The sequence below is a fragment of the Phyllopteryx taeniolatus genome, chromosome 9 (genome assembly GCF_024500385.1).
Source record: "Phyllopteryx taeniolatus isolate TA_2022b chromosome 9, UOR_Ptae_1.2, whole genome shotgun sequence".
Classification (NCBI taxonomy): domain Eukaryota; kingdom Metazoa; phylum Chordata; class Actinopteri; order Syngnathiformes; family Syngnathidae; genus Phyllopteryx; species Phyllopteryx taeniolatus.
The window spans coordinates 11,043,045-11,331,402 of NC_084510.1; the positions used below are offsets into that span (position 1 = coordinate 11,043,045).

The window sequence follows — 288,358 nt, forward strand, 5'->3', positions numbered from 1 at the left end:
GCAAAAGTATTGGAACAGAGATTATTAAATTAACTTAAAATGAATAATATTTAATATGTGGTGGCATAAACCTTAGTTGGAATAACTGCATCAAGCCTGCGACCCAACCACCAGACTGTTTGCATTCTTCATTTTGAAATGCTTTTAAAATGCCACGAAATAAAAGCTGGAATTCTGAACTTTTGTCTCATATTCATCTTTTGATCTGAAACCCAAATGTATTCACTATACAACAAAAACAAAGGAATTGACCTTGCTGTTACAATATTTTCGGAGGGGATTGTAGTACTGTGTTAATGATTTTAATAATGATAAACCATTTTTTACTCACACAATGTCTACTGAAATATTTTGTGAATAAAACCGCTTTAATATTTGCTGTAAACGGTGGTTAGCATCTGACAGACATTTTGGATCGTAAAAGCATCCATCTTCATCCCTTTTTTTACTCTTAATCAGAAATACTGCTGGCTTTTTATCTTCATTGCCTTGATTTTCCTCTTACAAACCACCACACTCGTCTTTTCTGTTGTTTAGTCAGCTGCTTCCATTTTTTATTCTTTCACCTCTCTATCTGTCCAGGGCATTGCTGCCATGCTCCTTTATGTTGTAAAATGTACTGTGAACATGTCTTCTAGTAGCCCAATTATATTGATCTGCTTATCCAACAGCAATTGTCAAGGAAGGACAGTCAGAACAGCTCACAGCACAGTGTTTCCAGTCATCGGAGTGCCCAGGCAGACTCGCCCTTGCACTCATCCTTGGCACCTCCGCTCAGCGAGAGCGCCGCTCCCCCAGTACCATCTCAGCCCCTACCGGGCCTTCCACCCCTGGACTCCACGACCGACGGGACTATCCAAAGAAAACCAGATCCCTTTAAGATTTGGGCCCAGTCCAGGAGCATGTATGAAAGTAGGCGTAAGTATAATATTTTTGGTGGCGGTTGGATGAGTGCTGCATGCAGGTCTGCGGGCTTGGTGGAGGCCTGCGGTGGGTTTGGAAAGAATTGGGATGAGGATTAATGCTTATGTATGTAAGTACCTTTCTCGTATTGGTATAGGGGACCTATTGTGATAATTCCCAGCTTCAGATCTTTACTATGACTTTCGGGACACTGTTAACTTTACACCCTTCAAAAAACTACATGATGTCCTTCATTATCTCCTACTGGCACCATATACATTAATCCTCGTGCTGGTAGATGCACATTTAGAGATGCGCATTCACATTCTCATTCTCTATTTTTTTTAAATGTTAGCACAAAACAAACAAATAAGCAAGAGAAAATGCCTAGCATGTGAAAACCTTCAAGGCAGGTATTCGGAGATGTAGTATGCAATTTTTTTTAAGTCAGTTCTCAGGTTTCTTAATAACATCATCCATGTCATGCTTTCGTCAAAATACCTCACGGATAAAAAATTTCGGAGCATTTTTCACCCCCTATTTTTGCTTCGCTTAAATTGGGTTGTTTAAGTGAGCAGTCCTGTCTCATGTAAATGAGCCACTGCTCACCTGGCCCCCACACACCTCAGCAGGCTACAGAATTACCACGACGACCAGGGGCAAAGCTAGGGCAATCCGACGAGGCAATCTGGTACTTGTTATCAAACAACCCAATGTCTGAAGAAAAAGGTGCGCCACCATGAAAATGAAGTAAAATCATCATTTTGTACACGATATTGCTACAAGTATTTGCTCACTGCTTTGACTCACATGAAGTTAAGTGGCATCCTATTCCATAGGTTTTATTTGGACATTGGTCCAACCCTTGCAGCTATAATAGTAGGAACATGACAAGTGGCCACCATCTTTATCAAATTTTCCCCAAAAAAAACTTGTAATGAGCACTTCAAGCTCCTCTAAAATCCTCCATAACAAATACATTCACCAAAAAAAATAAAAACGGTTGCTGACGTACATGACCTATTCTACTGCCCACACTGTTCTTCTAAACAATAATGTTCCGTTTGTGTTTGTTAAGTCCAGTTTTTAGGGCAAGTGATACCATTGGAAACGTCACGGTAATTTTAACGCGTTGACTTCTTGAAATTTCATGGTGTGTCACTTAAATTTGTATTCGAGTCAAGACAGGTGAGTGAATACTTTGGCAATAGAGTGTATTTTCACTCATGGAGACAGAACTTAACAAAGTCGCCGGATTTCACTTGTTAACTAGTGTGCAGATCCATGTGGTGCATATAGTGAACACATCACCAACCCAAATACCTGTACCGAGTGCTGGTTGTCAGAAGCTGATGTTGATAATTTTGTTAGCCAATGCAAAGCTCTGCTAACATTGAAGAAGAAGAATTACAGCTCTGCTTACCGTTTGACTCTGACAGGATTTTGTGGTTTTGTGGAGTCGGACAGATTTGGCAATCGCATGAAAACGGCAAATCTATGGAAATTATGTAAAACATAATGACAGACAGAAAAGCGCAGATATAAAAAATATTTACTTGGTTGTTTAATATCAACCTTGATAGGGGGGGCAGACCCAAATATTTTTATGCAAATAATTTTAAAAAACTATTTTGTGTATGTCCCATTTAAAATTATAAAATAATATTAAAAGAAAGTCTACCCTGTCTCCTTGGTGAATCTCCAGAACAATAAATGCTAATATTTAGCTTTTTTGTTAATTTCTTGATCATCAGAAAAGGCCAAAATCTCAAACGTTCTTGGTCCAGTTTGTTGAAACCTATGGTCTCACTGTGGTTGAATTTCCATTAGTGACCCTGATGCACCAGACATCTCTCTACAGATGTATAATGTAGATGTCAGCTGATTGCATGGCTCCCTCTCTCGTCTTACCAAAACATGGAGAAACTTCTAATTAAAAAGCTCTCAGATCTAGTGTCTCAAAAAATGGGGGAGGAGAAAAAGCAACATTCTTCAAGGGCTAAGAAATCTTAACATCTAATCAATTTGGAAGGCATCACTTCTCAAAGCCTTCTATTATTTGGATGAAGAAGAATATGAGAAGAGGGGCAGCGCATGGGTTGTGCAGATGCATGCCTGTTTGCAAGTCGCTCTGATATCTATATTGTATCATATTTGATTGTACAAAAGGTAACAAAAAACAAATGGGATGAAGGAATAAAAAACAAGGATATAGTTATTCATACAAACTAAAGGTGATAGCCATTTTCTCAGGGTATTTTCTTTATAAATGACCAGAATAGGAAAACCTGAACAGCAAAAAAACAAACAAAAACAAAAAAAACTAAACTGGGAAACCAGGAAGAAACTCTGGGACATAAAAATGATGGGGAACAGGAATGTGGTGATAGTAAAGATGCCAAAGAAAGACTGGGTGCGTATAGTAGTTGACCTGGCTGTAACAGCAGGCTTAAATCCACATGCTTTCAACATGCTGCATTGAGCATGTGTGCGTGAAAATCCTGCAATATGCACTCTGTCAGCGGTTCAGACATTTGCAGACAAAAATACATGTACGCCAAGTTCCTGGCAATGATTTGTTTTTTGGGTTTTTTTTTTTTCCCCAGAGATCAAGGTCTTTGTGAATGACCTGCTTTTATGGAAGAATCCTACACACACACAAAATCCATTTTTAAATAACAATAATAATAATAATAATAATCACCTTTATTATTGTCTGTTTTTAGGATATTTTCAACAAATGCTAGAATTTTGGAACAATAGCTTAACTTCCTCTTTCATAAATAAGAGAAATTAAATATACAGGACAGTACATACAGTGGGGCAGTAAAGTATTTAGTCAGCCACCAATTGTGCAAGTTCTCCCACTTAAAAATACGAGAGAGTCCTGTAATTTTTCGTCATAGGAAGACTGGGAAGACTGAATCTGCAATAGGTAAGCAGTTTGGTGTGAAGAAATCAACTGTGGGAGCAATTATTAGAAAATGGAAGACAAACAAGACCACTGATAATCTCCCTCGATCTGGGGCTCGACGCAAGATCTCACCCCGTGGGGTCAAAATGATCACAAGAACCGTGAGCAAAAATCCCACAACCATACGAGGGGACCTAGTGAATGAGTAACATCAGTAAGAGACTACGCCGCCAGGGACTCAAATCCTGCAGTGCCAGATGTGTCCCCCTGCTTAAGCCAGTACATGTCCAGCCCCGCCTGAAGTTCGCTAGATGTTTGTAGCATTTGAATGATCCAGAAGAGGATTGGGAGAATGTCATATGGTCAGATGAAACCAAAATAGAACTTTTTGGTAAAAACTCAACTTGTGTTTGGAGGAGAAAGAATGCTGAGTTGCATCCAAAGAACACCCATACCAACTGTGAAGCATGGGGGTGGAAACATGCTTTGTGGCTATTTTTCTGCAAAGGGACCAGGAAGGCTGATCCGTGTAAAGGAAAGAATTAATGGGGCCATGTATCGTGACATTTTGAGTGAAAACCTCCTTCCATCGGCAAGGGCATTGAAAATGAAACGTGGCTGGGTCTTTCAGCATGACAATGATCCCAAACACACCGCCCAGGCAACGAAGGAGTGGCTTCGTAAAAAGCATTTCAAGGTCCTGGATTGGCCTAGCCAGTCTCCAGATCTCAACCCCATAGAAAATCTTTGGAGGGAGTTGAAAATCTGTGTTGCCCAGCGACAGCCCCAAAACATCACTGCTCTAGAGATCTGCATGGGGGAATGGGCCAAAATACCAGCAACCGTGTGTGAAACCCTTGTGAAGACTCACAGAAAACGTTTGACCTCTGTCATTGCCAACAAAGGGTATATTACAAAGTATTGAGACGAACGTTTGTTATTGACCAGATACTTATTTTCCATCATAATTTGCTCAGAAATTCTTAAAAAAATCAGAAAATGTGACTTTCTGGATTTTTGTTTGTTTGTTTGTTTGTTTTCCCCCCTCTCTCTCTTATTATGTCTCTCATAGGTGAGGTATACCTATGATGAAAATTATTTTAAAGTGGGAGAACTTGCACAATTAGTGGCTGACAAAATACTTTTTTGCCCCACTGTACATCAACAGGTGCATACATCATTTGATTTGAAAAAGTGCAACTCCCCACCCCCAAAATGAGAGTAATTGTAAATAAGATAAATATACTTTATACTTTAATACATTTTAAAAAGCAATTATTGTACAGTATACAGTGGATACAAAAGGTTTACACATCCCTGTTCAAATGCCAGGTTTTTATGGTATGAAAAGATGAGACCAAGTTAAATTATTAATGTGGCCTGTAACCTCTACAACTGTTGAATTTAAAAAAAATATTTGAACAAATGTGCACACCCTCTTATAACTGGGGATGTGGCTATGTTTAGAATTGACCAACAACAGTTAAACTAATGTTATAAGGGACACAGCACACACCTACCACCATTAAAGTGCCTTTGATTTACCCCAAATAAAGTTCCGATGTTCTAGTACGCATTTCCTGATATGTTTTCCTTTCTAGCAGAAGCCTGAATGTTTGGTGTTAACACTGACTGTTATTTGGAAGTATTCATAATTCTCTCCACCTTGACTTAAGGTCTCAGTTCCAACTGAAGAAAAACAGCCCCGGAGCATGATGCTGCCACCACCTTTTGTCACTGTAGGCATGGTGTTCTTTTAGTGATGAGCGGTGTTGTGTTTGCACCTAACATAGTATTTGGAATCATGGCCAATAATGAAGCCTTAACAATGCGTTTGTCCCGTGGTAGCTGGCTGACCAGGTTGCGGGCACTGCTGCATATGGAGCACTTTTCATATGCAGCACTGCCCGCATTTTCACTGTAAAAAAATCGATGATGATCAGGCTCATTTAATCGTGGCCGCGAATATCCCCATCACTATTACAATTTGATTAATTGTACAGCCCAAGTAGCAAGTTTGTGCTGATTCCCATTGAAAGGGTTTTGAATCTGATTGGGTAATTCTAAACACAGCCACATCCCCATATATAAGAGGGTGTGCACACTTGTAGAACCACGTTACGTATTAAAGTATTGTATTACAAAAACCTCGCATTTGAACAGAGATGTGTATACTTTTATATACACTGTATATGTTTATATTCAAATTTTAATACACTTAAGTAAAACAATCATAACGATGTTGAGTTAACCTACATAACTTATTTAAAAAATATATATATATATTTTATTTAAGTGCTTGAAGTTGTTTTTTTAACATGCTCTGTATGTGAGCCACTAGCTATAAATAACTAAAAATGTACAAATATTGCTCAGTCACTGTAAAAGAAAATATGATCCAAGCTACCTGTGTTGTGGATAATTTATAGGTCTCCTAATGGACAAGAGCAGAGTATAACTGCAGAGTTGACCCTTACCAGTTACAGGTGCAGATTGTGACAGTTGGTCTTTGACTCTGCTTCTCCTCCCCTGTTACATTGTGATAGATTGAAAGAGATAGCTGCACTCCGCTGGGATTTTAGTTGTCGTCGAAAGGATTGTAAAGCAGACTGCTTTCGACTTCTGTCACCCAACTGTCTCTTAGTGTCTTTGGTGACCTTGGCAAGGAAATCTCCTTGCCTGTTTGCTCAGAGGTCTGCACAGCTGCAACCATACCTTCTTATGCGTAAATATATGTGTATGTGCATAATCTTGAACAACTTTAAATTTAATGAGCTTTTATGGAAAGAGGACACCCCACAAAGACATACACACCCTGAGGTTCCCACTTTTTTTTTCTCTAAATGAACAATGAGCTGTCAGTCGCATTGCAATTATTTCTGTTGTTGCACTGGTTCTTTGTAGTAGGCACACACATGCACAAAACACTCCAAGCTTCGTTTCTTATTGATGAGCGTGGACCATGACCCTTTCCAAACTGTGCTGAATAATATATAGTCCACTCCATTGCTGCATGTTTCAGTATTTTGCCCATTAGAAATGTTGGTATTGTGATATACTTTAAGAATAATGAAAATATCATAGTTGGTATTCTCCATGACCCAAAAAAATAAGGGTTGTGTGGTTTTTAGCCTAGCTTGCTTGATACCACTGCACTTAATCCAAAATAGGTCCCTCTGTTTTTGATGGACTATGTATTTGTTCTTTTGTCAAAGCATCCATACAGTTGGTTTGTTCTTTCTTTTTGACAAACCTTAGAGCTGCAACGGTGATTATTTGCATGTTTTTGTTTTTCTCACCATGAACACTGCTTACCTTATGGCCGTATCAATATTGGCATTCATTATTTTTATGAAAAACCCTTCTCTGCTAAGATTCATATTGAAGTTGGATTAAATGCTGTCAGCATGTGAGTCTTAAATCCATCTTTTGGCTGACTTTTAGTGTAATGTGTTGCTCTAGATTGTTGATGATGTGTTGATCCTTACAGTTCCAGACTTCCAGGAGCAGGATATTTTCCTCTGGAGGAAGGACACAGGGTTTGGGTTCAGAATTCTTGGAGGGAATGAGGAAGGAGAGCCAGTAAGTATCCCACGTTCTATAATAGTTCACTATTTTTTGTACTTTGCATTTTCTCAAGTATTTGTAATGAACAAATTAAAAGATGGTTTTGTTAATGATTTTGTTTTTACCTTGGCTCTGCAGCATATCTGTTAATCTTTGATTTTATGTATTCCTAACTATACATTTGTCTTTTAGATATACATTGGCCACATCGTGAAGTACGGTGCGGCAGACGAGGATGGACGTCTGAGGTCCGGCGATGAGCTCATATGTGTGGATGGCACAGCGGTGGTGGGCAAGTCGCACCAATTGGTGGTGCAACTGATGCAGCAGGCGGCCAAGCAGGGCCATGTCAACCTCACCGTTCGACGCAAAACCAGTTACGCCGGTACAAATCCAGAGCAAATCTGTAGGCATACTCTGTTAATATTTAGACCATCTTGAAAAGAATCTGGTAGGAAAATGTTAGCTTCTCTTCTCTGTCTCTTCTTTAACCAAGCATATTTGTGAGTTTTTACAGCTAAAATACCATAATGTCTGACAAGTCCAGTGTAAATGCTCTCATTTATTAAACAGCTGTATTCAGCTGGAAAAGCCTCTCTTAAACCCAGGGTTAACATTGCTGTTCCATCAACAACATTGGAACCAGCACACGTCTCTTATTTTGCTAGTGGCCAGATGTGTGTAAGGTTCTGCTCCTCAGCACATTGATAAAGCAAGGCCTATAACTATGATAGAGAGGCTGGTCAATCTTTGGCCTGATGACAGCGACTGCTGCTCACCATCTGCCTTTGAGCATCAATAATATGAAACACCATCCTTTCGTAGCTGTACAGGAAATGAAATGTCCAGTTACATCAGGCAGCGGATCTTCTTTTTCTGTTCAAAACAGATTAATTAAGAAATTGTTGGAGAAGCGGACTTTCAACTAAAATTAGTTGGGTTAAGACGGAAATGGGTCCGTGTTAAGTTTATCTTGAGGTTGTACTGATGGTGTTGTACTATGTGTTTTTGCAATACGGTAAATGTTATTTTAGCTTGTTGTACAGTGTTTCCTCGTTTATCGCAGGGGTTATTATTGTTGTTGTTGTTGTACGTATTATTATTATTGTTAATATTATTGTATAACCTGTTTTAAGGCCCAAACATTTTTTTAAGAAATAAAAATGTAAACATTTTCTGACAAATAATGATGATAATTTTTAGAAATAACTAATTTAATTTTAATGAACAACATATGAGGTTGGAAACATAATAAATTATTAATTGTAACTCGCGCGTATTTCACGCTTCATCTGACCGTCGCTCTTCGTCCTGACGCCGCGCCGCTGTAGCGTCCTTTTCCACTGTCTTTTTCAGAGAGAAGAACGTAGTTGTTGCTGCTCTTTTTTTCTTCTGGGTGAGAAGATTCTTATAAACAGACATGCTACCTTCGATAGTAGGTTTTACACGATCAGGATTTTTGGGGCCGATCAGCGAGTTTAAAAAAACGATAGCCTATCATCGATCCGGTCACAAGAGGGAGGAATGTGTCTATTTAAATGATCTGTTCATTTACTGTATATACAAAAAATTATATTTACAATAAATAATGTATCTTTGTTCCTCTATTTATGCCAGTGAGGCATAGTGACAGACAGAACAAATGAATGGTCTACTATTAGATGGCAGGAAGTAAATACAGTAATTAATGTATCCACTTTTTGTGACATTTTTGTTTGGTGGTGTGCTGTGAGATTTTTCAATTGTAAAATATGTTCCTTGCCTCCATAAAGGTTGGAAATCACTGCTCTAGTCAGATCGTGTATTCTAATCAGTCAGGTCGGACCAACATTACATGACAGAAATAATGGGTGCTAACTTACTGTAATTAAATTACTTTATTTTTAATTAAATTACTTCACCCACACCGAAACTTTAGAGCATGATTCGACAGAAAAACGGGATTTTATTGCAGTAGTCTGACAGTGCAATCATGAAAGAGCAAATTTGTCTTGTAGTCTGATCCGGCATTACGTGTTGCCTGTCCCACACCGGCGAGTTTTTTTAATTTTATTTTTATTTTTATTTTTTAAACTTCTTTGGCCGTCAGATATTTACAGTACTATGTCAAAAGACACGCGACAAGGCTAAAAAATAAACTAGCTTTTGGATTCAATTATACTGTGCACACGGCGACGCAGAGTCAATGTTTTTTGCGGAGCCGATCAATGACGTCATTGATCGGATCGGCGAATTATGACATTAAAGCTGATCAGCCGATCAGCATAAAACGCTAAATATCGGCCGATCAAATCAGTGTAGTCTATTCGATAGTTACCACCTTCCTTTGCCTTTTGGGTGCGACCGCAGGTGCCCTTGTCGGTACAGCACGTTTCGTTGACATTGTTGGTTATGTCTGGGAGAAAATTTGCAAACAGGAGGCACTTTAGAGTCACACTGCTAGCAATCGAACACTAATTTACATTTAGCAAGCCGAACACATTCTGTGCTATACAGGAGACATGGCACGGAGGAGATGGATTCAAATTGGTCTACAGTACCGTAGCCAACCAGGACGCAGAATACAATGCTGGTTCGTATGCTGTAAAAAACAGCATGCAAAATTGCACTGTGAAAAAAGTCGTGAATCCGTGATAGTCGAACCGCGAAGTAGCGAGGGTTCACTGTACTTAAGTTGTACTCTTCCAATCACTTGTACTGCTTGCATTAAGTAACTGTACTTGGCCTGATGCCCTTTGTTTGCTCTCATCCACCTCTTGATCTTGTCGTCAGACTCTCTTCTGTGTCCACAGTTTATCACTTCTTACTTAGAGGAAGTAATGTTTTATATCCACATCTTTCCTCTTCTACCATGTCTAGTTAAAGCTGAGGGAGACGTGCCTCCATCGCCTGCATCGTCGCACCACAGCAGCACCCAGGCACCCAGCCTGACGGAGGAGATAGGAAAGCGAACTCCGCAGGGCAGCCAGAACTCGCTCAACACCGTCAGTTCTGGCAGCGGCTCCACCTCTGGCATTGGCAGTGGGGGAGGGGGCGGAGGGGCTGGGGGTAGTGCTAATGCCGTGGTCGCCGCAGCAGCTGCCACCACCTCGTCACAGACTCCCAACATAACCTCCAGCGTCCCCGTCTCTGCCTTGCAGCCTTATGACGTAGAGATCCGCCGCGGCGAGAACGAGGGCTTTGGATTTGTCATTGTATCGTCTGTGTCTCGGCCTGAGGCTGGAACCACCTTTGGTAAGTGATGCCTCACCTTGCACTTTCTTTTTGTTTTTCCTACATGAAATATGAAACACATTTGTAACCTTTTCCTTATAACTGGGGTCGATTATCTGTCTATTATCTATTTCACTGTACAACAGTACAACAGTACAGTGAAATAGCAAGAGTAAAATAAACACAGCTCAAAGAAGTGGCTCATCTTTCTCGGTCTTGTATGAGTCAAACCCTTTCTTTGCTTGCAGCTGCTGCTTTATTCACACATGGCCTTCATAATTGATCACAAGTGAAGTGGGCCTTACATAAGACACTTGTATTATTCAGCCCAACTTAAATAACTCCTGCTAGCAGGTTTGCACTAAGTGACAATGACAAATTAATGACAAGTACTGTCTATCCATTCACATATCCATCCATTTTCTTCCACTTATCTGGGTCTGGGTTACTTTAAGCAAAATAAATTATTGGCGCTACAAGCAATTACTTGTTACTAGCGACAGTGCAGAATGCAGATAGATATCATTTCGGACCAGACTTCACTTTTTAGTAGGCTAATTGTCTTTTTCTATGCAATGCACTCTTTGCTCTATTTTATGATTTCCTGTCTACATCACACAGGTATTTCACTGCTCTCCATGCTTGCGTTCTCTCTGTGTGGGTGGACTGAAAATGCAGAGCTCTCCACATTAGGCTCACAAAGCAGCAAATCTCCCTTTCACTGGCCAGCAGAAAAGCTTTATCTCATTTCAAAAGACAAAATCTAATGGAAACCTGTGGGAACAAACTTTGCTGCTACGCTGTTGTCAGGGTCCACAGTTAATTGTTCCCACGGGGGATATAAAAAAAAAAAACAGGGTTGAATCTGAATTTACATACAGCTTCTTTCTGTTGAAGTAACTTGACATTTTGCAACCTAAATTTTATTTTTTTTTCCCCCTCTCCCAGAGTAAAGCAAGGTTGTGATAGAGTTGGTGCACTGTGCAGTGACAGTTGTCAGACCTCGGTGAGGAAAGAGATACAGGGAGCCCTTAAGGCAGCTGGAAAGATTTCAGCTCTGATGTATGTTTCTCATCTCTTGCGTTGTGCAGGTGTGAGTCTGTGATGCAGATGACACAGCAAATGTTTTTTTCATTTCAGATATTCACCGCAGAAAGACTCATGAAAATATTTCCGTTTTAGAATTTTGGTGCAAGAAAGTGTAAAAAGTGAATTTATTTTTTGTTTTTTTTTTAGTTTTTTTTGCGATTCATTTCAAAGAAGATGAAGGAAACGATAATATGACAGATGTATTTGCAGAGCACGTAAACATTTTCCTGTCTTTGCCAATTGCGTTCTGCTTTGCTAGTTTTCTGATCAGCTCCTCTTTGTCTTTAGCTTTACTCTTGGCTGCCGGTGAATTAACGCTTAACCTTCTGATTCTCTGTCTCTGCTCCCTTCCTTTCTTTTTCCCTCACCAAATTCCACCACAAAAATCAATACATTCACATTTCGGGGTGTGTGCATCACATCATGTCATTGGTGACCATAGCTGGCAATGCATGTGTGGCAATGCCTCACAAAATAGGGCGGATCATTGAGGGAAGCCCAGCAGACCGTTGTGGGAAGCTGAAGGTCGGAGATCGCATCCTGGCAGTGAACTCATGCTCCATCACTAACAAGTCCCACTCGGACATTGTCAACCTCATCAAGGAGGCCGGGAATACTGTGACACTACGCATCATTCCTGGAGACGGTGAGTAAAAACAGCTGTTCAGCATTTTCAGGAAGGCAAACTCTTCAAGGAGTCCATCTTAAATCAGTATTTAACCAGGGCTGTGTTCAGAATCACTCCCTAGCCACTGTATAGTAAGTTCACCATTTTCTATTGCTGTTTGAATGTGTAGCGAAGTGTGTATAGGTTATCCCATATAAAGTGCACTCAGTGTATTTTACAATGTGCCTTGAAAAGTAGTGACGAATCCATGGTCACTAGAAAAGTAATATATCCCATGATCCCTTGTGCCGATACAGGGGGGGGGGAAAAGAAAAAAATGGCTGACAGAGGCGGAGAAGGGAAGCAGCGGAAGCTATCATACTAATGTTCACAAAGTGCTTTGTATTGAATTTAATACACTTCACCTGACATTGATCAGGTACATTGTACTTGCGCACCAGCAATGACATAATTAACAGCACACCGCGTCGTGTTCCATAACTATTTTTTTTTGACTGATGCATGAACTATGTAGTCAATTATGTATAAAAAAAAAATCCCTCTATAGTGATGAGGGATTGGAGCTATTTGTCTACTCGTCACTTGCTTCAAAAGCAAAACAAAGCAAATTTATTTATATAGCGCATTTCATACACAAGGTAACTCAATGTGCTTTACATGATTAAAAGCATTTAAAAAACAAAGAAAACAACAGCTTATAAACATTTCAAACAAAGAGAAAAATAATAAAATAAAAGTACAATTAAAACAGCGTACAGTGCAAGAAATATCATTTAAAACTGGAAATACTATACTATAAAAAGCATGAGAAACAAACCTGGACTTCAAAACATTCACCCTGGGGGCTAATGTCACTTCAATTGGCAACTTATTCCATTTATGTTCAGCATAATAGCTAAATGCTGCTTCACCATGTTTGCTTTGGACTCTGTGCTCCACTGTTTGACCTGAGTCTGTCGATCTTAGAGCCCTATCCATCCATCCATCCATTCTCTACCGCTTATCCGGGTCGGGTCGCGGGGCCAGTAGCTTCAGCAGGGACGCCCAGACTACCCTCTCCCCAGCCACTTCATCCAGCTCTTCCGGGGGGATCCCGAGGCGTTCCCAGGCCAGCCGAAGGATGTAGTCTCTCCAGCGCGTCCTGGGTCGTCCCCGGGGTCTCCTCCCGGTGGGACATGCCCGGAACACCTCACCAGGGAGGCGTCCGGGAGGCATCCGAATCAGATGCCCCAGCCACCTCATCTGGCTCCTCTCAATGCGGAGAAGTAGCGGCTCTACTCTGAGATCCTCCCGGATGACCGAGCTTCTCACCCTATCTCTAAGGGAGAGCCCGGACACCCTGCGGAGGAAACTCATTTCGGCCGCTTGTATCCGGGATCTTGTTCTTTCGGTCACGACCCACAGCTCATGACCATAGGTGAGGGTAGGAACGAAGATCGACCGGTAAATTGAGAGCTTCGCCTTAGAGCCCTACTGGGTTTATATTCCATTAGCATTTCTTTCATGTATTCAGGACCTAAACCATTTAGTGATTTGTAGACCAATATCAGAACCCGAGCTGCAGCATTCTGAATGAGCTGCAGCTGTTTAATGCTCTTTTTGGGGACTCCCATCAGAAGACCATTACAATAGTTAAGTCTACGTGAGATAAAAGCATGGATGAGCTTCTCCATGCCTGCTTGGCACATTCAAGTCTTCACTCTGGATATGTTCTTCTGATGGTAGAAGGCAGTTTTAGTAATTGATTTGATATGACTGTTGAAAGTCAGGTTGGAATCTATCAGTACACCAAGGTTTCGGACTTGGTCTTTGGTTTTTAAAGCGAGTGACTCCAGGTATTTACTAACAGCAATTCTCTTTTCTTTATTGCCAAAAACAGTTATCTCAGTTCACTTGTGGTTTAATTGAAGAACATTTTGGCTCCTCCAGTTATCTGTTTTTGACAGTGACACAACAACCTCAATTGAACTGTAGTCATCTGGAGACACTGCTTTATATGTGTGCCATCTGCATAGCTATGATAGTCAAAATTAAAGTTCTGAAGAATTTGACGCAAGGGTAGCATATACAGGCTGAACAGTAGGGGTCCAAGAAATGACCCTTGAGGAGCCCCATAGGTTATTGCCATTCAATGAGATTGAACACTTCCATTGGTTACAAAATAACTCCTTTCCTCCAAGTAGGACCTGAACCATTTAAGGACTGTTCCATTTAGTCCTACCCACGTTTCCAACCTGTTCAGTTGTATATTATAATCTACCGTATCAAAAGTCGCACTGCGATCTAACAAGACCAGAATTAACACATTTCCTGAGTCAGTATTAAACCTTATATCATTTAGCACTTTGGTAAGAGCAGATTCTATACTGTGATGAGTTCGAAAACCTGATTGAAATTTGTCAAAAACTCCATTTAAGTTCAAGAATTTGCTGAATTGATTTAAAAATAACTTTCTCAACAATCTTGGCTACGAAAGGGTGATTTGAGATGGGCTATAGGCTGCTAACATGGAAGCGTCCAGCGTTCCATTTTTTTAGAAGAGGCTTCATGGGAGCTACTTTAAGAGCTTTAGGAAACTTGCCTGACTGAAGTGAGCAATTGATTATTTGCTGCAAAATCAGCTAGCACAGACTTCACAATAGCTTTGAAAAAGTCAGATGGGTCAGCTGAGTCAAGACAGCTCGTTGATGGTTTCAGCTGCTGAACCGTTTTTTTTTCCTCTAGTTTTTTGGTCAACTGTATCAAATTCTGACATGGTAATAGAGTTTTTCCTGGGTTGCTTCAGGTGTAGTATCATTTTATCATTTTACTTACTTGTGCTGATATTTAACCTCCATCCATCCATTATCTGAGCCGCTTCTCCTCACTAGGGTCGCGGGCGTGCTGTAGCCTATCCCAGCTGTCATCGGGCAGGAGGCGGGGTACAACCTGAACTGGTTGGATATTTAACCTGATGGATTGTATTTTTTTTACTAAAATAACAAGCAAATTCATTGCATTTATCTACTGTTAGGAGTTCTGGAGCTATCTGATCAGGGGGGTTTTGAGCTTGTCATCCACAGCAAACAGAGTGCGAGTATTGTTGAAATTCTTACTGATGATTTCAGAAAAGTGTTGCTTTCTAGCCCTGACTAACTCTTGGTTAAAATTACAAAGACTTTGTCTGTAGAGGTCATAGTCAATTTGGAGTTTAGTTTTTCTCCACTTTCGTTCTGCTTTCCTACAAATTGATTTAGAGGTCTTTACCATCATCATCATTGGATATTCAAAAGAGCTAAAATCACCCAGTATAATTTCTATACACTGAAATAATGACTTAAAAATAACAGCAATATCATCGCCTTTTTCCTTATTTGACATTTCATAAAATTAACATTTGCTGGTGTTGCGTGATTTAAAATGGTGTTACAGCTAGTTTCTGTTAACCATGTTTCATTTAGTAGCAAAAAGTCCAGAGGATAGGTTGTAAGGATGTTATTAATCAACATTGATTTATTACCCAGCAGTGATGCCGGTAACGCGTTACAAAGTAAAGTAGAGTTACAAAGTAATGCGTTACTCCAAAATGTCGCCATTTAGAGTCACAAGCAAAGTAACACGTTACTTTTCCCGGGTAAGTAGTCAGACTACAGTTACGTCTTCAAAACGACAATAGTTACTTTTGAGTCATTTATATTTCTCGCCAAGTACAAATTTCTGGCTGGTGACTCGTACAAAGAGCAGTACAGCTGTTCAAAAATATTATACCGATCACACAGACCGTTCATTATTCAATAAACACAACGAAGCGATCGGGAGGTGATTGTTTATTATATGATGCACAGTGATGGTACAATACCATAAAAGTGCAAAGAAATGCATGATTTCACTGTCGCCACACTTATTTTTATTTTCCTTAGTAAAAAATTTATTTGATTATTGTTACTTTTTTATTTACACATTAAGAATACAGTTTTACTATTGTGTTAAGCGCACAATGCATTGTGGGTTAATTATTCATACCAAAATGCGTGGTCATAGATCGTCATACAATAAGGACTGACAATACTTATCTTAAATAATATTTACAATAAAAAGTGAGAACTTTCAAGTTTGTCTGTAGTCCGGACTGTGAGCTGGTTTAACGCGCCACATGGCTGACGTCACGTATGTGCTTCTCCCCCCGCTCACCCACAGCTTTGCCAGTTAAACAGTTGCGTAATCTTGTCATCTTTTCTCGCTCTTCACATCAAAATTACGATGGTGGGAGCAATGGTATGTGTGTGTGTGTGTGTTTGTGTGTATGTGTACGCTCAATATACACCCGCACAGGGGTGTAGGAGATTCAAAGTGCTGGCTCATCTAATTTCTCATTTGTTCCTCCGATTGGTTGAGTGACGCTGATGAATCCATCTGCACAGCTGAACATGCCTTTTTTTGTGTTGTTCAGTTCTCTCAACTTTGTGACATGAATAAACAGCAGAGCAAAGAGATTCCACGGCGATAAGTGAGGTTGGGATAGTTTACACTGACTCATGGCTGACTGTCTTCTGGTGTACAGTGACCACTTACCTCCATTAAAGCCTCTGCAGCTAAGACTTACGATGCAGACTAATCACAGTTTTGCTTCCCAGCATGCATCTACTGATATAATCATGTTGTATCTTTCTGTAAACAAGATGCTTGTAAGAACAACAGGTTATATTGTCTCCTTCTCCATTCCCTGTCTCCCTGTTTGCTCTTGTTCCTCTTTTTCCTCTCCTATTTTGTTTTACTCAATCCACGCTTCCAAGGTAGAGGACATTTGAAAGAGGTAGCTTAAAGAATGTCCTTTGAAGTACCAAATGTACTCAGACAAGTGAAAAAAGATGGCAGAAGGAACGTATTGAATTCATTTCCGGACAGAAAGCAGCTGGGGGAGAGCTTAATGGAGAGAGGTAGCAGAACAGAAGGTGGGGTTGGGGGCAAATTGTTGCCACTGAAGAGACAGTATAGACTTTACATGGTCAAACAGCCATTTTATGAGTGTGGCCGATTTTTCTGATTAAGCCACAAAACAGTATTTTGGGCAGTTTCAACAAGAACTTCACGCTGAGGACGCTTCCTTTATACATTTTGGACGTGGGGCCAAGTTCAACCAACAGGTTGTGGAGTGGAGATGAATATTGAAGAGAAATAAAGAAATAAGAGGAAGAGGGAGGTGAGAAGAGAGGAGGCAAGAATTCCAATCACAGGTTACCTGTAGACATCTGATTAAGATTACATTGTTCGTGTCGCAAGAATGATATGGTGCCCCCCGTTGAAACTCATTCTACTTCACTGATAACATACTATGATTGAAGCCATGCAACGATAGATAGAATATGCAAGCGCTTCAATGTCTCCTGAGGCTGCAAGTGCATGTTTGTTATTTGATCAATCACAACCCGGCAGAAAGAATTTTCTTGCAGATAAAATGCTATTTGACAGACAGCTTGACAGAATAAATGAACATATGTTTTATTGCTCTGCTTACTAGAAACTAGCAATTTTCTGTTAGTTCTCAGTATACAGGTAGGGTTAAAATGCTATCCTATGCTATGTATGCTATAAAAACACATTCTCAACATATCGTAGCTTTCTGCTACAAATTGTTTTCTTCCATCACCTTCAGAGTCATCAAATGCATCTTTATTGACCAATGCGGAGAAGATCGCCACCATAACCACCACTCACACGGCCCAGCAACAGGCGGCGCCAGAGGCCAGGTAAATGTGGTTTGGTTCTCTAAATCAAGAATTTATTGTGAAAAATATATTATCATCCAGTCTTGTCAATGAAAACTCGTACACGTCTCGTCATGTTTTTGTCATCAAAGAGCCATGTTTAACTCGTCCGTCACGTTATTGTCATGAAGGGCGTCATTGACATCAGTCATTGACGAAAACAACACGTGTTCCTAATGAAGTGAATGGTTTGCATAAAGCCTTAAAACACACTTTGAACAGTTGAAATCATGGAAATGTTCTGTTTCAGAAACAATACCAAACCAAAACAGGAGTCATTCGACTTTAAAGCCCCTCAAGCGCCTCCCCCACAGCTTCCAACGCAAGTCTCAGCCCAGGTAAGGAACCAAACCACCTGACTAGCTGTCTGTCCCTCCGTCCATACGTCCATCCATCCATCAAACACCCCTGCAATGTAATGTCCACTCCATCACATTCCTGCCAACATCCCATGTGCATCTCTGTGCACGTCCATAGAGCTGTTACCAGCAGCCACACAACCCATTTGTCCTCTAATCCTCAGCGCATCGACTTCCCAACCCAAGGACATACTTATGTATTTCTTCTGCCGGCATTATCACTTTTTTATTTTTTTATTTTATTTTATTTTTTTTGGAAGCGGAACGGAAGATGAATGAATGCATTAAGAAAATCTTGCATGCTTTCAATGTAGCCCCTCAGTCCGCCATGTACCCTGCTGAATTAATGTGGAACTATGTGGCAATAGCTCCTCCAGATAGCATTGATCGCTCAGCAGAGATTAGGAGGGTATGAGGACCAGAGGAGCTGTCTGACTATCCTTGCAATGCACTGCGACACCACTCTCGTTCTTCGCTCTGAGCTCAGCGCATCAATTATTCAGATTTCTAAACCTGATGTATGCATTTACACTTACAGAGACACACATACTCCGTACATACAGGTGCGACTTGACTGAGGGTGGCCTTTGTTCCATACAGCTGAAATTGGAGCCCATCGCAAAGAAAAAGCATACCTTAATATCTGATTCATAAAAGTGACCTTGATGCAAGTGTCTTTTTTTCCCTTTTCTGTGTTTGTGTGTGTGTGTGTGTATGGTTGGTCTGCCTGCATTAGGATTCAGAGTTTTACTCAGCAGACCTGGAGAGAGATAGCAAAGGCTTCGGCTTCAGTCTGCGGGGAGGCAGAGAATACAACATGGACCTTTACGTACTGAGACTAGCTGAGGATGGAGCGGCCGTCCGCAACGGGAAAATGAGGGTATGGGCTTTGTACAAAGGACAAATAATCAAAACAATGTGTCCATCACAAAAATAATATATCACGCTACATTTATTTTTTAGCATTGTAAGAAGAAATCGTATAACAGGTTGAATATTGTGTTGGTATTATCGAAAGCATCTGAACGTCTCTCTTTTGGCAATGGAAAGTGAAATGACCTGGAGGCACCATTTTAACGTACTGAGTAGTATTTTTCCACGTGATTTACAATTGGCAATTCAGTACTTTAGGTCTATATGAATTTCATAGTGAGTATTATTACACTGCATCTTCTGAACAAGCTACGGGACCCCAAAGATAGGAAACGGGTGACAGTGACATTTTAGTTGTGATTGTATTATTTTATTTTATAATACATTTTGGTATTATTAGCCTCAACACAAAACCAGCCCCATGTCATAAGAACCAATTCTTACTGTCCAAGAGATATTAGTACAAAATTGTGTGTTACTGTGGTTGTTTTTTGCTGTGGTAGGGAGCTGCACTGCATCATACTGAGAGCTATTTGCTATATGTTGTCCCTCTCAATATCACTAGGTCTCATATATAAGGTAACCAAATGTTAGTGTTGGATATAATTGAAATGTGTTGGTGTACCTAATGAAGTGTCTGAGAGACTATTTCTATGCCAGTCTCAATTTATTTTTAAACTGTACTCCTAGTAGACACTGATTAATGAATTGGCGTTGGTCATCAAGAGGTTGCAGAGATTGCCTCATCAATTTTACAACCATGTGAATATAATTATTTGTAAATATAATTGCTTGTGCATGATGGTGCTGGCAATTACTGCAAACTATGCACCACTGAATGTGAACCCTGTTGGCCACAGTCCTGAGCAAGGTCCCGTGTGAGCGCAGCATCAAAGCTCAAGTCATGCTGCCAGTGAGTTTGAGCCATGACAGGCGGCCATGGCTCAACCTCACTGACAGAATGCATGCCTTTAATTAATTATCGGCCTTGATGAGCTCATACAATTTGTAGATGATTTCTTTAAAACATCATGTGCAACCTTTATTTGATTGATTGCAGTAGTTGCATTTCCCGACTTGATTGTTGGATTGTTGACATATGGTATGTTAATTTGCTGTAATGGTTTAACATTTTTTATTGAATGTAAGGTTCGTGCAACCTGTCAGTGTAAATATTAATGGCAAGCATGCTAGGTGCGGCATGGAAATATCAGCATGATCCATATTGTCCCTTAGAGGAATTCACTCGGTCCCTTTTAGCTTTCTCAGATAACGGCATGGGAAGGAAGTTGGCAGGAAGAAAGTGTTATCTTGTTTTTATTACCCTTGTTTTCTCATGCTGCTCTCTCTACATCACAGTTGCTACTTTTGTGACAAAATGTTGTTTCCGGTTTAGAGGACTGGATGTGTAATAACATTTTTCCTCCCTTCTCTCCTTCCCTCTCTTTTGAGTTTGGTATCTGTCGGCCTTATTCTTTTGCACTTTCTTCCCCCTTATGCTGCTCTCTGCGTTATTCTGTTGCTCCCTCCTCATCCTGATTCACACCTCGTCTGCTTGTCACACTACATCACCTATCCTCCCTGCCTCCCACTTACTCATTTTCTAATCTTATCCTCTTTCCGCTTCTCCAGGTTGGCGATGAAATCTTGGAGATCAACGGCGAGAGCACAAAGGGCATGAAGCACTCTCGAGCCATCGAGCTCATTAAGAGTGGAGGCCGACGCGTCCATCTGGTGCTCAAGAGGGGTGATGGGTCGGTGCCCGAATATGGTGGGTCAATCTACGAAAACATTCCATTTTCCCCCATCTTCACACCCTGAGCCGGGGGACGGCCGGTGGACGGTGGTGGGTTGAGGGGAAGAGAACAAAACCCACCTCCCTGGGAACCTTTGCCCACCCCTGGGACTAACCCCCCCAGGGAGGGAGAGGGTTGGGTGTTGTCTGGTGTCTTTCTGGTGGAGGTCACGCTTTGGGATTTTTGGGGTGCTGTCGCCCGTCCTGCTGTTACCTACTTTCCATGTCATCCCACTGTCACTTTTCACCTTCAAGCAGAAACTGTGTGCTGGGACTACACAGAATTGTGGTGCGGCTGTGACCAGGCAAACTGTTTACAAGGTTTGAATGACCATATAGTGAAAAATTCATGCTTCTTGTGATGGCTCCTCATTAAACCAATAATTGAGCTTCAAGAGGAAGAAAAAACTTGACCAATGCGTCCCATAATAAAATGGGAGTTACTGTTGAACACAGCTTTTGTCAGGACGTGTCACAAAATATTTATGATATTTATTGAAGGTGAATGTAAGCTACTGAATTAAGGAGTCGAAGCAAGTGGGAACCAAAATGCTAGGATCTAAAGAGAACCTCACATACATACTTCACATTACTCACTAATTCCATCTTTTTGCACCCACTGTTAATATCATTGAAAGCTGTGACAATAGGAACTCCACCCATCCACATAAAAAAAAAACAAGTTGCTCCCGCTATATAGAGTTTTGTACAGAGATGAACAAATAGAGGCATTTTTACAAGTATTTTTGTTTTTGTGTACAGAGCCATGAAGCAAAGCCACATATAAATGGATACAACTCTATTTCTGCATGAACTTGTCAACAGTGTAAATTGGGTCTTTTGTCTATTTTCCATAATATTTATGGAAGTTTTTTTAATTGTTTGAGGAGTCTTGATTGATAGTCATGTTCATTGTACGGTATTTTGTTTTTGTTTGCTTTCGCTACCTTTGCCTGTCTTGAAAAGTGATTTTGTTTGCGCTACAATGTGCTCGTCCTTCTGTGCACAACTATGGCGTCATGTGACCTTGTATTTCTTTTGTTTGTTTTTTATTTTGTATTTTTTCATTGGCACAATCTTTGACAGCCTTGCTTACATTTCTGTTAATTCTGTCAGTGATAAAACTGCTTCATATGCTGTTGTTGTGGGTGTGTGTGAGTGTCACTTTTTTTTGCAGAGTGGTGTCTTTGCTGCTTGTGTGTCCAAATGTTTGCTTGTGACTTTGTGTGGGGGTGTGGGCTAATGTGTGAACGTTTGCGGGTCGTTTCTATGTAAATGCTGGTTTCAATTGAAGGGTTTGGGCAACTTCCTGGACTGTCTCTTTACTCTGAATGACTCGGTGGTCAAATAAACAATTTTTTCCATTGAAAATCAATATAGACAGTAATCCTCCTTTCTTCAAGTTGCTTCCGAGTGATCTAAAACCACTTCTCTTTCTCTTTTATCTGTTTCTATACTCCTTGGTGTGGTATTGCGCTGGGCTGTTGTCTTCCTTCAGGGGTGGTGGCTCCCCATCTCACTGCATGTTTGAGAAATGACAAGATGGGGGAGGCCTCAGTCCTCCAAAATCAAACCACGGTTTGTAACTGTCCTCTGCTCCAGTGACCCCACCCCACCCCCCTCTTTCTATCCACCCCCATCCTGGTGTCTGTGTGCTGTGGCATTACCTGCCTGTGCTCTAGCCCCATCCTCCATCTGCCTACAATGTATTGCCAGCACTGCCGCCAGATTATTTGCTGTGGTCATTCTGCACTCCAAGTCGTTCGCGTCTGTGCAACAGTGCCAAATACAAGTGTTTTTTTTTCTCACTACTTTAGAACCATCCGTAATAGGTTTTGGACAAATGAAACCTGTTCTCACAAGAATTGTTTAGGATTTTGTGTGAAAACGAGAGAGCACTGCTATGACTAGAAACCTGGCATGTTTGGGTTGCTGAAAAAAACATCTAAGACTAATTCGACTTTGCCGACCTCTGTTTTTCTGTGCTATAATGCTACTTTTATATTGTTTTCACACTCCAGTTTCACTCGTCATATACAGTATTGTAAATTTTTATATCATTTTAGTCTCTATTGTTGAGTAAATATATTCCCCTAGCCAGAGCTGGGAATAACGCGCTACATATACTCCGTTACATTTATTCAAGTAGCATTTTTGGATAAATTGTACTTGTCACAGTAGTTTTAATGAAGCATACTTTTACTCAAGTATTTATGTTGAGATGAAACAGTACTTTTACTCCGTTACAATAATCTACATGCCACTCGCTACATTTTTTCATCAATAATTGTGTGAGCGATCTCTTTATAGACTTTTATTTTCGACTTCTGCATCGGGTGCCGTTGTTCCAATCCACCATGATTACCACAGTGATGTTTGACTCAAGTTCACCAATCAAATGACACAGTCACATGTCCGCACACAGTCTTCTTTTGGGCTTCGCAGGCCAATCAAAGTGAGTCGTGACAGCTGCGTGCGACTCGTTTATATTACAGATGACAAAAAAACAACAGCTTTAACTTGCAGCATAGTTTTGTCACTGCCCAAACTTGGAGATTTCAGCCCACTTCTAACTTGAGAAGACACCTTGCGGTAAGTTGCAGATGTTTTTGCTGTTGTTTTGGATGTGCATACGGCAACGTTAGCCCTATTTAATGGTCACTAGTAACTGTTAAACATGCATCTTCTGGGTTGTATTCTGTTCTGTTCTTTCTCTCGCTCCCTCTCACACACACACTATCAATAAGTCTGGTCACTAAACAGATTCTTTTCAGTCATTCTAGTGGATAAAGCAAATGTTTCTGCATGCACTTACAATTTTAAATGTTGGGAGGTGTGTGTGGACGTGAAAATGAGTGTGATCTGTTACTTCTGATCACAGCCACATGCCAGTGAAAAGAGGGAGTGAATCCTTGTGCAACCAGATTTATTTTTACTTATTTATTTAAACTTTATATAACCAGGTTGCAACCTGGCCAAGAAGCCAGCAAGTTCGACGTCAAGTCCAACTCAATCACATTCAAGTTTATTTCAGTTGTTTATTTTCACCTCCCCTCTCAAAAAGATACAAAAATAAGTCAGCTGAGTTGTACAAATCCTACATCACATTAATGGTGGAATTTTTTAAAAATGATTTATTTTGGTAAAAATTATTTTACAACACAAAAACGTGGCATTTGAACAATGTTATATTAATATTTGTATATCCACTGCTGAATTTGCCTTATTTTATTTTAAAGATTGTACTTTCTAAAGATTTTATTAATGTTTTAGATTGTGTTGTTCAGCAATATCTAAATTTGCACATTCATGTTTTACTTAGTTATTTTTATTTTATTTTACATTCATACTCTGATTTTAAAATTAAATCGCTAATAAATAAAAGTTACTCGCTAGTTACTTAGTACTTTTTTCACTGAGTACTTACTCTTCAAGTAATTATTTGGAGGACTACTTCTACTTGAGTCATATTATTCTAAAGTAACAGTACTCTTACTTGAGTACGATATTTGCCTACACTACCCACCTGTGCTCCTTGCCAATATATGAGGAAGTACTGCACTAAAAATTGATTACATTTTAAAGGACTTTCTACTTATTTTTGTGAGAACATGTTTTGGTAGCATAGACTGAGGTAACACGTTAACAGTCTATATTTATCTATATCTGGATCATTACGTCCCTTGCCTGTGTAAAATCATTGAGTTTTCGGATCCTAACTTGCTTTGAATAGCTTCTTCAGCATCATGATAGTGCATGACAAAGCATGGCTAATGGGCGTAGTCAAGCTGAGTCATCAACAAGCAACAAACTGGCACTGATGTCCACCAGTGAGTCGTGTGGTTCCAGAGGTGAACCCAAGTCGACCTGGGAGCAGGTTTGTTCTTGTCAATGGTTGGCTTCACAGATGTGCCACCGCCTTTTGTTTTTAACGTGTAAGCTCTTTTCTTTTTTTCTCAACATTCTGCTGTGCCATCTAACAAATAGCCATCCTTGCTGGTAACTACATCCGAATGGCTTTCATTCAGCATGGTCGTTGTTTAACAAGTCGTGAACTGTCGGTTTAAAGCATGTTTGACTATCCCGGCCACGTCTGAATGTCGCACTGTGTTGCAGACGGCACCCCTAACGACAGCAGCACAGCCTCAGGGTTACAAAACGCTGCGGAAGTGAGCTCTGTGCCCTTCAATGAGCCGTCGGAGCAAAGCTACAACCCAGAACCCCAAACCTCATCCCGGACCAGGAAGGAGACGACCCATCACTCTTCGGGCACTGGCAAGCACCACTCCCATCACCGCCACCGCTCTCCTCACAAGAAAACCAGCGCAGGAAAACACAAAAGGACAAAATCTCCCAGAAAGATCACTCTGTTCAAGAAGAAGGATGAAAAAGGAAAATACGGCCAGCACCACCATTCCAGTGGGCAACACCACGGCCGCCACGGCTCCCCTGACAAGGGGTACAAACGGTCACGCAGTGCAGAGAACGCCCTGGATGGCCGTCATGGGGGACACCGCCACGGTCGCTCCCCCGAAAGACACCATGGTCGCCATACTCGCCACCGCTCTCCTTACCGTTCTCATCGGCGCTCACCTCATCGCTCACCTCATCGCTCACCTCGTCGCTCCCCTTACCGCTCACCTCCCCGCTACAGGTCGCCCCATCGCTCTCGTCACCGTTCTCCAACCAGACGCCACGACCGCTCCCTCGATCCCTACCGCAGATATGTCTCCCCGCAGGGAGAGAGGCAGCGTGGCAACGAGAAGCCCGCCACGGTCGAGGCAGTATTGAAGGAGCCGTCGAGGTCTCCTGAACCGAGCTTCGCCTTTGAGGACACCGTCCTGCGTGAACCACCCGCCCTGGTCCGCCTCAACAGGGAGGCCGGGGAGGAGCGTCCTTTTTTGAACGGCAGCCTCCTGACGAGAGCTTCCACCATGGAGAGAGCCTTTGGCGGGGACAGCCTGCTGAGGGACATTTCCCGCAATCCTAGAGACACCTACAGGAACGCGTCTCTGCCCAGAGTGCGCACCCCCGACTCTGACTTGGCTTACCACAGGTACAGCTCGCTGCTGAGGGGGCGATCTCCCAAGAGGGCAGACAGCGACAGGAATTACCCCAGCAGAGGATCTACCCCAGAACCGTACAGAACACGCAGCCTCGGACGAGATATCTCCCCGATCGGAAGTCCCAGAAGGGAAGACTCAGAGGACGAAGAGGATGATGACAACTTTGTGGCGGCCAAGGTAAGAGAGTACTATAGTACACTCAAGAGTGATAACAGTCGCCCCACCAGGCCGGTGGTCCTGGAGCCCAAGAAGACCTACAAGGACAACCCCAGAGACCTGAGCATCTGATTTGGCAATCACAGCCGCTACCACACGTAATTCATCTGAAGTGTTCATGCCCATTAACCTGTTTTGAAGTATAACCCAGTTGTGTACACACAGCACACCACAACACTTGCACGCTGATTTCATAAATTGATGTAACAATGTTCGGTTACAACCAAGACAGTGTTTTTTTTGTTTTGTTTTTTTTTTTTGTTTTTTTTTTATTATTGGATTATTTTGCCCCTTTTCTCCTAGATTTGGATTGATATTCTCCATTTAGAATAATTCAGACTTTTCCATGAAATGTAAAACCATAAAAAAACAATGATGTGCCTAACAGTTCCATTAACAACCATTTGTTTGTTTTATTTGATACTTAGCAGGCCTTTTGTGCTGCACATGATGAAATTGGGGGGGATCTGTAGTTTTCCACAAGGATCCTATGGTGTGCATGTCTTTAATGGTCTCTCGCTCTCTCTTCCCCCAGTGCCACTGTTTTATAGACATTTGACCAAGACTATAGCACAAGCCTGCATTTGTTTGTATATTTTTTGACAGTTTGCAGTATGTGTACATTAAGAGCTGATCATTTTAACTGAATGAAGGGGAAATTAAAAGTTAAAACTATGATGGTGGTGATGTTAAAATAAAATCTATTCAATAAATGGTGAACATGTAGTTAATTGACTTGCGGCGGACAGAATTCATTGTTTTACCATTTTAAGTCACACGCATTATACAGATTAGGTACCAACCTTAAGTGACTTCACTCTTCAAAGGAAGCTAAAAAAAAAAAAAACGAACCGCGAATGACTTGGTGAAACAGTTCCTATTTTTACTTCATACGGAAACTATTTTTTGCTGTGTGCCTGTAAATGCAACCTAAAAAAACAAATATTGAATAGAAATAATGTGATGTGTGTGTATAGCTACTTTTCAGCCACACAAATGAGGAACAATACTTTGAGTTGAAATTACGTATCCGCTTGGTGGACTTTGAGGTCTAATATACTGTATATTTTAGCACACAAGACAAAGGAATGAGGATATTGTTAACATTGACATTGTTAACCCAATGTGTTTGTAGAGATAGTCTTTGGAGCAAAGTAAAAGCAAAGAGCTTCCATCTTTATCCAACATCAAAGCTTGCGTGTGTGCAATCGGGCTCACGTCCGCTCACTGCACACTGGCTTGGTCATCTAAGCCCCTTCACAGTCTTCCTCCTCCTCCATCACCAAAGCTTTGTTCAAATAATCAAGAGGAAGATGGCGGCACAGATCTCTGCAAAGGTTGACCTGTTCACAGAAGGGGGAAAAAAAAATGTTAAGCGTAGATTGCACAATTTGCTTGTGCTGGTTTCAGTTATTGCAATCCAAAAGCATGAGCTATCTCAAGAACGAGGCGGTAAATACCCTTTAATGGTAGACCGATTTGTCCTGCTAATAGCATGCTAATTGCTGGTGCGCCAACAAAATGTCATTATTAAACCACGACATACAGCTGAAATTAATCACATTTGCTAAACTTCAGGATGACATATGATGGGGCCATACCATTTAGTTTTTGGAACAGGGAGAATGCTTCCATCCTGACTCAAATGGCAAAGAGAGATACAATTCTCCCAATTGTCTGTATGTTTGTTAGCAGGCCTTAGAGAATGGTTGGAGAATATGCTATAAATAATTCAATGTTCAGTAAGCATCCATCCATCCATCCATTTTCTGAGCCGCTTCTCCTCACGAGGGTCGCGGGCGTGCTGGAGCCTATCCCACCTATCATCGGGCAGGAGGCGGGGTACTGAACTGGTTGCCAGCCAATCGCAGGGCAGGAACACTTCAGAAAACCAATGTCAGTAAATACAGTTTGGCGCTACAGCTCTAAGTGCAACTTGAAACTCTACTATGCAAAGCAAAAGCCATTCATCCAAAACACCAAGAAACTCATCTAAGATGGACTGATGCCAAGTGGAAAAGTGTTCTGTGGTCCGACGAGTCCACATTTCAGATTGTTTTTGGAAATTGTGCACTTATCTACTAATACGGTAGGTACACGCCACTAGATTGGCATTTATCTAATTAAATACATTTAAAATGCATTATTTGATCAAAATAATACTTCTCACCCTCGGACAAGGTATAAGTGCTAGTGGCAGTACAAAAGGTGTAGTGGGGGCACCAGAGGCCAGTATGGCTATAACACTTATATGACACCCCCATGGTGCAACATCTAGTCAGATTGTTGTAGTTCGTGTAAAGGGCTCAGTGGATGGCAAATTGTATTTTACGATGCAAGTTTTTATTCACGACTCAAAGCAAATTTATATAGCGTATTTCATACACAAGGTAACTAAATGTGCTTTACATGATTAAAAGCAACTGCAACCCTCGGCAACATCGGTGTAACACATCCTGTATGGCCAGTAAAATCTGGCCTCGAAATTAAAAACACGTCATTAAAATAACATGGTCACACCACAGGCTCGTTCAGTGGCTTGTACCACTTGAAACAGAACGAAAATAAGTTTTGTTGATACTGAACTCGAAATTACCAGCATCCACCCAAAGAGAGGCAGTCAGAACTAGCAAGAAACTAATATCACGACTAAAGCTGTATTGTTACACAGTAAGACTTCTGTTCAAGAAATGTTGGTTAACTTATAAAAATAAATTATAATAGCAGCCTGTCAGATGGGGAGTTAATGTCAGCTTGAGTTGATTGAATGCTTGTTACTAACATTAGTTAACCTCACCACAGCACAAAACCAAGCAAGCCTGGAACAGTGGCTTATTATAGGCCTACTGGGTGAATGACATGTCTTCTCTTCTCTATTGCTTTTTGGCTGGTATCCTAAATGAAGAAACACATACACTATTCAATTCAATTTCAAAAACCAACAAAAGAGAAAACGTTTGCCACAGTGTCATACAATTGTCTTCGTTCTAGGCTCAGAGAACACAATACATTAATAGCCTACTACAAACGCATAAAACCACAAAAGTCCAAATTGCTTTATTGTATTTTGTTCATGCGATTTATTAAATGTATTTTCATTGCATTCAGTACATTCATTTTATGTTCACATTCACATTTTCCATTATCTTTTTTTATCTCAAAGGCAACATTGTATGTATTGTCTTTTTAAATGAGCAATTTGTTACTTTTAATCTAATGCACATGTACAATAATAAGCAGGCAATGTTTTTTTCATCCCAAACCCGATGTTCCACTGCTTGTGGACGTTACTTGCATTCTCCTTGACTTTCTCTCCTGATCTTCATCTGCCTTTCTTTCCTGCTCTGTCCTCTGGCTCTCTGTAGCACTCTCAACTTGCTTCTTTTCAGCTTTCTCAACCCCACCATCTCGCTCTGTCTCATTATTCATCTTTATTGTGCAGAAATAGGGTGCAGTGTCCTTTTTTTCCCTCTTTAGTTTGAACTATAGACAACAACAAAAAACAATGGAGAGTAATACACGACATTTCAACAACTCAGTCTATAAATAACATTTAATAGGCTATATTTTTGCTGGCTTGCTTGTTTTATTGTGGCATGGATAGCTAACATTAGCTTCAAATGAGTTGAATATGCCCCTCTGACCAAACCTTAGCGATATTGGTTTAGAACTGCCACTGATTAGTAATGTATTTCATTACTGTACTGTGAGATGTACTTTGCTGTGGTACTTAGAGGTGTTTCTCGTCCTCATGTATACAGGTGTTATTATTATTATTATCTCTCTATATGCAGACATTTTGATACCTAATGTTGTTGCTGGTGAGTTGTGGGGAGGCGACATGAATGAAGTTTGAGGTTTTTTTTTACTGGTGTGCATTCACAAGCACGTATCATAAATTTCCCTGCGGGCACAATCTGTGCAGGTCTTATGAGAGGAAAGGTCAACCGAGATGAAAAGTCTTGTTCAAATGCAAACATTTCAGAGCGTCTTTCTGGTGTAGTTTGAATGTGCTCCTTTTGATGCTAATGTCACTTTTACACGATTGGATTATTATTTTCGTTTTGTCTTAGTTTTACTGTAATGAATTTAATATTTGTGTTGACAGAGTGATACGAATTGTGGTCCAAAATAAGAAATAGACACGTTGAATTGTGCAAACCATTTGCCTTTCTCTCGTTCTCACTCACACACAGAAGTGGAAGCTAGTCTTAAATAATGGATGTAATACACTCTCCAGCGCAGAAACACAGTCCTTCCCTTTCTTTAAATCTCGCCCCCTCCCTCTTTATCAGAACACACGGTGCTCCCCCACCTCATCAAATGCAGAGACCTATTTTTTATTGCTTGTTCGACCCCAGAGCTGCTTAACAACCAGAATATGGTGACAATTTATCACCTCGGCCTCTGGCAGGAGGCAGAGAATCTAATGAACGAAGAGGCGGAGCCCCGCCAGGTTAAGCTTCCGTTCTTCACTTGGTTCGGCACCGGATGCTCTCGAGCTGACCTTGGAGACCTTCTGCTCCTCTGTTGCCGTGGAAACGGCAATGTTACTGGTTCTTTCTTCAGACTGGAGTTTTAGACGGGAGAAAAGTAAAAGAAAGAAGTGCATGCTCGCGATGTTAATGTGTCTTTACATCGCTTCACATGAAAGGTTGTCTTGTTGTGGACCTCCATGATGCTGTCGTTTTCTTCATGCTGATGCTGCATTTGTCTCAGCCTGATTGCCAATGTCTTCTTTTTCCACTGACACCCTGAGAATGCAGTGTGGTTCAGTGCGCAAGTGTCTACAAAATTGATGCTCAAGGAAAGGTCCCGGTGCCTTAATTATGCTGTGTGCCCTCCTTGTGATCCATATCCTAAATGTTCTGTAGTGGTGGGAGGGGTGTTCCGCAGATGTATTGTCGGTTTCATAACATGTTCGTCATCCAGGAACCGCTAACACACGAGCCACATAAGACCGGCACTTGTCATGCACCAAGCCAGAATGTAGGGCCAATTGGTCTGCGGAACTCAGTCTTGGGTACCTCTGACGTCCTCTGATACCTCTGTAGGTCTGTATGGCCCGCGAAGGTCAACACTCCCCAGTTCACTTTGTCATCGTTTCAAGTCAGGTTAGCGGTAGTCGGTTACATTTCTACCACCTAAAGGTATCCTGGTGCCTGGTTAGTCTCTAGACATTAGTCTCTTCAAAATGGAGGAGAATATTAATGTAAGTGAGGCTAATCCAAATGAGGATTGCTCGGCCTTGGTGGCGGTATGTGTTCACACTGAAATGAAGGCAGACAGCTGACAAGCACAGAGGGGCGTTTAACAGATTGAAAGGAAATGCCCCCCGACGAGTTTCTTTGAACAAAAATTACATTGAGTTTGACAACCGGCGGGTGGCCGGAAACACAAGAGTAAATAAGCGTTAAGTTTAGTTAAGGGCTCGTTGAGTCGCTCCCACATGGCCAGGGGATCAATAGTAGTTTTCCTGGACAACTGCTTGACGTGCGGTAATTATTGGCAAGCCAGCACACAAGTGAAATAAGAAAGAGTGGCAATCCAGCTCAGTGGTAAAGCAAGCCTATTTTTTCTTGTATTCCACTTGTTTTGTTGTGACGGCCTATCAATGCAGATTGGTTCTGCCGTTATCCATACATTTTCTATACACCTTGTCATTAGTGTCGCAACTCGCAGAGGAGCTGGAAACTATCCCAGCTGACTTTGGGCAAGAGGCGGGGCACACCCTGGACTGGTCTCCTGACGATCGTAGGGCACATACATTGGGGCAAAAAAGTATCTCGTCAGCCACCAATTGTTCAGGTTCTCCCACTTAAAAATATGAGAGAGGGCTGATATTTTCATCATCGGTATACCTCACCTATGAGGGGGGAAAAAATCCAGAAAATCACATTGTCTGATTTTTAAAGAATTTATTAGCAAATTATGGTGGAAAATAAGTATTTGGTCACCTACAAACAAGCAAGATTTCTGACTGTAACAGACCTGTAACGTCTTTAAGGGCTCCTGTCCTCCACTTGTTACCTGTATTAATTGCACCTGTTTTAACTCATCAGTATAAAAGACACCAGTCCACAACCTCAAACAGTCACGCTCCAAACGCCACTATGGCCAAGACCAAAGAGCTGTCAAAAGACAGCAGAAACAAAATTGTAAACTTGCACCAGGCTGGAAGACTGAATCTGCAATAGGTAAGCAGCTTGGTGTGAAGAAATCAACTGTGGGAGCAATTATTAGAAAATAGAAGCCATACAAGACCACTGATAATCCCCCTCGATCTGGGGCACCACGCAAGATCTCACCCCGTGGGGTCAAAATGATCACAAGAACATTGAGCAGAAATCCCAGAACCACACGGGGGGACCTAGTGAATGACCTGCAGAGAGCTGGGACCAAAGTCACAAAGGCTACCATCAGTAACACACTACGCCACCAGGAACTCAAATCCTGCAGTTCCGGTCGTGTACCCCTGCTTAAGCCAGTACATATCCAGGCCTATCTGAAGTTTGCTAGAGAGCATTTGGATGATCCAGAAGAGGATTGGGAGAATGTCATTTGGTCAGATGAAACCAAAATAGAACTTTTTGGTAAAAACTCAACTTGTCATGTTTGGAGGAGAAAGAATGCATCCAAAGAACACCATACCAACTGTAAAGCATGGGGGTGGAAACATCATGCTTTGTGGCTGTTTTTCTGCAAAGGGACCAGGACGACTGATCCGTGTGAAGGAAAGAATGAAAGGGGCCATGTATCGTGAGATTTTGAGTGAAAACCTCCTTCTATCGGCAAGGGCATTGAAGATGAAACGTGGCTGGGACTTTCAGTATGACAATGATCCCAAACACACCACCCAGGCAATGAAGGAGTGGCTTCGTAAGAAGCATTTCAAGGTCCTGAAGTGGCCTAGCCAGTCTCCAGATCTCAACCCCATAGAAAATCTTTGGAGGGAGTTGAAAGTGTGTGTTGCCCAGCGACAGCCCCAAAACATCACTGCTCTAGAGGAGATCTGCATGGAGGAATGGGCCAAAATACCAGCACCAGCGTGTGAAAACCTTGTGAAGACCTCTGCCAACAAAGGGTTTATAACAAAGTATACAGATGAACTTTTGTTATTGACCAAATACTGATTTTCCACATATAATTTGCTAATACTTTAAAAATCAGACAATTTTCTGGATTTTTTTTTCTTCTCATTTTGTCTCTCATCGGTGTGGTATACCTATGATGAAGATTACAGGCCTTTCTCATCTTTTTAAGTGGGAGAACTTGCACAATTGGTGGCTTACTAAATACTTTTTGACCCACCATGTATTTCCGACTCCTTACTTTGTCATTAAAGGCTACTTACATTTTTCAACTTCCGCAGCTGATGACGCGTCGTAAAAAGACAAATAGAGGTTGTCAACTGCGGTTGAGATCTTGATTCATTGAGATCTTTGGGTCAAAAGATTCAGAGAAGCAAGATAGTCCCCATTGATGGCCTTATTTAAGAGAATTGTTTGATGTTTTGGGCTACAGTTGTCTTATTCCGGCTTCTGGCATTCAAAATTTCTCTCTCTAATCGGAAAAAAAAACATCCAGGTAAGCTCTTTTTTTTCCAGCTGATCATTAACTAATTCACCATTTTTTGTTACACAGTTTGCAATGTTAGCAAAGCTATCGGAACATGTTTTGATAGCACAAAGGTCTGGGCCAACACTCGCTAGCATTTGGTTTAAAAACAAAACAAAAATGTTTCTTTTCATTGCTGCCTTGTTAAATATATCCATCCATCCATTTTCTGAGCCGCTTTTCCTCACTAGGGTCGCGGGCGTGCTGGAGCCTATCCCAGCCATCATCGGGCAGGAGGCGGGGCTCTAACCAGTCGCTCACTGTGCCGCCTGTTAAATATATTTGAATTTGAAAATGTTGACAACTTACAAACAGCAGCAGTATGCTAACTACTGTCAGTGTATCAGCATTAACCCAGAAGCTCTTGAGAAGGCTCTTGTGAGGTGTTACTTCCTCCCACCTCGGCTGAAATATGCAAATACAACTCGTCCAATTGGTAAATAAGTCAATTCCCTGTTTTTACAGTGCTCATTTAAGCGAGGCCACCTCCTCAGCACTCTCTTTTCACAAAGCCTGTCATCTTGTTTCATGCTTAAACTACTCTTTGTAATATATAGAAGAAAATATGTTGTTTGAAAAGTGACTCATCCTCCCTGAGGAAGGAAATTGCAGTTTGAAAGCTCCCTCGGTGGAGTAGGCTAATGAAATATTTATTGCCGGCTGTCATAAGGAATGCAATGCAATATGCACTTTTTTTCTGTGGCAATGTTGAATGAGTCATTTTGAACTGGTCAGTCCTTTCGGTCATGGTGTGTCCTTTGAAGGACCTGCTGAATCAACTCTCTTCAGCCGTGTTTCCCCAGAATAAGCACTGTGAGGACACAAATATTGGGACATTTTCGGCATCCTCTCTTCTTGGAAAACTTTCTACAAGATGACCAAAATTGACCAAAAAGGCTGCTGGCTAACAATCCGAGCTGTAGTTCAGTGGTCTCTATAGTGGTATGATAGAGTGTGTGTGTGTATATATGTACATATATATATACACATATACAAAGTCAGAGCAGAGAACCATGTGGTAGAAGCTGAAAAAGGAAGAGTGTTGTGCGGCTTTTCGAGAAGAGGTGAGACAGGCTCTTGGCGGACAGGAGGAGCTTCCAGAAGACTGGACCACTACAGCCAAGGTGATCAGAGAGACAGGCAGGAGAGTTCTTGGTGTATCTTCTGGTCGGAAAGGGGCGAAGCAGACTTGGTGGTGGAACCTCAAAGTACAAGAAACCATACAAGGAAAGAGGTGAGCTAAGAAGAAATGGGACACTGAGAGGACTGAGGAGAGGAGAAAGGAATACATTGAGATGCGACGTAGGGTAAAGGTAGAAGTGGCAAAGACCAAACGGGGCATATGATGACGCGAATGCCAGGTTGGACACTAAAGAAGGAGAAAAAGATCTATACAGGTTGGCCAGACAGAGCGATAGAGATGAGAAGAATGTGCAGCAGGTTAGGGTGATTTCTTTCATCCATCCATCCATTTTCTGAGCCGCTTCTCCTCACTAGGGTCGCGGGCGTGTTGGAGCCTATCCCAGCTGTCATTGGGCAGGAGGCGGGGTACACCCTGAACTGGTTGCCAGCCAATCGCAGGGCACATACAAACAAACAACCATTCGCACGCACAGTCACACCTACGGGCAATTTTAGAGTCTCCAATTAATGCATGTTTTGGGGATGTGGGAGGAAACCGGAGTGCCCGGAGAAAACCCACGCAGGCCCGGGGAGAACATGCAAACTCCACACAGGATTGAACCCGGGTCCCCAGAACTGTGAGGCTGACGCTCTAACCAGTCGTCCATTGTGCCGCCGGTGATTTTTGTTTAATGAATTTATTTATTTTTGGAGGTTCTCTCTATGAGGGACCAGGTTGGATAGGATTAGAAATGATCTCATCAGAGGGACAGCCAAGGTTCGATGTTTTGTGGACAAAGTTAGTGAGGGCAAACTTCGATGGTTTGGACACGTCCAGAGGAGAGTGAGTGAGTGTATCGGTAGAAGAATGATGAGGATGGAGCTTCCAGGCAAGAGAGCTGCAGGAAGACCAAAGAGAAGTTTGAGAGATAAAGTGAGGGCAGTTGGTGTTATAGAGGAGGATGCAGGGGATAGGCTTAGATGGAAAAGTATGACGCGCTGTGGCGTCCTCACGCTGACGTCACCAGGCAACAGGATGAGTCAGCCCTCCCCCACTATATAACTAACAAGTATAACAAGTGACTAATATTTGTTTGGCCCATTTATCTTAGCACTGCATCTTACCTAAAACGTTGCGTGTTATTTGGGCTCGTGTCTGTTGTGGTGACCTTCACGCAGCGAGCCGACACCGAATTGGACGGCTCAACTGCGACGTGGCCTGTTACTAGCGGCTAGGCTAATACATATTAGCCACGAGTGGGTTCGTGAGCCAGCGGCGGACTGGTGAACCGCCCGTCCAATACCACACAGCCATGCGCCATGTGCCGCGCAAAGATCCACACGACAGACACTTAAGGTCCACCAACCTCTTATTAATTAGATGTACATTTTTGTCCATATAATATTTCACAAATGTTATCATAACAAAAAACCTCACGCATTAAGCGTGGGAGATCATGACTAAGCTTGTCTTATAAGTGCATTTAGTCACATTTCACTCACGACTGTAGGATCGATACTGTGACACATTGATTCTGAAGGTTCGCAAAGATGCTTCATCAAGGCTGCTGCTTTGTCACGTGACGAGGAAATAACACGAGCTGTCCGTTCTACTGGTCGTGATGTGTTTGTCACGTGTGGGAATGTGGAACATGCAGATGAAAGGCTACAGATAATTAATTTTGCTTGAAATGTTCTATCCACTTGGACCCTTTACAAAGCACCCACAGAAGCCCAGAAAATTACATGTGCTGTTCCTTAAGGGAAAAAAACATTCTCATTTTATTGAAAATAATGATTTTCTGGCATTGTATCATTTCCTTTCGTTATATTCTTTGTTGAGTAACTGGGTTATATCACATGGATCCTACTGCATTATGTGACTTCCATTTCAACATCAGTTCAATTTAATGAGATATTCAAACTTGAGCCTTAAACAGTAGAAGTACACAAATGAATGGGACTCATTCAGAGCCCCTGAATAGTCGTTCTGTGCAGCAGAATGGTGAGCATTTAGGCTTTGGTTGCGACATAGTAAGCAATGACAGCATTGGAAGTTAAAAAAAAACCATAGCGGTGTGTATGTGTGTTGAATTCTGGGAGGAAAATCAGTTAGATGTTCTGCTCAGGTTTCGAGGCAAATCAGCAGCATTCCTTTTTTTAGATGTGACAATGTCAGGTTAAATATTGATGCTCTGAAGTCGCTCAAAGGAGGCAAGGAAAACAGGCTTGTCTTATTTTGCCAACATGAACAGCACAAAAGAGGACTTTTAATCTCTCAAAGTATATTGTTTCCAAATGTATCAAAATATAGTTATCCTCACCATTATTTGCACCCATGAAGTTTAGTTTAAGGACTAAATATCTGTAAATATCTCCTGAAGAAAATGAATCTTGTGAAACAACATTTTTCGACAGAGAACTTGTTTGATTCAAAAGAGCAAATGATAATATTTTCTGGACATGACAAAAAATAGAGCTTTTTACGAATGCACAGTTGCAAACAAACAGTATGTTTAAGGAAAAGAACACCCTGCCAACAGTCAAACATGGTGGAGGATCCATAATACTGTGGGGCTGCCTTGCTTCATCAAAAAGTTTTTAGTTTCATAAGGTGGTGAGTGCTGACGGCACCTTGAATAACTGTGCCTGTAATCCTTATCAGTAGTAAACATGCACCTTTTAATGAATTTGGCAACCTTTAAAGGCTGCAAAATGCATTGATAAAGTCCGGCTGCATTCCATCATCCACCTGACAAGAAGATGACCAAAGTTAAAAAACGTATTGTAAAAAGCAATGTCACATTCACTTGAAGCCTTAAAGCATGAAGAAATAGTCCTCGAATCTTTTTGTATTCCCGAGCCTATTCATTTATATTTATGAATTCTTTACAAAGCAGAGAATATATTTGACGTTACCTGTGTCAATATTTCTGCTGCAGGAAATGGATGTTCAGCAAATAAGTCACCTGGGAGTTTGCACTCATTACTTGGTGCTGCATGAGTGACTGTATCAAAGCAGAAAAGCGAGTGTTGATTAAGAAGTCATTATATTACATTACATTGGATACATGGAAATTTTCCCTTTGTTATTTTATCTCATAGAGTATCCTGCAAAAACTGGGTTTGAAAAACAAGAAAAAAGTACTGAAATGAGGACTATATTACCGTGTTCACCCCTATCTGGTGGGAAGAGGGAAAATATGATTAGTTAACCCAACCCCGGACTGTTGAACAGCTGAAGCTGTACATCAAGCAAGGATGGGAAAGAATCCCACCTACAAAGCTTCAACAATGAGTGTCCTCAGTTCCCAAACGTTTATTGAATGTTGTTCAAAGAAAAGGTGATGGTAAAGATGACCCTGTCCCAGCTTTTTTGGAACGTGTTGCAGTCATAAGATTCTCAGTTAATGATTATTTGCTAAAAACAATCACGTTTATCAGTTTGAACATTAAATATCTTGTCTTTGTAGTCTATTCAATTAAATATAGCTTGAACATGTTTGCAAATCATTGTATTCTGTTTGTATTTATGTTTAACACAACTTCCCAACTTCATTGGAATTGGGGTTGTAACAAAAATTAACCGCGCCTTTCACTTTACTCAGGAGCAAAATGGAAAACAGTATGAAGACTTGATAAAGTGCTAATCTGTCTTGTCTTTTTGGCGTGAATAGAACTAGTGTCAGCATTCTGATTGCTCTACAGCCCTTCATGGGACATTTGGTTTGCTTAAACTGCTTTCGGCCTGTTAAATGAGATTTATGGGGAAGTCAGCCCTACCAGCAGCGGCATGTACCACAGCGCCGTCCAGTGGTGAGTAGTAGTTGTAGCCCTGTCCCTCCTAACCCTCATCAAGTCAGCTGCTGTGTGATAGTGTGCTTATCTTGAAGCTGTGAGTCAACTCACTATTTCCTGCGTCACATCCCAATGATGAATCGCAGGTACGAGAGTGAGTGATGCTGCAAAAGGAGAAGCCGAGTTGGCAAATAAGGCCAAGGACTCAGGATCAACATGTCACACTGTGGGAGTTTGTGTGTGTGTGTCAGGGTGAGGGTCAGTGTCACAGTGGAATGATAGCCGCTGTTCTCCTTGTTTAACATATTGATTGAGTCTCGCCGAGTTGGAGCTGACATCCCATTTTGGACAGCACAGGTCATTATGGGTGCATAAAGCACGGCCTGCCACCGGAGCTGCTGAGACAGTTCTACACAGCGGTCATCGAATCGGTCCTGTGTTCTTCCATCACAGTCTGGTTTGGTGCTGCTACAAAAAAGGACAAACTCCGACTTCAACGGACAATCAAAACTGCTGAAAGGATTGTCGGTACCCCCCTACCCACCATTGAGGACTTGCACGCTGCCAGAACTAAGACAAGGGTGTGCAAAATCCTCTCGGACCCTCCCCACCCCGGTCACCAGCTCTTCCAGCTCCTTCCCTCAGGTAGGCGCTACCGATCAATGCAAACTAGAACTAGTAGACATTCCAACAGCTTCTTCCCTCTTGCAATCAACTTCTTAAACAGCTAACTTATAATTCCATTACAACAAGCTGGCAATTTGTTGACTTGAGTTCGTTGTCACATTTCTGTGGGGCCAATTATGTATTACTCGTGCACTGTAGTTGTCTCGCCGTGCTGCACTATTTGCATATACTGGCCACTTATGCCAGAGTAGCATCTGCTCCATTTGCACACTGATTGAGGAGTATCTGTAACATTTGCACAACCATTGTCCCAGATTATCGCACTACTCGTCACTTTAAACCGCATACACTCCTTGAAGTCTCAGTGCCCTCTGCACAATGGTCATTGCACCGGAAAATAATGACGGTCTGCCAAAAAGAGACATATGGAATAATGTTTGTATGTTATTATTATTGTTATTATTATTACAATAAATTAACCAATTATTTCATGAATAAATTACTCCATTTCAGGAAAAAAAAAACTTCGTTAAATGCAACAAATACAGTGCATAAACACTTGGTTGGACGGATTAAGTTTACATGTGAATATAATGGTAAATGTTTTTCTTTCCATTGGCTGACGACCAGTCCACGATGTAGTTTACCTGCAAGGCTGCGACCCTCATGAAGATGAGCGCTTATGAAAAATGGATGAAGCGTTACATTGCAATGGCAGCATTTGTTATAATATGACCATTCTGTTGGTACAGAAGATGAAATAGGGTGTGGGTAAAGTAGATTTCCATGTGTTGAATTCTTTGTTTGTACTATTTGCAACAACACGAATGATGCAGAAAAAGACAGTCACTTGAATGTTTACTCAGTAAAAAAACTAATGACCCACATTCTTCCGTGCATGCAATATCGTATGTCTCCCCAGCGCACACAAACAACACATGGCTTTACTGCTTTCAAGTTGAATTACGGCCTGGCCACTGCATGGTGCACATTACCGAGGCCTTTGTGCATCACGACATCAAAGTGTTACTTTTTCATCTGCTGCACGGAGGCGGTCAAGAGCGGCTGAATTGGGCCGGACCCAGAGTCAGTCATCAGTACGCCTGCACAGAAATACGCTGAGCCAACACATGAATAGCAGCTCCTCAGCAATAATGTAATTATTTAACACGAGCTATAAGACGTAAGTTTGGCTCGAATTTAGAGTCACAACAGGGAGTAGTTGGCTTGATTCTACAGCAAAGTTGAGCCTTTGGCATATTCAACAGCACAGCACCTAATGTTTAAATATGGATCTGTTTATTGAGCACACGCACACACACACAGGCGGTCTGTCTATCTTCCACACAGCATGTAAACCGTCAGCATACCAATAAGGCTGTAGTCAGCTAAGGAAAACACAATTGAAATCTTTTTTTAACCTCGCCAATGTGGAGAAAAATCCATTTTACATCAGCATGGCAGCCTTATGGTGAGCACGTCTGCTTCACAGAAGGTTTGAATCTCGGCATCCTGCGTCTCCCTGTGCTTGCGTGGGTTTTCTCCGGGTGCCTAGTTCTCCCCCCCCGTTCTTAACGTTCTTAATGGTCATACACAAAACTGCTCCAGATGATGTATGTGTGTGGCACAGTTGTGTGCTGTTTCATTGTGTATTTGTATGGCACTGATTGATGCTTTCTATAATTGGGATGTGATAGTGGTGGTATTAAGAGGTAGATTAAATCGGGTTAATCCCCACTGAAGGCCCTGGTACCAAATACATTTCCATAAAAATTACTCTTCCTTCCTTTCACAGCTGAGAAATGTGTGCGTGCGTTAGACGGCATTTTCCACAGGCATCATCAAATGACTTAAATGCTGTTCATCCCTCCAGCTGACATCCCGAGAAGAATAAGGCCTCCAAATCATTTTTTTCTTTTAATCTGTTCCTCATTTTCATCTCTTTGTTTAGATTTATAACAGCCACTAAAACAGGTTGCTGTATGGAGATTTATTATTTATTTATTTAGCAACTTCAAGACCTTGTCATGTGAAATCATCGATTTGTTTCTAAATACATTATACATATTTGAATATAACATGAAAAGACTGTGTTTCTGTGTTCCTGATTTTTTTTGGGGCATGGCTAAAATGGCTCCAAGTGACAAAATATCTTTGAAATATTTATTGAGAGCCCCGCTTTAGGTGGCTAATGTTAGACTTATGATAGACTAATACATATTGCTCATTTAGAAAGGGGAGGAAAACAAATTCCATTCTGCTGACGACTGGAAGGAACAAGACTGATTACCAGCTAGCTCAGTGGCTTCTGGCTCAGAAATGGATTGTAGCTCTGGTGGCTCAAACATGTAGCAATATGTAGGCATAAGAACGCTGCTGTTCTTCGGCATTTTTCAGGTTGTAGTAGTGGTATTTGATTGGCAGTTCAGCAAGGCGTGGTTTTAGTGCATTAAGCAGACAAGCTCATAGCGTTTGAGAACGGAGATAAGGGCTTGAGTTTTCATGATATTAACTCCTTCAGTGCCGTTGACGAATTAACTCGTCAAGAAGAATCAATACATTCCCTACCATTGACGACTTTTCTCGTCAAACGTGTTTTTTCACGGGATTGGCCGGAGAAGAGTCTGGCGTAACAACACAAATTTTCAAGCAGGATTTCATTTGTTTTCTACTGAAAACCGCCAGAAGAGGACAGCGATGCAGCATTTTAGATTTGATTGTATGCACACAGCAGTGTTTGCGAGCCAAAAATGGCGGCATGTACAGGCTAGCATTTTTACACTTGAAGAGTTAAAGTACAGGTACAGTATTCGCTGAGTGTGTGTTGTAGTAGTTGGCACAATTGTGTGTTTATGTCAGAAATGTGGAAAACTGAGATCTTGTATGATGAGGAGCTTGTCAACAGCCAAGAAACAAAACGAAGGGTCACGACTGACGTGAATTCTGGTGAATTCACTCACAACGCATTATACAGCTAAATCATTTAATAATCTAAATAATCGATTTTTCCCTCGTGGAGGCATCAAGCCAGAAAATTATGTTTTTTTTCAATGACAGTACTGTTTGGATCTGTGTATGTTGCAGCGCCAAACACAAATACACCCCACCGTATCGGCAATTTCACTAAGCAATCAGAATAAAACAATCTGTGCCCAGACACCACTGGCTAATTTGCCCTGATGAACTTGTTTCGTTTCAGCAGTGTGATCATCATCTTGCTGCATGATGAGGGTCTCCCATCCAGTTTGCTTGCATCGGTCTCTTTGACAGACCAACATTTTTCTGTAGGTTCTTGAGTTTATTTTGCTGCTGCCATCATGTGTTAGATCACCAGTGAAGATAGGTGAGTCCCAATGAAAACCCCTGTCATGTCTTTGTCTGCCACTGTTTTATAGATGAGCTTGTATTTTGGGGATCATGAGCAAATCCTTCTTCCTTGAATTTTTCAGCCTTTTCTTCACTTTGGTAAAAGTCAATCTTTGTCTCATTCGTCCCGAAACAACTTTCTTCCAACAATTTTGATGCTTGTTTATGTATGTCTGCACTTTTGTTCATGAAGTCCTCTGTAGACACACTAGATTGTGACACAGTGACTGCTGAACAAAACTTGCTATCCTATTGTGACAAAATGTTGATCTCTGATGTTTGTCTTTTCATGTCAAATACAAATACTGTATGTTCAGTCTGTAGGAACCAAGGAACTGACTTCACTGTTGTAATACTGTTTAAGGGTAGTTGTGTCTGAATAATAAATATCAGAATGTTTCATTTCTCTTGAAAAAGTGCAAAAGGTGTGTTTAAATTCACCTTAACATTTAAGTCTCTCCATCAAAGCCATGTAGTCCGTTGTATGTTAGAATATTCTGTAGCTGCGTTCTATATTTATGGCAAAATGTCACCACATACTCCAGCGCAGGAAGAACTGCTTGTTTAAAAGGGCTGGAATATAACTGGAAGTAGGGAGACTTTGACCGTAAATTGTGACTGTGCTTAGTCAGTTGGGAACATTAGAAACTACGTGGACAATAACAGGAAGAACAAACAGTAGTGTTTCCTGCTTGAGTTTGCGCCAAAAGAGTTGATTCACAACTTTTCTTGAGCAATAAAGCCAACCGGGCGGTGACGTCCACCTGTAATGAGTACTGGGCGTGTGTGGGTTCCTTCCATGAATTCTTCACTGCATCCTCCGAGAGGCACAGTGAGTAAGCGTGTGTGTCCTTGATGGGACTTTTTACTAAATACTGAATGAAGGGTGTGTGGGCATGTGAGTGCGTGGGTGTGTAAGTTGCTTCAGAAGAGGAAAGGTGACCCCATCCTGTGGAGGACAATGCAGAGCTCATAGGTGGGTGAAGCTGGTGGGCTGGGCTCACATCTTACCTGGATGGGTTGAGTAAATGTCTCACATATTGGACTTCCTCGGGAAAAAAACATATCCCATATGTATTATTATGTTCAGCTGTACTTTTCAAAAGAACAGATACTTGATTGGGTTTGTTGAAAGGCGGGTTGTCAATTGCAATGTTTACTAACCTTTATTGAGCCAAAGCACATATTTTACATTAGGCAGTTCTCACGACATGCCACCAAATAAAAATCTCACAAAAAGAAAATACACAAAACTGAAATATTGCTCATCTTGTCTCAATTTACTCGCTCAGTGTGAAATCTGGGTCTGTTTAGCCAAACACAGTTATTTTTCAGTTTTATGAATGGCATCTGGTGGATAATTGTACCCTCTGCCATGTAGCATTTAGTTGTTCTGCATGATTGGCGAGCCACACACAGAACGACACAACTGAAAACCACAGAAAAATTCCGTTTTTTGCCCCAGTGTGTGGGGTTCTGACCACTTGCAAGTAGTTTCACTGCAATTTCAAATGTCGAATCAAAAGTGAATGGCGGTGTCACAGCAGCACATATAATTAATCTTTCTGTCGCCGGAATGGACGCCTGAAAGTCCATGTTCTGTGCTGTCAATGAATGATAGGGCTGTCATTTGTTGAAAATTAACAATTTTCTGACCAATTCTTTGATATTGGATGGTTTCCCAAGACACACCTGGTGATCTCTCTGGGAACATTAATGTCCAACAGCATAGTGGTTGGAAATCATTGGTCTAGGGCCTTAGGGATCTTTAAAAAAAGGGGCAGGCTGAACCAGTTTGCAGGTCATTGGGACAACAGTTTTGGTCGCACAGCACGAACATGAAGCTAACCACACCAGTTCTGTGGGAAAATGGCACTGAGCATGCTCTGTCACCCCTGTGGCCTGCTCGAGGGAGGGACCCCAGAGAATGCTTTGCAGAAAATAGTCCCTCTCATTTTGTCTGAATTTTGTACACACAATTCATGATTTAGAGTGGCTCACTGAGTGGAGTACGTTGGGTGCGGTTTTTCAGTCGCTTATGCAAGGAGGTCTTGTGTGAAAGCATTGTGTATTGTACTTGGAGGCATAAAGTTCCAGAGAAGATTCCCAGACTTGCAAGATTCCCAAAGTGAATCGTCTGTTGACAAAGAGCGCGCACGAGACTGCGTCTTTCCCGTTCAAGCTTCAGTCTGCTGACGTGACGCGTTGGAGTGCGGTGACGTCAGTAGAATTGCACACTGCTTAATGTTGCTGTTACGCTGTCTAAATGAGTCAAAACACGACCACAAAAAGCTGGGGGATGTTATCACTGCACCAGCTTTACATGCGGACCATTTTGAGCCATACAGTATACACTTTTTGGTAAACCAGCACACTGATGAGAGACAAAGAAATAGCTGGGTTAAAAAGACAAATTATTTGAAGATAATGTTACTGGGTAGGGCAGTTAGTGGGTCACAAGGTTACCTTCACAGTTCTGAAGTTCAGGTTTTGAATCTTGGCTCCGGCCTTCCTGTGTGGAGTTTGCATATTCTCCCCATGCTTTTTTTCTCTGGGTACACTACCTTCCTCCCACGTTCCAAAAACACGCATGTTAGGTTCATTAAAACCTCTAAATTATCCATACGTACGTGTGTGGTTGTTGTTTTGTTTCCATCGGCTGGCTACCAGTCCATTGAGTACTCTTGCCCAAAGTTAGCTGGGATAGGGTCCAGTTCACTCGCCGTAAACCTGAGGACAAGCAGCATACTGTAGAAAATGGATGGATGGATTTTTTTTTTGCTCCAGCTCTGTAGGTGGCGATAATGCTCGATACACGGAACTTTTCTCAGAAAAATAAAATGTGCATAAAAATGGCGGACCTGTTTCCTGCAAGTGAGCAACTGTTAACCCACAGGGTGAAAAAAGTAAGATTAAAAACCTTGTAGGAGCAGCACCACAATCTAACTCTGCTTACCTACTTGGTTATTTAATTTCACACTCGATGGGTGGTAAGGCACACATAACTCTTTGTATAGACTATTGCATGCACGCTTTCAACTTCACACCCTGGACCCGGCTTTCCCCTTTCACGTAACCGACGTCCTGCCGTTGTGCCTGTATGGCTACTTCGGAAGCCAGAAAATTAGCGGGTTGACTTCAACCCCTTGTTCTGTTTGGGTAACATACATAAATACAAACACATGCACCTCCTGCGTCCCCCTTTGTACTTGGTCCCATAACTTGCATTAACCATCATTCTTGTACACACAGTCGTCTCCCCAGGGCTGACCCTCTGTCTGACCCTTCTATAATGATGTTGGACAGAGGTACTCAGGGGTTATCACAACGTGCTATCAGAGCAGCTTAGGCCTTGACTAAATGGGCGCCCCCATCAGACGGAGAGTAGTCAAATAAGCTGTCCCACGCTGACTCAGCAGCAGCACCCCCCCGACATATGCGGCTCGGACGAAGTCCCACTTGAGCACGAACAGACCCCTACCTCCAAACTTAGCTGTCATGTGATGTGTGTGCTGTTTTTTTTCTTTTGTGGTTTTGCTCAACAAGGCTTTTTCAGATCACCTTTGACCTTGATGTTAGTCACTCCAGTGCAAAGGGCTTTTAGATGTAAGCCCCGTGCACAATTTTGATGCTTGCCAGGAGTCCTCAGATGTTTTGACAAACAAGTCGAAAGCTTGAGCACTTACAGTACTCCATGCAAAGCAGCATGATAAAAGGTTTTGGTGGAATTATTGCCATTAGATCGCCACATTTTGTCGAATTACATATACTGTATGAAGCCGAAATATGCATTTCATGTGACAGTATGCTGACAAACAAAGGTAAAGATATATATATAATTATGTACAGCCTGGCGAAACAGTTGAGGTTGAATATGAGCGATCAGTAAAACCACAGCTTTGAACAGTCTGTTGCTTTGACGTCGGTTTAAAAAAAGCACAGAATCGATTAATGATGATTAATGTGTATGTTTTGTCACTATTGACTCTTATAGAGCAGTTTCTGAAGGGTTCAAGAAACTTCTCTTCTTCCCTCTCTTCTTTAAACTAATACATATTTTCCCCACAATGTTGGTTTTCAAAAAAGATGTGGCCACTACGATGTTGCTTATTATTGCAATAGCTTTCAGTGTCTTCAGTGTTGTTCACAAGTAACTCTTCTCAATGATAGGTAGGAGTCCAAGTCTAACTCTAGGAATTCAATGGAAAGACATGCTCAGTCTACAACAAAAAAATGACCACAACTATAACTACCATTTTTGTGCCATGATAATACAACCCCAATTCCAATGAAGTTGGGATGTTGTGTTAAAAAATAAATAAAAACAAAATACAATGATTTGCAAATCATGTTCAACCTATATTTAATTGAATACACTACAAAGACAAGAAATTTTATGTTCAAACTGATAAACTTTATTGGTTATAACACGTTCCACAAAAGCTGGGACAGGTGGCAAAAAAGTTGAGGAATGGTCATCAAATACCTGTTTGGAACATCCCACAGGTGAACAGGCTAATTGGGAACAGGTGGGTGCCACCTCTTTGTGAACAAGTACGTGAGAAAACAGTCGAACAGTTTAAGTCCTCAACGTACAATTGCAAGGAATTTAGGGATTTCATCATCTACAGTCCATAATTTCATCAAAAGGTTCAGAGAATCTGGAGAAATCACTGCAAACCAACATTCAATGCCCGTGACCTTCAATCTCTCAGGCGGCACTCCATCAAAAACCGAGATCAATGTGTAAAGGATATCATCACATGGGCTGAGGAACACTTCAGAAAACCAATGTCAGTAAATACAGTTTGGCGCTACATCCGTAAGTGCAACTTGAAACTCTACTATGCAAAGCAAAAGCCATTTATCAACTACACCCAGAAACGTCGCCGGCTTCTGTGAGTCCGAGCTCATCTAAGATGGACTGATGCAAAGTGGAAAAGTGTCTGTGGACATCGTGTCCTCCGGGCCAAAGAGGAAAAGAACCATCCGGACTATTATGGACGCAAAGTTCAAAAGCCAGCATCTGTGATGGTATGGGGCTGTGTTAGTGCCAATGGCATGGGTAACTTACACATCTGTGAAGGCACCATTAATGCTGAAAGGTACATACAGGTTTTGGAAAAACATATGCTGCCATCCAAGCGACGTCTTTTTCATGGACGGCCCTGCTTACTTCAGCAAGACAATTCTAAACCACATTCTGCACGTTTTACATCAGCGTGGCTTCGTAGTAAAAGAGTGCGGGTACTAGACTGGCCTGCCTGCAGTCCAGACCTGTCTCCCATTGAAAATGTGTGGCGCATTATGAAGCGTAAAATACGACAACGGAGACCCCGGACTGTTGAACAGCTTTAGCTGTACATCAAGCAAGAATGGGAAAGAATTCCACCTACAAAGCTTCAACAATTAGTGTCCTCAGTTCCCAAATGTTTATTGAATGTTGTGAAAAGAAAAAGTGATATAACACAGTGGTAAACATGAACCTGTCTCAGCTTTTTTGGAATGTGTTGCAGCCATAAAATTCTAAGTTAATAATTATTTGCCCAAAACAATCAAGTTTATCAGTTTTTACATTAAATTTCTTGTCTTTGTATTGTATTCAATTAAATATAGGTTGAATGTGATTTGCAAATCATTGTATTCTGTTTTTATTTATGTTTAACACAACGTCCCAACTTCATTGGAATTGGGGTTGTACATGCTTGTCCCAGAGCAAGCAGAACAAAAGTAAATGTAAAAAGTCTGTTTGGTTGGTGACAAAGAATTACTAAGTTACAGAAGGGCAGGTGGTTGAGTTCAAATGCAGGAAAATAATTAAGTTCTGATGTTGGATGGCTCCAACCAAGAAAAGAGACTGCAGCTGCAGATGTGCCTTTGTGATGTCGAGTCACAAATACATTTCCTGAAGCTGCAGATATCAGCATGCATTGATCGCAATCAGGCATTCTCTTGACATTTCCCTCATTACGACTGACTCCTCACATCACATGCTCACCACCTGGTGTAGCAGCAAGAGGAGGGAAGAGATGAGAGAAAGATGAAGAGTACGTTTCATCATTTTATTTTCTTGCAGCAGTCAGACTCCTAATTACCACGCTCCCTGGATGTTCTAGTTCATAAGGAACAATGAGGCCAGAGATGTGTGTGTGTGTGTGTGTGGAAAAAATTGTTGGGGGCTTTTTTGGAGTGAAGAAGAGACCCGTTGAAGACAGCAATCATGAGTCATTACCTAACCGTATTCACATGATTAATTTCCTTGTTTAACTTTGAATTCATAATCTGGCTGTCCTAACTTGACTGTTAACTTTTGTACATAAGACATTGCAACTTTGATATTTCTTCTGAGTGTGTGGTGGAGAATGCATAGAGTAAATTGTGGCGCCTTTGAGTTTGAACACCAAGATGCTGGATGACCTCCGATTTGTTCCAGTTTGAAAAGCAATTTTCACTCAGGGAATTTAAAAAGCACAAGGATGCGGTCGTTTGGTCATTCACTTCTCGTGAGTGAACCCAGACTTTTCAAATTGGTGGTAATCCAGCAAGTTTTTGAAGACAGAGTTATTTCCATATAATTGTCACAGTCCGGGTGATCGCTCTTGTACTTCCGGGCAAGAAGTCCAGTACATTCTGCTTACTGTAGCCAGGTCAGCATTGCAACTGAGAATCTGCTGTCAATTGCTTTATCTGATTAAATCTTCTTTTCCTTTCGGCTTGTCCCATTAGGGGTGGCCACAGCGTGTCATCCTTTTCCATGCAAGCCTATCTCCTGGATCCTCCTCTCCAACACCAACTGCCCTCACGTCTTCCCTCATGACATCTATCAACCTCCTCTTTGGTCTTCCTCTACCTCTCTTGCCTGGCAGCTCCATCCTCATCATCCTTCTCCGAATATACTCACTATCTGTCCTCTGGACGTGTCCAAACCATCCAAGTCTGCTCTAACCTTGGCCGTCCCTCTGATGAGCTCATTTCTAATTTTATCCAACCTGGTTACTCTTAGAGCAAACCTCAACATCTTCATTTCCACCATCTCCAGCTCTGTTTTCTGTTGTCCCTTCAGCGCCACGGTCTCTAATCCGTACATTATGGCTGGCCTCACCACTGTTTTATCAACTTTGCCCTTCTTCCTAGCAGAGACTTCTGTCACATAACACACCTGACACCTTCCTCCACCCGTTCCAACCTGCTTGGACCCGTTTCTTCACTTCCTGACCACACTCATCATTGCTCTGGACTGCTGACCCCAAGTATTTCAAGTCCTCCACCCTTGCTATCTCTCCTCCCTCATTCATGCACATATATTCTGTTTTACTGAGGTTAATCTTCATTCGTCTGCTTTCCATTGCATGCCTCCATCTTTCTAACTGTTCCTCCATCTGCTCCCTGCTTTCACTGCAGATCACAATGTCATCTGCAAACATCATGGTCCACGGGGATTCCAGTCTAACCTCATCTGTCAGCCTCATCAACACTGCAAACAGGAAGGGGCTCAGGGATGATTCCTGATGCAGTCCCACCTCCACCTTAAATTCCTCTGTCACACCTACAGCACACCTCACCAATACTTTACTGCCCTCATACATGTCCTGTACTATTCTAACATACTTCTCTACCACTCCAGACCGCTGCATGCAGTACCACAGTTCCTCTCTGGGTACTCTGTCATAGGCTTTCTCTAGATCCACAAAGACACAATGTAGCTCCTTCTGACCTTCTCTGTACTTTCCCATCAACACCCTCAAGGCAAATAACGCATCTGTCGTACTCTTTCTAGACATGAAACCATACTGTTACTCGCAAATACTCACTTCTGCCCTGAGTTTAGCCTCCACAACTCTTTCCCATAACTTAATCGTGTGGCTCATCAACTTTATTCCTCTATGGTTCCCACAGCTCTGCACATCACCCTTGTTCTTAAAAATGGGAACCACCACACTTTTCCTCCATTCCTCAGGTATCTTCTCACCCACTAGCATTCTATTGAACAAGCTGCTCAAAAACTCCACAGCCACCTCTCCTAGATGCTTCCATACCTCCACAGGAATGTCATTAGGACCAACTGCCTTTCCATTTTTCATCCTCTTAAATGCCTTTCCAACTTCCCCCTTGCTAATCATTGCCACTTCCTGGTCCACCACACCTGCCTCTTCTACTCTCCCTTCTCTCTCATTTTCCTCATTCATCAACTCCTCAAAGTATTATTTCCATCTATCCAGCACACTACTGGCACCAGTCAACACATTTCCATTTCTATCCTTAATCGCCCTAACCAGCTCCACATCCTTCCCATCTCTATCCCTCTGTATGGCCAACCTGTATAGATCCTTTCCTCCTTCTTTAGTGTCCAATCTGGCATACCTGTCATAATATGCCTCTTGTTTGGCCGTTGCCACCTCTACCTTTGCCCTACGTCACATCTCAACGTATTGCTTTCGCCTCTCCTCGGTCATCTCAGTGTCCCACTTCTTAACTAACCTTTTTCCTTGTTTGATTGCCTGAACTGTGAGGTTCCACCAGCAAGCCTCCTTCTCTCATTTCCTGCCAGAAGATACACCAAGTACTCTCCTGCCTGCCTCTCTGATCACCTTGGCTGCAGTGGTCCAGTCTTCTGGAAGCTCCTCCTGTCAACCAAGAGCCTGTGTCACCTCTTCCCGAAAACCTGCACAACACTCGTCCTGTCTCAACTTCCACCACATGGTTCTCTGCTCTGCCTTTGTCTTCCTAATCTTCCTCCCCACCACCAGAGTCATTTTACACACCATCCTATGCTGGCGAGCCACACTCTCCCCTACCACGCCCTTACAGTCGGTAACCTCCTTCAGATTACATCGTCTGCACAAAATGTAATCCACCTGCGTGCTTCTACCCCCGCGCTTGTAGGTCCCCCTATGTTCCTGCCTCTTCTGGAAAAAAGTGTTGACTACAGCCATTTCCATCCTTTTTGCAAAGTCTACCATACATCTGTCCCTCCAAGTTCCTTTCCTGGATGCCGTCTTTACTTCTTCATCACCCCTGTTTCCTTCACCAACATGTCCATTACAATCTGCACCAATCACGACTCTCTCTCTGTCTGGGATGCTCAGAACTACTTCGTCTAGCTCCTTCCAGAATTTCTCTTTCACCTGTAGGTCACATCCTACCCATGAGGCATAGCCGTTAATCACATTATACATAACCCGCTCAATTTCAACTTTCAGCCTCATCAATCGATCTGATACTCTTTTCACCTCCAAGACATTCTTAGCTAACTCTTCCTTTAAAATCACCCCTACTCCATTTGATTTCCCATCTACATCATGGTAAAATAATTTAAACCCTGCCCCTAAACTTTAAACCTTATTGCCTTTCCACCTGGTCTCCTGGACACACAATATATCAACCTTTCTCCTAATCATCATGTCAACCAACTCCCGAGATTTCCCAACATTCAAAGTCCCCACATTCAGTTCTAGGCTCTGTGCTTTCCTCTTCTCTTTCTGCCTAAAAACCCGCTTTCCACATCTCCTTTGTCTTGGACCCACAGTAGCTGAATTTCTACTGGCACCCTGCAGGTTGACGGCGCCGGGGGCGGACGTTGTTTACCTGGGCCACGACCGATCCGGTATGGAATTCTTTAGATGAACGCTCATATTTGTTTGGCAAAGTTTTAAGCCAGATGCCCTTCCTAATGCAACTCTCTGCATTTATCCGGGCTTGGGACCGGCCTACAGTTTGCACTGGCTTGTGCCCCCCATAGAGCTGCATTTCTTTATCTGATTAAATGTAGGTTAAATAAATAAGTAACTTTCTGTGACAGCGGGACGATGGGTCACTGGTTAGCACATCTGCCTCACAGTTCTGAGGACCCGGGTTCAAATCAGGCCTCGACTGTGTGGTGTTTGCATGTTCTTTCTGTGCCTGTGTGGCTTTTTTTCTGGGTGCTCCGGTTTCCCTCCACATCCACAAAACAAGCATGGTAGGTTGATTGAAGACTCCAAATTGTCCGTAGGTGTGAATGTGAGTGCAAATGCTTGTATGTTTCTATGTCCCCTGAGATTGGACAAAATGTATGGGTGCTTTGGAAGTGGTTCGGAAATGGATTCATGGACATTCTGTGACAAGTGTGTGTGTGTCACACATATATTTTAACATTCCTAATTGTCACACAAATGTAAAAAGACGTTAGACATGGGGAATAGTTAAAAAAAAAAAAAAAAAAAAAAAAAAAATTCTAACTTAACTTGGAGTGACACTTATGATGACACTGGAGTCTTACTACTTAAATGTGAATCTGTTTACTTCACGTAACTTTAGGTGTATATTAATTCTATTTTCTTCTCATGTTCTTCTTAACAGGCCTTACATGAGGCTCCTCTTTCTTTTGGAATAAGTGTTGTTGCAAAAAAATACATATAGTCAAAGAAGTTCCTCTTCAACTGATATTTAGTGAGGTACACTGAGGTCTTGAACTCTGAAGTCTTGCATAACTTTGAAACACTGCCAAATTTTTGTTCAAAGTTTGAAGTGTGTAACCTTAGAGAGTTTGACTTTGGACGTTCCATTAGAGAAAAATAACCTTTATGCTCAAGACCTGAAGCAATAGTAAGAAGCCTTTTATTTTGCTTCTAACATTTATGCAGATGTAAATTTCTGGAGACTTCTTCATCAATACCATGTCAAGCAAGCAACCACAAGTAGTAGCGTAACACTAAACCCTTTAAATCACTATTTCGCCATTGGTGACCAGCTTTCCGGAATAATTTTTCATCATCCAGTCTGCTTGAATTCCTTATCAGCCGGCAAATCTTTACATCTGCCGCTTTGGTCCTCAGCCACACCGCCAGTTTCTTTTCTACCTCCCACCCCAGAAAAGATGTTTAGAATATTTAATCTAGGTGGAAGCGATATCTGATGGTGAGACTGTCAGGTCAGTCTTTATCTTGAGCGACTGGTTTGATTTATTAGCTGCTTTCTAGTGTAATTTTTCATTAAGATTTGAATGAGCTAACAAAATACTGAGATTTGCATAACTGTTTTGCATCCCCTCCATTGCCCCTCACTTTCAGAGGGACGTGTTGAATGACGAGATGCAGACTCATGACAAGGCTAAAAGCTTTGTGAAGCGCATACGAAGGGATTATTGTACTGACACTGCATGCCAGAGTGTACAGAAGATGTCTGAGACTTTAGAGTCAAGAGTGACTTGGGCCTGTTGGCGGAGACAAAAACTTTGGCCCTCATTGGCTTTCGGCTGAGATACCACAGGCAGTAATTCTCCCCTGTCGGCCCCTGCTCATTGCACCACTTAGTGGGAAATCTCTGGTGTATACCTCGGCACACAAATAAGACAATACCTTTGTGGAATGCAAAAATAAAACAATAACAATGCACTGTGGGAATATTGCTTGGGGGCTCAGGAAAAAAGGAGGACTCTTGTTGGAAAAAAAAGATTTAATTTGCTTCCTGCAAGTTTTGAATCTAAGTGCTGCTCTCGCTTCAGAAAGCAATGCGACCCCATCTCTTTTTGTTGGTTTTCTGCAGCAATCAATTGATCAAATGATTGACCAAAATGACAAGAGAAAGTTGATCGTAACATGTACAGTATGTATAAAAAGTCTTTCCACACCTGTTCCAATGGCATTGTGATGTATATAAAAAAAAAAATCTTACCAAGATACAATAAATCATTTCAAGACTTTTTCCCTCCATTATGTAACCATACATCCGCCCTCTCTCATCTTGTCCTATTGGTAAGTTGTTGCTTGTCCTCACCAGGTGTGACCCCGCTCCCCCCATCCGCAAATAAAAACACAATTTGACTGTGGTCAAATATCTAAACTGTCTAACTATTGTTCTGCTGTTGTTCGCACCCCTGTTCCCCTTGTCCGTTCAGTCCTTTGGTCGATCTATCCCCTAAAGCGCTTTTCTGTCCGGCTGCATTTTCAATGAACATCAGAATATTTAAAACATTAAAAAATAAGCAGAGGGACTATTTCAAACTCCCCTGTTGCACAGCAAAATTGTTCCAGCACAAAAGGCATCAGGATCCATCATTTTGCATGGCCATGCAGCTGAACAGGTCAGGTTAAAAAAAACAAAAAAAAAAAACAATGGGATCTATCTGATGCCATGCAAGCTCTCTGCGGACTACGGCTTATGCTGTAAGATGTGACTACATCTTGCACATTCCCTCCATGCTTGTGGGTTTTCTCCGGATACTCCAGCTTCCTCCAACATTTCAAAAGCATGCATGTAATTGAAGACTCTAAATTGACCATATGTGTCAGTGTGAATGGGCTTTTGTACAGTATGTGCCCTGCAATTGGTTGGCGACCTCTTGCCCAAAGTCAGCCTGAAATAGACTCCAGCTCATGTGACCCTAATGTACCCAAGGGGTCTCGAAAATGGATGGATAAAGAGTATTGTTTTGTAAAAATAAATACTTAACATTTATTAAATTAAATTAAAAATACCAAACTTTGAATTACGGTACTTACCGGTACTTTTCACTGAACATTGATGATAAGCACATTTTCTTCTTTCAGTTGTGGTGTATTTACAACAGGGAGAATGACAATTCTGTATGGAAAGACCTTACTATGACACAGTACGTAGTACATAAATAAGAGAAAACATCTTTGAAGCTCAGTTAATGTGGATACAATTTTATTTTCCCAATAACGCCCGTTGCCAATAATAAATGTTCATCCAGATATCATCTTACAAACAGACAAATGTAGTTACTGTTCGACATCAACACACTAAAAACTGACAACTTATTTTTCCTGATCTGATTTGAGGCCCGATTGATGTGATGCAGATACTGTATGTGTGGCGACAAGAGACACGCACCTCGATGCTGTGCTGCTTTAAAAAATAGGCCATATTTGATGAGAAAATAGACTTGCAGGTAATTTCTTTCACAGGGTTTCATCTTTGTCAATCAGCTTATGCAATTTCCACTCATCTTGCTCAAATTTTAAGGGCTCACTTCCCGCTCCACTGGTTTTCATTGACATCTGAGCCAGGATGCTTGAGGAAGCTGCAGTCCACATCATATCAATACATGAGCTTCTCCACGTTCTGCCCTTGTTCCCTTTCCTTTGCTGTTCAGAATACTCCTTTGAGCCTCAGGAGAACAGTCAACTGTTTCCATGACTCACAGGTAACCACTCTTCTATTTCTTGCAAGTTTGTAGAATGTGTGTGTGTGTGTGTGTGTGTGTGTGTGTGTGTGTGTGTGTGTGTTTTGGCTGAAGTTTTAAATGCAAAAAAACCTATTGTGTGTCTCCATGACTGTGTGGATATTTGAAACTTTCCCTCCCTGCTTCATTTGCAGGACTTTGAAGCAAAATTCTGGGGAATGAGAGATGATCTCCGCTCAAACTCCTCTGTGTTTCCCTTCCTTCCCCTCCTCCACCTCCTCCAACTTTATTTCTCCACACAAGGCGCAGCTGCTGCATGCGCTCATTCCTCATGTAAATACAGCTCCTGTCTCTGCTCACACTTCACAGGTTTATCGTGCTCCTTTCCCAGCTCTTATCAGCTCATTACTCTTTCTCAAGGAACATGCCTTCCTCCTGTTGTGTCTGACAAGTTGTCAACACATGGTGAGAATAAAGTTGTGGTTATGGAAGTGTGAGTAGAGGTGATGGTAAAATGATATTATGATTAAAATCATCATTGAAGCTTTATTTATGCTCTTTACAACTCAAATATTTTATGCTGTCATACTGAGAGAATAGTATCAGTGTCCAGCAAACAAAACAGCGGCCTGCTTATGTTCTGCTTATGAGTTTTATTTTACTCCCTCTGTGGTTATTTATTGTATGCAGTGATGGATATTTGTTGGGAATTCAGTCAGACACACCAAAGGTTTGAGAGGGGAGAGACAGAGAGAACCAGAGCAAAAAGAAGAACAGAGAACAATAGCAGTATACAAAAAGTCTACAAAACTGACCTCCAATGTCTCCTTTGTGTGTGTGTGGATTGTTGCGGCCCATTCATAGTCATTATGTTTTGACAGTACTTACTACATAATTACACTGTAACCTGCAAATGAATTCAATCTCTTTCACCTAGACATAGAGCTACAGTATTTTCAAATATAGAGTATATTTTGTTTTTAATATACAGTTTTATGACAGATGCCTTCTGCAAGCCTCCCTCTTCCCTTCAACTCTAGGCCTCTCTCACGCATCATGAAAGCAGGAGTTGCTTTATTTTAATTTAGTTTTATCATGACAGAGGTTTTCATCTTTTATGTTGTATCAGAATGACACTTTAGAATGCTCAAATGTGTAGTTACCATGGCAATGACAGACATCCCTGTTCTTATTACAAACTAGTGTACTGGCATTATTTTTGATGCTGTTATTTGATGATACAATTACGTACACCATGTTGTTGATTTGGTGGCTGTTAGAAGAGTTGATCTAATGAAGCACTGGAATGTCGTCTTGCATTGTCATTGTGCATCACAAGGAAACAAACTTTGTTCTGCATGAATTGACTGTTGTTGAATCTTTCCATGAATTGTTTGACTGGCTACATATTATAGTAAGCCACACTGTCACCGCTCTTGCTTTCAACATTTGGCTTTTATCTTTCCGCCATTGTGACTATTGCTGGTTGTGATGTACAGCGGACCCTCTAATTTTAAACATGGCACACTCAAATGCAGAGTTTATACCATCATCATAGGTGAGGTTATATACACAATATGTATATGAACAATTGTATACATGGGGAAGAACAATTTGGTATGGGGGGTGTATAAATGTATGTACGAGTGTTTATATGTGATACAGTATATACATAGGTATACGTATGATATTTCCTCTATGTATGTATGTATGTATGTATTAATGTACGTAAACATGTATGTATGTATGTACTGGGAACTTCACCACACCTTTTGATGAGGAATGTGTCTGAGGTAATGGTGAAGTGTTCGGAATCGAAATAAGTTGTAACTTCTTCCTCCTCCTTTTCAGACTAGCGGTGCAGGCTGTGTCAGTATGGGATATTTATATTGCAGATTTTATCTTTCATTTTCTCGTTTTGAAATAAACTTCACTCAATCAACATCAGAACTTCACTATTGTGTTTTTATGATGCTACCACAGAAGGGTACCAGTGATGTCAAAGGGGAGAACTATTACAAATAACCCCCAAAACACAAACATGGCCCTGACTAGTAGATGATGTGGCTGCTCACTTCAATATGAGCAAAACCCACACATCCCTTTTCTGTAAAGCTTGTCCTCATTATCCCAGCTGACTTCAACTAAAAGTGGGGTGAAATCTGGACTGGTCGCCAGACATAGACAGACAAGCAATTGAGAGTTTTCAATGAGTCTAACATGCATGTTTTTGGAATGTGGGAAGCGTAGTGAGAACATGCAAACTCCACGCAGATACGCCTGAGCAGAAATTCGAACCACGTCAACACACACAATTAAATATCAATTACATAACAAGGAAACAATCTCAAAGTAAATAAGTGTTCCTCAGAATCAGAATCATCTTTATTTGCCAAGTATGTACAAAACACACACAAGGAATTTGTCTCCGGTAGTTGGAGCCGCTCTAGTACGACAACAGACAGTCAATTGACAGAGAACGCTTTTGAGACATAAAGACATTTGACAAAAAAAACAGTCACTGAGCAGTAAAGGGTTGCTAGTTATCTGCTAATGCCGGTACAAATGTATTTATTTTTTTGACAATTGTGCAAAAAGATGCAGAGTCCTCTAGCACTTCGAATGACTAATATAGCAATAGTCCGGTGCAATGACCATTGTGCAAAGGGCGCCGAGACTTCAAGGAGTGTATGCAATTTAAAGTGACGAGTAGTGCGATAATCTGGGACAATGTTGATTGTGCAAATGTTGCAGATGCTCCTCAGTCACTGTACAAATTTTAGTTTTATTTCACAGTTTTGAACTCCTCTTTATACTTGTATGAGTGGACTGAAAAAATGTTCCTCACAGTAAGTCATTGCCTGTATTCATTCATAAATGTGTTAAGATGGCTTTAGCGTCATACTGGAACCACTTAATTCACTTTACATGATTTCCTACTGCGATGTTACAAAAACTTGGAAGTCTATCTGTGTCCAAATGGACAGTGTTCGACAAAGGAGGTCCCGCTGTATGTCATCTCTGTTTTGACTTACAAGTCTGTAATTATATTAGGGTATAGCCTGATCATCCACGTGTTCACGAGGCGACATGAAAAGAGAAAGGGGGACAAAAGAAGCAGTGTGTATCAAACACAACTAGACTATAGCGTCAAAAACATGCCAAGGAATTATTGATTATTATTATTGTTACTTTTTGTGATTTTGATGATTTATAGCTGATCATTTCTTATTTTTATGATTTTATTAATGACAGTCTGCTGGAAAAACCACACAATCACTGGCTCAAATTATGAACAGTCACTGTGTGTGTGTGTGTGTGTGTGTGTGTGTGTGCGCTGATCCACTGTTAGTAACTATTTGTTTTCATATCTTTCATGTGATGTGTGTTTACCAAATGTTTTTTTGACATTTCTGTAATGGCACAGTTCAAATGTCTCTATTCAATTCGAAATCAATCACTACCATTCTATGCTATTCAGCCTTAATGTAATGTAATTATCTGTACATTACTTTGACTTACATTACTTTGGGGTCACACCGTTTGGTTTTTGGAGGTTCAAACCCAAAACCTGTGAGGCAAACAACTTCTGTGCGGTCTTCACAATAGCTTACAAACGATACTGAGAAGTTGTGTTAAATGGAACCAAGAAGTGAAAACTGACATTTAATCAAGATCATGAATACAGCATACCGAATTGCCACTAGTTGACCGTTGGGCGTCTGGTTAGCACATCTGTGTGGAGTTTGCATGTTCTCCCCCGTGCCTGCGTGGGTTTACTCCAGGCACTCCGGTTTCCTCCCACATCCCAAAAACATGCATGGTACGTTATTTGAAGACTCTGAATTGCCCGTAAGTGTGAATGTCAATGCAAATGGTTGTTTGTTTATATCTGCCCTGCGATTGGCTGGCGACCAGTTCAGGGTGTGTACCACCTCTCGCCCAGAGACAGCTGGGATAAGCTCCAGCGCGCCTGTGACCCTAGAGAGGATCAACGGAACAGAAAATGGATGGATGGATAGTTCTTTCCTTTCCACATAAAGTTTACAGCTCATTGTTCTGTTAAATCCAGGACATCAGAATCATGACAGAATAGTGTCACTCGTTACTCGTAAATCTATGCAGTGGCCATCCCTCCCACAATAATCTGAAAATTGTATGACACATTATCCCAGCTGCCTCCAATCATAGACAATACAAATGTCACCCATCTATAAAACATATTCTCTACAGAGACACAAGCAAGTTGAGAGAGAGCTTCCCTGCTTTTAATTCAAATTTGTAAAAAAAAAAAAAAAGATAAAGTACAATGTATCTAGAAAGGAACTTTCAAGGTGGAATTCACACACAAAAATGAAGAGAAGTTTGATAAGAAGGGAGAAGCCGCAAACCAGTCAGCAGCTAGTTAGCTAGCTAGTTAGTGGCTTACACAAGCAGTCAAACTCAAAGAAGTACAACAGAGTAAATCATTCAATGCCGATTAAACTGAGCTCTAGTGATTGTGTGTTTATGACTTTCAAAGAATTTTCTGACATTCTAGTTAAATTCTGTTTCTTGTCCTCTTTGGAGCCTTTTTGATCAATTGCTACGTACAGTACATACATGTAAGTGCATCAGATAAGGGAATTGTTCGAATGAGCAACTTGGTTCAACTAATTATGTTGGTTTTAATGGCTAATACTTTATGATTTCTGTTTCTCTTCCTTCATCCTCTTCATTGGACAAAGAACTAAAAGTTGCTGCCGCTTTCTAATATAGTCCCTAAGCATTATTGTATGCATGCTTCAGATTAAAACTTAATGACCGAATCAAGTGGCGGAGAAGTGTATTTTTATTTTAGAACACACATATTTGCAGTGCATTCATTTATTATTAAATGTTGCTATCATCATATATATTTTTTGGTCTTCCAACAGCTTGTCTTTCCCTGGGGCCTTTTCTTTTGTCATCACTCAACATTTGTTTTTCCACTTCCAGCTATTGGGTCACAAGCACAAGTTTAGGACACGCACATGAAAATCCACAAAATGGAGGCGGGCTGCATATAAACAAGCAATATACCCTCATCGAGTGTCTCTCTCAAAATACATGTTTAAAACCACAGTAATTGGACAGTGAGTGAATGTGTTGGACGAATCAGGATCAGAAAGTCTTTCAGGTTTCTTGCACATTGTGTGTCGACGGGACACAAAGCAGAAGAATGACAGGAAAACATCTTTCAGGAAATGATGGTCTGAAGAGCCTTTGTGTTTTAAAACCTCCAGTGTTCTGACTGAACTGAACGCATGCATGCTTAGTTCAGACCAATAGAGCTTCCATCTTTGTATATATTAGACATGTTCTGTTCAGTGATCAGTTTTGGATTTTCTGTTACAGAGAAAAACAGTCTCAATTGTTTTCTTTACTTTTCAGAAAAACAATAACTAGACGCGAGTGTGTGTGTGTATGTATGTGTGTGTGTGTGTGTGTGCGCATGCATACCGAGAGGGAATGTGTGCAACAGATCCACATCTCGGCTGGGGCACAAGTTGTGCTGCATAGAGGACACACTGCTGCTCCCACAAGGACTTGTCCAAACTTGGTGACACATATGGTTCAGTTCTGCACTGCTTTTGAGCTCATTGATCTGACTATATGGCCATAAAGAGTTTTGATGATGTTCTCAAAACGATCGCCCTGTGATTGTCTCGTGATTGTTATCAGCTATTTCGGCTATAGGATAAACTGGACCTCCACCGCAACCCTGAAAACGATAAGTACAGGAGATGGTTGGATTGATGGATTTGATTTGAAACCCTAACAGACTCGAGGACATTTTAATTTAAATGGTAATTTACTAAATAATGGCGACGACACAGTAATTCCACCAAATATATTGTGCAGGAGATGAGTTGCAACCAATAGATTGCTGACAAATCCTGTCAAAGTGTGACTACTAAGCTGTGCTGCTTTAGGCATTTTTGCTAGGATATAGTAGCATAATTGGAAGGCCTAATGCATTTCCGTGAACTATTATTTCAAATGAGGAAGACTGGTTTCAAATAACAGGTACTGCACTTAAAGAAACTCATTGAGCATTTGACTGATCGACCTCGACCATTTTGACTAAAGTCCGGTATGCTACAAACGAATCGGGCTGATTTGAAGCCTGATTTCCCCACTTCTGGACAAGAAAGCAAAGCTCTGAGCTGCTCAGAAAAACGGGCGGGCCAACAAACATAAATGCTAAACATGTTCAATAGTTACGAAAGATCTCGTGGTGTGGGGTCAACACTGAGGACATCCGAGCCACGGACCCTCTGAGTTTGACAGAACAATAGCAAATCAGGACGGGAGTTGCAGGTCATGCTCCTGTCAGTCTTCGGAAATGAAAGACCAACTCTTTGAAAATGTGTTAGTACAACGTGTCCTCCAGGTCTCTTACCACAATAGAAATGACAAGGAGAAGAATTGTCAAGAAATTGCTAGGCTAATTCTTCTTAGAATTTTATGACATTCAGAAATCTTACAGGTAAATTAGGTCATGTTTTGATTGCGCTCGACTGCTGGTTTGGGGGAAGGGACTCATGTTTAGGGTTTATCACATAAGATCATAACATCCTTGAAACTCGTGGGAACATTGTAGTTGTGACAATGATCAGTTACATATTGTGGCTGGTATGCTTTCACTTTAGCTTCCTGGGCTGTCCTATGTAAAGCTAGAAAAGGACTATGTGAGGTTTCTTTTTATGTTGTGTTTGATTTATTTGTTCATGAATGTTTATAAGCAATAAATAACACTGATCACAAAAGCAGCCTATTTTGTGTTTATTGTTCTTGTTCTCTGTGATTGTCATGAGGAAAATGATACCACACATTAAAGAAAGGTAATGCTATTTGTTCGTGTACATCTTCACAGAGCACATCTGGTTTCCCCCCAGATTAAACATCTCGAATGTGACCCGAGCTGGAAGCGATTTGTTCACCAGCAGTGCCGTCACTGTTGCCAAAAGGAGCGTGGGCGGGACCATGGCGAGGGAGGTGATGATTCCTGTGGAAGGGTAAGCTGAGTGCAGGGAGTTCATTTGGCGTTGAAAGTTTGTTTGGTCAGTAGTATGACACTTTTTGCTTTTTCTGATCACTTACTGCAACTTTATCTGTGTCAAAAAAAAAAATAAAGAGTTATTTGTTGTTACTTTACGGTACCCCTGTGATATCTTCAACACCAACAACTATTGTGGAACACATCCATCCATCCATCCATTCATCCATTTTCTATACTGCTTGTACTCGTTAGGGTCATGGAGTTAAAGACTATCCCAGCTGACTTGGGTGATAAGCTGGTTACACATATAAACAACCAACCATTCACACTCATATTCACACCTATTGACAATCTAAAATATTAAATTTATCCTAACATACATTTTTGGAATGTGGGAGGAAGCCGGAGTACCTGAAGAAAACCCATGCAGGCGGAATAACATCCAACATGCTGCTTAGACATCTGAAACAATGCAGGTTGGCCAGAGACGGCGTTGTTCAAGTCAGTTTCTTTCCAGCAAGACTGTCAAAAAGAGATTCGTGTCAGCCGGTGCAGTGCAACTTTAGCCCACTGGTAAGGCAGACGATAATCGAAGCATGAGATGTGTGGTTACATTTGGCACCGTTCGTATTTTCCTGTTAATACATTCAAAGTTGGGTTGTCTTGAAAAACAAAGCCACAATAAATACATTCTTGCAAGCTACAGTGCCAGAATGGACAAATATCAAAGAATTGCAAACACATTCGACAATGTTTTGATAGGGTGGACAAGTGGTTTGCACTGTCGCCTAATAGCAACAAGGTTCCAGATTTGAATTGTAGTTCAAGCCCTTCTTTGTAGTGTTTCCATGTTCTCCCTGTGCCTTTGTGGGTTCTCACTGGGAACGGTGCTCCTTACATAGTCCATAAACATATGGTACGCATATAGTACTAAATCACCACCCAATGTAGGGTTTACATATGCGACAGCTGCCTGAAATGAACCAGTTTGGAAATTATTGAAATATCTTTATTCAGGTTTCTGAAATACAGTAACACTGAATGTACAGTATAAGATATTTAACTGAAATTACACTTTCAATGCAAAAATATAATTATTGCAGTTATCCATTAATTTTCAAATTTACTGTTGAGGAAAATCTGAAAAGGTTCAAATTGAAAAGGTCCGCATTAAAGCACTTCATAAAGCTGCATGGTCACGTATAGATTCATTACTGGTGGTCTAACACCTTTGTTGACTGTATATGAAGGCTCAAAGTTACCCATAGATGTAAATTGACATCTGAATGGCTGTCTATATAGTGTCAGTCCTGTATTTGACCTCCTAGACCCCTTATGGCCCTGAATGGGATAAAGTTCTGTACAATATGGATGGATTATTTCTGATGATCATGGCGAGGAGTCTGGCATAATGTTAAGTGTGTGTGTGTGAATGGACATTCAGAAGCACACGGTGACAAACAAATGGTATACTTCTGTATAGCTGTGTTTTGCCGTTACACATGCTGACCAACTGGTTTGGCTCTCCCAAAAAAAACATTAAAACCTTCTCCACTCATGCCTCAGGACATCGCTAAATATTTCTCTTGCCCTGCCAATATCTGTGATAAAAACTATTAGCGTTTAAGAGACAGAACATACAGTCTGTCCCTCCAAGGAAGAATTGGTTTGCTTGTTTCAAGATTTCCCAAGAGGTTTTGTCTTTTATTGTCACTCGACAAAGATATATCTTTTCCTCAACTAGCATTACTCAATAACCTAACCTCGGGTCAACATCAGAAAGACTAGATTAATTCAGGTCAGAGAGAAATGTGATGGCTAATCTTGTGTGGTGAGCCAGCTCTTAATGCCCTTGAATCTACAGGGCACTTAGTTTGCTGTCTGACCAAATAAAAAGCAGAAACTGAAGGTTTAAAAGCCCTAAACTGATGAGTAGGAAATGATGTAATTTTGTTCATCTGTGTTCTATTAGAAAGCCAAAACGACTTGCACCCATTGGGGCCATGTGGTGTGTAATGTGTGCAGTGTTCAAACAGTAATGTATGTGACCTCAAATCACCCCAACTTACATGCTTTTCTGTTTGGCTTTGCAAGCCTTAACACATATGTGGAGAGTGGATACTGTGAAACTGAAACTGTCTCTATATAGAATGGCTGGGTTGGCAAGAAAAACTAAGACTGTAAAATTAGGGCACAAACAAAGTAAAATTAGTTTTTTTTTTTAAATAACAAAAGCTGTGTCTTACAGAGACATTTGCGGTGTGTTTACGCTTCTGCCATTTTAATAATGTGATAGAGGTCAATGTTGGCTTATTGGAAATGTCATTTTTATTAACACTGGATAAAGAATCAAGTTATTCTGCACGCACCTTATTGTGTTTTCTGCTGGTTCCAACTAAATCTCAATTTGAGCTGAACAAAATGACAGGATTTGCTTCACAATTCAAGGTATTGTCTTTAATGAATAACTATGGAATTTGACAGGCTCAAGGGGTAGGAGTAGAATAGATTTGAAAGACATTTAGAGCCCTATCACAAAAGCACGAGGACCCACGCAGAGCATGTTTCTGGCATCCAATACGTGACTGAATACACATGATGAGAGAGAATGTTTTTTTGTTGCACAATGACCTGTAGGGACATGAAGACCTAATGTGTGGAATCAACAAACAAGTGTTTGATGGAGAAACGAGTTTAAGATTAAATTCTAACATGGTTTCCGGGATACAGAAAACAGTTTAATTGGGACTCAAAGGGGAAAAAAAGGAGAAAATCAATTGCTTGATCCCACTTTTTATCGGGATGTGCTCCAAAAAATTAATCGACCCATGCTTGGAAAATATAACACTCACCCACAAAGTTTCATGGAAATTGGTCGTGTAATTTTTGCAAAATCCTCAAAACTAATGAAGAAACTTCAAAACAAAACCTCAAGTGCTTCGTGGATGTAATAAAAAAGAAGAAAAGAAGACATTGAGGTTTTAACAGTTTTGACTTTTGACCTTGTCATGAGTGGAACCCATAAAAACCAACCACAGGATGAAAAAAACAAACAAATATCTTTCTTCATTGAGGCGCATAGAGTTCATGAATGCGCTTAAACTCAAATCGAGCTTTACCTCCGCTCCCATCCTCACTTTGCCAGATCCCAAATAGCAGTTTGTTGTAGAAGTCGATGCGTCTGATGCCGGAATAAGAGCAGTGCTCTCCCAGAAATGTCTCAAGGATGGTAAGTTACTTCCTTGTGCTTATCTCTCTAAAAAACTGACTCCAGTCGAGAGAAATTACGACATCGGTGACCATGAACTGCTGGCTGTCAAGGTGGCTTTGGTAGAGTGAAGGCACTGGCTAGAAAGGGCTCAGACCCCGATTTTGGTATGGACGGATCACAAGAACTTTGAGTATCTCAAGTCCGCTAAAAGATTGAATGCTAGGTAGGCTAGATGGGCTCTATTGTTCACAAGCTGTAATTTCACGTTATCCTACCGACCTGATTCTAAAAATGGTAACCCAGATGCTTTATCGTGTATTTTCCGCGTAGAGAATTCTCTGTCCGACCCTAAAACCATTTTGCCCAAGTCATGTTTCATTTCTGCTTTTGTCTGGACCATTGAAACTGCGGTAAAAGAGGCTCTGAAGAACACTCTTAGCCCCGAAGATTGCCCGGAAAACAGGCTTTATGTGGTCCCGACCTTAAGGGGAAGAGTTATCCACTGGGCTCACACTAACAGGACTGAATGTCACTCAGGCATTGCCAAAACTCAATCTATGGTCGAACCACGCTTTTGGTGGCGTAACGTTAGACGAGATGTTATCCATTACGTCAATGCTTGCCAGGTATGTGCTGCTACAAGCCCTCTCGTCAACGTCCTTCTGGGGAATTGCGACCCCTGCCAATACCACAACGTCCTTGGTAGGGGGTAGGGGGTTTCAATATCTGGTGGACTGGGAGGGCTATGGGCCTGAGGAACGTTCTTGGGTGCCGGCTGGTTTTATCGTGGATGACTCACTCATTCGGGACCACCACATTGCGCATCCTGGGGCTCTGGGGCCGTCTGGGGCCGGCCGTTAAGGGGGGGGGGGGGTACTGTCATGGGTGCGTGTTATGGTTGTTGTCTTCCCCCTGTCTCGTACACACCTGCTCCTTAGAGCATCTTCCCCACCTGTACCTCGTTTACCCTAATTACCCCATGCATTTAACCTCCTGTCTCATTCTTTCTGGTCGCCAGTTCGTTGTACCTTGTTGTCACGTTCCAGCATTGTTTCCACGTCACCGACTCGTAGAAAGACTAGACCCTGTTCTGATTATTGACCTATTCTTTTTGCCTCACATTTTTTGGATACTGTTTCCTTTACGGATGGCCTGCCTGTGTACTGACCTCTGCCCGTTTATTAAACCTCTCTTTTTGAAACTGTCCATCTGAATTGGAGTCGTGCATTTTGGGTCCTGTCCTTTGCTCCGTTCATGACAGGATGGATGGCAGTTGACTGGCATAATTGGGTTAAAAAATAATTATAATAATAATAATTTGTATAGCGCCGGCACGGTGGACGACTGGTTAGCGCATCTGCCTCACAGTTATGGGAATCGGGGTTCAAATCCAAGGACTCCAATTTGCCCGTAGGTGTAAATGTGAGTGCGAATGGTTGTTTGTTTCTATGTGCCCTGCGATTGGCTGCCAACCGGTTCAGGGTGTACCCCGCCTCCCGCCCGAAGATAGCTGGGATAGGCTCCAGCAGCCCACAACCCTAGTGAGGATAAGCGGTACAGAAGATGGATGGATGGATGGATTTGTATAGCATTTGGCACCACGGTGGACGACTGGCTAGCACATCTCCCTCACAGTTCTGAGGATCGGGGTTCAAATCCCGGCCCCGCCTGTGTGGAGTTTCCATGTTCTCCCCGTGCCTTTGTGGGTTTTCTCCGGGTACTGCGGTTTCCTCCCACATCCCAAATACATGCGTGGTAGGTTAATTGAAGACTCTAAATTGTCCATAGGTGCGAATGTGAGTGCGAATGGTTGTTTGTTTATATGTTCCCTGCGATTGGCTGGCGACCAGTTCAGGGCGTATGCCACCTCTTGCCCGAAGATAGCTGGGATAGGCTCCAGCATGCCCGCGACCCTAGTGATGATAAGCGGTACACAAAATGGATGGAATACAACAACATACAACAACATACAACAAATAAACAAAGAGGCAAAAATCAGTAAACATTAACAGTAAGGTGGGGCATATATGAGCATGGTCAGATGTTGTAGCCGATCTTGAACAGATGGGATTTGAGTTAAATTTTAAATGAGGTGAGTGTGTCAGCGTTCCGGATGTCGAGGGGCTGGGTGTTTTAGAGGGTTAGGGTGGCGGTGGCGAAGGCTCCGTCCTCCCACAGTGCGGTACTTTGTCTTGGTGTTGGGGGTGAGACGGTCGGCATGATCAGAACGAAGGTGGTGCATTTTTGGCATTTCGAGGAGTGCAACTTGGTTTGAGGATGGTGTCTTAGTCCATGTCCCTTTATGGATCAAAACTGGTTCTGCTTCCTGTAGATGTACCAATTTGCTTCCTTACGCTGACAGGTGCCCTCGAGCATAGGGTATGCCAAATCATTGTGGTTTTTCATATGTTTGGTGTTTGCAGCATCTTCAGATTTGTTTCCCAAGCCTTTTTTTCCCCAAAGCATAATTCATTTTGTTAAGACAGAGCAGCTGTTAAAGTTTACAGCTCTAAAGTGGGGTGGTTTTTCAAATTTAAATGAGTATTCCTCCTTTGTATTATTGAAGTCTGTTATACGTGTACCAATTCAGTGTCCATGAACTGCCAATAACTCAATTTAGTTGTTTACAAAGAGCACATCTGTACTGAGATCTACTAAAGTGTTGTTCCGCACTGATTAGAAGCAAGTCAGATTTGGAGCGCCATTAGTGGATTGTCGTCTTTGTAGCCTGCTGTAATCTTGTTCAACATACCATAGTGACATATTAGGGTGAGATACCTGATGAAAGTGGTTACTTTTTCACTGACTAATGTCAAAAACAGAGCCTCCCACACACGCGCAAAGAATGTAGCTTTGTGCCGCTTCAGACTCAGTCAAATCACATGCTGCTTCTCATGTTTAGCACTGTTTTGTGTCAAAGTTTGCATTCCTGTAATATTAAAACATTCTTGTACAGATGTTTTTCCAGCGCAGTGCTGAAAGGGTGTGATTAACAAGGTACCACACATTGATTTGATGACTTTTCGTGCTCGTTTGGCTTCGTTGGTTTGAAACTGTGACTCTACTGTTTCCATAAAAAAAAAAAAAAAAAAGCTGCTTTCTTGCTTGTCAAGCTTTTTGTTCGTTTGTTTGTTTCTTTCTTTGAGTTGTTTTTGATAAATGCCACAGTCTTGTCTTAGTAGCTATTCACCTCAATGAAACAGATAAATCTCACTTATTAAAAATGTCTGCAATATTTCATTTTACCTCCTTCGGACCATTCAGCCATCACAATGAGTTACATAAATCTTTTGACATCATCAACACCGAGCTTATACTCAACACAACTCAGGTTAGATTTATATCAAAACATTACAGGTCTGCCAGCTAATTCACGTCCTAGATGTGACTCAAATGAGAGGCAGACAAATCTCCAGATAATTCATATAGTATGATGTCATCAATGGGGAGTCAACACGTAAGAGGATTGAAATTGATCCTGAGGATAAACCAAGAGCGTGGTGATGTGATATCGTGATATCAAGAACAAAACAACTTTGCAGTTCGTCGATGCAGGCTGCTGGGAAGACTCGGCAACTGTTTGTTGCGTACAAAATTCCTACAAGACGGGTAGTGTTTCTGATATTTACGCAGACTGATTTATTTCGGTGGTGGTGGTGACCTTGAGACAATATATTGAAAACAATTGAACAACCTTACTTTATTTATTCACAACAGGTATTTTTGTGACCGCACTATCCTTTCTACTTTGTCCACTTTCCTTTAAAAACTCATTTACATATGACTGAGGGATGACTATTTTGTAACTACTGTATGTAATCTAAAGAAAACTTTGCGATCTGATATGCTTCTAAAGCCCTCAATTCTCAAACAGGAGAAGACACACAAGTGTAGTTCAAACTGACAAGAACTGGGTATTTAATAACAGTAATATGAAACATTTGTTCTTAATCCATTGCATTTGGCATTTTTATTGGGGGGGTCAAATCTGTTTTTCTGTCTGGTTCGTTATATTATAAAGAACTATCTGGAGACAAACCTTTGGGTAATTATTTAAGAAATGAATGGTTGAGCTTGAGGGCAGACCAGTGGCTGTCCCTCAGGAAGAATGTTCACATTGGGATCTGGGATCAAATCTTGGCTCCCACCTAGGAGACGTACTGTATGCATGTTATCCCTGTGAGTTATCTTTGTGCTATTCCTCAAACAGTCAAAAAAAAAGTACTGTATGTTAGGTTAACTGAGGACTCTGAATTGCTCCATGATTGTGATGTATAACAGAACTACAGTATAGACAATTAGGAAGCAACCTGAAACTTGCACTGTTGCAGAACACAAATAGAAAGGTTGGCTGTGTTGTTTGTATAACGTGCCCACAAAGTCATTCACCACAATAAAAATGAAAAGAAGAAGACTTTGCAACGGTGCCACAATGCAGTTACCAGATAAAATAAAATTTTTGGCTATATTTTCTGGCAATCTGGATGTCCTGTGCAACCTCTCTCGGATCGGGTTCGGGGGGAGGAGACTGATGATTGTCAGTGGAGATTTGATGCATGGTGTGCTGTGTTGGTCATCTTGTGTATACTACACACTATAAGAAGAGTAAGAACACACTTGCTGATATTTTCCTTGTCATTTAGCACTGACAGTGTGAACATTTGCTTCACTTTGAGGAAAGCCTGCAATGATTCAAGTTTTCACACAATCTACCTTTGTGCTTGTAAAAAAAAAATAAAACTAGTATGAAAGGCTACACTAGGCAATTGTAAGACTCTGAATAATTATTAGGGTTGTTTTTTGTGGGTTTTTTTCCCCCAAAAGCATTTGCTGGGCCTCATCGTGTGTTGTTAACTATTAAAACTAGGTTCTTGCCCACCATGTCCAATGTTTTCTGAGTGGAAACAAACAAAGCCTACAACAATATTTTCAACAAGAAAAAATGATTTCATTATAATGTTTCTGAAAATGAAATAAATATGCTGCATGAGCATTGAGCATTGTAATCCTTGATCTGATTTACAGTACCTGGCAACATGAGACATACTTAATTCAGAATCAGAATCATCTTTATTTGCCAAGTATGTCCAAAAAACACACAAGGAATTTGTCTCCGGTAGTTGGAGCCGCTCTAGTACGACAACAGACAGTCAGTTGACAGAGAACACTTTTGAGACATAAAGACATTGACAAAAAACAGTCACTGAGCAATAAAGGGTTGCTAGTTATCTGGTAATGCCGGTACATATTTTTTACATTTTTTTTTGACAATTGTGCAAAAAGATGCAGAGTCCTCTAGCACTTAGAGCAGTTCGAATGACAAATATTGCAATAGTACGGTGCAATGACCATTGTGCAAAGGGCGCCGAGACTTAAATACAGCACAATTCCATCTTGAGTGTGATTCATGTGTGTAAACATATTTTGGCTTTCTGTAGCCTGCACTGTCAGTGACAAAAAGGACGTGGTGCCATTCACCCTGCTATGTTAAAACCGTAATGAGATTATTCTCAAAATCACATTTGGTGCTAAATAATTGATAATCTTTGATGGTTTATGAAAGATTACATGGTGACAGATCATGAGCTTCTGTTTGAGCCTTTCACAATCATTTCAGTGATGGAAACATTTTATGTGACAGAGGATGCAATGTTTAAATGTGACAATAATTATCTTCTTGCATGGTTCACACTTTGCAGCAGGTAGTTTTCTCCTGGTGGGGTCATGCATACCTGTCCAAAACTGTTGTACCCCATAGACCTGTGCATAGTCATGTCTTATAGGAAGTGGGCATCAGCAATGAATTGTATGTACAAAGAAATGGCAGATAAGGTCACTCGATAATGAGGCTGCTTTTGATGCACTTGGCCTTTTTTTTTTTTAAAACAAAGGAAATCCCTATAACTACTCTGTGTTTATTATTATTATAGTGCACTTGTCCTACCTTAACGAAGTAGGAACTTTATTCCAAGCCATAACCAAATAGAGCCAACTTTATTACTCTTGTTCTGCAGGTTTGTAAATGCTATTGTATTTTACTGTACACAACCGGTGAAGGAAAAAATAAATCTGTGCACTTTATCTCTCTGCCTTTACAGGTCTAAAGTCTCTTTCTGTAGATAGTATTAATACAATATGTATGGAAATCTCTCATATAACATGCTTTTCTTCGTTTTTTAAAAATTTTATTTACTTGCTCTTATTTTGAAATTTACAGCCCTACTTTTATTTAGTCGAGAAAACACACAGTTGTGCTCATAATTATGATTGAATTTGTAAGATGGGTACAATTCTGAAAAGAAAACATGAAGGGCCAGGCGAAACACATTTAAATGTATTTTAATGGGATTGAAATTAAACGGTCAAGCATTTCAGAAAAGCATTATCATTAAACAAAACATAACCATAAAGAAATTAATGATGGTTGTTGTTCAGTCATCAGTCATATTAAAAAAGATATAATATTTCACACATTCTGCTAGGGTATGTATATTTATGAGCAATAACTGTACATATATGCAGTCATACGTACCCTTGTCATATTGGAAAGAAAGTGTAGGCTACACCTTTTTTATAACCACTAGGTGGGAGTGGCATTCTGGAATGAAAGTGTACAGCTTTTTCATAACCACTAGATGGCAGCATACATTTATAAAATGTGAAAGATTTTTTCCATTTGCCCCTATACCTATGCATAATGCGCACTATTTATTTTTGACAATTTTTTGGGGGGGTAAATGCGCTTTATACACAAGAAATTACGGTAAGTATATCCATACATTTTCTGTACCGCTTCTCCTCACTGGGGTCCCGGGCGTGCTGGAGCCTTTCCCAGCTATCTTCGAGAAGAGGCGCGGTACACCCTGAACTGGTCACCAGCCAATCGCAGTGTTTGTAGTTTTGAAATCAGAAATCAATAACTTATTTTGTTTATTGTTCAATTTATTTTGTTCAATTTATTTTTAAAATGGGTTTGGTAACAAGAAAATGCAATATCTCAACATTAGTAAAAGCGTACTACATAAAATGGTGTGACAGTCCAGATCTGGCCCCCGTGCCATGAGTTTGAAACCTGTGAGACCTACAGTTATTGTGGCTCACCCCTGGAGTAAATAAAGAGTTCTCTCTCTCAACTTGCTAGAGTACTATGGCACACTGCTGTGTGCCTGTCAGCTGTAGTGAACTTGTTGGCTCCCGTTAGTCCGAGATGACCCATTTACACAGTGAGCCTTCCAGCAGGACTCGGGCCAGCATATTCCACTAGTTCTGACAGCCACTGAATGGAGCCCTTGACCCAGAATACCATCAATGCAAAGATAAAGCAGGGGAAATCTTCATGATCTTCAAGTATAATGATGGATGGGTTGACAATGTAAAGATTAGCAAAGTAAGTATCAGTCAAATAGCAGTGTGGTCTGAAATAATCTGCACTCCAACATATCTTTGAACCAAACAGGCACTTAAATCTTTAAGGTGCTCTATTCTTTGTAACCTAATCAGCTACCCATCACCTTGCACTCAACATCTATGTGTTACGAAGAAACCCATGTCCTTTTACAAGTGAAGGCAATTACTCACTGAGCCTTCTGCTGGTGTAAACAAAGGAGTTCCTGGAAGTACTGTAGGGCTGCTGGAACTCAGGGATGCAAAGAGCTTGGATGAGTGTCATACATCATATCGAAGCCACGCCATGCTACACTGATGACTTCTTCTCTTGAACTGATGAATTTGATTTCCGTCACATCCATGTGCTGCTGATCCACAGAGACGAATAATCTGGAAAGCATTCCGACATGGGTAGGAGCTGCTGACAGCTGTTGTACCACTCGGGCAGTGTCCAGGACACTCTCTTATGGTCTGTGAGCTTTTCCAATACACTAATTGCTCTTCAGATGTTGAGCTCGCCAGGCCCATCCCTAAAGCACATTCACAGAACCACCATTCTCTCTGCTAAAGCTCCTTAGCGCCTGCGCAAGCTCATTAAAAAAGTGAGGACGTGTTGATGGTGGAACATGCCAGTACCCATCTTTATGTGTTTGTCTGCGGTTGTACGCCTATGCCTGTTTGTATACAGTATTACACAATAAAGAACATAGTTTGACAGTTTAGGCAGAATTTTTTTATTTTATTTTTTTTTGTATTTATTTATTTTTTTGCTAAAAACCTTTTCACAATAGATTACTGAGAGTATTATCAGGACTAATGAGCAGATTCTTTTTTCGGTTGCCACTTTGAATACCTGTACAGTATTTGCAATTTTGGAAATACACATATCCACAGCAATTTTCGAGGCCAGTGGTTCTCCCACTTACAAAAGAATACATGGCTTTTCAAGTAGCACCATAATGAACAACATTAAAACATAGTAACGTAGTAGGCCCAAGTGTTCATAAAAAACAAATACATAAATACGAGGCAAACGTTTTAATCCTAAAAAGCATTCAGTAATATGTGATCGATTTTACCACAGTAATAGTAATAGTTTGAACGTTAAAATTGCTCTCAAATAAAGGAACAGAAAAAAAACTACTTAAAATATTCACTTAATGTGTATGTATAAAAGTAAACTAAAAAAATATAGCCTACTTAATTAAATGTTACAAAACAAATGAAAATGTATTGTACTTGCCATGAGGAAAAGTTCACTGGGTCAAGAGGGTCAGCTTGGGTGTGGCTGAGAGAGAGTAAAAAGAGATTTTGAAAGCTCCACAATTACAGTCCATCTCTTTGAAATCCCAGTCCGGGCTTGGCCACTTCATTCAAGCTTTGCGCTCCCTACGGGCCGATTATCTGATCTGGAGGGGAAGTGAAGTTTACACTGCTGATAACTGCCCTGAATGATTTAGCCTGCACACAAGTGAGGGGGATGACTCTGATGACCTCGGTGACCATTGAGAACGCACGCACGGACACACACACACAACTGTAATGACTTCCCCATTGAGAAACATGGAAGGGAGCCAGCTGATTGGAGATGGTGACATTTAAAGTTAAAGTCCCTTCATTTTGATCCCCATATTGCTTCTGAAACAAATAGCAATTCAAGAATAAATATGAAATATTTACTCTTAGATTGAAATCAAGCATGCAGTTGAAACTATGGCTATGGTATAGCAAATTAAGGACAACCACTAGGGCAATATCCCCCGTTGTTTTTTTGGTTTGTTTTTTAAAAATATTATCCTGTGACCTCTGTGTTGTAAGAAATGTTTTATGGTGAGTTCTGGGAAAAGGCATCAATTGAACCAAAAAAAAGCACATAATTAAAGGGGTTCAACCTCTTGCTGTTGATGGTAACATTTGAGCTTCTAGCTTGAAGAAAGGAGCCAGCCCCCGTACAAAAGTGACGTTAGTAAAGCTGATTCGGAAGGCAATTTTGAGGACCTCAGTCAACCCTTATCTTCAGTGATGGTGAATGTTAGAATTTCACTGAGCCCCAAGATTATTACTTTCTCTTCATTTATACCAGAAAAGGTGTTAAGCCTGGTACACATATAACGATTTTTAGCATCTTAACCAAATGTTTAAATGTGAGCGATCCCACACATGATGAGGAAAAAACTCAGCATGTTCTTCCTGATCCTAAAGTGTGTGGTGTACTCAAGATGACCACACACATAGTGAAATCTCCACCAACAATTGTGAGTCTCCTCCTCAAACCAGATGTCTGTTGTAGCACCAGGACTCAAACACTCAACACAACCAGTCGATATTCTATTTGTGTTCAGCGAAAAAGCCAAGCTTCAGGTCGCTTCCTTATTGACTATCATTCCGCTTCACGTCCCATTCACGGAGTCCATGTCTAGGCCAAACTCGTTGTTGACCACACACATAAGGATGTGCAATCGTAGATATTGAACAGGTTTGTAATTTAGGATCAGTCTATCAATCAATCCAACCTTTATTTATACAGCACATTTCATACTTAAAAGGCAACTTGGGGTGTTTCACAAAGCAGACAATAAAAGACGATGATTTGCCATGCTTTGGCATCTACATATAGACAAATATTGAGGGAGGGGGGTGTCGACTACTTACTGATTTTCTTTTCGGCTCAGTTTACTTTACCCTGCTTTAGCTGCGGCAAAGCCTGAGTTGTTAATGGGACTTCTGAAGATTTAAGAACCTATGGTTTTAAAAGTTGGTGTCACATATAAGGAAACTGTATTTTCTCCATGAGCATGATTCTTTGTGCGAGCTTTACAGGAAAGACAGAGAATATAGTGTTGAGTTTCTCCTCACTAATGCCCCAGTAGGCAAATCTTATCATCTGCAGGCACTTCGGTCCGAATGCACCAGCAAGTGCTAGTTATCCTCCCTAATTAATCATTGTGCATGCTAATACACGCAACACACGAGCATGTCACATAAGTCGGAAAACATCCAATGACACCTCCAACGATGTAACTCCAACTCCAATGATGACCTGAATGCTATTCTTGAATACTCTGGGTCCTCAGTTTATGACGGAGGTCCGTTCCGGCACAGACAACACAACCCAATTTTTTAGTATAGTCATATTTAAGAAAATATTTGGATGAAAAACACTTCCAGGCGATGATTTTAGAACAACCCAATGAAAAACAGTAACTACAACAGTAACTACGAGTACCTTCGGCACTTTTCACAACCTCGAAATGTTGTATGTCAGTACCATTGTAACACTAGGACCCTCCTTACACTATTAGGCTGTTCACACTAGTAGTTTGCTCCGCCCATCTGGATTGAAGAAGTTTTCTACAAAGTAAAAGGCCTTTTTTTTTTTTTTTTTTTGCTGGCAAAAACAAAATGGATTTTTAGTATTGGTTGCTAGTTTAAAAAAAAAAAAGAGCCAGCTCATGTCCTGAGCACTCCCAAGGTCTCCCTTGAGGAAGACATCAAAGCTCAGAACGTCACGGGTCGCACGGCCTTTTCAACTCTGACATCCATCCCTGATTAATGGGCTATGATATACTACCTGTATACGATTCCTGAGGGATTTAGTCATTGTACTACTGCTATGACTTTGTTTTTTAGGTAGCCTTAAAAGTTGTTTTCACAGAAAACCGTAATCTTTTAATAAGTGGTCTGTCACAGCCATTATTACTTGGTTCACCAAATAATTCCCTCATTAATTCATTGCCGTGATGTAGTCTGAAAGTCTTTGTCTCGTCATCTGTGAACAGATTCACCCATTTTTCTCAATATGGTTTCAGATCTTAATCTAGGGGAGTGTGGGTAAATAATAATGTCATATATTGCGTTCATATTATTGGACCAGTTGCCTGGTGTTGAGAGATCCTGGATTGAAGCATTTCTTTGTAATTGTATTTTTACATGTTGTCAGCATGATTTTTAGCAGGTACTTTATCTTTCCTTAGCATCCTGTACACTAGGTTGTCCTGATAAATAACCCACGAACAGTCGCCCATGTAAAAAAGTTACATTGTAACCCAAAATCTTCACAATGATCTTACTTTACATTCTGCCCCAAAGACTGATTTCTGATTTCATTAATTTAATGTTAGTGCTTGATAGAAATCTCACAGGGATGTGTGTGTGTGTGTGTGTGTGTGTGTGTGTGTGTGAGTGTGTGTGTGTGTGTGTGTGTGGTTGCTTGTCGGGATGGCGGGGTTGCATGAGTGGTGCAGGGACCCCACCCTTTGATCCTCCAAATCACAAAGCACCTATAAAGGCATCCATTCCGGCTGTATTGTCCCGTTGAGGAGGCTACAGCTCATGAAGCCTCAACCATTATCCCCTCTCAATCCCTTTTCCAGATCCTATTTAATTCCCCAAACCAAGACTCTATATGGCTCTGCTGCTTGCCATATTGCATTTTCTCACTCGCATCAACTATTAAGTCTCCCGCAATGCTAAGATTAAGTCACCAGTTGCCCGAGGGCAGAGATTTTTCAATTTGGGCCCCCACTTTACTGTCATGGTCGCTGTTGTGCACCACTGCAAGTTCCCACTCCTTTTAAAACCAGATTAAGCCCAAACTTTTGAAAGTAAATTATTACCCCATTATTTGAATTTCTTATGCGAATTCCTTCAGGCCCAGTGTAATCATAGGGACGGACCCCTGGCTGCATGTGATTAAAAACACACACACACACTGGAGTACAGTACACTGGCACCTGAGAGCCAAAACGGACGCGGGACCACCACCCTTCGGTCCGGTTCACGATAGTGGCTTGTGCATAAGTGTACCTTGCTGTCTGAGCCCGCCCCTCGCCGGGGGAGAGAGCTGGTGCGCACGCACACACACACACACACACACACGCACACGCACGCGCGCACACACACACACACATACACACACACACACACTGTAGCGGAGCAGAGGTTTTTGGAGCAGCCCACCCCTCTGTGCAGTATGCCTGTCGGCCTGGGAACTTGCGGAGCTCTCACGTCCCAGCAGTGGTGTACCTCGGCGGCCAGGGAACATCTACACGGGAGTCGAGGATAACACACTGAGTTGGATGTGGCGGCGGGGGGGTGGGGGGGGGGGACCACAGGCGAAAATGCCGGAGTGACCGAGGGAATAGATGCTTATTAGTATTTATTAGTATTTATTATTATTATTATTATTGTCATTGTCGGTGTTGTTATTATTAGGACGACAATTACCGGAGTACAAACTGCCGCTCTCCTCTGAACGTGGACAATCATGCGTGTACTCTTTTGGGGCTTGGGATTCCTGCTATTCCCTCATTTGCTAACTGCCGACGCATCCACGGGGACGGGGAGACTGCTGTTGAATCCAAGCACAGGTAAAGTATTTCTTAGTAGGCCTACTTCGTGACACAGTGTGAATGAATGAATGAATGAATGAATGAATGAGTGAAGGCAGCGCTTTCTCGCAGATTCCAATGCGGTCATCTTTTTTTTGGGGGGGGGGGGGGGGGTAACATTCCACACAATGTTGTGTTTGCATGTGCAGTAAAAGAGGAGATCGGCGCCTATGAGATTGTCACGCCGGTGCGAGTGGACGGAGCCGGTGACAAGTTCCCAAGCAGCGTGCACTTCAAGAGGAAACGGCGAAGTTTGGACGAGGATAGCGACAACGCTACGGCGCACTGGTCCTCTCCGAATATCCACTACAGGATTTCTGCTTTCGGACAGAACTATCACCTCAACCTCACTCTGGACTCGGGATTTATCGCGCCCCTCTACACTGTGACAATATTTGAGGTACCCAGAGGAGATAACGTAACAGAAGAGGAAGAGGAGGAGGACACAGAGTTAAGACACTGCTTCTATAAAGGACAAGTAAATGCGAAATCTGAGCACGCCGCAGTCATCAGTTTGTGCTCCGGGCTGGTGAGTTGTTTCGACACGTGACTACCTAACGCGAGCCTAACTTCTGTTTCTTATTTCTTTTCTCGAATTTGGGTGACGCCTTAAAAGCTGTCAACTCTTAACTTTCATAAGCCAGCTTGGCACTTCACGTGCGCCGACACGAACGATTTTCTGTGCTGATATATAACAGCCCAATAACTGTCAAGTCAGGTTTTTTAATTTCGGATGCAAAGTGCTCCTTCTGCCCTGCCTATCGGGTTCTGTGGTCTCTCCCGGTAGTCAACTGACGTCACCACAGCGCAGCCCCACTCCGAGACTATTACGAGAGCAAATTTGGAGTACGGTCCTCTCAAAGTTGAATTGGTGCATAATGGCCAACAGAGGTCTGCCCCAAATGCCAACTAAAGAATGTCAAGCATTTGAGGAGATTGGGGTAGCAACATTTGCTGACAGTTTGTTATTCATTGCCAAAGCTCTGGGAGCACATTGTTTGAACACGGAAAACCACTCGTGCCCAAACAATTTATTGTACGACACTTGTCCGATATGAGGGGCCGTTAGGGACATTATTCATGATTAGCTCTCGCACTTACTATTCAAATGCTTTCACACACACACACACACACACACACAAACTACTGAAAGGCTCTCATAAGGACTACTCAAACACTCTCATACGCACGAGTCTTGCTCTCATTAGCACGACTCAAATGCTATCATTGCTACTACTCAAATGCTCTTATTTACACTACTCAAATGCTGTCATTGATACTACTCAAATGCTCTCATTTACACTACTCAAATGCTCTCATTGACACTACTCAAACCCTCTCATTGACACTACTCAAATGCTCTCATTTACACTAGTCAAATGCTCTCATTACCACTACTCAAATGCTCTCATTTACACTAGTCAAATGCTCTCATTACCACTACTCAAATGCTGTCATTTACACTACTCAAATGCTCTCGTACACACGAGTCTTGCTCTCATTAACACTACTCAAATGCTCTCATACACACGAGTGTTGCTCTCATCAACACTACTCAAATGCTCTCATACCCACGCGTCTTGCTCTCATCAACACTTGGCCCAGAAACTCTTGACTGCGAGGCAAAGCACCACTCAGCTTTCTCCCACATTCAAAAACATGTAGCAGTGTGAACGGTTGTTTATCTATCTATTCTGTGCCTTTTGATTGACTGGTCATGTCTAAGTCTCAAGTGTATCCCACTTCTCGCCCAAAGTCAGCTGGGATAGGCTCCAGCTCAACCACGACCCTGCTGTGGGTAAGCGGTCTCGAAAATGAATGGATGGCTGTTGTTACACACAACTGGTTAATACTTGGTGAAGCGTCAAGGCATTTGCACGTCAGTGAACACCACATGGAAAGTGCTCGTGTTGGCATGTGCTTTATCGAGTGCATCGCAGCGCAGACCTCCATGTTATCCCGTCACGTTAAATGTGCCATGTGAAGTACTGTAGATAGAATAGCACTTTGGGGTTACTTGCCAAGAACGCACAACAATATACAGTCTCGGTGTTTTTCTGATAGCCATCATTAGTCTCACTTTTGGGACCATTCTTATGTGCATGCAAATTCACCTCAAATGTCTTTTGGCTAAATGAACCCCATTCCACTGATGCTTACTGCAACTGTGTTGCAGTAGAGAGAGCTTGCATTAGGACAAAATCTTGATGTTGAGAGAAGTCAATTAAATATTCCCTTTGGTACTAAGTATTAAGATGTTTGACTCTAAACATTTGCAAAAGGGTATATATGTATGTATTATGTAGGATGACTGAATGGCAGCAATTAACTGCTTTGTTTTCTTTTTCCTCAGTTTGGTACCTTCAGATCTCCAGAAGGGGAATATTTTGTTGAGCCCCTTCACAGCTATCAAGGAGAACATTATGAAGAGGAACACACAAAACCTCATATTGTGTACAGGAAAAGTGCACCTGAGAAAGAGAAATCTGTGGAGAACTCAGCTTGTGACACTTCAGGTGAAGCGGATGCAATGATGAGATTGTGTGCATCACAACTATTCTTGCACATATAGGGTAGACTCATATGGAGTCAAGCATTTCTACTCGTGTGTGTGTGTGTGTGTGTGTGTGTGGGTCTCGTCAGACCTTCAAGTGAGTTCCCACAGATGTCAGTAGCTGCGTCATTCCCAAAGTCCCTACAATTGTATCAGGAAATGATTATGTAATAGTAAACGAGTCTATTGTGTTTTTATAGAGATTGTAGCATAATCATAACCTGTATATCTTATCGGGCTAACGAATTCAAGGAGAGCGAATACGGCTTAGCAAAAAGTGAGGATTTTACACATAATTGAAAAACATTCACAGTTTGTTTAATTTTCATATATTTATATTCATTAAATTTACAATGTCTAATAGCTGATGCACAGCAGCTTTCCTCATCTCACACAGGAAGACTCATTTGGAAGTTCTCCCTTCTATCATCTCATCTCAGTTTACTGTCTGAACTTCCTGTTGACTCTTCCTCCCACTTTATGATAAGGAAGCTGGGTCGACCCACTACCATGAACATGCAGTGCCGATTTCATGAAGACAAAGCCGTGTCAAATAACCCAAATTGAGAAATTCAAGCAAGAATATCATTTTCCCTTAACATGACAGTGCAAAGTCATTGGGATCATGTATTTGGCTGAAAAAACAAAGCTGACATATGAGCGTTGCCTTCATTCCCATAGTGACCCCAGATCACCTGCTTTAGCTGGGCCACCCCTTGTGTTGTGTAAGCATAATGATTTGCATTCTTCAAACTGATCTTCAAAATGATCAGACAATATTTCCAGACATGATGTTATAATGCTGGGGATTGCTATTAGTGCTATTAGTGAGCGGCTCTGGCTCAGTAGATAGAGCGGGGTGTCCAGTGACCGAAAGGCAGCAGTCACCCATTGGTGTATGAATGAGTGGGTGAATGTGAAGCTTTGTAAAGCGCTTTTGGCACTGCGATGGTGTAGATAAAGCGCTATATTAAGTAAGTGCAGTCCATTTAGCATTTCAATTCATTGTCTTGGCCTATTTTGTTTCTGACCTTGTATATTGGCTAACAAATTTACCGCCACCTTCAAGAGCAGGAAACCACAGTTGCCCCTTAGGACTAGTTCAAATGTTTTCTTTATTCTCTGCCAGATGTTTGGTGTCACTATGAGTAGCATTTGTAGCGTTTTGATACAGTTACGTATTTATCTTTCCAATACCATCAATTGAGGTAGTATGTTTTCAATTCATTCTTGTGCTAGGTTTTATTGTTAGATGTTTCAAACTCTTGACTTGGAATCAGATTCTTAAGCCTAATGTAAAGCATTGTAGTCTTCCCAAGGTAGGGATTCCACACAGCATGAGCTTGTTCTGATTCAACAATGTATTGTTAAAATCATTTCCCAGTAGGACTGAGAATGTTAAGTTACTCCCTTGTTGGACTGTTCTTCTGGTGTGTGGACTTCAGCTTGTGCTACTTTCTTTATGGCCTTATGCCAGGTTTACCTAGCCTGAACTCTTTGCCCTTTTCTGAGAGAGAAAAAAAGCACTCCAGGCGACATTCAACACAATTTGAGCTGAAATGACGAAAAGGGAAAGAGACAGCAACATATCTGAATCATAACCTACAGCTTCGACCCATGCAGCTTTAGTTTTAAAGTCCTCATTCGCATGAGATCCCTGTAAATCAACACATTTCTCATCCCTTCTGGCTCCTCTTTCTAGGACACAAACACAGGCATAAGAGGCACAAGCTGAGGAAAAAGCCAACAGCTGGGGTGGCTTCGGACAAAGTGCATGTTCCCAGGACTGGTATACTGAGTGATGTGGAGTCGCTAAGTGCCCGCCTGACCAGCGATGCCTTGCACAGATCAGCGAGCAGCAGTGTTGGCGCAAAAGCTGTGAATGAAAGCAGCAGTGATGACTCAAGACCTCACAAGCGGTCAAAGCGCTTCCTCTCCTTCCCGCGCTTCGTTGAAGTCATGTTGGTGGCCGACAGCAAAATGGTGGAACATCACGGCAGCAACCTGCAGCACTATATGCTCACCTTAATGTCCATTGTAAGTCCTGCTCTTCGGACCTTTGGGGAAGAATACTGCATGATCTCTGACCAAACCATTAGGTACACCTGCACAAGCAAATGAATGCATTTGCTTTAGTGGATCTGCATGCTTAGACATGATTATTATTATTAAGGGTACCAAATGTACGGGTTTTCCTAATGCAGTCTCCAGTAAGTGCACATGTAGGCAGTGTGCATGGAAAGATACATTTATATACAGATACAGTGTATACAAAAACAAAAGGTTTCCACACCCCTGCTCAAATGCCACCATTTTGTGATATAAAAAATGAGACCAAGATAAATCCTTTCAAAACGTTTTCCACCGTCAATGTAACCGATAACAATTGTAAAAATCAAGAGGGTAAGTAAAAATAAACAACAGAGAGAATGCTTCCACTTCCGTCCACTTTGACTAAGGACCCAGTTCCAACTAAAGGAAAACAGCCCCAAAGCATGATGCTGCGACCGCTATGCTTCACTGTTGGTATGGTTATCTTTTGGTGATGAGCAGTGTTGTGTTTGCATATTTTCGAATTATGGCCAAAAAGGTCACCTTTGGCTTCATCAAACCATAACACATTTTACCACATGCATTTAGAAGATTTCAAATGTGCTTATACAAAATGTGGCCAGCGTTGGGGTGCTCTTTTTTGTAAGATAAGGCTTCTGTCTTGCCACCCTACCCCATATCCCATGCATACAGTTTGCAAAAGACATGAGATTGTTGTCACATGTACAAAACATTCAGTACAGTACTTGCCAGACATTTTTGAAGCTCCTTTAATGTTGCTGTCCGCCTCTTGGCAGCCTCCCTGACCAGTTTTCTTCTTTTGGAGGCACAACCAGTTCTTCGTAATGCCACTGACTGTCTTCACCATGTTCCATGGTATATTTATACATCCATTTCTCAACACTGCTTAGACTGTTGAGGTCACCAATCAGTCACAGCGCACATATAGACACAGACAACCATTTGCACTCACATTCACACCGTCAGTGAGAGGGAACTGAACCCACGCTGCCCGCACCAAAGTCAGGCGAGTGTACCACGACACCATCAGTGACTTGGTATATTTAATGCCTTGTAAATGATTTTGTACCCTTCTCCTCCTGATTGTTACCTTTGAACCTGAGATTCCTCTGATGCTGTGGAAGCTCTCCGCGGCCCATGGGTTGTGCTGTAAGATGTGACGACAAAAAATGTCAGGAAAAGCCAACTAAATTGTCTGAACTTTATTTAGGGTTAATCAGAGGCTATTTAAACGGTGGCAAGTGTGTGCTGACTCGCTTCTAACATGAGTTTGAATGTGACTGCTTAATTCTGAACACAGCCAATTTCAATTGAGTTGTACAGGTTACTGTTTACATTAATGGTGGAAAAAAAACATGAAATTATTTATCTTGGTCTCATTTGTTTATATCACAAAAACCTGGCAATTGAACAGGGGTGTGCAGACTTTTTAGATCCACTGTAAATTGTATGTTTCTTGTACCTACTACGAGTCCATCACACAAGCTTTGAGGTTTGGGGGTCTGTGAGAAAGAAAAGGGCAGCCTCGGACAGGGGTAAACACAATTTTCAAAGAGCCAAGGGGGAGAGGGCGGTCCGAGGCATTGCCTCTCTGGCAGCTTTGATGAATGTTAAAAAAATATGCTCAGGTATGTCACATAGAGAGCATATTCCCGTCCAAATACCAGCTTTTGCAGGCATCTGGGGCCGTCGGTCCTCAAGGGGAGGTTGAAATGACCAACTGCACATGCTGGTTGCGGATAAAAGCTGATTTCTCAACATGGGGTTAAGCCATTATCAACTTAGTCCTCCAAACATCCAAATGTTCTTGTACATGCTTTAAATCACAGGATGGCTGTCAATGAACACAATTATTCATATTTGAGCTATCTTAAATTATAAAATGCTTTCTGTTTCTTTTCTTCTATTCAGGTATCTTCCATCTACAAGGACCCCAGCATTGGCAATCTAATTAACATTGTGATTGTAAAATTAGTCATAATAAACAATGAGCTGGTAAGAACTGCTAATTAACATATGTAGGGCCAACGAACATACCTGACATTTTCTGCATCTAACTTGGCTCTTTTTCTTAGGACGGTCCGCTTGTTTCATTTAACGCACAGACCACCTTGAAAAACTTTTGCATTTGGCAGCATAGTCAAAATGTCCCGGATGATAACCAACACTCACACCATGACACCGCCATCCTTATCACAAGGTGCCGATTTTTTGTTTTTAATTATTGGAGACTGTAATATTAATAAGGATGTTCCTTATTTTTTTTCTTTCATTGTCTGTACTTTCACCACAGACAAGACATCTGCAGAGCACGGGATAAATGTGACACATTAGGTAAGTTGCTATTAAATGAAAACATACTGACCAACATTCAACCATAAACTATGCACTCACCTATAACCCTAGGTATATATGCACATTAATTAATTCCTATGTAAGAGCTGTATCAAAAAGTGCGACTTAACAACAGTTGCGTTCTAATGTCCACTCCAGTCCTGTAGATGCGCATTACGAAGTGTTTAACAACTAACATGATTCCCACTAAAAGTGAATGGTTTCTTTCTTTGCCCATTGCAGAGATCAGTGGGAGTAGATTTTGGCTTATTCCGGTACCAAGCATCGAGTAACACACATCCAAACACAACACACGAGGGACTGCCTCACGCTTTGCGTTTTAAGGAGGTAGCGAAGCTAATTTTGTATTGATTTAAGGAAATGTCCACATCCTCCATCGTTGAGGTCAGCAGACTCGCACAGGTTTCGACCTAAATGTGGGCAGGACAAAATCTGATTGAAAATCAAATATGTCATAAGAAAACAAATCTAAAATTACAACCGAGTCAATTTTGGGAGGAGTTTTTTTCTTCAGACATAATTTTTAAGTCTAGAACTATGAAATAAGAGCCGATGTTCACAGCATTAGAGAGGTCCCTTAACCATCACACTGGGAAGTTGAATTGATCCTCTTACCTTTCAGGACTGGCTGAGTTGGGTACTGTGTGCGATCCGTACAGGAGCTGCAGCATCAGTGAGGACAACGGCCTGAGCACAGCGTTCACCATCGCCCATGAACTCGGCCACGTGTAAGTGCCGCATGCGAGAGGCCCATTGACTTTCGTCAACATTCTTATATGGCTGCATTGGTAGCACTTCAAACATTTTCTAGGAATTCACGTGTGAAGGAGGAGATCAAGGACACAACAGCTGGACGTCCTTTCCTTTTTCTAAGCGTTCGGCTCTGCTTTTGCGTGCAACAGATCACATTTCCCCACTTTTTCAAGTATACTGTAAGCACAATTTATGACCCTTGCCCGCCTGTGCAAACTCTCTTTTGTCCAAAGTCTTGAGTCAGCCAGAGCATGGACCCGTTAGCCTGCTGTACCGGAGACTGTTACAGACCTCATCATCTCTAACAAATGCTCTTTGGAATCGGTAACAAACGGTGGGATTGTTGAATTCCATTTTTAGCATGCACAGCGACGGCTTAGCAGTGTTATATGGTACCTGTCAGGTGGACTGTTGAGTAGCTCAAGAGAGGGTGCAACAGGGGGCAGCAGGGCGGTGTGGGACTGTACCTGTCCACCCCTGACTACAGCCATTATTACACACATATCAGTGCTTTGATACTTCTCTTATGCACACTTACTTGTGATTTGTCATTAAAAAAGTTGTTGTTTCCTGCTAGGTACTATCAGTGATGGTATATGTATAGTTTATAGAGTATGCACCAGACAGCCTTAAAACTTGCACAATGTAATGATATTAAATACAAGAGCGGTATCAAAAACAGCGTTCTGGCTTCATAAAGATAATAAAGTCAGACAGGAATTAATTCAACAATATGTTTTTTTTTTTTTAAATCAGGCACAGCTCTCATGATAATGCAGTGCTGCAATTCTACACCACAACAAAAGTACTGCCACAGTAACAATAGATTGTTTGAAATCTATTTTCTCGACCAGCCACAGTTTTCAAAAATGTGTCAAAATATGTTTTCTCTGTAAGCGCAAACAATTAAATCTATTTCATAGACATATTCTGCATTCTCTCTTCTAGTTTCAACATGCCTCATGATGACAGCAATAAATGTAAGGAGGATGGCGTCAAGATCCAGCAACACGTGATGGCTCCCACACTTAACTACAACACAAATCCTTGGATGTGGTCCAAGTGTAGCAGAAAGTACATCACAGAGTTCCTTGAGTATGTCACACTCTTTTCCTCACAATTCTTCCAAATATACACATGAATCTGATTTTGTTTTCAGTCTGATTTGGAGGAACTCCTAAAGAACTCAAACAACTAGAGAGTAAATTAAATATGGCATGTTGATTCGTATGTTGTGCATTTAGCAGAATGTGGTGTAAAGATGGTGATAAAATGATCGCATTGAGATACAGGGACTACAGGGGGAGTGCAGACATTGCGTGCTGTTCATAAAGTGGAACAGTGACACTTTGACGACATAACCGTGGCTCCTCCTCAAGACTGTTGCGGCCCCCTTGTTTCCTCAAACAACTAAAAAAAGATGAGGGAACTTGAAAAAGTCAACAGCATAGTATCTGCAACTGTCCAAAATCTCTTACCCAACTCTCAGCCAATCAAAGTGTATTCTTTTCCCTTAAACAACTACATTGACGGAATGGAATGTAGTCAGAGATGTGGAGAAAAAAGAAGAAGCACGAGCAGTCTGTACAATAGAGGGCTTTATAAATGTGCAGAAAAATAACATAGTTGTGGGTTTGTGTTTTTTGTGTCTTTTGTTTTGCCTTTTTTTCTTTAAGTCATTTTATTTTTATTTCTTAATAGCACAGGTTATGGTGAGTGCTTGCTCGACGAACCCGTTTCTCCGCCTTACAGTCTCTCGCAGCAGCTGCCTGGACGGATATACAATGTCAATAAACAGTGCGAATTGATATTTGGGCCGGGAACACAGGTGTGCCCTTATATGGTAAGTGGAGTCTAAACTGTGATGTTGTAGACACAGCTTGTGTTATGACGATTGGCTGTACTACGGCTGTGCGAAATCTGAAGCCTGTGTAGTCATTTGTTGTAAATAATAGTAGCAGTGTAATACCACACTCCGTATCTACATCTGACTGAGGGAATAAACACATAAATCATATGCATCAAATAGTCAGGGCGCCTCGTTGCCTATCAAACGCTTTAACAATTGTGTGAAGCTAGGATTTTCACAGCTAAACCATGCATCCATTTTTGGTAAAACGTGCAGAAATGTATGTAATGTAAAGGTACACTATATGGACAAAGGTCTTCGGACACACCTTTTCATGAATTACTTAATTAGAGGTTGGGCAAAATCCCTTAGTTCCCACAAACCTTTAATTCTTCATCTCATCAGAATGATTTAGGAAATTCTACGTCCTAGTGCACAAAGCAAAGTTAGATGAGTTTGGTGTGGGATAACTTGAGAGGACTAAATTCCGCCCCATTTAACATATTTGGGATCAATTTATACAGATTGGAAGTCAGTTCTTTTGGATGAATGAGCTAAAATTCCTACAGATATACTCAAAAATCTTCTATAAATATTTCCAGGAGAATGGAAGCTTTGATAGTAAAAAAGCTGAGATCAGAAGGTCCAAGAGCCATGTCTTCCATTACTTTTGTCCATACAGTTTATGTATACAGGTACATGTATCACACCTGTAATAGCTTGCTACTTGATGTTATTTTTTTGGGCTCATGCATCCACCCTGCAAAAATAGAACCAGATAAGAAGCCCTTTGCCAACATGAAGAGTTATACAGTCTGAGAGAACCTTTAGTAATGTGTAATGTGTGTGTGCTCAGACCCAGTGTCGAAGGCTGTGGTGCACCAGCCCAGAGGGCGCCCAGAGGGGCTGCAGGACACAACACATGCCGTGGGCTGATGGCACTGATTGCTCCCCAGGAAAGGTAAGTGGGATGTACAAATGAAGACAAGCATTTATGAAGAACTTTTTATGATCATGTACAGTACATGCATACACAAAGTCTGCGTTTCAGTAGTAAATACAGCAAGCACACAGAGAGGGGAGTTCGGTGTCTTGCCCTTTCTAATGTATGAGAATCATAGCAAAAAACAAAACAATATCAACCAGGTTTAATGATTTAACTCACATCCTTGCATACACATAGGCATGCAAACAAACAGACCACACTAAATTCTTAAACCATGTTTATCTAATCGAGCGTGATTATCCTGCGGCTCTGAGCTGAGATGTTCATTGATTTGTTTGACATTTCTTGTCATCTATTCACATAGAGGAAGACATGAAATATTTCACTGTATAATTTCTCTGAGATTAGTATGGAAGACCAGCAGAGCAGAAGTTTTGCCTGTTCTAAGAAAATTATTTCATGTGCCATTGTTTCTTGCTCACATTTATGACTGTTCTCTCTTCCATCTTTATTTCTCTTTTCCTGACGTGTCAAACCTTTTTACCTTCCTCTCCTAATGCAGCACTGCAAACACGGCCTATGTATAGCCAAAGAGCACGACGCCACACCTGTGGAGGGGGCATGGGGAGTTTGGAGTCCTTTCGGTACCTGTTCTCGGACATGCGGCGGAGGGATCAAGATCGCAGAGCGCGAATGCAACCGACCCGTGTGAGCACTCCTCTTTGTAGTCACGCATGCCAGCTGGACCTTGTCTCCATCTTAGATACCGAAGTCAGTGTTCCATAGATCAAGCCACCCTAAGGGAATTCCTGCCATAGCTAATGTTCACCCACGCTTTCTCTGACGGCCAATTTTAAAAGTTTTTTCCCGGTAATTACACAAATCTAACAGGAGTTGCAAATTGCAAATAATGTTTACCTTTTTGTGGAAATAATGCTTGCTTTATGTCTAACTATTATGTTTTTTAGGATTAGGAGATAACCCTTAAAGATTGACACATTGATCATGATCTTCAGTTATCAACATTTCAAAAGTTTCGATTATAATTTTCATTACGGGTGAGATTTTTGTAGCTTTAGCAGGGAGGCTCAGCCTTCCCTCTTCCCAGCCACTTCATACAGCTCTTCCGAGGGGTTCCCGAGGCGTTCCCAGGCTAGCCGAAAGACATAGTCTCTCCAGCGTATCCTGGGTCGTCCGCAGGGTCTCCTCCCGGTGGGACGTGCCCGGAACACCTCACCGGGGAGGCGTCCAGGAGGCATCGTAATCGGATGTCCCAGCCACCTCATCTGGCTCCTCTCAATGTGGAGGAGCAGCGGCTCTACTCTTAGCCCTTCCGGGTTGACCAAGCTTCTCACCCTATCTCCATGGGAGAGCCCGGACACCCTGCGGAGGAAACTTGTTTCGACCGCTTTTATCTGGGATCTTGTTCTTTCGGTCACGACCCACAGCTCGTGACCATAGGTGAGGGTAGGAACGTAGATTGACCGGTAAATTCAGAGCTTCACCTTTCGGCTTAGCTCCCTCTTCACCACAATGGACCGATACAAAGTCCGCATCCCTGCAGATGCTGCACCGATCCGCCTGTCGATCTCTCGTTCCATTCTTCCCTGACTCGTGACCAAGACCCCAACATACTTGAAATCCTCCACTTGGGGCAGGATCTCATCCCCGACCTGGAGAGGGCATGCTACCCTTTTCCGACTGAGGACCATGGTCTCAGATTTGGAGGTGCTGATTCTCATCCCACCCGCTTCACACTCAGCTGCAAACTGCTCCAGTGAGAGTTGGAGGTCACGGCTTGATGAAGCCAACAGAACCAAAAAGCAGAGATGCAATACTGAGGCCACCAAACCGGACCCCCTCTACGCCTCGGCAATTGAAATTATGAAACTATTATATATGAAACCCCATTAAACATGTTCATGTTAATTTTGCATGTATTTTACAATATTGTAAGCTTTGCCCAATACAAACTAGCCCTCAGTTAGGCACTGTCCAGGGGTTTGAGAGACATTTGTTTGTTTGTACTTACTCTTATAATGTGTCCCCACCAGTCCCAGGAATGGAGGGATGTATTGTGTTGGTCGCCGGATGAAGTTCCGTTCATGTAACTCTGAGCCATGCTCCAAGCAGAAGAAGGACTTCAGAGAGGAGCAGTGCGCTGCCTTCGACGGCAGGCATTTCAACATCAACGGTCTACCTCCTAACGTTCGCTGGGTGCCCAAATACAGTGGAAGTGAGTCTTGCACCCTGCTGGCATCGTTTTATTTAATAATAATGTCTGACTAGTTAAGACATATTTGTCTTCCTACTGTCTCTGTGAGCAGTCCTGATGAAGGACAGATGTAAGCTGTTCTGCAGGGTAGCAGGCAGCACGGCCTACTATCAGCTCAGGGACCGGGTCACAGACGGCACTCCGTGTGGACCTGATACCAACGACATCTGCGTCCAAGGCTTGTGCAGGGTGAGGTTTTTAGTGTGTGGTTGCACTTCACAAAATCATACATTGCCCAGTAGAAGCTGAAGAAACAGTAGGATATTTTTTAGGCGCTGAGCTGCACACAATGTTTGGGTTAGAAAGCTGTTCACTATGGATTTACTCATCTTGGCAAGTGGAGTTTGATTGATCTCCTTTTACGTGCCCTGGACCATACATCCTTGTTGAGATTAAAACATGTCTTGCTGAAAACTCTTACACGTGGTTCAGCTTACGTGCCGTCTCTAATGGTGTGTTACAAGGCAAATGTAGTTCAGATGGGTGGCTGGAACAAGTGAGATACATCAAGGGCTACACGGTTGCTCTTTCGTTATCATTGCATCGATTGGAATAAACAAGCACACATATTTCCAAACTCCAGTGGCATGTATGTTGTTTTAGATTTTATACATTACATTATTTTATTTTGGCTATTGGGCAGTACTGTACAGTGGAAGAGTAGTTTGCACTGCTGTGTCACTGGAATCAAAGTTGGCCTTTGTGTATGAATTTTACGTTCTCTTTACTTGTGTGGGTTCTTTCTCTCAAAACATCGAGGTCCATTGGAGACTCTAAATGCCTGTAGGTGTATAAGCATGAATGTGATTGGTTTTCTGTCTGTCAGAGCAGTCCATGGTGCACTCCGTCTCTCATCCTGAGTCAACTGGGATGACCATGTTACCTTGTACAGAATAAGTCATGTAGAAAATCGATGCATATTTTGTAACATGTACATTTGTCCTTGTTTCTTTATATTACTGCATTGCTGAACAGCAAGCTGGCTGTGACCATGTATTAAACTCCAAAGCCAGGAGAGACAAGTGTGGTGTGTGTGGCGGTGACAACTCTTCTTGCAAAACTGTGGCAAACACTTTCAACATTGTACGCTACGGTTAGTGGCAATCTTTTTTAAATGCATTCCAGCTGTTCTAAGTCTACATTTGTACATGCTTACTGTAGCACTAGCAATTAGTTATAATGTATCTAATAGTCTACATCCACGCACAGGCTACAATGAAGTTGTGCGTATACCCAGTGGTGCTACAAACATAGATGTTCGTCAACACAGCTACTCAGGGAAACCAGAGGATGACAACTACCTTGGTAAGAAATAACAGTCTTTGTCCACAAAGGCAATAATGCTGTCTTGACACTGTGATGGAGTTACAAGATCAATGTAAAAATATATGTATTATTGTGATGGTAATTTGCAGTAGTGTTGGACTTCCAACTTTGTTGTGGCTACAGGCCTGTCACGATAATTACTATATCGACCAATCGTTTGATAAGAAAACTGCCACGACAGTTTTTCCAGACTTGATAACTTGTCATTGTTGTGGTGAGCCAACGAAGAGTGGGATGCCTGTGTCATTAGCCTCTAGTGGGCTCCAAGAACGCTGCCGGACCGCTGTTGTCTCTCTTTGTCTGTCTGTCCTGCAAGCTAACGAGTTAGCTCGCAAGTTAGCTAAAGAGCTAGCCCATGAGCTAATGAGCTAAACAGTTTGCTCCACCGCGGTAACGTCGTATAAAACGTCAGTACCTCGTTCCGAGTTGTGTGTGTTAGTCCCCAATTAACACACACGGGAAAGTTAATTGTTCATTATGTTCGCTAGCCCACGAAATAATGAGCTAGAGAGCTTAGAACATCTAAGATGAACAGCTCGCTCCACTGCGGCGACATCGTTTAAAATGTCAGCGCCTCGCTGCGAGTTGTTGTGTGTGTTAGTGCTCGATTAACACAAACATGGGAAATTTAACTGTTTATTAAGCAAAACCTCAGCGGCACACGTTATTCAGGCAGTATTTGACTACAGCGAAGTTCGAGAACGTATATTTGATTGACAGGTGAAGGGCTCGTCTTCAGCGGACCAATCATTCAGTCTTGCAGCTCGTGGGCGGGCCTTCTTTTTCATGATTTCAGAGGCATTTAAAAAAAAAAACAACGATATTATCGTTTGTCGTGATTTTCTTTCCAGAAAAATATATCATCTTAAAATATGTGTTATCGTGAGAGGCCTATTTGCAGCTCTTTTTTTTTTTTATTGCATACTGGTGTACCTAATGTTATGTCAAAAATAAACAATAACCTCTCTGTATGATAAAGTGTAGTTCTACACCACTGCAAACTGCAGCCACCATAATAAACTTAAAATAACTTTTCTTTTTCCCCCCATTATCTTTGCAAAGACATTTTCTATGCAGACATCTTGGATGTCATTAGATCGAGTGCAAATGGCCACAATATATATATGGCCAGTGGTTAGTATATACTGTGGTTATAAAGAGAACGATTTCTAATGTGCTGCAATTTGATATGTGAATTTTATCTCTTTTTTAAAAGCATCGGCTTTGGCATGCATGCTTTGTCTCTGCCTGCTCATTTGTGTCCAGTTTTGAGTGAAAAGGTATGAAGGAGTAAGCCATAGTCACCTCGGCATGGATATGGCATCATTTAGCGGACAGATCTTATTGGCGCGGGCATGCTAAAACCAGAGCTCAGATATCCCTTGGGCTAAAGTTCTGTCGTGATAAATGTCTTCGTGTGCATAGGGTTTACACTATATGGATGCATAGTGCTGCTGCTGATATGTAATCATTTGAAGACTGTGGACTTTCGCAAAACCCCCAAACCAATGTTTTTCAGTCTATACAGAATTGTGAAGGCTATTTTAGTGCAGTGAGATAGGATCAAAAGATGCTGCCTGAATGACGGGCAGCCGTATTAATATAATGTGTGAAATGGTGGGTTGGGGAGGGAGGGGGGTATTATTGACAGGAAATCAAATTGCATTAGGGTTTGCGAGTGTGGTTATCAGGCTGGATGGAACAACAAGACTGGACGTGCATACAGTAGATGGTACTCCTCTGGGAATATCTTTTTTTTTTTTGCCTGTTTCATGCACCTTATTGTCAAATGCAATAATTAAGCTATATGTTAAGTAAGCTGAAGCTTGTGTATGACTTTGACAGGACAATTTTATTTCTGCAGTTGTATGCACGTTAAGCAAAGCTTGTTTGATCTAATGCTGAATACCTCTCAATCTGCTCCTTTAGTTCAGCGGGATTAGTTCAGCACATGTGACGGCTTCTTTCTGTGTCCCTGCAGCCATATCAAATAGCCGTGGAGAGTTCCTGCTTAATGGAGAGTTTGTAGTCAGCATGTTCAAAAGGGAAATTAAAGTAGGAAATGCTGTCATCGAGTACAGTGGCTCTGACCACGTTATTGAGAGGATTAATTGTACTGATCGCATCGAAGAGGAGATCATCGTCCAGGTAAAGTGAATTCCTTTTTACAAAGATTTGTAATAACTGCTTCCTTTTTTTGATTGAAAATATTTAACCCTTTTAATTGTAATTGTTTGACTCACTAGGTAGTGGTGGGCCTTTTGCGTCTATTGTCAAATGTGGTGATATTGTTTAAAATGTTTGAAATGATCTAGTAAAGTTCAGTTCAGTTTTCAGTTCAGTTTATTTTTGAAAGGAGGACAATGCAATTTCATAAAACACATGAAGTACACATGGTTAAAAAAGCCAGAATTAGCCAGAAGTCAAAACCATTGTTCTCTGATTGTATGTGAAGATTTCAGTTTTGCAAATCCTGCATTCAAACTGTTTTATGATATATGCCTTTATGGTAGGTGCTGTCTGTAGGGAACCTTTACAACCCAGATGTCAGGTACTCCTTCAACATCCCCATAGAGGATAGACCTCAGCAGTTCTTTTGGGATGTCTATGGTCCGTGGCAGGAGTGCAGCCGTTTGTGCCAAGGTGAGGGTTACGGGGTTAACAGTCAGTGGACAGGTGCTTGAATGATAAATGATGCGGCGTGACTACGGGTGGGAAGAAGAAACAGAGAGGCTGGATATAGTCAGCAGTCAGTTATAGGCTCACAACAAAGAGCAAGGTATAGCTAAACTTGGCACCCTCATGCTGGGTGCATAGATTTGGCTCATCTTCGTAGAAGGCATGCTGCAAATCACTTTTCTGCGCCATGGCTGCGCATATGGAAGCAAATATGTGAGGTAGCAATGGTGGATGGCAGGTAAATGAAAACTTGCTTTGAATTATCATTGCACCACTTTGTCAGTCTCAATCTCCATTTTGACAGTGACCTACCTGAACAAACCACAGTGACTACCAGTCCTTTCATTTATATGGAAAAAATGGAAAACCGCAAAGGAGTTTTGGGTTGCAAAGCTTGCTAACATGAAGTACTAATGACTCTTTCCTACAGTCCAGCGGGTTTCAGTTGTCCTCAACTAGATGCACTAAATTCAGTGCAGGACATCAATATTGTTAAGAACACTCACAATGATTCTATGAGTATATACACTAATTCTATTTTCCGATTATATGATTTGAAACGGTGGAACGGTGGCCGACTGGTTAGAGCGTCAGCCTCACAGTTCTGAGGACCCGGGTTCAATCCCCGGCCCCGCCTGTGTGGAGTTTGCATGTTCTCCCCGTGCCTGCATGGGTTTTCTCCGGGCACTCCGGTTTCCTCCCACATCCCAAAAACATGGATTCATTGGAGACTCTAAATTGCCCGTAGGTGTGAATGTGAGTGCGAATGGTTGTTTGTTTGTACGTGCCCTGCGATTGGCTGGCAACCAGTTCAGGGTGTACCCCGCCTCCTGCCCGATGATAGCTGGGATAGGCTCCAGCACGCCCGCGACCCTAGTGATGAGAAGCGGCTCAGAAAATGGATGGATGGAAGGATGATTTGAAACGATAGTTTTATCCTACAAAAGCCGTAGCATTGGGAGGTAGTGCTGATACATATATGTAATTTATGTTTGATTGATTAGCAAATAACATAGACCATGGCAGTATAAGCAGAATCAAAATCATAATTAAAATTTAAATGTGAATTAGTTGTCCGGATGTGCAGTGTAAATCCAGCTGACCCATCTGTTTGCTGGTGTCTTGCTAGGAGAGAGGAAGAGGAAGGTTCTCTGTAGCAGAGAGTCTGACAGGGTGGTGGTGTCAGACCAAAGGTGTCACGGTTTAGCAAGACCTGCCGTTATCCCTGAGGCCTGCAACCCAGAATGTGAACTGAGGTTTGTGTCACCAATTTGATCCATTTTCAAAACTTAAAGTCCACTTGATATCTTTTTTTTAATGTAAATTGATGATTCTCATACTATTTAAGTGCTCACTCTTATCGTGTATGCAATGCAGGTGGCATGTTGCTCGAAAAAGTGAGTGCACAGCTCAATGTGGTCCGGGATATCGCACCCTGGACATATTCTGTGCCAAAATCAGCCACACAGACGGAAAGATCCAAAAGGTTGATGATCGCTACTGTATTGGGCAGCGCAAACCTGATGACAAAGAAGGTTGTCATGGAGATTGTAATCCTGGAGGCTGGGAGTATTCGTCTTGGTCAGAGGTGAGACTGATAAGGTTGTTATATGTCAAACTGAATCAGGCATTTGTTTTTACACAATATGTTTCCTCTTGTTGATCTGTTTGTTATGCAGTGTTCAAAGAGTTGTGGTGGAGGCACCCGCCGAAGAGGGGCAGTGTGTCGAAAGGCAGCAGAGGCTGAGGGCCATGAGAGCAAGTGCAGTCAAAGGGACAAGCTGGCCGTCCAACCCTGTAATGAATTCGTCTGTCCACAATGGAAGAACGGCGACTGGTCAGAGGTTCGTTCAATAGTTACCGACACAGTTACTTAAAATAGATTCATGGCACGTCCTGGTTCTTCTGGCATGGGGTCACGGTTACCACCAGGGATTTGGTGCTCTGTGAAAAAGTATCGTTTTGAGACCCCACCACTTGTTGCAAATTGAGTACTATTTTCTAAGGACCCCTGTGAGTCCTGGGCGGTACAAAGCATCATAATTTCCCCCTGCCCTTACAGCGCCCATTTATAGGAGTAACTCAAGATCAAGGCTGTAAGTCGGTGTGGGCAACTTTTTTTTTTTCAATGTACTTTTTCTCATTGTTTTCAAAAGACATAACTCAAATACAAACAATAATGAAACAAGCAGCAGAGTAGGGTCCATTATTTAACCAATATTGAGTTCACGTATACAGTACACATATGTGCTCATATGACCATATTAATCTTCTCGATCTATTAATCTTTTCGATAAGGTTAGAAAGTAAGCCTCCTGTAGGGGTGCGTTATTCTACAAAATTAGGCCTCACAGTTAAAACAAAGGTATGACATTTTGACCAATTTTTATCATCCATCCATCCATTTTCTGAGCCGCTTCTCCTCACTAGGGTCGCGGGCGTGCTGGAGCCTATCCCAGCTGTCATCGGGCAGGAGGCGGGGTACACCCTGAACTGGTTGCCAGCCAATCGCAGGGCACATAGAAACTAACAACCATTCGCACTCACAGTCATGCCTACGGGCAATTTAGAGTCTCCAATTAATGCATGTTTTTGGGATGTGGGAGGAAACCGGAGTGCCCGGAGAAAACCCACGCAGGCACGGGGAGAACATGCAAACTCCACACAGGCGGGGACGGGGATTGAACCCCGCACCTCAGAACTGTGCGGCTGACGCTCTAACCAGTCGGCCACCGTGCCGCCCCAATTTTTATCAGAATGATTAATTTTACATCTCAGATTAAATGTGCTTCGCTCCATAATGTATGTGCTGTAAACAACAACACTGGCCAGGGCCTTCTTGCTTGCTACTAAAAATAGTCTTAACAGATATTTATCTCCCTTTACATGTTTAAGTTTCTCCTAAGTCATTGAGGTACAAAATCTTAAAATAAAAGCACATTTTAAACTTAAAACCTCCTCAAGGAGGCCCTGGACACATCTCCAAAATGAAAAAATGTAAAAATGTAAGGTGAAGACTTGGACCGTAGAGCGACTTTTAGGACAGCTCATAGCCACTTTCCAGCACTGGGCACCACTAGCACCATTGATGTCTCCAAAGAATAGCCTGGCATGTGCTTTTGCGCAAGCCTGCCCTGTCCCCTGTCCTAACTTACTTTCGTGCTCCATTGGTGCACACAACCGCCAATGAACACCACACCACACAGCATATTATTGCAGGTATGTTTGTTCGCTGGCTGTGGGCTTCTAAGCTTGTCCAGCTTTTCAATCTCCCGTTGTCAGTCAATTTAAATTATTACAAGTTGGACCTGATTCATACTCACCCACTTGCTGCACTGAGTGAGGGTGGTGGCCATGTACAGTTGCACATGCCTGCTCTAAATACTTTTAATTAAAAAAACTATTTTAAAACCCCAATGCTTTTCTCAGCTTTTCTTGAACTATAGTCAGCGATTGACCACTGCACAGTTTACACATTGTAGACCAAGGCGCTTGAAAAGCTTTTTAGATTCCAGAAATATTTTACGTCTCCCATGTGTGTTCCTCCAAATACAAACTACACTGAACTATATGCCTCCCCCTATATAGTGTCTGTATATGCAGAATATATATCCTCTGTAGAGACTAAAATATACAGTACACTTGCTGTCAGTGTTACCATTTTTGGATTCTCTATATCAGTGTTGCAAACATTTTACACCAAGTACCACCTACAAATATACTTAGCTCTCCAAGTATCATCATAATAGTATGCCTAGGTGTTCATTTAAAATGAGAGAAATTTCTGTCATTTTTTAACATTAACATTGCACTTCAATATCAGAAAAAAAATACTTAAATGATGATTCAATCAAAATGTATTGGACATAAAAGTTAAATAAAAAATGTACCAGATAAAAGTTAAAAAAGAAACAGTTGTTAAGATTAAATGCAAATCTATTGTACATTAAAGTTAAACACAACTGAACTGCATTTGGGCAAGGAATCTTTCGCATACCACGAGAGGAACTTTGAGATTCACTGCTCTATATGACATCAAGAGGATGTTCCCATGAGTTGAATGACCGGGCTCATGCTATACACATTCAGTATGTCTAGATTCTAATCATGAATGGATCTTCCTTTCAGTGCCTTGTAACATGCGGGAAAGGCTATAAGCACCGCCAGACGTGGTGTCAGTTTGGTGAGGACCGTCTAGATGACCGCTTCTGTGGTTCATCAAAGCCTGAGTCAGTCCAGACGTGTCAGCAACAGGAGTGTGCCTCTTGGCAGGTTGGACCTTGGGGACAGGTAAAGCCAATTGATTATTGTTTATATCCTAAACGCACAGATTAATGGAGCTCAGATTTCACGCTGCAATGCACAAGATTCCATTTTTTTCAGTATAGTGATTCATCTCAAAGCTTTGTGGGTGGGTTGACATTGATTTAGTACACGTGTTCCGGTCACTGTGAGCGAGTACATAGAGAATATCACTCTCTCGATGCACAAGTCAGGTTTTAAAGGGTTTAGTCAACATCATATGGATGGTACACATTCTCTCATAAGGAGAATATAAGCCCACCTCCGATCAGCTACTTCGGTGGTCCATTATACTGGTGGACCAGCCGGGACACCTCATGTCTGACGATTGCGTCAATGCAAGTTTGGTTGAGTGAGCTTCCAAAAATAAACTCCAATGTTGTACAAGCAGCCAATTGTGAGATTTGTGTCACCTCAAAACATCAGAGGATTTGCACGTTAATGTATATTTGAAGCTGTTTAATGAAGCATGTTTAAATGGTAGCTGAAGGTGTGGCCAAACAAGTTTGACCCTATCTTATGGAGGTCAGTGAGGCAGAAGAGAGTGCAGGGTAGACCTCTGAGTTAGCTACTGTAGAGTTCAAGGTACTGTATATTAAAATGGGTTTTTCAGGTATTTTGTCTGTGAGATCTTTTGTCTCACATCTTCTTGCATTTACCTGTAACTTCAGATTGCCTTTCACGATAGTAAAGTTGTCTTTCTCAGTGCTGACCAAATTTTGTGTGGAACTGTGACTAATGTTCCTCCACTATCATTCTTTTTCCCTCTGTCTTTTGAACCCAGTGCACTACCTCGTGTGGACTTGGGTACCAGATGAGAGCTGTGAAGTGTGTGGTTGGATCCTATGGTGCAGTCATGGAAGACACTGAATGTAATGCTGCCACCCGGCCAACTGATACCCAGGTAAGGGTGGGGAAAATAATATTTTTGGTGTCTTTTTACCTCCTTTTGTTCATTCTTGTGAAGTGATTAAACCCATACGTGTCTACAATCCCTGTATCTTGGTATCATGTGTGCTATGTCCACACATATGCTGGTATTTAATGGTTTTTTTCCCACTCATAAATTACTTTTAACCCCAAATTACTTAGGATAAGAAGATATCCTCCATATTTGTACACATATGCTCGTCGGAACAGACAGAAACATATCATTGCCACCTGGTCTCAATAAAGCTGTCTGATAGAGTGTAGTCTACAGGGAAAGGCAGAAAAATAATATACTTCAGTGTCCCACATAGTCAAACAGCTCTCAGACAGAATCTTCCTGGATGAATGTTTTTAAAAACTCTCCTGCATTATACAACCCCAATTCCAATGAAGCTGGGACGTTGTGTTAAACATAAATAAAAACAGAATACAATGATTTGCAAATCATGTTCAACCTATATTTAATTGAATACACGACAAAGACAAGATATTTAATGTTCGAACTGATACACTTTATTGTTTTTAGTAAATAATCGTTAAGTTAGAATTTTATGGCTGCAACACGTTCCAAAAAAGCTGGGACAGGTGGCAAAAAAGACTGAGAAAGTTGAGGAATGCTCATCAAACACCTGTTTGGAACATCCCACAGGTGAACAGGCTAATTGGGAACAGGTGGGTGCCATGATTGGGTATAAAGGGAGCTTCCCTGAATTGCTCTGTCATTCACAAGCAAAGCTGGGGCGAGGTTCACCTCTTTGTGAACAAGTGCGTGAGAAAATAGTAGAACAGTTTAAGGACAATGTTCCTCAACATGCACTTGTAAGGAATTTAGGGATTTCATCATCTACGGTCCATAATATCATCAAAAGGTTCAGATAATCTGGAGAAATCACTGCATGTAAGCGGCAAGGCTGAAAACCAACATTGAATGCCGTGACCTTCGATCCCTCAAGCGGCACTGCATCAAAAACTAACATCAATGTGAAAAGGATATCACCACATGGGCTCAGGATCACTTCAGAAAACCAATGTCAGTAAATACAGTTCGGCGCTAAATCCGTAGGTGCAACTTGAAACCCTACTATGCGAAGCAAAAGCCATTTATCAACAACACCCAGAAACGCCGCTGGCTTCTCTCTGCCCGAGCTCATCTAAGATGGACTGATGCAAAGTGGAAAAGTGTTCTGTGGTCCGACGAGTCCACATTTCAAATTGTTTTTGGAAATTGTGGACGTCGTGTCCTCCGGGCCAAAGAGGAAAAGAACCATCCGGACTGTTATGAACGCAAAGTTCAAAAGCCAGCATCTGTGATGGTATGGGGCTGTGTTAGTGCCAATGGAATGGGTAACTTACACATCTATGAAGGCACCATTAATGCTGAAAGGTGCATACAGGTTTTGGAGAAACATGCTGCCATCCAAGCAACGTCTTTTTCATGGACGCCCCTGCTTATTTCAGCAAGACAATGCCAAACCACATTCTGCACATGTTACAACAGCGTGGCTTCGCAGTAAAAGAGTTTTGGGAGCGGTTCTGCTTCATGTAAATGACGACAATGGCTTTCGCTATGATGACGACCAGGGGCAGAGCTAGGGCATGCAACGAAGTGAGCCTTCTCAGTCTTGCCAAGTTAGCAACTGGCAACATATCTAGCCCTCCACGTCAAATATGTGGTGGTTATCTGCTAGCTAATGATTATCTGTGCTAAAACTGCAGCTCTGCTTACATTTGACTTTGACATGATAGCACTTTCATGTCGTCCGGCGCTTGATAATGGTGGATCTTTGTCTAATTTGGCTCCCAAGTCATGGGCGATAAAATTTGGCATTGGGGCAGTTTTTATGTAAATGAACCGTGACTTTCCAACCTGTAAACTTCAGAACGGCTCACTCACAGACAACAAATAACAAAGTCAGTTTTTCATATTTCCCTTTTACTCTTCCTTGAGCCATAACATGAAGGGGTTTGTGTAATAATCCTAGGAGCTAATTTGTCAAGTGCTTTTTTAAAAAAAAAAAAGGTTTATTTCGAACATGTATAAAAGAACAAACAGTTATTAAAAGTACAGTTGCTTTACGCCCCTGGTAGGGAAAGCGCCTGAGCTAGTGTGTGAGGTTGAGAGGTTCTGACTGGATATAGTCGTGCTCACCTTGACACTCAACTTGGTCTCCAATACCAGTCTTCTCGAGGGGGGTTGGACTCTCTTCCACTCTGGAGTTGCCCCTGATGAGAGCCACAAAGCAGGTGTGGGTATATTGATTGTCCCGCGGCTCTGTGGCTGTACATTGGGGTTCACCCCGGTAGACAAGAGGATAGCCTCCCTCCGCCCTCAGGTCAGGGGATGGTTCCTGACTATTGTTTGTGCCTATGCACCAAACAGAAGCTCAGAATACCCACCCTTTTTAGAGTCCTTGGAAGAAGTGCTGGGAAACCCCGCTGGAGACTCCCTCTTTCTGCTGAGAGACTTCAATGCTCACATAGGCTATGATAATGAGACCTGAAAGGGGACAATTAGGAGGAATGGCCCCCAGATTGGAACCCACCGGCAGTGAGGGATTCCATCAAGCTGAAGGAGTCCTATTGGGCCTTTTTCACCTGTAGGACCCTGGAGTCAGCTGATGGTACCGGCCGGGAGAGGTAACTGTAGCTTTGATGGTCTCTGAGGCAAAAACTTCAGCGTGGAAGGATTTCGGTGAGGCCATGGTGAATGACTTGCAGACGACTTTGAGGAAATTCTGGTCACCATCCGAGATCTAAGGAGGGGGAACCTGGAATCAGAATTAGGAGAAATAGCTCAAGCTCATTTCTCAACTATAAAACTAATATACTATATTCCTCTATGGCACGTTTACAGTGGTCAGGAAACAGACCATGATACAGTATGTCCAGCATTTAGTTGCACTTTATTTTTGTCCGCAGCTGACAATGACTTAGACTGCAGGGTTCCACAGGAAATAAAAACAGGGGCTGGGTACTGGAGAGAGACCTGTTATTGAGAACTGTTGAAGTGGCCCTTGAGCAACTTTTTCAACCCCAACATATACAAGCTCATTGTCCAGTCCCGTCAATCTGACATACTGACAATGAAGACTTTCATTTCATTTATTTATATTATTGATACTTTGATTATTATTATTATTATTATTATATATTTTTTTTACTTTTGATAACAATTCAGTCTTGGAGATCGCCGCTCTACTGAGTGCTATTCTCGTTAAATGTGTATGCCCATGCACAGTCAAGAGCCTAATAACAAGACCAAAAAAATTTTAAGTTATCAGTTGATGTGGAATTGTCTAAATGGTCTGTTTGCAAAGTGTTCTAGACACAGACAAAGAGCTACAAAACCTATTTCAAGTTGAATTCAAGTTTTGTGTGTTTATCATGAGCCGTCCACCACTTTGTGAGGGCTGAGCATGCAGACTCAGGATCAGCCCCCTTCCCATCTAGTTGCAGCAGTTCTTAATTCCGGTGCCTGGGTTAGCAAAAGCAGTGACCCTGAAGCAGTCGGACCACCTTGTTGTGATTCTAACCAGCCAGCCATGAAGTCGGCCATCGAGCTGCCAGTCCAAGCAGCAGCAGCCAAGTAGAGCTTAGGAACAGAGGTGCAGCTAGGTGGATGGAGGTTTAAATACAAGGTTAGAGAGGTTTGTATTTTTGCCACTTTGTTAGGATGGTGTTGAGCATTTATTAGCGCCTGCTTGTGGCATGCCTAGAGCCGCTTTGAATGTGGCCGTGAGTGTGGAATGTGGAGCCTGCGACATTTGACTAAGGCTCTCATTCCTAACGACTGGGGTCAGAGGGCACAACAGGACATGGGAGGGAAAAAGGGAAAAGGGCGGAAGGTTAGGGACTAGGGGGTGGGCAAGGGGTGGAGCTTTGAACCACACCAGCATGGGCATTGGATCCCTGAATACCACTCCACTATGACCTGTTATGACAGGGATCAGGGCTTTATGCTGAGTGGCTTACTGCCACAATCCATAGTTTGAACTGATAGGGAGAGCTCATGTTGTTTTGCTAAACTGGTACAGGCTGATGGGAAACATAACCACTCTCAAATAGCAGCATACAGAACTGCATAATTATTCATTAGTGTTTGATATCAAAGGATCAGTCTTTTTCATGATATTGCATTGTATACAGGACTGTGAACTGGCCCATTGCCCAAACAGCCAACCTGTTTCCCCAGGGACCAAAGTCCCTTCCCATCAAGGCCACAAAACCCAGTGGCGGTTTGGTTCATGGACCCAGGTTGGTGATCCTAAGCCATATATGCAATCAATTTGTCTTTCTATTTTAGCTATTCTTACCTTTTCTCCTCTCTCTAACAGTGCAGCACCAGCTGTGGTAAAGGGACTCGGATGCGTTATGTCAGCTGTCGCGACAACCACGGCGGTGTGGCAGAGGAATCGGCATGTGCTCAGCTCCCAAAACCTCCTGCCAGAGAAGTGTGCTCTGTCGTTGCATGTGGACAGTGGAAAGTGTTGGAGTGGACTGTGGTAAGAAAATAAACAGATTAAGCTTTCTTGCTTCTACACAGGTTCATCCAGTGTCATAATGAATCATAACAACAGAAAACATTTCAGGACACTTTTTATGCAAAGTAGGACTAGTACCAATTAGGGACGGGGATCGTTAAGATTTGAACAATACTACTACTCCTAACGATACTGATCATCGGTCCGGTAACCTTTGAGAACCTTTGAGAAATGCAATCACCCTTGGCTTCAGTCTGTCCGCCATGATTGTCAATCACTTGGATCACCATCTCCGTGCGGTCAGCAGTGGTGTGATAAATACAAGAGATTTGTGCGTCAGATACTTGTTGTTTCTACACAATGAAAATTGTTGCGATCATGTTAACTTGTTACGGCAAAAGTGTCTGGGGAACAAAATGTTTTATATAACACTACAAATCACATAAATATAATTGCACAGCTCTACATGGGCATGGGAAGGAGCCAGCCATGCCTCTCATGCATGGCGCTGAAGTGGGGGAGACAGCTCGCTTCCAATTGTGAAAATTCTTTAGAAGAATATCTTCATTTTATTGCAGGTTAGAAACGAGATTGGAGAGGTAAAAGGTGCAAAATAATGTTCGTATAGCCTAAATAAATTGAAAATAAATTCAAGTAACTCATCCAAGACCGTTCACAAAACCCTTAAAATTTTTGCCGTGGGGCCAGTTTAATACCTGGGCTCGGTACCCGTCCCTGGTAACAATTGTAGAAAACCTAACAAATCCCCCATGTGCAAGCACTTATGAATGTGAACAGATGAGGAAGGAGAGGATGGGAAAGGAGCCTAAGTGGTCTCAGCCTATAGCAACATAACTAAGGGATGATTCAGGATGTCAAACCTTATCTGTAAGCAATGTAGGGCTAGTGCAGAAGAATTAAATCTCCTAGTTCCTTTTCAGTACACGTGCAGCAGCATTCTGGTTCTTAACGGTGAATACACACAAATTTGAGCTATTTCCTGTCAGATCTATATCTGAATATACCCAATGACATTCACCTAAATTAGGTGTTATCAGCGTTGCTTCTGAGATTTTTTTTCTTTCTTACCAACATGTCCTTCAGTATACATTTGACCAAAACTAACATTGAGAGTCTGCACGTTGTCTATGTGGGATCCATAGCGTGTTTCAAGTTTACTATGGCCGGAAAAGAGACTAGGAAGTAGCTTGCTTGCGTGTCTGTGTATGTTTTGCCTGTTTGTGTGTGTGTGTGTGTGTGTGTGTGCGCGTGTGTGTGTGTGTGTATTTAGGTGTGTGTGTGTCTGTGTCTGTGTTTGTCTGTGAGCACGCTAGGGAGAGGAGATGCAGAGAGGGATGCATTTTTTGAGATGAGAGAGCCAAGGGGCTGCACCCGTGCGTACAGATGGTTTTCATCAGTACACTTGAGTTACAATGCTGGTCGACTGCAGGTCTGGTCACCGAACCCAGCTATATGCACGCAAAAGCTGATACAAACCCACATCTAACCACCGAGCCAAAGACACCCAATGACCCCCCCAAAGGGAAACAGTTTATCCTAAGGCTATGTTTCCCCTATGTTCCCGGCGGGCACGGCAGCCCCATTTCAGGCCACTGTGAACAAAACAGGATGGTCATGAGACAACATGGTGGGACGGGATGGGCAAACGTGACAAGCCACAATTTCTGTGGATGCAAAATATTTGAATTGTCAAACATTTGCATGGCGTTCATGGTATGGAACGTAGTAAAACGGGGTTCACGCACCTAAACTTGACAGTGTTTGTGTTAGACAGAGAGAGAGAGAGAGACTCACTCTCACACGCGTGGAAGTTCACTGCAATGTGTATGTGAATAACGGACTCTTTTGCATGTTTTGGTACAAGAGATGGATTAGTGAATTATTTGTTGGGAGAAAACTAATATTAAATATTTATTGAGCTTCAATATACTGTAGCCTAGATATGTCCTCTTCCCGCACTGACGCCGACTCTTGAGCCGGGCAGGGGGAGCTTCATTTGATGGGACAACTGCCGGAGGAACAAACGTGCTCCGAAGCGACCAGCATCCACATTTGAGCCGTTGAAAGCCTTGACAGAACGTTACAAATGTGACGGACCCCATTAGAATGTGATGGGATTGGAGGGAAAGTACTGGCATCCATGGTAAACCGTGGGCCGAAACGTAGTGCGCTTTTAAGCCTCTGGGACTCGGCAGCAGGGACGATTCTAGGAATGCATACATGCATGAGGGGGCAGGCAGAAACACTGACGGGGCATCATGTGACAGCATATTTTTATTGTATTATTTATTATCATTATTTATTTGGCCGCTTACTTAGCGATTGCTACCCGGCACCTTTCACTACTCAACGTTGTGTAAAACACTCTAATAACAGTGGCTATTTTTAACATGGCACTTACTGTACATGTGTGTGTACTAGTGTGTGGCTACTCACTTGTCATTAAAACATACAGCCGAACAAATTTATAATCCTGTACACACACTATCTTGTGTGTACGATCACCAACTACATCACGAGCTTCACTCCTCCAGCCACTGTGACGTTATCTCCCATGCACAAATCACATGAACCGGGCCGCTTCAGTGAATACAATTCCTGTCTCTTAGTTCTTGCAGGTACATCTCAATAAATGTTAATATATTTGATTGATGACATACCTTAATAAATTGTGCAACAAAGTCTGCAGATGACTATAGATGTGACTTACTGTTCTCAAATTTGTAGTGGAACTGTGTGAGGCTTTCCAGCTAATAAATCACATCTATCGCCATTGTAGGCTTCTGTTGAACAATTAATTACTGTCTGTCATCTCCATCCATCCATCCATTTTCTGAGCCGCTTATCCTCACTAGGGTCGCGGGCGTGCTGGAGCCTATCCCAGCTGTCATCGGGCAGGAGGCGGGGTACACCCTGAACTGGTTGCCAGCCAATCACAGGGCACATACAAACAGACAACCATTCGCACTCACAGTCACACCTACGGGCAATTTAGAGTCTCCAATTTATGCATGTTTTTGGGATGTGGGAGGAAACCGGAGTGCCCGGAGAAAACCCACGCAGGCACGGGGAGAACATGCAAACTCCACACAGTCGGGGCCGGGGATTGAACCCGGGTCCTCAGAACTGTGAGGCTGACGCTCTAACCAGTCGGCCACCGTGCCGCCTGTCTGTCATCTCCATAAATGAGAAAAAATATATGATCATTTTTGTGATCTACTGTACCTGTATGTTTAGTTGTGTTGTGTCGTGTGAATTCTAAGAGAGAAGAAGAAAACAATTATGAATAGGCAAGCATACATAACATACAGTATGATAAGTAGAATTTCCAAAGCAAATCTTTGTATAGGCATTCTATTCGATCCAAAACGATATTAAGTCAGCAACATTCAAGCAACAAACAGCGTACTTCCTGTTAAAGCTCTTACTTTGAAACTCACAATTACACCGCTTCCGATTGCGAAAAGGCAGCAGCAGGATTGACTATGAACGTCACATATGTGCAAGTCACGTAAATTCGACTCCTCAAACACTAACATTATACAAATGCATACAAAAACCTTTAAGGGACATTTCCTTAACACTGATGGTGTAGTGGTACACTCGCCTGACTTTGGTGCAGGCAGCGTGGGTTCAGTTCCCACTCAGTGACGGTGTGAATGTGAGTGCGAATGGTTGTCCGTGTCTATATGTGCCCTGCGACTGACTGGCGACCAGTTCAGGGTGTAGTCCGCCTTTCGCCCGAAGTCCGCTGGGATAGGCTCCAGCGTCCCGTGATCCTAACCAGGATAAGCGGTGTTGAAAATGGATGGAAAATGGATGGATATATCCTTAACCAGTAAATGACATTTTGACCCAATCTACAGTCTCACTGCAGACAGTAGATCAGACAGCCGACACACGGCACAAAGCGGAGGAGACTTGAGCAAGGATGCGATTGCGCAAATTTGATTTGAGTGGGCACGGCGTTTATTTCATGGAACCAGGCCCCCTCTGGCCCTAGCGTATAACCGGCCCCGCTCAGCAGCCTCGTACCACCATACTGTGATAGACCATGAGAAAGATAAGCAAGACTTGAATACAAAAATAAAATACGTGCAAACAGGGCTGCCATGGCCTCAGGACAAAGAAAGCTGTGGACACCAGTTTTAGCTACACACGCTTGCACACACATACAGTTTACCAATGTGACCCACTTTTTATGTGAACCATTAACAACAAAAAATGCCATCTGAGTGATACACCAAACAGTTGCATATCTAATGCCTGTACATATGTCAACAAATCCATATTACAGTGTCTACTGTATTCATAATTATGTAACTATTGATAACATCATACGTACTTGAACAGTGAAAATGCCAGGACATGCAAGCAGTTGCATAACCACTGTACAATGGATGACCTTATACAAGAATGAGTCTGCTTGGGGAGTGCTAAGGGAGACACCATGATTGTTTGAGAGCACAGTTTTGGCTGTTGTTTCAGTAAAAGGATTGACATATGCTTGAGCACTCAATGATAATATGACATCGGGCAGTAATAAAGCCACAACCACAATCAATCTACCATTTAGACAATATGGAGAAACGTTCAGCATAAAGGAATATCTCAAAAAGGCATCATCCCCATCGAAGATTGTGAGCCAAGCACTCAAAAGATTAGAAGCAGACTGTCCTAAATTTCCCAATTTACTATTGTACTTCTGTTCGTAGAGTCACTGACTATGTAGCGGTTCAGTCATCTGACTTGCTTGCAGGCAGTGTGGGTTCAGTAAAGATGTGAATGTGAACCTGAATTGTTGTCTCTCCTTACACTGTGATTGACTGGCGACCAGGTGTCACGGTCCTTTCAACCTGTCGGCTTGGATACGCTCCAGCTCCCTGTGAACATAAACAGGACAAGCAGTATAGACAATGGATGGATGGATGAATGGATGGACTTTTTTCCATAGTGTAATTGTCTCGTTTGTTCATGGCCCTCAGCAAGCCTTTATGAGGGTTTCCAACTGAAAACAGGGCCAGCACTTCTCACAAGTCTTCATGAATACATGTATTTATTTGTTTGTGTATGTATGAAGAAGTAGGTCATTTATTTTAAATCCTAATGTGAAACTTTTTTTCAGTGTTCGGTAACCTGCGGTCAGGGGAAGACGACACGGCAAGTGGTCTGTGTCAACTTCGGTGAACAAGAAGTGAACAGCAGCGAGTGTGACCCAGACGATCGGCCAAGCACAGAGCAGGACTGCGCCATGTCTCAGTGCGCGTCCCACTCCAGTCATTCCAGACCTCTACCATCCTCACCGAATAGCAGCGCCAGGAACATCATTCCTCAAAGCCAATCCCACCAATGGCGAACTGGGCCCTGGGGCGCGGTGAGTGAAGCGTCAATAAGGTCCTGAAAAGCTGATGCAAGTACACAAAAGCCTTCAACAGCTGCTGTTCACAGGGGGTGCTCAATTTATGACAGTACCTGTACTAACAGAAGACGTTTTGACTGTGCAATGAACTAGTGCACGGAGGCACACTCACTTACCACCGTACTTACTGTTTTTCCATTTGATTGTTTTAGATTTATGACCAAGAAGTGTTTTTCATACAAATATATACTCTAATCATGAGTTTATTATTGCGTTAGTGTTAGACTATGGCGTGCTCTGATTTATGGACAAATTCTGGTTATGTCACCATTCTAGGAATGTAATGATGTAAAAAAACCAAGGACCCCCTGTATAGTATCATGCCTAATATAGCTAAATAAAGTACATGTAGTACAAGTAAGCTGACAGCTGCGAGTAGGCATACTTGAATAGCACCTGGGGATTTCTCTGGTATGCTATCATATGCAGTACCTGTACTCCTCAGAATTATACCCCGTTGTTGCTTGTACAACATTCAACATTTCATTCATTTCATTTCATTTATGACTTTCCTGTGAATATTCTCATTCGTCCAGGTCATTTTATTCACAGGGCATTGAATCGATCACAACTGGACTGTTCTAGTTGTCTTAGAAGACGTTTGTCAGACGTCTTCTAAGATAACCAGAGAACATTTATGACTTTATTATTAAATTAACAAAGTTACCGTGGATTCCCTCCAGGTCGGAAACCATTCCAGGAAAATGTGTTCATCATACAACCTTACCAAGTGTAGAAAAGAGTTAACCACTGTTAAACTTAAAAACAAACTAAGACTCCTTTAACTTTGATAACAAATGATCACGATCAAGACATGACCACGTCTTACTATTCTCTGAGTCCGCTTACTTCAGTAACTTTCAGTGAATACTTTGTCCCTCTCCTTTTTTGGAATAAGCGTAGGAAAAAAAAAAAAAAAAAGCCACAACAAAGAAAGTAAATAAAAAAACAACACATAAGCAGAGTTCATCCTTTAATGGTCACTGAATTGAGCCTTAAGTACACTTGCATGATATCATCCATGATGTTTTGGGCAACTTAATTGTGGTCAAATTCCAAATTGTATCACCTCAGGAGCCTTTACTTCCGAAGCGAATCATGCATTCAGTTGCTATTCTACTGCCATAGGTTTAGCATCATCATGTCTACACTGCAACATCCCCACTGGGCTCCATTGGGCCTATCACTGTGTACACTGTGAAGCTATGTGTGAGAACTCATTTGACAGTCCGGTACCCTGGCTCTCTCTCTTTGACAACAGTGCTCCAGCACATGTGCAGGAGGCTTTCAGCGGCGAGTCGTAGTGTGCCAGGATGAGAACGGCTACCCTGCCAACAGCTGTGAGGATCGCAGCCGGCCCAGTGAGCAGCGATCCTGTGAGTCGGGGCCATGTCCGCAGTGGATCTATGGCAACTGGGGAGAGGTAAGGCAGACAGACACAGCTTTACTGGTGTTAAAAGGGCTAGTGGGAAAACCAAACTTTGGGATGCTTATGTTTGGATAATTACTTTGACTGTTTGTGAAGGTTGCATGAGAAAAAGGACATCTGAAAATACCTGAAGCTCAATTTCACATTCTTTGTGATTCCCACGGGTTAGCATTGGTGTTTTTGTTTTGTTTGTTTTTTTACTGCTTTTTAATGTGCTTTCTCCTCACGCTGTCCTCAGTGCACCAAACCATGCGGAGGCGGGATAAAGACGAGGCTGGTGGTATGTCAACGTCCAAATGGCGAGCGTTTTAATGATCTGAGCTGCGAGATCCACGACAAGCCACCGGATCGGGAGCAATGCAATACTCAGCCGTGCTCGTCTAGCCCCCACTGGAGCACAGACCCATGGAGCTCGGTACGCTCATAAAAAAAAAATACTCTACACCTTCTTTTTTTAAACCTCACATTTTGCCAATAGTGTTACTCAGTCACAATCATACTTAAAGGGGGTTTCCGTGGTGCTTTTGCATTGGAGAAAATAAACTGTACACTCCTAAGACTTTAACTCCCCTCCACTTCCCACTCCCGCACTGGTGTCTGCAACATTTCCTCAAGACAAATTTCTGTTGCACTTACATGGCAAAGATATGCTGCTCTGCAATTTGCCAGAGACAGTACATCACTACAAACCGCTTCAGTGACAGCTGTGACCAGAAGAACCTTCTTTTCTTGAGTAACTAGAAAAAAAAAGTAGTTGGGCTGTGTGTTAGTATTGAAAGCCATCAGGATCAATTTGTATCACAATCAGAGTTAGTTTTGTAAAATATTGTTTTTAAAAAAAAAAAACATAATTTATTGAGATATTGTTTCCTGTTTATCATTTGTACATAGCATTTACTTTAAAAGTGATTTATTTTGTCTTAGCTCTTTGTATTTGAACATTGCCAATTGTTCTTCATGTGCAAATACTGATGAATGTTTTTGTATATCAGGAATATACAGTATGATGCCTTGTTCATTTATTATCCAAAGAATGGCCCATATTATAAATGTGTGGTGCTTCATTTGACATTTGGATGTTCCAATATGCGCATTTAAAGAACCAACTTACACGGGACTCCATTTGTGCTGTGTACTATATATATTTTTTTAATAAGTGTGCATATTTGAAATGCCTATTGTATCAAGAATTCAGTTTGTCTTAAGGCACGTGTGCTTTGTTGGGTAACAAGTTATGCTGACACTTTATTTTACAGTTTTGTACTGTATTTTCTCCTGCTGTGTACCTAATTCGACCCCCCCCCCCCCCCCCCCCAACCAGGCGTTTTGTGTGCCAATCTCAGCCAAACTGTGGTTTTATTTTAACCTTGTCGTGCTATAATATATATATATATATATATATATATATATATATATATATATATATATAGGTTGAATGCCATAGGAAGTACCAGGAGCAGCAGCAGTACCAGCGCTGTGAAATAAAGTGTCACATTGGGTTTGTGGTTATTAGTGTGAATGGCCATTATATTCCAGTATTGCGGAGGGTTTTGACACAGATTTTCGTAGTATGACCAAAACAGTACGTTTGTATAACTCTAAGCTCTGCTTCAAAGGTGCTCTCAGTGTATCCATGTCAATGGTTGCTTTGTACAGTACTTGGACTTGCTATAAATGCTCTGCTCAACAATACCTCACTTAGAAACAAACACTTGCCATTAAAGTATGATAGAAAAAAACCTACAACGGTGCTCTGGCCAAACAAGGGAGATTTTAAGATCTAAGTATCATAAATGAACCATCACGTTTGCAACGGGTAGGCGTTTTTATGCCGACTCTTCATTTCTGAAGTGAGCACTTTGTATAGATTAATCTAATATTGAAGAGGTGCAAAGTGTGTCATAATGTTGATGTGTCTTTGAATGTCACTCAAACAATGGCCTATTAAAATGTGTATTTGAAATACGCGATATGTGTGACCACAGGGGGGTTTACATTGTTTTTTATCCAGAGCTCTTAACTCTGAGCCAACCTAGTGTGTCTACCTCAGTCTCTGTTATGATAGCCCCCCTGCCACATCTTTCTCTCCCTTGCACTGCAGGGGTTTTGGCGAGCTAAGACACAGCCTGACTTGTTGTGGCGAACCAGTGCAGTTGATGGCCCTAAACCCAGAACCAGGTCTGTGTCATCTCCCACCTTCTAACACCTATTCGCCCATTGCGGACAGTGAGAGGTGATCCGACCTGTGATTAGGGGCAGCTTTTGCCTGTAGCCCACCCACTTGACTGATCCTGGTCATAAATGCCGCAAATGACCACACACCTTATTTTAAGGGCCTGTTATCACAGCAGTGGCTACATCTTATACTGCACATCATCTACTAATGAGAGCTGTTGCTTGTAATGATTCCCACGTGCGATTGCAAATTAGCGATTTAGCGGAAGTTGAACATACATTTGCATGTGTCGCTCAAATTCCCCCTACATTTCTGCCACATCGAATTTTTCAATTGCTATACTTCGTGTCGTGCTGCAAATAGAAGCACTTCACTGTCACCAACTCCACAGGGTCTTGAAATAAGCATCTGGTTTGTCTCTTTTCCATAAATGGCAGTATTGGTCTGTTTTTCAACAAGCGTTTTCTGTATATTTATGTAATTACTTGTATTTATTGTTTCTTCATTATTATGTTCTGTCAATATTTAATTTTTTATGGATCCATTGGATTTCTGTTCACTTCCACAAAATTTTATAATTAAAGTGAAGTAGAGGGGTCATGTTTAAGGCTTTTTATCGTTATTTGAGCATTCATTTTTGTTTTTCTTGTTGCAATAGTATCCATGCAGACACAAATAGAACTTCCTGGAAACTTGCACCAAACATAAATAGGGATAGCAACTTTCATGACACTTACTCCAGATGGTCAGAACTGATATGGGACGCATGCGGAGGTGTACTACATTATTTAATTTCCCATGTATGGTTTTGGACAGAAGCTTTCAAAAGAAATGCCGGTCAAGCGCTCCCCTAGCAGTCTACTGAATGGCATGTTTTTCCTGAATGAATACGCACAAATCACTGAGCAATCTCACTGTTGTTTTATGCAGTCAGGGCCTCTGCTGACCCCTCTGAGCGATCATGTTTTTACCGTCTATGGCGGGCGTGTTCAAAGCTCTTCCCATCAAGGTAAATCTTTGTCCTGTGTGACAATGGCTCGGCTTATTTACTGTGCTCATTCACTTTAATGTCTTTTTGGGATGCCTGGCGACGTGTGCTCTGCTATGAGGCTGCCAGTGTCCTTTGCCTCTCTCTGGCCCCCTCCACTCTGGCCTAATGCGGCTTGATGACAGTGTACAAATGTGGGGGCCAGTGACAGTGACTCAAATGGAGCGGGCCGTCAGCAAGACAATGCAATGGTGTATTGGCAGGGTCAAAGATCACGTTTGATCTGAACTGGGGCCTCTTTCTTGTTCTCCCCATAAGCATAGACAGACTTCTGGGAAATTGGAGCTGTGATTAGGAGAGGGGGGGGGCGAGCGGCACAGGCGCTCAATAGTGCCCGTTAAAACTATGCTGACATTTGAAGCATATGAAGAAGTTTTGTTTTTTTCTTATCTTACAAAAAAGAAGGACCTCTGGGCTTTTAAAAAGAAGCATGGCGTGATTGGATTTATGCACTTTGTCTATAGTCAGTTCATACAGACAGGTCACATACAGTATATACACAGTCCTCTTTGCTGCGCTGTATAATTACGGAACCCCAGAGAAGCTAATAAACCCTGCGCAAGGGTGTTCATTTAGTGTTATCACACATGCTGTTTCAATTTGACCCAGTGGTTGCGAGTCCCGGGGTATTGTGAGGGCACTTCAGCACCGCACAACAGCAAGAAAGTCCTTGTTAAAAGGATAGAAAACATGAGGAATGGCCTAGATTACAAAAAACCCTCTGCCTCTACTCAAGGGCCCATGTTGTCTCGGTGTGAGCCACATCTGAAATATCCAGAATGTGTTATGGTTATATTGGCCACTAATATGAAATGAATATATGTTGGTGGCCTTATTTAGCACTTTTCGGACTCTGTGTATTTTTTGTGTAACTGTACAAAGAAAGGGGTTCCACTAGTTTTTATCGATTTATTCAATTTTTATTGTCACAAAAAAGGCACAAAACCATCACATGCAGATTTCTATCATTCCTTTGAGCAAAGGTAACCAACCTTAATTATTACCCAACTCTCTCAATGCTTGATTTAAAAAACAAAAACTCCATATTTTATTAGCCCCTTCATTGATGAATGAGGTCTGAATGAGGTGAAAGTTCGTATGGCGTTCCTGTCCAGTACATTATCTTGCTGCACGGGACAGAACTGCATGCTGGGCCATGTACCCATTCAACTCAGAGCCTGTCGCTTCCCATCCATCCCCAGATACTGTACTACGCCCCCTGTGATTATCTGAGCTCAGTCCAGCCCTTTCCACGCCCCCTTCCCAGCCCTCTGTAACATTGCACTGTGTGTGCGTGCGTGTGTGAGTGTGTGTCTGTGTGTCTGTGTGTGTCTGCCTGTCACAACAAGTTAGGCTTTCGCTAACTCGGTGAACCTGGAAGTGAAAGAAAGTTCCGCCGGGGTGATCCGGCACATGCTGTCATTGGGTTCGCAACAGTCATGCAGGAATCATGCAAATTCATAAAATTTGGAATTATACCTGCACTGGCGTCACATTTTCATCTCTATAGTTTTAACTTGAAACCCCTGCTGTTTGACTTTGGTTTGTATTTGTACAACACAATGATGTGCAATATTCCAAGTTTCAATGGTTCTTATTTTATTGTTAGGCTACAGTGAGATGAGCGTTGTGGATTATTGGTCTCTTTACTGTATGCTTGGTTATGTTAAATTTATATGCAATATACTGTAGTAATTTGCTTGTGTGTTGTGGTTTTGTTTTTCATAATCTCAAATCACCAACAAATGATGAGGACAACAAAGAATTGTCTTTCGAGGTTGACAATGACAGTATTTGCTGGAGTCCGAACCTAACTTTTGATTTTTTTTGTTCAACGCCATTTCTTTGATATCTTGCAGTGCTCAGCCACTTGTGGAAGAGGCTTCAAGTCCCGCAAGGTGCGCTGTTTGACTAGGTCAGGCCGCTCTGTTGAAGACGAAAACTGCCAGCACTTGACCCCCAAACCCAACAAGCAGAGGCGCTGCCAAGGTGGCCGCTGTCCCAAGTGGAAGACTGGCAGCTGGGAGGAGGTAGGCTTCTTTTACACCCCAATTAAACACTTCTTTTTCCTAATGTAGACCTTGTTAATTTTGCCTCTTTGTCAATTTGATGCATATCACCTCAACAAATGTTTTGTGCACTTGCCACAAAACAAGGTGCTGTAACATATTGGGCTATATTTTCTTTTCAACTGCAGCAAAGCACAAAAACTGGCAAAAACCTAATATTTGTGCAAGCGCAAGGCTCGTTGCCCGTTTGGCAATTTGGCAGACCGGTCTGCGCCAAGCTGGGCGTACTGGCGTAATGAAGGTATGCCCTTTGACATCCTCCTGGTGCATGTGACAATTTAGTGACTGTCTGTCTAAACTTACGCCTGCTCAAGCCATGTCAAGCTTTTGGCGCAAGGTAGACTGCTGGTCTGATGCGATTTTGGTGCCACAGGCAGACAAATCTGTGAGATCCACGGACATTCATTAAGAGGCCTATGTGATGAAAGGCCAACAAAAACGGAATCATTATAGAAATCAAATAATTGAATGTTATTATTATTATTATTATTGTTATTATTATTATTATTATATTTTTAAATCATCCCACTGGCTGCCACACAATTGATCAGGTTAGAGTGCCGTCTCCAAGTACCCCCTTAACAACGCAGATCCGCAATCTCCCCCCACGCCAACTTCACATCATCATGGAGGTGTGCTTGGAGTTCAGTATAAATGTACTTTGCGCGCTTCGACCTCCCGGACTCGAGCAAATCAGTTTCCTCTTCTGCCTTGTCAATGACTGTCATTGCGCTTCTCACACGCTGCATTTAAAGGGAATGAGAGGAGACGCTTAGATTGGACAGGAGAGAAGTTTGCTGTGTTGACGTCCACACCGGCCGGCGCCCTTTTTTAAATACGACGCCTTGTGCCCGTCTGCCAAATTAACAATACCCGGTCTAACACGCCACCGGTCATGAAAACAGAGCCCATTATGTTACCAACTGTATGTTTGTCTTGGTGTTGAAGGTAATGGAAATAGAAAAAAAAATTTAGGCCAGGGTTACACAGCAGTAGGGCTGTAGAAGGATTTGCATCACCGACTGTGGCCTATTATTTACTGGTAATATTGTCAACATCCAGTGTATGCAGTGCTGTGAATGTCCACTTACTGTATCTGCCGCAATAAAATGTAGACATGCCTTGCTCAGTGCAATGTGATCCAAAACAAGAGCTGTATCCAAAAGTCTGACTTTACCAAGATAATAATGCTCAGTTTTCAATTGTCATTTTTAGAAATGTGTTAACATAATGGGATGTTTTTAATTGTGGTTCAGGGTAGTATAAGTGTAAGATGGCACTGTACCAAACTGAGAGCTTTTGGGTGTGAATGTGAGTGTGAATGGTTGTTGCAACGCTAATGAAGACAACCTATACAGAAAATGGATGAGTAGATGAATGTTTGCGTGCATGCAATTACCATAATATTTCAAACAACTCAATATTGATCAGGATTATTCTGTCCACACTTTTATCTTGCCTCGGACACCTCCACAAATCACCTCACATGAGCCTTATCTTCCTACTTTGTACGCTTTATCTTGTTTAGTTTAAATAGAAAGATTATTATGTACTGTATACACTCGCCATCATACCCACACATGACTTAATTCAACTTCAACAATCTTTTCATCCTCTTGCGTGTGTAGTCTTTCTCTGAATTTTCCCCCTCTGGCCAAGAGGCGTCCAAGCACAGGAACACATCTGTACCTCATACATCAGAAAGGATGTGCGTCTTCGCAGAACAGCTGCAGAGCAAGAATGAGGCCAGGAGGAAATGATACGCCACCGTCCCCACAGCATGATAACACATGGTTAAACAGACTGCCTCTTGGTTCGACGGCTAAAATGTCACACGTGATAAATACAAGTGAAATGAATGAAAAGTCTTATTAGAACCCACTAGCTTGCACACAAGAAACACAAACAGAGATAGTTGTGGGTCAGAGTTATTCACGGCATCTGTTTGGAAAGACAAAAAGAAAACAAAAAAGTTATTTAACAGTATCCCTGCAGAAGGCAGAGACAGAATTGAGAGTTTGAAAAAAAATTGCATTGCAAATAACATGTTGGTGAATGACTGAGGTGTGAATGACAGCTACACAAAACAAATCATTATGTCCAATAAATGTCAGCATTTATGACTAAAAATAATTCCATAAATAAGACAGAGCAGTGGTGCTGATTAGGAGCTTAACTCGGCAACATCATTGCTGAATATCTGTAGAAGGTACCATATTATCATTCTTTTTCTCAGTAGCCACATCACGTCTTTTCATTTCATAAGTGTAGTTTTTCAAAACTGCTCTTGATAAGATATCAGTGCTCAATTTTGATCATACTGAGTGCCAATAAGATAAATAAAGTAACTAAAACCCTTCTTAGTATGACCCAGTGCTGTTCCATATCACTCTAAGCTGCGATCACAATAATAAATACATTATTAAAAACAGCATTATTACCTTTGTGAAGGCAGTATTTTTGATAAATCTTATTACGTGATCGTGAGTGTAATTTCCATCAATCACCAAGTCATTGGCTTCATAATAAAGCTTTGATATGACCGTAGAGGAAAGGTGAAAGTGACACAACACAAATGATGCAACGCAAATGTGAACTACGTATTTATATTTGATTGAAGAACAGTATACAATCACAAAACTGAGTTAAACACAAATCTATTCAGTTGCATTTAGCAAACTCACATACTCATCCTACACACAGTCAAGTTACAATACAATAACAATTGTTATTAAGCGGTACCTGTCCTGCCTCCAGTGCTCAGCATCCTGTGACGACGGTATCCAGCGGCGGGAGGTGATCTGCCAAGCTGGCACCCGCAGGAGCCCACTTGAGACCGACTGCCCCGAGCGCTCCCGCCCGGCATCAAGTCGAAGCTGCCGGGTCGCTGATTGTCCCTCACGGTACCGGTGGAGAGAGGGCGACTGGAAGGCGGTAGGAAAGGTTTTTTCTGTTTGCTTTTGAAGCTTGGAGAGAATGTTCTGATGAGGTTCTGAGTCAAAGCTGCAAGCTTGCTCTGCTAAGCAGCGGGAGCCAGGCAGAAGGAGGAGGGCGACTACTCCTTGCTTCATGCACTGATGGGAATCAGATGATCATGCTTTGTTTTTCAACAAAACATTTTTATTCGCCTTAGGAAAAGTAAGTCACCTAATTGGCAAAGTTGCTCCAACCCTTTAAATGGTAACAGCCTTGCCTCCTTTGGCAGTGGGCAAATAAATGTGTTTCAAACAAATCTAGCTTTTTTATTTTTGATTATGTTGGACTGTATATAACTTTATTTGAATAGTATAAATAATTGCTAGTGTTTTCATTTAAGCCTTATCTGTTTGTGTTGTACATTTTTGCCCCCAGAGAACACGTGCCAATCATCATGTATTTTATTATTGGGTTGAAAAATGTCACTTTTTTACTTAAGTACATTTATAAGTGTGTACTTTTGTATTTTTACTTAAATAAGGGCGTGTCTTCAGTACATTTACTTTTACCAGAGTTGTATCAGTACTTTACTTCCGACATCTCGGATTTTAACTTCTGTGTCATCTTAGATCCGGTACACACACAGAGACAGTCGGGCTGTTTTTGTCCCAATTTTGCCAAACGCCAGACTTTTTTAAGTCTTATAAGATTGTCTTTAGGTCTGTGGTGCCTCAAAAGTGAATTTGTCTCACTGATAGGGTCTAAAACAGGTCGGGGCCGACAATCTTAAATATTGAACGCGTTCAATATTTACGACCCAAAGGCAGTGATCCACTTGGTCCAGCAGATGGAACTGTGGTGAAATCACTTTATTGTGGGTGCACACCCACTTTAAAATGTAAATTACTGTATTAGTAATTGAACACTCAAATAAGTGAGATGGACACGTTTACCAATGTTTGGCCTCTGCATTCCACTGAGCGTTATTATGGTTCATTTTGAAAAGGACGCATTTTTCGATCGGATTTGATTGTGAATGTAGGTTATGTGTCATGCTGGGGAGCTGGAATCATTACAAAATGCAGCTGCAGCAGTTACGGCTTTCCTGTTCTCAGGTGCTTTTGAGTCTGTGTCACTAAGCACCACAAAGGAGACAATGATAATCAGCCTGGAGAAGCTTTTTTTTAATAACATAATGATCATGCACGTTTTAAAACATATTCTTACTCATCTAGTCGTCTCGTGTCCCTTTTACCAGAGTACCCAGAGGGTCAGTGTTGTGAAGGTTTAGCTCAATTTCCATTCCTCAGAACAGCTGCACAACTCAATAACATTTCCAGGTATTTCAGTTGTTTGACATGAGTCCTGCGCATGAAGTGACGGAGCCCAGCTGGAATCAGTTGCAGCTGTATGTGACGCAAGTAGAGCTTCTCGGAGTCTCTTGTATGATATTTGAACATCAGAAAAATCCATTCTCCTATGCAATATCATGGAAGATAAAAGGCTTTTCTCCATCATTTATAAATACATAGTTGTGATATGTCAGGTGAGGGTCATGTGCTCTGTCTTTGTTCTTCTTTGAAAAAAACGTAGTGATTTGCGTTTAGCTCTTATGTACTATTTTGACGAGGCCAATTCAAAGTCCCGTTATTTCATATGTTAAGACACTGCATCATTATCATATGCGTTGTGCAATGTGCATCACGGTGGTCCCAAAAGAGATGACAGTGAAATGCTTGGAGCCGCTATTTATTTGTTGGTTAAAAACCTACTTTGTCCTTTGACTCCGCTGTAGTGCAGTAAATCATGTGGATCAGGCCACAAAAGACGAGACTTACAATGTGTGGACCACCACAAGCAGGAGGTCCATGAAATGTATTGCGTCAAAAAAATCAGACCTCCAGATATAGAAAGCTGCAATGCCCAAGCCTGTGAATTCGTCTGGATCACAGGAGAATGGACAGAGGTGAGCCTTAAACCTGCACTCATCATGTACAGTATCTGTGCATGCTCGCAGACAATATCTCCAAAAGCGTGACTCATTCAACCATCGTCTTCAAATCAAATCTTGCACAAAGCATTCCCATTTCAAATTGTTCGTGTTCATATTAATGCCTATTTCACGTCAGTCATTTCTTTGATTTCCCAGTGCTCAGTCAGCTGTGGCCAGGGCTACCGCCAGCGTCTGATCTCCTGCAGCGAGGTGCACATAGAGAATGACAACTATGAGTATGGTGATCAATCTCTGTCCAACTGTCCAGGGGCATCCCCTGAGAGGTATATGCCTTGTCATCTGGGGCTCTGTCCACCTCTCCAGGAGTGGAGGGTTGGAACATGGGGACCTGTGAGTAAACCCTATAAAGTCTCCCCTTTTATCAGAATTTATGAATGCTGAGATACATATGCATGGCTTTAACAACCACTGTTATTTCCTTTCTAGAAACTTCGAATTGCATGAATTTGTCAATGTTTCGTTTTAGGGTCACAATGTGATGTCGAGTATAATGGGATAAACAGTGATTTGACTTGAATATAAGTAGGTCTGTCTGTTATGCAAATCATATATATATATATATATATATATAATATGTATGTGCTTCAGTGACATGAATGTCGTTACCTGACATGCAAACTATTATTACCTTTGGCATGAAGTTCCAGGGACGTGCAGCCAGGAGAGGCAGGGGAGGCCATGCCACAAATAGTAAAAAATAATATATATATATATATATATATATATATATATATATATATATATATATATATATTAATCCAGCCATCCATCCATCTTCTTTACCGCTTCTCCTCACTAGGGTCGCGGGCGTGCTTCAGCCTATCCCAGGTATCATCGGGCAGGAGGCGGGGTACACCCTGAACTGGTTGCCAGCCAATCGCAGGGCACATACAAACAAACAACCATTCGCACTCACATTCACACCTACGGACAATTTAGAGTCTTCAATCAACCTACCACGCATGTTTTTGGGATGTGGGAGGAAACCGGAGCGCCCGGAGAAAACCCACGCAGGCACGGGGAGAACATGCAAACTCCACACAGGCGGGGCCGGGATTTGAACCCCGGACCCCAGAACTGTGAGGCAGATGTGCTAACCAGTGCCGGCCTATATATTAATCATTAAATTCAAATCTTTTCAATTTTAGTTCTCTGGTTTGTGCTTTATAAGGATGTTCTGTTTGAATCCAGTAATGTCCACGATTTCATATTCATGTTCAAATAAGTGAGCAAGATCCTCCCCTCAGATTGCGCAATGAGTCACTTAGCCAGTTAAGGAAGCTTGTAAATACTTTTAAATGCGCTCTCATTTTCCATAGTCAGGCTAATGTATCCAGTGTTTGTGTGTTACACATTGAGTTTTGCTGATCGCATAAAACTGCAGGTAAAAAGCTCGAGGTGATGCAAACATGACACTGTACTGTAAAACTGACTCCCAATGTCAGTGCCTCACCAGTCATGAACCTCACCGCACAACACTGGCACAAACCAGCTGAAAGACCTGGAAATGACAACAATGCAGATAAGATCTCTATTTTCCCCACTTCCACGCTTCTCGATCTCCTTTCTAGTGCTCCGCCAGCTGTGGCGATGGAGTGATGGAGAGGGCGGTGCAGTGTGGGACATCAGATGGCCAGAAAAGCAATAGATGCTCGCTTGATGCCATACCGGAAGCCAAAAAAGTCTGCAGAAACCTGAGCTGTGAGTTTTTTTTTTTCCCAACAGCGAGTGGCAGGCAGAAGTCAAAATCCTACATTTTTACAAAATAATTCACACACCGTATGTTTGAATGCTGCTGCATGAAGGTTACCCTTCATGATATGAAATACAAGATCTGTATAAATGTTGCAGTCATGAGATAATATTGCTCGCTTTTGATTGTCACTGGTTGGGAGGTATTCATTGAACAATGTTTATTATTGTAGCTTAGGTAGCGATCTTTTTAATCATTTCCTTCCCTTATTCAGTACTTTAGCGTAAGTTGCATGTTTTTTTTCAGGTCATTTGCCTTCCAGCTGCCAAGATGCCCAGCTCATGAATGGCATGCTCTCAGATGGTGAACACTTGCTGAATATTCAAGGAAGTACTCTTAAGGTACTAATGTGGCTTGTTTAATTTTGTTCAAGTGTTTGAATTAAAAAAAAAAGAAATACAACACTTATAAGAAAATACAGAAGAATTCATATATATTAAGGCTGGCACTTCTATAATGACATTAATGTTGATGATTTGGAAAATGTATGTTTTATATACACCAAATATTACTTCTATTATACAACCTTCACATGCTTTATTGTTCCATTATTGTGACTGCTGGCTGTTTTCCGGGCATTTTGTGCGTCCTGGTTGTTCCCAGCCATGTTGTGACTACAAGCTGTTTTTCGATAAAGATAAGTTGAGTGCAGCTGGACAAAGATAATTGTTTTGCTTTCCTTTGCTTCTCTGTCTCTCTCACTTCTGTATAACCGAGGGGATTGTTTTGCTTAGACTTCAGTAAGGGGTGACAACTCGTAAGACTTGTACCTTTTCCTCTCTTTGCAAAGACTTTTCTTTTTTTGTAATAAAATCCCACAAAGACAAGATTGCTTCCGTACTTATTGTCTCAGAAAAAGATTTGCCAAAATGTGTTATAATTGATACATAAAAAAAGAGAATTGTAACAACTCAGGAATGGTAGGTCTACATTTTTTCAATACCTGAGAAAACAATGTGTTACAATGTCTAACCGATCTCATACTTTTGCCTCCGTTTGGAAATTCCAACTGTTGGCTGCAAATCCTGCAGAATGCATTCTGCACAATGGCCTGTTGTTTACTATTTTAGCAAATAAATACAAGAATTATGCTCGTTTTGATATTTTGGCTTCTCAAGATCCTTTCCTTTGCTATCATCTTTTTTCATGTTCTTTTATCTTTCACTAACCTATTCCTTCCTTTCCCTACTACTATTTTTATCCTCAGGTCTACTGTGCAGGAATGCAAACAGAGAATCCACGGGAGTACATCACCTTGACCACAGGAGAGGGGGAAAACTTTTCTGAGATATTCGGCTTCAGGTAAGCTGACAGCTAACAGTGGCAGAGAGAGAGGGGAGCGGCCTGTAAATATAAAACAGATCTCAGGCGTATGTATTTGTTTGTGTGTTTCCAGGCTCAATGACCCCTTCCAGTGTCCGTCCAACGGCTCCAGAAGAGAAGACTGTGACTGCCGGAGAGACTACCCTGCTGCGGGCTTCTCCATCTTCTCCAAGGTCCGCCTGGACCTGAGCAAGATGAGCATCATAAGTGAGTCGCCCATGCACATTTATGCAGCTTCACAGCTCTTAATGAGAGTGCCGCAAACAAGACAACATCCTGAGATAATTATGGGAATGTATACCATCACTCTCACTATATGTGATCAAAACTTTAAAGCATCCTGCCTTACTCTCAAATAAGAACATCCCCTGCCATTTAATTACACCCATGCTCATGAAGGGTTAATGGAGTCAAGATGTCTTCAATGTTCATTTAAACAACGTGCAATTACAAGGCTCGGGTGGCCAAGATCCTGTTACACTGATACTGCAGACCCTAAAAATAGAAGTGCTGACCAAACTAAAGATTTAGAGTAAATAAACCTTTGCAGGTCGAGTGCGTGTGACGAGAACTCAACCTCACATACAGTAGATATCTGTGTGTGTTTGTATGTGTGTGTGTGTGTGTGTGTGTGTTTGTCTTAGAATAGGCTGTCACATCATATTGTTTGCATTCTCAAACGTTTAGCTGCAGATTGGCAGTTTGCATTGACCCCCGAAGGCAGCAGGGTTCCATTTGGCACAGCGGGGGACTGCTACAGCGCCTCCCAATGTCCACAGGTGAGAACAACATAAACTGTTGAAACGACTCATTCATCCATCTATCCATCTACAATAATGCATGTCTTGTTTACATTTGCTGCAATTGGCTGGCGACCAGTCCAAGGTGTACCCACCTCTCGCCCAAAGTCAGCTGGAATAGGTTCCATCTCACCCGCGACCCTAATAGGGATATAGAAAATGGATGGATGGAGTGCATGCGTTTAGTGATGAAGGTATATCATGTCCTGTAGATATACACCTTTCTTAAAAACACCTGCACAATCTAATGAATTCCAATACAAGATGCTGAAGATAATTATGCTCAGTTCTCATTGACAATGTCAGAGAAGCGATAATTCATTAATACATGTTTATTATTGAGGTTGTTTGCTGTTCTGTACAATTGTACTGCATCAGACTGAGAGCTGTCTCTAACCGTTTGCCCATTGTCCTTTACAAAATATGTCATAGGATTTCCGCCTGGGGAAGTATTTGACATGGTAGTACTTTTTCTAAACCTACTTTGCAGTACACAAATTGGAATGATAATATCCCCACTGTTTTCAACCAGTAGTGGACACTACGTCAGACAACTTGACAACATTTGCTCTGGATTTGTTCCTGAAGCTTTTAACAACTAACGCTATGACTGATGATTTCTACACACTGTAGTGATTTTTTTGGTTGTTTGTTTAACTTGCATTGTACTGTACATGGTTTTTATGTAAGCCCTGCAGGAACATAAAATACCGCTAGATAGCAGAAGGATCAACAACTGATACACTGTACAAACTCTGTACAAAATGTGTCTATGAAAACGTTGTATGCAAAACTAGACGTTTAATTTTCCTATTATTCTTGAACATCATATTTTTTATTCGTATGGCCAAGCAGACATATAAGTTGACTGGAACAATTGCTTGTCATAAACTTAAAATTCCCATCCACTTTGTGATATTTTAATGATTTTCTTTTTGTGCTTTCAGGGGCGCTTCAGAATCAACCTCTCGGGAACAGGTTTTAAAGTGGCTGCAGACACCCGGTGGACCTCTCAAGGCAATTATGCTGTGGCTGATATAAAGAAATCACAGGTATAACGGGCAGTGTCTCAAGGGCGGGGCAGAGCCCTTTCAACTTGCCTTTGCTGGCAGTCATCGGATGTATGTAATATTCAAGTATGCATATTGAATATTGGCATTAATCATCAGCAATAATGACTACAATTAAATGTTGATAAAATGATGCAGAATTCTATGACTGCTGTACACACCTACAATTAATCTAAAAATAAAAGTAGTAATATCATGCTAATATTATTTTCATTTTGTTATTTCTATTCTATTTCATTTCACATTGTACGAAAATATATATTGAAAACTTTTCGAAAGACTCAGAAGCGGAACTGGGCGCAGTGGGGTGCCAATTGGGTCAGTGAAGATTCTTCCAGCTTGATGCGTTTTCCTTCCTTCTCCTGGTACTTGGTACCCGGAATCAAGTTTTAAAGGCAGAGTTTGAGCGGCACTCTACGTCAGAGCCTTCCACATTGTTCTGATTGCCGAGACCTCCACCTAGCTCATCTGGTTCCTCATCTAGCTTAGCTTCTCCAGCTCGTGGTGTCGGCTCGTGGCTCTGGCTCCTACGTTCACCAGGATCAGACTTACATGGTACTTTTGAGGGCTGACGCTGGGACCCCCTAACCATGAGCTCAGCGTCTGGATCAACCACTGCAGCAACTCCTTGGTGTCCCATCTGGTTTTGATGTGCGTGGGATTTCTCAGCATGGCCACCGCAGGTTCCTGCGTGCATGGCTCAGGTAACAGCTTCTCAGATTCTGGGGATGCTGCCATCTCTTCCGACAGACCCCCAAAGTGGATCGAGAGCCACTTCAGAGTGTGTTTAGAGCACCATTATAGTGTGTTTAAAGCAAACTGTATTGGATTTAGACCACCACTGAAGAACGTGGATTTAGAGCACAGCCAAAAAGGTTGCACCACCGAAGTAGGTTTAGAGGTGATGAGGGTGAAAATTAAAGAATCCACGGCAAAAAGTAAAATGTCAATTAAAAAATTAGCCAGAGAACGTAATCAAATTCTGATCACATCAACGGCCAGATAGCCACGAAGACCAAGGGGTTCAGGTGGTCGACTGGATTGAAGTTGATGAGCCTGATCGGGGTACAGTACGTTGGCCTGGTGTGGTGCTGTGGATGAGGGTGGATGAGGGATGAAGGTCCTCATTTCTTGGTGAGCTTGGCTCAATTGTTGTTGATGTCGTTGGGGATTCCTCTTCTTTGGTGTGTTGGAGTGCGTCCCTCTCCCGATGCCACTCGCCCGAGCCTTGACTTGTGTAAGGCCCGCTTCCGGTACGCCGGCCGAGGCGTCACCTCTGAGTCTTTCGTGGTAAAACGGCTGCTTTGACGATGAAGTGTCAACTTATCTCAATTGTGCAACAGCAGAAAATGGCGTGGATGCTGTAATAGCCACTTCCTCAACTTTGATAGAATTTCTTTTCATTTTTTTATAGTTTCAAGTATGATAACATTTGTACAGTACTATGTATGTAATGCAATTATAGTTTGACTTCAGAATGAAGAATGTGAAGACATTCTTCCACGTTTAATTGAAAACACCGATTTCCTTCAGATGAAGGGAGAATCAAATTCTACTTGACAATATATTCAGTGGGGTAAAAAAATTCCCCTGCTCAATTTGTAATTTAGCTTACAAAGATGTTAACATTGTTTATTTTTAAAACAAAAATGTAATTGTTACTTTTTGATAATGGTAATAGATAGAATGTCAGTCAAAAGTGGATTACAGTGTTTTAATCTGGCCTATAGTGGTATACAGTAGTTATTGGAAGGTAAGAAATTGATTCCTATAGGTGGGCTTTATACACATGACCAGGATAGGTAATTGGTTGATTGTGCACAGCTGTGTGGGCACCGGACAATCTGTGGTATTAGGTATCAAATACTTATTTCACTCAATAAAATGTGTAACATTTGATGTCTTTGATATTGTTGTTTTTTTCCCAACCAATGATTCGTCAATGAATCAAGGAGTCATTCACTGCATCACTTAAATTTAAATAACGTATTGACTAACAGCACATAATGCACTGCAGTTTTTACCCAATGTTTTTTTGTTTTGTTATTTATCTGATTAAATCAAGGTGTCCTTTTTTATTTATTTCTTTAGCCCAACAGTAAATTCTCCTTCAAAAAGCATTTTCTTCCTCGTGCCCCTTTCTTTCTGGCTGCTTCTGTGTACATTCTGTATTCCAAGAGCCTGTCTTCATAAACAAGCAGAGAAATGACTCTTATTAGGCAGCTGCTCTGTCAAATGCCCACCCACCCTCTCCTTTTCATATGAAGATCAAGCTTAGAAATCGGGATTTTGGCAAGACTTTGAGGCATGAGGTAGCAGATATGCCAAGACATGCTCACAATTTATTTTCCATAGCCAGCCGTTTCAAGCTGGCCACTGTAGGCACTTGAAATAAAGCCAGGTTGTGTCAGGAGGAGGGGCGGACCCTCCAAAGGAGACCAGACAGCACTAATGGCTTCCATGTTGAAGGATAGTGCTTTGGTGCTACCTCATCTTTTGTTTGTTTGAGCAAAGCAAATTTATTTATATCGCACATTTCATACACAAGGTAACTCAATGTGTTTTACATGATTAAAAGCATTGGAAAAAAGAGAGAGAGAAAACAGCTACCACCTTTGTCGTGTATCCAAATGATGCTAGTGATTTGTTACCTTGTATTATTTCTTTGGGGTGGCGGAGGGATTGCTGTGAAACAACTACCAGAAAATGAAGCCATCATAATGACAAAAAATATATAATCTTTTGAGAGAGGTATTAATTCAGCAATATTAGTATTAATCATTTGGTACATGTTTGCTCTACATAGTACTAACAGCTGGTTTAAAATGTTTGGAACACCTGTAAGTGATGCTATGCAGGTTGGATTAGCTCTATTTAAAAAAAAAAAAAAAAAAAAAAAAAAATGTATACTGAACCATATTTTAAAGGCTCACAGTATGGTGAAGTCTACAGAAACACCACTGCAAACTAAAACCACAACAATTCGTACTGTACATTGTTCTGCAAGTATTATTCAGATTGTGCAGGTGGAACATAACTGATGTTGTTCCTTTTGTGCCCACAGGATAGCAGCAGAGTGTCGGGGACATGTGGAGGCTACTGTGGCAAATGTACTCCATCCTCAGCTTCCATTCTGCCAGTTTCAGTGGCCTAGAGCCCACACAACCCAAGTGTGGGGTATCTGCACGTATGCAATATAGAAGATAATATACACAGCCCTCCGCCATTACTCAAACCGTGTGGCTTCATGCCCTTATGCTGCATTTCCTGCAAAAATGTTGTCGTGCAGCTGCTTGTGACCGTGTTTGTCAGTCAGGTGCTCATCATGTCAGTACGTCCCTCCACTTTGGTGCTACATCTACAAAACAGCTCAAATCCATCCGTCACATCACCTCTTCTTCTTTTTTCTTCTTTTTTTACCCTTGTGACAAATAATTTGGTGTAATTATTGTAAATAAGTATATGTGGAATACTGTATATGTTTTATTTATTGTAGGTCTACTCTTCATTTAATATATATATATATATATATATATATATTTGGATGTGGTGTAATTTAGGGCTTTGGGTCATTCTCTAAAACAGCAGTTTCTTGTTGCCAGATGGTGCCTTTAATTTTTAGATAATTACACATTTTATACCTCTATACTATGCATTTTAGGAATATGTTAGTTCGGAGATTTTGCATGGTTTTGTGATTCTTATAAGCATGCATATTCTTTGTAACATTTAGCATTTTAAAAACGTTTTATTCAGTTCAGGCACTATATAGTGATAGTGATAGTAATCGTGTTGCTTTCTCAACACCAAGTGCAAATACTTTTGCTCGGCTGCTAAATAATAGAATACTGAGAACAATGTGTTGCTGCATCCACACACTTTTTGCCCTATGTGCCCCTTTATTGTATGACGCGCCCCTTTGCTCCATTAATCATGTGTTACCTCACAAATAATATGCTCCGTCCACACAAATTTAGATCCCAAATAAACGCAGTAACAACAGAAGGGAGAAGGTTGGAGATACCGTGCATTTCCAGACCCAATGTGCAAGAAATTCCTCTGTGTTCTTGCATCAGTGTCAGTTAGGATGACAAAGTAAAGCCATCGGCCTTGAGAAAACACACCGGTTATCTTCTCTGGTGTAGCCAATAAAACCCCAGCAGATGTTCTCCACAGCTCCGCCCACGGAGAGACCGCACAAGGTGTTCGAGCAGCGTGAAATCTGTCCACGTGAATTATGTTAACTGTTACCTTCTGTACTTTATCATGCTCTACTGTTACTGCTTATCACCTGTTACTTATTTTCCTTCATGAACAAATCAGGGTACATTGTGTTTTTATGTTTTCATATTTCTATACCTCTCATTCCTCAAATAATTCATGAAAGGGAAAATGGAGTACAAATGTAGCACAGTTCAGTTGTACAGCACAGCCTGTTTGCCATCATATCTTAGGACATGCGACAGAAACATTTCATCACAATGTATTTCTACACTTTTTATCGTCGAAAATGTACTTCAGGCCAGCCGGCTCTCAGGTGACATCAATGAAGGGATTATTGTAATGTATCTGTTTTGTTTTTATGCATTTGCCACATGTTAATCAGGTATTTGTAAATGTAGCACTTCAATGAGATACTCTGCAGTGTAATATATGGTTTATTTGAAATGCTAATATTTGTTTGTATCTTGTCTTGTGAATGCACAGAATATGAACTTTGACCATAAGTGACTATGAATTTCAATGCAATAGCAGGAATGAATTTCAATGTAGTGTCAAGACATTTATTCATAGGCTTTAAAATGTCATTTCTGCATGAATTATAAACGTAGAGTTTGTTTCCCGAAGAAAAACATGATTTATGGGCTACAGATTGCATAGGGAAAATGTTATAGGGAAATAAAATGTCTTATACTCCCAACCAACGTAAACCTGATTTTGTCTTGAACATCAACACGGTAAGGTTTGTGTTTCAAAATCAGACTCACTGCGTGGTAATTGTCATTACAAATGGCAATTGCAAGCTTGAATTGATGGGCCGTCTAATCCTCATTTGATTTAATCAAATCTTATTTGCTCCCTTGAACTTGCACAAACATAGAGCAGAAGGAATGCTGCTGAGGTTGGGGTTAGGGTGAGTAGCAGTGGACAGGGTGAGGGAGAGGATGGAGACCGATAAAAGGGTCGACTCTACACTTCCAAACAACAGCTCTGCATTCTGAGACAACGATGTCTCTGGAGTGGAAAAGTCCTAAAAATCCTTCCAGCCATCCATTTTCTGAGCCGCTTATCCTCACAAGGGTCGCGGGAGTGCTGGAGCCAATCCCAGCTATCATCGGGCAGGAGGCGGGGTACACCCTGAACTGGTTGCCAGCCAATCGCAGGGCACATCCAAACAACCATTCGCACTCACATTCACACCTACGGGCAATTCAGAGCTGTCAATTAACCTAGCATGCATGTTTTTGGGATGTGGGAGGAAACCGGAGTGCCCGGAGAAAACCCACGCAGGCACGGGGAGAACATGCAAACTCCACACAGGCGGCGTCGGGGATTGAACCCCAGTCCTCAGAACTGTGAGGCAGACGCTCTAACCACCGTGTCGCCGGAAAAGTCCTGAAAATATCAAATCAAAATATGTGCTGAACAAAAGGTGACTTCCTTGTGACTACAGTCTTCTTTTTTGTGGAACCTTCTCACAAGGATTAGAGCTGAGCTGCTGAATTCTGCACTAGACGTTCCCAACACTTCTCATGTCACGGTGGGCACCTTGCAGACTGCTGCTCTTTGAACTTAAACCGGTGCTGACAGACTTTTCTGGACTTTTGCAGGCGAGACATTTGAGACTATGTTAGGTCGAATAGGACACAGCTCCTTTCTATATGCATAGCAAGGAGATGGATGGATGGTGCATGCAATGTCTGTCTCACTACCACACTTTTGGAACTTCCTGTGAAATTTTATAATGCTTCTGGAAGTTATTTTCTTTTCCTCCAAGAGAGTTTAACCACTTTAATTAAGACTTAACATGGAGACTTCATAAGTACTGTGCCCCAGGGTCAGACATTGTCGTCATCTTTTCTGACACTAATCTCGGATGACTTAACTGAGACGTTCTTGCACGAAGTCCGCTGACCAGTGTTCAAACATGCCAATTGTTGAAATATTCAGATATAGTCCGCTATTCATCATAACTGCACTTGTGTAATTTAAATGCATCCCATTGTTATTTCCAGTTTCACTTCATTTCCAGCCAAGTCTTCGTGAGTAGATTAGAAGGCACTAACCACATTTATTTTATAAACTACCAATTGTAATTCAGAATTTGGACACAGACAGAAGACTAGTCTTAGAGGTCCCATTTCTAGGAAGCAATTACAATCATACTGTACTAAAGTTTGTTCCTGCGATACCATGCAAGGCGATAAATTTAGAAGAGAGCCTCAAGCAAAATGTGTATCTAGAAATATAATAATAATAATAATAATAACATGGGCCCAGTTGACCCAAACACTGAGGTCATCTTTTCTCTCCAATGACCCTTATAGAGGGCACGGAAGACTTTTCATTTGCGGATGAATCTATTCCTTTTCAAAGTTGAATTACTGTGGTTTGTGGGGAATGACTCAGTCAGATCACCACCACCACCATCAAAACTGTTGAATCCTTTTCCGCTTATGTATGCTTCTGGACCTTGAAAGTGTTGCCTGAATGTCACTTCAGATCGGAACGCATGCAAGTATGCCCCCTTGAGGTTGTGAGCAGCATTCTGATTGGATGCTTAATAATTCGGATTTTTGGCCACGCAATGACATCATAGTTTTTCGTCCATACGGTCAGCGTTGATCCTCTGCCAATAACAAAGAAGGTTTTTTTTGATGTGCAATAAAGAAAAACTAACGAATAAACCAGACAAAAATACATTATTACACAATCCTGCTATGATATGAAGCTAAGGATATTTATTTGTCATCTTCAGTTGCATTTTTTTTCCCGGTCTTTTTGCATGGAAGTCATAATTCCACAACTTTGTTGAATATATTTATTATTAGCGGGGTTTTCTTTTCCAGTCTTTGATTGGCTGTGTGCGTATAGGGTGGAGCTGACACCCGAAATATCCCGACTTGTTTTAATGAATGCTTCTTTTTGACAGGATTTTTTTTTTTTTTTTTTTGTCGTAGTGGTATAAGTGAACAAGGACACCGACTCTCCCCTGTCTGCCATTTGTCTGCTCGACTGTCCCGGAATCAGCCTGACATGTTTTGTCGCAGCTTTAGGAAGAGAGATTCTCACACATCGGTATGTTGACAACTAACTTTTTCTCCAACACCCTTTACATGAATGAAACAGCTCACTAATGAATCTTTCAACTTTTTAGCTGTTCAGTTTATTCGTTTGTGTCCGGTTGCTATAGTAGTGGCATTTGCCGTGAGTGTCACACGCCTCCATATACAAACTGTTCATGTATATGTTTAGACTTCCGGTGAGAGCACGTCTATTTTTTACAGCAATAATGGGTTAAGTTTGATACTTCAACCAGTTGAACTGGGATATTTTTTTTTTCTCAAAGGTGATTCATGGGGCTGTCAATCTTACCACGTTCACATCTATCCTATCTATCTATCTATCTATCTATCTATCTATCTATCTATCTATCTATCTATCTATCTATCTATCTATCTCAGGGTTGCTCAAGTACATTTTATAAATCACCCCCCTTTCCTTTTTTTCCATTGGCTTTTTAAAGTGTTCGTTATCAGTTGGACTGCAACTTGGGTGACCACTTGTTTGAAATCATCTTGTGTGTTGAAGCCTGCTGATGAGCTGCAGAGAAGAGCGCCTTGCTGCGCTTCCAAAGAGAAGTGTCCTGGCTTCACCCTGCACAAATGGAGGTAATCTGCGTTATTTCACCTTCTAAAAGAAATACATTGCATTTGTGATGCACATTTTCAGTGACAGGAATGATTGCTGAACTCAGTCCAAACAGTTATTGGTCAATGAATTAACAAGGTTACAAAGATCAAATAATCATTTCCCCTTCACCACTGTGTTTCCAGCTGGATGGTTAAGATGGTGAATATGACATTAACACTCATTCTGCATTATGATGTACGCCGACTGGCTGTCAGATTGGGTTCATCGGCAGAAATACAAACAAATTCTGCCTTTTCAAAGATTTTCCCTGCAAGAACAACAGTGAGTATTCATTGAGGCCCTTACAAATGTCAGGTGCCTTGAAACATTTAGCTAGTTAAACTACTCAGAGAAGACCATTGTTTTTCCCTTAATAGCTTGAGGAGGGCGCATTGGGAAAGCATGCTACTACTTACGCATTGTGTATTGTGTAATATATTAAGAACGTGATCCAGCTAAGGAGGACAGGTGGTTCAGGTTAGAGTGTGAAATTGTGTCCAGTTCTGCTGTGGTAATGCAAAACGCCGAGCATCGCATTAGCTCTGAAGTCGATCAGAATCAGCTGACTCTCATAACCTGCCAAATAATGCTGAGACTCAATGTTGTGGGAAGAAGGAGATGTTGTGAGCTCCCCAAGTGTCAACTTGAGCACAGCATGTGTAAACAACAAAACCCCAGAGTACAATGTGGACTGGTTACACATTCCTCCTCGGTGTTGGAGTTAAACAATGAACTGGCCGGGAAGCGGCGGCCTGCAATTATGTCAACAGAGTCGACCAGGCAAAAGAAAGTCTACTGCAAGGCTGTTCATTGTGCTGTTGTTTTATCCTCACGCCACTGAACAAATAGCAACTTGCAACTTGGTGGTGCCAACCCAAAAGTTATGAATTTGGCAGCTATGGTTTGTCATATCTACATGAGAATGGGACATTCGGTATCATTCAGCCTTCTTTGCTGTAAACTGTTGTCGGAGCAACAGCAGGCGCAGGAATGCTGCCTTTAATTGCCTGTCTTCGCCGGCTCACAATAAAATAAACTTCTTTCCCCTCCAGCAAACAGGGATGAATGCCGGCTGTGGACAGACACTTTTGGAGGCCGGCTGTCTCTTTTACAGCTCCAACAAGTTTTTGTCCAAGACAAAAAAAAAACTTGCTTGCATCACAAAGAATTTACTGCTTCGCTTTCAGGGTAACGTAAACTTGTTTTCCTGTTTTGTTTTTTCTTTCTAAATTGCAAGGTACTGGAGTAATTATTTATTGTGGAATGTGGTGGACTTCATGTGACCCTGAAGAGGTTAGATATAGGCAAGGCAGAGGCCGCACACGTACTCACCTATTTTTGTTTTTATGTGTTTTCTGAAATGCCTTAAGATGCTGCAAGATGGTGCCAAATCCCTGCTAATAGGAAAGTAGTACTTTGGTGCCAAGGAACTATTTTGAAGTGACATATCTGAACTGAGGGACAAGCTTTGTATGTCGGGGTGGAACTAAGTTTAGCCTGGGTTGTTAGGAGAAGATGATACGAGAGAGCGTTCAATACGTGCCTGTACGCACATACTTCAGGTGTATTGTTGTTTTTATCAAATCAAGTGTTATTTTTAAGGGTATTTAAAATGATATAATATAATAAACTGTTTTAGCTCATAGATTGTGATTTTATGGTTAAACTATTAATATAGACAATTACTGTATAAATATTTTGGGGATGTCAATTAGTAGTGTTTTTTTTTTCTTTTCTTTTCTTTTTTTTTTTTTTAGCTATTTGCGGCAGGCCACTGTCCCTATCCTCCGAAAAAGCTAATTTTATTTCAAGCAGATTTTCTGGTGTATACACAAGCAAATTATAAAAACTCTCGTCACTGTCTAAATAAGATAGATGGAAAAATAAATAAAATAACACGCAGTAGAATAGAATACAGACCAGACCAGTAGACCACTCTGACAAGGTAGTGACAATCAGTGGCCTTTATTGTCCTTGTCCAGGTAATGCACAGTATATTATATCACCGTAATATGATACTGTGTTGTTAAGAAATTACTCAACTATACTCTGAGAGAAGTTTTTCTATATTTCTGTTTTTATTGTCATCAACTCCTAAGTACCAAAGTTACCCTCGCTATCTAGTGGTAAACTTTACTGTACTGGGCAAACATACACAGGCCATCAATAATAGTTGGTCTCAGGGTTCACTGAAATATTAATCATGCTTCCAACAGCAGACATTCAATAGGGCGCTACAGTATGTAATGTAGTCCAGGCAGTGCTTACTGTGCTTCAACCGCACTGGGTTCTAAGGGGAGAGAGGGGTCAGCCTTGTCTTTCTTTTATGGTGAGTTGACCATGTGTGTTGAGGCATTTCCCATTCGGAGTCAACACAGCAGTGAGTCTTCTGTTGCATATTTGAAATCAACCAGGCCTACCCAAACATTAACCTCAAGACAGTGATGTGTGTAAGATGTTATTTTTTTTACTTAAATAGGAGGTTTTGTCCCAACATTCCTGTGTCTGTAGGATCTGAAGTCTGAAAAGCTATTTCCTGGTTGCAAAAGAATGTTACTGCTGAATCAAGTGGCTGGCATCTGCAAGGTCTCATTCGGCATCGCAGGAGTTTCCTTTATTATAATTTAGTGTGTCTGTTGCCTGTAGCCAGATCATGGTGGGAATAATGGAATGATCGGGTCAGAATACTTTGTGACCTTACTAAGCATGAAATCATAAGAGAGTGTCTGTGATTAACAAATCTAAAATTGATCACAATAGAATAAACAACAAATATATTATTCATGCATTATGGTATGAGCTTAAATGAATTTGGTCATTTTTGAAGTGTAGCCTTTGGCATTTTTCTTATTTTTTAATTTAAAATGGTAGAGCAATTTACTTGCAGGAAAGATTTTTCAAATAAACCCATTTGCTAAATGTAATAATTCATTGTGACCACTACAGTTGTACCCCAATGGAAGTGTTATGATGGTTTTAAGTGTCATTCATAAAAACACCAAATAATGTGTACTGTGCAGTTGGTTCAAACAGGGCTTTAATCTCTGAGGAGTAGGTTTACAGGACACAGTTTTAAACTGGAAATCGTCGCTCTGGTGCCTGAAAATACAAGCCTTTTGAAAATGTGTCACAAAGTTGAATTCTTGGAAAACTATACACCGTTAGTGTTTCTCTGTAATCTCTTTAAACGGTAATCTGAAAATGGGGGACATGGATGCATCCACGTAAAGTGTTCAGCCAGGCATGATGTCACAACGAAAAACAACAATGGCGGAACACATTGCTGTTATTTTTGTTCTTATGAGACTTGACACAATCCAGGAAAATACAATACTAATGTATCCAATGAAGTCATTTCACTTGCATATGCCGAATTCTAACCCCACATACGTATACCGTATGACTTTGAAGGGAATTCAAAAGATGATTTTGGCTAAATGCCAGAAGTACCAGTAATGGCATGCATGTTACAGGATTTTAGCATTATTTTTTTTTCAGGTCCTTTTGAATGGGATCATTTTATGGACTCTGCTGGAAGCTTCTAAAAGAACCAGAGAAAAACATTCCTGTGTTTGAAGTTGTTGTTAAAAAAGGATGTCCAACTATAGTATGAAGCAGAATTTCTGTCACCTTGTTGCTTGTGCGTCATTGTAATTTCCTAGGTTAGGAACAGGAGGAGTTTTTCCTCGAACAGCATACTGCCTCTGCATTATTAATGCATGCCCTAGCTAATGAGACTCATTACCAGGTTTATTACCATGGGTGTTGAGGTAAATATGCTATGTGATAGGGTGCTCTTACATGGCCCTCTTCTTCTCAATGCTCTGTTGTTTTTAGAACTAGAGAACTTAAAGGTTACACTTGACCTGTTGCCAAGAGTTTGGTTGGTTGGTTCAGATGTGAATAAGACTACAAAGGGGGGTTCAAGCAATGGGATATTTCCATTTGCATCCTTCATTTCCTCCATCCTGCAGCACAGTGTAAAGGTTCATTAAAAAGTGCAGGTTTCCTTCAAATTCAGTTTGTGTGTGTGTGTGTGAACGAGAACCGACTGGTCCTGGACAAAGCCTGCCCCTGTATGCAACATAGCCTTAGCTGAAAGGTAAACTGCCTAGAAGAGGCAACGGAGGAAGAATGATAGCTGCAGTAGCCCATGTAGGTTTGAGGTTGAACTTTAACCCAACTCTGAATGGCTTCCTGACGTCTGTCCCCTCGGTAACCCAGTGCGATCTCCATAACACAGCCTGGCCCGCTATTCATTGTGTTAACAAGATGGCCTGGCGAATAAACCCGTCAGGACGCCAAAGCATATGAATGGGTTTGAGCTATTTGGGCGCAGAAAATGACGACTAAGCTTAAGGAGGTGGGGCGGTGGCTGAGGAGACACAAGAAGCCACTGGTGGTCCGCGCCACACAATAGATACTTACGAGATTTATTGCTAAAGCTTTGTGTCTGTTGGCAAGGAGGTTATAAGCCTTCTTGCTGCATAGTTTCTTTCTGTATTGGGACAAAAATAGTACGTGCCCTGCTGTCTCATTCCAGGCTTCTCTTGTAGCACATCTGTGGTGCATGGCAGCGCATCTATAGGTCAGGAGAAAAACATCTTTTTAAACTGTGCACTTTGTTGTGTAAATTGTGGGCTTTGTCATTTCGAGGAGATCTTTTCTAAAAATGTGTGTTTTGAAGTGATCTGGACAGCAATCATTCATGACTGGTGTTTGACCTTTGGGCTCCTAGTCAGTGTTGGGCTGAATCTCTGCCAGTTTCTTATTACCCCCTTCTGCCCCCATCTTTACTGTTTTTACTCCTCATTTTTGTTTTCCCTTTGTTGCCTTGTCTTCCATGTTAAACTCTACATTGTATCAGTGCACATTACTGAGGAGAAGACATACAACTCAAACTTAATTTGTACTCTGAGAGCAAGATGCATGGCTGTCATTGAAACAAGGTCAGTCTTAGCTCCTGCAACCCAGCGGGAGCGCCAGTCAGTTTCTGAATTCCAATGGATTCCCAGCATCAGAATTCCAGAGCACGTACTGTAATGTGATCGCGAAATGTGCACAGATGTGTATCCTCATCATGTTGTGTATGTGTAAATTAAGATGTGAGCAAAGGAAAGAAGACCTTTTCACAAAGTCTGATGGCTAATTTTGAGTGAAGCAATACTTTTGGGTATATACAGTGGGTACAGAAAGTATTCAGACCCTCTTTGTTATATTGCAGCCATTTGCTAAAATCATTTAAGTTCTTTTTTCCTCCACATTAATGTACACACACGGCACGGTGGCCGACTGGTTAGAGCATCAGCCTCACAGTTCTGAGGACCCGGGTTCAATCCCCGGCCCCGCCTGTGTGGAGTTTGCATGTTCTCCCCGTGCCTGCGTGGGTTTTCTCCGGGCACTCCGGTTTCCTCCCACATCCCAAAAACATGCATGAATTGGAGACTCTAAATTACCCGTAGGCATGACTGTGAGTGCGAATGGTTGTTAGTTTCTATGTGCCCTGCAATTGGCTGGCAACCAGTTCAGGGTGTACCCCGCCTCCTGCCCGATGACAGCTGGGATAGGCTCCAGCACGCCCGCGACCCTAGTGAGGAGAAGCGGCTCAGAAAATGGATGGATGGATAATGTACACACAGCACCCCATAATGACAGAAAAAAAAACTGAATTGTTGAAATGTTTGCAGATTTATTAAAAAAGAAAAACTGAAATTTCACACAGCCAAAAGAATTCAGACCCTTTGCTCAGTATTTAGTAGAAGCACCCTTTTGAGCTAATACTAATAAAGCTAATAAATAATGAGACTTTTTGGGAATGATCGAACAAGTTTTTCACACCAGGATTTGGGGATCCTCTGCCATTCCTTCTTGCAGATCCTCTCCGGTTCTGTCAGGTTGGATGGTGAATGTTGGTGGGCAGCCATTTTCAGGTCTTTCCAGAGATTCTCAATTGGGTTTAAGTCAGGGCTCTGGCTGGGCCATTCAAAAACAATCAAGGAGTTGTTCTGAAGCCACTCATTCGGTATTTTAGCTGTGTGCTTAGGGTCATTGTCTTTTTTGAAAGTGAACATTCGACCCAGTCTGAGGTTCTGAGCACTCTGGAGAAGGTTTTTGTCCAGGATATCCCTGTTCTTGGCCACATTAATCTTTTCTTCGATTGCAACGAGTCGTCCTGTCCCTGCAGCTGAAAAACACCCCCACAGCATGATGCTGCCACCACCGTGCTTCCCTGTTGGGACTGTATTGGACAAGTGATGAGCAGTGCCTGGTTTTCTCCACACATGCCACTTAGAATTAAGGCCAACAATTTCTATCTTGGTCTCATCAGACCACAGAATCTTCTTTTTCACCATCTTGGAGTGCTTTGGGTGTTTTTTTTAGAAAACTCCATGCGGGCTTTCATGTGTCTTGCACTGAGGAGAGGCTTCCGTCGGGCCACTCTGCCATAAAGCCCCGACTGGTAGAGGGCTGCAGTGACGGTTGACTTACTAGAACTTTCTCCCATCTCCATCTCTGGAGCTCAGCCACAGCGATCTTTGAGTTCTTCTTTACCTCTCTCACCAAGGCTCTTCTCCCCTGATTCCTCAGTTTGGCCGGACGGCCAGCTCTGGGAAGGGTTCTGATCGTCCCAAACGTCTTCCATTTCAGGATTATGGAGGCCACTGTGCTCTTAGGAACCTTAAGTGCAGCAGAATTATTATTTTTTTGAACCAGATATGTGCCCTGCCACAATTCTGTCTCTGAGCCCTTCAGGCAGTTCCTTTGACCTCAGGATTCTCATTTGCTCTGACATGCACTGTGAGCTGTAAGGCCTTATATAGACAGGGGTGTGGCTTTCCTATTCAAGTCCAATCAGTATAATCAAACACAGCTGGACTCCAATGAAGATGTAGAACCATCTCAAGGATGATCAGAAGAAATGGACAGCACCCGAGTTAAATATGAGTGTCACAGCAAAGGGTCTGAATAATTATGGCTGTGTAATATTTCAGTTTTTCTTTTTTAATAAATCAGCCAAAATTTCAACAATTACGTTTATTTCCTGTCAATATGGGGTGCTGTAAGGAAAAATGAGGAAAAAAAATGAACTGAAATGATTTTAACAAATGGCTGAAATATAACAAACAGTGAAAGATTTAAGGGGGTCTGAAAACTTTCCGTACCCACTGTAAGCTATTATGTGGTTGTCCAATCTTAAAATTTAATACCGACCCAATGTATTATTGTTTTATCAGAACATTTTAAGGAGATTAAAAGCCATACCCAAAAAGCTAAGTTAAAGGAAATATTCCATGCACAATTTAGTGTAAAGTATGTGTGTGAGCGTGAGTATGAGTGGAGATGTCCTCCACAAAACAATGGTGTCAGCTTGCCAAAGTGGATAACGCTGTGTTGTATTACACAACAGAGTTTCATCTTCTCTACCAGGTGGGTTGCAAATTTGTAACAGGACACAAGTGTTGTGTTACTACGCTACTCTGTCCTTGTAATTGCTTTCGTTACTTTCAGTGTCATTAGTATGATACTAATGGTTGCTGTGACAAGATGGTCATGCCAGTTGAAATTTTGCCCGCTGAAAATTTGCTGAAATCATGAAATGTTTTAAATTGTTATTTGCCTCATTCATCTACAGAAGTCCATGACTGCCTGTAGTTATTCAGATTATTGTAATTCTACCACTTTCCAAACCTAACATGCACGTTTGTTGATGCAGTGCAGAAAGTGAATTGGATGGAGATGGATAGATATTCTATTACTTGACGAAAGGCACAATCCTACACTCAGAATGTGCAGTTATAATAAAAATCTCACATAAATGTTGTGCAGGATTGTAAAGGATGCTTCGTCACTAAGGTTTCACTGGAATTTACCCAGCAGTCTGCTTTCCTTTAAAGTGACCAGCAGGAGGCAAAGTTGTCTAACATATTCAACCAAGTTAAATTGCCACTTAATACAACCTGGTTCCCACAAGGCACATAAAATGTGATGAGAAAAGTACGTTGAAACCCAACATCTGAACTCCGAGCAAGTCTTTTTGTGTTTGTCAACAAACCTAATAGTACGTCTGTTAAGAGAAACACTTACATGAGCGTATTCATGGATAAAGCACATGATTGCTGCATTGCATTGCAGCTCAGCAAGCTGCTTTATCTATAAAGTGAATCTCTACTTCGTCAGCTTTGAATTTGCCACTAACCTACCCATATTTCTCTCCACACACTTGAGCTTTATTGTCTCCGACAGCTGTGTAAAGCTCTGTAATGCCCTTTGAGGCCCATGCATTAATTCCAGCCACTTTGTCCCACATCGCCAGCGTTTTTAGCTATCGGGGGATGAAGGTCATCTCCAACAGGTGCTCATGCATTTGCATTACAAGCAGTCACCATCAGAAAAGTACAAATGTGGTATGTTTTAGGAGATGGGTTTTCAGCACAGTAGTGTTTGCAAAAAAGAAATATATATATATATATATATATCCGTGCAGGCACTCAATTTTTCTCACGTTCATTTAAAACAGGCACTATTTAATGTAAGGACATATCATAATCCACTTTACTGTTCAGTGTGTAAACAGTTTATTTCATGTAAGAATTCTGTTGTTTGTGTGGAATTGATTGTTGAGTAATTATGTCTTGAAGTAATTGCCGCAAAGTCGTGTGCAGTACTTGGTGTCAACCAACAGAGGCGCTGTTGATTCAGTCTCAAGTGCCGGTAGTTTGCTGTCCAAAGAAATCCGCTGTGATGTCAGTTCCTTTGTGTCATGTTGAGCGACAACTTCTGGCTGCCAATGCCTCCGGGCAGTGTTATTCTTTTCAAGACAACACTGGCTTTGAAAACGGGGTGAAAAACATTCCATCCCATTATATGATTTATTTACCAATAATCACTTAATTTACCCCATCGTCTGTTGCAAAAATTACCTACTTAAACTCCCACCCCTAGATTCAAGATATCCTTCATGGTAGAAGGAGTCCACTGCTAAAATGAACAACAGGAGGGATTACTTATGACATACTGTATTATTTAGCATAAATAAGAATAATACTGTGAGTGAAAGACACTTTTATTTTTACTATATGCAGAAAAATGGTCGCCCCCACTGAATGCTTATTAGCAAACCTCCATAATTCTTGCAACACTAATTCAGTCAGATATGGCCCTGATGCTTGTTCATGCCATCATGAAGGCTTAGTGGGATAATGAACTTTGATCTGTCTGAATAAAGAGAGACGGCCGCCTCATTGCTGACATTTGCAAAATACGGTAGCATTTATTGCCTACAGGCCTTCAACTCCAACACAGTAAAGCGAGTCAACTCAGAAAGTCATCTTGCTGTTTCCTCGCTGAGAGCCTGTGCATGCTGTCTGGTGGATAGCATTGTTTTTTACAGCTGTGTAAAAATTTAGCATTCTGTTTCCGCCCTGAATGCAGGCACGTCTTTTACACAGAAGGGAGTGAAACCATTTATCACTGCTTCGGCAGAGATTTCACTTTGTTTGAACACCTGCTCGCCTTCATTTTCATTCGGATCCTGTTGTAGGAGCACTATTGCTCTCCCACCAGGTGCATAAGCTATCAGCCACATTAATGACACATCTCATGTTATCACCGTTTCTCCCACTGAATGTTGTAGTTTAGCAGGATGAGCCTGTGAACTGGGGGCTGGCTCTGTAGATGAATGCATTTATTGATGTCGACAACCAGGCGTCAGGAGAAACTTGTGATGTTCATTTCACTATTAATCATGAATGTTGTTGTCTTTAAATGGCTTATAACAGCATTTTGAGAAGAAAAAAGCAAATCTGGCTATTATTTAGAACATCTTGCATCACTTGATTTAGGATTCTGTTTCAATCATTAATTTGCTATTTGCCAGCAGCTGAAAGGGTTTAAAATCAACTTTGTTATGATTGATTATTCGTCACATTGATATTTGCATGTTTTTTTACTTTTACTTTGTGTGCACCACCCTATCACTTCTCCTGCATCCATCCATTCCACACCTTACTTGTTCGGTCTGTGTGTGTGTGTGTGTGTGTGTGTGTGTGCATGCGCAGAGCTTTTAAGCAGAGCCTGTGTTTCATGGATGAGATGAGAGAGTAGACCTTAAATGCCAAGCTGAACAGGTAGTGTTTCTATCAAGTGATCTGAGTGCAAAGAGAGTGCAGGATGCTAGAAAGAAGGAAATGAAGGGGGGGGGGGCGGAATGCTCTGAGGCATAGGCTTTTGTAGCCCATTTTTAAGGGTGCTCAAACACAGCTAAATTGAATCACAGCACCCCTAAAATATGAGCGGTTATTTGATTTTACTGTATGTCCTATTTAAAGAAGCTTAACGTGTATAACCATAACAAAATGCACCCCTAACTCTCCCCCAGCCATTTGCATTATTTTTGGCTATTCATATTGTCCTTCAAAACATGTAAAGTATGCAATTTATCGAAGTCTATTGGCCGCGTCTCAAATTTGTATCAAGGAAAAATGATTTTGAGACACTTTGACTGGCCGTCGTAGGCGCTAAACAGCGAGACTGACACGCCCACAGAGCACGCCGCCCGTCTTTACTAACCCCACCGAGCTTCATGCAGAGAAGCGCGCGCTGGCTACAGTTTTTGCTTACGTCATCAACATTGTGTTTAAGGGGTCTTGTTTTGGCGAAAACCGAGAATGTACTTTTGGGCCGTTTTCCGCCAAAAATTTGCAGTGGCCAAAAATTGGCTGCATCACTTCATTAAACAGAATGAAGGTGTGCTGTTGTGCAATACTTAGCACCAAGATATTAGCAAGTTACTGCTGTTAACTTGCTAATATCTTATCACTTTTAGTTACAGTATAAGGTGGGGTCTCAACAGATTGGCATCTTTTTTTTTTTTCAGCACACCACATACAATTCTGTCATTGGTTCAATTTTGATCCTTCCCATACTAACTACTGCATTAGAAATCTGCAACAACCATCAAATGCTGGAGCAAAATCTTCACTTGCTTGTGGTACAAGCAGTCAAATGTTTATTCACCTTCTGTTAGCGTGTACCAAAAAGAATATCCCACCCTCACGTTTTTTTAAAATGTTTTATTTATTTATTCCAAACCTGTCCTGTAATTCCCTTCTTAACCTGACACTCTTGTTGTTATAGTTGGTTCACAGACTTATTGAATTAAATTTGTGGAGCTCCACCAATCTTTGGCCCAATGCCTGATATTTATGGTCTAATCCACACTTGTCAAACTGGAGGCCCTGAGGCCTTATCCGGCACACCAAATCATTTTATGTCCAACGACTTCATGTTTCTTGTGAAAATATCAAAATTGCAAATTGTCTTCACTTGTAATAACGTTGAGCTATTGCATGCCTTTTTTTGGTCATAAATCCCCCTTTTAAAATAAATTGAATAATAGTTTAAAACCATGTTTTTTATAGGCTTCAGATTTCAAAACTAGTTGCTCATCAATTGGTTGTGTATACGGAATTTTTATGAGGTGATAACTCATTCATGGGTTCACAGTCATAATAGCCCTCAGTGGGTTGTCATAACTACAATGCGGCCCGTGGCAAAAATGAGTTTGACACCCCTGGTCTAATGTGTAGGGTTAATAATCACCACTTTGAAATCTAGTTGACAGTACATAATTGACTTGCCCTTAGTTGATGGGATTATGAATAGCAAATAAAGTTAAGTTTAATGACACAGTAATGATAATAGCATTATGTTTGCAGAATGTGAGTCTGACTACGATCCCAGAATGTTGTGCTGTCACACAACATTTGTACAAAGCATTGTCATCCTGCTTTGGCTGTGACAGCGAATTTGACTTACATTTGAGGCGCCGCAGAGTCCTGTGTAGGACAGCAGAATGAGAATCAAAAGGCTGCTGTCTGTTTAAGTCAGAGGTCACTTTTAAACCAGCAAATCCCCCTACCTCCATTTTTAATCCTCTGTCTTGGGGGTTTCCCACACCACACAACTCCTCTCAGAACAACCAGACCACAGACGCTCCTGCATACTAGACTTCCAGAAGTACCATACAAGTAGTCATCACAACAGTTAATCCCTTTGTGTTTTATGTGAAGTTTGACCGCTGTTTTCGTCACTTTACACTATATGGTGTAAGTCCAGGGATACTCAATCATTTCCTGTGAAGGAACTGAAAGACGAAGAGAGAGTGTGAAAGAAGAATTCCAGAAAATAAGGTACCGAGGCCAACCCTTGACTGATTATTTAAGAATGTACTCTCTGTCTCATAAATTTGACTTGAACAAGTCTACATTCACCTATCATGGTTTGGGCAGGTTTTCACCCACTAATGTCACCTACTATGCCCTTTACTCTGACAGTATATGAAGTCAAATGACAGCAACCGTGGCATAGCAGTCAAAATTGTCAGAACATCAATATATACAAATATACGGGAATCAAAGATACATCTTTCGCAATTGTTTTGAAAAGATAATAAAAAAGAAAGATATAGGAAATTAAAAATGGTTGCAAAAGGAAAAATAAATAAAATGCGAAGGGAAGAAACAGAATGGGGACAGAGGCGGTGTAACTTTAAATTCAGAAATGTTAGTAATTTAGAAATGTTTTATTGTATTAAATACACTCGTATAAATATAGACATAATATAAATAGAAAGTATTTCAAGTTTACTATTTTAGAGTATAATACCAGGGTGATGTGCATGATGGTTATGATTATAATTGTTTTTTTTTTTGGGGGGGGGTTGTTTGTTTAGTGTGCCCGGCAATTGTCTGGCGACTAGTTCAGGGTGTATCCCGCCTCTCGCCCGCAGTTAGCTGGGATAGGCTCCAGCATACCCGCGACTCTAGTGAGGATAAGTGAACATGCAAACTCCACACAGCTGAGGCCGGATTTGAACCCGGGTCCTCAGAACTGTGAGGCAGACGCTCGAACCAGTCGTCCACCGTGCCGCCTATTATTATCCATCCATCCATTTTCTTTACCGCTTATCCTCCCTAGGGTTGCGGGCGTGCTGGAGTGTATCCCAGCTATCTTCGGGCGAGTGGCGGGATACACCCTGAACTGGTCGGCAGCCAATCGCAGGGCACATCGAAACAAACAACCATTCGCACTCACATTCACACCTATGGGCAAATTAGAGTCTTCAATCAACCTACCATGCATGTTTTTGGAACGTGCGAGGAAACCGGAGTGCCCGGAGAAAACCCACGCAGGCACGGGGAGAACATGCAAACTCCACACAGGCGGGACCGGGGATTGAACCCCGGACCCCAGAACTGTGAAGCAGATGTGCTAACCAGTCGCCCACCGTGCATATTATTATTATGATTATTATTACAGCAATGTCATTTATTGAAGCTTTTTACCCAAGACAACATGCACGCATAACCACATTTACTCATCATTCCCCCCACCAAGTGAATCACTCAATTGGTGCTGAGATCAAAGACTCCAAGTGGTCTTAGGGTGTAATTTGTTTCTCGTTGGGTTCCGCCTAAATTATTCCCAGCCTGCGCTTTCATTTATCAATGGGTTTATTTATTCATCTGCTCAAACCAAACCCCTTCTTTCTTATTGTGGCCCCGTTTTAATGTCCTAGCCGAGCAGACACGAAATGATATATAATGAGCGCTGTGCCAGCACACTCAGATTGAAATGTAAATTGTTTGCCTGCAGCTCTGTTGATGAAAAAGGAGGGAAACGGAGTGGATAACCAAGCAAAGTACGGAAAGTCTTATCTCCTGTCATGTGGGAACATGGATATCACACTGCCTGGTTTCAAGCTTGCATATTTTTAAGCACCCATCTGGTTGTCTCCTAATGTATTTTCAGGGCTTTTTCATTTTCTTAGATCACTCTTAAGACCATGCTTGATCCGCGTCTGGTGTAGCTGAGGGAAATGATGCCTTGTTTCCTGAAATACCCTGCGATTGGCTGGCAACCAGTTCAGGGTGTACTGGTTGCCCGACGATAGCTGGGATAGGCTCCAGCAAGCCCTGCGACCCTAGTGAGGATAAGCGGTACCGAAAATGGATGGACGGATGTTTCCTGAAATAGTGTTCAGTCAATCAAGTTGATTCTCTTCTCTGTGATTGGCGAATGAGACCAATGGCTTGAAATGTAAATAGGGTCGCCTTGTTGACATGGTGTCTACATGAGGGATGCGCAGTCACAGGTGGCATATGTCCTGTATTCTGTGTGTGTGTGTGTGTGTGTGTTTGCATGCATATGTGTTTGTGTGGTGATGGAGAGGAAACAGGTGTTAGATGCAAGGGATTCATTGTTTAACTCTTTCGAAGCAGGTGCCTACACGAAACCATATGGACTTATGTGCGTGTGTGTACGCGTGTGCGCACGTGTGTGGGTGCTACCACACCTGGTGACAGACAAAGAACGGCCCCAGCAGAGTCGAAAGCTGCAATATTTAACAGCTTGACACCTGAACCATAAAGCGTGCCTCAGTTCATATCCAGTTTGTTGTTCGCAAATGACGACAAGATGTGGTGCAGATCCGCACGCGTGCCAATGATGTATTGTACATTGCATCTTGTGTCTACTTGAACATTGCAGTTTGACCTTTCATTCTCTCTTTTCTGACCTTTGATTACCATACCTGAGAAAAATATTGATTTCCATAAGTCACTGAGTCTATTTTTTCAAGTGCTCCTTATTATCATGAAGGTAGCCCTTGATAATAATCAGTAAAATACACAGTAACATACATACAGATTTCCTAGACTCTATATTAGGATGGTGAAGTAATGGAAATATATTCACATATATTCTCATGTATTTCCACGGAGCGTTTCCAACTTTTGCAACTGGGATTTTGCAACCCTATTACTGATGAATAATGTTTGACAAGAATCAGGAGTGGATGGTTCACTGTATTGTTGGACTGTACTGGCACACACACACACACACACAAGTAATTTGTTTTTGCTTCACTATATGCCAGTTGCAGTTTTGCTTGTGAGCTGTAGCAAAGAAAGTGATTTAAAGATGAATTGTAAAAGTCTTTGTATGCATGTGGCGGGCAGGGGTGCTACGTTTGTCTTCTTCGAACCACTTCATGATGGTGCCCATGTAGACATCTAATCCAAAGACATTTACAAGCACTGAGCTGCAAATTCCTTCCCAGAAAGGACAGAGTGGTATCGCTTATGGCTTCACAAGTCTTTCTGGCAGCTTGGAAGGATCCACAGAAGTGTCCTCGCTGAATTTGGTAGAGTTACTGGAGCACAACAGAGTTCAGTGACCACCGCCCCCCCCCACAGACCCACACAAACACACCCACGTATACTTTTGTTGAGTACTTGCCTGTGCTTTTCTGAAAAAGTGATTGTATTACAGCTGAAATGAGGTTTCATTAACCGCCATAACACTACTGTGTTGTTGATCTCGTACGCAGTTGCTTATCTGTCAAACTCCAAAATTACTGCACAATGTGATTCAATGAAATGTCTGTCAAATCACTTTCTTTTGAAGAGAATTTAGTTATAAAATCAAGCGATTACTGAATCTCGCTTGATTGAATTCGTCTGTCCGTGGGTTGGCTGACGGTGACTCCAGTCATTGATCAGTCAGGCTTTCATACTGATTACATTGTTTATTTTCACTGTCTGGTCCGTGTCACAGTTCCATGTCAACTCTAGCTTTGTTAAATTTCCCACTGGAGTTGAGATTTTAATTGCTTGTGGCAGCAATGCGCAAATGCTGTTCAAACAAATAAGAAATAGATGCAGATCCAGAATCTGTTTTGTTTACTTTTGTCTTTCGACAAACCTTCAGTTTGGATCTGTGTTTTACCATTTTTAGAGACTCTTCCTTTCATAGATGTGTGAATGGATCAGACTTTATCTGACTCGAAATGAATGCAATTTGAATTCAGGCGTATGAATAATCCATAACGTTTTATTACAAGCATGTGATTGAGTGTAGGGGAGGTGCCTAACTAGAAGTTAACTCTTGCACTAATCCTCTGGCTGCCATCTGTTATTTGACCTCCTCCTTATTGTCACACACACTGCCTTTGTGGTTTCTTTGTGTGTGTGCGTGCCCAATAATGTGCAGTGTTTGTTTGTGTGTGCAGATCATGACAGTCAGCCCGTGAGGGCCAGACAAGCGAAGGTAGGGGCAGTGGATGGGGTCATTAGCAAGGTCCAGTGCAGAGCTTGTTTAGGGTTAATAAGGTCGTGCTCCTGTCAGGGGTGCACATGTGGGACTTATTTCAATCCAGAGGTAACCCTGACTTTAAAAACTACTTTTGGGGTCTACTTGCTAAGTGGCCATTCACTGTGTTATTGAAATTTAGTAATAAATCATACAAAATGTTCATTATGTTATTTTGCTGGCACTTGACCATGTTCTGGCATATTACTGTTCCTTCTCAAGTTCATTGGTTACCATAGTTAAGTATTTGAAAATGCAAAAATTAGTTACATTACTGTGAGTGACTTTTTTCCCACTAACTACACTAACTACATATTCATGAGAATGGGCTTTTTGTATATACAGTGGTGTCTTGAGATGTGAGTTTAATCTGTTAAGGGACCATACTTCTATCTCAAAATGCTTGTATTTCAAATCATGTTTCCCTGCTGAAATTAATAGATATGCAATTAATCCACTCCAGCCCCCCATCAATCATATTTTAGTGTTTTTTTTTTCATAACAAAAATTTCAGTCAACAGTATGTTACTATATTAAAACACACAAGAGTGACATTTGCTCTCCACATAACCTGCAACCGTGGAAAATGCAAGCATAAAACATGACTGTGCCTAATGTATTGTCCTTCCTTTTTCTTCTGTTGTGGGGCCTATTGCATTTGGAAAACCAGGTTAATGATATTGACACTGATATCATCCTTCCACTGCAAGGAAACTAATGTGAACTGATGATGGCTTGTTGTGGAGTATGCTGGCGCCGTCTAAAGTTGGGGGTCTGAAGCGCACTTGTATCTCAAATATTTTTGCTCGTTTCTCAAGACAAGAAAATTGGCCAAGCAACAGCTAGTATCTTGAAAAACTTGCCATGGCACTCAAGACACCACTGTATATTACATTCAAATATTAAAAAAATTAACAAAGTAGCACTTTATAAGAGGGAAGAAACCCTATTTGACAACTTAAGTCAAAATTAATGCCACACCTCATGAAGGCAGTGCATCCGTGTGATTCCTCCCAGCCATTCAGTAAACAACGGCTAGTAGGTAAGACACATAAAGTTATAATTAAAAATACAGTAATTAAAGAAAGTATTACTTTAATATTAAATTACTAACATATTGTAAGGTGTTTTCAGTAGGTTTGTATGATCACACAATAACAATTCCATGCTTACCAAAATATGTCAGAACAAATCACGTGATATCGCTTTCTTCTCTTATGGGTCACAACAACTTAAACAAAGAAAAAAAGGTGAGTGATAAGCGAATAAAGCAGCACAAATAAAGAAACACTGTAACAAAACTGAAATTTGTTGCTAAAGTTAATACTTATCTGGACACGGTAGCAGGCTACACAACGCACCAGCCAAGTGCACTGTAAAAGCAAGGCTTGAGCAGATTATTGTCTTGGTGAACAGAAGACATGTTGGTATCAGATGTCTAAATGAGACAGCAAATAATCAGCATGTATGCAGGTGCTAACTGCAAACATATCTGTTAAATCAACAGTCTAATCCGTTTACATGTCGGGACTCCGGAGCATAATCAATAACACATTGATTTATCGTGTTTGTTGCACTCCAGCGCACACACACTGCAAGCACCTGCTATCATACTACTTCCCTTTAGTTTTCTTTTATTGACCTGAGTAATCAGACCTCCAGTCTGTTCATAGTCATTTGGTTGAAAAGCCATCACCCTGTGTTCTTGGACCTCAGGAAAGCTTTTGATACAGTAAATCACTCTGTTCTTCTTACCAAGCTCTCAAAATTTAACTTCTCTCGCAAAGCTGTGAGGTGGATTGAATCATATCTGCATGACCGAACACAATCTGTATCAGTTAACAACTGCAGATCAGAGTCTCTTAGGCTAACCTCTGGAGTCCCTCAGGGATCAATATTGGGCCCCCTTTTATTTAGTCTTTATATCAACGATTTGCCCACTGTTTGCTCTGAAGCAGAGTGCGTAATGTATGCAGACGACACAGTTTTCTTTGTTCATGGTCGCTCCAAAGATACTGTTGCTGCTAAACTCACTAATACAATGTCCTGTGTCACAACTTGGTTGCAGGAGTGCTGTCTACAGCTAAACGTTTCTAAAACTGTAGGCATGTATTTCACTAAAACAAATAGAGTATCACCTGACCCCGACATACTTGTTAATGGAGAAAAAATGAAAATTGTCAGCCAATACAAATATCTTGGGTTAATAATAGATTCACAGCTTTCCTTTAAAGCCCATATTGACAAATTGTGTAAAAATATCAAATTAAATTTTCGTGCAATTCGGAATGAAATGTCAACTGAAGTTGCAAAAATTTACCTGCATTCGATGATTCTTAGTCACTTTAACTATTGCATAACCAGTTGGTCCCAGGCTGGTCAGAATGCAAAAAAACCATTGGAAGTTTTGTACAAACAAGTAATTAAAGTGATGGATAAAAAACCAAGGCACTATCATCACTGTGCAATTTAAAAAAAATACAGTCTTTTAAACTGGGACCGTCTTCACATATTTGCAGATTTAAATTTGATTTATAAAGTACTGCATGATTTGGCCCCAGCTCCTCTGGCTGAGTTCATCAGCCAAAGAAACAGCTCTGAGCGTGTCACTCGAGGCTCTGTCAGAGGTGACTGTCTCATTCCTCTGCGCAGGAGCACTTTCAGTAAGTCAGCCTGGTCAGTGAGGAGCGCTGGTGAGTGGAACTCAGTACCTAAGGAGGTTAAACTGCTTACAACATACAAGGCCTTCACAAAAAAACTGAAAATGTGGCTAGTTAACACCTATAGCTGCCAACACTAAAAGACAAGTATGTTATGTTGTCTTTTTGTTATGATCAAAAAAATTATGGTTTTATTCTCTCTTAATAGTATAGTTTGATTATGTATCTTGTATTCTATTGTCTTGTAGATGTATTTGACTGCTTTTTTACATCATGGCCAGGGGACTACAGATGAAAACTAGCCTTCTGGCTAATTCTGGCTTTTTTAACCATGTGTACTTCATGTGTTTTATGAAATTGCATTGTCCCCTTTCAAAAATAAACTGAACTGAACCCTTGCATGCTTTTATAGAAGGGAAACGGGCTACCTTCAAGGTACTCAAAGCGCGTAACACTGTTTCCTCATTCACCTTCTGATGGCAAATCATCACAAGCAACTAGGCTTCAGTATCTTGCTCAAGAACTTGGACATGGTCACAGGGGCTCAGGATCGAACCCACAACCTTTAGGTTGGGAGACGACCACTCTACCATCTGAGCCATTTATAGTATAGCCTTAATACACCAGTTTTCAAACATGATTCCTCACTTCAAGGCAAAGATTGTCCTTTCAACTATCCATCCATCGTCTTTACCGCATGTCCTCATTGGGGTCACGGGTAAACTGGAGTCTAACTTAGCTGACTTAGGCGAGAGGCAGGCTATACCCAAGACTGGTTGCCGACCAGTCATGCAGACAAACAACCATTCACACTCACATTAATAAAGTACCTATGAAAGCCAACGAAAAGACTAATTGCTCTAACCCTTGTAGCTTAGTATAGTTCTCTGTCAGCATAGAATGCAGAGAGAGGAAAGGGCAGGAAGAGAGGCAAGACTGTGGAAAACCATACATACGTTTCTCAGACAATGAAGGGGGGGTTTCAACCTTGTCACCAGGTTTCAAGCTGGAAATCGCGCAAACTCGCATACTTTGCAAATTTCTCCAGCATTCTTACAGAGATATTTCAGGGGCTGCTGGCAATGATTGCCGCAATCATTGACAGCATGAACATGAAACCATTTCAACAGTAGAAACACTCCTGTTTACTCTGTTTTTATTATTACTGTCAGTCTGATTTACTAAGATCCCTAAAATCGGGTTCAGATTTCGCCCACTTTTGGGGAGTGTGTTGCGCGTGATGTACTAAGATTGCAATCTTTTACTCAGATCCCAAATAACGGGCACTAAATTGCGTCTACTCCCTCTAACCAATTGCCTTTGTGAGAGACAATATGGGAGAGCACTGTAAGCGGAAAGTGAAGTTTGAAGTAATACATTTGGAAGTGTAGGAGTCACTGATGGTGTAGTGGTACATTCATCTGACTTACCCGCAGGCCGCATGGGTTCTGTTTCCACACAGTGACAGTGAGAATGTGAGTGTGACTGGTTATCTGTCATGTGCCCTATGATTGACTGGCAATCCAGGGTGTGGTCAGCTCACTGTGACCCTGAATAGGATAAGCAGTATAGAAAATGGATGGATAACTGGATGGAAATGGAAGATGTAAACAAATACATTACTGAGGTGTAGAAAAGAAATATATAGCCTGCAACCACATAAGAGCCATGGTTTGTTAGATTTACCTTGTACTGACTGCATGGGAATTGGATGCATCTCCCCATCCTGCATAACATTGTATATAAAACTTGGGACAGCACACCCAAAAAGCTGCTCTGGGCCCGCACCAATTGCCACAGTGCGCGCTAAAATGTTCCAGAAGCATGGAAGTGCAAAGTTGAAAGGAGTGTAGCGTATATTGGTCAAATAAAAATGTAAATAATTGAGGAGAAAAGAATAAGCTGGAAGCGAAGCTTGCGTTACTTTCATTGTTAAAATCAAACTAATGTCTCGAAAAGGTCACCACATCACTTTTTATAAGTATAAACTTTAGGACAAATGACGAGACACAGTGTCCTTATCGGAAGGTTCCTACACTTTATGAAATTTTTAGTTCTAGATGACAGAGATTTACTTAAACTCAGAACACACACACACAAAATACAACCAAGAGTGGAATTTTATGGTATATTTAATGACATCCAAAGGGATCTAAAGGGAAACACAAAGGAGTCTAACTAAAGAAAGAAAATAACACTAATAATGGTAAAAGGAAGGAAAATGCGGCACGGTGGCCGACTGGTTAGAGCGTCAGCCTCACAGTTCTGAGGTGCGGGGTTCAATCCCCGTCCCCGCCTGTGTGGAGTTTGCATGTTCTCCCCGTGCCTGCGTGGGTTTTCTCCGGGCACTCCGGTTTCCTCCCACATCCCAAAAACATGCATTAATTGGAGACTCTAAATTGCCCGTAGGCATGACTGTGAGTGCGAATGGTTGTTTGTTCCTATGTGCCCTGCGATTGGCTGGCAACCAGTTCAGGGTGTACCCCGCCTCCTGCCCGATGACAGCTGGGATAGGCTCCAGCACGCCCGCGACCCTAGTGAGGAGAAGCGGCTCAGAAAATGGATGGATGGATGGATGGAAGGAAAATCGGCGTACGAAAAAAGTTGGATTAAAGTTGGAAACGGGAGCGTTTACTGTGTAGAGTCAGTGCGAGAGAAAGCAAAGATGGGATTTCATGTGAAGCTAGTAATTTCCCCAAAATTATTAGGCACTGATGTTGTACATCATAGTGAGAATTGCAGTGTCAACTCACAAACACATATCAGCTGGTCTGTCGAGCTGCCAGCAAGACAAGAGGAGAGGAAAAACACAAGACTAGAGGGAGAAGGTGTGAGTTAAGAGTTAAATACCCCAGAGGCGGGGCGTGGGCAAGAGGGATTGCCGACTTGGAGAAGACCACACCCATTAGCCTGAATCTTGTCTACAAATTTTATCAAATGAGTTTAAAATAATATTAATCTAAAACACTCCCAACTTTGTACTCTCACGCATAGAATCATTGTTTAAACTTTGGTCGTGGCAGATCGATTGCTTATTGTTCAATACAACATTTCGTACTGTTTGATTTCAAACCACGAGGAAAAGTTTACAAAATTTTAAAAAAATTTACAGAGGACCTGTAAAAACAGATAATAGTGACACAGACACCAAGGCATACATTTGGAATATTTCTACAGAGTTCGTAAGACATCAAAACGGACATTCTATCTTCCGTTAACAAACATCAAAGGCGAGTCCACGGGTTTGAGCTTGCAGTTCCTCTCAACGCCAGTGGGTGGTGCCTTACGTGCATGTTTGAATATTAACCAAATAGTCTTCTTGGAGGGAGGGTCCTTCAACCTTTTGGTCAGGAAGCCAGGAATCAAGATTTGACGGGAAGGTGCTAGTTAGATTAAGGTCCATTTGACTTACACCAGGCATTCTCCTAGTGGCCGTCTCACAGCAGGGCAGCGTGGAGGAATGGGGTTATCAAGTGGTTGGGAGGGTCTGTGGCACCTCCAATTGCGGGAGCATATCCGCTACAGGAGTTTAGTCATAAATGATCGGCATGATATCCAAGATGGCGCCTACCCGTGTGGACGCCTCGGTTACGCGCTCTCTAGTATTGTTTTTGTGTTTTTTGTTCATTACACGACTTACTTACACAAGGGGAGACTTGATAACCATCAAGGAGGCTACTCCGGACTTTCTTTCACCAACATTCGCAAATCCGCTCAGTTTTTTCCCCTGAGTTATTCACCCGAGCAGCGACCGCAGTCTTTGGCGCATGGAGGCGGCGGCGTCGCCACAGAGGGAAGCGAGCAGGGATCCAGGTGAAGCTCCACAAGAGAGGATAGAGATTGGCGTTTCCGTCCAGCCACCTCTCGAATCTACGCTCCCTACCCAACAGAACGGACGAGCTTCATCTTCTGATAAAGACCAGTGAAGACTTCGGACGTTCCGCCGCCATGTGCTTTACGGAGACTTGGCTTTGTGACGCTGTACCCGATGCTTCTCGGCTTTCATCTTCACCGGGCAGACCGCGACATGGAATCATCGGGGAAAACAAAAGGCGGCGGGATATGCTTCTATATCAACGAAAATTGGTGTACGGACGTCACAGAGCTCAGCACACACCGCAGCCCGCATTTGGAGTCGCTGTTTTTGAACTGTATTCTACTCGCCTCGTGAGTTCGCATCATTCATTCTCGCTGGTGTCTATATTCCGCCTCAAGCTAACACGAATGCCACACGAGTAAACGAAATTGAAAAAAAACACCCGGACTCACCCCTCATTATTCTCGGGGACTTCAACAAAGCTAAACTCAACCACGAATTCCCTAAATACAAGCAGGACATCGACTGTCCTACCAGGGAAAATAACATTTTAGACTACTGCTATACTACGCCAAATAACGGATACCGTGCCAAACCTCGTGCAGCACTGGGCTCGTCTGATCACTGCTTAATTCACTTAATATACAGACAAGAACTTAAATGCGTGAAGCCTACAATGAAAACAGTGAAAAAGTGGACCAAAGAAGCAAAGATGGAACTTCAAAGCTGTCTAGACTGCACAGACTGGAGTGTCTTTGAAAATTCAGCTGGATGAATATACGGACACTGTCACATCCTATATCAGTTTCTGTGAAGAGGTTTGTGTACCAACAAAGTCATTTCGCACATTCAACAACAACAAGCCGTGGTTCACTGCCAAACTTCAGCAACTTCGCCAAGCTAAGGAGGACGCATATCAAAGCGGGGACAGGGCCCTGTATAATCGAGCTAGAAACCAGCCGACTAAAGAAATTAACATTGCAAAGAGGAACTATGCAACAAAGTTGGAAAAACAGTTTAACGCTAACAACTCTAAATCAGTCTGGCATGCATTACAATCGCTGACCAATTACATGCGACGATCCACCCCAAGCTGAGAACAATAGCACACAAGCCAACGACTTGAATACCTTCTACTGCAGATTTGAAAAGGACACTTTCAGACCCCACACCCACCCAGCCGCACCACCGACCACAATCACACCTCTGACTTCTGCGTTAACCATTCACGAACAGGATCTGAGACGACGCATCTTCAAACAACAAAAGTCTAACAAAGTGGCAGGCCCAGACCATGTGTCCCCATCCTGCCTCAAAGTCTGCGCGGACCAGCTCGCTCCAGTCTTCACACAGATTTTCAATAGATCTCTGGAACTGTGAGGAGTACCATCCTGTTTCAAACGCTCCACCATCATTCCAGTCCTCAAGAAACCTACCATCTCGGGTCTAAATGACTACAGGCCTGTCGCCTCGACATCTGTGGTCATGAAGTCCTTTGAACGTCTCGTGCTGGACCACCTCAAGAGCGACAGAGGTCCCCGGCTGGACGCCCTGCAGTTTGCCTACCGAGCGAACAGGTCTGTGGATGATGCAGTCAACAAGAGACTCCACTTCATCCTAGAACACCTCGACAGTGCAGGGACCTACGCGAGGATCCATCATCATCCCTGAACTCCTTTCCTCCAAGCTTCTCCAGCTCAGCGTCTCACCTGCCATCTGCCAGTGGATTTACAGTTTCCTGACAGGCAGGACACAGCAGGTGAGGCTGCTCCTCATCCACACACAGCATCAGCACTGGGGCGCCCCAAGGTTGTGTCCTCTCTCCGCTGCTCTTCTCTCTCTACACGAACGACTGCACCTCAACACACCCGGCTGTCAAACTCCTGAAGTTTGCAGATGACACCCCTGTCATCGGCCTCATCAAGGACAGTGACAAGTCTACATACCGACAGGAAGTGGAGCGGCTGGAGCTGTGGTGCGGCCGACACAACCTCAAGACTGTAGATATGATCGTGGACTTCAGGAGGCATCCTTCGCCACAGCTGCCCCTCACGCTGTCCAGCTGCCTTGTGTCTACCGTGGAGACCTTCAAGTTCCTGGGAATTAGTCTCTCAGGACCTGAAGTGGGCGATCAACATCAACTCCGTCCTCAAAAAGACCCAGCGGAAGATGTACTTCCTGCGGCTTCTGAGAAAGCACAGCCTGCCACAGGAGCTGCTGAGGCATTTCTACACAGCAGTCATCGAATCAGTCCTGTGTTCTTCCATCACAGTCTGGTTTGGTGCTGCTACAAAAAAGGACAAATTCCGACTGCAACGGACAATAAAAACTGCTGACAGGATTGTCGGTATCCCCCTACCCACCCTTGAGGACTTGCATGCTGCCAGGACTAAGACAAGAGCATGCAAAATCCTCTCGGACCCTCCACATCCCGGTCACCGAGTCTTCCAGCTCCTTCCCTCAGGTAGGCGCTACCGATCAATGCAAACTAGAACTAGCAGACATTCCAACAGCTTCTTCCCTCTTGCAATCAACTTCTTAAACAGTTAACCTACAATTCCATTGCAACATGCTGCCAAATGTTTTTGTCTGAGTTTGTTGTCACATTTCTGTCGGGCCAATTATATACTACTCGTGCACTCAATGTAGTAGTCTCGCCACGCTGCACTATTTGCATATCTGTTGTTGACCAATGCTACCCACTCATGCCAGAGTAGCATCTGCACCACTTGCACGCCGACTGAGGAGTATCTGCAACATTTGCACAATCAACATTTTAATAAATCACGTTGCACGGGCTAAATTAATCTATTTGCATATACTCCTTCCAGGACACGCAAAATGTGTGGGCATTTTGTGCATTGGCAAAAACAGCTCAGCTTATAGATCAGTTTCCACATCTTCTTGCATGAGCAATCAAGTTTGTGTCAGTTTTCTTCACATGCAAAGCTTTAGTAAATCAGGCCCTTTATATACAGTATACACTACAGTATACTGATATAGCTTGGTGGTGGGCTCTATCTTGCTTGGTACCCGCAAACGTCATTTTTGTTGTGAGAGATAATGTGACAAAACTGGGAAATTTGATGGGCCGTTAATCTCTGTGCTATTGTGACGCCATTCATTTGCAAGTTGACATTTGTAATCGCTGCCAAACCTGTTGCAGAAGTTCAACAACTAATGAAAACTAGTTACAGAATCACACACAGTATACACTGAGTTGACTGAATTGTTTAGTAGTATTCGATCATGTTGGTCGGTGTGAGGCTGTTTTCAGAATGTGGGAGGGAACCGGATTACCCGGAGAAAAGCCACACGTGCACAGTAAGATCATGCAAACTACACATGGGAGGACCTGAGGCAAGATTCGAACCAGGACTACTCCACGGTGAGGCAGATGTGCTCACCACTATGCAACTGCTACGTTTGTGTAACTAGTTCTATTCTATCACTGTCACATGTTTTCAAACTGTCCTCAGTCAATTTTCTGCTGCATGAGGGACCCATTTGATTTAATTTAGCTGTGAAATAGGTTAAATGAGTCGTTTTGAAGCTTCAAACAATGGTTGAATGCGTATTTGGTGGTCGATGTAATTTGATGCTGTGTCCTGAGCTGTTGTGGTGGATGTATACTTTTTCTAATTGATAGTTTCTCCTTCAAATGTTATTGTCAGTGATTAGTGGGCCTTAGTGGCTATAGTGCGGATAAATCAAACGTGGCTTGAAATCTAGCTATTATGAATACACATTCACCTGACAAGTTGTGGACAGATATGCCAAAATGTATATAAAACTGGCTTCCACTTGAACTCCACCCAAAGCAGAAACAGCATCCAAGGCCAGTCCAACTCAACACTGTATGCAGACTCCTCAGTGATTTGTGTGTTATCTGATGTATTCTCCATATGGTTCATGCGCGTGCACACACACACACACACACATCACCATAGACACGTTCAGTATGTTTAGTTTATTCCTCAACCCACACAATCTCACTTAAGCATACAGCCAAACTTGCCTTGATTCCATCTCGTTTATCAGGTCACTAATATCAACTCTTCTCTGCCTCTGCTTGTTATACCGTTGTTTTGAACAGAAGGTCCTGGTTGGCTGTCCTCATCAACTAGCATTTATCTGTATGAGTGGATGTAATGAGACGCAAAGGAATGATCTGCTGTCAGGCCCGATTGGAGCTCAGCGCAGTTTATGGTTTCCTGGTTATAGTAGGGAAAAAGTTTTAAGTGTGAAACATGTCAGAATTTGTAGAGATGTCTGCCCTCTCTTTGCCAAAGCCACACAGTGTGTGGTCTTTATTAGAGCATCATCTTGGATTAAGCCACCTGAGAAGTTTGATGGTTCGTCCAACCTGAACAGCACTTAGGGCTTGGACTTTGATATAGAGGAAATGAGTCCTGACTGGGAAACACTTTCCGAGGAGAGTGCACTTCATCACTGGTGGACTTTGAGAAGATGCAGAGGCAGAACCTTTCAGTGGGATAAACCCTGGAGGGCTGTTACTGTTCAGTTCCCAAGGAATGGAGAAGGAGGGAGGGAAATGCATGTTGAGTGTCGACGGGTGAAAATATCTGCCGGGTTTCCAGGTGGCTGCTGATCTTTTTTGTATAAAGATGTTGACCCATTGTTTCACCAGAAGGAAATATTGCTTTCCCATGCGGCAACACTTTGAAGTTTGACTTTTTTGGGTCTGTAGATTTGTTTTAATATAACGTCTGCATTGATTTACATCTTCATGCTGTTGCACAAAAGGATACCTCACTTTAATTTCTACTAATGAGTTTTTAATGCAAGAGAGCAAAAGATTTTGGGATGAGGCAACCTTTTTCAGGTAAAAATTTGCAATTCAAGTTGGGTAGATATTTTCATTTACAATTTAGGGCAGCAAGGCTCTTGTGGAAGACTTTTCTTTTGGGCTTTTGAAGATGCACTTTCTTCTACAATAACAAGATGCAAGACTTGGCAAAAAAGGATACACATTAAAACTTATTATAGTTGGACTTTGCAATGAGTAGATGATCAAAGGCTTGTTTCCCCCCAAAACTGTAATGTGAAGCGTGAGTAATTATAACAACTGGGACTGGGTTGGGGTGAATGAGTAAGAGTTAAAGGAGCCTGAAAATAGAGAAAAAAAGAACACAAAGGTTTTCACCCATATTGAAATTACTATGCTTAACTTGGCTCTTTTGGTGCTTTTTTTTAATTTTTTTTAATCTATCCAGTGGTTTTCCACCAAACTACCACTACATGGACCAAAGTATTGGGAAAGTACAGCTTTTGGAACTGAAAATTTGTTCTACCATTTTTCAGCTCTATTTCCACTCATCTGGGAAGATTACAATGCTGTCCAATCATCCTCATCCTTGTCAGGTATTCCTGTACCTCATCCAAGTATGCCTTCATGAACCTTGCTTTTTGTACTGGGGCACAGTCATGCAAAAGGCTCTTCACCAAACTGTTCCCCACTAAGATGGAAGTGTATTTGTCCAAAATACGAGGTTTACCCCAATCCTTGAGAGATACATTTACTTGGTTAAAAAGTGGGTCCCAATAATTTTGTTCATGTAAAGTTGCTGGTTCAAAATCAGGCTCACCCTAAGATTGCATAAATAGTAAGTTTTTTTAAATAGTATATTCTCTCTGAGTAATATAATGTCAACACACTTTTGACTCTTTTTAGTGATCTTAATTGTACGTTGACATAGTGGTTAGCACTTCTGGCTCAAAGTCATGAGTTCCGGGTTCAAATCTTGGAACAGGTCTTCTTGTGTGGAGGTTGCCCATAGGTGTAAATGTTAGTGTGGGTTGCCTCTATGTGGCCGTGATTCCGGTACCGGGTCCTGTCATGCCGGTATCGATTATGGCTGGATGGATATATTAGACAATACTGTATGTGGTCTTAATTACTGTCATGGTCCAAATATATAAATGTCTCCTAGAACCTTTATTTATATCTAGCCAGGCAAGATTTATTTTTATTTTTTTCTTAAATCGAGCATATCCAGTATACTTCAGTCTCAGGCAATATTTGAGCGTTTAATTTTCAGACAACGTGATCTTTAATTTTGGTCAAATTATTTTTTTAAATACATTCTCACCCACTAACCGTAGCAGCATTCCAAATCAGTGTTACATTGTATGTAGCTTTGTCTTATTGCTGTGCCAGAGCTTGGCTATGGTGAATTTCGCATAGTTGACAGCCATTGATCCTTTTTAATGAGATTCTTTTGTTTTTTTCCACATTTTTGCTATACCTCCACTCCCTATCTTGCCTCATGATGCCACGAGGGAATCACTTAGGAAGAGAGAAGCTCTGAACCATGAAGAGCAAACCTGGACACAGACAAGACACCAGCACAGACAGAGTGGAGGATAAAAGAGTGGATGGAAAGCAACAGCGGGGGGGCTGAATGTGAGGGTGGTTGGGGAGAAACAATGAGGAGAATTATAATCACTGTCATACTTTGACAGATACGTACTTCTGCTTCTGTCTTTTGTTCTCTCCTTTCTGTTCAGTCCCTTATTCGTTTTTTTTTTTAATACGCGTAAAATATATTCCTATGTGCAATCAAATCCTGGAAGGATTGTAGGAGACGTTGCCATCTGTCCTCTTTTTGCTTATAGATCTTTATGAGGTTGTTGTTATAGTTTGAATAAAACTATTACTAGCTTAACAACCATTTAGAATGGCAATGTTCTTTTGACTTTAATATTATTTTAGTTATTATTATAATATTAATTTATTTTATCACATAATGCTATATTAATACTAAATTGATTATTAAAATTCATAAAAGAACAGATGAGTCCTTAAACAACCTGGCCAATGAAAGGTATCAGTAACGCAGTACAACTAGTTTATTTATTTATTTTTAAACTACATCTCTCACATGTAAGGAAATGGCAACATGAATAAGGATTATGGAATATGCTGGTGACAGAGTGCCCGATATCATATTTATAGGTAACAAAAGTATCAAATTAGGCTGTATACTGGATGTGGCCCCTCACCTGCAATGAGTTTGACACCCCTGCAGATCGTGGTTGATTGACTGAATGATGATTGCTATTGTATATACATATATATATATATAGCGTTACAGTGTTGTAAGTCCCAACGAAGAACCTATCACATTTTGGTACAGTTTTGGATAAATGTGCAGATACCGGAAATCATCTCATTTCACATCAGTGTGGCACCAATGGAACCGTTCACCCCCTAGAATCATGGCACCATCTTTCTGTTCATCATCCTTTATGAACTAGGAAGGAGTTTGCTGACTAGCAACTGATTTGTTGTCAAATATGATGCACCACAATTTTATGAACTTTTGTTATCAGTTTGTCCAGATACTTTGTGACATTGAGTCATTTATGGTCATTATTGTATTGCTAAAACAAAAAACGTAAGGCTTCTTGCAAAGTACAGTACACTACGTCAGGGTTTGGTGATGTTTCTTCACACAAAAGCTCTTTTCCATCATCCACGGTCTTTAAATCTGTCCCTGCCATTGCCATTACTCAGTAAATGTGCATGTTGAAGTGTTCTGAAGCGCTTGAAGTGATCTGAAGACAAGAGCAATGACTTTCTAAATGCAGTCCATTTACCTTCCGTTATAACTGATGAGGCGGCACAGTGTACGACTGGTTAGAGCGTCTGCCTCACAGTTCCGAGGACCGGGGTTCAATCCCCGGCCCCGCCTGTGTAGAGTTTGCATGTTCTCCCCGTGCCTGCGTGGGTTTTCTCCGGGCACTCCGGTTTCCTCCCTCATCCCAAAAACATGCATGGTAGGTTTAATTGAAGACTCTAAATTGCCCTTAGGTGTGAATGTGAGTGCGAATGGTTGTTTGTTTACGTGTGCTCTACGATGATTCTGGCAACCAGTTCCGGGTGTACCCCGCCTCCTGCCCGAAGATAGCTGGGATAGGCTCAAGCACTCCCGTGACCCTAGTGAGGATAAGCGGCTCAGAAAATGGATGGATGTAACTGATGACTGCTGCTCAGCACCAACAAATCATAATGAGCCCCTCTGACAGCCTTTATGGGACCTTTTAGCCTGAAAGCATAAAGCCCACTGTGAGTACATGCACTGCAAATAGATTTTATTGTTTTCTGAGAACATCAAGAGACATTAGGAGAAAAGAAGCAGGGCATTTGTGGGTTTAGAAGTGGAAGACAATGCAGGTATAGAGATTATTTGGATTGAGTGTTTGCTGATATTGAAGCACATGGAGTGTGACTCTTAGCTGCCTTCTAAAGCGTCCCTGATCACTCCTTTGTTCCTCCCTGTTCCCTTCCATTCTGCTTCACAGTGTGGCTTCCTTAGAGTGAGGCTGATACAGTATATGACATCTGCTTTACTGGCATTGGATTGTGGATATCCCTTGCGATACATGGTAACACATTTGCTTTGTTTTCTTCATGAATCGGTCCTTTAGAAGGGTGGGGATATGGGGGACATCTGGGTTTAACATAGGTTAAACAAAATTAAAAAAGAAAAGGATCTTTGTGCGCCACACAAATATGTCCCTGATGCATCAGTATATTAATGTGAGCCGGACAAACAAATAGGTTCACAGAGGAATGAGGCCAGTGATGTACAGTTTTGAGTCTGAGTGTGACAAAATCGCACATTGAGAGATGGAGGGAAAGTGCGGCTATAAAGAGAAAAGCCAGCATCAACCTTGATAAACTGACAGCCTGCTGCCAGAAGAGCTTATTGGCTTGTTTCCGTCTGACGGACGGACCAACTTGACTCTTCTTCCTCTCATATCCCACTTAAGAGTTTCCTGATGACATTTATATCCCCCAATAAAGTCAAGGAATTTGACACGAAAGAAAATGATTTCCTCCCTGAAAAGACTCACCCTCTTTAACAGACTTTTGAATGGTAATGTTTGGTATTGAGTGCAGAGGTCACTTGCACAATACTCAAGCATCACTAATGAGACAAGTTGAGACTGAAAAAGAACATCTGGAACAGGACGGGGCAACAAGAAATGCTAATTCTGGAGGAAAGAAAAAAAGTGATCAGATGCCTAACCAATTCATTTTTATTGTACCCCCCCCCCCCCCCCCCCCCCAATTTGCTTTATGGCACAGTGGCCCGATGGGAGCCTCTCCTCAGTGCAAGACACATGAAAGCCCGCATGGAGTTTGCTAAAAAAACACCTGAAGGACTCCAAGATGGTGAGAAATAAGATTCTCTGGTCTGATGAGACCAAGATAGAACTTTTTGGCTTTAATTCTAAGCGGTACGTGTGGAGAAAACCAGGCACTGCTCAACACCTGTCCAATACAGTCCCAACAGTGAAGCATGGTGGTGGCAGCATCAGGCTGTGGGGGTGTTTTTCAGCTGCAGGGACAGGACGACTGGTTGCAATCGAAGGAAAGCTGAATGCGGCCAAGTACAGCGATATCCTGGACAAAAACCTTCTCCAGAGTGCTCAGGACCTCAGACTGGGCCGAAGTTTCACCTTCCAACAAGACAATGACCCTAAGCACACAACTAAAATAATGGAGTGGCTTCAGAACAACTCCGTGACTGTTCTTGAATGGCCCAGCCAGAGCCCTGACTTAAACCCAATTGAGCATCTCTGGAGAGACTTGAAAATGGCTGTCCACCAACGTTCACCATCCAACCTGACAGAGCTGGAAAGGATCTGCAAGGAGGAATGGCAGAGGATCCCCAAATCCAGGTGTGAAAAACATAATTCCCAAAAAGACTCATGGCTGTATTAGCTCAAAAGGGTGCTTCTACTAAATATTGAGCAAAGGGTCTGAATACTTATGGCTGTGTGATATTTCAGTTTTTCTTTTTTAATAAATCTGCAAATATTTCAACAATTCTGTTTTTTTCTGTCAACATGGGGTGCTGTGTGTACATTAATGGGGGGGGGGGGGGGGGGGGATTAATTTAAATGGTTTTAGCAAATGGCTGCAATATAACAAAGAGTGAAAAATGTAAGGAGGGTTTTTCATATTGAAATCTCCATCCAGAAGTTGGAGTAGATTTTATAGCTGCATAGAATGTTCTCATGGAGTAAGAATTAGTGTGACTTTAATCACTTTTCCATTGACTGGAGACACACATGACAGTTGACACATCTTTTACAACACACGTGGCAACTGCTATGGAATAAAATTGAAGAAATCAGTTCCAAAAAGGGGATCCTTATTTTTTGTTTTGATAAATGGCTCTGAGGCAAACCTTTTAGTGTGGCCACGGGTTGTTTCTGTGCAGATTGATTGTTTGGTGATGCCATCTGATTTTCCATTTCATTTCCCCAACTTGAGTCCTCCCTGTCCCCAGTGTTCATCCTTAAACACTGTCTACATTATTCATGGAGCAGAAAGTGTATCTTTGTAGATGAAATATGCATGAGACCTTTTGCTGTTGGCTTCCCCTATCTTACCACACTCGCACCCCCAAAGGAAGGAATCACTTTGAGTTGTCTGATTGCATTGGGATCAAAGGATCGCTCTCATAGCCTTTTGTGTGTCTTCTGGTATACACATGATAGGATTATAATTTTTTTTTTTTTAAAGGAAGTTGACTTTTCAGAGAGGACAGTGATGATGTGAACTAGCCCAGTATGAAAGAGGGGAAAGAAAAAGAATGTTCTCTCAATGGTCACTAAAGATGGAAACCAAAAAGGAGGTGCATGCAAAGAGAGCATTGAAGAAAACCTCATCAAACAGAAGGAGACTCTTCTGGGGACTGTCAATAGAAGCAATAGCCACTGATTGATTGTGCCAGCGCAGCATGCAGAGCAGATCCCTGGAGAACGTGCATTTGTGTACGGGTGTGTATGTGTGTCTGCAAAGAGCCTCAGCTGTTCTAAAATCAGGGGGCCACGTGCCTGTTTTGGAAACACTCCAGCAATGTTATATTTTGAAGCCACATTCACCACAAAGTGAGGGCCTCCATAATGTGTTTCCCTATTCTGTATTTATTTTTTTGCTCCTCCGCCCTGCTCTTAATTAATGGTGGCGTTTGTTTGGATGCATGGCAGACTGACGAGATGGCTACAGTATTTAATGAGGCGGGCACTGTTCTGTTCTGTGAACTGTTTCTTTGGAGTTTTGCACTTGGAACCATTTACTAAGAGAGGGTTCCACCATTTTCCCGATTCATCTTCTGTATGTTCTAAGGAGAGAGAGGAGTCATTTAAATTTTTTCATAGATTTGGCTATCATCATCAGTTCAACTTTGTGGCTTCGGTCACTCAAATACACAGCATCCTTTGGAGCCATAAGCAGCCAAACCCTGACACAGGTGAGCACACTGTACGCAGATGGCAGACAAGCAATCCTTTTAAGTTTGCAAAAAAAAAAAGAGAGAGAGTTTAGGAGTGTGGTGAGTTAATGAATAACATTCAGACTCAGGGGTGCTTACATCACTAAGACGCTCTGTTTTAGAATGTGGTGACTACGTGTGCATGGCACACACGCACACACACACACGAACTCACACAATGACCCCACAGATAGATAATCCAAACAAGGCAGGGTTCACTCAGGTCGGAGGTTATCTATTTGTAAGTGTCTGAATGCAAGATTTTCTCTCTTTTGGGGATGTGGTGTGTTTAATGCCCCACGTGAAATCCAGCTGCAGATGACTGTCTGCAAGCCCAGACAGTGGGTCATTTCATGTTCTGGTTCTTTTTTCATGTGTGAATGCAGGAGAATAAAGCTAGAGCAATTGAAGTTTTCCCACAGCCTTTCTGAAATAGTTTTGAAGTATTTAATTTGTATAGACATTTTTATTGTGTGTAGTCATTTGCAAGGTGGGTCTGATATTTTTGTCCAGACTCATACTGTAATTAAAAGAACCTTTGATTAACCTCCCAAAAAGTTCTATTGGGCTTTCCCTGGCATTTATTATTATAATTATTGTGTTTGTTTATTGGTGGCACGGTGGACGACTGGTTAGAGCGTCTGCCTCACAGTTCCGAGGACCGGGGTTCAATCCCCAGCCCCGCCTGTGTGGTTTGCATGTTCTCCCCGTGCCTGCGTGGGTTTTCTCCGGGCACTCTGGTTTCCTCCCAGATCCCAAAAACATGCATGCAGGTTAATTGAAGAGTCTAAATTGCCCGTAGGTGTGAATGTGAGCGTGAATGGTTGTTTGTTTGTATGTGCCCTGCGATTGGCTAGCAACCAGTTCAGGGTGTACCCCGCCTCCTGCCCGATGACAGCTGGGATAGGCTCCAGCACGCCCGCGACCCTAGTGAGGAGAAGCGGCTCAGAAAATGGATGGATGGATGGATGTTTGTTTATTTTATTTTTTGCTTTTACTGAAGGTTTTGTGCTAACATTGGCTGGTATTGAGAACTGTTCATAATTCCACCACTTTGACTAAGTCCCCAGTTCCAGCTGAGGAAATTGTCCCAAAGTATGATGCAGCCACCACTCTGCTTTTCTGTTGGTATAGTGTTTATTTGGCGATGAGCAGTATGGTTTGCGCCAAACATACCTTTTACAGCTATGGCCAAAGAGTTCAACCTTGGTTTCACTTGACCACAACACAATTTCCCACATGCGATTTTTTTTTTCTTCTTTGTACTATTAGACTTATGTCTCGCCACCATACCCAATAGCCGAGACATACAGTATAAGGAAAATGGAAAAATGTTGTCACATGTACTTAACCACCAATACTTACCAGAAATTCCAGCAGGTCCTTCAGTGTTGCTATCTGCCTGACCATTTTTTTCTTTACGTGCCATATGTTCGTGCCACTTGAAGACAATTGTCTTCACTGTGTGTTATGGTGTTAATACCTCAGAAATTATTTTGTACCCTTCTCCTGACTGATCCATTTGAAGAATTAGATCCCTCTGATGCTGTGGAAGCTCTCTGTGGACCATGGATTTTGATGTAAAATGTGACTACTAAAATGTCTGAACTTTATTTGGGGTTAAATGATGGCAGGTGTGTGACTACCATTTAACATTAATTTAATTGTGATTGGTTAAAGGGGACATATTTTGCCAAACCAACTTTTTCTAGTATTTGGGATATACAGTAATATTGTCTCTATGGTGCATCAGTAAACGTGAAATATGAATTAAAACGGCTCCCAAGCCAGCGCTGTCAACATAACAAACACACATGCTCTCACAAGTGGGTCTTCTACACCGAGGCCACCAATCAGAGGAAAGGGGGCGGTATTAGCCAAATAGGGACAAAGCAGATACAAAACTGGGTCAAACAGAAGTAGATCTGAGAGGGGCCTTTTCTGAACACTCGTGTGACAAAATCAAGGTTTTTATTAGACTGAAATTGACACTTTTATACTAAGTCCAGCGTTATTGATGGTGTCGTGGTACACTTGCCTGTCTTTGGTGCGGGCAGCGTGGGTTTAGTTCCCAATCAGTGACGGTGTGAATGTGAGTGCGAATGGTTGTCCGTGTCTACATGTGCCCTGCGACTGACTGGCGACCAGTTCAGGGTGTAGTCCGCCTTTCGTCCGAAGTCAGCTGGGATAGGCTGCAGCACCCCCGACCCTAACCAGGATAAGCGAAAATGGATGGATGGACGGATACTAAGTCCATGTTCGAGAGTCACTCTATGGAGGTCTAAATTGCCAAAATACGGGACGTTTAATTCTGAGTACAGCAACATCCCCAGTAATGAGTTTATGTTCACTTCCCCTCTTTTTTTCCAATTCAGTTACACAGATTATAGGTCACATTAATGGCGCAAACAAATTTTGAATAATTATCTTGGTCTCATTTTTTTTATATCTAAAATCTGGCATTTAAGGGTGTATACTTTTTGTGTCTACTGTACGTACTGTATATTCCAAGAGATTTAACCTTTTCTTTTTAGTCACAATAATCAAGATGAAGATATGCTTTGGGAGGTGAATCTCATTTTAAGAAATCAATATGTGCTACGGAGTTTAAGGAAGTAGGTCAAAAATTCAGTAAGAAGTTTTATCAAATCTGTGTCAGCAAATAATTGGTGTTTGCTGTGTTTTAATGATCTGACTATTTGGTTTGACTGACATTGCTGACAGCCACTGTGCAAAGGTAATGAACTTGTGTACTCAGCAGGAGGTGGATTGGAGAGTTAATGAGGGAGCGTGACTAAGAAGAAAATGTATGCCTCTGTGTGGGAGTGTTATTGTTATTGTGCTATGCAGATCCACTGAGTTGACTATGCAACAACACTGATTAAACAAAGACATTGAACTGGGCTTTAAGGGCTTTACTTTTGAAACAATTCAGTTTTTTTAAATCAGTTTCTGGGAATTCAGTAAACCTTTGTATGACTCATGTTCGCTAGTACTTTGTGAGGAATCGTATCGCCTCATGCGGATGACCAACATATGAGAAGAACGTGCAAAAAGGGTTGACAAGCAAATTTAAACCGGAACCCAAAATGAAACATGGCTGTCTAAATATTAAGGGCACAAAAGTTGGACTGTCGAGCACGGGTATGTATCGGTGGGTATGAAGCAGTGGGAACATTGTAGAGTTTCTGTCCAACAACTGAAGTAGGGAGGATATGCTTCCCTTGAATAAGGTATAGTATTTTTTGCAATTTGCAGTGCTGAAAGAATTGGGATTTACGTCAGACAGATTTGTAATGTTTAGAACACTAAATGGGACCTGATGTCCTGCTATTAGCCCTCCAGAAATTATTTGCAGCTTTGCAGACAATAGGAGACCAGGACCTTGAACAGAAGTTGTGTAGGCTTTTTCTAATAGAGAAGGGTGCATTCATGTGGCAATGTAGGTAGAGCAGAACAATTGCTTGTCCATTTCCTCTTCCAGTGCATGGGACTTGCAACTATTGATACAGCTCTACTTGCAAAAGACAATTTTCCATTAGGTACTACCGGAGTTCCAAGTTGGAATGGGTGTGGCCCTCAGTCTACTCGCAATTAAAATTCCTCTCCTTACTTTGTTCAGAGTGGAGCCGAGCCGGCACTGAAGCGGCAGTTGATTACCAATTAACTTCATAGCATACAAAGAGGTATGTGAGGGTAACATTTGTTACACAAACATATCAGTCTGAAGTCAAGACGCCGACTGGGTAATTGGCATGCCATCAGAACTCAACGTAGTGTAAAAATTTAATATCATTGGCCTCCAAACTGGCAGCTTTTGTTAAAGATATGTGATCTGTATAATCGTCCATTCCGAGAGGCTTTGTTGGTTCTTATCTTTTTAAAACTTCTCTGTCCTTTGGTTTTCTCACATTTCAATTCCACTCTGCCTGCCTGAAACAAAAAGAGATAGGAAACAGCTGCAAAAATTATGCTAATAAGTTCCGATCGTAGACTGTTGGTTAGCTGCGCTGAAATGCTCCAATTTTGCCTTTCACAGAGGATATGCTTTGCCTTTAAAAAAATCCTCTTTGTGGAGACAATCACCGCCAGGCAAAAGAGAAGATTAGTGGTTACAAACCTCTTCATCTCATCCTCTCGCACCCCCATCGCATTTCAACCTGCCTGTCTTTCTTTGCTTTCAACTTTGCAGCCTTCTGCTTTTCTTTGTCTGTATCATTCTTGGCTGAAGCTTGACTCATGGTAGTTGGCCTGAACAATCCTCTCATCACCCTTTGCACAGTCAGAGAGAAAAGCAGCCAGGATGATAAGCAGAGCCAACTAACTGTCAGAAACTATGAGATGAGGAGTGAGCGGGCCATCTAGACTATACTGTACATGCCTCACTGATGAAACAGACATTTTATATGAAATCCTGGCATACAACAGTCATAGCAATGGAAATTTTTATTTATTTTATTTATTTTTTTTCTCCCATTTTGTTGTTAACTTTTGATCATAAGTAGTTCCACATCTTTTCTTTTATAACACTGACATAACTTGTTTATAAATTGAGTTCAATTCAGTTTGGTGTGGCGCTTCAGTATGATCCATGAAATGATGGTGATCAGATTATGGTAACTTTTGCCCCCTCAAAAACTAGTGTGTACTTGATGACAGTTCCAGGGTTAAACATTTGGCATCATAAAAGCTTTATCAACTTTATAGGCAATGTGTGCAAGAAGAAGTTATGAGATGCCGACATTAATAGCATGTTTTTTGCTGGATTTTAGCTGTGTTAAGGGCATCTTTCTTCAAATAGCTAGCTCATGTTGCCACAGTATTTGAGCTGCCTCAGCTTTGTCCCCTTAATGCCTTTGGTCCTCTTGGCCTGGGCTTGTGTGGTTGATTGATAACATCTCCGTTCTTTCTGAAACAAGGTGTTGAGTACAGGATATCCTCTCTGCATGTGGCTAGAGGAACAAGTGGCCAATTTTTGTTCACCCCCCTCCCCTCTTCCTGGATGCATCTAAGGTCCTCTTCACACATGTCTGGTTTTCAACAGTGACAAATGGTGTAATTTTTGAAAACATTAAGTTGGTCGCAAGAAAAGTGATGTGTGAAGGCTTATTGCGTAAATGCAACCAGTTGAGGCATTTTTCATACTCATTTGTCATATTCTCTGCTCAACCAATGGGTCCAATTGTTCCTGGCACAGCTGGATGAATCTCGTCATATTTTAAGCAGGACTATAAAATTCGGTGTCATATTTGAATGCTGTGAGCTGTAGTTGTCTATTTTACACTAAAGTAGTGATGCAAAGATATTGCGGTTTATAGTATGTTGGTGTAATGCAAAAATATTAGGCCACCACGACCTTTGCTACTTCAATCACACTTTGTATTTAAGTTATATTGACAATAAAACAGTAAATAGTAGGACAGAGAGAAGGATTAGACAAAAATTCAAAACCCTATCCTACTTTCGTAACAGCACTTAGCCAAATAATCTTAATTCTTATTATTCAACATTTGGCCGTAAAAAAACAATGAACTTCTAAGAAATTTTTGACCAGAAAATACATTTAAAAAATAATAGAAAGGTGTTCTCTTTTTGATGTACTGTGTTTTAGCAATATCCCTAAGATATATTTTTTGCTGATTGGCAAGCTGCATTGTGACCTTTTGTCAAAGAAATATGCCGTTTTCGGTGACAATGTAGTTTATCGAAGTGGTTTTGCCACTTCCGCTGCAGCCAGGGTAGAGCCTCGGATCGAGTTACAACAATAATGATTAACATATACGCACACAGTGGCTAACACAGCTAGTCAGTGGTGTTGCAATGAAAGTCAGATCGTGCAGGAAGGCAGGACTTCAAACACACAGACAGAATTGCGTTTCAAAGAGGTCCTTATTAAAAATTGTTAAGATAAAGAAGAACAGTTTCACTTATACTGTATTTGCATTGAAGATACATGCCTTTGTGGTCAGGTTTGGATACAATCTTCCTAAATGGGTTGCAGTCCCACTTGGCCTCCACAAATCTTTCAAGACGCTCAACTCTGGCTGCCAAACACTCCTGGATGCAGTGATCTCACAGTGAAAGGCCCACAAAGGATGTGATAATAATTGGCCCACTTCACTGTTCTGGCCGGTGCCAGAAACTTCAACCTCGTACCTACCGTGCAGAGATTTATCTCGCTCCACTTTTCTGCCCGTATTTAACTGACATTTGACTGTCAACAAGGGCTAAGGCTAAAAGGAGTATTTTGGACCATGGTTTGCTTGCAATTCAGCATCAAGAGACTCATCATAAGGTCGAATGCAACTTGCCCTGATTTAAGTTATCTGCTACCCACTGAATAGTTCAACTGGGTTTTCGGGAGTGCTCCAGCAGATGTTTCCATAGACCGCTGAGCCTGTGGCTCTTAAGGCAGGAGAAAAGACTGATTTACTGCTATTGAGGGAATACTACACTAGTACTGTCCTTGATTTTCTGTCCACTCACATTTACTTTAACAGTTACATACTTGAGCTCAAACAACAGTGCCTTCAAGCTCAAATACTGAGTTGCAGTGCCGAAAACACAGAACACTGCATGAGTCAATGTTTTGTAAAAAAAAGTGTAGGCCTTCATGTGGTCCTTCTAAATTTGAAAAATAAGTAACATTAAGTAATTATGGTTGAAGCCTTCTTGACAACTGCAACCACATTTGCTGTTTTCTTGTCCACAACATTAAGGATCTGTTGCTGTTTGACACACACTGTGATTATGGATAAAATCCGAACAAGTTTAGTCATACAGTTTCAAGAAAACTATACAACAAACATGTCAAGATATACATTTTAGTCTTTTGGGGGGCTGTCGTTCAATAAGTACACTCAAATTTGAACTAGTTTATTTATTTATTCAATTCCAAAAAATTACCTTATTGAATGAATATTAAAGACAATATTAAAGACTATGCAAAATGAGTTAGGTCAGAGGTCCCTGTCACCTTTTTTGATCAATATTTTAAATTTCAGGGGCTTTTCCTCTTATTCTGAGCAGGAACCTTGATTTTGAAACGGGAGTGGTCAAAGGTCATACAGGTGTATGCCTTTCTTCAGCTGCGATAGCCAACAGCGTGCTAATTTTCTTTTCACGGTAGATGGCAGGTTCCTTCTGTAAAACTGTCACAGTGAAATAAAACAATTTTCAACCTGCCTTTATCACATCATAACTGCCTTCTCTGACAAAACAAAACAAGTGTAAGATTTGTGGAAATCTTGCTCACTGTAAATGACGTTTTACATACTCTGTGTGCAAAGAAATACTTTTTATGGGCTAAATGCACAAAGGAGGCAAAACTGCTGACTACGGTTGGCAGGCTGTGGTAGGGGTCCATGTTGTGGGCTGTTTGCCCTCTAGGCAACCAGCTTGGTGGTCGCCTCTGACTGCATTCAACTGTTGAAAAACTCTTATCATTTCCTCAGTTCCTTTTGGTCCCTCCGTGCGCTCACCCCTGCTGCGGGATTGCTCTTCTCATTTTCACCTCAGCCCATGGCAAGTGTTTCTTTTGCCTCTCCCCTCACACACTCACTATTCTGAAGAATGAAAACAGACTTTTTCAATTAGGGAAAGCCATAGAAATTGTTTGCTTCAGGCTGCTGCGCTCTCTGTCCCTTCTTGTCTTCATTCCTTGCACAGTCGGGGGGGTAGCGGGAAGTGGTGAGTAACTTTTGAACGTTTTCATCCTTTTCGTTTAGCTGCTGATTTGTGCTCGCTGGCTGCTGAATCTGTGATTGGTGGGGAGTTATTCTTTGGCAGGGTGTCAAGAGTGGTGTAAATGCAGCATTTTGGCACCTTCACCTGGGATAGATAATTGCCTTAGTGACTGATTACTTTTCTTTTGGACAATAGTGACGTATCTTGAAAATATAGACCCTTAAGGAATGTTCTTTTTTTTTTTCAGTCACAGTTTTAAGGTAGTGGTAATTTTGGCAATAATTGGTGAACTGTTTTTTTTTTTTTTTTTTTTTTTTTTTTTTTTTTTTTTTACAATCACTAAGTGTCTCTCCCTTTTGAATTACGGCAAACTGACAACTTGGTGAAAGCCACTTGAATCCTATGTTTGGGTTACTTCTGTGCTGCTTTGGTAGGCTGCAAACAAAACCTTTTGGAGTGAGCGGTTTTAAGGAAGAAAGACAGATGAAAGGAGACACCCAAAAGATTCCCAGAATTATTGTCGCATTAAAAGTCTTCAATGTGGAAGACCGTAAGGACAAGAGTAAAAGACACTTGAGAGGCAGCACCTTGTCATCTCAGCTGTTGTGATTCAAGTAGGCTGACAGCACACAAAACTTCATGCATCTCACAGCTGTGCTTCATGGCTCCCCTCTTTTGTTTTATTTTTAACCAAGGCACCTATATTAGGTGCCATCCAAACTATTGTCCTACAAACTGTCTGTGTTTTAGTTGGCATGTTGCACTACTATTGTGGCTGCTGTGTGGGTCTGGATCAACTCATGCCTGCATATGTCAACTTTTACCTCGTCACTCATCTCTGAAAGAAAGAAAGTGGACTTCATTATGTGTGTTGTACTGCAAGTCATGTCAGATGTGCTAAATTTAAGAGCAGTTTGCATGTGCGAGATCCAGCGCTGGCTCAGCAGTCTTTGTTGGCCGTGTGTCTGTAAATTGCCATATTGCATTCCACACAGACATGTTGCCAGCTTTGTTGATGGCACCCTCGTGTGAAAAGCTGTTAAAAGATTATCAAGGGCTGGAAAAAAAATGGGTTTAGTGCACAGCGTGTCTTGCACCATCCTGCTCTTCCTGTGTCCCGTGCCTCCCACAGCTCCTCTGCACCTGGGCTCCAAGCTCACCCACAGCGACGACAATGAATGGAATCTGCATTGACTGATTTACATTGCCTAAATGTGTTACTTGGACGCAAACAGTGTTTTTATGAGCGCTGGAAAATCAAATCACAAGTTGAATTACTTGACAAAAGGTTTTGTCGACAGTCGTTGGAAGACCTGCCATGTCATCCTATTACTACTTCCTTCCAGACCTCAGGACAAGCCTCCCTCCTTTGTATGTTCCTCCAGGGAAAAGAGGCTAAATTCTGCTGAGCTCACTCAAGTATAAAGCAGCTAAGTGTTTGAAGTCAGGCTGAGAGGGGGATAGAAAGTGGAGGGCTAGATGATGAATGCAAGTGGATTTTTAGTTGCTCCTCAGGCTGTGAGTGTGGCAATTGATTTGGTAAGTGAGTGGCCTTCTCATCCACCCACCCCCTAAAGTAAATTCCTGCTGCCTGTGGCCGACCAACAACATCAAGAAAGCTGGCTCGCAGTTGTTCATAAATTTTCACCTGCATTGATCAGTGTTGATCTTAATTCAAAAGGTCTTTTATCAAGTGAATCCCTACGCTCATACTGCTCTACACTCATTCCGGCTTCAGCTTGTTTATCTGTGCCATCACTTGAATTGGAGCTGCATTACTGCAACTTATATATTTTAATATGGTATTTGTCTTTAATAACTGGTGGGATGATGATTACTCCTGTTACTGAAGGTGGCAGCTATAATGATCGTATTGTTTATACAATATACAGAATTCTCCCACTATTTGTCAAGCACGGTATTGTACAGTACATATTGTTTAGTGACAGAGCGCCCGAAGAAACCGTCTACGAGAGCTCTTAATTTTCTATTTTTGCATCCTTATTGCTTCATGCATCTTGGGCCACTGCTGTGATTTCACTAATGTCATACAGACATCTGGAAATCATTATAGTGTGTAAGCAATCCTAATTAAGATCTGGACCAACATTATAAATTCCTACATTTACATGTATTTATAATTGGGATTTCTGCATTATTAACATAACATTGCAAACAAATGTGAGAAAAAAATTGTGCACCTATTACTTCTACTCAGATGCACACAAACATTTTCACGATTCTTCTTAAACGGTCGCATTGTTTTGTGTAACTAATTTTACTGACACAACAAATAGTAATGAGTCCTTACGAATTTTATCAGATGGGCCTCATGTGTTTAAATCCACACACATGAATACTAGCAACGCAAAGCTAGAGCTCTAGAGACTAGCCGAGGGGAAACGGGCCTCCAGAAAAGGTAGGTTGCCACTCAAATGTTGCCAAGCTAGGCCAGTGATAAGGCCGACCACGGGAGACGTCTGCACTCAGGGCCTGTCCGTCAAACATGAGAGCCTGCTTCCCCCTCTTTACAAGCGAACGATGGGAGTGATTAGTGAGGAGGAGTGTGAGAAGGGAAGACGGAGAGGCAGGAAGACAGATATGGAGTGGTTTGGGAATAAAAGGATTGAGGCCCTTGAATCACGAGAAAGGGTCAGAGAGAAAAAAATGGACCTTGCTGGATTCCATCAAACCCTGAGAGATTGGGAAAATTAGGAAAAAGTAGAAAAGGAATAATCTGCAGAGTGAGTGAAGAGGGGGATTGGTCAATACCAGCAACCGTGAACCCCTATTTGTGTGTCTGCCAAACCACGCATGTGAAGGTCATGCTTTTTTGTTTAAAAAAAAAACCAAACTGTCAGATATACCAAATAGAAGTCTCCTCCTCTTGCTATGCAAGTCATAACTTATTCTGCTGATTTCCTTTACTGGCTAAAACCATTGGAGTCGTTCAGTGATAAAAATGCATTGAAAGTGTGCAAAAATTGCACTTTGGCAAACATGTTTAGTAAATGAGTCTGGCTTTTTAAAATGCCAGTCAGCTATTTGTAAGGGCTGGAGGGTGCATGTGTCTTTACAATGTGATACAAGCTTTGGTATCCTCTTGTTCAGCTACTTCTACTTGGGCTTTTCTGCTGACAAGGAAGGAAATAAGATGAGGCCTAGGCTCTGTATTCAACAGTATCACCCCTGAGTCATTTCTGTTCTTGATAATGCATACTGTAGACCCATGGAATAGAAAAGAAATATGTTCAGCCTTGCTTTTGGCTCTAATTTTTTTCCCTGTAGTCATTTTCTCTCCCATGTAGAGTTGTCAGTGATCAAAGAAGGCCCAGATGTTGCTTTCACCAATCTGCTTTCACCATCGTTTGACTTTGTTGTGAAAGTGGCCTGAGTTGCGTTCATTTGGCTGAGGGTGGCCTCCGGTCCTGTACCATTCATCACACAAGAAGAGATTGATTGGAGATTCATGGGACGTGGAGTGGCCTTAGCGCTCCTGCGAGGGTTAATCAGGAAATGAGATGTGCAGCTGAGCCGTAGCATTAGAGGAAAAGCTAATTTGATTTGGTTCCACACCTCCCATGTTTTCCATCATGTTTGATCAGCCACCTCTGTGGAAAAGTTTTTCTTGGGGTGGGGGGGATTTATTTTGCTGCCTTTGTTTTGGACCTATCTGCTACATGTACCACACCACTGTACATAGCTATTTTTGGTTCCACTGTGTGGAAGTTGCTGCTCTCTCACTAATCATTAGAGTCCTGATTGTGGGTAAGTGAAGAAGTGAAAGGAAGGGTTGATGTTTTCATTCTGAGCTGTAGATATTAGTCATTATTTATGGTTCTCTCTCACTGGGTAATTCTTATGACGTATGGTCATTCTTCAGGCTGAGGCTCTACCAGCAAAATCGGGGTTGCTTTTTAATGTTTAATTGACGTTTGTTTACATCTCAAGATCACTCTGAGCTAGTCCTCGAGATACGACTGTTATGTGGGAGCAGCACAGGGAGGCAGAAAAGCTACAGGGGAGTACTTTGTTCACCATGTAGCTGTCTTTCTTCATTCATATCATTAATGGTAAGTGCATAGGCGCATCCCAAAAAAATGAACTACAACAACTTGGACTCTTCCTGGGAAGACTTTGTTTTTGTCCATTCATCAAAAAAAAATCATTTGTGAGGTCAAAGGTCACTGATGACTCACAGTCTCTGTTCTATTTCATACCGAATGTGTTTGATGGAGTTGAGGTCTGGGCTGTTCCCCAGCGAACTAATCAAGCCATGCCTTTATGGACATTTCTTTGGAAACTAGGGTGCAGTCATGTATGAACACGGGGGAGAGAAATAAAATATGATTGAAAAATATACCTCAAATTCTTACAGAACAGGTTCAGTTCACAAGTTATTTTATGGCAACAGTTTGACCCTGGACTAGATAACTTTTCCATACTCTTCTTAGGGGAAAATACCCAAAAACTCACCAGCATCTTAGAACAGCTTTTTTATAAATGCTACATAAACAATGAAAAAATGCAAATTACATCGCTAACCTTCTTCATCACTGAAATGTCTGTCATTATTGTCAGGTGGCTAAGTTACAGAAAAGACAGTGGTAGTATTTGTGGTCATAATGTCAGCATGGAAGCTTACTTTGTTGGCTAGCTGCTGTTTTGCCTTAAAAAAAAGTTCCTTGGTCTCTATGTTGACATCAAAGAAAGGCCTGTTTATACCTCGATTTTATCCTTGTTTTAATGCCAAGTTTCCATAAGTACAGCGCAATGGGCGCTTATGGTAATACTCTACAGCTTTTTAGGGCTACAAATGCTTTAATTAGGCTGAATGCCAGCTAAAAGAAACCACAGGTGGGGCTCCCCACTTATGTGGTCCACACTAACACACACACACAAGCAGCAAACACACTACAAATTCAAGAGGTAAGGAAAACTATTGAAACGAGCCAAACATCTCATTCTGTGCCGTGGTTCAAACTGAAGTTCTGTTAATACGTTCACTTCAATGTTTGAGCATCCTGTACGGAGCATGGGCAGTTTACATTTGCATAAAAATTACTGGGAAAGGTTTTCAGATGCAAATACTATGTGTTTTTATAGTTATATGTTGCAGTATCCTTACATATCTATGGATCTTTAGTTACAGACCGCAAGAGGATGTTCATAGTACAGACAATGCTCAAGGAGATGTCGAAGGAATAATAATGAAAAGTAAGTGATCCGAGTTTATAAAATAGATGGGTTGGACGTATAGGTCAAGACTGCATGATATGGAGGATTACCAAGTGGATTTAAAGAAGGGTAGAGTCAAGGTAAGGTTGAAGTGAAGTAAACAGGCAATACTGAAGTAAACTGGAAAGACTGAAGTTAAACAAACAAACAAGTACTAAACTTAGGTATGTGATTGGAGAGAGAAGGTGGGGCCGTAAAAGTGGTAGAGATGCTGAGTGAGGAGTCTAAGGAGGAAGTGCCTACATTTTGGGTGCCAAGCTTGTCCCGCAGGTGATGAATGAGCCCATAATGAAGTGTGTGTGCTCCTCTGCCTCCGGCTGAATAAGTGCAGCCTTAGCACAGCCAGGAGACATGCTCAATCGTGCAAGCAGAACGTAGACACACAGATTTTTGGTTGATATACACATGGATACATACTTTTTTTATACAAAAAAAAGTTAAACAGGCTTCGACCAAGGCTTAAACATTAGTCACCCCTCATTAATCAATGAGCAGATGGATAGAATGTTTGATTTAAATATCTCAAAGGAGGTTCCTGAGCCAGGGGAACAAACACTTAATGGGATAATATACCGTACAAGCAGAACACTGCAACGCATCTGTCTCTGTAGTTTCTTATGTGATTATATGGTATGTGGGTTGTCATCAACATTAATGGAAAAGAAAGAAAGAGAAAAATAAAGAGAGAGAGAAAGAGAGAGAAGGGTCATTGGTCACAATCGTGGTATCAGTACACGTTATTGGTGAGTACTTAGGAGTGAATACTCGTAGTGCTATCAGTCTGAAATAAAAGTGGTATCTAACATCCCTCACAAAGGTAGAAGCACGTAGGTGGATTCAATCTTGTGTAGACGATGTAATCTGAAGGAGGTTACCGACTGTAATGTAGTGGTAGGGAAGAGTGTGGCTAGACAGCATAGGATGGTGGTGTGTAAGATGACTCTGGTGGTGGGGAGGAACATTATGAAGACAAAGGCAGAGCAGAGAACCATGTGGTGGAAGCTGAGAAAGGAAGAGTGTTGTGCGGCTTTTCGGGAAGAGGTGAGACAGGCTCTCGGTGGACAGGAGGAGCTTCCAAAAGACTGGACCACGACAGCCAAGGTGATTAGAGAAACGGGCAGCAGAGTACTTGGTGTATCTTCTGGCAGGAAAGGAGAGAAGGAGTGTTGGTGGAGGAACCTCTCAGTACAGGAAATCATACAAGGAAAGAGTTGGGACACTGAGAGGACTGAGAAGAGGCGAAAGGAATACATTGAGATGCGACATAGGCCAAAGGTAGAGGTGGCAAAGGCCAAACAAGAGGCATATGATGACATGTATGCCAGGTAATTTAAGGTTGAGGTGGGACTGCATCAGGGATCAGCCCTGAGCCCCTTCCTGTTTGCAGTGTTGATGGATAGGCTGACAGAGTAGAGTCCCCGTGGACCATGATGTTTGCAGATGACATTGTGATCTGCAGTGAAAGCAGGGAGCAGGTGGAGAAACAGTTAGAAAGATGGAGGCATGCAAGTAACACAGAATATATGTGCATGAATGAGAAGGGTGGAGGGAGAAGAGTGAGGCTACAGGGAGAAGAGATAGCAAGGGTGGACGACTTTAAATACTTGGGGTCAACAGTCCAGAGCGATGGTGAGTGTGGTCAGGAAGTGAAGAAACGGGTCCAAGCAGGTTGGAACGGGTGGAGGAAGGTGGCAGGTGTGTTATGTGACAGAAGAGTATCTGCTAGGATGAAGGGCAAAGTTTATAAGACAGTGGTTAGGCCAGCCATGATGTACGGATTAGAGACCGTGGCACTGAAGAGACAACAGAAAGCAGAGCTGGAGGTGATGGAAATGAAGATGTTGAGGTTCGCTCTCAGAGTGACCAGGTTGGATAAAATTACAAATGAGCTCATCAGAGGGACGGCCAAGGTTAGATGTTTTGGAGACGTTTGGTTTGGACACGTCCAGAGGAGAGATAGTGAGTATATTGGGAGAAGGATGATGAGGATGAAGCTGCCAGGCAAGAGAGCCAGAGGAAGGCCAAATAGAAGGTTGATGGATGTCGTGAAGGAAGACATGAGGGCAGTTAGTGTTAGAGAAGAGGATGCAGGAGATAGGCTTGCATGGAAAAGCATGACACGCTGTGGCGACCCCTAACGGGACAAGCCGAAAGGAAAAGAAGAAACATCCCTCACAGTAATGAATGAATTAAATACAATTACTCAACAATAACAAACAAAAAAAGGAACATAGTTTAAATAATATAGTACCTAAGAAATCAAGGCTGGTATGTTAAAAAAACAACAATAACAATAGACAATGGAATGCACATAAACATAACATAGAACTCCTTGGCTGATATGATGATCTGTCTTATGCCACCACCCACTTTATCACTATCTCTTGCACACTAACACTTTGCTAAACATGACTTCTGTTTTGGTCCCTGCAGTAAATCCCATAGATGACAAACATTTGAGGTTTTGTAGCATAATCTAGTTCTGCGTGAGACAAGCGAGACACGACGGTTCGCCACACAAACACTCTTGTGACATAAGTCATGTCAGATTCTTCTTCTGCAGTAAACACACCGCGTTGTCCTGTGGTTTTCGTCGCTGTCACCGGTAGATCCGAGTGTCAGCCTGACACTTTGTAACAATACATCTTCAGTTTGGATAGAAGCGTGGTCCTTTGTGTTGTAAGCATCCAGTCATACAGCACGTCTACGTCTACAAGCTCAGTGCTTAGCTCTGAGCACATCAGCAAACACATTGAACATCTTCACATTGGCCACAAAATCCAAGTAAGGCTCAATTTTAATTGCCACTTTTACAGAGGTACAGTAGTGCCTTTACTTACATGTTTAATTTGTTCCGTAAACACGCTTGTACCTCAAAACACTTATATGTCAAATCAGCCCCGCAAAAACACCAACAATATTTTTTTTATTTAGTTTTTTTTTTGTCAGAAAAATAGCACTCGACAGTATTGTCCTTTAGAGAAACATACAGTAGTAACATAATTACATATAATCTAAAGAATTAAAGCGTTTGTGCATCATGATTTCATGCTTTAAGTCAATCTGCAGCTCCTTCTGGTGTGCGTTCTCTTGGCCACCAGTATAATACATACAGACAAACTACATGCAGATTTGATGATAAAACACAGAGTAGAAATTAAGCTGCAATAATAGTATTCGTTATATGCCTGTGAGTATTGTTGTATGCTCTGGCTTCATGTGTTGCTACTTCATGCGTTCAACTGTAAATTACATAAAGGTTTATAATTTACTGCAACATCGGTTCTAGTTTGGTTATCCTGTCTATAGCGTTTTGCATTGTATGCTAGCATTAAGCTAACAGACTTTTATAGAGCACAATTACATAGTCTGGTTAAATACACGTGTAATTCTCTTTGTTGTATGGTTAGGTTTACAGTAAACTTCAATTGGCAATAAACAGCTTGAAGCATTCTTTTTAGAAGAATTGTTCACTATTTGCCAAACTACGGCTTGTGAAGTTTGTTGCCGCCACCGAGCGCTTGTAACTAAAATTTTGGCTCGCAACTCAAGACAAAAAAATGGCCGAACAACCGCTCGTATCTCGCAAAACTTGTAAGTCGGGTCACTCAATAAGACTAGATTCCACTATAGTAATTTTCGAGTGGGGTAAAACTGTACTACATCGTACTAAACTGGGAATTAACGAATTACATGTAACGAGAGTATGTAATTTAATTACCAAACTTTATGTAATTTGAATTCATTTCATTACCGGGACATAAAGTGTAATTAAATTACAGTTGCTTTTGGAAATTTCCATGGTTACAATTTTAGTTAAATTTGAAAAATAGCCGCAAAAGCCAGGATTTGTTTTTATATCACTTCCTCCTTCTCAAGCCGAGGCCTGTGATTGGCTTTCTCTGGTCATGTGCCATTTTTGCAGTCTCAAACGTGACATTGCTTCAATAACCTTCAATAAGGAAGCGAAACGTGTACTGTACTGTACTGTGATTACTGTATAAGGTTTTATAATTAAAGATTTAAGTAAATACGTGTACTGTTGTAATCTTTGGGGGGGGGGCAAATCCTACTTCGTGGTTTTTCACCTTTCGCGGGGGGTTCTGGTCCCCATTAACCGCGAAAAACGAGGGAACACTGTATAATCAAATGTAATTAGTTATATTACTTTGTAACTGAATTAGTGACACTGCTATTACATTTTTAACAGGATAACTTGTAATTGTAACGAACTACATTTCCAAAGTAATTTTTCCAACACTGACTAAACTATACAAGGTAGCCAAAATATTAGAAACACTCCTCAGTGTGATAGTCCATCCATCCATCCATCCATTTTCTGAGCCGCTTCTCCTCACTAGGGTCGCGGGCGTGCCGGAGCCTATCCCAGCTGTCATCGGGCAGTAGGCAGGGTACACCCTGAACTGGTTGCCAGCCAATCGCAGGGCACATACAAACAACCATTCGCACTCACAGTCATGCCTACGGGCAATTTAGAGTCTCCAATTAATGCATGTTTTTGGGATGTGGGAGGAAACCAGAGTGCCTGGAGAAAACCCACGCAGGCACGGGGAGAACATGCAAACTCCACACAGGCGGGGCCGGGGATTGATCCCGGGTCCTCAGAACTGTGAGGCTGACGCTCTAACCAGTCGTCCACCGTGCCGCTGTGATAGTCCAGTTCAACATCAATGCAAGGTACAACCACAATAATAAACATTGTTAAATGGATCCCTCACACAGTAAAAAGGAATATAAGTGCAGATAAAGATTACAAAGGGAGAATTGTTGATACAAATCTAGTTTTCGGATCTCACATCATTGTGCAAGTATTCCTACTGGACAACGGGCATACTTACAACCAGACCAAATCTAATTTGTGGTACATGTACCTGTAGTGTCAGTGATGGTGTAGCAGTACACTCACCTGACTTTGGTGTGGGCAGCGTGGGTTCAGTTCCCACTCAGTGACAGTGTGAATGTGAGAGCCAATGGTTGTCCATGTCTACATGTGCCCTGCGACTGACTGGCGACCAATTCAGGGTGTAGTGCGCCTTTCGCCCCAAGTCAGCTGGGATAGGCTCCAGCACCCCGCGACCCCAACCAGGATAAGCGGGTGTTGACAATGGATGGATGGATGTACCTGTAGTATGAAGGCTAGCAGATGCAACTCATACATTGGCACATTTAAATTGTAAAGTGACTGTTAAAGGATCGAGGAAGCAGTGTTGTACTTCTCTTTGGAAGAGTCAGAAAATGTGTTCTTAATGTTTTGATGGAAAAAAAATCATATCATAATGAGTAATAAACATCCTTCATGTTGTCAATTCCTTAACCCATTGAGACAACGCCAGTACTCTGCAACACCATATAAGGGAGTATCTTTTGAAACTGTGGAATTCATCCATTTAGTTTGAGACTAATCCAAGGTGCTTTTAATTGTTTTTGTGGTTTGACATGGCTCAGTATCTTACCAAAGACATTTATGTTGGTTTTTCATTGAGTCTGTCTGTTTCTGAGTGGCTGGACCATGACCTGCAAGCCAGCAGTCTTGCAAGCAACTTGTGACTCATTTTTTAAAGTGCAGACATCTGGTTGGCCAAGACGTTCGCCAGCGGCGCTGTGGCCAAACCGCAAAGACGTAGCTCTCGTGAAAAATCCAAACACTATTGTTAGTGACGGTTCAATGCAGAAACATCTGTGTAAAATCACAAACAATTTGGAGCTTCTTGTGTCTTACATGGACTTTTGAATCCCAAACACAGAGCAAGCAGGAGCAGCAAGATTCAACAGCTTGGAGAAGTCAAAATGCAGTGTTTGAATTTATGTAAAGAGTTACTTTCTAAGTAGTTTGTCTTGATTTTCACCTTTAAAATGATATTCTACTTTCTATGAAACATCCACAGTAGTAAATTGGGTTCACCTGCACAATCTAATTAAGTCAATGCTAGTTTTTTAACCCTGACAGGGATGTATTATTTTAACTACTAACTTATTATTGTGATTGTCATTTGCAGTGATGTAGTAATTAACATATTAATAATTACCCTGTCAATCATAACTGAGCATTTGTTTTCTTTATAATGGCAGAATTTCTGATACTGCTCTTGTATTGGATCTCTTTCATTTATGCGGGCTTAGCTAATGAAGTGTGAGAGTTCAAATTTCCCAAGTGAAGTTTACTATGTACAGTACAGTATAGTTGCCATTTTACAAATTTCCTTTTGGAAAAGTTGACCGACAACTGCTTTATTAATGAGTTTGCGGCCTTTTGTAAGCTAATACTATCTTGAAAACCCATGGATATGTGCCAATACTTTTGTGTATACTGTGGATAAACCATTCCACAGGACGATATGTCATTCATGACCTAACTTTATACTTGTCCCCACACATGCCCAGGTAGGAATTAAAGGCCACAACTGCTTAAATAACTGTTACCAGTTGTGAGGCGTGCCGGGTGCTGGAGGTTATAGCAGAAATCATCACCTCCCTAATGTGCCCCAAATGGGCCACATAATTGGTGTGGATGTGTCGCAGCGGAATCTGTGGAAGCTGCCAGTATCAGTGCCCTGTGATAACAACAGTTTACACTGTAATTTCACTAAATTCAGTCTCGCCCTCTTTCTTGGAACACAGTTCTCCACTGAAGCGACAATAACATTGTACGGTCACTAATATACAGCAAGAGATCCTTTTGTTTTATTGTGGCCCTATACTTGAGGAAAATTAGATGATGACAGCTCAGATTTTCCCCTCCCCTGAAACCACGATCACCAGATATATAGCACAACAAAACTAGAGTCAGCAGATGATGACAGAAGTTTGTTTTTATCACATGACTCTGTGTGATCTCAATTGAGTCCCTGCAGTGGTTGAGTTCAAATTGCTTTGTGAGTGGTCCTGACTTCTATTCATACAGTATATGCATTATTGTGATCGAGTAAATCTGGAATTTTATGATATGGACATCTTACAGAACTGTATTGTATAGTATTGTTCATGGTTTGAATAACTTAAACACAAGTTATTATTCTCATGTGTATAGCAGTTGCTGAACAGCTTCAGGTCTTCTAGGAAGGGGTGCGTCTGTGCATACATAGCTCAAAGGCCAAGACAAGTTTGCAACTGAGATGCATATGTGTCCAAGTTTAAATGAAAGCCTGGTGGTGTCTGCTTTGCTTCTCGTACAAAGGCTATTAAAAGCATAATGGATATTGAACTATTTGGCCAGTTTTGCATTTTTGAAGTAAGTGCTTACAGGAAGTGATATTTGCAAATGCCGTACAGAGATCTGGATTACAGTAAAGTACTATGATCACAGAAGATTCGTCCCATTTTAGAGTGAAGGGAAAAATCAGATCAAGTTTCAGCTCGAACATAACAGGCCACATCACAATGGAGGCACTCCCACTGAATGTTAAAATAGCTTTAACACTGAAGCCTAAAAAACAATGAATCACATGAGTTTAAATCCACTCATTTTTTTCACCTTTATGATCAGAATGAATTACGTCGTACACTGAACAAGGGACAGTTTTAAACCTCGATTAATCACAGATTCCATTTGCTTGCACACAGTACTCAAATGTACTGCTGAAACGAGAAATGACAGCAACGACAACAAAAAAGTAAACCTAAGCTTTTAAAATTCAAAGAAATTGGATTCTGTTTTTGGTTTGTTTTTTCATGACTGCTAAAATGCCGTCAAGCCACAACAACGTCTGCGCTGCTTTTGTTCTTTGACAAACACTCATCTTGAGGCCATTTTGGCCTTAATGTGAGGACTGCAGTAGCATAGGATAGACACAATGAATTGAGAAGTAGGCAGCAGAGCAGAACGCTCTCAGAGAAACACTGAAGCTATTCACTGACAGATAGTACTTGTGTGTGTTTGCATGAGAACCAAATGTTTAAAAAAAAGTATGTCCTATTCTGAAGTGTGCTACACTTTATATTGTGTATTGATCACATGTAACGATTCTTGGCAGTTCTTCTGCTGATGGTGCTGAAGCAAACAAAGCCACTTTCTTTTTATTTATGAGAAACAATGTTAGGCGAAAGGCAAATACCAGTACAGCGTGTTAGATAGACTGAAGCAACTCACAATTGATATAAAAGTTATTTTGTATTGTTTTGTGTTTTAGATGACCCAGAAAAAGCAAGCAATAGTGGAGTGTTTTTCTCTTTGTTGATCATCGTCACCCTTGGCTAGCAGCTGCTCTGTTGACAGAGGTTCTCTCTTGCACAATGTGCATGTGAAAATTATTTACTCGTGCAACCATCCTACAATGGAGATCCACTCATTTGGGCTCAAGCATATCAGTTTGTAGGGTACGCTTGCAAATAGATACAGTACATGGTCACACAGTGTAAGTAGGGCTTGGCCTGATTTCTGTTCATTTCAGTGGAGGTGTGTGTGTAGTGTGTACTGTGACTTCACACTTCTTGCAGAGATTGGTTTCTTTCCAAACAAGTTGTCTTTCCAGCAAACCAGCCTACATGCTGCTCTCTGACTTCTCTATTTTTACAAACTGTGCTTTTCCCTGCCACATATCCGCCTCTTCGAGGTTTTTCACTTTTTTCAGTTTTTCTGTAATTTACCCACCGATGGTTAGGGGATTATGTTCTGATGATCTCTGATCCAAGACTCCAGCTGTTTTGCCAAAACTATACAAAACGCAACGTGTATAAAATACACACACACACACACAAATGCCCGCTGCCCACAGTGACGTTTGTCTTATTGTGTCATATTTGTGAAACCTCTGGAAGGAAGGTATCAGGGGGGGGGGAGATTAACATCTGCAGCAAAAACAAAAGAATGTCGAGGAGGGCTTTGAGCGCACGAGAGGAAATGATCGTCTGAGGGGGGAAATTAGAGAGAGAAGATGCTTGTAGCTGCTGAATATGCATTAAGAATTCCTGATTCTCCTTTGTCACAGTTATGATTATCTCTCCATGAGAGGCATGATAGAACAATATCATGCAATTTATATTAGACAGTCATCATGCTTGTGAGTATCAACAAAGTCACTCAATGCAGAGCTATCATTTTCTGTATCTGTTTTTCTTCCTGGTCTCACAAATTGAAGACATCTGTATGGAAGGCTTTTTAATTATGAATAGTGCTGCTGCTGTTGTTTTGGAGGACAGACTTGACAGTGTGTGTGTGTGCATGTGTGTGTGCGTGCATGTTTGCGCACACTTACATCTGTCTGTCTGTTTGTTAATGTGGGTGCACATTCACAGGGTGTGTGTAACCCCAGCGGAGCATGTAACATTAATGAGAGGGCCTGAGACGGGGCTTATCACCAGCTTTCCAGTCCTGGTCAGACTGTAATTAGCTCATAAATGTTTGTTGAGACGGGACAAAGAGAGCCGTCACACATGCACACACAGACACGCACACAGTCAGGTCATGGTCCTGAAATTCCTCCGTACATTGTGTGTTTTCATTGGTGAATAAATTGCCAAATTACAGAAAATCTGCAAATAAGGCATCCTTTATAATACTGCTGCTACCAAGATGTGCTGGAATATTTTATGTAAATATACACTTACCAGCCACAACGTTAGGTTCTCCTCCACATTATGTGTAAGAATACTAGAACTGTAATGAAAAAAAAATCTCACTTTAATAAGAAAATGCCCCTCTTACTTTGCTTAAAAAAAGGTACCGAAACAAAAACTTCTCTCAGGAGTCCAAGAAAAAAAGAGGAACTCCTGTCAGTATGTCGGCCAGTTCTCTGTTTATGTCTGTAAAGAAAGTTACTTCTGACTACTGTCTGGAAAGTCACAGGTTTTCACACCACCACTGAATGTCCCCACAGTCTCTTACAAAGCCCAACTATAGTTCAGATAGCGCTAGTCACTGGCCATGGAAGGCTCTTATACACCCACAGTTCAACCTTTTAAATAAAGCCGGAAATGTTATGTTTCCATTTATTCCTCCTCTCTGCTCATCGTTCTTATTTTCTCACTTTTATCAGTGTTCTTTTTTTTTTAGCTGCACCTGGAACATATACACTAACACCAATGCTGGGGACACTGAGGTGTAAAAGTGGCCACCGGTGTGAACACCCAGCCCCCCACCGACAAGTCAGAAAGGCTCCACTGTTTGCACTGGGTCAATGTTAGCTAGAGAGAAGGTTTGGTTTTCTCCTCCCCTCCCCTCCCCTCCCCTTCTGTCCCTCTATCCATCCATCATTCCATCCAGGCTGGTGCCTTTTGGTATTGTATAGGATCTATATCGTAAAACTGTGTGTGTGTGTGTAGTGGGCGATCGTGGGTTGGGGGCGCATGTCCTTTGAAGCTGGACAATGACCTCCAACTTGTTACTTTTTGATAACACTCTCCTCTATCTTTATGCACACACACTCACACAAAACATCCCATACACACAAACTTACTTCCTGGATGCCGCCTGTGTGTTTAACTGCAAGTGGTTGTCTCCATGAGCTTAAGTGCATCATCGGAGATTGTTTGGGAGGGTCCTTAAAATAGTGCTCCATCTGATGTAATCGCAGTAAACCCCACCACCGCACAGCGCTGCATGTGGCTGAAGACCCCCACCCTTAAGCATGCATACGACATGATAAGAAACAGATTCAGGCAATTAATTAATTGGGTGTATTATAGTTCAGAGCCCAGGCACACTGACTGACACGCCCTTCCTGCTCCTGTAGACACAGAAAATGTACTAGCCTGTGGACTTGAAGGGCCACTGTAACTCATTAAGTCAGTGGAAATTGCAAGAAAAATACAAAGTGATGTTGTGAAGAACACGACCCAGTTCTTGAACCAGAACTTTCTCTGAACACACAACCCTCATTTTGGGTGATAGTCACTTGTCTCAACCAATGACCAATGTTCTTTGTCTTTTCTACTTTTTAATCCCCTTCCCTGTTCCATGCACAATTGCACTTGATCATGAACGTGTGCTGAGTATGCAAGGATGGGAATCTCTCCATTTCGGTTGGGTTTTCTTTGTTCAGTTTACCTCATCCTCATTCAGACAAATACAGTTCCCTCACGTGTACGAAGGAGCACTGTACTGTTGTAAAACCACTGTCCCTTTTCCACCTTACCCCACATACTCAACACAGTTCTATCTGCTATCACGGCGTAGCAGTTATAAGTTGTCTTGGTTAAGAAAGCTCCCCACAGTGCTTGGGGAGCTGAAAATGTTCATAATTTTATAATGTCATGTGTAACAGATAGGCCCAACAATTTCAAATCCCCACCCCATTCTTATCTGTTTGGCTGAATGGTAAAATAAGGCGTTTCCTCGCATAAACGGATACGCCTCCTTCGCTAATCATGTCACCAACCGTCTGAGGTGTGGCGCAACAGTACCCCAAGGTAGAGCTGTGTGTGACTCCAGGCAGACCTGTGGAGGTCTAATCCCACAAACCTAACAAGTGGCTGCTTGGCCAGTAGCCTCCCCACTGCCTGCATGGTTAGCGCTCTGCCCAGAAAGCCATTTGGCACAGTAATGAGTCATGAGCAGGGCGCTGGCTTGAGGTTTGAACTCAGGCTTGGATGGGGTTTGGGAGGGTATCTTTGAGTGTTATGTTTACTGAGTTTATAAATTTGTTGTTTGATTTTGTGTTGGTTTTTGTGCTGCCTATGAGGGTTTATAACCATAGTCATGGATCGGTGGTAGATCCCAGCGGTTTTGGAGTCAAGGTATTCATTATTAATGCTGCTGAGTGGTGTTAGAGCTGAAATATTTTCTGCAAAGACGGAAATTAATTATTGATCATTTCAACAACAACAAACCCCTGAATTCCACCCCAAAAGTGCTTGTTGCCCATCCAATGTGTTTTATTTGTTTTAGCACAAACCAAGAGAGAAGTCTATACAATCTGCTATGTCGTCGCATAACATAGACTGATCATTGTATTTTTAAAGCTCCAGGAGAATGGGAATGAATAAATTTGATGTTGACTAATTCAAGGGAAAAGGCTTCCACTGCGCAGATGCAGCGTTGTTTACAGTATTACTGTCCTTTGTGGGCAACCCATAGCCGATTATCCTTCACACACCACTTCTCATCATATATCCATCCATTTTCCATAGCGCTTATCCTCACTAGGGTCGCAGGTGTGGTGGAGCCTATCCACGCTGACTCTGGGCATGAGGCAGGGTACACCCTGAACTGGTCGTTAGCCAATCGCAGGGCACACATAAACAAACAACCATTCAGAATCAGAATCCTCTTTATTTGCCAAGTATGTCCAAAAAACACACAAGGAATTTGTCTCCGGTAGTTGGAGCCGCTCTAGTACGACAACAGACAGTCAATTGACAGAGAACACTTTTGAGACATAAAGACATTGTGCAAAAAGATGCAGAGTCCTCTCGCACTTAGAGCAGTTTGACTGACTATTAGAGCAATAGTCCGGTGCAATGACCATTGTGCAAAGGGCGCCGAGACTTCAAGGAATGTATGCAGTTTAAAATGACGAGTAGCGTGATAATCTGGGACAATCTTGATTGTGCAAATGTTGCAGATACTCCTCAGTCAGTGTGCAAGTGGGGCAGACGCTACTCTGCATGAGTGGCCAGTATTGGTCAACAACAGATATGCAAATAGTGCAGTGTGGCGAGACTACTACAGTGAGTGCACGAGTAATGTATAATTGGCCCGGCATAAATGTGACAACAAACTCAAGACACTCACATTCACACCTGTGGGCAATTTAGAGGCTTCGATTAACGTAGCATGCATGTTTTTGGGATGTGGGAGGAAACCGGACTGCCCGGAGAAAACCCACGCAGGCAAGGGGAGAACATGCAAACTCCACACAGGCGAGGCCGTGATTTGAACCCCGGTCCTCGGAACTGTGAGGAAGATGTGCTAACCAGTCGTACACCGTGCCGCCTTTGTCATTATCTAAAATATCTAAATATGGTGACAGTTGAAAGACAAGAGGAGATTTTACAGGTAAATGTAAATTTCAATATCTAAACTTCATAGGACATTCAAACATTAACATTTATGCTAAAATATGTGTTGACTTATGCTAAAATGAACCACCTGATTAAAGTGTGATGATGCAACTTGGGAATTGCAATCTATCGTTGTTACGGGTGTATTATTTTGGGTTAATTACGATTATGATTACTTTTGTATAAGCAAATGCTGGTTATGATTTAGTTGACATGATAGCTACTGTCCCTCTCTCGTGTTTGGACATGAAATGAAAATCACTGAGAGGCAGAGCTTAGCCCAATCTAGTATTTGCACAACCCACTTCCACTTTCAGCAAAACAAGTCGAAGCACTTCCTCCCTGCTTGGGTGAATGGCAAAGGGGACTGTCACAAAGCAACCGTAGGAACTTCAAACATCTAGAATGTCTTTTTTTTTTTTTTTTTTTTTTTTAAACACAAGCTGTCACCACTGAGCCTCAAAAGGTGACAATATCCAATGTTTAGGCTTGATTCATGTTTGCGTAGTGTATATCATATTTGTATAAATAAGTGATAGAAGTATAATTAACTTTTGTCTGAAGACACCAGCCATAAAGTTTGTTTTTGTTTGTTTTTGTTTGTTTGTTTGTTTTTAGCCAGTTCGTGTTCAAACGATCATGTCATCAACCCAATGTTTGGCTAGTTATTGGGGCATACACACGAAGCCCGCTAACCTGTTTTCCAGGTTTGGTCACTTGATATTCCGCATATAGCAGTTTTAACTCATTTTAGGAATAAAGAGTTGAAACTTGATTAACTGCCAAGTTAAGCAAGATTCGTCTAGTTGATGATCACGAGTCTGCAGTCGACACAGGAGCTCTAAAGTTTACTCACCCTGCCGACCAGAAAAGTGACAAATTTCACCCCTCTGCTCTAAAAAAGCCAATTACCGTTGAGGATTTAGGCAGCATAATGCACCCCACTCATGGGAGAGCTGCACTGACCTTGTTGGCTTGCTCCTTAATGTGTAAACTTCTGGGTCTTGTTTTTTCCATTTTCTTTCTATGTATTTAAAGCTGTATCAATAGCACAGCTATTCTATTACCTGTCAGTTGGTCTTTGTCTGCTCCTCCTCATGCTTATAACGCTGACGCAATAATAGACCAGAAAATTGATAGTGGGAATAAACTCCCATCAACAGATTACAGACTTGAGTTTGACTTCTACAAAAAAAATGTAATACATTGCACATGGCTGCGAAATGTATCCCAGATGTGTAGGATTCAAATATTGCGGGCAGTACTGCCTACACCCTGAAATGTGTGCTGTGTCATCACAAAATGCTTTCTATTACTGTATATCAATTTATTCATATATCCCAAGGGCCTTTTTATGTGTTAACATAATTTTGTTGTTATTATTTATGTTTGTTTGGCTCTAGTGTTATAAGCCATGCTGATCCATCTGGGGTGTTGATCAAATATTGTTTAGGTTAAGTCGCTCTCTATAAGGATCAGATTATTTTTATATGAAATCAATAGAGCTTCCTAATGCTAAGTCTCGCTGAACTCAGGGCCACATATTTGACCTTGGGAGGTTCAGATTGACAGGTAGGAGCAAATACAGATGCTCAATGCAAAGTGAGCCATGTTCAATAAAGATCAATGTGTTTTTTGGGGGTCACTGTATAACGGATGTCGCTTTGAAGCCAGATTCTCCCTCGTGAAGGCATTCATTTCTTGTCCCCAAAAATCCCAGTTATGCATTGCCTACACAGTACCTGCATACAAATACTTTAACACTGTTGTACTAAAGACCTTGAAGCTTCATTTTATGCTCACACAGCATGGCACATTTATGCTATGTATTTGGAAGTGACTGTGTAAGTTGTTGTTGGTTTTAAGGGAGGTTATAAATGATTAGTATAAACATGTACTAATCTACACTATTACCCGAGCAGCAGATTTTAGTGACATTTAATGGGTCAGAACAGTATTATTTAATGTATTTAAGACAACCTTAGGGTGCATATATCCATAAAATAAAATATAAAGATTATTTTGACACGTTTGAATGTGCTTTAGATGGATGAGTTTGACGATAGCGTGCTCACACTTCACACTAGGTTTTTATTCTCTTGTTGTTTCCTCATCGAGGTTTGTCTCAAAGCCATGCTGACTTTCACACCCTCTTTTTATGTTTCCTTCTCTTGCCTGTGCTATCACCCACTGATGTTACTTTTATTATCTGTTTTTAGGCCGTCTCTTTCTCCCCCTCTCTCTCTCTCTGGTGGGCTGAATGGAGGCAATGGCAGTCCGACTGTCACTCCACCATCAGTCTTACGTCTTGCACGGTCTTGTCATGCAGACACACGCACACACACACATGGCCACACATTCACACTCACAGAAAGCCGTCCTGTCGAGAGTTTACTTTGGTACTGATGTGCCGTCCCAGACACGAGAGAGGACCCAGAACAAGCACCACACATACTTGGGCCACAGTGCTGTGATGAGATTAGACATGGCAGGTATCAGCACTGCCTTTTGACAGATTAGTGCATCGCTCTGTGTTATGTTACCCATATCTGACGGGTTTCCAATAACAGTAGCTTGTAAAAGTATGCCACTTTCTTTTTCTGTTTGAATGGCTGTGCTCATCTGAGCCTTCGTTGGCACACATACATCTTTGTTTGTTCGCACTGTTTCTGGGTGTTTCTATCTGGCTAGAAAATGTGTATTTAAGTGCGGCCACTGCGCGCAAAATATACGCAGAGTTCGGCTAGAAAGTCAAGGCTGAAGTAAAATAATAATCTTTGCCGTGTATCAAAAGTCAGTGATAAAAAAATGTCTTGTCATTTAAAGGGACTGGTCATTTTTGAGCTGGCATGAGTCAACATAGTCACATTGCCTCAACTAGGTTACTATTCCTCTCTTTTGGGAAAGACATTAGTACAGGACTCAGCATTGTGGCAGTTGAAGGTTTCAAGCTCTGCTGTGGATAAAAAAAAATATGGAACTTGAGACTACTTGTGGGAAACTGTGGTGGCGTCCTTTGTGCAAGGGACTGAACCCCCAAAATGCTCAGGGGGCGCACAGCTCTATTGAACGGCCTCATCGCGCTGACATTGGTCCATTTTTGTGTGTGGTCGAATGCTCTCAACACTGTACACAGCTGAGTGAGTATTGAATTTCCCTTTCGATATGAACATTTGGATCATAAACAGCTAATTATCTGTGAGACAGAGAGAGATGAGGGCATTGGAATCATTCTGAAGGGCAGTTTATATGAAACTGTTTTCAACAAGAAGTTGATTTGAGAAATGTGTCTTGAAACCATAATGTTAAGCCGCTTTTCCATTACAGGCTCTAGAACGGCCTGGCCCCGCTCTGTCCCGGCCTCGCTTGGCCTGGCCTGGTCTCTGTTGCTTTTCCTTTACAACAGGATCCAATCAAAAGTGGGAGGGATTGGGGCGGGACCAAGATAAAGGTGACACGCTTGTTTCTTGTCGCGCCTTCCATTTCTCGCTGTATTTCATCATCTGCCAATATGAACAAAAATTCCCGCACCTCCTCAGTCGACCACAGAACAAAAGCTGCTTTAAGTCTGCCACACACACGTGACGTGGTCGAACCCGACTGTACCGGACCATCGCGTAGAGTGGCCGACGTACCCCCGTACATGAAACGTGTGTGTGTGTGTGTGTGTGTGTGTGTGTGTGTGTGTATATACATTTTATATATACATTTTTACAATGCATAACTATGCTTCTACCCATATGATCAAAACATGAAGTATTATCAGTATTTTGTTAGTTTTTTCAAAGAATTGTTCAGAAGTTAAGCACTTTATTTTAACACGTAGTACTTTCTTTTTATTTACTTGCTCTTGTTTTGAAATTCACAGCCCTACTTTTATTTAGTAAATGAGAAAACACACAGTTGTGCTCATGTTTGATTACCCAGGCAGAATTTGTAAGATGGGTACAATTCTTTAAAGAAAACATGAAGGGCCAGGCGAAACACATTTAATTTTATTTTAATGGAATTCAAATTAAACTGTCAAGCATTTCAGAAAAGCATTATCATTAAACAAAACATTAACCATAAAGAAATTAATTATGGTTGTTGTTCAGTCATCAGTTGTATTTATAAAAAGGAAACAAAACACACGATATTTCACAAATTCTGCCAGTGTATGTAAACTTATGACCACAACTGTACATATGTGCAGTCATACGTACCCCTATCATATTGGAATGAAAGTGTAGGCTACACTTTTTTCATAACCACTAGGTGGCGGTGGCATACTAGAATGAAAGGGTACACCTTTCTCATAACCTCTAGATGGCAGCATACATTTATAAAATTTTAATGTTTTTTTCATTTTCCCCTATACCTATGTATAATGTACACTCTTGACTTGACACATTTTTGGGGGGTGAAATGTGCATTATAGATGAGAATTTACAGTACCTGTATAGGCATTTGATGCTGTGTATTCAGTATACTGTAGTTTATCACATTTCTTCAACCATAAAAACATAGATTAATAGTTAAGGAAGAAGCGAATTGGTGAGAATAAAAGTGAGTTTGTGGCGAATTGAAAGGAGGCTCGCTGGCTCCATTCATTTGAACGTACTCTGCGAGTACATACGTTTGCGTACATTCTGGTCACAAGCTTTGCTTTTTCATGCACAGACGCATTGTACATTATGAATATAGTTAAGTATTGATGTAAACCAACAATATCCGATGCTTTATATACTATTTCTATGACTTGAGGCGTTACGGCCCGCTAAACCCGGAAATGTGGAACTTATCTGTCGTTTGATTGGCTGTAAGTTGTGACGTTAAGACGGTGATTCAAATTTTGAATCGTGGCAAAACCTGTGGTGGACTTATCGGCCACTCAAGAAAACAGTCGCCAAACGACGTACACTGTGCGATAGTTCAGTCGGGTTCAGGGGCATCTTTCGGCGTGCACCAGCTTTTACACGCCGTGATTATGAACGTGACAACTCACCACGCTTAAAGAAACGCCTACATCTGTCGGCCAATCAGATGACAGTGACCTCACGGCCCTCCTTGACCTGCATTTTAGAACCAGGTCAGAGGAGGTTCTGAGGAATGGTTCCATTGTCACCGCTCGACCTTGAAAAGTGTAATGGAAAAGCGACCACACAGGGCAGAACCAGGCTGTTTGGTCGTAGAACCGGTACAATGGAAAAGGGGCAATATCCGTTCCCATCTGGTGTAGTGTTTGTTCTAATCCACCTTCTCCAGCATAGTGTACGTTTACTAAATCAAGTCTTTATTGTTTATGGACACAAAATATCACAGTTTCACTATTTTGCATTGCACATTGTGATTCTTATCTAAAACCTAATTCTTGCTAATGAACCTGGAAACAGTTGTATTTAACAAGCGATGACCAACAGTTTTCTGCACATACCTGTGCGTGAACGGTACATTCTGGTTCTTATCTTCTGCGTATATTGGTGTGTTTATCTCCTCAGTATGTGTCCATACGCTTGTCTAAATACATGGCAGCCTTTCCTACAGTATTCCTCTATGCTCGTCTACTCCCACAGTCTGCGTCTTTAAACAGTGGCTTCAATGATGCTCCAGTCTTTTTATCCTTCAACCATGCCATAAATGTTTTAGCTGATCCCACACTGACCTCACTGTTTCCACACTGTGTATGTGTGTGTGTGTGTGTGTGTCACATCGCAGAGCTGGTTTGGAATGGTAATCTTCATCAGCACAAACTAAAGCATTCAGTTGCATGCATTCTTGCACATGTATGCACTGGTGTTTGCTTATTAGAGTTCAGCCTTATTGTTTGTATGAATCAAGGTGTGATATCATGCGAGGGTCAGCAGAAGGACATTATTGCGTCTGGAGGGTCACGGCGGGTGTAAGAAGTCTGTTTTTAACTGCTACGACCCTGACTGGCCTACACAGAGGCCCATCTGTGGCTTGGACAACCAGAGGAGAGCCAGGAGCCCAGGGGGCAAATGAATAGGCTGTGAAATGTGTGAGAGAAACTGGATGGCGAGACATTGGGTTTTGTGAGGACTCTCTCTCTCTCTCTCTCTCTCTCCCCCCCCCCCCCCCCCCCCCCCCCACCACCACCTCTGCAATACACACGCTCCCTCTTTCTCTGTTTTGGACACACTTTTCCTTTCGCACACACTGCAGTTTAAATAAACAGCGGGCCAAGCAGCCAGTTGGGTCTGTAAACAGCAATGGGCCAAAGTGATTTACTTTCTCCTGTCCCTGCTCTCTTTCAGTGCCTTCTAATGGGCCATGCCTTAAAAAGGAAACTTAAGAGGAGTAATTGTAAGTTTGTTGAAAATGGATTTTACTACCCTAAGAAGGCACACATTTAAAAAGAGTGTTGACGGAACAGCTGTTAGATGTGTTCAGGCAAAATGTTAGACCTTAACCTGTTGTTTTTGTTAAATATAGATGAATTTTGACTCAACGTGATCACAAGTGATTGTTGCTGTGAAGCTGGTAGGTTATTGCTTTGAATGTATGTATATTCTATAGGCATGCACCCATAGCAGTAATGTTATCATTGCCAATACTGTGCGTCTGTACTCTTACTCGTACTTGTAAAAATGTTCTGATACAATGACATCAGTAGCACTTTACCAGCCTGTCTGAGCTATGTAAGCCATGTTGAAATACACTAATTTAAGGTAAACAGGGATGATAATACTACAGCGGAATATAAAATTATGCTCCGCAAAATGGATGACGATGATGCCTGTGCAGCAACGTCGGCAGCTGAGGCCCGTCCGGCAAATGACCCCCGAACCTGGGGACGCGTGCATTTAACAGACCCATAACCCATGCAGGATACAGCATACACTAGATAATACAGAGAAGCTTCTTTTCCTGAAGAAAGAAGCTTCCCCATTTTAAAACAGTCCCCAGCGATCGCGTGGTAATGTATCGCTTCAGTTGTAGTGCTGCAGTTTGATTTTGGAACTGAAATGGGTGCTAAGTCTGTTGGGAAAAACATTAGGTTAGACGTTAAAATGTCAGTAATGACTAGTTTTTACTTTAAAAAACATGTTATATTTGAGTGAAACGGGCCGTGTTCGAGAAAAGTTTGTGTTTGTTGTTTTGAACATTTGTTTCAAATAAAACAGTTTTATCACAACTGCAAGTCGTAATGGAATTATCAAGTATTGGTACTTGGTATCAGCACGTCCCCAAATGTAAGTTCTTGTAGTCATACTCCGTCAAAAAAAAAAAAAAAGTGGTATCGTTGCCTCCATAATTGTTTTATTTTCTTCTCACATTCTTCTCTCAACGACTCTCTTGAATGCATGTTTGGGCTTTAAATGCTCAGGGGGGGGGAAAGGAAAAAAACACACACACCAGAATTAATCCCCTGATGCTCACTGAACTAAAGTTGTGAGGTATGCTGAGGTCTTGTGCTGTATGTGGCTGTATCTTGTACCATAACATCCATCCATCCATCCATTATCTGAGCCGCTTCTCCTCACTAGGGTCGCGGGCGTGCTGGAGCCTATCCCAGCTGTCATCGGGCAGGAGGCGGGGTACACCCTGAACTGGTTGCCCACCAATCGCAGGGCACATACAAACAAACAACCATTCGCACTCACAGTCACACCTACGGGCAATTTAGAGTCTCCAATTAATGCATGTTTTTGGGATGTGGGAGGAAACCGGAGTGCCCGGAGAGTACCATAACATATTTTTCTCAAATATGTGGTTGAATTCCGAATTGTTTGACATCAGAAGCATTGAACCTTAGAGGTTCTATTTTACCTTGGAACACAATAATAATGACTAGACTATAGCGTGCGCAATAAACACTGAATCCTACTGTACCCCTGTTTTTGACCATGTAGCAGCAGACCCACTCACACTGTCCATCACAGCTGTCTTCCCCAGCTTTTTCCTGTTTCACACAGAACAGAAATGTGGGGAAAAGCCGGCTTTGACGAATGGGCCACCAAAAAATGTAGGTAGCATAGAAGCGGAAAACCGCGACTGGCGTATGAAGTTTAACACGTGACACTTACTTCCGCCTGCAGTTGTGTGTTGAAAGCCATTGTCAGTCCAACAAATATTGTATGAGTCATTCGTGGCAATGTACGCTTTAGTGAGCTCTGTGTGAAAGGTGAAAGTTGATCAATCTGACCTCTCCCATTACATCTGGAACGAGTCAACTTTACAAAATCTGTGTGAAAGTGCCTACTGATTCATCCTGAAGTGATTCAATCCAATAAATTTTGGTGCTAAGCCTCTTTCATCTGGTAATGTTGTTTATCCAAACGGTGTGACTGGAAACAAGCAGATTTGCCGCTTGCCGTGCACATCAATAGAGCCAGCACAGCCCTCGCCTCATGGGGTCTCCAGGGGCCTGTGGAGGTTATGGATTGGAAGAGAAATTGTCATTTGCTAGCTGTGACAGAGTTGAAGCGTAGCCCGATAAATGCGGTGAACCTGGGGCTTTATTGACCGATCACCGCAGAGAGCTTTAGGCTATTTACCACAGGCATGATCATTGTATATCGGTGTCCGCCCTTTGAACATACAATATGTGGAGCTAACCATTATCGTACCTAGAAAGCTTAGTGTAAAATCAGATGTGAGTTTTTCAGATTCACGTCTACGTTATTTAGTCTGTGCTGTGATTGTGTCCCGCGACAATCTCTTTCCTTTAGCACAACAGATTGACTTCCTTTCTCAAGAAACCTGCTGCATATAAACAGTTAGCCCGAGAGATGGATAGCTCTCTTTGCTGGAGAATCGAGATGAGACCTAGTTACAGCTAACCCACAAGAGACCTCCCACCATCTAAGAGCCAAATATTTCTAGATATGGATTTGTGTGCCTGTCATATTTGGGGACCTGTTTAAGTCAAACAGCTCTACACATCTGACATTAGTAACAACCTCAGCATTTTTCAATGGTTTGGAGTGGGCCACACTTAATTATGGTAATGTGACTGATTACTAGTCAAGCGTTATTAGAATGACTATTTGTTTTTTTAATTGTTGAATTCACTTACAGTCAAAACAAGAAAATGAACTACTTAAATCGTTAAATGCACACACAGTTTTTAAAAAAAAAAAAAAAAAAAAAAAAGGTTTGCACGAGTCTCACTGAGACAATTTGAGAGTTACAGAAGTGTTTTGATTGCACTTATTTCCTCAAAATGTTGTTCAATCGAAATGTTTTGGGTACCATCTTTTTTGTTCAGGACCATTTAATGTTTGGTTTTCAAAATATTCCTGATGGACTACAATTCAAAAGCAATGTTTGATTTTTATTAGGTTTGATCAATGTTCTATACTGCTTAACCTATTCAGGGCCACGGGGAGCTGGAGGCTATCCCATCTGACTTTTGGCAAAAAGCAGACTGGTCGCCAGTCGATCACAGCACACATAGATGAATAACCATTCACATTGTCACTGGGAACTAAGAACACTGGGACTGAACACACGTTGCCTGTTCTGAAGTCAGTCGAGTGAACCGCTGTAGTGCCAGTTACTTTCATCCCAGGCTTTCGTTACCATGACAACCGGGGGCGGGGCCAGGGCATTGGTACGAGACGTGGCGAGCAGCTACTTCATTTTTATGAGTGCTCGCATTTCTCTTTATACTTTGACCTGCATAAAAAGAAGTCAAAATGAATTTGCGCTCATAAAGTCTGCACTTCACACCAAGTTTCTCCACCCAGGCTAGCTAAGTCATGGTCGGAGAAGCTTGGTATGTGGCCAGTATAATTTAAATTAGATTAGTGATGTCGCAGTTCAGCACAATTCCAAAACGCGCCCTTATATACACATTGTCAGAAATTGGCAGATAACAAAAGATTTAGATTCAATGAAATTTGTCAAACCTGGAGAAACCTCTCATGAATATTGACAAAAATAGACAGGAAAAAATGTAGTTCTGGACCAGGCTTATCAAGGATTCTTCATGAAAATCCATTAGATTCATAATGCCCCTTGCCAGAGTAATTCTGTACATCTGGTAGATGCCTTTTAAAGAATTCAAATCAGGACAGCAAATAATTATCAGGGTTTCCCACTGGCTTGAGAATCTGCTCAAGCCAGTGTTTCCAGATGACATCACTTTCAAAATACGTCCTCTCAAAACTAGTAGAGTTCATCAGTCAAATAAGTGTGTTTATATCCTCATGGAAGTTGCTGTACAGTACCCATCATCACCAAGCCGGGTTAGCTTAAACGATAACAATCTACAGCATGTGGTTTTATGCCCTTTAGTCAACTATAATCACACAATGAGGAAAGAAGGAAAATATTTCACTGAATGGGCTATCCAAGCATGTTGGGAAGTTTTGCTTGATATCATTTTGCTTGTTCAGTCGTTTAATCAGAGACTAATGACAAAAATCTTGTACTTTCATGTGACTACAGAGTCACATCCCCATCATTATGTCTGTGTAAGTTCATTTGGACTTAAAAATATGACAGTTATCCTTCAAATCAGTTTTTAATTCCATGTATGGCATTTCATGTCCAAGTGATTTGTCAATAATGACTCACAGCCACAAACATAAACACTGATTTATCTCGTGACGTGAGTTAATGGTGTGTTGATGGAATCTTTCTATTCCACACACTGTGAATGATGTTGAAGGGGGGGGGGGGAAATGCAATCCAAACTAATGGTCTAAATTCACGCAAGCAGTGTCATGTTAATGCACCTTAAAAAAAAAACGAGTTTCTGTCGGTCCCAAATCCCTCAAGCCAAACTGTATTCGATGGAGTGATTCTGTCTGTCACAGCTCTGCCCACAAGTCATTTTAGGCTAAATATCTGTGTATGTTTTATTATCGTAGTTTATTGAATTAAAGATTTGACCTTAAACCATCAATTGAAAGAGTATGCATAAACTGCCACACTACTTTAGATACAAATCTGTAGATTCCAAGACTTTCCCTTAATCCCACTCGTGTATTTCGCTGTTCCTTTTGTTGCACTGCATGCAGTTGTTGCATTTTAGGGGTGTTAAAGCAAAAGTGGTAGTACACCTACATAATTAAGTGAGATCCAATTCAATACATTCTGCCATTTAAAGAGAGTACTGCGCTATTTTAATTATGAAGTGTATTTTAAATAGAAGGGCCTGATATTTTCTATAAAGTAAAATCTGGAGCAGCGTATGGAAATTGTGAATCATAGAGAATTGACACCCACACCGGTTGGTCATGATGACAAAGTGAGGATAAGGAATGCTAGTGAAGGCTGACTGGTGGAGTGAGTCAGATAAAAAGTGCTGATAAGAGTAGGAGCTCAACATGGATGATTCATGTATTATGCTGAGGTTATTGCGGTTTAATAGGAAAACAAAAAATGGAAAATCAGTTGTCTCTTATTTGTCCTTCCTCACATCTCACTGCTTCAATTACCCCATTCCTATTTACAACCATCTTCCTTTTTTAAACAGAGTGTCACCTAGTTGCGCTTTGCTTTTGGGTTCATGGGAACCATATTACTCGCAAAAATTTTGTGACAAGGCAGAACCAGTGGTTGGGCACAGCAAGCTTGAAGTTGAGCTTTGACGCCCAGGAGGGAGCTGGTTGGTGTTCTGATGGATGTTCCGAGATGGAGGCTCGAGGGATGGTTTTTCATTCATGTTAGTGAGCCAGGAGGACTAGAAATGGATCAAGTCCCCTAGAGTAAACATGCCACAAGGTCACCTCCTTACCCTGGCTCCTAATGCTGGAAACAAACTGTCCAGATTACTTCTTTCTCTCGCATCTCCTTCTCCTTGAATTTTCCCTCTGTGACTTAATGACTTGTGCAGGCCTCTGCACCATTGCAACACTCTGGTTTGCATTTTAACCAACTCCATTAACTTCAGCAGATTGTGCTCTCATTTCCTTATTTCCCTCTCTTTTGATGAATATAATTTCACCCCTCCAGCCATGCAGAATTAATCCAGTTAATGTTCAACATGGATTGAATAATGGTCACTTATCTGTCTAGAACATGGTTTGAAAGGAGCTTATAACGAGACTGCGGTCCACTGCTTCAATAAATTTGCTTTCTGTGTAGATAAGTTGGACCATAGTACTAATAAGTCATGGCAGCAGGAGAAGTTAAGCTGTTTATTTTAAAACCACGCCATCCAACACTCAGAAAGCCTATTTTCCGAGTGTTCCGATTCTTTGCTCCTAGTGTCTGGTAGAAGAAAACTGACGCTACCCATTGCTTTGCAGTAGTTTAAAGTAGTACAGTCTAAGAATGATTATTCAATGTTAAAACAACAACTTGATCACATAGTTTCTTTTATTACTCTGGAGCGGTTATGTTCACTGGTACACCTTTATTAATGTTGTTGTTGATGACTAAAGAATTTTAGAAAAAAGAGTTGTATTAGCACTGTTGACACCCTTTTACACTGGGCAAAAAAAAATGCTTGGGGGATATGGGAAGCTGTGGCTCAAGCAATTATAAAAAATATATGTTTTCCCTATCCTGGGTTCAACTGAGAACCATTAAACTATCAGGACCTCTATTCTTCCTCCTCACTACCCACATAATTGCTTTGGACAGTTCAGGTTGCTTTGGAATGTTACACCGTTTGCTTGGTGGTGCAACATTATGTTGCCCCCAGAATCTTGGCTGCTCCTAGTATATTGAAGAAGATAGACCAACATTGCAACCAGACCTGGACCGGATTTGGAGAAGTGTAAATACTAAAGTACTTTCCATGATAAACATTTTCTTGGCATGGCAAGAAAAGCTAAATAGGAGCGAACCCTGCATTACTCCCTATCAACATGTCTTAGCTATCAGCTGTTGGGGTTAGTCCCAGCTGCCTTGTGTGTTGATTCTCGAGTGATAGCCATCAGCATTTGCCACATGAAAGAAGAGGAGACTGGTGTTTTGAAAAATAATGTTTATTAAAGTCAGGGAGGCAATGTTGAAATGTTGGCTTCATCTCAAATCAAGATAAAGTTACTGATTTATCAGAAGGGTTTTTCAGACTCTATATATTAGTTTCTTCACTTGAATAATGTCCTTGTTGGATGAGATGCTTTGAGGCAGTACAGCTTTCTTTCATTCTTATGGATGGTCAAACATATTTATGATATTGTCCATCTTGTGCTTTGATGGAGCTGATTATGGTTTTGCATGCTTCAGAAGGGAGTAAACCCCCTTTGGTATGCTGTCTAAAATTACCAGGCAGAGGCTCCTCAAGCATGTTAGGAGTCCTCTCAGGCAAAACTATCTGTGGTATGTCCCTCAAGATGACCCCTCTGCTTTTATTCTTTCTTTTTGCAAAATTGAAAATTCTTCATCGAGCTCAGGGAACAATTTATGTGGGGGAAAATGAAGTCATACTCATTGGCACAATAACTGACACCAAGCTAGCTGACCAACTCCGTGGTTGCTTCGAGCAGGACACTAGCACTTTGAGCTCTTTGGTCCTGTGGAGAGCTCTGGAGTTTTGCCTAAGCTGTAATTGATGTTGTAGTATTTTTAAAGGGGCCACAATTATGAGGTGAGGGCAAGAGCATCGTGAGTGTTGCCAGCCACATGTGAGAGAGGAATCCAGGGCAGAAATCTTAGAATCTGAGTAAGGCCAAAAAAGTAGGAGTCAAGAGACTGTCTTCAGCAACAACAACAACAAACGCCAACACATCAGCTTCACAGGTGGCTTAGCAGGCCTTTAGGCAATGATGGCCTACTTTGGAAAAATATTACTTAAAATAGGATTGAATCGCTCTATTTGTAACGATCCTCCATGTTGTCCATACAATCTTTTACATACGTGTATAGCTTTGCCAAAGGAATTGTTACTTCTTAATAATAATTATAGCAGATTTATGTTTTTTTTTGTTTTGTTTTTTTATCTTTAGCAATGTGCCTTGTTTATTTAAGCGGGATACACACATACCAATCGCCAAGTGTTTGCATTTTACCCCATGCCTGAAGCTTGCACTGTTGCCTGACACAAATAGTGGAGCAATTGGTTGTGTTGAGTGTTTGTATAACATGTCTATCAAATCATTCACCACAATAACAATGACAAGAAGAGTAGTAAGAGAATGTAGTTACCAGATAAGGTAACAGTTAACTTCTACCACTACTATTTCTTCTTTGTATTTTTCGGCATGCCCTGTAGCACCATACTAGATCTCACAGGTCAGCCTTAGTAGTCCAACAGACATCTCGTTTGGGAAATTGATACTCGTGTGTCGGTGGGGATATAGTTATGTGTGTGGTGTGTTGTGTTGGTCATCTCTAGTAAACACACTATAAAAGCAGTAAGCACAGGTCTCTCATATTTTAAAAATCAGTTACGTTGTTAGAAATCAGTATGTGTGTACCCCGCTTTAAGCCAACAAGCCCAAAATTGTGTTGTATCCCACACATTGGCTTTACATTTGTTTTTCAGTCCATGTATTTTCATTGGTCAGTAAGCCTTTTGTCCTTTTTCCACCTTATGTTTGTTTCTTATGTTAAACAGCTGTTTTGTTAACAAGAACTTGCCTCCTCAGTCCCCCATGCAGCTCAGCACCCTGTGGTTATCCTTACCACTCAAACTCTCCTTCCTCGTGCCTTGGGCTAGTTGATTCAGGGAAATAGTTTGATTCGCATGCAAATTATTTCAGCGCACTACTGCTTGCACCGCTAATTATACCAGTGTTGGGACATGGACTTGCTGACATCACACTGGGATATTAGCCAGGAGGGAAAATAAAATGTGTGTGTGTGTAAAGGGTGTATGTGTGTCAAGTTAACTACAGAAAGGCCAGACTCATGCAGGAAGTGTGATAAATAAATATAGTTTTCTATCCCGCCATACGTCCATGTTCTTTTCCACTTGGCCTCATTTGGGTTGCAGGTGAGCTGGAGACTATCCCAGCTGATTTAGGGCGAGAGGCGACATACACCCTGGACTGGTCATCGACCAATCCCAGGGCACATACAGGCAAACGAGTATTCACGCTCACCTTCTCAACTATGGAAAATTCAGTTTTAAGATGACATGCATGTTTTGGGAATCTGAGAGGAAGTCTGAGGACTCCGAGAAAACCAACACATTCATGAAGAGGGACATATGCAACTCCAGACTGGAACAGCGATTCGAACCCTGATCCTCAGAACTAAACTATAATACTATAATGACTAGAATATAAAGACATTACAAAAAAGTATATACTGTAAATATTCCAATAAAACTTTCAAAAACACTTTTATTGTGAAGGCTGAAACCGGAAGGAGCCGCGCCATTTTTGTCTGGCTTGAGATTGTTTCCAAATTAAAGGGCTGTTAAGGCTCCGATGGCTGCAGTGCACTTCCACCTACCACTGACGCTGTTCAACCATACGCAGGATATTTCAGTTGTATGTGTCAGAAGTGGATACTGGATACTGCTAATCGGAATCCCCGCTATTTTCTGGATTTGCTTCTCGCTTCAAATTTGGACTTTTTCACGCTCTAAGTTGCCTCCTCGCTGGCAGGAGTCTCGAATGTGTTCGCAGAGGGTCTACAAGAGGTTTTTTTGTTTTTGTTTAGTTGTTGTTGTTGTTTTTTTTTAATATATATAAAAGAGTGGCTAGATGTAGTGGCAGCACGCAGCGGGTGAGAGTGGGGCTGTTGTGGCAAACCCCGTTGGTGCGATGTGGCAGACGTATTTGAAAGCATTCAGTGCCGAGGTCAGGACTTCGGCTTCACCCAATCGCACTTTGTAGCAAGGTAAGCTGTTGGTTTGTTTTTGTGCGTGTGCGTGCGTGTGTGTGTGCGTGTGTGTGTGTGTGTGTGCGCGTGTGTGTGTGCGCGTGTGTGGATTGCGGAGTGACGATCACGTTCAGGGAATTTGGAAGACGTTCCCAAATTGAAAAAATCTGGATCCTTACGTTCGCTTTTCGGGAGTTCCGGTCTTCAGATGAGTGTATGATTTTGCTCGTGCAGTGATTCATTTTGATCGAAAATATAAAAGCTTCCCGTTGACCTGAGAAGACGTGTTTTCACCGGTTGATATCCCCCACCCCATCCCCATCCTCATCCTCCTCCTCCTCATCCCATCCCCCTGGAGCGCGCTGGTCAAGCCACATCGTCTTTTGTTGTGCAGCTTCTGTGCCATATGGACTGGAGATGCTTGCTGGGTAAACAAGAACACAAACGGATTAAAATTACATCTGGTTATTGCCTCCATCTATAGCAACATGTTTAAGCATAGTTTTCATCTGTTTTTGTTTGTTTGTCCCCCGCCCCCCTACATATGTGGCAGAGCATGACAAGAGTTAATAAAAGTAAATTGAGTTGTTAAGACTCCAAAATTTGCACATGAATGAATGGGCTAGAGTCGCTCAATGTGGCTATTAAAGCAACTCAAAAACTCCCTCAACTGACCCTATTCCAGGCGGAGAGAAAAAACTGAATTGTCATTGCCGGTCATTGCTTTTCCCCCTCTGACTGCTGACTGGGGTGGATATTTTGTGATATTTCCCTCCCAAGTGTTTCATTAGTTTTGGACCCCACAGTCAGTGGCTTCTGTTTGATGCCTCTCTTTCTGGCAGGCGGTTGGTTAGCAGGGAGTGCGAAGCCTGTTGTGGTGTGAGGTTTCCTTGGAAGCTGCTTCTATAACTCCCTCTGTTCCCACCTCAAGTGTTCTCACTTTATCGAGCAAGTTGGCACTCAATGAATAAGTCATGGAGTTTGGTCTCAATGGCAATCTGGTGCACTGTATCTGTGACAAAAAAAAATTCTGAATTGGATATTGCTCTCTTCAAAGAGACTTTTACCTCGCGTTGCTGAGAAAATGAGTTTTGCAGGATACGAATATTTTTTTTAGTAGTTTCTACACATGCATGTTGCAACTGCAAAAGGATTTTATCATATCATTGAAGTTTCATTTTGATATGGATCTCACTGGATAAGTTGCAGTTTGCTAAAAACTGATTTAATGACCCATGTTTACCTGGTATTTAATTAGGAATCCTTAAACAACCATTAAGTTAATTTAGGAGTCTGGAGAAGTGACTCATTCTGTTCTAATGCAGGAATTGCTTTAAAATGTTACATTTCTAATAAAAAGCCATGATTAACCTGTGATTGCAAATCCATAAGCAACAACCATTCGAACTGTGTCAAAAGGTTAATTTGAAATGAGTTGATGGATTTATAAAGAAGAAACATGCGAATGAACGGATGGTCCAGTTTGAAGCAGTGGTTTGTCACTAATATCAGTCGACAAATTGGCCTTAATGTCATGATATAAGCGGCTGTGACTTTATTAGACTATAGTTCCTATTCGGACACCGCCTGACTGCAGCTGTCTTGACTGCAACATGAGTCAGGCTGAATGGCATGGTTCAACTCCAGTCGACTTCTTGCAGTAGCGCACAAATGACACCGCTTTGCTGACCAGTCAGTGGACAGCAAGTGCCTGTTTTATGGATCAGATGGGTCAAAAGGAGTCTGTGACCTGATTTAAGTTTTACATCTATGCGGTTTGTCGACTGATTGCAGAAGACAACAAATGGCATAAAGGTTCATCTCAGAAAAAATGGCCGTGTGTCAACGTGGCTGCTTCATGTGCAAAGCTTTGCATCACCTGTCAAACTCAAGACGAGATTAGGACTAAATGGCTTCAATTTATTTTTGGAGAAATTCCTAAGCATTTCAGAACCAGAATTGTGCTGCGTTCGAGGATGACTTCGTAAACATAAGCTTTCACACACTGCTGGAAGTGTATTTCCAGGTTTGGAGCAAGCGGCCAGCTGTGCGGCTGCCGCCATGCCATGCAAATACAGTATATAAAAGCATACATGTGTTGTGGTTTACAACAATACTGAACTATATTTGTAATTCATAATGTAACTGTGGATTAAATAGCGAAGCGCCGGTTACGTTGAAGTGATTGAATGGCAGTGCAGGATTAGCCTCTCAAAATATCTTCCTCTCTTATTTCACCCACGTCCCCTCCTCTGTGGGGTTGTGAGTAGTAGGCGAAGAATGCAACGCTTGGTGAATTCTGCTTCATGATGATAGTAAGACCTCACATCAAATGATCCAAACAGGAGTTCACTATGAACGCTTGGCTGCCGAGATATCGCCAACGGCCAATCAGAGCGAAGCTGTTTTCCATATTTAAATTGAGAAAAGGAGTGATCCAATCAGGGATTTTTTTTTTTTCCCAGAGATAGATTATTTACATGTCGTATCATGAGAAATCCCGCCGTCTCATCTGCCAGGCATTTTGGACCAAAGAGAAACATTTGAGAAAGCGCGTCCTGGGCATTTCCAATCCAAATTATCCTGCAAACCCGATAAAAGCACATCAAAGATGATTAAATATATGAAAGGGGACCATTAAGTTCTGTACCATTTGAATTGGTACCGTAACAGTGGTTAGTAAAAACTGTATGGTATAGATTTATAATAATGTTTGATTAATAATTGAAGTGACTGATTGATTGTGTAGTGGTGCATTCGACTGACATTGGTACAGGCAGCGTGGGTTCAGTTCCCACTCAGCCTTTCGCCCGAAGTCAGCGGGGATTGGCGCCAGCGGCGCGCGACCTTGAACAGGATAAGCGGTATTGCGAATGGATGGATGGATTAATCATTGAACAACAAAAAAATGCATACTGAGCTGAACTGTAGTGCATAGTTGCAAATGGGGCTCATGTGCAACTTTACCCTACTAACCACCATTCTTCAAGTCATCCATTTTTTGTGCTCCCTATTCTCAGTAGGGTCATCAAAGAGTATTCGCGTATACCTTTGGAGTCGCACCCGGAACTTTCCCATAGGGTAAAGGCAGATTATTTTCCATGATCAAATGCAGCTCTTGCAAGTTCATGCATTAGGATGGTTGTAAGAGACTACTACACTGTTGAAATAACAAATGACTTTTTTAAAATTATTATTATTTATTTTTTTACAAATGTCACACGAGTGGAGCTGGCTGTTTTGGTATAAAGTCAAAGGATCCTAAATGCTTCCATCGTCTTGTTTAGACTGTTGTCCACGGGCTGCACTAATAAGAGGGCAGGACTTTGTCTCTCAATAATGACTTATGACAGGTGGATGGTGGCATAATCACTGGCCTCAGGAACACTTTGCATCTGGCTCGCACTAATTGGCCACTAATGGAAAACGTCTTTGTCTAGACTGACTCTTGTCAGGAACACCTCCAGTCATGTTTAACTGTGACTAAATCCTAATGGCTCTGAAGTTCACATGGATCCCCGGGCGGGTAAATACTTTGTCTTCTTTTACTTGAGTCATTTACAAAATAGTTAGTCTTTAAAAAAAATTCAAGCATCCTCTCTTCAAAAGAGTGAACAGAACTGTTCCACTTATCAAAAGGAGCAGGCATTAAAGAGGAAAGATTTGCTTCTCTTCGAACATTTTCAGAGAAAACAACAGCAGAGTGAAGCAAAAAGGCTTGGCTGTGGTATGCACCGAGACTGTGTTCTTCTCTCTGCTTTTCTCTTGTCAACAGGCTATTGCTTTAGTACAGAGCTGCCAGTTAAATCTGCAATTTTCATCTGATCATCTTGCATGATGTGGAAAAAACAGCTATGGGAGTTGCTTGAGCATCAATGTGAAATTAGACGCAGTTAATACTGGAGCTAGCGTAGGCAGTTCTGAAAGCCTGAGCTAAATAGGTCAAAACCCATTTTCCACCATAAGGTACCACAAAAGTGCATTTTTGATAGATGTAATGAACAGTGCTGATTTTCAACACTTAACATCAAACAAAAGAAACATTAAGATGACTTGTTTGCTCAAAATGTGAACTTTTCTTCTTGCAGTCCTCTCACCTGGAGAAACCTCAAGTTTCATACTAAATTAGTATGTTGCCAAGGTAATTCAAAAGAATATGACAAGGACTGCATTTCCACAGCATGATACCTACACGGCTAATGGGTATGACAGTTTTCAGGTACTACCCTGTACTCCAGTAGTACCTGGCCAGTGTTGCAGCCATGCAGAGCTGATACAATATGGGTCATGTAAACTACTGCTGATTTCACTGAGCAAAACGATTTATCGGTGTCCCCTCATTTAACTTTTGATAATACATGGCAGTGTTATAAGAGCACCATTTCATTGCAGCTGTCAGTTTTATTGCTGCCCTCAGGGCCTTGTTCTCCTCCTCTGTTGTTGTTGTTGTTTGTTAGCGTGTCTTGTTCCAACTGATGTGTTGAATGCAGCTTTGTGTTTACAGATTTGAAGTGGAAACTGGACCATCCCAAACCGAGCTGGGCCGAGCCAGTTCTGTGCCGTGAAAAAGTACCCTGTGCAGTGTAGTATAGTCGACTGTAAATTATAATCAATATAGGCTCAGAAATTAAACTTAAAAATTAAACTAAAATGGCGGCACGGTGGCCGACTGGTTAGAGCGTCAGCCTCACAGTTCTGAGGACCCGGGTTCAATCCCCGGCCCCGCCTGTGTGGAGTTTGCATGTTCTCCCCGTGCCTGCGTGGGTTTTCTCCGGGCACTCCGGTTTCCTCCCACATCCCAAAAACATGCATTAATTGGAGACACTAAATTGCCCGTAGGCATGACTGTGAGTGCGAATGGTTGTTTGTTTCGATGTGCCCTGCGATTGGCTGGCAACCAGTTCAGGGTGTACCCCGCCTCCTGCCCGATGACAGCTGGGATAGGCTCCAGCACGCCCGCGACCCTAGTGAGGAGAAGCGGCTCAGAAAATGGATGGATGGATTAAACTAAAATTAATTAAACTAAGTTAAACTTCTTAAATGTCCCTTACACTCCTACTGACCAATGATCTGTTGACATTAATTGGAAGACTGAGCCAAGGTCGTTGCCGTCTTTGCCCTTCTTTAACTCCTTCCTGTTTTCATTTGCTTTTCTTCTTTCTTTCTAGTGTCACTTGAGTGTTTGTGAGAAGCTATACAGGTTGTTTGGAAAGCAGACAGACCCTTCGATGACTTCCTCTTGTGAATGGTCATGTGTCATGTGACCCCGTGTCACCCCCATGTCATGTCCTGTGTAAACATCAATGAGGATGAAGAGTTCCAAATGGGAAGTTTAAGTTTGAACTAGCGGTGCGACGATTAATCGACAACTAATCAATTATTTCACTATTTGATCAGGATTTTTGATAATCGATTAATTATGTAGAGACCTTGTTTAAATTTCAATTGTCCAAATCCTTGGAATTTCAGCCTCTTAACAGTAAATATTAATAATTACATTTATTATAATAGTACATCAGTAAATATTACTAATTATATTTATGACAATAAAGCAGACTGATTATCTTCGTCCTTCATCAAAATAAGACATTTGCAAATATCTTTTTACTTTGGAATCTTTTCTGCACTGTTAATTTGAGATGTAATTTTTTTAATAAAGGGAAGGAAATGTATTTTTTTAATCTGATTCATCGAAAAAATGATTGACACATTAAGGGATTATTAAAATAATTATGAGTTGCAGCCCTAGTTTTAACACACAACACAGGTCTGAGGATTTTGAATAAAATTGTAACACACTGATTCGAATTCCTTGCGCTGCCGTGTTACATGGAAATTCATAAACTCTGTGCATGTCAACCACACTGCATGAATCATAGAGCTCTATTTTAACATCTTCCCAGGGGCCGAGTACATTCATTCATATTTGAAAGTGAAAACAAGCCTTTTTACTTACTTCACTTGACCTCTCTTCAGTCATATATGAGGTGCCAGGGATGTGCTTGACTTCTACTACTAGAGTCCCCAAATCTTTGCTAATTGAAATCATGTAGATTACAAGCGGAAGCTCTGGTATGAAGTTTCAGTGGGGGGTGGGTGGGGGGGGGGAATCCCAGCATGTGTGTGAAGCCTGTTGTAAATCATGAGGACAGAAAGGGGTGGGTGCGAAGGGGGGGTTGCAACGTGCCTCAGGAGGCTGACAGGATCTCTGCCAGAGCTCATGTGGTGAGGAGATGTTTGCCAGGTGAAATACTGGAGGATGGTTATCAAACATCTGGACCTGGAGGCGGGCTTTAGTGGGTGTAGCTGTGAAGGTCACTTTTCTCCTCCTGTTATGATGTAATTAGGCATACTCGCACAATCTAGAAGTTCAAGTTAAAACACCACCACACAAAATTGTCACAAAAAGTGGATACACAGGTTAATTGTCGACCTTCTGTCCTTCAGTGGAAGAGCATTTAATCGCTCTACCTATCATTATTTGTCATTGTCATAGGTAGTTGATCAAAGATACATTATTTGTTGTAAATACAGTATATAATTTTCAGACAGTCAAGTAAAATTGGATCATTCCCAACGGCAAACTTGATAATCTCTTACGGCACACTGGTTGAGAATCACTGATTTGCAGCAGTCTATTTGTAATAATATTTCTAAATGCATGTGTGTTTTTTATACTGCAGTACAATGTACTCGTTATAAAGGCAGAAGTTCTGTTGCAGTTCTTTTATTGGATCTGCAAGGTCAAGCCTGGAGGACCAGGGGCCTCATGTACAAAGACTTGCGCGGATTTCCTACTGAAACATGATGTACGCTCAAATCCAGAAAACGTCGTAAGCACAAAAAACATCCAGCTGTGTGAATCTGCGTGCGCATGAATCCAAACACATTTCCTTCGTACATCCCAATCAACGTAGAATTGAGCGCACGTGTAGGAGTAGCTGACTCCTCCCTGTCCACGCCCATATTTAAATATGCAAATCATATTTAAACGAACCCTGCACCTGAGATCCCAATCTCTGCATAATCAGAAAAAAAGAAAATGAGCAAGGTAATGAAGATAATTTTTTTCTGAATGTGAAGTTGAGACGCTGCTCAATGAAGTGGTGTGGAAAAAAAAATAATAATAATCCTCTTTGGCACGCTGTTACCAACAAGCGAAAGAGGAGTGAATGGGACCGCGTATGTGCGGCGCTCAATGCCGTGGGGTCAGAACCCGCGCACACACGCTGAACTAAAAAAGAAGTGGTCAGACATTAAGGTGGATGTGAAGCGGAGGACAACTGCCCAATGCCAAAGTGTGGCAAAAACAGGCGGAGGAACCGGGGCGGAGGGCCTCACCCCGATTGATGAGCGAGTCGCTGCAATCATGGGTGACACTGCTCTCCCAGGGGTGGCGGGATCCACATGAGGCTGACTGATTACCCCACAAGTTAAACACCATTTATTTTTATACTCACAACAAATGTGTTCATTCGGTAACCTACACTCAGCCCTATGAGATAAAGGTTCATGCGTAAATGTTATATCTAGGGTATTTGGAATCAATCTTTTGAATTCAAATAGAAGCACGTCAGCATATAAAAGAGGATATCAAAAACTTTGACTCGTGTTTGATTGCTCGATTTATTATTTTAATCCACATGAGAGGACACGCAGTCGCAGCCACGTCCCCGGTGTCTCTGTTGTCACCCTTGGAGGATTCGTCCACCGTTCCTGGCATCTCCTCCGGCATCCCCAGCGTCTCCGACGCAATTACGCTCCAACAACCGGCTGCTGCTGCCCGCCCGACTGGCCACGTCCTCACCCGTGCTGTGCTGGAGATTGTGAGGGCAATAGGCGGCATAAATGATCGCCTTGACCAATTAATAGGTGTCCTCACAAATATCAGTGATTGATTAAATACACTGGTTAAAAAGTGAATTCTGAGTCCCTGCCTCTTTTACATTGTTGAATTCAAATGTTGCCGGGCATTAATTGTTCATGCATGCTAATTGTTCATGTCGCTCTAATGTGCAGATTTATTATAACCGTTTCCCATGAAGTTGGCGTGAGTCACAGCTAATTTTCCACGGTCATTTCACTCTTGATCCAGCTGACCTTTGCCGTGAAAAAGAACATACGCCACGTTTTTGTGCGTACACACCTTTTGTACATGAAGCCCAGGACACTGAGATTCCTCCACCAAGAAGGAATGCAGTGTGAAATGCTTTGCTTCAGGTCCTGCTAGGCCATTTGTGTACAGTATGTCCAAGACCCCAGGGCAACAGAAATAGAAACAGCTGACCACTTGACATGCTGTCAGAGTGAGTGACTTGTTCGTTTGTCTTCACATTTGGTGCTATTTTTTGTTTTTAGAATCTCTCTTATTCTTGTGTGGATGAATGTTTGTTTTTCTGTGTCATTTAGAGCTAAGATGTGCTAAATTAGAAATGATGACAAAGAGAAGGTTTTGTTGCTCTGAATGACAGTATTATGCCACTGCAACTCAAACTCCCTTATTTTTCGCTTTTATGTTTGCTTGAGTTTGGCCTTTTTATCACATCCACAAATATTGATGGAAAGCATATTTAGCACTTTTAAGGTTAACTTATGTACTGTCATTTGGTGCCTTTTGTGGCTTGCCTGTCTACGGTTGCAGAACTTCTGCTCACAGTGCTGTTTTAAACTAGAGATGACAGTAATAGCTGGGATGGGATCACAACAAGTAGTGACGGAGAACGCCTCCAACTTTCGGCCTGTCTGTATGCTTCACATGCCGTATGACAAGTTGTAACATGTCCCAGGGAAGCTTTAATTTGAGCGGACACCAGGGATCATTTAAAACCTCTTAAAGATCTATCAGCACCATCCATCAGAGCTAAGACAAACACACAGTGGTGTTTTGTGAAAAAGATACTGCTTTTGCACTAGAAAAAAATAGATGCGGGTTCGGCAGCTATGCGCAATGTGCTATCGATGCTTCAGGCACTATACATGACCATATCTTTGATCAACCGACCGAGTTGTCAGCATCTCAAACAGTTTGCAGAGAGTGTTTTTAAGATCCTGTGTGAGGTTCTTTCAGTCAGACAAGCAGGCGTCTGTCTGGGAAGGTAATGAGATTGTCTCCCTGTTCATGCTGCCTGAGGGGTTGTCAAGGACGAAGGCAATCTGTATGTACAGTATGTACCTTGCCCCCTTTTCTCGTAAATGGTCACTAGTGAGTGAAGGTGGCTTGTATTGTTATTTGCATTTATTGAAATCCACAACCTGTTCTGTCTCACCAATGAGTGATAGTTGGTAGCTAATATTTTTAATATTAACACACTGCTTGGGAATAAGTGTTTAAGAAGACATAATCTCACTTTGTACACCTATTCTTCCCCCCCCCCCGTTTACAACTTGTGAAGGGTACCCACAATACCTGATCCATGAGCTATGTTATCATCCAGCAATTTGGTTCACTTTAATTATGTTCAGGTTTCGTTCCACAGCAAGGTGTCTTGGGATGGCGTTAGCTGTATTCGGTCTGTAAATAGTGTGATATCGCTGCAACTTGATGGGGGAACTTGCCAATGAATGGAAGGAAAGTAAACCCAGCATAGTTCTGCTACATGCTGACATTATTCATAGACAAGTGTAAATAACGGCAAAAAAAATCCTCTGTCGCAGTTGTCAGTATGTTTAAATGGCTCATTTTGTTGTCCTACTCTTGCATCGCATTGAAACAATGCAAGTTACAGTTCTGTTTATAAACAGCAGTGTCGAGCTCCACTGTGCACAAGCAAAGCATACTTTACTTACTACTATTGAGGCCTTACTTCTGAAAAGAGGGAAAAATCGATACCATACCAAAGATTTGAATTAAATGACCAGACTAGTCAATTCTACTTAAAGGGTAGTTAGTGCTAGACTCACTGCTGTTCAAAATGCTGGATGATTGTCCTTTGTTTAATGTGTTGTGTTTCTCTTTGTTAACTGAATTAAGTTTGTCTTCTGCCTTTACACACCCTAAGTGAAAATGTAGACAAAATCGGGGTTCACCATTCCCAAGTGTCATGGCAAATTTAACTTAACTGTATGGCTTGATTAAGTCTTATGACTAGGCAGTCAATCAACCTTGAATCTTGTGTATTGACAATCAAACTGTGCTAGCTGATGATATGACATGCTAATCGTGTTCACTGTAAAAAATGCGCATGTGTTCACAATTCTGCTTTCCATCACTGTCGCTGGCTTCATTCTGCTATTATTCCTTGTTCTTGGTTCCTCAGAGGGTTGTTCAGCATTGTATTCCTGGCCTTAACATTTTTACTGTGAAACGTGCTGTGGGAGGCTTTGACCAAAGAGGAGTTTACTCCCCTTATGAGTAAAGAGCCCATCTGGTTTAAAGAAAAAGTTCAAGGGTATTTACAGAATTATCAATGGGCCTTCACTGTGCTTAGGACCAAGTAGGACTTTTTTCACGCCTGGATTCTGTCTGGAAAAGGCTGTAAAAATATGTCTCCTTTTTTCCTTTGGTGATTTAAGACTAGTTTCATGGCTCTAAAATAAAATATAATGTATCTGCTTGTTTTTGATGAAATCACCCTAATGGTGATTTATTAAAGAGCTTGTTTCCACGCTCATGGTGTTCTCTCTGAATCACTGAGCTCAAATGAAAAATTTTTCCACTCCACAAATCTAATAAATTAAAGAGCATCCATTTTCTTCCGCTTATCCGAGGTCGTGTCGCGGGGGCACTAACTTTAGCACGGAAGCCCAGACTTCGCTCTCCCCAGCCACTTCATTCAGCTCTTCCGGGGAGACGCCAAAGCGTTCCCAGCCCAGCCGGGAAACATAGTCTCTGTGTCCTGGGTCGTCCCCAGGGTCATCCTATTCAGATGCCCAGGCCACCTCATCTGGCTCCTCTCTACTCTGAGCCCCTCCCGGATGACCGAGCTTATCACCCTATCTTTAAGGGAGAGCACGGACACCCGGCAGAGGAAAATCATTTTGGCCACTTGTACCCGGGGTCTAGTTCTTTTGGTCACGACCCACAGCTTGTGACCATGGGTGAGGGTAGGAACGTAGATCGACAGGTAAATTGAGAGCTTCGCATTTCTGCTTAGCTCCTTCTTCGCCACAACGGACCGATACAAAGTCCGCATCACTGCAGACGCTGCACCAAGCCGCCTGTCAATCTCCTGTTCCATTCTTCCCTCACTCATGAACAAGACCCCAAGATACTTGAACTCCAAGCTTTGTGTGGAGGCGAGCCCGACTATGTCTAGTCTGAACTTCTCGACCTCACACACCAGCGGTGTCCTTCCCTGCCAGAGAGGTGACGTTCCAGAGCCAGCTTCTATAGCTGGGGATTGGACCACCAAGGTCCCTGCCTTCGGCTACCACACAGCTCACACTACACCCGACCCTTATGGCCCCTCCCACAGGTGGTGACCCCATCCATGGGAAGAGGGACCCACTTTACCCTTCCGGGCTGAGCCCAGCCAGGCCCCATGGGTGCAGACCCAGCCCCCAGGCACTCGCCTTCGAGCCCCATCTCCAGGCCTGGCTTCAGAGGGGGGCACCGGGGACCCGCGTCCGAGCAAGGGAAAACGTGATTCCATCAATTTACTCATCATAGCGGTCTTTTAGCAATGATTTGTCTGGTCCCTCACCTATGACCTGTTTGCCATGGGTGACCTTGCCTGGGGCATAAAGCCCCAGACAGCTTAGCTCCTTGTGGGACTGGGACACACAAACCCCTCCACCATGATAAGGTGACTGCTCAATAGGGTTAGTTTCTTTTAGGGTTGGGCATTGGAGTTTTAGCCCAATTTTAAGCTTTTTTTTTTTCATTGGCTCTTACGTTGGTTTGAAGACTAAAATAAGCGCTAAAAACCATCAGTGCAAAAGTGCCACCAACCGTTTACCTTGTTAGCCGTCTCAATGTTTGCATGGACGTATTTTATTGTTTCACTCACCCAGTTGACTGAGCTTCACTGAAGCTCCGCCCGGTGTAGGTTGATGCTCGGCACGCGTCAGACGCTACACACCGTGAAAGCCTTCTTTGCACAATATAATCTTATTCCAAGTGTTGCACTGAGGCGACTGTTAATTCATTTTAACAAAGTTAAGACACACTTTTGTTCACCGCCGCCAAAGTTGGGCACAAGCACGTCATCATGCGTTTTCTTCTTCGTTGGTTTATGCTGCTTCTTCGTTGTTTTTTGCCACTTCTTCTTCGCGGTTGGAGGACTAGGTATTGAAACTGGGAACCTAAATTTTTTAATTTGAACGGTTCCGGGAGAACCGGAACATTAGTCCCGGTTCCAATCAGTTCTCGATTCTCGATGCCCAACCCTACTGCTCAAGGAGAGGTAAAGAGCATACAATATAGCCAGTTCTTATTTTGAATATCCAACATTAGCTGTGTATTTGGAATTTGTCCAATGCCATCGTTTAAACGTCTTTTCCCTTCTTTTTTTTTTTCTAATGATAGGAAGATCTGTGTGCATTGTAAGTGCCGCTGGGAGGAGCATGCAGTGACCGCCATGCCTGTGGAAATGGAGAAGACGGTCACCAAGCTGATGTACGACTTCCAGAGGAACTCTACCTCAGACGATGACTCTGGATGTGCTCTGGAGGAGTATGCCTGGGTGCCACCAGGACTCAAACCTGAACAGGTACAATGCACCGGAACATACATTAAAAAAAATATATTTTATAAATATTCTACAATCCACTCTAGTATACACTCACAAGAAAATTCATTGGGAACACCTGTACAATGAGAGATCCGTTACAATAGCTTTATCAGACCTACCTTTTTAGGGTGCAATGCAATGCTAACACCAGTGCCAACTAAAACCATCATAGTAAACATTGTCGAATTAATGCTCAATCATTATCTTTGTAAAGACTGAATTTATGACAGATCTCCTGCATCGCATTACATCCAGTGAGTTAATCTTAGTGTTTCCCCTAAATTGACCTATGGTATCTCTCATCTCATTTCAAAGCAACAAGACTAGTCACGGTTGCTCATACAAATGTGACAACACCTGGATGGTTTATCAAATCATATACAGTACAATGCAACAACGTTTTACTACATTTCACAACGCACTGCAGCACATGCTTCAATATTCCATTAAATGATAGCTCCTTAGTTTTGCTTGCTGAGCCTGCGAGCTAAAGGATAACAAGGATTACAATGCTCCTGCAGTCACATTCATCTCCTGATTCATTCTGCCTGCAAACATGCTTACAGTAAGTTTCATAAAGCCTTGCAGCAGTGCAGCTAAGCTTGTGTGATACACAAACACATTAACCAGCCCTATTACTTCATTGAACTGTGGCTGTGGGAGGGTTTATTGGCTGAAAGGAGTGTTTATGGAAGCCACTTTCTTTTTTGTTGATGAGCTAAGCGTGATGAACTGGTCAATACAGAGCCCTCTGTTTTCACCATAAGAGGCTATTTTTCATTCCCCTCCTGGGTCACGTGTCCAAGCTTGAAGTCAATTAGGTTCATGTCTTGGGTCGTGCGACTTCACCAGTAGTCAGGCTAAAGTGGAACCTGAGCTGTTGAATGATTTCATCACATTTTACCGCTATTTGGTGACAATGACACTCATGCATAAGAATGAAGAACGTATCAGCAATGGAGGTCTAATGTAGGACATTTGGCTATCCTCAGCACAGAGGCCTGAAGAGTGAGAACCTATAATTAAGCTCACGTATCTTAAGAGTTGGTTTAGGTTTCCTCTTAGGAGGCTGATGTTGGACTGTATACTTTAGCAGGCGATGATGGTGTTGAGTCATACGTCTCAGAAAATACAGGTCAGGGTTGTCATTATCTCTTATCAAATCTAAGGAATAAGTGGAGAAAAAAAAGTTTCAATGTTCTTGAATGTGGATTGTGTACACAACATTATAGGAGGTATGAAATATCCGAACCTCAACTTGCAATAGACAACAGCATTAATTATGGAGAAATCGCTGAGCTCCAGTGTGAATACTAATGATGTACCTGTGTCCACTGTCATCTTAGCAAGTCTGAGCTAGTCAAAACCAATCATGTTGCTCAGCTTAGACTTAGAACTTAGAAGCATCATGTGACAAGAGCTTAGTGTCATGCGCAACACGTCATGTGTATAAAGTTTTATTTCCTACAAAGAACACGGTTGCTTTAGTTCTACCACTCTGTCAGTTCTGTTATGCTATGGTTACAGCGATAAAGACAGCGATTGAAGAGATGACGCTTTCAAAAGATGTACTTTACAAACTGTGAAATGAAAATTAGCTATGGTGGAAATTGGCAAAAGGATTTGCTTGTTTTGTGAGACTAATGTCAGTCACAGTCTGCGGCTTGATCTAGTAACAGCAATGCTTCTATTTTCCATGGATTCCTCTCTTTTACAGCCATCGTTAATGGCATTCACCATCTTTGACTATTTTGTGCAAAGCACTGATTATCAAATGTTAGCATTCAGACACAATTCTGATTCTCATACATGGCTGTGCACGCCTTTAGTTCATTTATCTTTTTAAATTCTTCTTAAACTTATTTCAGGCTAAATTATCCCTGGCCATTTTGCACTTAGCATTGACCTTGCAAGTTGAACTTTGCTGGTACACAAAGAGAACATATACTCCTTGTACCTTTATGGTATGACTTGTAAGTAGGTGGTAAAGTACTGCTAACCTTTTCTGGTACCTGGTGAGCCGTGGTTCCAGGTGTGCAATACCATATGGGTGACATAAACCACTGCTTGCTCACTGGTCGAGTAGATTCAACATTGTCAGGTGATAATAACACATGAGGATACATAAATAAAGAAGTAAAAAAAAAAAAAACATGCTATCATTATCTTGCCGTGTTGCTGTGCTTTAGCTCTGGACACTGCAGTATTGCAATATTACTTGACCAGTTTTTTTTTTTGCAATGGAAAAGTGTAATAATTATGTAGTCCCTCTAATTGTACCTTGAAAGACAAACAAAGACCCTTTTTTAACAGTCTCAGTGTCGTCAATGATAAAATGCGTCTCCGCTACTGTATAGTGACTTGTTGAGAGATTGTCAGCGCTGGTGCCGGATGCGGTCTCCTCTAGCTGTCTGACCCCTAACTTCAACATAAAGCAGCAGAAGCCATCACTCTGTCCTACCGTTTAACATTCAAAACGCTCCTTTCGGTACAGATAGAAATTGTGCTCTGTCTTTAGTTTCATCTGCTTTTGATTACAGTTATTATCACAAGCTGCTCCTCCCGCCTCTTGCCGCAATCGGGTGTGTATTTTGTGCTGTATCTGTCTTCAGATCTTATCATCAGGGCGTTGGACCTTTCACCTCCAAAATGCAACCCTGTTGTTGTTGTTGGAAGCATGTGTTGTGTGCTCCTCTGGTAGAGTGTACATTTTCTCTGCACTTGTATCAGCACTTCAGCACTCTGAAGTTCCGTCATGTCATGGGCCTTGCTGCTGGACACACCTCTCCCAGCCCTCTGCATCACCAATTGATGCCAACAAAAGCAAAGCCGCAAAACGAATCTGGTTACACTTCCAACGGGAGGCTCCTGCTATTAATCTATGCGAAGAGTAAACATGCGTGTGTATGTCCAAATAAAGGAAGCGCCTGATCTTCCCTGAGAACTGAACAAGATTTATGGAAACCATGTTGGATAGTGTAGGAACAGTTTAGGTGTGGTCGAGCTGTGTGTAAGTGTGTGACGGACAAACGAAGTGTTATTGCCAAGGACAAAGCTGATAGCTTCGAGTAGAGTAGATCCATTCAACTGACAGATGGGTTGTTAACATTGTCCTGACCCAGTCAATGGTATTGATCACTTTTTCATTCAGATGATTTGCTTCATGGGCCTTCACTAAAATTTCCAGTATAACTACTGCGATTAGATCCTCTTATTCTACATGCATGCTTACATATGTACATACTCCTATATCTCCTATAGTTGACCTTTGTCCAGGAGCCTGCGTTCAGAATGCTGTCGTTTTCATGATCAACCCCCCCCCCGCCGCCACGACCTCCATTATACCTCGACCCCCTGTTACAGCGCAATAGCAATCCTACCATAAATAATAGGGAGATGCCATTCAATGTCTACCTCTGCAATGCAAAGAATGTCCTGGTAATTTGGAGTGGACAGATTAACATTAATCCTGCTCCTGCACACCTATTCATGAGCACACACTTTTCAACATGCATATGTGCTAATCACTTCCTATCCACATGTGCGGGTGTACGCACATGTGACAGGTCACATTCACTTGTCCCTGTGTAGAGATGGAGAGGCAAGATTTCATTTAGTCTATGATGGTGTGCCATAAATCAAACTGGTTCCAACGGTGCATGTTTGAGTGTGAGCATGTGTGTGTGGGTCACTGCTGTGCTTCAATCAAAATTATTTTTTTCTGACTAGGTTTGACTATAAGGCAAAAAGATTTTTAAAAAATTGGTAACAGCTATATGCAGTCAACCATAGCATTGCAAAAAGGTAAGTAGGGAAGGAGCTGATTACTTTGTAAAATGAAATTTGTGTCAGGGTTAATAAGATCTGCCCTCATATTTTAATGGACCATCAGGTTTTCTTCAAATGAGGCAGGTCGTTTATATGTATTTCTGCATGCACAGACAAAAGAAAAGCACACTTAAATATTAACTAATGGCTGAGGTAAAAACACAGCAGTCTCCTACTTTTTGAGTAATTAGTCTGTCATAAATATGGTTGTCAACATCCAACTCTGTCCTCTCATCTCTCTGTCAGGTCCACCAATACTACAGCTCCCTCCCCGAGGACAAAGTGCCCTATGTTAACAGCCCGGGAGAGAAATACAGAATCAAACAGCTCCTCCATCAGCTGCCGCCCCACGACAATGAGGTGAGAGTCCAAACTGGTCCCCTCCCCCATCACCCGCATCCATATCCATCCGTCTCCCTTCTCCTCCCTCCTTCAGGGCAAGGGAGACAAGACACAGAAATTCCATTTGGTAAAAGGTGGATTGTGAAATCTCCGTTTGCTCGACTGCCTACGAAATGTCCAATAGATAAAGTAGAACTAGAATTGAAAAAAATCCAAATCAACAAAATGCCAACCATCCTTAAAAGTGCTCTTTGTAAATTGTTGCTCTTTTCTAAATTACCTTTTCCTCTTCAAATGGAGGAACCTATTTGGTCAAATATTGACATTTTCTGTGTTAAACTTTAAAGTTTGCAAATGTTAATGCATAAGAATACTGAACACTAACATGTCATTTCATGTTGTTGTTGAATGTTCAGGTGCGCTATTGCAACAGTTTGGACGATGAGGAGAAGCGGGAGCTGAAGCTCTTCAGTAACCAGCGGAAAAGGGAAAACCTCGGCCGTGGCAATGTGCGCCCTTTCCCTGTGACAATGACGGGGGCCATCTGTGAACAGGTAGAAATGTTTGAAACATAAATCCTACAGGAAGTACATATGATACGACCCAAGCTATTGACGATGTTAATGTGGGGGCGGCCCATCATCAGTCTTTTAAATATTCTTTCCAAATGACGTGACATCAGTGGATAAAGGTCAAAGGCGTGGCGTGACCATTCAGTGATTCATGTGACAGACATGCAAAGTAGACAGCTGGCAATTTGGAGGGTTTTTTTTTTTTTTTTTTTTTTTTACAATGTGTGAGAAGTGATGTAAGTTGACATATAAGGGCCAGCAATATGCCATGTGTCTTCAGCATGACCTTGTTAATTCCATGTGGGAGGCTTACCACTAAGTGTTTACCAGATAGAAGATGGGATAAGTAGTTGTGATAATTGTGTCATTGTAGGCACTAGTCGAAATGATTCAATAAAAATCCATGGCAAATTTTTCGTTTTTTCCACACCTACAGAATCTAAATCCGTTTACGAGCCATACCCACAATTTGTATTGTAAACCATTTTGATAACCCAAATAAGAGATGTCAAATATTTGAAACACTTTCATTTTTATGCACTGAAATTCCACACCACTGCAAAGTGCAACCGCAATAACTGGAGAGCACTCCGTAGAGCAAATACCTCAGCCAAGGTGGAAAGATTACATTTCTACGTCAACAAAAGGATTCCGGAAAAACAACTTTTCTTTTACCACGTGCTTGGCATACAGTAGTTTATATGTGGCGATACCAATTGGAGTGGGGGTGAGCAGCCATATAGTAAAATCACGAAAAGTGAAAAATATTAAAAATTATAATCGAGAAGGTAAAGAAATAAACGGGTTTTATAAAGTGTAACTAAAATCAAAGTCTTGTGCACACACACACACACACACACACACGCATGCACACACATACTTTAGTACATTTGTATAACTGAGTGAGTGACGTCAGCTGCCTGAAGTCACTCGCTTTAGTTCTTGTTAGCTTCTCCGCCATGCTCCTTGTGAGTGTTTTCATTTTGTATTTGTCTGTTTGACTGTTGGGGCACTCTAAAGTCAAGGTACCATTGTACTGTACATTTCTAGTGACATATCTGATATGACTGTGTTTACATTCACAAAACACCTGAAACATCCCGTATCCATAGACACCAAAATTGCATGCAAATAACTACACAACTGTCCATACCAGGAAGTGACAACTTGGAAGTAAACAATAATATACATTTTAAATGTGCTGTTTTTGCTTACTTATTACATCTAGTTGGCCTGAGATAATCTCAACTTTACAAGAGGTTAACCTCCACATAACTCCGCTGGGAGCCGTCTGCAATTATTTTGCAATCATGTATACCGTACTTGCTTTGTAATTTATATTTACATGGCGTGTTTTTAATATTTAATTGTGTTGTTTGGACAGATGCGGGTGTACATACGCCGCCAATCAGTACATTGCAATTCCGTCGAGCTAAATTCGGCCTGCGTGTTTACGCTGCACTCACATTGTGGCAGATACCCGATGTGTATCTGATTTTTATCTACATTTGGAAGTGGCCTGATTCAGATCTGGAGATGTCAGATTCCATGCATTTTTTTCTGTTTATGCTGCCATGGCGCAGAATGGTGCCACAAAATAATCGGAATTGTCACATGAACCACGGAGTGTAGTGTAGTGTAAATCTTCATGAAGACAAACAAAAAACTAGCAATGATTGCACTCAGTTCACAGCAGTCGGAGGCAGAGTGGACCAGCTGTCTGTCCTGTTGGAGCCTTCGGTGAACATTTGGTTTCCAGCTTTTGTTTCACATTCACTTAGCAGATATTGGCATACACACACAGAACACGTACGGTACATGAGGGATAAGCTGTATTGATTAAAGCCCGTCCTTCCCGACTGCATCCATGAAGCTGTAAGCCTTTTTCCAGTTAGGCAGCCCGATTGTATAACTCTGCCCCCGTCGCCATCTCCCCTCTCCTCTAAATCTACTTTTCCCTCCTGAACTTTGACCTTGTGTCTCCTGCACTTTCCTTCTTGTTTATCACGCCAACTCCTTTACCTTTACTCCTATCTGCTAATGTCTCCCATCCATATATCACTCCCCTTTTATTTCTCCCTTTTGCCCTACCAGTGTCCAACATTCAAATTCCTCTAACGGCGAAGGTCACACGTGTTAGCACACCTTCTCATTTTAGTTTTCATGTACAGTACAGATAACGATAAAGAGCTTGGGAAATGAACTGAAACTTCCAGCAGGACTATAAAAAGAGTCGTATCATGAAAAGTTCTTCCTCATATCACCAATCTTTACCCTCCATGATAGCATTGGTTTGCATTTGAAGGTGATCTCGCACTGTGTAATGCCGTGCAACAGCAGCTTGATTGGAGAGCGATTCCATCACATGAAGCAGAAATTATTTTAAGTGATATTTAAGTATATCTATTTCAAAGGGCCTTTGACCCGTGGATATTATCGGAGGACTGGGTGTATCCTGATTGTTCAATATTAAACGTTCTCCTTCCACTCATCATTTTTATGAAGCAAACATGTTGTATTTTGTTTGAAAAATGACTATAGTGATTGACGCAATTTAAAAAATGTAAATAAATAGTTCCAGCAGCCAAGCATTCGTTGGCCACAGCATTTGTCACATCTGCCCAATCATTTAACAGTATGTTCATTATTGGTATTGTTGGCTTGCAGTGGTATCAAACTACAGGTTTGATTATATTAAGGGCAAAGTATAAGAAAGGCCTCAGTATATTCTAGTTCCCTGTGTTTGTGTGCCTAATATGAATGTTTACATTGTAGTAAGTGTTAAAACGACATCTCCTCTTCCTTTTCTTCTCAGTGCGGCGGTCAGATAAATGGTGGCGACATCGCCGTGTTTGCATCACGCGCTGGCCACGCCTTGTGTTGGCACCCGGCTTGCTTCGTGTGCAGCATGTGCAACGAGCTGCTGGTGGACCTCATCTACTTTTACCAGGGCGGGAAGATCTACTGCGGCCGGCACCACGCGGAGAGGCTGAAGCCGCGCTGCACAGCTTGTGATGAGGTAGACGCCAGTCATGAGCAAGCCTGCGTGTGGATAATCATGTGCTGACACATCACCATGATGAACACACATGCACGCGCACACAGACACACACACTCACTCACTCACGCTGCACATTGCCTAAGTGTGCACTAAACTGCTGTCATATGATGCTCACTGGTTTTACTCACACCCACATGCACATTCTTAAACCATAAATGTTCTTCAGCTTTAATAATCTCCAGACTATCAACTCTAACGGCTCTCTCTAAATAGGGACACTGACACTGTTCCTACTTAAAAATACACATCTGTCTTGAACTAGGGGCTGCAAAAAGAAATAAACATCACATGGTTGTCCGTGACTAAGACTAATAACCACTCATCTGTTCAAAATTAACCCTAAAACTGTATTTTCAAGAATTTTATTTTACTTTTAAGGATTCCCTTCTTTGGCATTTTGTTGTGGTTGCTGAATAGCCAGAGGCAAGCTTAGTAGCGGTGTCTGCAATTCATAATTAATTTAATTGAGTTGTTCCACATACATTATCCATGCGGACCCTCATCTTGGAACATTGTCAAATAGCCTCCAAGTTGTAGACAACACATGCTGTCATTTTTGTGTCACGCACTCAAAAGTGCTTTGAATGAGTTACTAAACTTTATCCCTTTCTCCACAGTATGCAAGAATGAAAAAGACACTGTAGTCTCAAACTTGTCTGATGCCTTGTTGTCTGGACCAATGCATGAATTATTACCAGCTAATTCAACTGCCCCACTTGAAGAAATAAAATTTAAGCGTGAAATATTATTTAGTCAACCTGTTCCACGCTTTTTTATTTTCTCTTTTTTTTTTTTTAACTCCAGACAAGGAAGACAAAGCGTGATTACCAACCCAAATAACAAAATTTCAAGTAGCACTTCAAGTCATACCAGACTTGGGCACGCATACCGCCTTAATCCCAGTTCATTTGACTAGTGTTAGATTCTCCATCCAGTATGCTTCCCTGGCCCCAGCAGTTGGATTGCTCATACATGAGACGCTTGACGGTTATAAACAATGTGATAATTCCTCCTATCGGTTATTAATGATAACGGCCACCTTGCAAAATGTAAATACACGGGGTCTTCAGTTCATGACTCTTGCGGCCTTTGGAAGTTTCAAACTGCGCCCAATGAGCTAGTTAGCACATCGGCTTTATACGTCATCGCTGATATAAACAAGAAGGCACGCTCAGTCACTGCCGCACTTATCATTGGATTGTTTTATTTTTATGTCCTAAAAGTGTTTTTCATACAAATATTTAGTGTAATTATGGCTTTACTACTCACTATAGTCATAGACAGCAACTTTTATACAAAAACGGATTTGAAATAATCCAGTTTGGAAAGTTCTTGTAATACAGTGTTGTATTATGTAGTCTTGCCACACGTAAACAAGCCATTTCCCGAATGAGTGCACAATAGTGGATATCAGGGGAAGAAGTAGTCATCACGCCTAAGCCAGTAGAACTGGTCCAATGTGAGTATGCCCTTAGTTTACAGCACACAGCAGCCTAGAATTATTGAAAGTGTCTTAAACACAGCGAATAAATGGAATGGAAGTATATCTTTGCCATCTGAATTTGAATTTTTTGTTTTGGAACTTGAATGTAAATTTCTAACACTTTTTTTTTTTTTTAACCATCAACTCAATCAACCACTCAAAAAATCAAGTGTAAAGGATTCAACATCTAAATTAAAAATTTAACTCTGGGGCAAAAATACCGTAAGTGATCAATATCCGGGTAACCTGGGAGAAGCCAAAGAGAAGCAATCTCAATTCATCCAATGTCCAGACAATTGCAAAAAAAAAAAAATCATCCATCCATCTATTTTCTGTACCGCTTATCCTCATTTGGCTCGCGGGTGAGCAGGAGCCTATCACAGCTGACTTTAGGTGAGAGGCTGCATACACCCATTACAGGGCACACACAAAATCCTGTTAGAAATTCAAACACCGATGGCATGGATATTCTTCCATACATAAGGTCAGTGTTGCTAAAACCTTGCACCAAACTTCCAAACAAGCCTCCTACACATCTAAATGTACTAATCTGCTGAAGTGAGAAGCACGGCTGATGGAAAATAACGTCTGTGTTATCATGTCAGTGATCGCAACTCAGGTTTTATCTCTGTAGGCCTTGTGGTATAAAGATCTTATCTGTTCCTTCATAGATCATCTTGGCAGACGAGTGCACTGAAGCAGAGGGCCGTCACTGGCACATGAAGCACTTCTGCTGTTTCGAGTGCGAGACCGTGCTCGGGGGGCAGCGCTATATCATGAAGGAGGGAAGACCATACTGCTGCTCCTGCTTTGAATCCCTCTACGCAGAGTACTGCGATTCCTGTGGAGAACATATTGGTATGCTGCGCTTTCGTGCACTAAGCCTTTTTCTTATAACTAGGTCTTTGGAGGAAAAAAAATGTGCAAAGCTTTTTCTCCATAAGGCCCACAACCTTTACTGTAATTTCTCGTGTATAATGTGAACCCATGTATCATACGCACCCCCAAAGTTGACCTCAATATTCTGGAAAACTCTTCAACCTATGCATAATGCATTTTTAGAATGCATGATTTTGCTTCTACCTATATGATCAAAACATTAAGTATTATCTGTGTTTTGCTAGTTTTTTAAGAGAATGATTCTGAAGTTAAGCACTTTATTTGAACACATAATACTTTTTATTTACTTGTTCTTATTTTGAAATTCATAGCCCTACTTCTATTTTGTAAATGGGAAAACACAGAGTTGTGCTCATATGTTTGATTACCCAGGCAGAATTTCTAAGATGTGTACAATTCTTTAAGGAAAACATGAAGGACCAGGCGAAATAACCATGAAGAAATTAATGATGGCTGTTGTTCAGTCATCAGTCATATTTTTCACACCAAAAAATAAATAAATAAATAAATAACATTTAAATAAAAAAAAATAATATTTCACAAATTCTGCCTGGGTATGTAAACTTATGAGCACAATGGTACATACTGTATATCAGTAATTCCCAACCAGTGTGCCGTGGCACATTAGTGTGCCGTGAGAACTCTTCTGGTGTGCCGAGGGAAATTATCAAATGTCACTTAATTGGTCAGAATATTATTTATTTACAAAAAATAATGTATCTTTGTTCATAATGCAGCCCTATGGGGGGCACAAGTCAGTGCAAACTGTAGGCCGATCCCAAGCCCGGATAAATGCAGAGGGTTGCGTCAGGAAGGGCATCCGGCTTAAAACCTTGCCAAACAAATATGAGCGTTCATCCAAAGAATTCCATACCGGATCGGTCGTGGCCCGGGTTAACAACGTCCGCCACCGGCGCCGTCAACCTGCAGGGCGCTGTTGGAAATTCAGCTACTGTGGGTCGAAGTCGAAGTCAAAGAAGAAGAAGAAGAAGAGGTGGAAAGCGGGTTCTTCGGCAGAAAGAGAAGAGGAAAACACAGAGCCTAGAACTGAATGTGGGGACTTTGAATGTTGGGACTATGACAGGAAAATCTCGGGAGTTGGTTGACATGATGATTAGGAGAAAGGTTGATATATTGTGTGTCCAGGAGACCAGGTGGAAAGGCAGTAAGGCTAGAAGTTTAGGGGGAGGGTTTAAATTATTTTACCATGGTGTAGATGGGAAGAGAAATGGAGTCGGGGTTATTTTAAAAGAAGAGTTGGCTAAGAATGTCTTGGAGGTGAAAAGAGTATCAGATCGAGTGATGAGGCTGAAATTTGAAATTGAGGGTGTTATGTGTAATGTGATTAGTGGCTATGCCCCACAGGTAGGATGTGACCTAGAGGTGAAAGAGAAATTCTGGAAGGAGCTAGATGATGTAGTTCTGAGCATCCCAGACAGAGAGAGAGTCGTAATTGGTGCAGATTGTAATGGACATGTTGGTGAAGGTAATAAGGGTGATGAAGAAGTGATGGGTAAGTACGGTATCCAGGAAAGGAACTTGGAGGGACAGATGGTGGTAGACTTTGCAACAAGGATGCAAATGGCTGTAGTGAACACTTTTTTCCAGAAGAGGCACGAACATAGGGTGACCTACAAGAGCGGAGGTAGAAGCACACAGGTGGATTACATCTTGTGCAGACGATGTAATCTGAAGGAGGTTACCAACTGTAAGGTAGTGGTAGGGGAGAGTGTGGCTAGACAGCATAGGATGGTGGTGTGTAAAATGACTCTGGTGGTGGGGAGGAAAATTAGGAAGACAAAGGCAGAGAAGAGAACCATGTGGTGGAAGCTGAGACAGGACGAGTGTTGTGCAGCTTTTCGGGAAGAGGTGATACAGGCTCTCGGTGGACGGGAAGAGCTTCCAGAAGACTGGACCACTGCAGCCAAGGTTATCAGAGAAGCAGGCAGGAGAGTACTTGGTGTATCTTCTGGCAGGAAAGGAGAGAAGGAGACTTGGTGGTGGAACCTCACAGTACAGGAAATCATACAAGGAAAACGGTTAGCTAAGAAGAAGTGGGACACTGAGAGGACCGAGGAGAGGCGAAAGGAATACATTGAGATGCGACACAGGGCAAAGGTAGAGGTGGCAAAGGCAAAACAAGAGGCATATGATGACATGTATGGCAGGTTGGACACTAAAGAAGGAGAAAAGGATCTATACAGGCTGGCTAGACAGAGGGATAGAGATGGGAAGGATGTGCAGCAGGTTAGGGTGATTAAGGATAGAGATGGAAATATGTTGACTGGTGCCAGCAGTGTGCTAGGTAGATGGAAAGAATACTTCGAGGAGTTGATGAATGAGGAAAATGATAGAGAAGGGAGAGTAGAAGAGGCAAGTGTGGTGGACCAGGAAGTGGCAATGATTAGTAAGGGGGAAGTTAGAAAGGCATTAAAGAGAATGAAAAATGGAAAGGCAGTTGGTCCTGATGACATTCCTGTGGAGGTATGGAAGCATCTAGGAGAGGTGGCTGTGGAGTTTTTGACCAGCTTGTTCAATAGAATTCTAGTGCGTGAGAAGATGCCTGAGGAATGGAGGAAAAGTGTACTGGTGCCCATTTTTAAGAACAAAGGTGATGTGCAGAGCTGTGGCAACTATAGAGGAATAAAGTTGATGAGCCACACAATGAAGTTATGGGAAAGAGTAGTGGAGGCTAGACTCAGGACAGAAGTGAGTATTTGCGAGCAACAGTATGGTTTCATGCCTAGAAAGAGTACCACAGATGCATTATTTGCCTTGAGGATGTTGATGGAAAAGTACAGAGAAGGTCAGAAGGAGCTACATTGTGTCTTTGTAGATCTAGAGAAAGCCTATGACAGAGTACCCAGAGAGGAACTGTGGTACTGCATGCGGAAGTCTGGAGTGGCAGAGAAGTATGTTAGAATAATACAGGACATGTACGAGGGCAGCAGAACAGCGGTGAGGTGTGCTGTCGGTGTGACAGAAGAATTTAAGGTGGACGTGGGACTGCATCAGGGATCAGCCCTGAGCCCCTTCCTTTTTGCAGTGGTGATGGATAGGCTGACAGATGAGGTTAGACTGGAATCCCCGTGGACCATGATGTTTGCAGATGACATTGTGATCTGCAGTGAAAGCAGGGAGCAGCTGGAGGAACAGTTAGAAAGATGGAGGCATGCACTGGAAAGAAGAGGAATGAAGATTAGCCGAAGTAAAACAGAATATATGTGCATGAATGAGAGGGGTGGTGGGGGAAGAATGAGGCTACAGGGAGAAGAGATGGCAAGGGTAGAGGACTTTATATACTTGGGGTCAACCGTCCAGAGCAATGGTGAGTGTGGTCAGGAAGTGAAGAAACGGGTCCAAGCAGGTTGGAACGGGTGGAGGAAGGTGTCAGGTGTGTTATGTGACAGAAGAGTCTCTGCTAGGATGAAGGGCAAAGTTTATAAAACAGTGGTGAGGCCAGCCATGATGTATGGATTAGAGACAGTGGCACTGAAGAGAAAACAGGAAGCAGAGCTGGAGGTGGCGGAAATGAAGATGTTGAGGTTCGCTCTCGGAGTGACCAGGTTGGATAAAATTAGAAATGAGCTCATCAGAGGGACAGCCAAGGTTCGATGTTTTGGAGACAAAGTTAGAGAGAGCAGACTTCGATGGTTTGGACACGTCCAGAGGAGAAATAGTGAGTATATTGGTAGAAGGATGATGAAGATGGAGCTGCCAGGCAAGAGAGCTAGAGGAAGACCAAAGAGAAGGTTGATGGATGTCGTGAGGGAAGACATGATGGCAGTTGGTGTTCGAGAGGAGGATGCAGGAGATAGGCTCTCATGGAAAAGGATGACGCGCTGTGGCGACCCCTAACGGGACAAGCCGAAAGGAAAAGAAGAAGAATGTCTCTTTGTTCATCTATCTACGCCAGCAGCATATAAAGACAGACAGAACAAATAAATGCTCTTTTATTCGATGGCACAAAGTGTATAATTGACTTGTGTATCCACTTTTAGTGACATTTTTGTTTGTTGGTGTGCTGTGAGATTTTTCAAATGTAAAATATCTGCCTTGGCTCAATAAAGGTTGGGAATCACTGCTGTATATACACTCATACCCCTGTCATATTGGAATAAAAGTGTAGGCTACACCTTTTTCATAACCTCTAGGGGGCGGGGGCATCTTGGAATGTAAGTGTACAGCTTTTTCATAACCATCTAGATGTTTTTCATTTTCCCATTATACCTATGTATAATGCGTACTATTGACTTTTTACCATTTTTTTTTGGGGGGGGGGGGGTGGATGCGCATTATACACGAGAAATTACAGTAATAATACATCCACGCAAGGAGAGACCAAAGCCAGCACCACATTCAAATGAATTCAAAACAAATGCTGTCATCTGACAATGTAATAGGCAATCCCTGTAACAAAACTGCAGCTTGAAAACCAGATGGCACTCATTACCCAATAAAAAAACATTCTCTCCACATGTGGCTGCTAATATACTCACAATGAAAAATGTTTCATTTATTCATAGCTGGTAAAACTTAGATTAAGAAGAAATTGCCTCCGAGTGCAGTTTAATTGGAGTATCTTGCTGATTTTCTCAAAATAAATTATGTACCTCTTTCTCTAATTAACATGTAAATACATTGACTTAAATTCTTTCTTGTAGTTGGTTGTTTTAGCTTCTGTATTCTTCCTGCAGGCATTGACCAAGGCCAGATGACGTATGATGGGCAGCACTGGCACGCCTCCGAGGGTTGCTTTTGTTGTGCCCGCTGTAAACGCTCCCTGCTGGGTCGACCTTTCCTGCCCAAGCAGGGGCAAATCTTCTGCTCCCGTTCTTGCAGTCTGGGCGAGGAGCCCAACGGCTCGGACTCCTCAGATTCTGCCTTTCAAAGCGCTCGCTCCACTAGGGAGTCCAGACGCAGCTCTAAGGCAACAAAGAGTGTTGGCGGAGGGCAGACGGAGACATTATCAGGCGAGGTGGACCCGTTGTCTTTACAAATGGACTTACTGAGTCTCTCCAGCCAAACCCCCAGTCTGACACGTGAGCCACCTGCCTGGCAGAACCAGAAGCGAGTCACTGATGGTTACAAATTTGAATCCCAACCTGAACCGACCGCAAACCCCACCCCTCTGCAGCTCCTCAGCCAGTGCAATGTCAGAACATCCTGTAACCCCCCATGCACTGGGCAGCAACAGCAGGACCATAGGGTCAAGGAGACCGGCGGTCTAAAGAGACCACCAATCTCTGCTCTTAAGGGTCACTCTCTGAATGAGATGTGGTTCCAACAGCCATCTCCAGATGATTACTGTCCCCAAAGGCTAAGGACCCAGAAAAGTTTCACTGAGGTATCTCAGCTCTCTCAGCATAACATCGGCTTTTCCGCAGACAAGCGCTCGATCAGTCTGCACGGCTTCCAGAGGGACAGAGATGCAGCTCCTCCACCTGCCACCCAGGGGGCTCGAAGCAGGAACCCCATCAATGCACTTAACTTCACCGAGCAACTGACCCCTCTAGAGCAGACCCCAAGAGGATCCATGGAGTCCTTGGCCCTATCCAACACCAAAGGTGAGTGTTGGCATGATCACCATTTTCCCTTGCTACAGTGAAATGACCTTAACACTTTGTCATCCCTCACAGGCATCTCGGCCGAAGGGGGCGGGAAGCGACAAGAACATCTGTCTCATTTCTCCATGCCTGATCTGAGCAAAGACTCTGGAATGAACGTCTCAGAGAAAAGCAACATCGACACCCTGAACTCCTCAGTTCAGTTCCGGAGCTCTGACTCCCTTCACAGTGTCAATGGTGGTCAGCCTTACATGGAAATAAATCCGTCCAGGTCCTCTCAGTACCAGTTGCAGTATTGTGATCCCTCCAGTGTGGGGGTTGGCAGGATCATGACTCATTTACCACCTGGATTCACCTACCAGGAGGAAGACAGGTTGAGTTTGGTGAGCAGTGCCAATGCTGCCCGCCTGCCACCCATAAGTGAGCGCAGAGTGAGTAGTGGTGTCGGGGGAGGCGCAAGAGGAGCAAGTGTCAGGATTGAGGTACCGGAGGAAACTCCTCAGAGACGCAAACACCACCACCACCACCACCGCTCCAGAAGATCCCAGCGTTCTCGCTCAGAAAACGCGCTCAACTTGGTTGCAGAGTGCAGGGTGAGACCTCACGAAAGACCACAGCTTAATGTGCGAGAGGATTACGATCGCTTCCCTCCCCCAAGGAGTGCCAGGGACCAGTTTAGAGGAGGAGGGAGATACCAACCTCAACTGTTTAGGCAGTGCCCCAGGACCACATCAGAACTAACGCTCCAGAACCCTGGGGCCGGCCGGCGTACCGGCTTGAATCGATACTCCTGGGATGACTACGATGACGACTGGTGCTCCACTTGCTCTTCTTCATCAGAATCAGAGGACGAAGGTTACTTCCTCGGGGAGCCGATACCGCGACCCCTCCAGATGCGCTACCTCAGCAATCAGGAGCTTGTCCACAAGTACAGTACAGGGATGGGAGGAGCCAACCGCAGTACACAGTTAACCACGCATAAACGGCGAAAAAGCAAAAACTGCATTATTTCGTAACATTTTTGCATCTGATACAGTTTGTATCAACTAATAATCTCATCTGGGGAGTGGTGGACAAAGTTGATTGATAGTGTTGTTGATCAATAGTCAGTACCAAACTGCAGTCGTTGAACAGTGAAAACACAGCAGTGTTTGCATGTCTTTGTATTAATCTTTTTTTTTCTCTCATGCAGCGCTCTATCTCTTTTTTTATTTTATTTTTTTAAAAGATGATGTGCAATTTTTTTTTAATGCAGGTATTCGGTTTGGTACAGTTTAGCTTTTCATGGTGTGATATTGTAGAATAGGCTGTGCTGTTGCATTTGGTTCATAGTATGTACATAGATAAATGAACTAATAATTTCAGTTAAATTAAGGAAGTCAGTGTAAATATTGTTGTAAATGAGGCCTTACATATTTTTATATTTTGTATGTATAGAATCGTTTATGTAGTAAATATATATCATATAGCTATACAGTAGATGATGAGAACAACAGCATATGCATGTGTGACTTGGCTGACCAGGTCCTGCATTTGGAATAAAGGATTATTTCAGCGATTAATTCGATTGACAGCTTGTGTTCATCTGTAGAGAGCATGTAGAACAAGTGCGTGTCTGTTCAGCATAACACTTTCATACATGGTTGGTGCCTACATGAATAATGGCGTGGAGTTTGAAGTCGACTTGAATTGGCAATACTGTATATGCAAGATGGCAGCTGCATATATTTTAGACATAGAATCTGGTTTCTGGTCATCACGGAAGAAATGGAACGTCTGCAGACTGATTTTGTATTACAATTTGCATAGTTGGCAAACTCAGTCTTAATAAGGAACTTTTTTGCGCCAGGTCTCCCGCTACAGTTGGAAATGACTTTACAGCGGCTAAATAAGCCAAGCCAATGGATCTCTGTGCAAAACTCTATCAAACTTCTTCTTCAAACATTTTTGTTGTAACATCCTGTTTTGAAATAAACATTGTCTGATCATTTGACTGCGCTGCAAAGTTTGTACAGGTATAAGCATTGCACACACCTCAACGGGTATGAAATAGATGTAACATACTGAAGTGTTTCACAACCTTCATCGAGCCAAAGCACATGTAATGTTATAAAGATCTCATGGAATACCACACAAAAATGTCACAAAAAGCGAAATCTACTTTTACTCCGAGGGTCATCTCGGCCTGTTTAGTTGAACACGAAGGCGATATACCTGCAGGAATTGAAGAAAGACCCACAGATATCTTAAATAATTTTCGGACCAATTAAGTGAAAAAATGTTTCCAGCAGCACACCTGATGATCTGTCGCCAGTGGTTGAGAATCACGGACTTGGACCGCTAAAGACGAGTAGCTGACAAATCCTGTTCTCATAAGAACAATTGTAAAAGGTTTTTTTAATATCACAATAACTTATTGTTGCTCTCAGTGTATTTGTAGCCTAGACTCTTTCTAATTATCTGCAGGCTGTGACCTCTGTTAAGGCTTAATGGTGTCAAAAGGGAAATGAGCTCACTTGTTTTAGATTAGGATCCTCATAGCCTGATCTTTTTAAAAATGACATTTACGTAGGAAACGGGTATTCTTCAGGGCATGGCTGTCATGTGATTGACAATTTACAACCACAGAAGTGCTCCACCGCAGCTCCACCCTCTCATTCCATTGTGGTCTCATGTGGTCCCAAGGCTTGCAGATAAGGGGTAATATACCAAACCTGAGGCTTCAAAACCTCCACAGACCAAATGGTGACGTCAAGCTTGTAGGGTCCTTTTAATGTATTGGATACCGTTAAGCATCCACCCACTCATTTTCTATACAGTTTATGCTGTTCAGGTTCACTCACAGGTGAACTCGAGCCTATCGTCTGTTAAGCAATGGTTTTTCCACCTTTGTGTATATGGCCTCTGTCACCCCTTTTTCAAACCATATGTCTTCCCTGTCCAGAATATACACCTTTTCGTCCTCAAAAGAGTGCTGTTTCTATTGGAGGTGCAGGTAGACATCTGAGTCTTGACCTGAGTTGTTTGCCTGTCTGTGTTGTGCCATACGTCTGCTCAGTGGTTGCTTGGTTTCCCCAATGTATGTATTTGTGCATTCCTCACTGCACTTGACCGCATACACCAGATTGCGTGCGCGGCGTCTGGTCTTTGGGTTGTACAAGGCTTCGTCTCAGGGTGTTTTTAGGTGTGAAGTGAACCGGAATATTGTGTTGGTTGAAAATCCTTCTGAGTTTCTCAAACAGACCTGATACATACGGAATTAAGATATTGTTGCATCTGTCACTCTTTTCTTTCTCATCCCTTCTGGAATTGAATAAACTTTTCAATTGTGAAACTTGGTAACACCCTGACACACTGGTAACATTGACATTGGGGAAACCAAGAAACCACTGAGCAGACGCATGGCACAACACAGGCGTGCAAACTCCTGAGGTCAAGACTCAGTTGTCTACCTGCACCTCAAAGAGAAACAGCACTCTTTTGAGGACAAAAATGTGTATTTTCTGGACAGGGAAAACAGCTTGTTTGAAAGAGGGGTAAGAGAGGCAAAGGTGGAAAAAGCATCACTTACAATTCCGTTCTTTTGTCCATTCCAAAGAAACTCAATAATTCAGCTTCCAACAAACAGCAAGGCCTCCTTGCCCATTAGGTAAATCCACGACCACTGTACAACTGAATGGAATATCAATGACGGAGTTTTCACCCAAAGACTCTGGTGGATGGACAATGGCCCCTCGGCCAGGCGGGTTAACGGCTTTCCCCCTTGTTTTCATTCCAAAAGAACGATTCCGTATGTGTTGTTTTGGGCGTGCCTCTAAATTGGAGCATAAATAGTTGAGTTGAGTCTTCCACACCAACACTGGCTAGTGCGTCCTAATTAAGCCTTGTTGCATGAACTGATGAAGCCTGTTCAGATGAGAGGTGAAACATCTTTTAAGACAAATAGAGCAGTCCAGTTGCGAGCGATTCAATGCCCTTGAAAAGGAAATGGATGAATAAATGAGAATATTCACAGGCAGTGATGAAGAGGTTTTATCTTATTTGTATTTACACACCACCACAACAGACTTGTAATAAATAACACTTTCAGTTTTTAAAATCTTTCCCCAAATGAATGGATGTCATTTGCTCTTTAGAAATGACAGCCATTTTAAACCTCCAGTGCTGCCATTTTCAGGGGCTCAAAGGTATTTGGACAATTGGCATGATTTTGAAGCGAACCGTTATTCATATATTGATGAAGCTCATTTGCAGTCAATGACTGCCTCTATGGCGCCCATAGACATAACCATCCATCCATCCATTTTCTTCACCGCTTATCGTCAGGCGTGCTGGAGCCTATCCCAGCTATCTTCAGGCGTGAGGCTTTTGTTGTTGTTGTTGTCATTGCTGCTGTAGGAGAAGAATGTACCAAACTGTTTACTGCAGATTGCTCTCCAGTAAGACAGTCAAATGCCAATTCAAAACCTGATATCATTCAATACTTTTTATTGAAGTAACAGTCAACAATGAAGTTCTTGTGAGGCAAATGTCCAAATATAATTTGGGAACTTCTACTAGTCTCAATCATTTATCTTGCAGTTCGGTTCTAATCTCATAACAGCCAAAACACACTAGCATAATAACCAGTTGAAATACTGTTCTGTTAAGTGTCTGGCTGCATATAAGCATATCAAGAAGTGTCATACAGTAAATTGGATTGTTTCTGACCTCCATGTGGTCACTGTACCTACTCTGTAGGTAGCAGAGCAGTGTGTGGGACATGCCAAAATCACGTATATCCAATGAAAAAAATGGTATCAAATGAAGCACATTTTAAGACTTGTCCTGGTATGTGTGCAAATGTTTGGCAAATTAGAATAAGATATCAGAGTTTCATTATTCTGCTTCATTTTCATGCTGAATGAGTGATTCTCTTTATAGTTGACCCAAAACACATTTTAATAAACCAACCAGCCAATAACAACACGGAGAGCTGTGTGGGCTACTTTGACTCCTTAGCAATGAAATAAAAAGTATTAGAATCAGTTACTCCTGTTGCAGTGCAGCTATACATCACTGTGAACTACAGCCACCATCGTAAACATACTGTTAAAGGAATACCTCTCTTGCAGTGTCATTTGTATCTTAAAAGTGAGCATGATTACGCTTGTCAAGGCAAATTTTCGCCTCTGCCTCTTGTATGGGTCACATTAGATCACAGCAAATTTTAAAACATAAACTTAACACCCTCAGAGTTGAAATCAACACTCACCCGGAGTTTATATGGCAACCACTGGTTCAGTTTAAATCAACACTTTTGAAAGAGTTAACATTATTAAGACTGTGACAACTCCGATAGTGTAAAATATTGACACCATATTGGACGAATTAACATTATGAAAGTGTTATTTAACAACTCTGAGTGTTACTAAACACTGGTAGTGTAAAAATGCTGATATATACATACTGTATATACAGTATATGTATGCAAGTATATACCGTATGTATAATGTAATAGGAATAATGTTAATTTCAAAAATGATTTGCATGAAATCATTTTTGAAAATAACATTTATTATTCCTGGGACCAGGAGTACTTGCACAGCTGGTAAGTCACCAGGGAACATTGGTGATCCAGCGAACATGGCCGGAAGGTCATTATTCATCATACAACACACAGTCATTGTTTCACTCAAGAAAAACGCCCACTAAATACAAATACATACATTTTCCATTTGTAAATATATTTGCAAATGGGCACCACAAAGCGTGCTGGGAATAGCAAGGCTTTTGTCGTTACAACATATCTTCTTGTCATGCTACTGCAGTTTACAGTATCAATTTAGAATTCTTTTTAAAAAGTTTGAACTTAATTTACCATGTGAAAATACAGGAGTAGGAAAATGGCGCTGACTCGTATCTCCCAAACTGAAAAAGTGCAGGTGCAAAGGTGGAGCTTAAATAATTACAACTCTGAAGAGTTACCCTAACACCATGTGATCAACTCTGTGACATAACCACTACTCTGGACACTATTTGAATCTGAAAAAAAAAACTGTTAAATGTTAAAATCACCTCCTAAAAATGTAACCCTAAAATTTGAACACTCCAAGTTTTGCTGTGATTGTGCAAGTGGTCATAATGTTGTGGCATGTCAGTTTTTTTAATTCTTGTATCTGGACCTTGTATCTTGTTCTATCACAAAGGTGGAAAATTCATGCCTAATTTCCTAAATGTCTATATTTTCCTCCCACAGTAATCAGCCAGCTAATTGCATTTGCTGCGGTTAATTTTAATAAGGCCTGACACAGTAAACTGTATCTGGAGAACATCCTCTTGTGAAATCTCAGCGCTGCATATTTGAGAATTAGAGTTTACCGTCTACCAAGTAGCCATGAACAGTAATGCTCGGAGTGCTTTGGGGTAGAAAAAAAACCCCCCAAAAAACCCCTCAATTTTCACACTTTTCACACGCCAACTTGAATTTATTACTACCGTGGATTACTTTGTTTGACAGCGTTAAGTGAATGCTTGGTCATATTTTCTCAAAGGAGCACAAAACAATGGAACTTAATTACTGAGATTTGCATTGGCTTCGCAGCACTTTTTGTTTTAAATGCAATGTAGGGCAAGCCGGTCCGTTTTATCGTACTACTACTGACGAGTTGAATGTCTTTGTTGTAAGGTTTCTTGTGTGCAAAGCCATCATGCAGACCAGCCTTGCAATTTTTGAAGGACTTGAGAGTAAGTGTTTTCCAAGACAAGAGAAATAATGAAAAGCCTCTGTCACAAGATTCAGCTCAATTGATGACCTTGTGGCTATTTAATGTGTCATGAATGAGAAACCAATATTTCTTGCTCTTTTATAAAACCAAAATTTCCCCATGGCTGAAATAATAAAGGCTTATTCTACTCTTATTGTGCTCTAAAGTTTGTTGAGGATATTTTGCCACTTAAAGTTGTGTAATTTAAATGATTAAACATTACATTAAAACTAGATAAATAGAAATACACATAGTAAGAAACAACAATAGAGAACAACTTTTTTAAGGATACACAGATGCTTTCCAAAATATTTGAATCTCATGGAAAAGTTTATTTATTTCCATAATTCCATTCAAAAAGTAAAACTTTCATAGATTATAGATTCAGGGCCCACAATTTAAACAATATCAAGTATTTATTTGTTTTTGTTTTTTTTACAGAATTTGGGCTTCTAGCTCATAAAACCCACAAAATGGGGAATTCAAAAACTTCGAATGGTGCCCTGCGATTGGCTGGCGACGGGTTCAGGGTGTACCCCGCCTCCCGCCCGAAGATAGCTGGGATAGGCTCCAGCAGCCCGTGACCCTAGTGAGGATAAGCGGTAAAGAAAATGGATGGAAAAAATTAGAATACTCTGAAGAAATCATTTACTTCTCAGTATTTGTAGAAAAAAAAAGAAATAAATTAGGGTCACATTAAATCAATGAAAATATGGTACTTTCAAAATGATATGTTAATCTTCAGTACTTGGTTGGGAATCCCTTTGCTTTAATCACGGCCTCGATGCGCCGTGGCACTGAGGCAATCAGCCTGTGGCATTGCCTGGGAATTATGGAAGCCCAGATTTCCTTGATGCTTGCTGTCAGTTCTTCTTTCTTTTGGGGTCTGGTGCCCCCCATTGATTCTGAATGGGGTTTAGATTTGGCGAGTTGGCTGGCCAGTCAAGCACTGTGAAGGCATGGGCATCAAACCAGGTTTTGGTGCTTCTGGCGGTATGGGGCGGGGCCAGGTCCTGCTGGAAGATGAAATCTGCATCTCCATACAGATCCTCAGCAGAAGGAATCATGAAGTCCTCTAAAAAATTCTGGTAGACCGTTGCGGTGACCTTGGATTTGAGAAAGCAGAGTTCACCAACACCTGCACTGGACATTGCACCCCAAATCATGAATGACTGTGGATATTCCACACTGGACTTCAAGCAGCTTGGGTTCTGTTCTTCACCCGTCTTCCTCCAAACCCTTGGACCTTGATTAGCGAATGAAAGGCACACTTTACAACAGTCCAGTCCTTCTTCGCCTTGGCCCAGTTGAGACGCTTCCTACGTTGGCTCAGGCTCAGAAGTAGCTTGACCCGAGGAACCCGACAGTTGTAGCCCATCTCCCGGATGCGTCTGAATGTGGTGGTTTTTGAAGCTGTGACTCCCGCCTCATTCCACTCTTTCTGGATCTCTGCTAGATTCTTGAATCTTCTCTGTTTGATGATCCACTCAAGCCCACAGCCATCTCTTTTGCTGGTGCATCTTCTCCTGACACATTTTGTCCTTCCATTAGACTTAGACTTTCCATTGATATGTTTGGACATAGCACTCTGTGAACAGCCAGACTCCTCAGCTATAAACCTTTGTGGCTTACCCATCCTATGGAGGGTATCAATGATGGTCTTCTGGCCAGTTGTCAAGTCTGCAGTCTTCCCCATATTGAACCCAACTGAAACAATTGAACCAAACTGAAGCAATTTAATGACACCTGGGGAAACCTGTGCAGGTGCTTTGAGTTTAGTAGATGATTGTGTGACGATCAGTTTAAAATAATATTTATGGCCTGCAAAATTTGGGCGGATTTCTTCACAGTAAAAAAAGTGAGAGACACCACATAATGTATGATGAGGGAAATGCGCCTTACTGCTTTTTTCATGTGTGGTGTACTTGACTAACGCAGCACACCACATGCATACTGACAACTGGTCTTGTCATTTTTAGCTTGGTGAATGACTTGTGAGACACGTTATGCAAATGCTATTTGTGTCCGACACAACAGCATGAGCTTCAGGTGACAACAAACACACACAAAAGGATTTGCATTTGTAAATATTGAACAGGTTTAATATTTGTGATTGTCATCCCTGACCGTTACTTGAGCAGATCTAGGAGGAGGAATCACTCTTAAAATTCCCCACACCACAGGATAATTGCTCAGGATAATATTTTAGGAACATCCAGGAAATGGGACTTTGCTGACTTTGACTGGGAGAGGATTAAAAATGCTCAAATTTGGTCCAATTATCGGTATGGGTGTATCCCACTTTAGTACCTTTGTTTCACCTGAACGTTACATAGATTGGGTCAACTAGGGCTTAGACTTTCTTTCACATTCGAAATGTTTCTTATTGGACAAAAATTCTTGAAGAGCGTCCCTCCTCTTTAGTTAAGTAGCCAAGCTCCGATTTTGACATTTGGACCTTGACTTAACCCTGTAATCTCAAAGGCTAGACCTTTGCTCTCCCCGCAACCCCAAACCACAATTCACTTCAATTCTCCAATTCGTCTCATTGAAAGGTTTGCGCTCCAATAATTGAATTAGGCCACACACTCTGCATCTGCACGTTATATCTCAGTGGGGAATCTTGATTGTTGTCTTGAGAAAATGTACCAACAATACTTTTCCAGTGTTTGTTCTTTCTGATAGGTGGTGGAGGTAAATGCTACCAGGTGTTCTTTCGTCAGCCAACAGCCCAATGGGCATCTTGCCTGAATGGAGAATTGAATGATACTGGTACTGCAAAATTGCTTGGCTCGAGGGCTCCATCTGGTTTATGACACGGATGGCCCTTCTCACACACTGTGAGCCATTCACAAGCTCAGCACCGGGCCGGGGCTATCCCATCTGTGTGCCACCTGTAGTATATCCTAACATTTTTTCCACATTTAAGGCCAAACGCCGCTATTTTCCATTTCTTTCTCCTTGCATCCTCACCCGGCTGCTGTTGAAATTTTCACAAAACAGAATGGAGGTCACCCAATGTGTGTTTGTCGATATTAGACAGGCAAGTGTTGCCTTTAGAGAGCTGTGTTGCCCCAATTCATTATGAGGTGGAAAAAGTACTATTTCTATCATATCCAATATAATAAACCAAAAGACATCAGCATGGCCTTACAGGGGTGAGCAAGTGCAAACTTGAATATACGTAACTACACTATTCTTGGTGGTTCTTGCACAATGTTTGTGTGCGTGTGTGTGTCTTAAATATCCAGTGTGTGCAAAACTGGCAAGAATAAAACACAACAGACTGGATAGAGGGGAAGCCTGCAGTGTAACTGTAACCATTTTCACTTAATCCCCCAGTTAATCCTCCTCCAGCAGGACGTTGGTGCGGAATGATCCGGCCATAATGCTGTCAATCAAAATGTGCATTTACAGAATGCTGAACTGTCGCCAGGGACTATGATTACATTAGTGCCTCATAATGAATCTTCTGCTGATAACACAAGTGAGATCTTTTCAACACTAACTTCTGCAGTGTGAGAATGTCAAACGAAAGACTATCAGTTGAAAGATTTTCAATGTGGAAAATTTAGTGGCAATTTCAGTTTATCATTTGAACTGAAACTGCATCCATCCATTCATTTTCCATGCCTGTGTGAGTGACTGGTGCTTATTCCAGCTGACTTTGGGCGAGAGGCAAGGTACACCCTGGGGGAGAGCATATATAGACAAACAAACATTAACACTTACAGTGCATTCACACCGTCAGTATAGGCAATTTAAAGTCTAATATGCATATATTTGGAATGTGGGAGGAAGCCTGAGTACCCGAACAGAACTTCATACTGGAGACCCTGAGCTGATATTTGAACCTGTGACCTCGTGATTGTGAGGCAGAGATGCAAACCACTAGTTTACTTGTTATTTGGGTCTTTCTATCCGCGTGACAATGAGAGAGCTTTTATTATGTGTGATAGATATTCATATCAATGTTATAAATCCATCCATCCATATTGGAACCACTTATCCTCACTAGGGTCGCGGGTGTGCTGGCGGGGTACACCATGAACCGGTCGCCAGCCATTCGCAGGGCACATAGAAACAGACAACCATTCACGCTCACATTCACACCTACGGACAATTTAGAGTCGTCAGTTAACCTACCATGCCTCTTTTTAGAATTTGGGAAAACCCACGCAGGCACAGGGAGAACATGGAAACTCCACATAGGCGAGGCCGGATTTGAACCCGGGTCCTCAGAACTCTGAGGCAGATGTGCTAACCAGTTGCGCACCGTGCCACCCATGTTATAAATCACGGAAAAATTGTGGTTGATTTGAGAAAACCAATTATTATTTTAGGGGGTTGAATAATCAGAATTTGCCAGATTCTTTTTTCTGGTCATATCACACATGAGAGGCCACTTGCTGCTCAGAAAATTCCTAGGGACAGGAAGTCACAACTCCAGAACAGTCAGAACTCACTGATAAAACTTTTTTTTTTATCCCAAATCAGCCCAATAAGTACGTAATCAAGTAATTTTTTTTTATGTAGCACTTTTCACAGAGAGGGCTCACAAAGTACTTTGCATGGTTAAAATAAACAAAAAATCACAAACATTATACATTTCAGAAAAACTAATGAAAACAATTAAGTCTTACAGTGAGGACTGTGAGACGCACGCCATTATTTCTGCACCGTCATTTCGCAACTAAACCACTTAGTTTAACTGTACATTTTAAACTTCTGTATCCCACAGTACGTTTTAGAAAAAAAGATGAACAACAGCACCCTCTCTTGGGCTACTGCCTTCCTGCACAGCAGGTTGGTTAGTGTTTTTCAAATAGTTATTAATTAATTTATTTATTTGTTTGTTTGTTTGTTTGTTTGTTTATTCCAACCATTTTCCGTACCGCTTATCCTCACGCGGATCGCAGGCATGCTGGCGCCTATCTCAGCTGACTGGGCCTATCCCAGCTATCATCGAGCAGGAGGCGGGGTACACCCCGAACTGGTCGCCAGCCAATCGCAGGACACATATAGACAAACAACCATTCGCACTCACATTCTTCAGGTAAGCATGTTTTTGGGATGCGGGAGGAAACCGGAGTACCCGGAGAAAACCCACGCAGGCACGGGGAGAACAAAAAACAAACTCCACACAGGCGAGGCCGGATTTGAACCCAGGTCCTCAGAATTGTGAGGCAGATGTGCTAACCAGTTGTCCAACATGCCGCCCTGTTTATGTATGTATGTATGTATGTATATATGTATCTAGTGTTTACAATACATTTGCTCATGAATACAGGGGTCCTCGGGTGCATCCCCTTCCTGGCTCCTTTTCTTTTTCTGCTGTGAGTCAAATTGAGATAGCAGTTAAAGAACGTATTCTCAAGTGTTGTGCATGCATTAAAGTCAGTACGTATTTGTTATTGGATATATGAGCGATGTACTGTTTGGTTTATGCAGTATTTTCTTTGCTAATATTATGTGATGCATTTACGTGCGGACTGTTGCTATTTTGAGACGGACATGGTAAAATGCTTCTTTACCAAAGAGGTCTTGTGGACATTTGCTGTACTGTGTCATGCCATTTGCTATCTCTGTGTGATAACATTTCACAGCTATTCTCAGATTGTCAGAGATTTACTAGCTTGTTAATGTTGCTTGTAAAAACATTACATACACTTCCTTTAAAAAGATATATTACTCAAGTAATATTCAGCAAGGTGACTTTAACTGATACCAAAGTTATTTTCTGTTTAGATACCTGTACTTTTACTCAAGTACAGCATTTAGGTATTTTTTTTACAGGACACTTGTGTTTTTTTTAATTAGCTAATGCATTTATATTACATTCCATGTTCATCTGCATTAACACTGCCACCATGAGTGTATGTCCTATAACTTAGTCTCCAGTCGGTTTTCTTCTCGAAAAGACTTTCCACAGATGGTGATGGCTTCGAACTCGTCTGTGATCTCCAGCAGTGTCTTCCCTTTGGTTTCGGGCAGGAAGAAGAAGACGTAAACACAACCCAGCAGGCACATGCAAGCAAAAATCACAAAGCAGTACGACTCGAGCGCATCCTGTAAGAAAAATAATAGTCCCATGTTGATTGTACTGTCATTGCAAATCTTGCAATCATTTCTCTTTGCTGCACTTACAATGAGAATGGGAAAGACCAGGCCCAGCACGGCTAATACGAACCAACTCTGAACCCCGAAGAGGACAAAGGCAGCCACACGATTGGACTGAATGAAGATCTCACTGTTGAGAGTACCTGATGCTCCCCCTTGCATGAAGTACAAAAATGCATGTAATAAGCATTGCTAAATCAGGCGCTTGAGTTTCATTTATTATTCAAGGCATGCTGTTACCAGGCCCTCCACAGAAGAAGATGATGAAGAGGATGATCAAAACAGTAGTAACGTATGGAGCCCAAGAACTAGAACCCTTCAAGACAAAATCAGCCATGTGAATATGATTATGCATTGTTTGTTTTTTTTAGTTTTTTTTAGCTTTGACATCATTATTATGTCTGTTTTGAAACTTGATTAACCTTAACTATACTCTACTCAGATGTGTCACATGGCTGCAACCACGGCAGAATTTTTACCTTCAAGTTGAGCACAACAGTAACTAACAGCCAGCATGCAGACATGATGCCATAACCCCCCCAGAACAGTGGCCTCCTTCCTGCATGCTCAATCAACAAACCCTGAGGGAAAGAAAGGTACAAATCAATGTACCCCACATTCAAATTGTGGGTCTTTTAATACAGGCCGTTATGTTGTAGTTGTCGTTTGCAGTGGTCTTGTACTTAGATCTGTTTCTAATATTTTGATGTACTCGTTTAGTTACAGAGGAGAGTCAAATATTGGAAAATGCCCAGTGGGATGCGTTATGGTCAGCGGAGCCAAGCATTTCTAGTTAAACAATTTGATGTCGTCTTTTCTCGTTTTTTTTTTTTTGCTAAAAGAGATTTTGCTGAATTTACAGTACATGGTGAACCTACACGTAGATTAATTAGTCATTTGGAGCTGGTCTTAGTCCAAAAACTTTGGGGCATTTGAACCATATCTCAGTATGATGCAGTACAATTTTACTTTGCATTGCATTTCTACAGTTCACTCTGAGACTCGGCATGTTGAAATTGTGATGCTGCTTCCTTGGACATTTAAAAGTTAAACGTTCGTCAAATCATACACCCTTGGATAACAATATTGCCATTCCTCTCTGCATACAAAATATATACATGTTGTATATAGTACATAAATATCCTGAGTTCCCCATGAAATATTGCTAAGCGTCCACTTGAAAACCATCCATCCATCCATCCATTTTCTGAGCCGCTTCTCCTCACTAGGGTCGCGGGCATGCTGGAGCCTATCCCAGCTGTCATCGGGCAGGAGGCGGGGTACACCCTGAACTGGTTGCCAGCCAATCGCAGGGCACATCGAAACAAACAACCATTCGCACTCACAGTCATGCCTACGGGCAATTTAGAGTCTCCAATTAATGCATGTTTTTGGGATGTGGGAGGAAACCGGAGTGCCCGGAGAAAACCCACGCAGGCACGGGGAGAACATGCAAACTCCACACAGGCGGGGACAGGGATTGAACCCCGCACCTCAGAACTGAGAGGCTGACGCTCTAACCAGTCGGCCACCGTGCCGCCACTTGAAAACCACTATATATGTAAATTGTTACAATAATAATCACTACAACATTGCCGCAAACCAAAAGTACAGTAACACTGAGATTGTCTTCATTTGCTACTGGGGTCGCAGGCATGCTCAGTAGACTTAGGGCGAGAGGTGGGGTACACCCTGAACTGGTCGTTAGCCAATCCCAGGGCACAAATAGATAAACAACCATTTGCACACACATTCACACCTACGGACAATTTAGAGACTTACTAACCTACCATGCATCTTTTGGGGATGTGGGAGAAAACCAGAGTACCCTGCGAAAACCCACGCAGGCATGGGGAGAACATGCAAACTCCACATGCATTTGCACCCAGGTCCTCAGAACTGTGAGGCAGATGTGCTAACCGGTTGTTCACCGTGCCGCCCAGACTTGTACAATGTAATGAAATCCAACACAAAAGCTTAATTATAAAGTAAACTAATATAGTATTGTTAACTCCTTTCTGACTGTGGCCATTAAAATGCAATGATAATTTATTTGTACATGCATGTTTTAGCTCTTACATTGGATCTAATCAATAATTAATGATCATTTTGTAATAGTAATGTCCCCTCCTGGGGCCGCCACCTTATCGTGGTGGAGGGGTTTGTGTGTCCCAGTTATCCTAGGAGCTCAGTTGTCTGGGGCTTTATGCCAGTGGCAGGGTCACCCATGGCAAACAGGTCCTAGGTGAGGGTCCAAACAAAGCACGGCTCAAAGATCCCCTATGAAAACAACAACTACTGAACTACGATTTCCCTTGCCTGGACGCAGGTCACTGGGGCTCAACTCTGGAGCCGGGCCTGGGGGTGCAAGTGCCTGGTGGCTTGGCTAGCACCCGAAAAGGCAACGTGGGTTCCCCTTCCCATGGGCTCACCACCTGTGGGAGGGGCCAAGGGGTCGGGTGCTGTGTGAGCTGGACGGCGGTCAAAGGTGGGAACCTTGGCAGATCCCTGGCGACAGAAGCTAGCTTTAGGGACGTGGAATGTCACCTCTCTGGCAGGGAAAGAGCCTGAGCTGGTGTGCAAGGTCGAGAAATTCCGACTCGATGTAGTCAGGCTGACGTCAACACACAGCTTGGGCTCCGGCAGTAGTCTTCTCGAGAGGGGTTGGACTCTCTTCCACTCTGGAGTTGCCCACGGTAAGAGGCTCCGGGCAGGTGTGGGCATACTGATTGCCCCCGAGCTCAGTGCCTGTAAGTTGGGGTTCACGCCAAACACGAAAGGGTAGCCTCCGTCCGCCATCGGGTGGGGGGACAGGTCCTGAATATTGTTTGTGTCTATGCACCAAACAACAGCTCAGAGTACCCACCCTTTTTGGAGTCCTTGAAGGGGGTGCTGGCGAGTGCTCCCGCTGGTGACTCCATCGTTTTACTGGGGACTTCAACGCTCATGTGGGCCATGACAGTGAAACCTGGAGAGCGTGATTGGGAAGAACGGCCTCCCCGATCAGAACCTAAGTGGTGTTCTGTTATTGGACTTCTGCACTCATCACGGATTGTCCATAACAAACACCATGTTCAGACACTGGTGTGTCCACATGTGCACTTGGCACCAGGACACCCTAGGTCGCAGTTTGATGATCAACTTTGTGGTTTGTGTCATCGGGCTTGCAGCCGCACGTCTTGGACACTCTGAGGGGCAGAGCTGTCAACCGATCACCACCTGGTGGTGAGTTGGCTTTGTTGGTGGGGAAAGATGCCAGTTCGACCTGGCAGACAAATGTATTGTGAGGGTCTGCTGAGAACATCTGGCACAGTCCCCTCTCAGACTGAGTTTCAACCCCCACCTCCTGCAGAACTTCACTCACGTCCCGGGGGAAGCAGGGGACACTGAGTACGAGTGGACCATGTTTCACGCCTCCATTGTTGAGGCGGTCAACTGAAGGTGGTTGGTGCCCGTCGTTGCGGCAATCCCCGAACCCGTTGGTGGACACCAGTGGTAAAGGATGTTGTCCAGCTGTAAAAGGAGTCCTATCAGACCTTTTTGGCTTTTTTGATTCCGGAGGGAGCTGATGGATACTGGCTCGCCAAACAGAACGCAGCTTTGGTGGTCGCTGAGGCAAAAACACAGGCGTGGGAGGAGTTCGGTGAGGCCATGGAAAACGACTTCCAGACGGCTTAGAGGAAATTCTGGTCCACCTTCCAATGTATCAGGAGGGGGAAGCAGTGCACCATCAACACTGTATATAATATATATCCATCCATCCATCCATTTTCTGAGCTGCTTTTCCTCACTAGGGTCGCGGGCGTGCTGGAGCCTATCTCAGCTGTCATCGGGCAGGAGGCGGGGTACACCCTGAACTGGTTGCCAGCCAATCGCAGGGCACATACAAACAAACAACCATTCGCACTCACAGTCACACCTACGGGCAATTTAGAGTCACCAATTAATGCATGTTTTTGGGATGTGGGAGGAAACCGGAGTGCCCGGAGAAAACCCACGCAGGCACGGGAGAACATGCAAACACGGGAGAACATGCAAACTCCACACAGGCGGGGCCGGGGATTGAACCCCGGTCCTCAGAACTGTGAGGCTGACGCTCTAACCAGTCGTCCACCGTGCCGCCTATAATATATATATATATATATATATATATATATATATATATATATATATATATATATATATATATATATATATATATATATATATATATATATATATATATATAAATATATATATATATATATATATATATAAATATATATATATATATATATATATATATATATATATATATATATATATATATATATATATATAATGGGGTTGGGGCGCTGCTGACCTCAACTCAGGACGTTGTGAGTCAGTGGGCCGTATATTTCAAAGACCTCCTCAATTCTATCGACATGTCTGGAGACTCTGACGCAGGTTCCCCTAGGCCTTAGGGGTGGATGAGATCCGCCCGGAGATCCTGAAGGCGCTGGATGTTGTAGCGCTCTCCTGGTTGACATGCGTCTTCAACATCGCAAAAACAGCGGGGACAGTGCCTGTGGATTGGAAGACCGGGGTGGTGGTCCTCCTCTTTAAGAAGGAGGACCAGAGGGTGTGTTCCAACTATCGGGGGATCACACTCCTCAGCCTCCCTGGTAAGGTCTATTCAGGGTTCTGGAGAGGAGGGTCCATCAGTCAAATGTCAGATTCAGGAGCAGCAGTGTGATTTCCATGCTGGCCGTGGAAGAGTGGCGCAGCTCTTCACCCTCAGCACGGTCCTTGAAGGTGCATGGGAGTTCGCCCAACCAGTCTATATGTGTTTTGTGGACTTGGAGAAGGTGTCCGACCGTGTCCCTCTGGGAGTCCTGTGGACGGTGCTCAGGGAGTGTGGGATACCAGAGCCCCTGATACGGGCTGTTCGGTCCCTGTGGGACCTGTGTCAGAGTTTGGTCTGCATTGCCGGCAGTAAGTCGAATCCATTTCCAGTGACGGCTGGACAGCGCCAAGGCTGCCCTTTGTCACCGATTGTGTTCATTACCTTCATGGACAGAATTTCTTGGCACAGGCAAGGTTTTGAGGGGATCCGGTTTGGCAACATCAGTACTACGTCTCTGCTTTTCTTTTGCAGATGATGTGGTTCTGATGGCTGGATCAAGCCGCGATCTTCAACTCTCACTGGAGCAGGTTACAGCCAAGTGTGAAACGCCTGGGATGAAAATCAGCACTTCCGAATTCAATAGTCCTCAGTCGAAAAAGGGTGGAGTGCCCTCTGCGGGTCGAGGAAGAGATCCTGCCCCAAATAGAGGAGTTCACGTATCTCAGGGTCTTGGTCACAAGTGAGGGAAAAATGGAGCAGAAGATCGACAGGCGGATTGGTGCAGCGTCCGCAGTGATGCAGACTCTGTATTGGTCTGTCATGGTGAAGAAGGAGCTGAGCCCAAAGGTAAAATTCTCAATTTACCGGTTGGTCTACGTTCCTACCCTCACCTATGGTCAAAAGCTGTGGTTCATGACCGAAAGAACGAGATTGCAGATACAAGCGGCCGAAATCAATTTCATCCGCAGGGTGTCTGCCATTGTCCGGGCTCTCCCTTAGAGATAGGGTGAGAAGCTTGGTCATCCAGGAGGGGCTCAGAGTCGAGCTGCTGCTCCTCCGCATAGAAAGGAGCCAGATGAGGGGACTCGGGCATCTGGTTAGGATATCCCCTGGACAGCTCCCTGGTGAAGTGTCCCGGGCATGTCCCACCGGGAGGAGGCCCCGGGAACGACGCAGGACACACTGGAGAAGCTGTCTCCCAGATGGCCTGGGAACGCCTCGGCATCCCCCCCAGAAGAGCTGCATGAAGTGGCTGGGGAGAGGGAAGTCCGGGCTTCCCTGCTAAAGCTACTGCCTCTGCGACCTGATCTTGGATAAGCAGTAGTAAATGGATGGAAATAATGTTCTTCAAACAATAGCAATTTGTATACAGTAAAAGAACACAGTGCTGTAATGCACATAAAATGTGTTCTTGTTATAGTACACCCTATAACACCTTGTTATTACATTTAAGGATTGATGTAATTGATCAAAAAACTGTGAAAACCAGCACTACATTTACTGTAAAATATTGTCATACAATCATAAGTACTATACTGTATATTTATTGTAGTCTAAAATTTAGATCCAACATGGCTAATGATCACCCGCACACAGGTCAGAGGACAACACACAGATAAAGTACAATAACAATAGAATGATAACATCTAGAAACAGGAAAAGGAAAAGGAGGTCTGCGCCACGAGAGGAACTGAAGATACTCACACAAGAGATGGAGGTGATAATTTCAGTTATTCCGAGCCCGATCGTCATGTAGCGAATTTGATCTGTTGGGATCCCCGTACTCCGAAAGATGTCAAAAGCAAAAGTGCTGATCTAGAAATGAAGGAGAGAGGCTTTTGTATTGTTGTGGCAGGATTGGGATGAAATGTCATTTTGGGAATATTTTGTGAGAGAGAAGAGCTTCCTCACCATGGCCATGCCTGATAACTGGTTACAGCAGTAGATGGTGGACATGGTGATAAGCTGCCATCGGACTGTCCGATCCCGAAGAAGCAGCAGAGGGCTTTTTGCAGGGACAGCTTCCATAGTTGCCTGCTCACTCAACATTTCCTCCATCTCCTGCTTGAAGTCACCTTGGCCCCACAGACTCTGCAGAGCTGCAATGTACACAATCAGATGTCATGCTTGTGAATTTGTGTTTCCAGTACAGACTGATTAAGAAAACGACGCATCTTGGTGGCTTGGTGATGAAAAACGACCTCCATGAGTGAAAATGCAATGGAATCTTTATGGACACTCGCTTTATTTGGTGGGGCCAGTGGTGACCATGCACAAGTGACAATTATTTGCAGTCTGGATTTGGACAACTCTGAAGAGAATCTCAGAGTCTCCAGAAGTCTTCAGTAGCACCACCAAAAGTCACTAGATTTGTTTCTTGTCGCTTTTTTTAAGTAGTTGCTACAGTGGTCGATAAAATTCACTAAATATAACAACAAAGCTACTGGCTTTCATTGCATGCCTTAGCTCCGCCCCCGCTCTTCAAACCGTAGTCGGCATTCATATGAGACAGAATGGTTCCCCAAAACCGAGTGATTTGAAATATAATGTGACAGATATGAAATGTGCTGTAATTCTTTAGCCTTTGTGTATTTTGATGGAAGAAAATCAGAGACCTTTTATGACAGCTGGGACTGTTTTAATTTTGGAAAAAAAAAATGAAATAATACTGTGGAACGTTGGATGACTGGTTAGAGCGTCTGCCTCACAGTTCTGAGGACCAGGGTTCAATCCCCGGCCCCGCCAGTGTGGAGTTTGCATGTTCTCCCTGTGCCTGTGTGGGTTTTCTCCGGGCACTCCGGTTTCCTCCCACATTCCAAAAACATGCATGGTAGGCTAATTGACGTCTCTAAATTGCCCGTAGGTGTGTATGTGAGTGTGAATGGTTGTTTGATTCTATGTGCCCTGTGATTGGCTGGCAACCAGTTTAGGGTGTACCCCGCCTCCTGCCCGATGATAGCTGGGATAGGCTCCAGCACGCCCGTGACCCTTCTGAGGATAAGCGGCTCAGAAAATGGATGCATGGATGGATGGAAATAATACTGTATGTCTCCTTTAAGCAGGCGCCACATATCAGAAAGTACAGTAGCATTTAAAGGGAAAAAGGCTTTTGGCAATGTGTTCTATTGTAAAACTAAACTTGAGTTGTGAAGTAACAGTAGTAGAGTAATATAATCTGCAATGATTATTTTACACTTACATGGTCAGTATTATTTTTTTTGTCCTGTTCAGCTTTGAGGTCAAGCAGAATGGAAAGTCAGTATTGAGCAACATTGTGTAATACTGAGCTCTTATGGTTGTTTTTTTTAACCTATTAAACTAGGGGTCCAACCTAAAACAGCTGAGATATATGAAAGTCTGAGATTATCATACCTTATCAATTGCTATGCGACATTGCATAAAATGATGTACATTTTCTAAATTTCAGAGTAATTCTCCATTGCCAAGACTGAGAAAGGAATAAATACTCACCATTTTTGCATGCTTTATCATCTCGTTTCTCGATAAACAGATATCTGGGCGCTTCGGGAAGATACGGCATCACCAACACCTGGACCACCGAAAGACACGCAGGCACACAAAGGACCACGTTCCACAGCTCTTCGCAGCCTAGGATCTCACTACGAGAAAGGGAACCAAGTGCTGTGGTGCAATTTAACTTTAAAGTCATTTCTTTAGAAATTGTTTCATAGTTGTGTTCAGAAAAGTAATGGTGGCCAGGATTTGAACCCGGGTCTTCAGAACTGTGAGGCAGTTTTCTAACCAGTTGTTCACCGTGCCGCCACAAAGCTAATAATTGTACTATATTTAGTATAACCACTATTTCTGAGCGCTGCACATCTATGTTGCATGCCGTCAAACAACTGCAAATTTCCAGCCCAGGACGATTGGGCTCCATTTCATAATTCCTCTGTGTTTCTTTAAGACACCACTATGAAGCTAAGCTATGAGTAAGAATTCCCTGCCAATGAAGGGACAGTATGATATAAAGGGGTTACAATTTACCAAACAACACATTGGCTGGCCTAAAGAACAATGGTTCAACATTTTATGAACTGATGAAAGCAGGATTTTTCTGCTGCTGCTCATCGCACTCACGCACGCGCACACACACACACACTATATTCTTATTAGGAATAACCAGTCTTTATGAAGAAAGGCTTTAAGTAACTAATGATGATATTGTTGTCTGATTCCTCTATTTTAAGTTGTCTGAATTTGTGTTCAAATCCTCACTACATAGAGAAGAAAAAGTAGGGAACTTGAGCTAAATGTTTTACAGTTTTAAAAACAATTTTGCATAATGATTTATATGTAATACCAAACAAAACGGTGCCTGAATTGCATGAAAGAGAAGCTGCACAAAAAAAAGTAAATTCATACCTGAGACCAAGAAACTGAGCAGACAGTTTGCCAAGGGACTTAAAGGTCACTGAGGACACGGTGACAACGCCTCTTATCTTTCTGGGTGAAATCTCGCCAAGGTACATTAGATGGGTGCTCATTCCTAGGGCTGCAAGCCAAGAGAAAGTTCTTTATCAATCCATCCATTCTCAAAACAGCTTATCCTGTTCAGGGTCACGGGGCGCTGGAGACCCAGCTGACTCCGGGCGAAAGGCGGACTACACCCTGAACTGGTCGCCAGTCAGTCGCAGGGCACACCGTCACTGAGTGGGAAATGAACCCACGCTGCCTGCACCAAAGTCAGGCGAGTGTACCAGGACACCATCAGTGACCCTCTTTATCAATCATAATTTCAAATAAAATAAAAAAATCTTCTATATGTTATAAGAATTTCGTAGGAAATCATGCAAAAAAACTTGAGTGCTATACTGCAGTCTGTCTAATTTGGACTACAGTATTTTCCACCAACGTAGGGATGTAGAGACACACTAAAACACTCCACAAACAAGTACGTACACACAGCCAATCGCAGGGCACAGACAGGATAAGCAATTATTCACACTCACATTCACACTTAGAGACAATTTATTCTTCAATGAAACTAACATACAATGTGGGAGGAAATAGGAGTACTCGGAGAAAGATTTGAACCCAGGAGCAATCATCAAACAATCAATCGATCAATCAATCAGTCAGTCAATCAATCAAGCTTTAATTATGAAGCGCTTTTCATACAAACCCACCCGCCACTTGTCCACAAAGATGCAGACACACACGCACACAAACGCAGGTTTAAAATAATGCAATAACGACCTAAGGACCTGAGGCTGGGTAGCATCCATGTGAGGAAACATGGATGCTCACGGAGCCGTCTGCCCCAGGACCAGATCACAGGCCGCGGCCACAGGCAAAGTCCTTTGTGACTGAGTCCATCATGGAGCCTCCAGTACGGCAGCGCAGCAGGAGCGTGCACACACTGCAATCGGGGACCCCATGAGACAGGACCAAGGCCACGGCCCACCACAGCTCCCGGTGCAGAGGGCTCCCTCTGAGGAAACACTGAGATTAAGTGATAAAGTATTACTAAAAGATTTGAAACTATAAAATCCATGCAAACCTGTTAACATAACAGACCGAAAATGATTTACAAACCGAAAATGTAAAACCAATGTGAGAATAAAATACAATAAAAAATAATGAAGGACTGGAAATACATTTTTAAAAAGCTAAGTAAATAAAATAAATAAATATTAATTTAAGGCTAAATTTAAAAGCTGGGTCTTGAGGCTCTTTTTAAAAAAACAAGAACTTTCTCTACAGCCCTGAGGTTCTCCGGCAGGCTGTTCCACAAACTGGGGCCATAAAACTGAAAAGAGGCCTCACCGTGAGTGCGTGTCCTAAGTGTTGGAATGACTACGAGGCCAAAGTGTTAGGCAGATGTGCGAAGCACTATTTTACTGTGCTGCCCACAATATTTTGTCACTAAATCATTGTCTTTTTAGTGTTTGGGAGGGTTATTTCTTTAAGAGTAATTAATTTCAAAACATTAATATATAGAACTGAGTAGCGCACAGCCCTCCACCAAGGTTAAAATGGTAATAGAAGTGGGGGGTGGGGGGGGGGGATGCATATTGCTGTAGTTTTGTTTTGTGTCCTCTGACAAAAAGAGTACTCCCTTATTCCCAAAACATGCATGTTAGGTTAAGTGAAAACTCTTGTCCTAGGATGTGAATGTTAGTGTGATTTTTTTTCTTGTATTCTCTTAGGTGCCCTGCGATTTTGTGGCAAGAGTTTACCCTTCCTCTTGATCAAAGTCAGTTGCGATATGAACTCCAGCTAACCTAAGGAGAACAAGCACGATATAAAATAGATGGATCAACGAAATCTTATTAAAATGCCTGTAAATACTCATTCCTCCAGGTCATTTCTTTATCAGGGCATTGAATCGATTGCAACTGGATGGACTGCTGTGGTTGTTCTTAGAAGACAACCTTAACCCTTTTTAGAGAGGTGTCAAGGTGGTGACGACTTGTGTTACCTGATGAGTAGCCAGATAGTATTCTCGCTACAATGATCATTTCGTAAGACTTGGCCCATTTACTTGTCAGCATGATCCCGGCTGCAGCAATGGCAATACAGCTGTTGCAGATAACCGCCTTTTTTCTGCCAAAGAGCACGCATGTCCTCAAGTCTTGGATTGAAGATGATCTTATTGAATGCGTCTGCATTCACAGCACTCACCTTCCCAGCAGGCCCGAGAAGCACTTGATACTGACAGCACCAAATATTCCCCCCACGGCATACATGGATACTATGAGGGACCAGATAATGGTGACAGTGTGTCCGGCTGGCGGCACCGCGTATCTCTCATACCAGGTGTTGTTGATGAAGCGCTGAATGAACTGCATGGAGAATTAATCAAGATGCACCTATTTAATCAAATTTGATACAGTGCACGGTAATGTGTCTTGACTCTGACTTGACACCTGAAAGCAACAGGAAGTGTTCTGTACAATACTTTTTCACACATGACGTGTCTCACCGGAGAGGGAGAACTCAGGCCGGTGATGTGGTATCCTGACTGAAAGCTTCCTCCAATTCCCAAAATTAAGATGAGAAAAAGAGCATTTCCACGCGTCTAAAAGACCATCGAGAGATAACATTACTAGATTACTACAACTTACTTTATTTGAACCATTTCACTCTAACAATCAGCAACTCAAGAAAACATGACCTGGGACCTGTTTTGGGCACAGACTAAGTTTAGACTAAAGACAGTTTGATAGTAGTATTACAACCCCAATTCCAATGAAGTTGGGACACTGTGTTAAACATAAATCAAAACAGAATACAATGATTTGCAAATCATGTTCGACCTATATTTAATTGAATACACTACAAAGACAAGATATTTAATGTTCAAACTGATAAACTTTATTGTTTTTAGCAAATAATCATTAACTTAGAATTTTATGTCTGCAACACGTTCCAAAAAAGCTGGGACAGGGTCATCTTTACCATCACCTTTTCTTTTAACAACATTCAATAAACGTTTGGGAAATGAGGACACTAATTGTTGAAGCTTTGTAGGTGGAATTCTTTCCCATTCTTGCTTGATGTACAGCTACAGCTGTTCAACAGTCTGGGGTCTCCGTTGTCGTATTTTACGCTTCATAATGCGCCACACATTTTCAATGGGAGACAGGTCTGGACTGCAGGCAGGCCAGTCTAGTACCCGCACTCTTTTACTAGGAAGCCACACTGTTGTCACACGTGCAGAATGTGGTTTGGCATTGTCTGGCTGAAATAAGCAGGGGCGTCCATGAAAAAGATGTTACTTGGATGGCAGCATATGTTTCTCCAAAACCTGTATGTACCTTTTCAGCATTAATGGTGCCTTCACAGATCTCTAAGTTACCCATGCCATTGGCACTAACACAGCCCTATACCATCAAAGATGCTGGCTTTTGAACTTTGCGTCCATAACAGTCCGGATGGTTCTTTTCCTCTTTGGCCCGGAGGACACAACGGCCAAAATTTCCAAAAACAATTTGAAATGTGGACTCGTCAGACCACAGAACACTTTTCCATTTTGCATCAGTCCATCCAAGATGAGCTCAGGCCCAGAGAAGCCGGCGTCGTTTCTGGGTGTTGTTGATAAATGGCTTTTGCTTTGCATAGTAGAGTTTCAAGTTGCACTTACGGATGTAGCGCCAAACTGTATTTACTGACATTGGTTTTCCGAAGTGTCAGTTTTTGCCACCTGTCCCAGCTTTTTTGGAACGTGTTGCAGCCATAAAATTACAAGTTCATGATTATTTGCTAAAAACAATAAAGTTTATCAGTTTGGACATTAAATATCTTGTCTTTGTTTTGTATTCAATTAAATATAGGTTGAACATGATTTGCAAGTCATTGTATTCTGTTTTGATTTATTTTTAACACAACGTCCCAACTTCATTGCAATTGGGCTTGTATTTCGCTCACCAACAAGTTAAAAAAAATAATAATTCTCATGTATTGTGTTCTGCATGACAAAAGTGATATTAAGTATTAAGGCAGCACGGTAGACTAGTGGCTATCATATATGCCTTGCATTTCTGAGGTTGTGGGTTTCAAAATCAGCTCCTGCCTTCCTGTGTGGCGTTTATGTTCTCATGTTTTGCCTTTGTGTGGCTTTTCACTGGCTTCCTTCTTTATTCTAAAAACGTGTATGTTAGGTTAATTCAAGACCAAAGATAGACAGAAAGAAAAATCCGACCAAGATATATCATTTAAAAACTTTTTCCTTCATATAACCTACAACTGAGGTGATAAACTGGTTTCCTCTGATTAAGCTCAAATAAATTTCAGATCTTCTAGTAAGGGTGGGACAGTGTTCAACTGGTTACCGCGTCTGCCTCACAGTTCAGGGAACCTGGGTTGAAATCCGGTCTCTCCTGTGTGGAGTTTGCATGTTCTCCCCATGGCTGTGTGATTTTTCTCCGGGTACTCCACTTTCCTCCCACATCCCAAAAACATGTACGGTAGGTTAATTGAAGATCTAAATAGCCCGTATGTGTGAATGTGAGTGTGAATGGTTGTTTGTTTCTATGTGCCCTGCGATTGAGGTTTATTTTAAAAAGAGTTACAGTCGTATATAGTAAAGTACCGTACTGAAAATGTAAAATTCCACCTTGTTCTGCTTTGCACATTTTAGACAAAACACAAAACAATGTCATTCAAACTAACACATTTAATTTACAGTCAGCTTTGTTGTTGGTGTAATGGTTAAAATAAAACCCTCATAATTACATTTGGAATGACTAAGCAAAAATTATTGGAATGAGTCACTGCTGTGACTTGCAGCTTTTGAGTTATGCATTTAGTTTATGTACCGTCGTTAAGGTCAGGGCTGCGCAGCAAAACTAGAAACACTAAAAAGAACATGCAATATACTAGAATGTCTCTCAGTTCAACATTTCTAATACAAACGAAACAAGATGCATTACAGTAGATCCATTAAACAAATTCTGTGAAAGCCTACCAGCTGCTGCAGCACGGTTTCCATGGGGTCCTCAGTTGCATGCACATTTACAGATACAGTACATGCAGCCTGAAGGGATCCTGTTAAATACCTGAGGCTGCTTATCATTAACTTCTCGCACTTTTTAACCGAAAAAGCACAAATTACAGACCGAGACGTGCCTTGATGCAACTTTCTAGAAGAGTTTGTAAGTATCTTAAATCATTGACTATTTGTTCATAATGGAGAATAAAGAACTTGTTTTTCAGTGCTAGTACAATACATATTTTTTTCTACAATGCCAGCAATTGTTTTCATTGCTAAAATTCAATGTGTGTGTCTTTTCTGTTTAGTTTGACAGTAAACTTCAACTGGGTGTGGAAACAGATTGAAGCCTCTTTTTTGAAGAATTTTCTCTATTTGTCAAAGTGCTGCTTTGTGAAGTGAGTTAAGGTGAGTTCACTGCCACCACAGAGCGCTCATATTTCAAGTTTACGCTCACAAGTCAAAGCACAAAATCGGCTGAATGACGGCTCGTATCTCGAAAAACTCGTAAGTCGGGTAACTCGTATCTCGATGCACCACTAGGCTGCTACCAACCTCCCCCCCATACGTCAAAACTGCGCATTTTCGAGTGGTCTTTTTTTTTAAGGCTAACCTAAACCACACCTTTGCAATAAACATGTTTCACAGCATCAGAAAAATGGTGGGTAAACCAGATACTGACTGATTTTCTGACTCACCCCCACCCTTCACTTCCTCCAACACAGTAAAACTGCAAATTTTATAGTGGCCGTTTATTGTGGGAAAACTATTACATACAGTATCTGTGCAATTATCATGCTGTTTAATCAGCATTTTGATATGCCACACCTGTGATGGATTATCTCAGCAAAGGAAAAGTGCCCACTGACGCATTTACTGTATACAGATTTGTGAACAATATTTGAGAGAAATAGGCTTTCTGTGTAAATACAAAAAAGTCTTAGATCTTTGAGTTCAGCTTATGAAAAAATTGAACAAAAACAAAAGTGTTGGGAAGTGATTAATGGAATTGAAAGATCTGTTAAAAATTATTTCACTTTGCATGTAAAGTGGCGGGACGGTAGGCAATTGGTTAGCACATCACACATATTTATGAGCGTGTACACTGCAACAAGGAAACCATTCATCCATTTTCTAAACCACTTATTAGGGTCGTAGGTGAGTTGGAGCCCATCTCAGTTGACTTCGGGTGAGAGGCGGGCTGCTCACACTGAACTGGTCACCAGTCAAATGCAGGGCACATAGAGACAAACAACCATTCACACTCAGATTCACACCTATGAACAATTTTGAATATGTACAGTATTTTGTGTACATGGACAAGTGGTTTGCACATCCGCCTTAGAGTGGCTCACAGTGAGGTTGGGGGTTCGAATCTGGGCTATCGGGCCTTCCTGTGTGGAGTCGGCATGTTCACCCTGCTGGGCTCGCGTGGGTTTTGTCCTACTCCAGGTTCCTCCCACATTCCAAAAACATGCATGTTAGGTTAAGTGAAGACTCTAAATTGTGAATTTGAGTATGAATGGTTGTCTTTCTATTGTCTGTGTCCCCTGCGATTGGCTGGAGACCAGTCCAGGGTACTTTATATCAGCTGGGATAAGCTCCAACGCATCCACGACCCTAATGAGGATAAGCGATATAGAAAATGGATGGATGGATGTTGCGTACAGTACTACGAGAACGAAATTATACAGCAATATGGTTTCAGTCATGAAGGCCCTCTAAGGAAAACCATCTGCAATGCGCACGCAACAAAAATGATCATTTAGACCACTCCAGTAAGTATACCGTAGTGAATTATTGAATGGTTTGGTTGACTATGTTTATTTTCTTTACATCAAATATATCCACATTTAAATAAAGCCCGTAAATAAGCGAATTCAACACAATTAACAACAATTTATTAAAACAATTCATTCAATCAAGACTGTGAGACCAGGAAATAAACAGAGTTGTTGTTTGTAGTTATGTCCGGCAGATGGTAGTAAACTATAACTCGGCTACTTACTGTGGCAAAGACGTCCTCTCTTTTCTCTCCTGGTTCAGTGACGCTTTGGCGGAAACAACATTACGCTGTTTGCCGTAGTCATCGTTGATTAGCACATATCCGCCAATTCTGCTCTCCGTCCTCCAAAAGACAGCGTTACTTGATCTCCTTCCCGTATAGACAACATGCCGCTAGAAAATCTCGAGGAAGAGGGTCTGCCCAAGAACCCTGATCTGAGGATAGCACAACTCAAGTTCTTGCTCACAATGGACGGTCACCGACAAGATGCTAAAGTGAAGACGGAGCTCATGGACGCTATCAAAGTGAACAGTGAGTTAGCATTTCGCTGTTTTAATGTTAGCGAGTATTTTCGCCACGCAAACGCGAACACGCGAAAAGATATGTGTTCGATGGTGGTTTCGCTGCCTCTGAAAATGTCGGGAAAACCAACGTGCTAACGGTAGCTATTCGCTAATTCAAGCTAACGCACCTCCATCAGGCTCAACATGGGTTGTGCTAGATGTAGCAAATGTTTCATTGTGATGTCTAGGTTTTTTTTGTGCTTAGCCAACAAAATCGTAGCTGCTTATGATGGTACCCTAACATACGCTTGTCACACACAAAAACTCGTACTTGTGAGAGAACAGTAAGTTGTGCAAGAAGTACTGAAACAATGAACAGTTGGACGACGGTAAGTTGCCTTGTAAAGGTTATAGTGCATTTTAGCTTCATCCTGAAAGCCTAATATCTCTAACTTTAGGTGAGTAATGCATTCTAATATCTATGCCGTAGACATGGCCCCCTACTATGAAACCTTGTGCAAGGAGCTTAAGTGGCAACTAGACAGTGACCTGCTGAGCAAGATGAAGAAGGCAAACGAGGAGGAGCTGAAGCGGCTCGATGACGTGCTGGAGGACGCAGAGAAAAATCTCGGGGAGAGTGAGATCAGGGATGCTATGATGGCCAAAGCCGAATATCTGATCAGGATCGGAGATAAGGTAACTGGCTCTTATATTAGCCTCAGAGCACCTGTTCACCAGCCACTACTTGAGCCACATCCGAACAATCGAATTAGAGCTAACGTAAGAACGGTTTCACATAATGTACCGTGACGCCCCGTTTCTCACAGGGGATACGTTCCAGACACCCAAATGTATTCCTTATTATTCTTAATTGTTAACCCGTATTGTAACCTGTATTTATGCCGGAACAGTTATGCTGTGCAACAGAGGAGTTTGGTATACTCCCTCTGTGGTTATTTGTAGGCCTGAACGATATGGCTTTTTTTTAGGCTGGTTCTGATATTTGATTGAAAAAATTCCGGTAATTGTACTCATTCACTGCCATCCATTTCCTGAGTAGGGAACCCCTAGACTGCCAGGCATTTTTGAGCAATTTCACCCATTTTTCAAGCCCCACAGAATATTGTGTACTAGAACAACACTGAAAGAGAACTTTTGACAGAAAAATAATTTATTTACAAAGTATAACTAGGTACAGAATTTACATTAGACACAAATGCATGAAAAAATGGGGCTCCCACATTTGCACTTTGTTCCTCCTAATTCTCCTCCTCTACCACCATTTGCTTAATAGTCCAAGTTTTTATTACCTTGCGCATAAAATCTAGCAAAGTTTTATCCACATCTGGATTTTATTCTTTGGTGGCGGTAATTGGGATCTTGTGTGGTTGTCATTGTCCTTGAAACCAGTCCTTACTTCTGCTCGAAGCACAAACCGTGGAGTTTAGAAACATAACTATTACTATAAAAATACATTGTTGAAATTGCTGTCGTGGGAGGTGAAAAAAAAGATTTCAATTACCTTTTTTGTCTGCACTACGTACTGGAGTGGTAGTCGAACATCTGCTAGATGCATAACTTGTACGTTTTAAAAAATAAATACCATTACTCGAGAATACTTAAAAAAATAATAAAAATTATATTCGTCAGAATCCTAAAAGACGTTCGACTCGCGGGTGTTGAATTCCTGCAAGATGGACGAAATGGAAAATTAAAATCAGTACTGGCAACAGATGTTACATTGTAATGTGAACTTGTGGGACTAAATTATGTTTTTATGTAACAAGGATTGAAGGAGCGTGTTTGCTCGCTAAATGTAGCTAACGCGAGCTGCAAACGAGTTTACCTTCATCTCCATATCATCCGGAGGATTTCGGGATGAAGCCCGGCTGGCGATCCAGAGGGAGTTCACTCATCTGACAATTCCGCATCCCATTTACTCAAATCCTGGTCAGCAGATGATCAGCTGGCAAGCAGCCGAGAGCATCTCGCCATATGGCCCAGCATTTTGGGCGATAACTTTGCAACAAAGCAATCGGTTCGGAGCGTCATCCTTTATTCCCCCGCATGATCTAAGGCGTCATTCCTGTCGGGCGCAGGAATATTCTTCTTGCCTTGGCGGAATAAATTTCTCATACCGAAAGCATTTTTTTTGTTAAGATTAGAATTAGAAGATTAAAATATTTTTACTTCTCTCTTTTCTGCCATTATGCTTGCCTTTTCTCCTTGTCTCCTGCACCCTGCCTCCTCCTTCCTCTAAGGGAGGCATGTTTACCTCAAGGCATTGTTTCCCTTTACAGGGTGCCATTCCTCATTGCAGTTATCCAGAGGCTTGACGATCAAACATAAACTGCACAAGACCCTCGCCCAACCATCCCCGTTAAATGCCATTGACATCTTTAGAAGGCATTGTGAGGGAATGAGTTAATTGGCTGATTTATTTAAAAAAAATATATGTATATAATGAATAAAATGACTTATTTAGTCCCTAATGTGTACAACAAGAAATATATGAATTACATTCAGAACATTTGACAGTTTTACAATACTTTCTCCTTTAGTATTTGTTTCACTTTTTTTTTTAAACAGAGAGGAATTTTCAAGTACATAAAACATACCAAAAAAAGCATTAACTGAAGACTGAAATTTATGCAGTATACAAGCAACATAATGAGTGAAGTTGTTGGCAAAACATTATTTATGCATGATGCCCTGTAACGTTAAATCACATTTCTTCTGCTCCATTATTTTCTTTAGCATGAAGTGATGACTTCAAAATAAAAACCAGAGACGCCTTTCTCAAATGTCATCTTTGAGTTGCATTTTAACTATATTAAGTACAGAGAGAGTTACACTGAAACGGGAGCCAATTCTAACACTAATAATGCATTCGAAGTAAAAACTTATAAACGTATACTTACAGAAGTTATGTCTTTATGGAAGGATGGAGACTTTGTAATTCACACAGAAAACTGTTCTGTCAGCCATGCATGTCATTTATTACCTGCCTGTCTCGAGTGAACAGCATTTACTGTTTCATGAGAAAGTAAGAATTTAGTTGTTTAATCTGCAAAAAACTGGCTAATTATGATTATTTTGAAAATGGCTAACATTTAATTGGATGTACTGTGCTGGATATTTATTGGAAAAGGAGTCAGGCAAATGGAGCTCCAAGAGGAAACAGACAGAAGAAAAAGAGAAAAAACAACAGAGAACAAAAGACAGAAGAAAAAGAGGAAAAAACAACCGGGAACAAAAACTGTTTAACAATAGTATTTGCCAACAGTAATGTCACATAGGAGTTGGGTTTTTACCGATATGTGGATTGGGATTGGGATTGGGTTTCTACACTCTATGAGGAAGAGACACAACCTGTAGCAGACAGGACAGGACAGGTTCTGTACAGATTTTAACATCAACTTCTGCATGTTCTGTGATTATAATTGCAAATGTTGCAATGACTGGGTGGGGCCACACAGTTGTAAAAATCTGCTTTTTCTATGTGCTTCCACAGGAGGGGGCCCTAACAGCATTCAGGAAAACCTACGACAAGACAGTGGCTCTGGGTCACAGACTAGACATCGTCTTCTACCTGTTGAGGATCGGCCTCTTCTACATGGACAGTGACCTCATCACGCGCAACTCTGAGAAAGCCAAAAGGTAATGCCAGTCAATCATTACCTTTGTGGTGTACGATACTTGGCACGGACCGCCCCGCCCCCGCGTGACCCTATCTCCCCTGCAGCCTGATTGAAGAGGGGGGAGACTGGGACAGGAGAAATCGACTGAAGGTCTACCAGGGTCTGTACTGCGTGGCCATCAGGGATTTCAAGCAAGCTGCCGAGCTCTTTCTCGACACGGTCTCCACCTTCACGTCGTACGAGCTTATGGACTACAAGACGTTTGTCACCTACACGGTCTACGTGTGCATGATTGCCCTCAAGCGCCCTGACCTTCGTGAAAAGGTACAAAGAAATCGGATGCGTTCGCAAACAAGTTGCCAAGGGAGCTTTTTAGTGGTCAAGATTTAAAATTGGTAACTTATGGTAGTGTTTTATACAGTACATTTGCATCAAAGGCTCAGTGATGTCCATTATAGTTATGGCTGTACAAGAGTAATCTTTTTCTTAGGTAATAAAAGGAGCAGAGATCCTGGAAGTGCTGCACAGTCTGCCAGCTGTTCGCCAGTATCTGTTTTCCCTCTACGAGTGCCGCTACTCGGTCTTCTTTCAGTCTCTCGGTGAGGACATTTCATCTTGCCTGCTACTTTAAATTTTTAATACAGTCCTTTAGCGAGGTTCATCATTTACATTCCCACTATATCGCATGTTTTCTTTAAGCAATCCCTATTTACCGTACAGTGTTCCCCAGCTATCCCTAAGCGATAGGGACTGAGCCCTGCTGTGAATAGTGAAAATCTGCGAGTAATATGAAGCTCATCAACTCACTTCAACATAGGGCCTTGGCCCCAAGATGGTACCAAAGCAAGACTTTAATATTACACAGGGCTTTGGCCTGAGCACAAAAGCAGCAGATAGGTGTTTTTCAGTGAATAGTGGCGGATAGGTGAATCTGTGAGTAGTGAACGTGGGGGGGAAAACACTGTATACCTACTGACTGACTGTATTGTCCTCGGATGTGGGAAAGGACAGCCACAGTTGCCGATGCACTTCTCAGCTGTTAACTGAATGCCGGAGAACCGTAAAACATACTCATGCTCAAGCCCAGACACTCACACGTAGACTTTTCAATGTCACACGCCAGCTCACCAGCCCCCATAAGGCACATGAATGTTCATGGACGCTGTAATACGTGTAACAGTAACTTAAAGTGTGTTTTAATAAGAAAATGTTTAGCATGGGGAAGGGGTAAAAATTCTATTAACATTTTTTATGGTGTCATTGTATTGCAAATTTGCACCTATTGCGGATGGGTCTGGAACGTATCCCATACGATAAACAGGGGTTCACTGTATTCCAGTATCCACAAGTATTTGTGCAACTGCTCTACTGCATAATTCACTGAAGCTCATCTCCTTGTTCTTTCTTTACTGTTCCACAGCAACAGTGGAGCAGGAGATGAAGAAGGACTGGCTCTTTGCCCCACATTACCGCTATTATGTGAGGGAGATGAGGATCCAGGCCTACAGCCAGCTGCTGGAATCCTACCGCTCGCTCACACTGGGCTACATGGCCGAGGCCTTTGGCGTCAGCACAGAGTTCATCGACCAGTGAGTTCTCCTACTCTACATTGGACTGTATACCATATACTGTAGCAGGGGTTCTCAAAATCTTTCGGTCCAGGGACCGCTTATTGGTGAGAATTCTTTCCAAGGACCTTCTTTTAATTCTAAAGCCAATTAAATCATCAACTATCATGGGCACCCCGAAATGCAGCCATGTGGGGGGCACAAGCCAGTGCAAACTATAGGCCTGGATAAATGCAGAGTGTTGCGTCAGGAAGTGCATAGGGCTTAAAACTTTGCCAAACAAATATGAGCGTTCATCCACAGAATTCCATACTGGATCGGTCGTGGCCCAGGTTAACAACGCCCGCCACCGGTAGGTTAACTGTGGCAGACGTTGTTCAGCTACTGTGGGTCGAAGTCGGAGAGGTGGAAAGAGAGTTCTTAGGCAGAAAGAGAAGAGGAAAGCACATAACCTAAGACTGAACGTGGGGACTTTGAATGTTGGGACTATGACAGGAAAAGCTCAGGAGTTGGTTGACATGATGATTGATTAGGAGTAAGGTTGATATATTTATTGTGTGTCCAGGAGAGCAGGTGGAAAGGCAGTAAGGCTAGAAGTTTAGGGGCAGGGTTTAAATGATTTGCCAGGGTGTAGATGGTAAGAGAAATGGAATAGAGGTTATTTTAAAGGAAGTGTTGGCTTGGAAATGGCTGTAGTGAACACTTTCTTCCAGAAGAGGCAGGAACATAGGGTGACCTATACGAGCGGAGGTAAAAGCTCGCAGGTGGATTACGTTTTATGCAGATCATGTTATCTGAAGGAGGTCACTGACTGTAAGGGAGGGGAGAGTGTGGCGAGACAGCATAGGATGGTGGTGTGTAAGATGATGCTGGTGGTGAGGAGGAAGATTGAGAAGACAAAGGCAGAGCAGAGAACCATGTGGTAGAAGCTGAAAAAGGAAGAGTGTTGTGCGGCTTTTCGAGAAGAGGTGAGACAGGCTCTTGGCGGACAGGAGGAGCTTCCAGAAGACTGGACCACTACAGCCAAGGTGATCAGAGAGACAGGCAGGAGAGTACTCGGTGTATCTTCTGGTCGGAAAGAGACGAATGAGACTTGGTGGTGGAACCTCAAAGTACAGGAAACCATACAAGGACAGAGGTGAGCTAAGAAGGAGTGGAACTGAGGAGAAGAGAAAGGGATACAAGGCGATATGACGTAAGGTGAAGGTAGAGGTGGCGAAGGCCAAACGAGGCATGTGATGACATGTATGCTAGATTGGACACAAAAGAAGGAGAAAAAAGGATCTATACAGGTTGGCCAGACAGCGATAGAGATGAGAAGGATGTGCAGCCGGCTAGGGTGATTTAAGGATAGTGAAAATTTGGGAGCAACAGTATGGTTTCATGCCTAGAAAGAGTACCACAAATGCATTATTTGCCTTGTGTTGATGGTGAAGTACAGAGAAGGTCAGCATGAGCTACATTGTGTCTTTGTAGATCGACAGAAAGCCTATGACAGAGTACCTAGAGAGAAACTGTGGTACGACTGCATGCTTGGTTGGTACCACAATGGATGTGTGCCAATAATGATGAATCAGTTTATATTACGGCAGGGCGATTAATCTCAATTTAATCATGTTTTCAAGTTTGGCTTCTCGTGATCATAAAAAACATCATCATCGAAGAAAAACGAATGTGCCGCGGCACCGGTTGTGTATGCAAGTTCCATGTGTTGCAAACGCACCCTGTGTTGCTTGCAGCGAGCTTGTGACGCATGTTCTTCTGCCTTCCCTGAGCGTGCTTTATTTACACCCTAGTTGGAGTTTATTGTTAAACAGCACAACAAAAAGAATTACTCACGCTGAGTATTTAAACAAGACACGCATCGTTTTAGAAATCGCCAGCTTATGCTAGCGGTCAATGGAAAACCCTACGGACGGGCGAGCTAACATTAGTATTAGATCACGGGAGGAATTTACCTTCAAATAACAAAGATTTATACACAAACGCCGTACTAACACATACAGACAGACAATACAACAATACACACGAGCATACAGTGGGTACGGAAAGTATTCAGACCCCCTTAAAGTTTTCACTCTGTTATATTGCAGCCATTTGCTAAAATAATTTAAGTTTATTTTTTCCCCTCATTAATGTACACACTGCACCCCATACTGACAAAAAAACATTGAATTGTTGAAATATTTGCAGATTTATTAAAAAAGAAAAACTGAAATATCACACAGCCATAAGTATTCAGACCGTTTGCTCAGTATTTAGTAGAAGCACCCTTTAATACAGCCATGAGTCTTTTTGGGAATGATCGACACAAGTTGTTCACACCTGGATTTGGCGATCATCTGCCACTCCTCCTTGCATATCCTCACCAGTTCTGTCAGGTTGGATGGTGAACGTTGGTGGGCAGCCATTTGCAGGTCTTTCCAGAGATGCTCAATTGGGTTTGTGTCAGGGCTCTGGCTGGGCCATTCAAAAACAGTCACGGAGTTGTTCTGAAGCCACTCATTTTAGCTGTGTGCTTAGGGTCATTGTCTTTTTTGAAAGTGAACATTCGGCCCAGTCTGAGTTTCTGAGCACTCTGGAGAAGGTTTTTGTCCAGGATATCCCTGTACTTGGTCGCATTCATCTTTTCTTTGATTGCTACCAGTCGTCCTGTCCCTTCAGCTGAAAAACACCCCCACAGCATGATGCTGCCACCAAGTTGCTGCACCGTTGGGACTGTATTGGACAGGTGATGAGCAGTGCCTGGTTTTCTCCACACATACCGCTTAGCATTAAGGCCAACAATTTCTATCCTGGCCTCATCAGACCACAGAATCTTAATTTTCACCATCTTGGAGCGCTTTGGGTGTTTTTTTTTTTTTTAGAAAACTCCATGCAGGCTTTCATGTGTCTTGCACTGAGGAGAAGCTTCCGTCGGGCCACTCTGCCATAAAGCCCCGACTGGTGGAGGGCTGCAGTGATGGTTAACTTACTAGAACTTTCTCCCATCTCCCGACTGCATCTCTGGAGCTCAGCCACAGTGATCTTTGGGTTCTTCTTTACCTCTCTCACCAAGGCTCTTCTCCCCCGATTGCTCAGTTTGGCTGGGCGGCCAGCTCGAGGAAGGTTTCTGGTCATCACAAACGTCTTCCATTTAAGGATTATGGAGGCCACTCTGCTCTTAGGAACCTTAAGTGCAGCATAATTATTTTTGTAACCATGGCCAGATCTGTGCCTTGCCACAATTCTGTCTCTGAGCTCTTCAGGCAGTTCCTTTGACCTCATGATGCTCATTTGCTCCGACATGCACTGTGAGCTGTAAGGTCTTATATAGACAGGGGTGTGGCTTTCCTATTCAAGTCCAATCAGTATAATCAAACACAGCTGGACTCCAATGAAGGTGTAGAAACATCTCAAGGATGATCAGAAGAAATGGACAACACCAGAGTTAAATGAGTGTCACAGCAAAGGGTCTGAATACTTATGGCTGTGTGATATTTAAGTTTTTCTTTTTTAATCTGCAAAAATTTCAACAATTAATTTTTTTTCTGTCAATATGGGGTGCTGTGTGTACATTAATGAGGAAAAAATGACCTTAAATTATTTTTGCAATATATTATTTTGGCTGCAATATAACAAAGTGAAAACTTTCTGTCCCCACTGTATATTCTTCCAAATCTATGGAAAACTAGTTACACAAAGTTTTGTGACTTTCTTCTTCTTTTTGGTATTTTACTGTAATCTGCACCTCCATGCCTGTATCGCAACACACTGCCCCCAAGAGGCCAAGGCAGCAGATAGTCATGGTTTTGTATAAAGAGACAAACGCTTTTCTTCCCCATCTGTCAGACATGAAAGCAGACAAATGTTTGTTTTAGGTAGATTAAGATTACCAACATTATTTCTATTTGCTAAATGCTAGAATATTAAGACAATACTTTCACCCCAGGCGTTCCAATGATTTTAGCCATGGCTGTGTTGTATGTTTTTTAAAATTTCTTTTAATGTATTAATTTATTTTCTGGTTGTTCTATCAAGTTATATTTAAAGTTGAGTTTTTGTAGTTAAATACAAAGTTTCAAACTCAGTGAATAGTCGTATTTATTAGCTGTGATTTCAATATCAAAACAATCATGATCATTACTTTTTCCTAATCACCCAGCCCTAGTTTATATTGGTACCCTTTGCAACATTTCATAATGGAAGCTAAAAAAAAAAAGTGTACCATACTGACCTGTACTGCTGATTACATATGGGTCACTGCAAGAAGTGTGAAAATTGTATTATCAAAGTTGACATGTTCTTTCTCTGGCTCCATTAACAACTTGTCTTTTATCTCAGGGAGCTGTCCCGGTTCATCGCTGCTGGACATCTCCACTGCAAAATTGATAAAGTGAACGAGATTGTGGAAACCAACAGGTAAGGCCACCTTTCATTGTACCGCCATATTGCTGGGCCATAACTCAGAAGAAAATCCAATTCTTTGCTTTCTTTTCCCTACCAGACCTGATAGTAAAAACTGGCAGTACCAGGAGACCATCAAGAAGGGTGATCTGCTGCTTAACAGAGTCCAGAAGTTGTCAAGAGTTATCAACATGTAAACATGGTGGCCACATTTTTGTCGGGTCAGCGAGGTGGATCCTTCAGCTTTGCTTTTCTTAGAAATGTTTGTTTGACAAATTCATTTGTGTACATAATAAAATGTTTGACTGTTGACACTGGTGATTTTGTATTCAGGAAAGAGGCAGAGACATTCATTTGTATAAATAGTATAAATTATTTTATTTACAGAACTTGTTACAAAACAAATATACAATCTTTTTCTTTAAATATTACTTCTAACCTATATTTTGTTCATGAATTACATAGCAGCCAATACATAGTCTAGCTGAAAAAGATTTGATGTTCATCAAAAAGAAATCTACAGGCTTTTTGTCATGGTTGGTTAACCCCCCCAAACATTAGCTGTACTCTTGTGTTCACATTCCAAGTCTATGGTTCGATTTAAAAAAAAAAATTATAATTCCTCATATTGCCACCTACTGGAAAGTTCAGTTGAGATGTCAGTGGAGTTTAAAGGTAAACAAAGGACCAGATTGAATGTTGTACAACGCCCAGAATAACAGAGGCTTCAGACAGAGACTCACACTGATGACAGGTACTGTTAGCGTATTGTCAGTCTCACTGAACACACACACACACACACACTACTGTTTGATACTGGGCAGCTGGGAAGCTGTTTTTTTTTTTTTTTTGACCACATTTAGAGTTCATAGGCAGATAACAACACTTTGAACATTCAAGTAAGGTAAAAAACAAAACTATTTTTTATTTATTTTTTTAAATAACCTGACAACACTGTCCTCAGGGTGAAACAAATTCAGGCACTTTCTTAATTTGATATTTCTTTGAAAAGCTGTGATTCAAATTACTCGTTTGGCAATGATGATGCAAGCAATCGCAATGACTTAGTCCCTTCAGCCTTCTAAAACCACCACCAACAGACATCTTTAAGGTAAAGTGTCTGACTGGTGGGCCCATTGAGCCGAAGCCTGCAGGACACAAGACCATCACAGGCCGATTAGGTCACACAAGTACATTAGTTGTGTTAATTCATAGGCAACAAAATATGTGTTGTAAAAGCACATGTGATTTGAGACCTTGAAAAGTGAATAAAGGTATTCGCTGTCAAACAGACACATGCTACAGTGGAAAAACACTTCACCTTTGTCCCTTAAGAGACCTTCAGTCCATGATTCATGAGCGGCTTCTATACATACTGTATATATCCACGTATTGCATTATATAGACTTGGCAGTGAAACACTTTAAAATAATCAAATTCTGGCTTCTCTTCTGGCTTTCTAAATAAATAACGACTCTTCAAAATGGTACCCAAAAGTTCCTGCATGTACAAAAAATGCCTGTGCAAAAATACACGTTTCATTTATGTACAATTCGTTAACAAAATACATTTTTCAAATAGGGGTGGGTTCTTTTAACTATATAAGCTGTGAAGGGGTGCGGGGGGGGAAGCTAAAGTTGTGTTTAAAAATCTACTTTCCACTTTTGACATCAGTAGAGGTTTCCAGATATCAACTAGTGTTGCCAAATGTTGAAACATGTCCTGTGAAGCAATCTGCATGAATCTCACACCACAAAACCCACTTGAAACTGCTCAAAAGAAGCAAACATCCCAGAGACTGGACTATTGCCTGATTTAAGGCTCAATGTTGACTCACGGAATTCAAAGTACAAGCTTGTCACGTGACACCATCTGAGCAATGCGCAGAGGTATCACAACTCAGCATCCAGGGTTTTGGGTCCTGTTCAACGCGAGGGGGCAAAACACCCACAGAAGACAGCCGACGTGCATAAAGTTTGCTCCAGTTAAGACATACCATACCTGATTCCCTATGCGGGAAAGAAGGGGGGGAAGAAACATTACAATTCACATCGGGCCACAGGAAGTAGGGGCTCTCCCACAGTAATTGTGATACTTATCAGAAAAGATTGTGGCAATAATACGATTTGCACAGGTTCTTCATATCCACACAGGCAATGCACCTTCAACCACTTCACCAGCCCAAGTGCTCATCTTCAAAGTTGGGAATAGACACTAAAGTAGCAGCTTTTGGCGAGCTTAGTTATCAAATAAGCATTGCCTGTGGAGAGAGAAAGGTTTAGTGCTGTTCACAGTTGGGGAGCAGGTCTACTGTGGCTATCATTCTGCACATTGAACACAGAAATTCCGTTCAAATTTGTCTCAACGGACAAAAGATTCACGCGAGAGCGCATGTCAGGTTTGGCTTTCACATTTGAAAGCACAACCGTCCTCAACCACATCTACGAAGACTCTTTGTAGTACAGTGTAAAAGCTCATAAGAGAAATCTGAATAAGGTAACACTTGCATAATTCTCCGGGTCACTAAAATAAAAACATTTACAGGATCTTCTCAGGTTACCGCACATAGCCCCCAAAACAAGTGAGCCGAGTCCGACTGAAGAAGCGTGAAACAAGGTGATTGTGTGACATTTGAGGTGACGCAAGCATGTTTGCTGCTCCTCCAGCTCTCCTTCCAAGGCTTCTGAGATCAGGCGCTGGGGGGTGAATTTGAGTCTCAAATTCCAGTCATCCAGCAGAATCTGACATGAGAAAAATACTCTTCAACAAACTCATCTTTTTCACGCACACACATGGAAAGTCGTTTGAGCATTTATCTGATATCCTACTAGTGCGCTGAACTGTCCTAGCACGCTTGTTGTCCTTATTAGTAAGACAATTCAGCGCTCTAGTAGAATGACTAAATGTTACACAAGAGGCAAAACCGTGCACTAATTGACATCTGTGCACTATGACTACTAATAGTGAAGTGCTAGAGGTTAACTCGTAGAATTTTCTAATGACTAGTAGTAGCATTTTTGCCACACTAGTAACATCTAGTCATTTAACCAGTGCACTGGATTTCTTAACTTCCTGCCTAAATAGGTCATCAAATGTAGTCTGCTCATGTAAATCACAAGAATAAAGAGTGTGCCTAAACTAATAGCACACCAAAAATCTAGTTTTCATATTCTTAGTGAAAATAAACATTCACAGGAAAGGGAGGTAAAAGTAAGTGAACACTTCACTGGTTGACCCACTTTTGGCAGCAATAATCTCAACCAAACATTTTCTGTAGTTGCAGAACAGATGTGCACAACAATCACGATGAATTTTGGAACATTCCTCTTCACAAAACTGTTGCAGTTCAGCACGTTTCCTGTGATGCCTGGTGTGGATAGCTCTTTTGAAATCATGCCACAGCATGACAATGATCCAAAACACAAGCAAATCAACAACAGAATGGCGTCAGAAGAAATAATGTTTAGGGTGGCCCAGTCAAAGTCCTGTCCTCAACCTGATTGAGATGCTCTGGCATGACCTCAACAGAGCTATTCACACCAGACATCCCAGGAAACTTGAACCTTAACACTTTTGTCAAGAGGAATGGTCCAAAATTCATCCTGATCGTTTTGCATGTCTGATCTGCAACTACAGGAAATGTTTAGTTGATGTTAATGCTGCCAAAGGAGGGTCAACCAGTTATTACAACCAAGAGTTCACTTACTTTTTCCTCCCTGTGCTGCAAATGTTTACGTTTTCCTCTGAACATTTGAAACCATGTCATTGTTTTTATGGTATTAGTTTAAAAAGACTGTTTATTCTTGCGATTTACATAAAGATCTGACTTCATTTGATGACAAATTCATGCAGAAATGTAACAAATTCCAAAGGGTTCACATTCTTTACACACACACACACACACACACACACACACACACACAAGGAAGAGATCGGCTTGCTGTCTCCCCACTTGCTCAGCGTCATGACAGCTTGTGGCCATAGAGCTCACAACAGCTCTTGACCGGAACCAAAGTGCACCCCGGAAACTCATGGCTGTCACTCTCCGTCCCGCGCTGGGACTGTCTGGAAGACCACTCGGAATACCGGCACAGTACCATGCTTGTGGAGGTATGTGGTCGGCTCCAAGCGTGACGTATGCCCATCGAGCACCACTTGTCCCCGCCACGCCTCCAACAGACATGGCTTTGGGAGAAATAGTACGAACATTTGACTTCACTGGGCAGTCCAGATCATCTCCAACCTGAGGATTGTGGGAAACTGAGCGTAATGTGGGTTTTCGTTTTAGAAGGCCTCGTACAGTCCAGAGCAGATTGCTCCAGACTACGTCCCATCATCGTGCCGCATCCACACACTCTGCGGGCTGACACCACTGTCAGGGACGAGCCTTTGGCTGCATAAGGGGAATAAAAGTAAACGTGTTAGAGCATCTTTTGCCCAAGCTGAAATAGCAATCAACGGTATGTCTTTTTGAGCCGTATGTACAGAGTACGGAAAGTATTCAGACCACCTTAAATTTTTCATTCTTTGTTATATTACAGCCATTTGCACAAATCATTTAAGTTCATTTTTTTCCTCATTAATTTACACACAGCACCCCATATTTACAGAAAAAATTGAATTGTTTATTAAAAAAGAAAAACTGAAATATCACACAGCCATAAGTATTCAGACCCTTTGTTCAGTATTTAGTAGAAGCACCCTTTTGAGCTACTACAGCCATGAGTCTGTTTGGGAATGATGTTTTTCACACCTGGATTTGGGGATCCTGTGCCATTCGTCCTTGCAGATCCTTTCCAGTTCTGTCAGGTCGGATGGTGAACATTGGTGGACACCCATTTTCAGGTCTCTCCAGAGATGCTCAAATGGGTACAAGTCAGGGCTCTGGCTGGGCCATTAAAGAACAGTCACGGAGTTGTTCTGAAGCCACTCCGTCGTTATTTTAGTCCTTGTCTTGTTGGTTCTTCTTTACCTCTCTCACCAAGGCTCTTCTCCCCCGATTGCTCAGTTTGGCCGGACGGCCAGCTCTAGGAAGGGTTCTGGTCGTCCCAAATGCCAGAATTCTCTGAGCTCTTCAGGCAGTTGCTCGACCTCATGATTTTTTCCTAATCAAGTCCAATCAGTATAATCAAACACAGCTGGACTCCAATGAATGTGTAGGACCATCTCAAGGATGATCAGAAGAAATGGACAGCACACGACTTAAATATATGAGTGTCACAGCAAAGGGTCTGGATACCTACAGCTGTGTGATGTTTCAGTTTTTCTTTTTTAATAAATCTGCAAAAATTGCAACAATTCCATTTTTTTCTGTCAATATGGGGTGCTGTGTGTACATTGAGGGGAAAAAGAACATTTATTTTTGCAAATGGCTGCAATATAACAAAGAGTGAAAAATGTAAGGGGGTCTGAATACTTTCCATACTCACTGTATACTTCTAGAAAAGTGGAACCTCTCAGATTGAATACAGAGGCATCATTTGATGTCACATTAAATTCTCAACTCATGAAAATGTAAAAATAGGTTGATGGCTTTTAATGTTAAAACCAATAAAACAATAAATAATGCTACCTTAGCTTTGATAAAAATTGCTTATGGTGATACTGGACTGGAAAGTACATTTCAATTGGTGTACTGTACTGTACATTATTTTTCTCTTTATATCCCTTACAGTTGAAACCAGATGTTTACATACAGTATATAAAAAGACATTTTCTTTTTTATTCACTATCAGACATGAAATCAGGCTAAACCTTTCCTGTTTTAGGTCAATTAACTTGCACAAGTCAGGTTCATCCTGGGTGCAATTTCCATAGGCCGGAAGGTACCACATTTTTCTGTTCAAACAAATATCCGCTAGTATAAACACTAGGGCTGTCCCGATGCAACTTTTTAACTCCCGATCCGATACCGATATTGCAGCCTTGAGTTTTTGCTGATACCAGTATCGGTCTGATCCAGAGCAGCCAAATGTTACGGAACGGCCGTATTTTGTTACGGAAATCACTGAACGCTGACTCGTTACAGCCGTAACACCAATTGTCCCAGATATCGGGGTGAAAAAAAATCCAACATCCAACATTACCAGCCAGTATGGCACTGTGACCGGCCACTGTGCCGAAAATTTTAAATAAATGACTTTGATGAAATAAACACTATATTGTTTAAAAAAAAAAAAAAAAAAAAAAAAGCAACGGGGTGAAAAAAAAGCTGCTCGGTGCATGCCGTTTTATTTACGCAGCACTCCCTCCCCCCCGCGCTAATCCATGGAGGAGAAAGTTCTCTTTGCGTCCCTAAAAGCATGATACGAATTGCTAAGCTATTGTGTCATGAAGTTGCATAACACCAAAATAAGTGATTGGGTTATACAGTACAGAACCGGAAATGAATTAGACCTAATTGACCTAGAACAGGAAAAGTTTCATCTGATTTTATGTCAGAAGTTGAGGGGAAAAAAAGTGTATGCGTCTTTTTATGTAGTGTATGTAAAAACTTCTGGTTTCAACTGTATGTTGCAGATAAATTATAAAAACAAATAAAAAGCAAAACAAATGTGCATCTAAGCTAATGTTTTGATGGTAACACCTTTAAAGGCAAGAACATTTAGTCGTATTCCGGATGGGGCATTCAAATTAAGAGGTTCCACTGTATCGTATACTGTATATAGATACAACTGAAACATACGTTTATGTTGCCAAAACACTTTCACGCTTAATTTCTAATTCTGATTGGTCAACACAACAGGACACAACCCACCTGATGTAAATGGGAGTTGTTAGGCAGCCCCGGCGTCCCTGGAATGTTCCGTCCGTGCTTCCCGAGGATGTTGTTAATGGCTGGCGACTTGGACACCTTGGGTCGACCCGGTACAGGACCCCCACCTCCCCCCCCGAGTCCACCTCCCCCAGTGCCACTGTTAATGCTGCTGCAGGCAGGGGAACTTTTACGCTTCTTGCCTTCCAGGCGCCTATCTGAGGAGTGGTGGCTGAAGCTGGTATGGTGGTCGGTTGAGGACTGATGGTGGACGAAAGGCCCCAGAGAGAGGGTGGAGTCGCTGCTGTTCATCACCACACTCATACGCTTGATGGACTCGGCTGGGCTGCCCGAGGGGGGACCTCGCGCCGGTGGGCCTGAGGAGCCGCCTGCTGACCCTGCGGAAGGCTCAGCCTTGAGGCTGAGAGAGTTTGTACGTACGCTGGGGCCACAGTTGAGGCCCACACTGTGGACTCCACTGTGGGAGGAAGATAACGAGGAGAAAGAGGATGAAGAACCTAGTGAGCTGTGGTGGTAGGTGCTCCCTGAGCTGCCGACATTTGCACAGTTCTTCTTGAAAGAGGACGAGGGAGAATAGTTGGCATTAGCAGGTTCTGATGAGCTGTGGGACGACAGGAGGACAGAGCTGTTCTTTCTTTTCTTTCCCGAGCTGAAGCTGTTGGTGCTACTGTTACCGCCCACGCCAACTGAGGTGGGGATGACGGGTGTGGAGGAGCCAGTGGAGAGCTCCTTGGGCCTGAAGGACAATGACTTGGTAGTGCTGCTGCTGGAGGGACGGGACTTAAGCGCCCGGCCTGAGGCCAGTGAGGGAGCTAATGGTGAGGAGGATGAAGACAAGTGGGCTGAAGGCATCTGTGGCGACGAAGACACTTGTCGGGCCTGTGTGGTGCTGTAGGTCGGGTGCTCAGGCCCTCCTTGCGGAGAGCTGTGGGCATTTAAGGTTGTCCCATAGGAGAGCACAGGCTTGCCCTCAAAGGATTGGCTATAGGGGGTCTGGGACATGGTCGCAGGGGGGCTCAGGAAGCCTGGAGATGGGGTGCTACCAGGGGAATTTGTGCTTGTCCTATGGGGAGGTGCAAAGGAAGAGCTGTTCTCCAAGGCCAAGGGGATTTTCCTGGAACAAGAGGAAAAGAATGTGAAGTACCTTGTAAAATTGTTTTGAAAGGTGCTATATAGACAACAATTGTTATCATTATCAATTGAGTGGTACCTTGACTAACGAGTGCACCAACTTTATTTTATAAATGAGTTAATTCCAAGTTACGAGCAGTCCATCGGTCGATTTGTTGATTTGAGCTGTGTGCAAAAATCTGATGTTACGATACGCAGCCGCTAGATGGTGGCAGCGAACGCCACATCATTTGCCCAGCATCCCGCATCTCAATCACAATTTGAGATAATGAGTTACGAGCTCAGTCAACAGAGCAAATTAGACTCAAAAGTCAAGGTTCCCCTACATAGGGTTTAATTTTCAAAGCACTTAAACAAAAACCCACAACATAATGATGGTGTTCTATGTAATGCTTGTCTAGTGTCTAGTGTCTAGTGAGGCAAATTTCAGTGTAAATGGACAATACTGGGAGCCATAACATAATGTATCCTGAATTTGTACACAGGTCGGAAGGCACCGTAGTCTATTGCTAAGGTATGCTAATGCAGTAGCAGTCCTAATTATAGTAAATATTTGTAAGAAAAGCACTTCTAGGCCCTTAATATTAAACAATCCAATGTAAAGCAGTGGGTATGGCGGTAACAGAGGGTGCCTTCTTGTGCTGCGTGAAAACATATTCTGACTCTTCTGCGCAAACTTGTTCCTTCTGCCCCTTTAAGAAACCTCAAACCACTGTATGTGGGGACCAGCGTAAACAGAGGACATGCTGAAACATGTTTTCTTTTTTAATCTAACATATGCTATACTAAATGCCACCAATAGGAGTTGCACTTGACACAGAAGCCAATGTAAGCAGTGAAAGGCACTGCGGAAGTAGCGAATGTGATAAACAAACTGCATATTCTGTTCGGAGGATGGCAGAAAGGATGTGAATGAGGTGTGTAAAACTTACTCTTTGGGAACATTTTACATGCAAATACAACTGAGGAGTCAAGATTCTACATCTTGATTGGAACTGTGTGCAATCAGTTGGTTGGAGTAAAGTCATTAATGTCTGTAAGCAATGAAGCACATGTTGTTTTAATTAGGGCTGTAACAATACACCCAGGTCAGAGTTCGATGCAGATCACGATTTCTTACCCACAGTTTGATACACGATTTGATTAGGTTTTTTCAGTAAGGATGGTAAAAAATGTAATGGATACGCCGATGGCCTAGTTGTCATGGTGACCCCAAGAACTGATAAAACTTCCATTCCTGGTTCCTGAACCTCAACCTGCCAGTTTGCTTTCACGAGACATAGGAAACCTGGTTTATATAATCTGGAGCCATAAAACTTCCGTATGACTTGCACAGCTGAATGGGGGAGGAAGTGATTGATGACTGTTGAACAATAGAACACGATCACCCCCAGTGATGGTTAGAGACACTGCCTGTGGACATTAAAACAACATTGAAGAGGTCTCACGTTTGTGATAAACAGAACAAACCTTCAGGAATGTTCTAAATGTATACCGTGATGCCTGTGTGATTGTCTTTACAGGTTGCCTTCCAAATTTGTTTCTTCTGAAGGTGCCACTGTGTTTGATATCAACCTGTAAAAACTGATTGTGCCAAGAACGCTAGTTTAGCACATGCGCGAAAGTTATAACAACCGTTTATTATGTTTCTTTCCTAAGCGTGAGAGAGTACAAAGTTGGGAGTATTTTAGATTGATAGATGATTTTTAAACCCATTTTTAAGGGCCAAATTGTAGACTAGATTCAAGTCGATGGGTGTGGTCTTCTCCACTTCCCCCCGTCTCTTAGACACGCCCCCTGAATATTTAACTCTGTGGCGTCCACCTTCTTCCTCTCTTGCTTGCTTGGTCTCTTGGCTCTGTTCCTCCAGGCTAACATCCCTGTAGCTCCGGGGCAGCTCCGGGCAACCCATCCCTCCTCCCCTTTTCTTTGTCTTTTGTTGTCACCATGCGGTGCGTGTGCCCCCGGACCACGACGGCAGCGCTGTCCAATCAAAGAAGCCGGCCATGCTTCTTCTATCGGTATTTCCCAGCCCTGATGTGTTGGAGGAAGCCCCAGAAAGCAACTCCCGGCATTCGTACCAGTCACACCCACAGTTGAGAGCAAGCGCGGGGCCCGTAACAAGTTCAAACGGCAGGAAACATTACGAGCTCACCCCAACGTGACAACAACTTTCTTTTTGCATCTCCTTTGTTTTCACTTTTTGCACATTCACACACATTTT

General features: G+C 41.9%; 6 protein-coding genes and 2 long non-coding RNA genes across 29 annotated transcripts in view; 4 read left to right on the top strand and 4 right to left on the bottom strand.

Moving 5' to 3' along the window:
- magi1b (membrane associated guanylate kinase, WW and PDZ domain containing 1b) overlaps nucleotides 1-27,098 on the top strand; it is a 162,123-nt gene extending 135,025 nt beyond the window's left edge. For 5 of the 9 annotated variants that reach the window (XM_061785949.1, XM_061785952.1, XM_061785953.1 and 2 more), the window contains 10 exons: nucleotides 672-918; nucleotides 7,308-7,399; nucleotides 7,577-7,769; nucleotides 10,244-10,618; nucleotides 12,129-12,332; nucleotides 17,947-18,040; nucleotides 18,309-18,396; nucleotides 19,154-19,297; nucleotides 20,923-21,061; nucleotides 25,202-27,098. In XM_061785949.1, the coding sequence (XP_061641933.1) occupies nucleotides 672-918; nucleotides 7,308-7,399; nucleotides 7,577-7,769; nucleotides 10,244-10,618; nucleotides 12,129-12,332; nucleotides 17,947-18,040; nucleotides 18,309-18,396; nucleotides 19,154-19,297; nucleotides 20,923-21,061; nucleotides 25,202-26,439 (2,814 nt within the window). In that variant the 3' untranslated portion in view covers nucleotides 26,440-27,098. Of the gene's footprint in view, nucleotides 1-671; nucleotides 919-7,307; nucleotides 7,400-7,576; nucleotides 7,770-10,243; nucleotides 10,619-12,128; nucleotides 12,333-17,946; nucleotides 18,041-18,308; nucleotides 18,397-19,153; nucleotides 19,298-20,922; nucleotides 22,461-22,583; nucleotides 22,664-25,201 lie in introns of those variants that run through there. The other 4 variants (XM_061785957.1, XM_061785951.1, XM_061785950.1 and 1 more) reach the window with 4 other exon arrangements.
- A 35,728-nt stretch (nucleotides 27,099-62,826) lies between these two features.
- LOC133483035 (uncharacterized) lies at nucleotides 62,827-74,091 on the bottom strand. Its single transcript, XR_009789996.1, has 3 exons — nucleotides 73,837-74,091; nucleotides 63,459-63,569; nucleotides 62,827-63,159 (listed from the first exon to the last, which is right to left on the bottom strand). It is a non-coding gene; the product is annotated as an uncharacterized LOC133483035 (long non-coding RNA).
- A 4,319-nt stretch (nucleotides 74,092-78,410) lies between these two features.
- On the top strand, nucleotides 78,411-132,516 carry adamts9 (ADAM metallopeptidase with thrombospondin type 1 motif, 9). Of its 4 annotated transcripts, XR_009790096.1 has the most exons (40): nucleotides 78,411-79,013; nucleotides 79,184-79,563; nucleotides 81,388-81,550; nucleotides 83,291-83,625; nucleotides 85,573-85,656; nucleotides 85,737-85,861; nucleotides 85,955-85,995; nucleotides 86,639-86,744; nucleotides 87,718-87,864; nucleotides 88,471-88,612; nucleotides 89,475-89,579; nucleotides 90,127-90,272; nucleotides 91,619-91,800; nucleotides 91,892-92,028; nucleotides 92,815-92,932; nucleotides 93,049-93,144; nucleotides 95,147-95,313; nucleotides 95,679-95,808; nucleotides 96,974-97,100; nucleotides 97,222-97,432; nucleotides 97,524-97,688; nucleotides 99,973-100,134; nucleotides 100,931-101,050; nucleotides 105,223-105,330; nucleotides 105,411-105,578; nucleotides 110,704-110,952; nucleotides 112,259-112,420; nucleotides 112,665-112,841; nucleotides 117,510-117,680; nucleotides 120,477-120,653; nucleotides 122,431-122,601; nucleotides 122,785-122,979; nucleotides 124,221-124,350; nucleotides 124,649-124,743; nucleotides 125,610-125,704; nucleotides 125,799-125,932; nucleotides 126,413-126,504; nucleotides 126,605-126,719; nucleotides 127,473-127,577; nucleotides 130,660-130,675. XR_009790096.1 is itself a non-coding variant. In XM_061784545.1 (39 exons), exons 1-39 carry the CDS (start codon nucleotides 78,911-78,913, stop codon nucleotides 130,747-130,749), a joined length of 5,811 nt encoding a protein of 1,936 aa, XP_061640529.1. In that variant the 5' UTR covers nucleotides 78,412-78,910; the 3' UTR covers nucleotides 130,750-132,516. The 4 variants fall into 4 exon arrangements, 3 of the variants coding, with proteins under 3 accessions (XP_061640529.1, XP_061640530.1, XP_061640532.1); XM_061784545.1 differs by lacking the exon at nucleotides 126,605-126,719 and having other exon boundaries at nucleotides 78,412-79,013; nucleotides 130,660-132,516; XM_061784546.1 differs by lacking the exons at nucleotides 122,431-122,601; nucleotides 126,605-126,719 and having other exon boundaries at nucleotides 78,414-79,013; nucleotides 130,660-132,516.
- Nucleotides 116,546-120,603, bottom strand: LOC133483386 (uncharacterized). Its single transcript, XR_009790097.1, has 2 exons — nucleotides 120,462-120,603; nucleotides 116,546-119,660 (listed from the first exon to the last, which is right to left on the bottom strand). It is a non-coding gene; the product is annotated as an uncharacterized LOC133483386 (long non-coding RNA).
- A 2,240-nt stretch (nucleotides 132,517-134,756) lies between the features above and the next one.
- On the top strand, nucleotides 134,757-241,429 carry prickle2b (prickle homolog 2b). Of its 6 annotated transcripts, XM_061785227.1 has the most exons (9): nucleotides 134,757-134,894; nucleotides 135,408-135,487; nucleotides 223,479-223,662; nucleotides 227,758-227,871; nucleotides 228,270-228,407; nucleotides 231,241-231,444; nucleotides 233,641-233,827; nucleotides 238,567-239,436; nucleotides 239,509-241,429. In XM_061785227.1, the coding sequence occupies exons 1-9, from the start codon at nucleotides 134,853-134,855 to the stop codon at nucleotides 240,450-240,452; spliced, it is 2,763 nt and encodes a 920-aa protein (XP_061641211.1). In that variant the 5' UTR covers nucleotides 134,757-134,852; the 3' UTR covers nucleotides 240,453-241,429. The 6 variants fall into 6 exon arrangements, with proteins under 6 accessions (XP_061641211.1, XP_061641213.1, XP_061641216.1 ...); XM_061785229.1 differs by lacking the exons at nucleotides 134,757-134,894; nucleotides 135,408-135,487 and adding an exon at nucleotides 135,688-135,791; XM_061785232.1 differs by lacking the exons at nucleotides 134,757-134,894; nucleotides 135,408-135,487 and adding an exon at nucleotides 210,610-211,030.
- Nucleotides 241,430-250,688: 9,259 nt separating this feature from the next.
- Nucleotides 250,689-267,043, bottom strand: slc2a9l1 (solute carrier family 2 member 9, like 1). Of its 4 annotated transcripts, none has more exons than XM_061783813.1 (13): nucleotides 266,321-267,043; nucleotides 263,837-263,932; nucleotides 263,536-263,696; nucleotides 263,333-263,457; nucleotides 262,108-262,353; nucleotides 261,274-261,403; nucleotides 260,362-260,510; nucleotides 258,802-258,989; nucleotides 258,595-258,705; nucleotides 252,782-252,883; nucleotides 252,543-252,618; nucleotides 252,330-252,457; nucleotides 250,689-252,251 (listed from the first exon to the last, which is right to left on the bottom strand). In XM_061783813.1, exons 1-13 carry the CDS (start codon nucleotides 266,426-266,428, stop codon nucleotides 252,066-252,068), a joined length of 1,806 nt encoding a protein of 601 aa, XP_061639797.1. In that variant the 5' UTR covers nucleotides 266,429-267,043; the 3' UTR covers nucleotides 250,689-252,065. The 4 variants fall into 4 exon arrangements, with proteins under 4 accessions (XP_061639797.1, XP_061639798.1, XP_061639799.1 ...); XM_061783814.1 differs by having other exon boundaries at nucleotides 263,396-263,457; nucleotides 266,321-267,042; XM_061783815.1 differs by lacking the exon at nucleotides 262,108-262,353 and having other exon boundaries at nucleotides 266,321-266,563.
- Nucleotides 267,044-268,378: 1,335 nt separating this feature from the next.
- On the top strand, nucleotides 268,379-278,538 carry psmd6 (proteasome 26S subunit, non-ATPase 6). The gene is made up of 8 exons (XM_061783817.1): nucleotides 268,379-268,661; nucleotides 269,124-269,329; nucleotides 272,148-272,293; nucleotides 272,379-272,598; nucleotides 272,765-272,873; nucleotides 273,695-273,863; nucleotides 278,166-278,243; nucleotides 278,329-278,538. The coding sequence occupies exons 1-8, from the start codon at nucleotides 268,517-268,519 to the stop codon at nucleotides 278,423-278,425; spliced, it is 1,170 nt and encodes a 389-aa protein (XP_061639801.1). The 5' UTR covers nucleotides 268,379-268,516; the 3' UTR covers nucleotides 278,426-278,538.
- A 43-nt stretch (nucleotides 278,539-278,581) lies between these two features.
- LOC133483131 (ataxin-7) overlaps nucleotides 278,582-288,358 on the bottom strand; it is a 52,844-nt gene continuing 43,067 nt past the window's right edge. For all 3 annotated transcript variants that reach the window (XM_061783811.1, XM_061783809.1, XM_061783810.1), the window contains 2 exons: nucleotides 284,986-286,117; nucleotides 278,582-282,621 (listed from right to left, as the gene is read on the bottom strand). In XM_061783811.1, the coding sequence (XP_061639795.1) occupies nucleotides 282,604-282,621; nucleotides 284,986-286,117 (1,150 nt within the window). In that variant the 3' untranslated portion in view covers nucleotides 278,582-282,603. The remainder of the gene's footprint in view (nucleotides 282,622-284,985; nucleotides 286,118-288,358) is intronic.

Coding starts and splice junctions, on each gene's coding strand:
- adamts9 (XM_061784545.1), top strand. CDS start 78,911: ATGCGTGTACTCTTTTGGGGCTTGGGATTCCTGCTATTCCCTCATTTG. Junction 92,933..93,048: donor TTTCAACATTGTACGCTACG/GTTAGTGGCAAT, acceptor ATCCACGCACAG/GCTACAATGAAGTTGTGCGT. Junction 105,579..110,703: donor AAGTGTTGGAGTGGACTGTG/GTAAGAAAATAA, acceptor ACTTTTTTTCAG/TGTTCGGTAACCTGCGGTCA.
- prickle2b (XM_061785227.1), top strand. CDS start 134,853: ATGTTTTGTCGCAGCTTTAGGAAGAGAGATTCTCACACATCG. Junction 135,488..223,478: donor TTCACCCTGCACAAATGGAG/GTAATCTGCGTT, acceptor TTCTAATGATAG/GAAGATCTGTGTGCATTGTA. Junction 223,663..227,757: donor CAGGACTCAAACCTGAACAG/GTACAATGCACC, acceptor TCTCTCTGTCAG/GTCCACCAATACTACAGCTC.
- slc2a9l1 (XM_061783813.1), bottom strand. CDS start 266,428: ATGATAAGCAGCCTCAGGTATTTAACAGGATCCCTTCAGGCTGCATGT. Junction 263,697..263,836: donor GCCTGAGTTCTCCCTCTCCG/GTGAGACACGTC, acceptor TTCTCCATGCAG/TTCATTCAGCGCTTCATCAA. Junction 258,706..258,801: donor AGTTATCAGGCATGGCCATG/GTGAGGAAGCTC, acceptor CTTCATTTCTAG/ATCAGCACTTTTGCTTTTGA.
- psmd6 (XM_061783817.1), top strand. CDS start 268,517: ATGCCGCTAGAAAATCTCGAGGAAGAGGGTCTGCCCAAGAACCCTGAT. Junction 269,330..272,147: donor TGATCAGGATCGGAGATAAG/GTAACTGGCTCT, acceptor GTGCTTCCACAG/GAGGGGGCCCTAACAGCATT. Junction 272,874..273,694: donor GGTCTTCTTTCAGTCTCTCG/GTGAGGACATTT, acceptor ACTGTTCCACAG/CAACAGTGGAGCAGGAGATG.